The 232,413-nt window shown below is 46.5% G+C and overlaps 2 protein-coding genes across 5 annotated transcripts; both read left to right on the top strand.

Moving 5' to 3' along the window:
* Nucleotides 1-1,449: 1,449 nt before the first annotated feature.
* Nucleotides 1,450-144,409, top strand: LRRC4B (leucine rich repeat containing 4B). Of its 3 annotated transcripts, none has more exons than XM_033169624.1 (2): nucleotides 1,450-1,880; nucleotides 141,385-144,409. In XM_033169624.1, the coding sequence occupies exon 2, from the start codon at nucleotides 141,439-141,441 to the stop codon at nucleotides 143,380-143,382; it is 1,944 nt and encodes a 647-aa protein (XP_033025515.1). In that variant the 5' UTR covers nucleotides 1,450-1,880; nucleotides 141,385-141,438; the 3' UTR covers nucleotides 143,383-144,409. The 3 variants fall into 3 exon arrangements, with proteins under 3 accessions (XP_033025515.1, XP_033025516.1, XP_033025514.1); XM_033169625.1 differs by lacking the exon at nucleotides 1,450-1,880 and adding an exon at nucleotides 5,378-5,400; XM_033169623.1 differs by lacking the exon at nucleotides 1,450-1,880 and adding an exon at nucleotides 80,433-80,647.
* Nucleotides 144,410-215,457: 71,048 nt separating this feature from the next.
* On the top strand, nucleotides 215,458-227,538 carry ASPDH (aspartate dehydrogenase domain containing). 2 transcript variants are annotated; one of them, XM_033170822.1, is made up of 8 exons: nucleotides 215,458-215,541; nucleotides 217,570-217,634; nucleotides 218,944-219,088; nucleotides 220,982-221,066; nucleotides 223,930-224,079; nucleotides 224,867-225,093; nucleotides 225,207-225,346; nucleotides 227,330-227,538. In XM_033170822.1, the coding sequence occupies exons 2-8, from the start codon at nucleotides 217,580-217,582 to the stop codon at nucleotides 227,365-227,367; spliced, it is 840 nt and encodes a 279-aa protein (XP_033026713.1). In that variant the 5' UTR covers nucleotides 215,458-215,541; nucleotides 217,570-217,579; the 3' UTR covers nucleotides 227,368-227,538. The 2 variants fall into 2 exon arrangements, with proteins under 2 accessions (XP_033026713.1, XP_033026712.1); XM_033170821.1 differs by lacking the exon at nucleotides 215,458-215,541 and adding an exon at nucleotides 216,688-216,789.
* Nucleotides 227,539-232,413: the final 4,875 nt, after the last annotated feature.

The raw sequence follows: 232,413 nt of genomic DNA on the forward strand, positions 1-232,413 counted from the left end.
CGTTACTGTACATTTTTTTTAATTGTAAACAATACTTACTCCATTTGTCTCAAACTCTCACTCCTTCTCCACCCCACTGCACTGGCACCTTGTTCATTCCAAAGCAGACTCTGAAATGACTTTCTGGCGGAGGCGGAGACCTTACGTGACCCTCCGGCTATTCTTGGACTCCAACTTCACATGGCCAGTGGTCAGTGATGATGGGAAATGTAGCCCTACAACATCTGAAGGGCCACAGGGTATCTGCAACTTCCTTACAGAAACCTTAAGAGTTCAAATTTAAGGAAGGAAGAGGAAGCCTTTTAACCTTTAGTTTTCCTGACTCCAAATGACAGCCATACCTAGTCCCAAGACAGCCAAAGGAGCGGTAAGATTAACTAGAAAGCACCAATGGGGAACCTGTGACCTTCCCAGATCTTATTGGACTCCAACACCCATCACCTCCAGACCTTGTGTTCAATGGTCAGAGATCATGAGTTGTCCTCCAAAAAAATCAAAAAAAAATCTGGTAGGCTGCAGGTTCCCTGTCTGTGGTGTAAGGACAGTTCCTAATCTAGTTCATTCATCTCTTAACGCAAATGACACTTATTATTATTATTATTATTAGGCTGGCATGACGATGATGCGACTCTGCCTGCTCATTGATTAAAGGGGCGGCGGATGACCTGCTCTCCTCCTCCTATGTGGTCACCCCGCACCATCTCAGTGCCCCCTTCGCCGCAGGTCCTGGGATCTATCCAGAGCTGCGCTCCCTCGACATCATCCTGACGGTGACCCGCGGATTCACGACCCAAAACAAACAAACAACCCGACACACACACACACACACACACACTTTTGCAATCTCCATAATTGGGCAGCGGGGGGGAAAGAGAGCGAGAGCCAGAGAGCTGTGGAGAAGGCCTAGAGCAGAGAAGCCAAGCCAAGCCAAACCACAAGCCTCTCCAGGGCTGCCCATCCGTCTTCCTCCCCAGAATAATGACTGCTCCGTCGATATGAACGAAGGCGCGGGGTGGCGTCGCGAGGAGCTCGCTTTCCAATAAGTGGTCCAACCAAAGCAACGTAGCCATTCCTCCCCCCCCCCTGCATTTTTGGTAAAAAAAAAAACCAATCAGGGGCGCAGGCAGGAAGACCACCTGCTTCTAAGACACGGGGACCAGCTCCGGGGTCTTCCCCACATCAATATTCTGCCCACCACGCCTAATCTTCCCACCTGCCCCCCTCCCGCCCCAGTTCTCTGCCACCGTCTTCTCTCCTTCGTTGCGCCTTGACCACCATCACCCTTTTTACGCACGCTCTCTCTCTCTCTTTCTCGCTCTCTTTTGCTCGGTCCATCGCTTTCGCTCCTTTCCCCAAGTCGCTCCCCGCGTTACCCTCCTTTTCTCTCCCCCCTTCTCACTCGCTCTCCCCTCCCCCTCCCCGCTTCCTCCCCCCCCCCTTCCCCACTATTAGTATTCCACTCGCGTCCCTGCTCCTCGCAGGAGCGCTTTTGCTGCAGCGCTCCCGACGCCGTTGGTTGGCTGGCTGGCTGGTTGGGTCGGCTTCTTCCTTGGCAGCCGGGTCGGGTCGGAGCCAGGACGAGGGGTTGGGGTGGGCTTGCTTGCTTGCTTTTGCGTGTGCGTGTGGCGTGTGGGTCTTCGCTTGCTGCCGCTTCATCTTCGCCCCCTCCCCAAGGCCTTGGCGGGGCTCCCGTTGGGTCTGATCCGGGATCTGTATGGAGCCCAAACATTAAGGGGACTGGGGGAGAGCCTGCAGCCTCCCCCCGCGCGCCTTTGCCCCCCCAACTGGGCACGCGGAGGAGAGGGAACAACCAGCTGCGCCAACGTTGCCGGAGAAAAGCGGGCAAGGGGGATGCTGACTCCACGACGACCCCCACTTTGGTGAGTGTGTGGATAAAGGGGTGATGAGGATGGCTGGGTGGTGGGGTTTTTTGGGGTGGGGTGGGGTGGGAGTATGCATCCCGAAGGAAGGGGCGCTCACATGATCCATCGAAGGATGGGAAAAGGCTAGATTGGGGGCAGGGATTCAGTGGGGTGCATAAACGATATGGAAGGAGGAAGGGGCGAGTAAATGATTCTGAGGAGGAGTAAGAGGTGAGATTGGGACAGTGTTTGGGGGGGGGTAAGTGGGACTGATAGGACAGGAGCAAAGGTAAGGGGGATGATGGATGGAAGTTGCTATGGAAACGGCACCATCTTAAACCCTCCCCCCGCCAGAAAGATTCTGCTTTGCTACCTCCCCCCCCCCCCCATTGGCCTGGTAGCCTAACCCTCCTCCCACTGTACCCAGCTCTCCCATGTCCAGCTAGCCCTCATTTACTCTGACACTGTCGTCGTCCCCGCCAAAAATATCTCTGGCAAGCTTTCGCTTATTATGTCCTCTAAAGAGCCCCCCTCTCAGGTTTAGCCCCCTCCCCTTTATTGCCTGCTCCCATAGCAACACACTTTGCTTTCCCCTCAAGCTGTGCTTATTACTCAGGCCCGATGCCACACCTCCACAATGGGCAGGGTGTGTGTGTGTGTTCCTCTGCTGATGAGCCCCATATACCCCAATCCAGGCCTGGTTCCAATAAATGCGTCTTTCCGCTCTTGCCTCCATTACCTCAGGCCTCCCCACAGTCAGGTTCCCTCTCACCTTATCCTCTGGAATTTCCTCCCAATAGACCTTTTCTCTCCTTGAAGCACTGCCCCACCCCCTTCAGGGCCAAACCCCTCTTCACGTGTGTTACAGTGGACTACTCGAAGTCATTCCTGGTCCTCCGTTCTCCCCTTAAACTTACCCATGCCCAAGAATTCACGAGGCCCACAGATTCCCACGAGAATACCCTGTGCCAACATATTACCCCATTCCTAAATGACCTGCCCTCCCACCTTGACAGACTAGACCTTCCCCAATCCTGCCATGAGGTTTAAGCATCTTGAACCCATGACCTCACCCACGTATTGAGCATATACCCCAAATGAGGCCTACCTGCTTCCCTATTCCAAGGGGGCTGAGCTCCCCTTCTCATACATAACACTACAGTACCTGGTTTCCCTGCACTGTTGGGTTTAACAACCTGCTGAGTTTCCTCCTCCTCTCCATTGATGACCCATAAATACTTCTTTTGCATAACTCTTATCATGCCAAATTGGTTCCTCTCCCACCCCCCACTGGCTCCTGTGCCCCCCACCCCTACCTCATTGCACTTATCTGGGTGCAAATTACTTCAAGGATCCCAAACCCCTCTCCCGGGGGTGGGAGCCAGTCAACACCCCCCTGTACCCCAATGGAAGGGAGCATATTGGCTTGTAAGCCCAGCTATCCCCATTCCTTTATTTGTGCTTGCTCCTCTTCCAGGAGTGCAAGTGGGTTTCTGCTTCTCTTGTCCAGGGGGGTGGGATTCTGACCCAAGAAAAAAATGTAGGCTCCCCCTCGCACTCAACCACGTTCCGTCAAATTGTGGCTCCTCGTGTCCTGCTGTTGTAAGAATTTTTGTAACACTGCCGTTCGGCATCAAGCACTCAGGCCATGAGGCGAGTCAAACAGACCTGTGGCAAAAATATATATATCTGGGGTGCTGTAGTCTGTTTAATGGCAGCCGCGCGATGCAATCTTTTGATTAAAGCAATGTTTGTTGTTGTTCAGTCGTTCAGTCGTGTCCGACTCTTCGTGACCCCATGGACCAGAGCAATGTTTAAAGCAAGTTAATTTTCCAGACATTTCTGTTTTCTGTTCATCAGATGAGTGAAAGATTTAAAAAAATACCGAGAACACAAGCGAAAGGGTAAATATTGAGCCTCTCAGATTGTGATGATGCAGGGCCTTCTCTTTTTAAAATAACTAGGTTCTGTGGGCCTGCCTCAGCCCCCTTGAAATCTACCTCTGCTCCCACCCCATCAACAAACCCTACGATTCTGTTCCTATACCCCACAATCTACAATCCGGTCCCTGCTAGTCCTAGCCTTTTTGGGTTGCCTTCCCATATTTTACCAATCCACCTTTTCATCTCAAACTATTTAAGCTTGCTGAGACACGGTGTTGTTTTATGGGTGACCAAACCCCACCCCGCAGTGATACTTCGGTCTTACAAACAGCAGGTGAGGAAGGTCACCTGTGCTACTTCAAAGTGCAGGTAGGAGCTGAATGCTCCTCCATACTGAAAATATTAATAGACCCAAGTTCTTCCGTATGTAAAACTAGATGTAATAGAGAAAGCTAGGCCTGAACCCTTCACCCTGACACCATAGTTTTCTATATGAAGGGACTTACTAATTTATATGGAGGAGCATCCATTTACATGGGCCTGTACCTGCAGTCTGAAGTGGTACAGTCAAGACACAGGTTTACCTCCACGTTTGTGGGAACTAGGCCTACGTGTCTAGAAGCCTCAGAACAAGCTGTTTGTTGTCATGGTTACCTTATAGACTGCGAGTGGGATATTGGTGCAAGGGAATTTGAGGGGACTGGAGATAGTGGAATTGCAAACTGATGCCATAAAATTGCGGGTGGGGGAGCCTCTGTAGGGGTTTTAAGGTTGCTTGAGATGCTTGGACTGAGGAGCGGATATGGAGGAGCTGTTCTGGTTTGTGAGGAGCTGCGGATGCTAGGATTTGAGGGGTTCATTTGGGGGAGCGTCACACCCTCCGAGATTCTTTCTGGCAGCGCAGTGCTCCTTTGATACCCCCTTTTTCTCTTCTGTGTTCTGTTAGCATGTTGGCGATGTGGCCCATCCCATGTGCAATTGTCCCCCGCAATCAAATAACCCGGAAGCAGTGGAGGGTTAATTGAAGTGTGGACTCTGAGATTGGTTTTGAGCGATGCAGTACCAATGAGATTGTGGTAACAGATTAGGGAGGATCCTACAGGTGTAGGTAAGAATGAAGCCGCAGAAGTGGAATCCTATAATAGAGGAGTATAAATTACTTGGGGATGGCTATGTTTTGCAAGCATGGGATGCGGTGAAATTTTGTATGTGCTTCTGTGTGAGCTGACTGTGAAAGAGGTTAACACAAGGGACATTTCGGGAAATAAAGACACGAGAAGCAGGCTAGGACTTAATTAGGCAGGTGGTGTATCTTACGCAGTACAGTCTGATGTGACTGGCAGGAAGGTCTCGGGTCTTCCATACTCCTGTTCCCTGGGATTTTCAGGGGGTCAGGGATGGGGGAAAGAGGGTCGTGACTACACACGGGCGACTCTCCTTCCTCTTCAGCAGAAGGGTGTCGCTGACAACAGGGAGCTCCGTGTTTGTGCCTTTGTGCATGTGCAAATACGGCAATGGAAGATCACGGAAGCCGTTTGGCAAAGGTCACGTTTGAGGCGCGGTGCATTTGTGTGGAGCGCACCTCAGTTGCTGCTGAAGACAGGTGGGGAAAGAAAGAGGCCTAGGCAGATGTTGCTTTCGCTCCTTAATTTCCGGTAAGTTCATTGTTGACAGGAGAATGTTGGGGACAGGCAGTTGGGGAGGTATCATGAAGCTTTGGGGATTAATCTGTAGTGCAAACAGCTGACTTGTTAACTGCGAATTTATACCATGAGCTTAGGCCTGTACTTGTAAATTTAATTACATCCCTCAGCTTTGGGGTGTGTGTGTGTGTGTGCGCGCGCGCTCGCGAGTGCGTATAATATATATTCAGAGTAAGAATTATATATATATAAACTCTACATGGCTACAGCTGCCAGAAAAAGGTGGCCAAGAAGCTCTGATAGAAACAGTTACCATGGCAATGGGGACGAGAAGACTGGGGATGGGAGGAAAACGAATGAGAACCCCATTTAGTTTCTGCCCCAGAAGTGTGCTGCCTTCGCTCCCCCCCCCAAAAAAATCTGCTCCGATGTACAAAACACTTCGCATTCGTCTCCGTGGTGGGACTAGGGGAAGAGGGAGGGGGGGATGTGAATTTCTTTCTCATAGGAGGTGTGCGGAGGAAACAATCTGCCGCTGCGTGAGTGTGTGCGAAAGGGACGGAAGTGGAAGGAACCATGTTGTATTTATTCGGTGCAGAAACAGGGAGAAAGTGTGGTGCGTTGGCGAAGGAGCGGCAGCAGGAAGGTGCCTTGCGGTAGTTTCCCCTCCTACCTTTCTCCAATGAAAAAATAGGGATGTCCGGAAATAAGATTGTAAGAGGTTGATGGAACAAGAGAGTTATTGTTTTGTTTGTGTTTATTTTTGTTTGTTTTTTAATGGAAAAATTTAATGAAAAATATTTTTTTTTAAAAAAAGAAAAAATAGGGATGTCCTGTTCCATTATAATAATTCTATTATTTCTACCCCAACCACCTGGCTGGGTTGCCCCAGCCACTCTGGGTGGCTTCCAACATATATAGAAACGTAATAAAACATCAAACATTTTTTTTTTAAAAAAACTTCCCCATACAGGGCTGCCTCCAGGTGTCTTCTAAAGGTTGTATAGTTACTTATCTCTTTGGCACACACGCATAACCCTCCAACATTTCTCCTATGTAAATAGGGACGCCCTAAAGAAAAATGGGGCACTCCGGGATCAAATCGGAAACTGGGATGGCTTCTGTAAATCTGGGACTGTCCCCGGAAAATAGGGACACTTGGAGGGTTTGTGGTAGGTCAGACCACATGTCCATCAGGGGCGGTGGGTGGGACAGGACTGCCCTCATTGACTGACAGCCACTCTCCAAGGCAGAGGCTGTTTCCCATCATCTGCTCCCTGATCCTCTTCAACTGGAAATGGCAGGGAGGGATTCTGGGATGTTCAGAATGCCAAGTTTTTGCTCTCTGTCACTAAGCTGGCGCCCCTTCTCCAAGAAGTATGACTTGTAGTAGACTGGGAGGATTTGGAATCTAGCCACCCCACCCCAGTTTCTGAGACCCGTAGCTAGGCAAATCTCCCCTTAGGGAATGTGGAAGGCTATCTGTGGCTACTAACCCCGATGGCTGTGTTCTGCCTCCGCTGCCAGAGGCATTAGTGCTTCCGATTTCTACCAGTTGCTGGACGCTGCAGGAAGGAAGAGTGCTGTTGTGCGCAGGTCCTTTCTTTGGGGCTTTCCACAGGCACCTAGCTCCCCACTGTGAGAACAGGATGACGGACTGTGTCCCGTTCTGAGCGCCACAGTTTAATCCCTGGAAAATAGGGACACTTGCAGGGTCTGGAAAAAAGCAACAGTCTGGGAGCACCCATGTGATCTGTCAGCCTAACGTTCCTCTCAGGGTTGCTGTAAGGGTGAAATGAAGAGGGTTAGAATGCCGTACTTGCAGGAAAAGCAGGAGGATATATGCAGTGTCCTAAAAAGCCAAACAAACAGTGACTGTCACAACAGCCTAGCATGTGAAAATATAAGAGGGAGGGGTGGGTTGGGCTATATTTCTGGAAGCAGTTGGAAAAGCTTGCCCTGCTTTATTTCTGCATGCCAGGCTGCTGTGATGATCAGGGGTCTGGAAATCATAGCCTTATGAGGAGCGGTTGAAGGAGCTGGGTAGGTTTAGGCTGGGAAAGAGGAGACGGATAGCCATCTTCAAATATCTCCAAGCAGTGGCGTAGGAAGGGTGGGGTGTAGGGGGCGGTTGCCCCGGGTTCCAGGGGAGGGGGGTGACACTCGGCAGCCCCTTCCCAAACTGAGCCCCACCGCCCGGCACCCGTCCGTACTGCTTTACGGATGGCCGGGGCAGCCCCACGACCCGCCGCTTGCTCACCCGGTTGCCATGGGAGCAGCAGCGCCGGCCCGGATGGACTGGGCATGCGCGGCATTTCCGCGCATGCGCAGCCCGACATTGTGACGTCACGCCGCCCCCGCCCCCAGGGGGGTGCCTCCACACTGCCGCCCCAGGCAGCCAAAAGCCTTCCTCCGCCGCTGTCTCCAGGGTTGCTGTGGAGGGTAGGACTCAAACTTCAAGTTACAAGAAAGTGCATTCCGGCTAAACGTACGGGAAAACTTTCTGACAGTAAGAGCTGTTTGACAGTGGAGCGGTCTCCCTCGGGAAGTTGAGGACTCTCCTCCTCTGGAGGTTTTTAAGCAGAGGTTGGGTGGCCATCTGTCATGGATGCTTTAGCTGAGCTTCCTGGTTTGCGAGGGGTTGGACTTGATAGCCCTAAGGGTCCCTTCCAACTCTATGATTCTATAACTAGAGGGACTCCTGGCCAGATCTGGCAGGGCTGTTCTCATGTTCTTATATGTTCTTCCCAGATGTGTGCGTAGCATTTGTGCCGTCATGACAAGGAACAACAACAACAACAACATTTATTAGGTTTGTGAGGTCCATGCCTTTACACAAAACACCATACAACACCATTAAAAAGTAAACAATAAAATTATTAAAATAGGTTTAAGATTTTAAAAGCCTGTGCCGCGCTGCCACAGCAAAGGGGACAAATCCAGACCAAACAAAAAAACAAAGAGGCAAAAAATGAAACCCAACACCCCCCATACAGGAAAAAGGATTCAACAGGTTAGGAGAGCGATGGGAGGGCCTTCTCTGCCTCATTCAGGAACCTCACCCTGGTTTTCATAGCCCTCGCCATGAAAACCGCTACCACGTGGGTAATCCGTGGGTCAGCGTCCACCAGCAGAAACTTTACTTGGTCCTCAGAGTTGACTAATGACTTGGGAATAGTTTGTAAGATCGCATCCCTGTTTTTCTCCCCCATTTTTGGCAAGGAAGTAGTACCGTTCTGAACTGAAATGATAACGGTTGCTATCAGGACGCCAGTTGCCTACGAAAGTGACATGTTGTTTTTTTTTATTCCTTGGCCTGTGTAGAACTGGCTCCTGGGAATTTGAAACGTTTCGGCAGGTTTGATTGTTCACAGCAAGACTGCCACTTAAGCAATTTGTAACTGGTTGTATTCAGTGTTAGTCATACTCAGAAGTAGGCCTATTGAAATTAATGGGCGTAGCTAACTGGGGTCATTCAGTTCAGTGGGTCTACCATGAGCAGAACTTTGTTGGACAGGAATTTATAATACATTATAAATTATCGTCCCCTCCTGCGATGGGGTGCTGTGGACCAACTTTATGGCAAGATCACCACGTGGAATTTGGGTCTGACTTGGGTCCCTTGATTTTCCTAATGGGTTTCCTAATGGGTCATTTTGTAGCACTGGTTTTTTGGAATGTGTGTGTTTGTGTGTACATGTGCATACATACATGCATCATCATCTTCATCTTCATCATCATCATTTCTATTATTTTTATTATTTGAGTTTATATACTGCCCTGTAACCAGAGGTCTTAGGGCAGTTCACAGAAAAGATCACAACATATATAATCAGAATAAAAACAACAACAACCCAATAACACCCCCCCGAAAAGAGCCACATTTTATTTTATTTTATTTTATTTATTTTTAACAAGAAAAAACACAAACATTACAAAAAAACACTACACATACTAACAAAAAATACAAAAAACACAATACAAAAAAAGAAAAATATAAAAATTGCAGTATACATCTTATTCCTTAACATTGTTAATTGACTTCCTCACATCCTCTCCTTCTGCGTTCACTGTATATCATCACTAGTAATTTCTTAACATTATAAAATCATCATTTATATCTAATCTTATTCTTAATCTATATTTCCATTATCATACTTCTATCTTTCTTTGTCTTATATACTTTCCATATCTGTAGCCCATCTAATCTTCCAGTTCAATTCTTAAATACTAATCTTAGCATGAATTTTCAAATATTCTTTAAATTTCTTCCAATCTTTCTGTACCGTCTCTTCCCTCTGGTCTCGGAGTTTCCCGGTCAGTTCTGTGAGTTCCATATATTCCATCATTTTCATTTGCCATTCTTCTACTGTAGGTATAACTTCAGTCTTCCAGTTTTTAGCCAATAGAATCCTTGCAGCTGTTGTGGCATACATAAATACTATCCTGTCTTCATTGGGGATTTCATGATTTACAGTGCCCAGTAAAAAGGCCTCTGGTTTCTTAATAAATGTGTTTTTCGACACCTTTTTCAATTCGTTGTATATTTCCTTCCAGAAGTCTCTTACTTTCGGGCATGTCCACCACATATGGAAAAAAGTACCTTCTGTTTGTTTACATTTCCAACATTTGTTACATGAGCCACATTTTAAAAGGGTATAGGTTGGCTATCAGGTCAACCAAAGGCATGGTTAAAAAGGAATGTTTTTGCCTGGCGCCTAAAGGTGTATAATGAAGGCACCAGGAGAACCGTCTTGGGGAGAGCATTCCACAGATGGGGAGCCACTGCAGAGAAGGTCTGTTCCCGTGTTGCCACCCTTCGTACCTCTCGAGGGGTAGACACATGAAGAAGGGCCTTAGAAGATGATTTCAGGGTCTGGGTAGGTTCATATGGGGAGAGGTGGTCCTTGAGGTATTGTGGTCCTGGGCTGTTTAAGGTTTTATAGGTCAAAAGCAGCACTTTGAATTGGGCCTGGAAACTAATTGGTAGCCAGTGTAGTCGGACCAGGATCGGTGTAATATGCTCAAGCCGTCTTGCTCTGGTGAGCAACCTGCCCGCTGAATTCTGCACCAGCTGAAGTTTCTGAACCATCTTCAGAGGCAGCCCCACGTATAACGCATTGCAGTAATCTAACCTTGAAGTTACCAGAGCATAGGCAACTGTAGTTAGGCTATCCCTGTCCAGATAGGGGCGTAGCTGGGCCACCAGCCGAAGCTGATGGAAGGCACTCTGGGCCACTGAGGCCACCTGAGCCTCGAGCATGTACCCTGAAAGAAGCATAGTAAACAGAATGATACCACATGGCCAGTGGAATATGCTCCTTTCGTTCTCAGTGGCCACAAGAGGTCACAGGATTTGCAAGTGGTCATTTGTTGTTGTTGTTCAGTCGTTCAGTCGTGTCCAACTCTTCGTGACCCCATGGACCAGAGCACGCCAGGCACGCCTATCTTTCACTGCCTCCCGCAGTTTGGCCAAACTGCGAGAACACTGTCCAATCATCTCATCCTCTGTTGTCCCCTTCTCCTTGTGCCCTCCATCTTTCCCAACATCAGGGTCTTTTCTAGGGAGTCTTCTCTTCTCATGAGGTGGCCAAAGTACTGGAGCCTCAATTTCAGGATCTGTCCTTCCAGTGAGCATTCAGGCCTGGTTTCTTTAAGGATGGATAAGTTTGATCTTTTTGCAGTCCATGGGACTCTCAAGAGTCTCCTCCAGCACCTTAATTCAAAAGCATCAATTCTTCGGCGATGAGTCTTCTTTAAGGTCCAGCTCTCACTTCCATACATTACTACTGGGAAAACCATAGCTTTAACTATACGGACCTTTGTCGGCAAGGTGGTGTCTCTGCTTTTTAAGATGCTGTCTAGGTTTGTCATTGCTTTCCTCCCAAAATTTCGTCACTGCTGTCACCATCTGCAGTGATCATGGACCCCAAGAAAGTGAAATCTCTCACTGCCTCCATTTCTTCCCCTTCTATTTGCCAGGAGGTGATGGGACCAGTGGCCATGATCTTAGTTTTTTTGATGTTGAGCTTCAGACCATATTTTGCGCTCTCCTCTTTCACCCTCATTAAGTGGTCATTGCAATCTATTAAACCAAAAGTAATCAGATCATTAGGATCTGTTCGGATCCTGCACAGTTGCCTTTAGAGAACATCAGGGGGCCCTTCCCTCTCCCCAGAAAATAAATCTAGGAGTTTCTACTTTGTCCCAAGAAACAGAAATGCCTTTTCAAGTGGCATAGGAATGTGCTGGCTGTAGTTGGGATCCTGAGCAATTGCCTTGGCATGGCAACTTGCTTGGCATTTAAAAGGAGCTCCAGTGGTGAAAGTGGTTAGAGCAGGGTTTCCCAAACTTGGGCCTCCGGCCGTTTTTGGACTACAATTCCCATCATCCCTGACCACTGGTTCTGCTAGCAAGGGGAGATGGGAGTTGTAGTCCAAGAACAGCTGGAAACCCAAGTTTGGGTTAGAGTGAGGTGTGTGGCAGAAGGAAGGGTGGCACACAGCTCTTGAGAAGGGACAGGGCAGAAGATGGATGGAGAAGCTTGTGGACTTCCAGATGTTGATGATGGACTACAGCTCCCATTGACCCTGACCATTGGCCATTCTGGCTGGGACAGAATGGAGCTGGAGTCTGTCCAATAACATTCTGGAGGGCCACAGGATACCCACCCCAGACATAGATTAAAGGACAGGAAATTGAATGGCAGTAAGGAAACAGGAGGATATGTATTGGAGATGGGAACTGAGCCGTGGAGTGGCTGTTTTAGCCGAGACCTGAATTCAGATCCTAGCTCATGCCATGTCATAGTTTGCCCTCAAACAAATCCCTCTCTGTCTTTGCCTCCGCTGTTTTTTGTTTGTTAAACAAGTGCAACAGCTATCTGGGGCAGGGGGAAAAGAACTGGGGGACAATGCATGCAAAACCTATTTTGCTTTCTAAAGGAATATGATATTGTTATGCAAACGTATGAGTGGGAATTGATAAATCAGTAACTAGTGGATAAGGGGCAAGGGGGGGGGAAATTAAAAAAATGTAAATTGAATATAAGGAATGAACCGTGAACTAGAGATAAATGTGTAATATCAAGCAGCAATGGGGGAAAGTAGGGACACATCTAGGATAAAGAGTGGGAAGTCAACTTTTGGGGGAAATTGTATTAAATTTGATGTAATTGAGTATTGATTCGTTAAAAATTTGGAAAACTAATAAATATTATTTGACAAAAAAGAGAACTGGAGGACAATGCCATTTGCAGGTAGTCCTGAATGAATGAAGAAAATGGAGTAGAGATTTTGGGGGGGGGGCAGAAACAGGGTGGGGGGGCCTGCCTCATGTTCTACAGGTTGTTGAAAGTCAGCTGCTTATGATAAAAGACAGTAGAGGCAGAAGTAAATTTTGCAGCAGCAGACTCTTTGGGGAAATGCTGGAGTTTGTGTGTGGAAACATTGATTTTCAGAAACTCAGGTTTGAGGGTCAGGGTCAGTGTTTTGCAGGCTTAAAAAATAACAAAGCAATCTATTCCCAGCAACTTCTGGTTGCAAATCGGAAGGCGTCAGTTCATATTTGTGCAAGTAGGATATTTCTCCCCCTCAAATGTGTTTTGGCTCCAGAGGATTTGGGTTAGGTAGGTGTGTGAGGGTTAAATATGGGGGGGGGGCAGGAAGGGGGAGGAAAGAACTACAAAAGAGGAAATGCTGCAGGAAACTGGGTGTGGCAAGAGAACAGGAGGAAGCTGCCTTAAATATCTTTGGTCCATTTAGCTGAGCATCATCTGCCCTGGCCAAAAGTGGCTTTCCAGGGTTAGACAGGGGACATTCTCATCCATACCTAGAGATGTTGGGGGAATAAACTTGAGTCCTTCTGCATGCAGAGCAGATAATCTACCCCTTAGCTACAGCCTTTCTGGAGAAAAGGATGAGTAAGAAAATGTGGTTTAACCCACAGTGCTGTGGTGCTGTGGGTTAAACCACAGAGCCTAGGGCTTGCTGATCAGAAGGTTGACGGTTTGAATCCCCTCGATGGGGTGAGCTCCCGTTGCTTGGTCCCTGCTCCTGCCAACCTAGCAGTTTGAAAGCGTATCAAAGTGCAAGTAGATAAATAGGCACTGCTTCGGCGGGAAGGTAAACGGCGTTTCCATGCGCTGCTCTGGTTCACCAGAAGCGACTTAGTCATGCTGGACACATGACTCGGAAGCTGTCTGCGGACAAACGCCGGCTCCCTTGGCCAGTAAAGTGAGATGAGTGTTGCAACTCCAGAGTCATCTGTGACTGGACCTAATGGTCAGGGGTTCCTTTACCTTTACCTTTAGGGAAATGTGTGATGAGAAATGTGAATGGACATGAGTTAGATCGCGAAAAATGAAAGTCGAGATCTTAGGGGGCAAAGTCCCCCCTGGCCAATATTTTCTTAATGAGTCCCCCTGCCTGCACGTATCTATGATGAAACCTGACCCCGTGCATATTTACTCAGAAAAATGAGTCCAAATGAGTTTGGTGGCCTTTACTCCAAAGGAATTGACAATGCGACCAGGTGTCAAAAAAAGGTTATTTATGTATGCCACTACTGTGGCCCATGTTTTGTTAGCCCAGAAATGGAAAACGAGCGAGGTCCCAAACGAACAAAAAATGGCAGCTTAAACTGACGGAATAAACCGTGCAGCTTGCAGACTTAACATATAGAATAGGAGAACAAGAATAACATACATTTAGAGAGGATTGGAAATTTTTTATGGAATATATGGGAAATAACTGTGTGCAGCTGAAAACGCTGGCAGCATTAAGATAAATTCAACAGTGTAAATAAGTTACGTTGGATGTAGTAATGGAATACTGAATGGTTTAGTTTCTGTAACATATGCGGGGATTTATGATATGTAAAATGAACCGTGGAAAGAGAAGAAGGGAAGTCATTGATATCTTAAGGTTGTAAAAATGAGTACTTTAAATTGAAAAACAGAAAATTTGATAAATTAGTAATATTTAATAAATTAATAAATAAATTAATAAATTAATACACACACACACACACAATGTGACCATGGCCTTTGGCTGTAAAGCACTTTTTTTTTTACCCAAAGAATCCTGGGGGACCTTAGTTTGCCCCCCACAGAACTATAACTCCCAGCACCTTTAACAAACTACAGCTCCCAAGGTTCTTTGGCGAGCGGGTTGTGCTTTAAATGATCGAGGTGGGTGTGCACTCATAGTCGTTCTAGGCTGAAATGGAGAAAAAGAGTAAGATCGTTTCCATTTACCAGGGTTCCTGTACCTGGTTGTAGTTACTCTCAAGGTGATTCTCAGTCTCTCTCCTCCCCTCAGTTTACTGTTTACAAGTCTGGTTTATGGCATCCAAACGGCGGAGAGGAGAGTCGTAGGCCTAGATTAGCGGGGCAGAGAAGGGTAGAACAGAGAGCAGGGATTGGCACCACAGGACTTGTGTAAATTCTATGGACCTTCATCGGCGTAACTTGGCTCTTAAAAAAAAAAAGTTTGGATCTTAAGTTTCAGAGTTAACATCCCTGCAGTGTATTTGTACAGCTCAATCCCAACCATGCCTACTCAGGTGTAAATCCTATTGAATTCAGCGTGGCTCCCCACCTCCCCTCTTGTAAACTGGGTTAGGATTGCAGCCTTAGGCTGCTTGACTCTAATTGCCCTTGCAGATTTATTCATGATATAATAAGGAGTGTTATCATTGAGCTTCCTTCCCCCTCCTTAATTAGCGAGGTTGTGTTGGCATGTGAGTTCTTCCTTCTCATTGTATTTTGAAATGCTATTTCAAAATAAAAGCCCCAGCTAGAAAAGAAACCAAACACAACCCATCATTTGAGGACCAAACTAGATAATAGAGATAACTGAATGCACCTGCTCTTTCTTTAAAGTTTTGCAAAATAGGAGGGTGATGGCAGGGGCAAGCTTTGGTGTGTTTGTGTGTGTGTGTATATATAACAAAAAATAAAAAATAGGTTTTTATACCCAGTATAAAATTTTAAGTGCACAAGGTTAAAATAAGGCATGAAAAGAGTAACAGTTGTTGGTAATAGGGTGTCCTGAGCATGGACAATTATTTATTATTTTCACTATAATTCCTCATTTATTTATTGCTGTTTTGCACCCCCTCCACTCTGCGCCCCGGGCACCTACCTGAATCCAGCATTGCTGGTGGTTGGTGGGTAGAGCATGAGATTCTTAAGATCAGGGTCATGGGTTCGAGTCATATTGGAAGAGTGCAATAATACCAAATTTGGAAGATTGGCAAATAAAATTATTAGGATATCAGAACCTGGCCAGAAAAATAGGAGAAGTAAAAGGAGTGACAAATGAAGGAGTAGAAAGAGATTGGGAATCTTTTAAAAACTATATGGGAAACATAGTGGAAAGAGCCAATCTTCTAACACATGTATAAGTGGGCCTCAAGAGTAAAGTTAAGCAAGAAGAAATTAAAAAAAATTAGGTATACAAAAAGATATAGTTAGTACAAACTGCAATAACAGGAAGGCTGGAAGCTGATATTGGGGTGGGGGCACAGATTGTCTTTTGTTTTTTGTTTACTGTTTTACTTTACACATATAACTTTACGTATATATGTATGAATGTATTTTTATGTCTCTTTTTTGTAATTGTTTCAAAATTCAATAAAGTCCTGGAAAAAAAAAGAGTTTCACTTTGGGCAAAAGGTTCCTGCATTGCAGAGGGTTGGATTAGATGACCTGGCTTGGGATCATGGGGAGGGGGGCAGGACTTCACCTTTTCCTCCCCTGTGCCAAGTTTCTGATGAAAAGCATCCTCCAGCAAGTGTTTGCTGCATTAGGGAAATCCTATGTTGTCCTTCATATATCCTTGAACTCCAGCACCCATCAGCCCCAGCCAGTGTGGCCAATGGTCAAGGATGATGGGCGTTGTAGTCCACCAACACCTTACACCGTCTTTCAAGTCCAGCAGGCAGCGGCTCTCTAGTTTGAGACCTCCCCCCTCACTTGCTACTGGATCCTAGAAAAAAGGACCCTGGAGATGCCAGGGATTGAGCCTGACATTTTTTGCATGCAAAACACGAGCCCAGATTACTGAGTTCTGCCGGAAGAGCTGATCTGAATTTCTGTTCAGAAATGCCAATTGCAATTTTGCGTGCCATGCCGTTGCGCCAACCCACTCACCTCTGCGTTCAAAGGTAGAGTGCACCTGGACATGAAGGCTCCTCTTAGCTCTGTCGCACAGAAGACGGAACAAATCTCGATCTGCTGCTTAAGAGGGCAGGAACCAAGTTGATGGGCTCAGGTTGCAAGAACGGGCATTGGGGACTCCGTTAGAAAGGTTGGGACCTTTGAGGTACCTTCCGGGCCTGTGATTCCAATAACCATGGATAAACCTGCTTCCATGGATCCGTCTAATCCTTTCTTTCTTTTTAAAGCCATCTAAGCTAGCCATCATCTTGAGGCACGATTCCATAAATCAGTTATTCAGCATGTGTGACAAAAGAGCTTCTTTTTGCCAGCCCTGAATCTTCCACCAGTCAAACTTCAGTGCGTGACCCGGAGTTCAAGTGCTACAAGAGAGGGGAACCAATTTACTCCCATCCACGCTCCTGCAATTTGTGCTGCCAGTGAAGAAATCCAGAGCGGCGTACCACCGCGAGGCTGACACGATTAGGGCCCCGGCAAGAAAGCTCTCCTTCCTGGGTGCACGTGGACGGGTTGTGTGATGTGGATTGGCGAGCTTTGGTCTCCCGGTGTGGAATGAGAACGAGGTCTCTCACACCCTCCCAGGGCAGGAGAAACCCCTCTGCGACCCATGGTGCGAGTGATGGTGCTGATACCTGGCAGTGGTGCTGTCAGGACAGGATATTTGGGCATAAGCCCAGGGCAGTAATCTGTTAGGGTACTGAGGGTGGTTAGGAGACCCCTTGCCGAACTACAGTTCCCGGCACCCTTAAGAAGTGAAAGTTCCCAGGACTGTGGGGTGTGTGTGTGTGTGTGTGTGTGTGTGTAGTAGCCATGACTGCCAGTGGCATAAGAGCGCCTTGCGTTTTTAACGTTTTCAATATTTGATGTTTTCTTGTGTTTTTAACATTTTTGTTGGGAGCTGCCCAGAGTGGCTGGGGCAACCGATTTAATTACACATAATGAAATTATTACCATCAGTGCTGTTTTTTCTGGAAAAAAGAGGTGCCAGAACTCACTATGAACCACTCCCTTGTTTTCTTATAATGGCAGTGGCGCCCACCTAAGAGGTGTGGGAACTGAGTTCTGGCTGAAAAAAAGCCCTGATTCATAGAATCGTAGCGTTGGAAGGGACTCTAAGGGTCATCTAGTCCAACCCCTGCAATGATGGAACCTCTGCTAAAGCATTGATGAGAGATGAGAAATTATTATTATTACTGTATTATTATTATTATTATTAAATATTCCGGAAAAGTCAGAAGCCCAATGCAACTTCGTTTATTCAACAGCTCACTCCCATATTAAACAAGAACACACTCTGAAAGACCCAGCAAGGAGTGCCAGTTGGCAGTTGACAGTGCTTGCCATTAGAACCTTTCGTCCACCTACGCTTCTACGATTGGTTAGAATCATAACATGTGTTAAACCCAATACATAACACTCCTCCCCCCAACTTCCTAACAAAAGGAACAAACATAGTCATCAAGGTGTGCTGGCCTTTTCCGCTCCCGCTGGGACCACCGTGGTTCCTGTGCCCGAGTGGGTGACCCAGGAGGTTCCTCCGGTACCTGCGGTCTAAGTGGGGAGGCCAGCTCCGAAGGGGTCATGGCCGATGGCACCACTGAGGACTCCGGCTTGAAGTCACCCTGCTGGGGTAACTCGGTCACCGGCAACCCATCTGGTTCCCACCCTGGCCTGGGCACAGAGTCTCCCAAAGTACTCATTTCTCTGTCCTCTGGTTCCGCTTGAAGTTCCCTGTTCGGAGGTGTCCTGGTTCTGATCTGGTCGAGGTGTCTCTTCCAAACCAGTCCTCCCTCCAACCCTACCTCGTAGGAGACCGGACCTGTACAGCGGGCAATGGTACCTCGGATCCAACCCTGTCTGCGTGACCCATGGCTTTCCCGGGTCGGTGCTGTAGTGAGTATTGGTACCCGGCCAGGAAAATGGACCAGCGCAATACTCGTGGCGAAAGCATCTGGGGTGTCTGGCGGTCGGGCGCAAAGAGTCCCAGGAGTGGCTTGTGGTCTGTAATGATTGTGAAAGGCCGACCATAAAGGAAGTCATGAAACTTTTTGACTCCTTTAACTATTGCCAAACCCTCCTTGTCGATCTGGGAGTAGTTGCGCTCTGCCGACGTGAGAGTTTGGGAGAAGTAAGCCACTGGAACTTCCCTCCCGTCCGGGAGCTGGTGGCTCAGTACTGCGCCCACTCCATAAGGGGAAGCGCCGCAAGCCAGCACCACCGGGAGCTTTTCATCGAAGTGTGCCAACACTGAGTTGGACACAAGCAAGTCTTTGACCCCTCGGAAAGCCTTGGCCTGTCGAGGGCCCCAGACCCACGGTGCTTTTTTGTCCATTAGCCTGTGCAAAGGCTCAGCTACGGCTGCCTTGTGTGGCAGGAACGCATGGTAAAAATTAAGAAGTCCCAAGAAGGCTTGTAACTCTGTCTTGCTCTTTGGGTCTGGGGCATCGCAAATGGCGCGCACTTTGTCCTCTGCTGGATGGAGGCCGTCTGCGTCAACCCAGAACCCCAGGAAATCCACACTGCTAACTCCCGACAGGCACTTTTTCTGCTTTACTTTAAGTCCTGCTGCCTGGAAGCGTTGGAGCACTGTCCATAATCTGGCGGTAAAGTCCTCTTTTGATGATGCGGCAATCAGCACATCATTGAAAAACGGTGTGACTCCGGGGATGCCTTTAAGGAGATGGTCCATTAGGCTCTGAAATAACCCTGGGGCCACGCAAACTCCAAACTGTAGGCGTTTGACCCTGAAAGCACCTCTGTGAGTCACGATTGTCTGGGCGTCTGCGGTGGCCTCATCAACGGGCAGCTGCTAATAAGCTTGCGCTAAATCTAACTTCCCGAAAATCTTGGCCCCAGCCAGGGTCCCTAACACGTGGTTCACTACAGGAACTGGGTATGCGTGGTCCCGTAAGGCCCGGTTCAGGGTGCATTTGAAATCACCACAGATACGGACTGAGCCGTCCGGCTTAACCGGTGTGATGATTGGGGTTTCCCAGGTTCCCTAATCTACCGGCTCTAAGACCCCTTGTGCGATTATGGGTGGTTGCGAAGACGTGGCAGGCGCGGTCTCGTTTCCGGGGCTTCTTGCTGAGTCCAGCGTGGCGGTGCTGTTGCGATTACTGTGAGGCGGCAGGCGGCTGTGCTGCGTTGAGGTCTCTCGGGCCTCTGGTAGCTAGCGGGAGCTCATGTATCCCATCCTCGTCGCCAATATTAAATATTCAGGAAAAGTCAGAAGCGCAATGTAACTTCGTTTATTCAACAGCTCACTCCCATATTAAACAAGAACACACTCTGAAAGACCCAGCAAGGAGTGCCAGTTGGCAGTTGACAGTTGACAGTGCTTGCCATTAGAACTTTTGTCCACCTGCGCTTCTACGATTGGTTAGAATCATAACATGTGTTAAACCCAATACATAACAATTATTATTATGTGTATGGTGTAGATATTACCCTATTCAGCAGAATAAGCAAGAGTGGCCCAAATGCAACAGGGATGGCCTATCAGTTTTTGAAGACAGCAAAGTAATGCACATTGCTGTCTAAAGAAGGGTTGTGGAAACCTTTTCAGGGTAATATATCTGATATGTTAGGGCATGATATACCCTTGGAACCGAAAATATTTCTGCTTGGCTTTCTAAAAGATGTTATTCCGGAAAGTGATCGATAGTGTTGAACCTTATAACTGTGGCTAAGATTATACCAGCTACATTTTTTTTTGAAGGGGGGGGGCATATATTGTACTATAGCTGAATGTGTTGAGGAAATGTGGTCCATAGTAACTATGATTAAACTAACCTATTGCAAAATAATACATAATAAACCATCATATCCCTCCCCACTCCACAAACAAATCGGAATGAATGCCCAGCAAGCAGTTACTGTCATCTCATCTCCCCAGAAACTTTGTGCAGAACATATCAAGATGAATGTACAACCACACACACACACACACACACACACACAATCCCACCAGGCCATATGGAAGCAGCTTCTGTAGACAAAAATGAAAAATAAGGAGGAAATGAACAGGGAGGAAGGAACTCTGATGAGATGGAAGTAGGGAACAACTTGGTGCCAGGAGCTGCATAAAATGAGGTTGGGGCCACCTATGGCCTATGTGTACTGCCTTTCTAAAAACCCACAGCTTCCGTGATTTTAAAACAACAACAAGAGGCCTGGGTGGGGTGGGAATCCCTTGGGTGTGTACTGTATGTTTGATTGTTAGCCGAACACCAGATTCTATCAGGGAGTAATTTCCATAGATGCTGATACAGTTGCACTGCCAGGTTTCCAGAGTGTTAATTACAAGCGGCAATTTGGCGAGAAAGAGAGGCAGTTGCGATGCCGCTCTGCCCACCAAGTAGCTCTGCAGAAGTAGCGGAAGGGGTAATCTGATTTGTACCCGATGATCAAAAGGCTGTGCCATCTCTCCTCCCCCCCCCCTTGCCACCCCTTCTGGCTAATGCGGAAGAGGCAAAACTGGGGTGGGGGCAGGAAGTGTCTAAAATAGAAAAGAAAAGAGAGACAGCAGGCAGTTGTGGGAAGAGGTTCAGGGTGCGTAGCGCCTGTGAAGAAGACCAGGGAACGATGGGGAATGGATTTGAGTGGCATTGGAAACGTGCGTTCTCCTGGTGATAGCGAGAGAGAGCTCTGCAAAAAACGACACAGGCAAGGGCAAATAGAACATGAAGAAAACATGAGTCTCTCTCTCTCTCTCTCATGGTTTCTGTGGCAAAGGAAGTTATGGTATAAAGATCGGGGAAAGGTAATGAGAGGAGAGGAAATGTTGGGGAAGTCTCGGCTGGGATTTGATGCCAAGGAACATCAGACTCTTTATCCTAAACACCACGCACAGCGAAGTGTGCTTATATGATGGAAGCCTCTTGATGCATTTTGATTGATTGTTTTTGGCAGGATCTGAAATATTTGGCAGGGAAGGCGAGGAACGACGAGGAAGTGGGTGGAGGCTCCAACAAGACTGCAACCTCCGACAGATGTATCTTACGCTTGTCCCAGCCTTTTTGCTTTGCGACCATGAGGTCTAGAAACTTTCCCGTTTCAAAGGAAAATTGCCATTTGCAGCAAGCCAGAGCCAATGCAGGTTCTAGAACTGTTTTGTCGGTTGATGTGCAAGGTCATCTAGAATGTGCACGGTTCTGAAGATAACAGGACGGCAGCCGGGTTAGAAATACCTGTGGGATTCCCCCCCCCCCGTGTTTGCAAAGTTTGATTGTCCTGTGGAACTTACTGCCCCAGGATTCTATGCATATAGCACATGAAGGCCCTGTCTTGAAGTGGGCGGCTTGACGAGTATCTTATAACTCCTATTGTATTTCTTTGAAAAAAAGTTGCATTAGTCACGGTAATATAAGTTAGCTCGATTAGTAGCTATTATCCAAAAAGCTCCCAAATGCAATCTACATCTCTGCAGGGGTGTAGGAACCCCTAACCAAGCAGAGCAATCATCAGATCCATAACTGAAGTTCAAATTGCTCGGCGAACAATTAAAAAGTCTAGCTACAGACAAAGACTCGGGAAATACAAATCAAAGCTTGCAACAGCCTGGATGGCAAGAGATTGCTACCCAAAGTCTATTTCTCTGGCACACTACCTCACATTAGCAAACTGTGTAAAGCTAGGGCAGGCTTTCCCCCAACTACTCAACGAACGTACGCAGTAAAGAGATTGTGTAATCATGGTGGAAGATATCCAAAAAGGTACTCATGATTTGCAAACTGTGATAACTTCACGGCTTGGGTTTTCCCCCCAATATTTATTTCTCTAGCTCCATCAATGAGGCTTTAAGGAGCCTGCAGTCTGAAATTTAACACACCAGGGAGACAACAGAGGAAGGAGAGAGAGCGGGGATGTACATTTATTTCAGTTGCACATACGTAGGCTTAATTATAGTGGGATATGGGGACTAAGGAGCTGTACTAAAGCCAGACTTCCCCCATGCTGATGTTTTGGACTACAACTCCCATCAGTTGTAGTCCTCCTGGCTGGGGCTGTGCTAAAAGTTCCCTAGAAAAGGTGTGTTTTGAGAAACGAGGAAAGCGGCATTGTGCGGGTGTTCCCTCTGGCAGTTCCAGGCCTTGTAGGTAGAGCTGGGCGATGTATTGATATATTGTCCCAAACCGATATTGGTTTCATAATTTTTGACCTGGAAATATATTGCAAATCATGGTGGGTGGGTGTGTGCTATGCAAAAAAATCACAATGCGGGGGAAACCAGCCAATGCCTCTGCATAGCACCATCCTTAATAATAATAATAATAATAATAATAATAATAATAATAATAATTTATTTATACCCCGCCCATCTGGCTGGGTTTCCCCAGCCACTCTGGGCGGCTCCCAACAGAATATTAAAAACACGATAAAACATCAACCATTAAAACTTCCCTAAACTGCCTTCAGATGTCTTCTAAAAGTCAGATAGTTATTGATCTCCTTGACATCTGATGGGAGGGCATTCCACAGGGCAGGTGCCACTACTGAGAAGGCCCTGTCTGCCTGGTTCCCTGTAACCTCACTTCTTGCAGTGAGGGAACCGCTAGAAGGCCCTTGGAGCTGGACCTCAGTGTCCGGGCTGAACGATGGGGGTGGAGACGCTCCTTCAGGTATATTGTATAATCGTGATATATTAGTATATTGTGATGTTTAGCTGGTGATATATCGCAATGTTGAAAACCAGATATCATTGCCCAGCCCTACTAATAGGGTGACCCAACTGCTTTGGGGAGGAAAGTCCTCTCTTTGAAGGGCTGTTAGAGGACAGACTTTTGCTTGAAGCAGCCCTATGTTTGAAGGGCTGCCCAGTTTGGTTTAAACAGGAAGAACCACACGAAGGATGTGCTGGGACCTTGGAGCTGCCCATCACTGGTTAGACCTGGACAGCAGGCTGAATGGGCCCACACAACTCATCTTTTCAGTCTTCATCCCCACTTGGGTGAGGCGTGCTGAATTTCTGCCTCAATTATAGTCATTATTTCTAAATCTGTTATCTCTACATATAAATTAGCACTTGCAAATTTTATGCAAATCTGTGTCTTCTTTTAACACTCCCCACCCCAACCCCCGTTTCTTTTTCTGATGATGCGTTACCACTTTTGGGGAGATGCATAAATGACCGCTCTATGTAACAGACAGAAAAAGGAGGAAGTGTAGGCTCTTTGTGTGGAGATCAAGAGACCTTTAAGTTGCCCAGGGTGGTGGAGCTGCAGGAGAGAATGTCACAGAGGCGACAGGGACGTAAGTATACAGGTGTGGAGAGTCGCTAAGGTGAGGATTGTAGAGGTTGGCAAGGTTTACCTCGCCTGGGCCGATTCACTTCAGCGGAGATCCCTCCATGGGCCGGGTCTTGCTCCCGCCTGCGATTTCTGGCGCCTGCGCAGACACGATTTCCGGCGCCTGCGCAGATGCGATTTCTGGCGCCGTGGAAGTGAGTCCCCACGCCATGCTGCATCGGTTTAGCGCAGCGCAGGGGGACTCGCCGAGCAAGTAGCTCGGTTCGGGGGCAGCTCATGGGCCAGTTAAATGACCCCTGTGGCCGCTTGTGGCCCATGGGCCTTAGGTTGCCGACCCCTGATTCAGAGTTTGGGGGCTGGACCCAGGAAGGGAAGGAAGTCAGTGCAGGATTTGAAGGAGACATCGCGTGATCACAGCAATGAGGAGGTGAATGGCTTTCACAGCCAAGTGAAGAGGAGAAGTGACAGCTGATTTGTGACAATGGAAGACCAGGGAAGTAGTGGTTGCAGTAGTCAAGGCAAGTGACATGCTGGGACATATACCAGGATTAAGAATGTGAGAAAAAGCTCTTCCAGGTCCGGCCAAAGGCCCATCTTGTCCAGCATCCCTTTCACACAGTGGACAGCCAGATGCCTTGGGAAGCCCACAGACCAGGACATAGAATTATAGAGTTGGAAGGGACCGCGAGGGTCATCTAGTCCAACCCTCTGCAATGCAAGGATCTTTTGCCCAACGTGGGGCTTGAATGCACAACCCTGAGATTGAGAGTCTCATGCTCTACCGACTGAGCTGTCTCCCAGGACAGGAGTGCAGTAGCACTCTTCCCACTTGGTGACTCGCAGAGACTGCTAATATTTTTCTCCAAAGGGGCAGAGAAGAAGGGATATGAGTGGGAAATCAACATGCCTTGGAGAGGAACTGAATACGGGGAGCAAAGGAGAGAAAGGGATTCTGTGCTGAATCTGATGGTGTGAATTGGGAGATTAAGTAAAAGATTCTTTCCTTGGTCCTGTTCCATTGGACCACCACAATTTCCATGTCTCAATATGAGACATTTTTATTTATTTATTTATTTTGGGGGTCAAAGCTGGTGATTTCAGAAAGTTAGAAAAAGCAGGTGCAGGTTGGTGGATATTCATCCGTTTTCTATCACAATGCTCAGCCCCATTGCTTCCCCTGGGGGCTGCTTCTTCCCTCACTTTCTCTGGGTTCGTCATATGGGTCTTCCTATCCCACCAGGAATCACGTAGTGAGTAGGATGAAGTAATGGCACTTTGTCTGATCCCTCCCGATCAGTGTGGCGTAGTGGTTAAGAGCGGTAGACTCGTAATCTGGTGAACCGGGTTCGCGTCTCCGCTCCTCCACATGCAGCTGCTGGGTGACCTTGGGCTAGTCACACTTCTTTAAGTCTCTCAGCCCCACTCACCTCACAGAGTGTTTGTTATGGGGGAGGAAGGGAAAGCAGATTGTTAGCCGCTTTGAGACTCTTTCGGGTAGTGATAAAGCAGGATATCAAATCCAAACTCCTCCTCCTCCTCCTCCTTCTTCCTCCTCCTCCTAAATAAAATGGCAACCAAACAGAATCTGGTCATGGGAAGACATCACTGAGAGCAGGGCAAGTGATGGCAATTTAAGTGAATAAGTGAGTAATATGTATTTTTCCCCGAGGCACGCTGAAAAATCGCTGAGATGGTGAGGTGTCTTTCGCACTGTCAAAAATGTTCATGAAAACAGGTGAATCATGTTGGCTTAGTGTCCCTAGTTGCAGCAAAAGATGTAGGATTTCCCACTCTCCATATTCAGTAACTGAAAAGCAAAGATGAATTCTTCTTCTTTTTAATGCACAGTGGAATGGAAATGACTTGTATACCCACCCTGTCAAGAATCTAAGAAATGGGGTTGTATTTTTGTATGTGTAGTTTTATGTTTTTAACATGTCTTCCTTAAATATTATTATTATTATTATTATTATTATTATTATTATTATTATGCTGCATTTGGTCTTACAGTATTTGAGTCATAATGTCTTTTAAGGAAATCTGTATATTTGTCCCATTTTGGACAATAATTGGTATAGTTTTACCGCTTCTCATTGCATTTGGTTGCAAGCTGGACACTCAGCGGAAAATATTCACTGTTTTTTTCGTGAACGTTTTTGATCGTGCCGAAAAATGTCCCCCTCTTCCAGCAAATGTTTGGCACTCCTTGCAGCAACGAAATGTTTTTTGTTTGGTTTGGTTTAATTGCCCTCTCTTGTCCTTGCTCTCAGTGGCCTTTGGTGACAAAGCTGTTTAGCCCAAATAGTGATTGGTTGTTATTTGCTAGTGCCTAGCGAAATCATCGCATCCAATGTAGCATTGTGACGTCTCCCAAATTCGCTATGCCCTCATCACGTTCGTCCTCCCAGCAATTCTGGGAGGTAAGATTTCATTTTACAGATTGGGAACTAATGAACTAAGACAGCGAACTGCCCCATGAGTCAAGCGGCATGAAAGTCTTCGTTCGCTAGTTTTTGCAAACAGCAGGGGGAGGACGTATCTGAAGACCGTCATTTCCAAATGGGTTGCCATGTTAGTCTGTTGCAGCCAAATCAACAAAGAGTCTTGTGACGCCTTAGCCAGTGAAGTCAGTAATTACGGAGTGAGCTTTTGTGGGCTAGAGTCCACTTCAACAGATGTATCTAATGAAGTGGACTGTAGTCTATGAACATTCATTCCAGAACAAATCCATTTGTCTTCAAGGCGCCTCAAGAGTCTTCATTGACTATGCCAATGAAACGTTGAGGACAACATCTTTAGGGGGTCACAGCTTCCTAATCCGAAAAAGAAATGTCTTGTTGCAAGTCCTCACTTGTTCTGTCTTTAATACAGTCGTACCTTTACTAACATGAGTTTGGCCAAACTGCGGGAGGCAGTGAAGGATAGGCGTGCCTGGCGTGCTCTGGTCCATGGGGTCACGAAGAGTCGGACACGACTGAACGACTGAACAACAACAACCTTTGGAAGCCGAACACCTTGGTACTCGAACATTTTGCCTCCCGAACGCCGCAAACCCGGAAGTGAGTGTTCCGGTTTGCGAACTTTCTTTTGGAACCCGAATGTCTGGCGTGGCTTCCGATTGGTTGCAGGAGCTTCCTGCAGCCCAATTGGAAGCCACGCCTTGGTTTCCGAACATTTCGGAAGTCGAATGGACTTCTGAAACGGATTTCATTCAGCTTCCAAGGTGCGACTGTACCAAACTTTAGTGATGCTGTTTGGAAATGAAATGGAGCCAATATATATATAGTGGTTTCTGCATACTTAAGGGACTCCCTAGTTGGGCAGAAGTATATTCGTTTGTGCATTAAAATAATAACAATTAAAAAAGAATGTATGAGTTCAAATGGCCCAGAAGGACCCATGAACAATAAAATTCCGACCAAATATCGGGAAGAACTTTCTGACAGTAAGAGCGGTTTGACAGTGGGACAGACACCCACAAGAGTTCTTGGACTCTCCTTCCTTGGAGGATTTAAAGCAGAGGTTGGATGGCTACCTGTTGTGTATGGTCGATCTGGTTGAGATTTCTGCATTGCAGGGGGTTGGACTAGATGACCCTTGGGGGCACCTTCCTAGGGCATACATAAAGATTAGGGCAGCTGAGCCACAGTTCATAGAGGGTATCCCTTCTCCTGAAACATCCTTCCTCCCCTGCAAGCCGCAAACAGGCTCCTGGTCCTGGCACGCTGGAGACCTCCTGTTATGATCTGGGGATATGCTGCAACAATGTGTTGCATCCCCATCACTTTTACAGAGACTCATCAGAGGAAGAATCATCATAATCCATTCTTCTCCCTTTTTGAGTCTGCCCTCCTCTGAGGCAATCAGGATAGGCCCTGCTGTTGGTGCCAACACCACTCAAAGTAACATCTGCCAGAGCAAGTTATAGGGCCTTTATAATGGTGGCCCCAGGTTTGTGAAATTTCCTCCAGAAGCTTCTCATTGCCCACCCTTGCTTCCTTTTAGGAGACTCCTTAGTTCCTTTTTGTTTAAAGCAAGCTTTTAATTTCCCTGAAGAGCTTGATGTGATCGGCTCTGCCTTGACTTGTTGAAATCGTAATGCTTTAACTCTCGTTTTATTCATTATTACTCATTATTTTTTGTTTAATTATTTCTCCTTTTAAATCTTTCATATTGTTTTAATTTGGGAGCTGTTGTTGGGAGCTGACCTGCTTTTTGCAAGGAAGGGCAGGCGATAAATATTTAAAATAAAAGAAAATAACTTTGAGATAGGAGAGGTGGAGAGAACAGTGCTGGAACAATGGTGGGGAGAGGTGGGGATAAAATAAAGGTTAACCGTGTTCTTTCCAGCTGATGGGAAGCACATTGTCTGCCTAAATATCCCACCCCCTGCTCAAAGAGCATTAAATCCAGGCTGTAAAATTATCCAGGTAAATTGCGATGAAGGGTGTCAAAGGGACACAGGAAGTTGCCTTAATTTGTTGTTGTTCATTCGTTCAGTCGTGTCCGACTCTTTGTGACCCCATGGACCAGAGCACGCCAGGCACGCCTATTCTTCACTGCCTCTCGCAGTTTGGCCAAACTCATGTTAGTAGCTTCAAGAACACTGTCCAACCATCTCATCCTCTGTCGTCCCCTTCTTCTGCCCTCCATCTTTCCCAACATCAGGGTCTTTTCTAGGGATTCTTCTCTTCTCATGAGGTGGCCAAAGTACTGGAGCCTCAACTTCAGGATCTGTCCTTCTAGTGAGTACTCAGGGCTGATTTCTTTGAGAATGGATAGGTTTGATCTTTTTGCAGTCCATGGGACTCTCAAGAGTCTCGTCCAGCACCATAGTTGCCTTAATACAGAGTTGTAAATGGCAGTATTTTCTACACCAGTGTTTCACAAACTAGCTGTTTTTGGACTACAATTCCCATCATCCCTGACCACTGGTCCTGCAAGCTAGGGATGATGGGAGTTGTAGTCGAACAACAGCCGGAGACCCAAGTTTGGGAGACACTGGTCTACACTGTCGAGAAATTGCTCTCCTGGATTTTAGGCAGGAGTCTATTCCAGCCCGACTTGGAAGTGCAGGAGTTTCAACCTGGGATCTTCTGCGGGGAATTCAGATGCCCTACCGCGGAGTTGCGACCCTTCCCCTATGGACAAGAAGGATCTGGGAGTGGACAGGGAGCCAGTGTAGGGATTTGAGGAGGGGCGTCTTGTGATGAGGGCAACAGGAAAGGACTGAGGCGAGGGGGCCAAAGTGAGACAACAGAAGACTCGTGGTGTAGAGATGTGCGTAGCCTAACCTAGGATACTTTAAGGCAGACTGAGCTCTCCTGGTCTTTTCTCCCCTTTAAAACAATAACCACACAAAAACAGTCTTGTAAAAAGGTGAAAATAGCATTGGTCAATCAGAATACTTGTCGAGGAGCGACAGGTACAGCAGCTTTGTTCAGACGGGCCTAAAATGGCAATCCAGTTACGAAGACATACTTTGGCCTGGTTCAAAATGGCGCCCGAGCAGTGGAGCTCAGATATGCAGATGATTCCCACATTGCCGGGATGAGCTGAAAGAGCAAAGAGGAAGCGCCCTGGCCGGGCGATGAGATTACATGTATGGATATGCCCTCCGGCTAACAGGGCACGGTGGGAATGTCTCCCAACACAGAGTTCTCTCTAGGGGGACATAGAGGACTCTGAGTATAAGCTCCTAAGCATGTGCCTATCTAGCAAACATGCGTCGTTGGCTTGATTGCGTTGTAAATATCCCACAGGTGGAAGTGCAGAAATCTAGGCCTTCCCTTTCCTCTGCCCGAGTTCAGAAGAGCACGGGAGAAATCAAGCGTGGACACTGGAAGCGAGTGACTGATCGAGGTTGCACCTCACCATAACTGGACAATGATAAATGCGCCCTGTGAATTTGCAGGAGAGCTGTAATGATGACAAGCAGCTGGGAAGCCCAGCCTTGAGAGGACAGATGGAGGAAACTGGTTACTGTCCAGCCTAGCAGCCACCAACCTTTACAGTTCCAGGAGGACCCCCCTTTAATCTCTAGCTGCAACAGGAGACCACTTTTCAATTAGGTTTAAAAAAAAAATTGGTTAAATAAAATCAGGTTTGGTTTTTTTTTTAAAAATCAAGTATGCTTCCCCCCTTCTCTGTTTAGGATGACCAAATGCAAATGAGCGCAGGTCTCTTAATATTTTTAATAGTTGCTTAGAAGAGGGGCGAAAAAGTGTCAGGTGCATCTTATCCTGCAAGGGTGAAAAAAAAACCACACACCTACCAAAATATCTTCTCCTACACAAATGTTAAAAAGAAACAGGAACTCTGTGCTCTTTTCCATCTGTCACCCTTTTCTCTCCATGCTAGTATCCTTCTCTTTAAAAAGAAAGCCAAACGAACAGAAAATGGCGGCGATATCGCTGGAAGGACCTACTGTAAGTCGGGGCAGGACCTGATTACGGGTCGCAACTGGAATTGAGCTGAAAGTTCTGAGCAGTATGTATATATTTTTGGTCAGAAGTTGGGGTTCGTTCCAGGGAGGGTACAAAGGTTTGCACCCACTTGGCCTCTTTTGAGATGGGCTGTCAGGTTTCATGGAGTGGGCAGTCGTGGTGGTCTTGCTCCCCAACCTGGGGGCGGTACGTTGTGCTCTGGCTCGGGAGCCTTGTTGGGAGAGGGTGGGGAATGGTATCCACCAGCACTCAAGTTTGCTTGATCATCACTGCTGGTAATACGATGCCGTACTTTCTTCCCTGGGCACTTCCAGGCTGTGAAACCCTCCATCATAGGCTCAAAACCCAAACTGAAACTCAAGTGTTTTTGCCAGCAAATTTGGCCACGATGTGAGATGGTTGGACAGGATGGGGACAACTGAGCAGAGAGTTATTTTTATGTTCTTGCAAGACCTGAGAAACATTGAGGACCTGAGGAGCCAGTGTGGTGTAGTGGTTAAGAGGGGTAGACTCATAATCTGGTGAACCAGGTTCGTGTCTCCACTCCTCCACATGCAGCTGTTGGGTGACCTTGGGCTAGTCACACTTCTCTGAAGTCTCTCAGCCCCACTCACCTCACAGAGTGTTTGTTGTGGGGGAGGAAGGGAAAGAAGAATGTTAGCCGCTTTGAGACTCCTTAGGGTAGTGATAAAGCGGGATATCAAATCCAAACTTCTTCTTCTACTACTACTGGGAACTGGGGGGGGGGGGGGAACATGATCATGGCATGCTGTTTGATTTGATACGTTGAAATCTGAAATGTTGTGAGATTACAAGTTTATGTAAATCCAAGGGGCTTCTCTTTTTCTTTTTATTATTATTGTTTTATTTTGACAAAGTAATAATCATAAACAAATAAGAATAAAAAGGTGCACCCCACCACTGAGACCATTCCATTGTAACTATCCAACCCCCCAAAATTTCAACACCTCTTGTGATGGTTTGACCCCTTTCTGTTTCAACAGCACACGTTTTACAAACACCTTCCATATCTCCTCGTAATTGTTTCTCCTGCATATTCCCTGTCTTACCTTAATGGCACGTGTTAATTTATCATTAATATCCCACGCCTTTTAATACCATTCATCCATTTTATATTCTGCTTTCCCCTTCCACTTCCTAGCTATCACAATTCGTGCAGCTGTCAATCAATTTGTGAGTAAGTCCTTCGTAGTTTGTGAACTTTCCACCTCCCCACCGGTTCTGCTGGGATTCCCGTTTGTCTGATTTCCCCAGCCCCCTACTAACAAGGGAGCAAGCAGCCTGCCGTCCTGTTACTCTTCTGATGCTTGAGAAATGTTTGTTTTGGGGGAAAGGGTGGCATGACTCCAACACACCCAGATTTAGGGAAGACTTGGGAAGAAGGGTGGAATAGTTAAAGGAAGGTTAGAAATGGGGGAAGGCACATTGAAAGGTCCGTATAGTTAAAGCTATGGTTTTCCCAGTAGTAATGTATGGAAGTGAGAGCTGGACTATAAAGAAGACTGATTGCCGAAGAATTGATGCTTTTGAATTATGGTGCTGGAGGAGACTCTTGAGAGTCCCATGGACTGCAAGAAGATCAAACCTATCCATCCTTAAAGAAATCAGGCCTGAGTGCTCACTGGAAGGGCAGATCCTGACGTTGAGGCTCCAGCAGATCCTGAAGTTGAGGCTCCAGTACTTTGGCCACCTCATGAGAAGAGAAGACTCCCTGGAAAAGACCCTGATGTTGGGAAAGATGGAGGGCACCAGGAGAAGGGGACGGCAGAGGATGAGATGGTTGGACAGTGTTCTCGAAGCGACTGGCATGAGTTTGGCCAAACTGCGGGAGGCAGTGGTGGATAGGGGTGCCTGGCATGCTCTGGTCCATGGGGTCACGAAGAGTCGGACATGACTGAACAACAACAACAACACTGAAAGCACACCCAACATGCATCTAAAGCATGTTGCATGCCACCCCAATCTCTGAGCTGTGCAAAATTTCAGAGGTCCCAGGCACCGGCCCAGAGCTTGTGTTTCCTTTTGGGAATGAGGCAGAGCAGCCTTGGATTCAAACAGAAATTGAATTCAGGCAGTGCCTTTAGTTGGGGTGATAGAAAAACGCACTGGGAAGGGCGGAATAATGGTTGCTTGATGCAGTTCTGCCTAACCTCCCTGTAAACAACAGCAAAGAAAGAAAGAAAAATAAATGCTCAGTAAATAGCCAATGTAGCCTCACCTCCCTGGGAGCAAATTGGAAGGAATGTTCAATAAACAGGTCATCTGGAAGTGATCCCTGTTTCATACTTCCGTGCTTCAAATTACCAAAACCCTCCCTGAGTTTTAACCCTACGAATCGGGTGGCCAATTCGGAGAGGACATTTTGTTTCAGCTATAGCTGTCAACCTTCCTTTTTCTTGCATTGGGAAACGGCGCTGGAATAAGGGAATTTCCTGCAAAAAAGGGGAAAGTTGACAGCTATGGTTTTCAGCCCAAACCAAGAGTCAGGAACATGGGAAGCTGCCTTAACATTGAGTCAGACCAGGTGGTCTGCTGCCTCGACTGGCAGACAAGCTCTCCTGTTCCACCCCCCGCTGTTTGATTGTGTATAACTGGAGATGCTGGGGGACCGAACCTGTGACCTTTTGTATGCTAACCGTGCGCTTTGACCAGTGAGCTATGGTCGAAGACCCCTGATTTAGCCCGCAGAAAAGAAGACTAAGGGACTTGTGATATTTAAAAGCTAAAGGAGCTAGGCAGCTAGAGGAGGGTTCATCTCCACCGAGGAAAGCACAGCGAGAATTGTATTCTAAATACCACGGAGATAGATTTAGATCGGGAAAGATGGCTAAGAAAAACAGAAGCTTGCGAGGTCAGGAAAGCAGCAGCCCAAGAGGCGCATGGTTTTAAAGACGCCTGCAGAGCAGCATGCGAGCTGAGAGGCATGCATGCCTCTGCATCTGTTGCAGCGATGCAGAGGGTGCTTGGATGCAACGACATGCAGCCGTGGCCCTGCATTCCCTGCGATATTACAAGCAGCGGGTGGGTTGCAGAATTCCTTGGGCCAGACCTCTCTATGGGGGTTTGGAACCATAGCCGAGTGGTAGAGCTCGCAGAAGGTCTCTGATTCAGTCCCTGGCATCTCCAAACAGACCTTGGCTGTTGCCAGTCTTTGTAAGAGAATGCTGAGACTGGTTCACCAATAACTATGTTATAAACCAGATGATTATGTTCCCAGACTCATATCATTGGGCTGATTATTTGTATAAATGTTCCTCCCACCCACCAAAAATTTTTTTATAAAGGCCAGGGCTACCCACTCTCCAAAGTTTTGGGTCCTGTCTTGTTCCTGGAGATCCTTTTCAAAAAGAGGCAAGAGCAGGAACTGAACCTGGGACCTTTTGAGCTATATAGTCCTGCAGTCCTTGTAGTTTTTATTATGTGTATAGCTCCATCTTCCTGCTCTGGAGCTTGTGGAGATGGATCTAGGATTCCCAGACTGTTTTTCATCTAAGCAGTGACCAGATCTAGGAATAGGAATAGGAATAATTTATTATTGGCCAAGTACATTTTCCAACATACTTGGAATTTGTTTCGGCTACATTGCAATGTAAACATACAGACACTGTTCCTCTCACAATACAAAGAAGTAAAGAAACCCCACCCATATTTTACTTACCCTTAAGCTATACAACTACGAATTTAACAATTTAATGGCACAAGGGAAAAAAACTATTATTGTGCCTGGCCGATTTTGTATATGAAGTCCTGTAGTGACGTCCAGATGGAAGTAAATCAAGCAGATGATGACCGGGATGTAAAGGATCTGCTACAATTCTCTCTGCTCTCTTCCTTACTCGGGTAGCATAAATTGTCTCTATTGAAGGCAAGCTAAACAAGCTAAACTAAACAATCTAGACTTGCTTAGCTTCAGCACAGCTTCTGTTTCATGTATCTTATGGATCCACACCTCTTAGAAATCTTCTTTGCTGGTTTTGAAGCCACCATGCAAGTCTTTGGGGAAGCCACGCTGACCCTAATACACTGGCCCCCCCATTGCAGGAGGTGTGCAAAGTGATGGCGATCGGCATTACAGACCCTCCAAGTGTCCCTATTTTCCCGGGGCTGTTAAGGATTTACAGAAGCTGTCCCTGTTTCTGAGTTGATCCCGGAATGCCCTGCATTTCGTTAGGACATCATTGTTTTCGTTGGAGAAATGTTGGAGGGTATGGAGTTAAGTGACCTCTGAGCCAAGGAGATAAGTACAGTAGCTATATGACCTTTAGGAGACATGTGAAGGCAGCCCTGTATAGGGAAGTTAAAAAAAAGTTTAATGTTTTTATATATGTTGGAAGTTGCCAACCCAGTCAGATGACTGGGGTAGAAATAATAAAAGTGTCACCATCATCGTCACCATGGAATAGGGTGTCCCCGTTTTCACCAGAGATTTGTTAAAGGGTATTTTATACCCATGGACTGCAAAAAGATCAAACTTATCCATCCTTAAAGAAATCAGGCCTGAGTGCTCACTGGAAGGACAGATCCTGAAGTTGAGGCTCCAGTACTTTGGCCACCTCATGAGAAGAGAAGACTCCCTGGAAAAGACCCTGATGTTGGGAAAGATGGAGGGCACAAGGAGAAGGGGACAGCAGAGGATGAGATGGTTGGACAGTGTTCTCGAAGCGACTGGCATGAGTTTGGCCAAACTGCGAGAGGCAGTGAAGGATAGGGGTGCCTGGCATTTTATACCTGAGCATTTTATACATTATACCTGAGCAGTTTTTGAATTTCAGGGACTAGAGGGACCCTCTGGCAGCGCCTCGCATCCCTGTGGTCCACGGGTGTCTCACTGTACCTTGTAAACTCCTTCACCTACCTTTCCCAGGGACGCTTGCATCTCACGCCTCTGATTGCCAAGATCAGACTGCCGTGGGAATGCACTCCCAGCGCCAAGGACTTGGTCACCAGCTCTTGAGAGAATGCCACCTTTCCAGCAGGCCACCAGTCGCCGAGAAAAGTAGCTTTAGATAACAATGACAATCCTTGAGCCAGGGTTTCCGAAATATTCTGAAACAACCTCGGTTAAACTAGAGCAGAAATGACTATTGGGGTGGGGAGGCCGAGGGAGGAATTCCCGGTTCCAAACTGAGAGAGAGAACAGGCAATGCAATCTGAGGATTTATTTCTGTCCTGGGTTGCAGCTTCGCCCATGCATTGGTTGTGCGAACCGACCTTCGGGAGGGACCGAGAAGGAATTAATGGGCGAAACAGGGCTTGATAAATAAGTGAGGATAAGGGAGCACTGGGGGTTGGGTACGTGTGTGTGTCTATGTGTGTGTGTGTGTGTGTGTGAGAGAGAGAGAGAGAGAGAGCGCAGAAAGAAATGATTTTTAGTGGTCTAGGCAAGGACTTGTGGAGGAAGCTGATTTTGAAGGCAAGGGGAGCCGGCGTGCCAAAGAGGGGAGGCGGCAGCTGCTGCTGCAGGCATCTAATTTAATGCTCCATTCGGAACCTTTAAAGGTTCCTTTCAGGAAAGGAACCCAGAAAAGAAAGAAAGAAGTTCAGCTTGAAGCAGGCAGGGATGTGGCCACATATTACAACGGAGGCCGTGGCGATGGTGGGACCCGAAAGGGAGGAATGTATCAACCCTCAAACCCCCTTCTTTCTTTTTACACGCGTGCGTGCATGCACACACTGTGCAGCCTGAAAATATTGTTCTCGGGGGTTTATTACCCCCCCAACAAATCCCTGAGCCCCAGGGTGAGATGGTTCTGGTGTCCTTGTCCCAATGCTCCCATATGTTAGGGGAGAGGCGCAGTCCCTCGCCACCATCCTGAAATCTCTCTCTCTCTCTCTCTCTCTCTCTCATTGTGGGGGCAAGGGAACGTGGGGAGAATATCAGCAGTGGAAAATGTTTTCTGGCTGGTAGTGATGGCCCCCTCCCATCGCTTCCAACCTCTCTCTCTCCTTCTCTGCACAGTTGGAGGGGACTGGGCAGACCTCTGCGGTGGGCTCCTCCTTTTGCATCAGTTCATTGCCATGCGCCTCACATATCTCTGCTTGCCCAGCCCAGCCAGCAGCCTTCAGATGCCTCCAGCCACTGACATTGAGGCAGGCAGTAAGGATTGAAGCTGGGGTAGGAGGGGTGTGTGTGTGTGTGTCAGGGGGACACCCTGAAAGCACAACAGCAGGGGCTAAATAAGGGGTGGGGTGGGGGTGTAGGTGTAGGGCCGCAGCCCCCAGCCCGCCTCAGCCACGTTACCCGGAGGAGAATTTAGCAAGACTCTCGCTGAGCTTTCTAGGAAAGCGTTTTTTGAGGAATCGGCCCTGGGATGCCTGGTGTGGAGTATTGAAGAAAGATGGGCATGTCTCTGAGCAGGTGCAGAGTTCTTCCTCAAGCATCTGGGATTAGGAAGGGTGGCAATGTCGGGGAAGGATTTTGGGGGCAGAAATCCCAGGGCTCTGCATAGCAAGATGCAGCAGGGCTGGCTTGGTACATTTTGAAGGAAGGGAGGCGGCACACTTTAAGGTGTCTCCCCACCACCACCGCCAAGGAAGAGTCCAGCTTCCAAAATGGTCTTAACTGCACCACTTGATTGGAAAGGAGGGCTTCAAGGTCAAAGAGTGTGACATGCAGGCAAACGTCAGCCCTGGCATCTGGCTTTATAAGAAACCAGCTCCAGGGCATTAGAGATCTGGTAGAACAGAGCTTGGAGGACAGGAATCCCTAGGGAGAGATTGTGGAGGGAAGGAGGAGAACTGGATCCTAGGTTTCTTCACAGGATGAAGTCATATTGGTGCATGAGACAAGATGGAGTTCAAAGCAAGACTTGCCCTTTCTAGGACAGAGGGCCTCTCCAGACTCCACCCCCCCTTCCTGCAGGTATAGAATAATATAATTATAGAGTTGGATCCGACCCCAAGGGCCATCTAGTCCAGCCGCCTGCAATTCAGAAATCTCAGCTAAAGCATCCATGACAGATGGCCATTCAACCTCTGCTTAAAAACCTCCAAGGAAGGAGAGTCCACAACCTCCTGAGGGAGTCCATTCCACTGCAGAACAGCTCTTACTGTCAGAAAGTTCTTCCTGATGTTTAGTCGGAATCTCCTTTCTTGTAAACCTGAAGCCATGAGTTCGAGTCCTACCCTCCAGAGCAGGAGAAAACAAACTTGCTCCACCCTCCATTTGTCAGCCCTTGAAGATGGCTATCATATCTCCTCTTAGTCTCCTCTTCTCCAGGCTAAACACACCCAGCTCCTCATAAGGCTTGGTTTCCAGACCCCTGATCATCTTGGTTGCCCTCCCCTGTGCACGTTCCAGCTTGTCAACACCCTTCTGTCAACATAGCCTGCAACATTTCACTGACACAAGAAGAGTGCGGCACTGGTGGATTTACACTGGACTGTCCAGCTGTCCAGATACCATTCCACTTTATCAGCTGTTCTATGATGCTTCTCCATTGTTATTGAGTTATTGCCACCTGAAGTGGCACTCGTGATATAAATGCGAGAAAAGCAGGACAACACCCTTGTCTCACCCCTACCCCACCCTCACACTTTTGTGGTACAAGAAAACTACAGGGTTTCAGAAGGAAGCTGCAGGACAGGCACCGATTTGAAACAAATCTGTATGTCCGGCCTCAAACTTTTGCACGTGCAAAAGGTATTGAAACAGATCGTGTACAATTGCTCCAGTACAGTCATGTGCACAAATAATCACGAGTGCGAAATGACGACAATTTAGCCAGTAGAGCATGAGACTCTTAATCTCAGGGTTGTGGGTTTGAGCCCAACGTTGGGGAAAAGATTCCTGCATTGCTGGGGGACGGGACGGGGGGACTACTATATGACTCTCGTGTTCCCTTCCGACTCTACAATTCTATAATTCTGTGATGGCAAGTGTAGCGGGAAGGTTCGAGGACAATGAAAGAAACGTTTAAATATTTCAGATATATATACACACACACAGAGAGAAAGAGAGAGACAGAGAGAAACAGTACCCATGCCTCTCTTCAAGAGCATTAGCTATTATTCTACAATTCTCCACGACGTATTGGCAAACTGGGATTTTCAACTCTGATCAATATGAAAGATCAGGAAAGAGAAAGGCTTCTTTGTGTGGATTAGGAGTTGAGAGGGTTTTTTTTTGTCCCAAATTAGACCTAATAGAAATGAGATTGCCCGGCAAAAGCAAGCTCAAACCTCTCATGGAGTTTGTATGCATACTTTTATATGTAAGGGGCTTGTTTATAATTATATTTTGGGAATGTTTCCTGTTCCTATGCGGCTGCCTTGTTTTATATTTTCTGGATGTCCCATGATCATATTACAAAGTAGTTGTGTTCTGTGCTATAAACCAAGCACTGATAGGAGCTGTTTCTGTTTCCTGGTGGATTTCTTGTCAATAATAATAATAATAATAAAATTCAGTGCTGCGCGAGCAAATTCTTATTCCGAGAGTGTGGGAAAAAAGTTTGAGAACCACTGCTTTATTGAGAATGAGGTGGCTGCTACTTCTTTCTGCAATATGTGTTGATAAGTTCATATTTGGAAAACAAGGATCCCTCTAGGTCCCTGCGGTTTCAGGTCAATGGACTGGGGTCTGTTGAGTTGGAGGGGTTGACAGACAGCCCATCAACTTGGACGTTCCAATGGATGGTTTTGCAGTGGGGTGGATGGGATTGACGAGACAATAAGAATCAGGACTGGAGGAGGAGAGAAAAGTTGGATCTTCAGTTTGTGTGTGTGTGTGAATCTGGAAACCAAGAAGGTGTAAAGTGGGGAAAGCCGGGATTCAAGGGGATATATCATCATCATCATTTAAATACAACACAGCATCTGATAATCACAGGGGTGGTTTTTGTATAAAAGCACAAAAATACATAACATGATAAGAAGCAAAGCATTCACCCCTCACACAGTTTAAAAGGCCACAGATTGTTTAATCAGCCAAAGGCCTGGGTGAAGCGGAATATTTTTGCCCAGCGACTAAAGATATGTAATGAAGGCAGCAAACAAACCTCCCTGCGGAGAGTGTTTCGGAAACGGAACCACTGCAGAAAAGCCCCCCGTTCTTCTGTTGCCACCCTCTGGACGAGGAGACACACAAAGAAGGGCTGAGGATGAGGATTAATTCAAGGTCCGGAATGGTTCATATGGGGGGAGACGGTCCTTGGGGTATTGTGGTCCTGAGCCGTTTTTAGGCTTTATAGGTCAAAGGCAGCACTTTGAGTTGGGCCCAGAAACTAATTGGCAGCCAGTGAAGTCTGGCCAGGATTGGCGTTAAATGCTCTAACCGTCTTGCCCCGGTGAGCAAACTGGCTGCCGAATTCTGCACCAGCTGAAGTTCCGCAGCCATCTTCAGAGGCAGTTGTTGTTGTTCAGTCGTTCAGTCGTGTCCGACTCTTCGTGACCCCATGGACCAGAGCACGCCAGGCACGCCTATCCTTCACCGCCTCTCGCAGTTTGGCCAAACTCATGTTAGTAGCTTCGAGAACACTGTCCAACCATCTCATCCTCTGTCGTCCCCTTCTCCTTGTGCCCTCCATCTTTCCCAACACCAGGGTCTTTTCTAGGGAGTCTTCTCTTCTCATGAGGTGGCCAAAGTACTGGAGCCTCAACTTCAGGATCTGTCCTTCTAGTGAGCACTCAGGGCCGATTTCTTTAAGAATGGATAGGTTTGATCTTCTTGCAGTCCATGGGACTCTCAAGAGTCTCCTCCAGCACCATAATTCAAAAGCATCAATTCTTCGGCGATCAGCCTTCTTGATGGTCCAGCTCTCACTTCCGTACATTACTACTGGGAAAACCATAGCTTTAACTATACGGACCTTTGTCGGCAAGGTGATGTCTTTGCTTTTTAAGATGCTGTCTAGGTTTGTCATTGCTTTTCTCCCAAGAAGCAGGCGTCAGAGGCAGACCCACGCATAATTAGTTCGGTGTGTCTATACCTGAGCTGCAGTTTGCAATCTTGGTGGTAGGTGCCAGGTGCCAAGGTTCCTGGATTCTTTGAAAGCGGGACGAGAAGAAGCACAATGGAGTGGGGGCAGGGTGGGGAGGACTCCCAGGAAGGAGTGACATTGCCGAATGCTGATTCTGCCTCTGCACCCTATCCATGACATAAGACGTCCCCTTTCCTGCTCTGCGCCTTCCTCCCAGAGGTGCTGCTGTGTATCTGGCAGGAATTAGTGCTGACGAGAAGGAGAGATTGGAAATTGATTCCCGGGGTTGGATTCATCTTCTCTCCCCGACCCCTATCGATGGCCTGTCACCCCAATGCCCTTCCTGTCTCTCTCGAAATCTTCTGCCTGCAAGTGATGAGGGATGCAGTAAAAAAAGGATCCCCTCTCCTCTGGCCCCCGATCCTACTCTCCGCGGTGATCATTGCAAGCCCCTGTAGCAAAAATGAGGGCACTGCTCTGTCCAGCACAGTGGTGAAACCGAGACGCAGACAGGCCGAGGGTGTCATTCAGATTGGTAAAATAATTCAGGAGTTCAGGGTTGTCACTGTTTCTCCCCCCCCCCCAACCCCACTCTTTACTAGGCACCACTTTCTGTCTGGAAACAAGCCTTTGAGATGTCCTTTTCATTGCACATTTATGATGATTCGTGCTTGCGATGGTAATGCGGTGGTTATACACGAACCTGTTCTGGATGCTGTTGGTGCCTGCAGACATTTTGGGGTGGACACACTGTTTTGTTTTCAATCAGGGCATGTTCCTTAATGCCCTGCTGAAGAAATCTGGTAACTTTTTATTCAACTTTTTTTTTTTGGGGGGGGGGAGGAGTTTCCAGTGTTAAAAACACTGGTATATAAGTCAGGTATATAAGTTAGGCACCAAATGGCACCTTGAATCTAGGTTGCAGTCGCCGCAACAGGATGTCTTTTCTCCAGGGGGACTAGATGTATACCTTTATACCTGAAGGAGCGTCTCCACCCCCATCGTTCAGCCCAGACACTGGGGTCCAGCTCCCAGGGCCTTCTGGCGGTTCCCTCACTGCCAGAAGTGAAGTTACAGGGAACCAGGCAGAGGGCCTTCTTGGTAGTGGCGCCCACCCTGTGGAACACCCTCCCATCAGATGTCAAAGAAATAAACAACTACAGTATCTAACTTTTAGAAGATATTTGAAGGCAGCCCTGTTTAGGGAAGTTTTTAATGTTTGATGTTTTATCGCTTTTTATAATTATTATTAATATTGTATTGGGAGCCACCCAGAGTGGCTGGGGAAACCCAGCCAGATGGCCAGGGTGCCAAGTTCTGGAGGGCGCAAGGGAAATGGCGGAGGCTGGACACGGCACCTCCCTGCATCAGCTCGCCGCCCTCACCCGCCTCTGCCATGCCGCACCAAAGCAGTGCCCGGGGCCTCCGTCTGCCATGGCCACCACGGCACGAAGCCGCCAGCTGAGCCGGGAGTACCGCGTCCAGCCTCCGCCTCTTGCCTGCCGGAGGAGCCACCCTTCAGCTGCTGCCCGCTTCCTCCAGCCCTGCAAAGCTGCCGGCAGCACTGTAAAAAGGTCAGCAACTCTGGGAAATGGGGGGGGGGGGCTGGCACCGGCGCCAGAGGGATATTTGCACCACGGCGCCACATATACTTAAGACAGTCCTGTCTGCAGAGTATTGGGCAATGTCCCTCTTGTGTCACTTTAATGCATATTAAAACCCTTGCACCAGTCCCATTCTGGATTCCTGCTGGCTGCTCGAACTGGAAGAGGCAGGAGCGTCGCTAGGGGAGGTGGGGGGCCGCCCCAGGTTCCAGGGGAGGGGGAGGGGGTGACTGTCAGCATGCCCACCCCACAACTCATAAGTTGCTCAGTGCAGCAGCTGGCTTACACAGCACACACTTTGCTTTTTTCCTTCCCGCTGGGAAGAGCCACAGAAGCACAGCTCTGCCCAGCCAGGGCTCCACCCAGCAGCATGGCACATTTCACCAGGGCACTGCCCTCTCAGGTAGCACAAAGGTGCCATCTTCAAGGGGTGACATTTGGCACCTCCACCTAGAGCCTCAAGCACAAGCCAGAGCAAATCCAGTGGCTTTGGGTTTAGGACTCACCACAGCACTGCAAAAGCATTAGCTGTGCTTGCTTTACTCAGTCCACATGAGGTGCAAATGAGGTGCCGCAAAGCATTGTGGGGGAACGCAAAATGCTCACTGTGACTTGAAGGGGTGTGGGCGGATATGGAGGGGGGGGGTTGACAAAAAAAATCTGCACCGGGTACCACTTGGGCTTGCTACGCCTCTGGGAAGAGGACAATCCAGGGCTGAGATTACATTTTCTGCACTTCACATTTTCAGGGCTGAAAGCCAGTGGGCCCAGTTCCCATCACTGGCTTTCCATCTGTTTGTGCCTTGGTCTGTTCTTCCTAGCCTCTGAATCCTCAGTTCTAGTAGTCACTGGTGGTCTGAGAGAGAGAAAAAAGAAACAGAAACGGCTGCTGTTGTTCTGGTGCTATGTAGCAATAGGCTGAGGGTTCACCCACACCTCTGTTTTCCCCATGATTTCTTCCATTCGTCCTGTGACTTCTAGTCATGATTCCAAGAGGGTTTTTTTTCCCATCCTGCCATTTTCCTCAGGAAAACCTGTTTTTGAATCAGAACAAACGTTGGTCTGCAGAAAACCCAGTTGACATTTGTTCCAATTCATCAGTAAACAGTGGTTTTTCCCAGGGATGAGGCCTGAGGCTGCAATTTTACATGTGTAAGCAGTTAACCTGCTGTATTTATTTCTGTGGAGATCCAGGCAGGAGACTCAAGACAGCCAAAAGGGCCGGCTTCCTCAGATAACACATGCCTATGGAGCTTCTTGCCACCGGATGCAGTTCTGGCCACGGGCTAAAATGGCTTTTAAAGGAAATTTGTGGAAAAGAGGCCTGTTGGTGGCCTACATCTTCATGTAGCCCACATGTTCAGGGGCAGTATACCTCTGAATATCAGTTGATAGAGGCCAACGGCAGGAGAGGACCATTGCCCTCAGTGCCTGGTTCTGGGCTTCATGGAGGCATCTGCATGGGACTCGGGATGCTGGGCTCTTTTTACGAGGGGGTTTCAGGGGCCCAGCAACCAGGAAGGTTTTGTCCCTCTTATTGCCTGTTTCCCCCAAGCCTTGTACTTTCCAGAGCAAGAACCTTCAGAACCCAGCAGCTGGGTCTGAAGGCCGGCCAACTTGCAATTTGTATAATGCATAATTTTTTCCCGTGTGTTAAGGGATGATTAACTGTCAGGCTGGAATAAGCTGAGAGAGGCAGGCAGATTCCCCGTCTGAGAAAGGCAAGACGTCCTTTGGAAAAAGCGACAGTGCGCATGTGGGATCAATCAGGTAATAAATGGAGGGAATTTATTCAGTGCCCCTGACTTCAGGTTCCCAATGGACTGTTAACATCTTAAAATCCATGGACCATGGAGTGGAAAGGAGGGCCAGGTTAGAAGTGGACTCTGTTACAGCGGGCATATCAGTATATGGTGAGTAAACCCCACTGAATGCAGTCAGACTTGCTTCAGAGTTATTACGCATAGGATTCATAGAATCATAGAATTGTACAGTTGGAAGGGACCCTGAGAAGCATACTGGGAGCCAAGGAAGATTCTTTAGGACCCGGCGGCCACTCCCAGCCACCCGTCTAGCTGCCACCGGTTGCCCCAGTCTAAAATAATACAGTGGTGCCCCGCTAGACGAAAATAATTCGTCCCGCGAAAATTTTCGTCTAGCGGGGTTTTCGTCTTGCGGAGCGGCAATGGGAGCCGCGCTCCGCAAAACGAAAAGAAAAAAAAAGACGAAATTTTTTCGTCTTGCGAGGCAGCCCCATAGACTTTTTCGTCTAGCGGGGCAGCCTCCCGCTAGACGAATGCTTTCGTCTAGCGAGTTTTTCGTCTAGCGGGGTACCACTGTAATAACAAGAATAATTTTATTATTTATACCCTGCACATCTGACTGGGTTGCCCCAGCCGCTCTGGGCGGCTTCCAACATATATAAAAACATAATAAACATTAAACCTTTTTTTAAAAAACTTCCCTATACAGGGCTGCCTTCAGATATCTTCTAAAGCAGGCATGTCCAACAGGTAGATCGTGATCTACCGGTAGATCTCTGGACGCCTGCGGTAGATCACTGGTAGAACATTGGCTCCCCCCAAATAAGCTGAACAACTGTGGCTCCCTTTAAAAAAACTCAACAACTTTGACCTGAACCCCCCCAAAAGGGGTAGATCACTGCCAGTTTTTAATTCTGTGAGTAGATCGCAGTCTCTTGGGAGTTGGCCACCCCTGTTCTAAAGGTTGTATCGTTACTTATCTCCTTGGCTCGGGGTGGGGTGGGGGTCGCATAACTCCATACCGTCGCAACATTTCTCCGATGAAAATAGGGATGTCCTAAGGAAAAGAGAGGACTCGGGTGGTGCTGTGGGTTAAACCACAGCCTAGGGCTTGCCGATCTGAAGGTTGGCGGTTTGAATCCTTGTGACGGTGTGAGCTCCCATTGCTCAGTCCCTGCTCCTGCCAATCTAGCAGTTCGAAAGCACGTCAAAGTGCAAGTAGATAAATAGGTACCGCTCTGGCAGGGAGGTAAACAGCGTTTCCGTGTTCTGCTCTGGTTCGCCAGAAGCGGCTTAGTCATGCTGGCCACATGACCCGGAAGCTGTCTGCGGACAAATGTCCGCTCCCTCGGGCTATAGAGCGAGATGAGCGCCGCAACCCCAGAGTTGTCCGTGACTGGACCTAACGGTCAGGGGTACCTTTACCTTTAAGGAAAAGAGGGACATTCCAGGATCAAATCAGAAACTGGGATTATCTCTGGAAAATAGGGTCACTTGGAGGGTCTGCCAAGGTGCTGACGCCAGACCTAGATATGTCGTTCCTGCTAAGGATATATCTCAGTCTAGGAACCTGGGTGGTGAGTGCTAGCAGTGCAAGTTTTCATGAGACTGATCTTCCAAGTGCAGGACGGCACAGTGTTTTTGAATCATCTTACCAAAATCAAACATCTCGGCTTTCCTTCCTTTCTTCCCCCCTCCCCCTCTCTGAATGTCGCAGCCCAACTGTCTTGCACTGATGGTAGCAGTTGAAAGCTTTGCAAATGTGTTGGCAGCAGTCCTTGCTGCTACCAGCAACCCAGGAACGAGTGGGGGTGGGGTGGGTAGGGAAAACTTCCACTTGTCAAAGGAAGCATCTCCAGCGGAGCATTTGCAGTCAGGTTGAGGGAGGCATCCCCCCCCCCCCGCTGACCTGTCCTGTTTCACCAAGGCCATATAACACCGGTTCTGAAAGACCTACATTGGCTGCCAGTACATTTCCGAGCACAATTCAAAGTGTCGGTGCTGATCTTGAAAGCCCTAAACGGCCTCGGCCCAGTATACCTGAAGGAGCGTCTCCTTCCCATCGTCCAGCCCAGACACTGAGATCCAGCTCCAAGGGCTTTCTGGCGGTTCCCTCACTGTGAGAAGTGAGGTTACAGAGAACCAGGCAGAGGGCCTTCTCAGTAGTGGCACCCACCCTATGGAACACCCTCCCACCAGATGTCAAGGAAATAAACAACTACCTGACTTTTAGGAGACACTTGAAGGCAACCCTGTTTAGGGAAGTTTTTAATATTTATCGTGTTTTTAATATTCTGTTGGGAGCTGCCCAGAGTGGCTGGGGAAACCCGGCCACTTGGGCGGGGTATAAATAAATAAACAATTAATTAATTAATTAATTAATAGCTGGCATCTCCGGAGCCCTCACCCCCCCTTTCTGTGCTCCATACCTTTTGACTCGGATGTCCGCAGCAGGGGTTTAAAAAAGCCCAACAAGACTTAACCCCACAGCTACAAGAGAGGGCTGCAGTCACCTGCTGGATAGCTCAGTTGGTTAGACCATGGTGCTGATAATGCCGAGGTCACAGGCTCGATCCCCATAAGGGACACGTGCATATTCCTGCATTTCAGGGGGCTGGATTTAGAGGATCACGAGGGTCCCTTCCGACTCCATGATTCTGTGTGTCACCACCTCAGTTTTTCTATGTGCCACCTGGCAGCACAAAGGGGGTTGCAAACAAGATGGACATTCCACTCATGATTATGTCACCCATTGGGCTTGTGGCCGAAAACCTGAGGCCCAGGTGCAAAAATTGCCGTGTACTTGTTGTGTCATCTCACGAGTGGCTTCTCTGTTCCCAAGCTGTAAAATGGACACAGAAATGGAAAAGGGGAATAATGCAGTGCAGAGGCAATGCAAATAAAAAAGGCGAACACAGAAGTGAGTGTGTACTTGGGACTTTCTTATTCCTTAGGTAAGTGTCCATCTTATGGGCAAGTGCAATTCTATGCAAGTCTACTCAGAAGCGAATCTGGTTTAGTTCAGTGGGACCTACTCCTAGGAAAGTGTGCACAGGATTGCAGCTTTCGTTTAAGTAAATGTGGGAGAGATAATAGAAAAGTACAGCATTATGAATAGCAAGAAGGAATAAAAACATTAGGATGTTTTCTCGCTTAACGTTAGAACCCCAGGGCCTTAAAGAAGTTGTCAGTCACATCAGGATGGACAAAAATAAATATTTATTCAGCCAATGCATTGCTCTCTTACAAATTGCATTGCTATAATACAGGCATGTCCAACAGGTAGATCGTGATCTACCGGTAGATCTCTGGACGCTTGCGGTAGATCACTGGTAGAACATTGGCTCCCCCCAAATAAGCTGAACAACTGTAGCTCCCTTTAAAAAAGCTCAACATTTTACCTCCTCCCTGAAAAAACTCAACAACTTTGACCTGAACCCCCCAAAAAGGGGTAGATCACTGCCAGTTTTTAATTCTGTGAGTAGATCGCAGTCTCTTGGGAGTTGGCCACCCCTGCTATAATAGCCCCTTGCTTTGATTTAGAGCAGCCTTCCCCAACCTAGTGCCCTCCCTCCAAAGTACTACAATTCCCAGCGCTCGGCACAGTCGTGGGGCTAAAATTTAAACTTTAAAGATTAAAGGCTTAGGCAGTTTTATGGAGGACAAGGACTACTGGGGTCTAGTAGCTTTGATAGAACCTCCAAGTTCAGAGGCAGTATACCTCTAAATGAAAAACAGATTTGAACGGGTGGCTGCCACCATCATACTCTGCAAATTTCCCAAGTCACCTGACTGCCTCTTTACTGTGAAACAGGAGACTCTTAATCTCAGGGTCATGGTTTCGAGCCCCATGTTGAGCAAAAGAGTCCTGCATTGCAGGGGGCTGGACTAGATGACCCTCACGGACCCTTTAAACAATTCTGTGATTCTATGAAACAACGCTTTGCAGAGATTAAAAATGGCGGTAGATTTTCCCAGCAACAGCAAATTCTAGAATACTGTCAACAACTTTTTGTTATATTTCTTATTGGAACATGAAAGGAGATATTTCAAGTTTTTATGTTACTAGCAGCAACCTTAAGGATAGAAGAGATAGATTAGATGTGAATGATTTGAGAAGATTTATGAGGTGGAGTATAAGCAAAGTGAATTTAAGTGGAGTAAGTTTATGGATTTAGAAGATTTAGAAGATTAAATGGTGAGGTATTATTATGATGATGCATTTTTAGTAACTGTTGAAGATATAATTGAATGTAATTATATAATTGTAGTTAATGTTTTTTTTTTGTAGGAGAAATGGTTATAAAATAGACTAAGGATACAAACTCGAAGGTGAAAAGGCAGGGGAAGTCAAAAGTCAAGATATGGAATTAGAAATTTTTTTTTCCTAGAAAGATGCAATAAGAAAGCTTGACATTGTTTGTATTTGTTTTATTTGTTTTGCATTTGTTTATTGTAGGTGTGGGTGTGGGTATATGTTTGTTATAGAAAAATGCCAATAAATTCTTATAAAAAAAAAAAAAAAACAGCAAATTCTAGAAACTTGCACTTTTTCATTACGTTTCGTTTCATTTCATTTTACTATTTTCTTATACAGCTGCGGTTCTTATTCTGTTCAAGTCTAAAGCAGATGAATGTCTCTCCACTTACCCAGCGAGTTCGTGGGTGTGCAGAACACACATGCACTCATTTTTATGCCTACACTTTTTTTTCCTGGGAGTGGGGCGAGGATTGAGAGTGAATGAGTAAACGTGTGTGACAGAGAGAGAGAGACAGTTTCAAAGTCTGCGGCCACCTGCATTTTTAACCATTTGATATGTGGACGAAACGTCGGCAAGCAGTTGCTGGCAGGTTGCCCACAGAGATTGCAGAGCCCAGGGCTTATTTTCAAGAGTGTGATCCTAGTTTTGTGGGTTTCTTGCAATTAACATTTTCGCAGCGGCGTATTTATGTGTGCAGGTACAGTTTAACCTGATTTGGCCAAATGGCCTAGAAAATAGGATGTCAGGTTCAAAGGAAGATGGGGCTTCTGGGCTTCTTTTAAGGAGAGGCAATTTTCAGCCAAGACAGAATCTCCTGAAAACCCTTTTCTTCCACGTCTGTTAAACATGCAGGAGTCATGTCCTTCTTTGCATGTGGTCGCCCTACCTGAAAACACCCCGAAAAGTGATATAGTTGTGGACCATCTTTTCCCATCTCTTCTTCTCACTTCCCCGAACATTTGCCCTTTTACTCATTCTCCCCTTTATCAGTTCCAAAGCCTGCTTGATGCCGGTATTTCCGCAAATGCTGAGTCTGTGACCCCCTAGTGGGGTTGTGGTGAGGTCACACCCTCTTTGATAACTGATATACTCTGGTGCATCTTTATTGCTGTTTGAGGTCATAGCGGCGTAGTCTAAGTCTCTAAATAGGGTCATGTTGGAAAGGAGTTCTGTGGTGTCTTACAATTTCTCGGAGCTGCAAAGGGGGCACAGAATGGCCTCGGCTGACTCAGTCGCTCTGCAAGTTGGGAGGAAGCACTCTGATTGATGGCCGGGCATGACAGCGTCATTAATAATAATACTTAACATTTGTTTCCAAGTACTCTTGAACCACAGAGCCTAGGGCTTGCCGATCAGAAGGTCGGTGGTTCGAATCCCCGTGACGGGGTGAGCTCCCCTTGCTCAGTCCCTGCTCCTGCCAACCTAGCAGTTTGAAAGCACGTCAAAGTGCAAGTAGATAAATGGGTACCACTCCGGCGGGAAGGTGAGCGGCGTCTCCGTGTGCTGCTCTGGTTCGCCAGAAGTGGCTTAGTCATGCTGGCCACATGACCCAGAGGCTGTACGCCGGCTCCCTCGGCCAATAAAGCAAGAAACTGGCTCTTCTGAAAGTTAATTTAAGACAGACTTTGCTGAGACAGACTTTGCTGGATATCTCAGATGTGACAACAGGCAGAGCTTAGCTCCTTTCGCAGCAGGTTAAGTAGGCGATGCGTAAATCCATTTTTTGTCAAGCAGAGTGCGGCAAAGACTTCTTGTTGGGCCATAAAGATAGTCACAGTAAGCACTGAACGTATATGTAGTCAATATTAATGCAAATATTAAAATACAAGTGGGATCTCGAACAAAATGTTTCGGTGCGAAATTCACTTCTTTGGGGTTCCAGCCAGCCTACTCCCTTCTGTGACACTTTCTTCCATTTCTGCTTCTCACATGTTTTCCGTTTCCTCTCCTCCAATAGCCAGTCAGCATTCAATGCCCACTAAGCCCGCTCACTAGGCTTTTTCAGGGATCCACCCAAAAGGCTTTTTCTGTTTTTTTGTACTTTTTTGTATCTTGAGGTCCCCTTAGGCCTACTGGCAACACCCTCTAGTTCACAGATGGTACCATTTTCACTGCATACCGGTAAGCAGAACCTCCAAGTGTCCCTATTTTCCAGGAACAATCCCGGATTTACGGAAGCCATCCCGGTTTCTGATTTGATCCCAGAATGCCCCACTTTTCCTTAGGACGTTCCTATTTTCATCAGAGAAATGTTGGAAGATACGGAGTTATGCGACCCCCGAGCCAAGGAGATAAGTAACGTATTCCACCTTTAGAAGACATCTGAAGGCAGCCCTGTATTGGGAAGTGTTTTTTAAATAATAATAATAATAATAATAATAATAATAATAATGTTTTATTATGCTTTTATATATGTTGGAAGCTGCCCAGATTGGCTGGGGCAACCCAGTCAGACGGGTGGAGTATAAATAATAAAATTATTGTTATTATTATTTTGGACCAGGGCACCCCTATTTTCATCGGGGAAATGTAGGTTGCTAGGCCTAAGGACCAACCAGCACTTACCGTAGTTTGCTGTTAGTATGCATGGCCTCTGTCCTAGTTCTCCTTTGGCCTTGCGGGTCAGGCAACGGGGGCGAGGACTTTAACGCGGTCTAAATTTCTCTCTTTTAGGCTTTCGCAAATTGGGAGAGGCGCACATGCTCTGCTGCCAGGGCCATCAGCGACATCGCACATTGCGGTGTTGGTGCTGCACCCTGAATTGTGATGTTGTGTCAGCAATGCGTTCTGTTACTCACCCCAGCCCCAGCCCCTTGGTGCTAGTTTATCACTCACGGATTGCAGCATCAAGTGATGGATGTGTGAACATGTAGAGGGGCCGGGTATGAATGTCGAGCTCATGGGCTAGATGCAGCCTTCGGGAGGGGGCTCCCCATCTTTTTATTTATTTATTTTATTCTACCGGTAGAATAAAATAAAAGAAGAGACCAAATTGCAAACATGCGCTGGATTATGGAGAAAGCTAGAGAGTTCCAGAAAAACATCTACTTCTGCTTCATTGACTACGCAAAAGCATTTGACTGTGTCGACCACAGCAAACTATGGCAAGTTCTTAAAGAAATGGGAGTGCCTGATCACCTCATCCGTCTCCTGAGAAATCTCTATGTGGGACAAGAAGCTACAGTTAGAACTGGATATGGAATAACTGATTGGTTCAAAATTGGGAAAGGAGTACGACAAGGCTGTGTATTGTCTCCCTGCTTATTTAACTTATATGCAGAATTCATCATGCGAAAGGCTGGGCTGGATGAATCCCAAACCGGAATTAAGATTGCCGGAAAAAATATCAACAACCTCAGATATGCTGATGATACAACCTTGATGGCAGAAAGTGAGGAGGGATTGAAGAACCTTTTAATGAGGGTGAAAGAGGAAAGCGCAAAATATGGTCTGAAGCTCAACATCAAAAAACTAAGATCATGGCCACTGGTCCCATCACCTCCTGGCAAACAGAAGGGGAAGAAATGGAGGCAGTGAGAGATTTCACTTTCTTGGGTTCCATGATCACTGCAGATGGTGACAGCAGTCACGAAATTAGAAGACGCCTGCTTCTTGGGAGAAAAGCAATGACAAACCTAGACAGCATCTTAAAAAGCAAAGACATCACCTTGCCGACAAAGGTCCGTATAGTTAAAGCTATGGTTTTCCCAGTAGTAATGTACGGAAGTGAGAGCAGGAACAATAAAGAAGGCTGATCGCCAAAGAATTGATGCTTTTGAATTATGGTGCTGGAGGAGACTCTTGAGAGTCCCATGGACTGCAAGAAGATCAAACCTATCCATTCTCAAAGAAATCAGCCCTGAGTGCTCACTAGAAGGACAGATCCTGAAGTTGAGGCTCCAGTACTTTGGCCACCTCATGAGAAGAGAAGACTGAGACTCCCTGGAAAAGACCCTGATGTTGGGAAAGATGGAGGGCACAAGGAGAAGGGGACGACAGAGGATGAGATGGTTGGACAGTGTTCTCGAAGCTGCTAACATGAGTTTGGCCAAACTGCGGGAGGCAGTGAAGGATAGGCGTGCCTGGCGTGCTCTGGTCCATGGGGTCACGAAGAGTCGGACACGACTGAACGACTGAACAACAACAACAACAACAACCGGTATATATTTGAAGCATATCTTTCCTGCTCTTCGCCCATAAAAATCCACCTGTTTTCAAGAGTTTCTTAAAACGCTTATAATTTTTTAAAAAAATGACAGGAAGGGAAAAGTGCTGGGATTGGAGGAGGAAAACTTTAATTTAGCTGAGACAGATTCCCCCCGATGGGCTGTAGATCTCCTGTTGCGCCGTCCCCCCCCCTTTTTAAAACAAAACAAAAAACCATATTTTTTATTAAAGATTTCTTGATTTGCAAAAGTATGTGCAATGTCTCTTTTTTCCAAGTTACATTTTCTACAGATCAGTTTCATTTGTTGAGACATTAAGTGTTACATTAGGAAGAAAAGGGTCCCGTCTTGGCCCTGCCCTTCCCCTGTCCCACAATGCAATTAGGAGGGTTATTTATTTATTATAAAAATAAAAAGCCCTGATTGCTGTGCAAGAGATATATTCAGCAAGGGAGTCACAGCCATGGAGGTAAATCCTGCCCTCCCTGCATGCTGCAACACTCCCCCATCTCTGAAAATGAGCCTCCCCACAGCAATTTGGTGTTAAAATTGGTGCCCCTGGAGTCTTTTAACACACTAATGGTCGTGCAGGTGGGCATTTGGAAGGCAATGGGGTGGATTGGGGCTCAAAGGACAAAGCAAGCAAATGGCACATTTTACACATGCAACCAAATAATAATAATAATAATAATAATAATAATAATAATAATAATAATAATAATAATAAATTTATTTATACCCTGCCCATCTGGCTGAGTTTCCCCAGCCACTCTGGGTGGCTTCAAACAAAATACTAAAAATACAATAAAACATCAAACATTAGAAACTTCTCTAAACAGGGCTGCCTTCAGATGTCTTCTAAAAGTCAGATACTGTAGTAGTTTATTTCCTTGACATCTGATGGGAGGGCGTTCCACAAGGCAGGCGCCAGAATGATGTCTGACATCTCCACCCTCTGGAGGTGCATGCCTGGTGATCATTGAATCTGGACTGTTTTCACACACTAGCAACACACCCCGTAGAATTACATCAGTTATATTTTATCTGCACAATCGGAATGAATTTCTGGAACCAAATTGTGTTTTTTTCCTGTGCAGCCTGAGCAGGAGCCATCCCCGTTAAGAAAAAGAGGTCGGAATAGGACTGTCCCTGGATCAAGTGACTTTCCGAGTTCGCAAAGCTCTTAACCTAGCTCAGGGTTGTTACCTGAACTAGCCAGATGTTTGACTGGGAATCAATTACAGTTACTGGTAGTCCATCAAAACAAGACTTCAGAGCCGTTTGGCCCCCCAAAATGGCAACTAGAATGAAATATACTCGGAGTCAAGTGTGAATTTCATGCTCTTTATTCAGCTCATAGTAGTGAGGAAAATGCAGTTCCCCCAAAACGTTTGCTTTATATATACTATTTACACAATGGGCCCCACGTGATTGGCCAATCGGAGTGCGGATTCACTTCCACCTGGAGCTGGATTGGGTGGCTCCTGCAGACCAATCAGACTGCTGCAATCTCAATCCTATTGTTCTGGGACCAGTCAGACTGCTGCATTTTGGATCCTATTCAACTCAGTACATAACATAGACATTCCGTTTTGGCGACTGTAACCTTGGTTTAAGGAGCCATTTGGCGCCTACCTTGTACATCTGCGTTTCTAACACTGTTACCAAGCAAACACAGGCAGGGGAACTTGGTGTTTGCTTAGTTTAGTTCCGGCCCGAGTTTGCATTGCAATGCATCGTCCCAGCCCTTCTTGGCAGGTCCTGCAGTCGATAGGCTCTTGAGCCCTTATATCCTGTCTCTGGAGAAGAATGGAGGTGCGGAGAGAGAGAGAGAGAGAGAGGATACCCAACTGTGACATTCTCTCTAGAACCGACAGAAACATCCCCATTGTCCCTGTGACTTCCTATAAAAACCTCTGGGGCTGCGCATTTAGTGCAGTTGGTGCACCAAGGACGCCTCTCTTTGATGATGTCTAATGAGCCTGCTGTACAGATGGCATTCAGTGGGGGGGGGGGAATTGGTGCAGCTGGCATGTTTGGGGATTTGGATGGTGGCGTTATAAATCAGGCTCGAGCAACCTGCTCGCTACAATGGAACCTCTTTGGGAACTTTGCATCCGCCAAGAGGGAAGGCGAGTAGCTGGTATAGAGTTGAGCAAATTATCTTGGAGTTCCTAAAGTGGCATAATTCTGCAGCGACGCAGCGTGGTGGCAGAGATTGTCATAGATGCCTGGCCGCTGTTGTGGAGAGGACTTGCCTCCTTCTCCTCCAGTGTGGTGTAGTGGTTAAGAGTGGTAGACTCGTAATCTGGTGAACCGGGTTCGCGCCTCCGCTCCTCCACATGCAGTTGCTGGGTCACCTTGGGCTAGTCACACTTCTCTGAAGTCTCTCAGCCCCACTCACCTCACAGAGTGTTTGTTGTGGGGGAGGAAGGGAAAGGAGAATGTTAGCCGCTTTGAGACTCCTTCGGGCAATGATAAAGCAGGATATCGAATTCAAACTCTTCCTCTTCCTCTTCCTCTTCCTCTTCCTCTTCTTCCACTACTCCAGTTGAGGTTCTACGTCTCCTTAACTCCTGACCTAGGGATGAGGAATTTGAGGTCCCTGAGATGTTGCTGGATTCTGACTCCCATCAGCCGCTGTTAACAAGGATGGCGGTCAGGTAAAATCCAGCAGCATCTGGTGGGCCACATGTTCTGTATCTCTGCCTTAAATCATTCCCATCCTTAGTTTGAAAGGGAGGTGCTCACTGATGCCTTTTGGCCTAGATAACCGGTTTCAATGCCCGGCTGCTCTCTTGCTGGAAGGAAAAAGCACTTTGCAAGTACCTAGCTTCTAAAGGAGTTGAGGAACACAATTTCACATTTTAGTGTCGACAGTTCCATTGGCCATGGAATCCTACTGAAGTGACTTGCTGGGTTCAGATTTGGTGGCATTATACTGCAGTTTATCTTCTCCTACCCGGGGGGCTTCCACACGATATTAGCATTGTATAATGTCTGCTCAACCCCACAGCATTTCTGTCCCCCCCCCCAATGCATTTTTTCCTATCATAACATTTATATACAGCTTGATTATTTAAAAGAAACCTTCAAAGTGGTTTATGGAAAGAAAATACAATAAATTTATCAGCAAAAACAGCTATTTCAAGTCTTTGTATTTCAAGTTTTGGTACTGGTGTACACAGCCATAAACAACGTGGGACATGGTTACTCGAGAGACTGTCTGCCAACTCTCATGTTAAGATCAGCTGCAGAAGCTCTCTTGGTGGTGCTACCATTCCCCGAGGCTCGATACATGTGAGAGAGCCTTCTAGGTGGTAGCTCCCCAGCCTTGGAAATTCCTGCTGAGATACAAATGGTTCCAGCACCATTAAATTTCCGACACCAGTTAAAGGACCGGTTGCTCGCACCAACCCTTGGTTGGAATTTCAGCGCCAGTTTGGGTTGATATGGTTGTAAGTAGGACTGGGCAATATCTAGTTTTCAACATTGTGATATATCATCAGCTATATATATCTTATATATCTTGATTTTATTCTGTGAACTGCCCTGAGACCCCCAGGTATAGGGTGGTATATACTACTACTACTACTACTACTACTACTAATAATAATAATAATAATAATGTAGTAATGATGATGATGATGATGATGATGATGATAATAATAATAATAATAATAATAATAATAATGTTACTTGCTTTTGTTACTCTGCCATTTTAAGTGTGCATGTTGTACAATTTAAAATGTATTTTAATTGCACCCTGCTCTGAAATTGCTCTGAGATGGAAGGTGGGTTTAAAAAGTTTCAAATAATATTTTACGATATATATATATATATATATATATATATATATATATATATATATGTATTTAAAAAACGCTTCTTCCCTTCTCCATGCCAGCAAACTGTCCATCCAGGTTTGAAGTCTAGCATTGCAAGCCAAATAGCCCTGAGCAGCACTTAAATCTGTTCTGTTGCCTGAATATGCTGGGCCTTTTGCTAGATGCCAAGCCACAGGTGGTTGACTAAATACACTTAATTGGAAATATTCTTGTTCTGTCTCCAAACATATGAAGAACAAGGAAAAAAAGAGAATCTGACAGCCTCTGAGAACCTGAGTCTGAGGGGAGATAAAACTGAATTTATGTCTCCTTTTGCTCGCTGTCTTGCTATCTAAGCCTTCAGCGCGTATTGCCAATACATTTTCCAGCTTATCCCGGCAAGAACAGGGACTAAAAACTTAGCCTTCTTAAAAAAGAAAGCTGAGATTCTCGCAGGAGTTTGCAGAAAGCTGCCTCGGGGCTACACAGAGCCGGAGGGTGCTTTTCACAACCCACCTGTGGTGAAGACGCTGGCAATTCATGGTTTAATATCATCAGTAAAATTTAAACAGGGATAACTGTAATTACGGATAATCACAGGTGGAAGGGCACCACCTACAATTAGAAGGTTGGATTTTGACGGAATTGCCACAGTGACAAGATTCGCTGTGGAAATGCTCTCTCTCTCTCGTTTTGTTTTGTTTTGTTTTGCTTGCTCCGATACTAAACCTGATGGATTTTCTTCTCTGGATAGGATAATGGCATTTTAAAATCAGATCTGATCCTTTCCGAAATTGGCAGGGTATCCTCGAAGCCTCAGTGGCCAGGACTGCTGAAAAACCCGTGTTCCTGGCCAGATTATTTAGCTACAGAGCAGCCTGGCTCTTGGGCAGAAGCTATTACCCAGGCAAGGGTCCATGACTGGTTTCATTGTTGGCTTGGAGTGGTCCATTCTGTCATCTTCTGGTGGTGGTCTGGGTTTTGCCAGTTGCCAGTGGGCAGCATGGCCAAAGCAGAGTTCAGTGTCCTGAGAGACCAACGGTCAGGGGTAAGCAAACATGGACCTGGAGGGCAGCAGTGTGTAGAGGCTGCCTAGATGAATAAATAGCAGAGGGAATCCTATGACAAGTACGAGTGAGAAGCAGCCTAAGCAAACAGATTGTCATGTGGCAAAGCTATTCCTGCGCCGGGCTATTTGAGACTGTGTGTGTGTATGTGTGATGCACTTTGGTAATTTCAGCCCATCTGGGCTCCATGATCTTAAGCTCTCCACGCCCTTTATAGATGGTGATGTGCGCTGCTCAGTGCCGGATTTACGTATAAGCTAAACAAGCTGTAGCTTAGGGCCCCATTCTCTTGGGGGCTCCCAAAAAAAATAAGGGGGAAAAACACCTGGATGTACATTTCTAAAATATAAGATTAAAAAAAAACCCAAATAAAATAAAACCTACATAGAGCAACAGTGTTGTGTGTTGTGTAGGCTCCTATGATGTAAGTAATGGGCCCTGCCTGCTAGCCTGCTCCCTAAAATATCACTCGTTTGCCCCCTTCTATATATAGGGTGCCTACATTCTGCATGGATTGGTTGCATGGCAACATGTGCAAATGGCTTTAGATACCTATTAGGTCCATAAATTACCATATAGCATATATTCAATGCAAAAAAAAGAGCGGCAATTTGTTGTTGACAAAGGACAGCTGGACAGATAAAGGGCACCATTACCTTCAGTAGCTTAGGGCCTCATCCAGCCTAAATCCGGCTCTGGCCCTGCTTCACTTACTTAGGGTTAATCACCCCCCCACCCTAAAAAAGGTACAGATTTGCATAACATTTGCATGTACATATATATATATATATATATATATATATATATAGATGCAAATTTAAGAAACAATTACTATAATTTTAAATAGAAATTAAAAAATTTTTAAAGATTATTTTTATTTGATTTTACAAGCATAGAGTTATAACATTACCAAATCAACATCCACATTTAGAGATTTCTCTGAATCTCTGGACTCCCCCCCCCCCAATCCCCTCCATGGGTCTTATTGTCAACGTTTTCCACTGCATATTGTTTCATAGTCCATATTTTATATCCGTCCATATTGCCCATAATAATTGTTACATTACAAGTGTTATTAAAATCCTGCCATTGTTTTCATCTGCTTACAGTGGTCTCCTAAATAAATAGTAATTTTTTACCATTCTTTCTTAAAGTTTTTGTCTTCTTGGTTTCTGATCTTTGCCAGTCAGCTTAGCCATTTCGGCGTAGTCCATCAGCTTGGTTTGCCATTCCTCTCTGGTAGGGACTTTGTCTTCTTTCCATCTCTGGGCTAGCAACACCCGTGCAGCTGTTATTGCATACATAGAGAGTCTTTTCTGCTCCTTTGGGATATCGGTGCCTACAATTCCTAATAAAAAAAGCTTCTAGTTTTTATTTATTTACAAAAGTTATTTAAAACATTTTTTTTTAATTCATTATACATCATTTTCCGGAAAGCTTTTATTACCTTACATGACCACCACATGCGATAAAAGGTACCTTCTTTTTCATTTACATTTCCAGCAGGCATTTGTACTTGTTTTATACATTTTTGCTAGCTTACTAGGAGTCAAATACCACCAGTACATCATTTTCATATAGTTTTTCTTTCAGCATACAGCATGCCGTGAATTTCAAATCTGTTTTTAAATAGAAATTCAACCCATCTCACCATAGTGGTGAGCAACCTCTGTTACCTTCTCAGCCTGTTGTCGAGATGCTAACTTGGGATGGGCAACTTCTGTGCCCCTGCTCTCACTCTCTTTATGGTTCCCCGCCCCTTTAACTTGGCTGCTTGAAAGGCTGCAAATAGAGAGGACACTTTCTAATACAGCAACAGCATGTGGTCTGTGGAACTAGGCTAGTCCCCTAAATGTTCCTAGTGAATTAGAGTAAAGGTAAAGGGACCCCTGACCATTAGGCCCAGTTGCAGATGACTCTGGGGTTGCGGCGCTCATCTCGCGTTAATGGCCGAGGGAGCCGGCGTACAGCTTCCGGGTCATGTGGCCAGCATGACTAAGCCACTTCTGGTGAACCAGAACGGAAACGCCGTTTACCTTCCCGCCGGAGTGGTACCTATTTATCTACTTGCACTTTGATGTGCTTTCAAACTGCTAGGTTGGCAGGAGCAGGGACCGAGCAATGCGAGCTCACTCTGTCGCGGGGATTCGAACCGCCGACCTTCTGATCGGCAAGCCCTTAAAGCCTGGCGCCTCCTTCCTAAAGCCCAGGAAGCTTCTGCTCAGCTTAGGGAGGGAGGCGTGATTACCTGACGGGTCCAAGAGCCCTTGCTCTACCTTCCCAAAGACCACCTGGCTTGGGGAAGGAGGCAGCAGGGCTCCTGCCCTCCTGTCCATTCTGCTGTGTGGTGCTCTGGATTCCAGCCTTAAATGTTCTGCCCTCTGTGTACCACTGGACTGGTAGAGGGGGGAAACATTGGATGACTGAATATTACAGATTTTTTTTTTAAACAACTTCCTGTACAAAGAATGTTAGGGGTGTGTGAGAGAGAGGTTCTACACTAGCCTACTCCAAGACATGGTGGTTCTTCGTTTGTTTTGTTTTGTTTAGCATTTCCTGCACCCCATTTAATTTTGCCGCCCACCCACCACCCTCAGTCTCAAGTGGTACAGCCCAGGAGCAGTTTTGCCATGCAACAAAGTGTTTTATATCCAGGATGCTTCAGACATAGCTCCACATGCCCATAAACGGTGGCTGTCCTGGCAGGTAGGATGATTATATTTGACTTCATATTCCATAGGAGAAATCTTAGCTGGAAGGCTGAGATGAGGCCCTGGCGGAGTCTGAGGAAGTTGTCCCAATGCTCCAATAGGCTGGTTTTTTTGGGTCAAGGGGTTCAAAGTGGTGTCCATGTTCCAGGCAGCCACCCATCCAATGAGCTAACCCAGGACCCCCAAACTCGGCCCTCCAGATGTTTTGGGACTACAACTCCCATCATCCCTAGCTAACAGGACCAGTGGTGGGAATTGTAGTCCCAAAACATCTGGAGGGCCGAGTTTGGGGATGCCTGAGCTAACCAGACCCTGACCTGCTTATCTTCAGCAAGGTGGTGGCCTCGTGTGTCTTCACACCGTACCCTGGGACCACCTTTTCTCCAGGGCACATATGCAAGTCAATGACTCTTAACGGGCATTAAGGGAACATGATGCACACATCTTGCCATTTCATACGCTACAGGTGCTCAGGTATGCTTTGAACCAACTTGGCTCTTGAACTGGCAGGTGACGTATTGCCGCAGAGTAAATAAACACACCGTTACAACAGACGGAGTAGAGCGTTTGTCTGCGCGACTCCGGCGACGGCCCGCTTTGGCACGAGAAGAGCTGTGCTACAAACACGCCCTCCTGGTTTCGCCTGTGAAATGTCAGATTGTCCGGACGGGACTTGAGAAAAAAGCAGCCTGGGGATTCTCCACTGCTTCCCTGGCCTTGCAGGGCTGTTGAAGTATCAACCCACACCTCAGGATTTCGTTCCCATAAGAGGCACCAGCGGCCAATCACGAGGCTGGCCGTCGGCCCGGCTTCTCTTACTGGCTGGCTGATGCTGCAGATAGGTCAGCATCAGCTAGGAAGGGTCTCGAGCTCTCGTGATGACTAAGCCATTGGGACACAGGCTGAATCCCATTGCCAGGCATGTTTTCTTCCTAAATATAGGATGGGGAGGCATGCGTATAAATATGCCTTTTAGCATGCGCATTAGAGTGCACACTATCGGGGGTGTGACATCTGGAGTTGGGATTCTGACAGGAGGCCGATCTGCACACAGATTAATTGAGCACATGCTGATTGGGCATAGCTGAGCAGATTCTTAAAGGGGGGGAATCACAGTGGGGGGTCACAGCGCACCTTCCACATGTAATTCTCAACATCTCTATCTCTGTCTCTCCCTCTTTCTCTCTCTCTCCATGCTCTCTCTCTCTCTCTCTCTCTATCTTGGCCTCCTTCCCAACCTTCTCTTTGCTCAGTATCGATCACACCCACCAGCTGATCACCCCCTGGTCATTTAGCTCTCAACGGGAGCCGATTGGCTGGATAATTAATTTGCTGCCTAATTAACTCACTTTGAGATGAGATCCCCCCCACACACCCCCACCCCACATCGTCTGCGGTTTCACTTGCATCTGCCCACATAAGCTTGAAAATAATATTTCAAACTCGGAGCTGCCAGCGCTTAATATTTACAGCTTTGGGGTTTGCCAGTTCTGTTTTTCATACCCTTTCTTTCCTTTCCTGCTCCCACTGTCCTTCAGCATTTCTGTCTCACGCCTTCTGCCTCGGGGGGGGGGGGGACACATCCAGGCTGCGAATCCCTTGAACAAGCTTGTGTAAGGCGTTGCCTACGCTTCTTGCTGTGACATTGTAGGAGGCAGGAGGCAAGGCTGCGAAGTATGGAGCAGTGCGACGCTCGAAGACCCAAACGCCAAGGATGTCCTCGCGCATCTTTTGCAGGCGTTGTTTACGCAGCTCGCGGTTAAAATATGAACTGGCTCCCATGGGAGGCAGTGATGGTCACCAACCTTGTTGTTGTTCAGTCGTTCAGTCGTGTCCGACTCTTCGTGACCCCATGGATCAGAGCACGCCAGGCACGCCTATCCTTCACTGCCTCTCGCAGTTTGGCCAAACTCATGCTAGTCGCTTCGAGAACACTGCCCAACCATCTCATCCTCTGTCGTCCCCTTCTCCTTGTGCCCTCCATCTTGCCCAACATCAGAGTCTTTTCCAGGGAGTCTTCTCTTCTCATGAGGTGGCCAAAGTACTGGAGCCTCAACTTCAGGATCTGTCCTTCCAATGAGCACTCAGGGCCGATTTCTTTAAGAATGGATAGGTTTGATCTTCTTGCAGTCCATGGGACTCTCAAGAGTCTCCTCCAGCACCATAATTCAAAAGCATCAATTCTTGGGCGATCAGCCTTCTTTATGGTCCAGCGCTCACTTCCATACATTACTACTGGGAAAACCATAGCTTTAACTGTATGGACCTTTGTCGGCAAGGTGATGTCTTTGCTTTTTAAGATGCTGTCTAGGTTTGTCATTGCTTTTCTCCTAGGCAGCTTTAAAAGATAGATAGAGGAAACGACTACTGGAGGCGACTAGGTGTGATAGCTGTGCATCCACAGCAGGAGGCGGGAATTTACTGAATACCAGTTGCTGGAAACTACAGGAGGGAAAAGTGGTCTTGTGCTCGGATCCTGCTTGCAGGTTTCCCATTGGGCTCTATGAGAACAGGATTCTGGATTAGATGGGCCATTGGTTTCCAGCAACTGAAACTGGGAAGCATTTTGCCTCTGACTGTGGAGGCATAGCATAGACATCATGGCTGATAGCCTTCCCTCCGTCAATTTGCCCTATCCTCTTTTGACGCCGGTCCAGGCCCTACCCATCTCTGCCTCCAGCCATCCTCACCGCTATATAGACCTTGACCACTCACTGATCGCTGCATTACGGCTCAGGACCGCAATACCTCAAGGACCACCTCTTTCCATATGAACCTACCAGGACCCTGAGATCATCATCTGAGGCCCTCCTTCGTGTGCCTCCTCCTTGAGAGGGTGGCAACACGAGAACGGGGCCTTCTCCGCAGTGGCTCCCTGTCCGTGGAATGTTCTCCCCAGGGAAGTTCGCCTGGCGCCTTCATTATACACCTTTAGGTGCCAAAAACGTTCCTTTTGAACCAGGCCTTTGGTTGACCTGATTGACATCCTATGACCTTATAAAATATGGTTCTTTTTTGGGGTGGGGTGTGTGTTATTGGGTTATTGTTTTTATTTTATATATTGTGAGCTTTTGTGTGAACCACCCTGAGACCTCCGGGTATAGGCTGATATATAAATTCTATAAATAAATAAGATAATTTGGGTGGGTGGGGAGGGCAGAAAGGTAGCCCCCCCCCATTCCAGCCCATCATTCTCTTTCCGACAGCAGCTGTCTAATTGACTGCTGTGGAAGCTCACCTCCTGGATATGAACATGATGCATGCCCTCCAACATTTCCCCAGTGAAAATGGGGACATTCTGTTCTACATCAGGAAGCTTCTCTCGTGTGTGATCTTGCTGCAAACATATATGTTGTATGCATATATACATCTGTCACCTTGAGGCAATTGCAACCTCTCGGCCTAACCTACCTCACAGGATTGTTTCAACGAGAAAGTGTGCAAGGGAAGGGATCGTGTACAACACCTTCAACAGATAAATGGAATGAAATAATTTTTTTTGCTGTAAGCTGCCTTTAGTCCCTGTCAGGAAAAAAAGGTGGGAAATAATAATAATAATAATAATAATAATAATAATAATAATAATAATGGAAACTGTGAGGACAATCAGGAACATACCAGAGAGTAAATCCTATTGGACTCAGCAGGACTTACCGGGTAGGTAAAGGTAAAGGTACCCCTGACCGTTAAGTCCAGTCGCGGATGACTCTGGGGTTGCAGCGCTCATCTCGATCTATAGGCCGAAGGAGCTGAGTAGACAGTGTATGGCGCCATTTACAGTAAAGGAGTAAACACTCCATGTGTTTCTTTTAAAAATGGCTGGCTGCTGAAGCATGAAAGAATTTAGAGTGGATTGGTGACATTTTCCTTCCAAATTATAGGAAGGGCTTTATATGCCAGCTTCACCATTTCCTTCATTTGCTGCAGGAATTTTATTTTCAGTACAAACAGGACTCTGTTTTTGCACCCCCACCCCACCCCACCACTTTTAATTTTCCTCCTGACATGTGGAGGGGAGGAAAAAGGAAAACTGCAACATTCCAGGATCAGGTCAGAAACTGGGACGGCTTCTGTCATTCCCGAACTGTCCCTGGAAAATAGAGGCACTCGGAAGGGTATGGATGATGGACATCCATGTTGTCTGTTTACCACCCTCTGATTCTCAGAAAAGCATCTTTCCTCTGGACACAGCGTTTCATGTTAAGTACCATGGACAACGAACACCGGCAAGGCTGGTCCTTGGGGAGGTTCCCTGCTTCTGTGAGGCCGTTCTGTGATTTTCAGCACTTGTTCTCAGAAATGACAGGTGCGTTCTGTGTTTGCATCTCAGGTACAAAGGAGCAGCTTCCTGAAATCCCCCCTTTTTCTAGTTGGTTGGTTATTTCTTTTTACATGAGATGCTGCGGATGGAATCTAGGGCCTCCTACATGAGAGGAGCGTTCTCTGCCAACACGACAATCCTCCCCCCCCCCGCTCCGCCTTACCTCTCACATGGGGATAATTGCACTTACTGATTGTTCCAACAAGACGTCTTTAAGGTACAGAAGAGACTTGTGGGAGGAACCTATCGTCCTAAGCTTGTTACTTAGGAAGAACTGCTCATCGTTAACCAGACTCGCAATTTTCGTTCTCTGCTTCCCAGAAGATTCTTTTTTTTTTTTTTGTCAAATTCCCTACCTCCTGGGGTTATGCGAATTATTTCCTGTGTTTCTTTTTAAGGAAAGGAATTGTCTAATGCGCACTTGTACGGCTGGGGGGGGGGAACTTAGCAGTTGGATCTGAACGTAACCTAAAAGGTCAAAGGCCAGAGGGCAAACGATTTTGTTGTTGTTGTTGTTCAGTTGTTCAGTCGTGTCCGACTCTTCGTGACCCCATGGACCAGAGCACGCCAGGCACGCCTATCCTTCACTGCCTCTCGCAGTTTGGCCAAACTCATGCCAGTCGCTTCGAGAACACTGTCCAACCATCTCATCCTCTGTCGTCCCCTTCTCCTTGTGCCCTCCATCTTTCCCAACATCAGGGTCTTTTCTAGGGAGTCTTCTCTTCTCATGAGGTGGCCAAAGTACTGGAGCCTCAACTTCAGGATCTGTCCTTCTAGTGAGCACTCAGGGCTGATTTCTTTAAGAATGGATAGGTTTGATCTTCTTGCAGTCCATGGGACTCTCAAGAGTCTCCTCCAGCACCATAATTCAAAAGCATAAATTCTTCGGCGATCAGCCTTCTTGATGGTCCAGCTCTCGCTTCCGTACATTACTACTGGGAAAACCATAGCTTTAACTATACAGACCTTTGTCAGCAAGGTGATGTCTTTGCTTTTTAAGATGCTGTCTAGGTTTGTCATTGCTTTTCTCCCAAGAAGCAGGTGTCTTCTAATTTTGTGAATGATACAGCCTGATATTGAAATCACTCGGCGGTAGATAGGGAGGGGCAAATCCAATGGGTTTCGGTTTCCCCATTTCTCATTTTCCCAGAATTCTCCCTGCAAAAAAACCCTCCTAATTAAAATCCTTTGGCATTTTAGGGCAAATTTCTCACTATATACACATTTTTGTATGCGACTCTGGTCTAGAGCGCACATTTCTTCAAAGCAATTCCTCCTAATACAATGGTTTGGTGTTTTGTTGTTGTTGTTTTTTTTAAAGTTCCTTTCACTAACAGATGTGTTTCTATGTGCACTTTACTCTAGCACAGGCATAAGCAAACTCGGGCATCCAGATGTTTTGGGACTACAACTCCCATCACCTCTAGCTAATAGGACCAGTGGTCAGGGATGATGGGAACTGTAGTCCCAAAACATCTGGAGGGCGAGTTTGCCTATGCCTCCTCTAGCATATGCATCTACATACACATTACCATAACTTGGCTGGAGAATTGCATTGTAATCTTTGGAGAAGTGCAAAATTTGAAGGGCAGCTTGTTTTGCAGATCGTTTCAGAAAGTGCAAATCTGGTAGGTCTGCCTTTAAAGGTGAACCAAATTAATACCACACACCCCAATCCTTAATGGTAGAACAGCACCGAGAGCCTTCTGGTGGTTCCCTCATTGCGAAAAGTGAGGTTACAGTGAACCAGACAGAGGGCCTTCTCAGTAGTGGCACCTGCCCTGTGGAATGCCCTTCCTTCAGAGGTCAAGGAAATAAGCAGCTGTTTAGGGAAGTTTTTAATATTTACTGCTGTACTGTTTTTAACACTTGATTGGAAGCCGTCCAGAGTAGCTGAGGAAACTCAGCCAGATGGGCGGGGTAGAAACAAAGTATTATTATTATTATTATTATTATTATTATTATTAATTTATTATTATTATTATAGAACATGTGCTTTGAATACAGAATGTCCTGGGTCCACTTATTTATTCATTAAATTTGTATCGTGCCCTTCACCCGCAGATCTCAATGCGGTTCACAACATAGAAATGCAACATAAAAGCTCAAAATACATGATAAAAACAGGAACGAAACAAACAGTCCAATAACCCCTGCAGCACTTCCAGTTAAGAGGTGCCTGGCGTGCCACTTCTCTGGGAACGTGCTAAGCCAGCTTTCAGGAACGTGCTGGCTCCCAGATGTTTTAAAACTACAACTCCCGACTTGATCGCTCCAGGTTGGCGAAGGCTGTGCCAAGCTGAGAAGTTCAAATGCAGATTTCCATATGGGCCCCGATTCCTGGCGTCTCAATATAGTTCTTGATGCGTTACTGGATCGATTTGCATATCCTTGGAGATGGTTGTGAGAACTGCGGCGCAGGGGTGGCGGTTGGGGAACATTCTGGGTTTGTATGCAGCTGCCAAGTTATTTCCTCCTCACTCGGTAACCAGCGATATGCGTGGCCTGAGACTTCCATGCACAGAAGTTGAGCTGGGGAACAATTCGCTTTAGGAAGGCTGTGTGGGTGACACAGACACCACGGCTATTAAAGGCAGAGGAGCCTGGCCTTACATGGCATCTGTTTGCCAAACTGCATTTGTTCCCCTCCAAAATTGAGAAGCAAATGGGACTTGGGCAGGGGGGACATTTTGTTCACTGGTGATGCTGAGCAGGGCCAGCTTGTTGAGGAACAGCAGCTGTGCCCCCCCTCACACTCCAAGTCAAGGGACATAGCACCTAAGGGTGGCCAGGCTACTGCACAAAATCTCACAAGGCTCTCTCCTCCTTTGGAATGAAAATGCAACAACAATAAAATTAAATAGCTCAGTTGTTACAGCATGAGATTCTTAATCTCAGGGTCGTGGGTTCGAGCCCCACATTGGGCAAACAGATTCCTGCATTGCAGGGAGTTGGACTAGATCAGTGTTTCTCCCATTGTTTTTGGACTACAAGTCCTGTCATCCCTGACCATTGGTCCTGCTGGCTAGGGATGATGGGAGTTGTAGTCCAAAAACAGCTGGAGACCCAAGTTTGGGAAACTCTGGATTAGATTATTTTTGGGGTCCCTTCCAAGTCCACAATTCTGTGAAATAAAGTCAACACTTTGCTGCCCTTTCATGACCTCTGAAACCAGCTGCCTGAGATGGCCTCCTCATTCTGCCACAGTTTTTGTTACTCTGTGGTCGCTCCTACATCCTTGAATTGTCATCTTTTGTTCATTCCCTTATAGCAGAGCGTCCGCGTGATGTTGTTGTTAGCCCATTGCATCCCAGCTTAGTGGTTCAACTAGGCCACAGCCTAGCTGGTTGCCAACATTCCTCAGATGAAAATAGGGACATATTCCACATCAAGTGTTCCTCTTACACCCCCCTGCTCTGCAGATCTGTGGCCAATCGCAGCAAGCCGGAGCCAAGTTATTCTGGGGCATTATGGGGAAATGCCTCACAGTTGGCTGCAGCAAAAAATTGTTGTGGTGCCACTACTAGTAAGTCCATGGGAAGGGGATGGTGATGTCAGGGATGTGCTGATACCAGGGGAGCCTATCAGATGTCATTTTGCTGAGCTGGTCCTGGCAAACAGATCACGAGCAAAGTGTATAATTTTTTTTAAAAAGATTGCTTTTTATCCACTGTTCAGTCCTAGTCTGTTTTTCTTTTCTGTATGGACCTTAATACTACCAGACATTGGCCTTGAGTTGTGAAACAGGGTGAGGAGAGAACTTACTAATGAACCCATGAACGTTGATTTTTTTATTTGGACTGCCTTGACAAAAATCAAGACAATTGGCAAACCGTACCACATAGTCCTATTCTTGGATTTTGCCTGTGTCATCAGCTTAGAGCTTCACCACAATCATTATAGCCTCTGTGGTTAGGAAGGATTCATCACCCACGATACCTCAGGCTAGCTGTCAAGAGGCAAGAGACCTTTGTGTTTCACCCAGGATGCGTGCTCTCGAGATCACTAGACGCAGAGGTCACCCCCACACAGCCAGGGTGTGCAGAGGGAAAATCCTTCACACCCAATCCTTTCAGTGCAAGATCAAATCAAGGGATGGGGAATTTGTAGTCTTGCGGATATTGTTGGAAATGCTGGCTGGGGCTGATGGGAAATAAGAGTTCAGTAAAATCTGGAGTTCCCAATCCATGGGAATCTACAGTATTTGAAACCATGGAGAAATGTTGGAGGGTATAATAATAATATTAATATTAATAATAATCTCTGAAGAAGTGTGCATGCACACGAAAGCTCACACCAATAACAAACTTAGTTGGTCTCTAAGGTGCTACTGGAAGGATGTTTCAATTTTTTTTCGTTTTGACTACGGCAGACCAACACCGCTACCTACCTGTAAATAATAATAATAATAATAATAATAATAATAATAATAATAATAATAATACAGTCGTACCTCGGAAGTCGGACGCCTTGCGACTCAAATGTTTCGGCTCCCGAATGCCACCAACCCGGAAGTGAGTGTTCCGGTTTGTGAATGTTCTTTGGAACCCGAACGTTCAATGTGGCTTCCGTGGCTTCCGATTGGCTGCAGGAACTTCCTGCAGCCAATTGAAATCCGCGCCTTGGTTTCCGAACGTTTTGGAAGTTGAACGGATTTCTGGAACGGATTCTGTTCGACTTCCGAGGTACGACTATATAGGGAAATGTTGGGTGTTTCACTGTGCTTAATTATTTTAGTTTGTTGGAAGCTGCACAGAGTGGCTGGGCAACTCAGTCAAATGGGCGGCAAACAAACAAACAAACAAACAGGCAAGTAAGTAAGCAAGCAAACAGTTACTGCTACTACCAGCATCCTGCAATAGCTACCACTTTCCCTTCTACAACATGTGGCCAACCTACTACTACTCCAGACTCAACCAATATCCTTTCCATAAAGATCCTATTTGGGACCTGCAGTACTCCCTGCTACTGCGCTCACCTTCTCATTTACTGAATGAAGAACAATATCAAGTTGTCTGCTGTGCCCTCTGGAAGCACAGGCATTGATTGCTGTTCATCTGACCAGTTGGAAACTTTTTTTATTCAACTGGTTGGGCAAACGTCGTCCGGTGATTACCTTTTGTTGTTGATCACGACAAGGTTTGACAGCTATGCAAATTACAGCAACAAATTAGTCCACCGTTACCGCAAAATAATGAAAACAACCTTTTCAGTGGCAAAGAAGTTTAAAGGCCCAAGTCGGATCCCTTGAAGGGACTATATAACGGAAGCCAGCCAGATCACATGGCAGATTCACTCCTTGGTTCTTGAGGCAAGCAAGATGGCGGCCATGGGCAGGAACTGCCACCCTTTGTGTTCCTCTTCCTGTTTGGAGATGCCTGCAGTTATAGCAGTTGGCCAGTAGGAGAAGCTTTGCTAAACTGCTAGCTGTGCCCCTGACTGTTGCAAGGTTGGGGGGCAGCCTTTTCTAACAAATGACATCACAATGAGATAACAAGAGTGTGCTGCAACGTATACTGTACATTGACCATGTTTGGATGGTCATATCTTGACTTAAAAAGTTGAGGTACACATGCAACCCATTTGCTTCTCTTTTTCACAAAGCAAGTGAACAAACCGGAACAAACCGTTACCTTCAGTTTCCCGTTCCTTTCCTGAACCAGAAAATGACGGTTAACAGCTTTGAAAAAGCCAGCATATGAAGTCATAGTTTCATAGAACCATAGAATTGAACCTAGCAGTTTGAAAGCATGCCAGTAGTCCAACCCCCTGCAATGCAGGAATCTCAAATAGATCGATCATACAAGACAGGTTGCCACCCATACTCTGCTTATAAAAACCTCCAAGGAAAGAGAGCCCACAACCTCTTAAGGAAGACAACTGCGCTGCTGAACAGCTGTTACTGTCAGAAAGTTCTTCCTGATGTCAAAATCTTATTGTTCATGGCTCCTTCTGGGCCGTTCAAACTCATGCTTTCTTTTAAAATTGTTATTATTTAAATGTACAAATGAATATACTCCTGCCCACCTAGGGAGTCCCCTAAGTATGCACAAACCACTATATATATATTTTTGGCCCCGTTTCATTTCCAAACAGCACCACTAAAGTTTGGTATTAGAGAGATAACAAGTGGAGACTTGCAACAAAACGCTGCTTTTTCGGATTAGGAAGCTGTGACCCTCCAGATGTTGTCTTCAGCATTTCATTGGCATAGTCAATGAAGACTCTTGAAGCGCCTTGAAGACAAATGGATTTGTTATGGAACGAATGTTCATCAACGGCAGTCCACTTCATTAGGTACTTCTGTTGAAGTGGACTGTAGCCCACAAAAGCTTATGCCATAATTACTGACTTGCCATTGGTTCGAATCCTACCCTTCAGAGAAGGAGAAGCTGTTTGAAACTGTTAACCACAGTTTCCCAGTTGAAACGAAACTGCAAACGATATCTAGCGGAAGGTCTCTTGGTTGTTGGCTTCCACTGCGAAGAGGGAATCGAAGGGACTGCATAAGCGATTGAAAGAGGAGCTTGGTTGGTAGAGCATGAGGCTCTTAATCACATGGGTCGTGGGTTTGAGCCCCATGTTGGGCAAAAGATTCCTGCATTGCAGGGAATTATACTAGATGACCCTCGTGGTTCCTTCCAATTCTACAATTCTATGCTTCTGCGAAAGGCTTGTTCAGATCCTGACTTATTAAGCCAAAAGTAAATTTGAGATGTATTTTAATATGTTCCTATATATATATATATATACACACACACACACACACACACACACACACATTAAAAGTAACATATAAAACCAGCAATATTTATTTGTTTGTTTGTTTGTTTATTGCTGGTTATATTTATATTTTAAAACATTTTTTAGGTCAGCTTGTCAGATTTTATGGGCAATTTTAATGTATCTTTAATATTTCATGTAATCTTCTTATAGGTTTTGATGATTAATAAATCCTGTTAAATTAAATAAATCAGTAAGGAGAGGATACAATTATCTGGACATTCCCAGTGGCATTCTTGGCTTCATGTAATGTTTGGCAATATTTAACCACAGTCACGGAACAGGCTGACAATTCACTGGCCAATCCTCTTTGCACCCTATGGCAGTCTGCACAAAAGCCACATTCTGTGCACATGAGGTGCAATTTGGCCCCACGCCCCATTTCATACCAATTAAAGATGCACTCCTTTATTATTCATATGTTTATTAATTAAATCCATGGATCATCTTTCCTCCCCCATAAGGATTTCCCAAGGTAGTTCACTGTTCAGATATAAAATACATGCAAGATTGAAACCAGCTCCGTGATGCAAGGAACAAAGGCAACAAAACGCAAAAATAGCACCAGACAGCAGACGAGGTCAAAATCATAATATAATATTAGGCAGTGTTAAGAGCAACCAAATGAAAATCCAACAGTTGCTTTTAACCACCTTCAAATGTCATGTGGGGTAAAAGCTGCTTTTATAAAAACTGGAAGGGAGGCAACCTAATGAGTCTCCTAAGGGAAGGAGTTCTCCATAATGGGTACCAGAACAAACAAACAAAGCCCAGAGCATTGCATTTCCCCTTTCACCAGCTTCTCTTGCTCTCGTTCCAGGTGCCTGGTCTCGCATCACCTTGGGGAGAGGCCAAGTGGTGATGCTTGATCCAGACCAGGGGGTCAGCAAACTTTTTCAGCAGGGGGCCTGTCCACTGTCCCCCAGACCTTTTGGGAAGGCTGGACTATATTTTGAAGAAGAAGAAGAAAAGGAACGAATTCCTATGCCCTACAAATAACCCAGAGATGCATTTTAAATAAAAGCACACATTCTACTCATGTAAAAACAAGCTGATTCCCGGACCGTCCGCGGGCCGGATTTAGAAGTCGATTGGGCCGCATCTGGCCCCCGGGCCTTAGTTTGGGGACCCCTGATCCAGACACTAAACATTAACCTGAGTGCAGCAACAAATGGCCAGGAGAATGGCGTTTGTGGTTTGTATTGGAGCCATACCTTTGCGGTGTGTTCCGGCTCTGTGAATTAACGGCGCACTGTGCATAATGCAACCCCCATCCTGCTCCTCCCTGTCTTCCCTTTGTTTAGGGGGGGAAACAAAGGGGGAACCCCCCCCCCCCCGCTGCAGGCCTCTGTTAACAGCCCTGCCAGTCAGTGATATAAAGCCCTCCTTTTCAATGAAGATCCTGGGGCGGTTATACGCCATCTCTCTATGATTACTGTTTGCACCTGCAGATAGGTGCCAACTCCCCGGGGCCCCAAACACCCACAAAACTCCCCATGAAGGGGCTGGGAGCCCACAAATTTTGGGTGCATGCTGCATGGCCCCCACGGCCCCAGGCACCCATGGTTGCGGGACCCAGCTGCCGTTCCTGCACTTGCAGAAACGTTTTGAGGGGATGTAGTGCTTTGTTGGAGACGCGGGTGGCGCTGTGGGTTAAACCACAGAGCCTAGGGCTTGCCGATCAGAAGGTCGGTGGTTCGAATCCCCGCAATGGGGTGAGCTCCCGTTGCTCAGTCCCTGCTCCTGCCAACCTAGCAGTTTGAAAGCACGTCAAAGTGCAAGTAGATAAATAGGTACCACTCTGGCGGGAATGTAAACGGCGTTTCCATGCGCTGCTCTGGTTCGCCAGAAAGCGGCTTAGTCATGCTGGCCACATGACCCAGAAGCTGTACGCCAGCTCCCTCGGCCAATAAAGCGAGATGAGTGCCGCAACCCCAGAGTCATCCGCGACTGGACCTAATGGTCAGGGGTCCCTTTACCTTTACCTTAGTGCTTTGTTCAGTGCAGGTCCTTTAAGTTCCTCCTGAAATCCTGCAAGTTTTCATACCACAAATGTTCTAGTTTGTTGCTGTTGTCTTGCTGTGGTTGTGCCCCGCCGGTGAGGCAGTAACGTTGGGGAAGCAGAATGATGTGTGGATGATCCAATATAAATCCGCCACAAATGCACTATTACTGCATCAATGACATGTTGCAAGACACCCACCCGCCACACCGTAATCAGTCTAGAAGGACCTAAATACCCACAGGGTAGAAATTAAGTAGGTGGGTGCTTTTATTTATCATAGAAATGCTCCCCCCCCCAATATCCTTTTCCCCTTCCTCATATTTAGTTTAATCCTCGCAAAGAAGGAAATTATATGGCTTGGGAATGGGAAGTGATAGACAAATTAGTGGAAGGTTTTAACCTCAGATGATTAACCTCTTTCCAGCCCTCTCCTCTTTGCTGTCCATCATCAGTTCCCAGTGGAGAGTCGCTAGCTAGACATCTTTGCATTATTATCTCCTTTGTCATTTTTCTGGGTGTTGAACGTTCCTTTCCTGCCTGCGCCGGCTGTCGTGAAAATTGGGGAGTGTTGCTAGAGCAGCCTCCACCATTGGAAGACTAGCCTTAGCTGTGGTCCAAAACATCTCAAGGGCACCACCTTGGCAAAGGCTGGTGGTCTCGCTGCTTCCTGTGTTTGGCTCTTGCTCTGCTCTGTCTGCAAAGAGGTATTAGCCACGTAATTCTGGCAGCCGATAATGGTTTTTCTTCCCCTCGCAGCAAAGTCACATGGCCACAGAGCCATGGACTAAGTCCTTCAGCCAATCAACGTAGTTTCTCTTTAAGAGTTGTTACCAGGGTAGAGACAGGTTTGGCTGCGGAAAGTTTTGATGGATTGTGAAATCCAGCCTGAAAACTAGAGGACAGCGCTCATTCGGTGTTAATTAGATAGTCACACGCTGGTAAGCATTGGTTGGGCAGACTGAACCACCAGCTGTGTTTGGGGTCAATAGATCTTTAAACCATGGGTGGATATATTCACACCTTGTCAGTAGCAGCATGGCAGCTCTTGCAATATGGCAGCTCCCAGACCCTGGTGTCAGCACCTATCAGCCTTGGGCAACAAACTGCCAGGGCCCCAACAACCTGTCAGGCCCCCCTCCCTGCTGATGCAGTGAACCCCCGCCCCATTTTCCTGACCCAGCACTCTGAGCAGCCCCAGGCAGCTGGATCTAGCTACTTTTTATATTGTTGTCGTTTCACACAATGCCCCTTGCATCACATTTCTCCGAGGCATTGTGGAAAACTGGAAAGGTGGCTGGGATGCAGATGCCCCAGTGCGAAGCTGAAGCATCGCCTCAGCAGCCAGGTAAGCCTGCCAGGCCTCTCCGATGGAGGAAACTTTGGCCGGGGGGGCCACTGACATTTATTTACTTATTTAGAAAACGCCCCCCCCCCATTGCTTTGCATTCAAAAGCATCTCAAAAACCATGCGCCAAATAGGAATCAATACAGTGACATTAATAAGAAACATTTCAAAAGCCATGTTAAATTAACAGTGCACTGTTCATACAATAAATACCTGCGCTCATGCGCCCATCCAAAATCCCAACCTGCTCACTTTGTACAGGAGAGGCAGCTGGCCAGACCTTCCTCAAATCATGCAGCTTAGGGCAGGCATAGGCAACCTTAGGCTCTCCAGATGTTTTGGCCTACAACTCCCATGATCCCTAGCTAACAGGACCAGTGGTCAGGGATGATGGGAATTGTAGTCCAAAACATCTGGAGAGCCGAAGGTTGCCTATGCCTGGCTTAGGGAATCAGAAGAAATATTTCCTGTCCCACCTTCCAGCTGGGGCAACTCACAACCATCTCTCTCCCCACCCCACTACACATATCTGAAGGAAGCTGATTATGTGGGTGGGAGGGTGAAATAATTAATTAATGCAGTTCCTTTCCTTCTATGGTTTTTTTTTTGGGGGGGTGGGTTGGTGCTGGTTGCTCCGTCTGTTTTGTTTCCTTCAGATGTTATTTGCAGCTGCTCAAGAGCAGACATACCAAAATGGCTTCTGCCCTGTTGCCTAGTAAAGGTAAAGGGACCCCTGACCATTAGGTCCAGTCGTGTCCGACTCTGGGGTTGCGGCGCTCATCTTGCGTTACTGGCCGAGGGAGCCGGCGTACAGCTTCTGGGTCATGTGGCCAACATGACTAAGCCGTTTCTGGCGAACCAGAGCAGCGCACAGAAATGCCGTTTACCTTCCCGGCGGAGCGGTACCTATTTATCTACTTGCACTTTGATGTGCTTTCAAACTGCTAGGTTGGCAGGAGCTGGGACCGAGCAATGGGAGCTCACCCCATCGTGGGGATTTGAACCGCCGACCTTCTGATCAGCAAGCCCTAGGCTCTGTGGATTAACCCACAGCGCCACCTGGGTCCCTCCCCTGTTGCCTAGGGTTGCCTTATTTCAAAAAGTAATATTTTTTAAATTTTTATTAGAAACACACCAAAATTGTTGAGCTTTCTTTGGGAACACACCCAAGTTGTTTGGGAAACCTCCCCAAAATAGTGGTTTTAAGCCTTTGCAGCTGTTTTCACTGCTTTTTGCATCGTGTTGCCATACATCCGGGTTTCCCCTGACATTTTGCCGCTTCTGCAAAATCCACCCCCCCACACACACCACCACCACCACCACCAAATATTTATTACAGTCGTAAATCAGCATAAGGAAGGAGGGGTACAATCATTTGAAAACTTTTTTTTTTAAAAAAAAGTTTTTAAAAAACCAAAAAGGAGTTAAAACAGAAAGTATATGTAAAAGTCCATAAGAATCCTAAAGTAGCTAAGCAAGTCTAGAAGAATGGCAGATGAAGATGATGGGCCTTGCAGAATTAGCAAAGCTGACGGGGGAAATCCGAAACCAGAGCGACCAAACGTTCCGGAGAGATTGGAGTAAATTCATTCAATATATAGACAATTATTGTAAACATACAAAAACACTAGCAGGACTGCAATGAATCTTGCAACATTTATTAGAATAATTTTTTTTTACATTTGATTAAAGTTTAAAAATATATTGAAATAAATGTAGAATTGTGGTGATATAAAGGTGCAGAAATATGGCGTAAGCTTGTGAAAACTAGATGACGAGACGGAAGGAAGCCGAGTGGCTGTGCGGAGCTAAAAGTTATGTAAAAAGGAATAAGATGTTATGTGAATGTTTATATACTAACTTTTTACGCTCTTTCATTGTCCAATGTTCCTAACCCTTCTTTTAGACTCGCTTAGCTTCTTTTATAGATAGATAGATGATAGATAGATAGATAGATAGATAGATAGACAGATAGATAGACAGATAGATAGATAGATAGATGATAGATAGATAGATAGATAGATAGATAGACAGACAGATAGATAGATAGTTGATAGATGGATAGATGATAGATAGATGATAGATAGATAGATAGTTGATAGATAGATGGATAGATAGATAGATAGATAGATAGATAGATAGATAGATGGAAAATCTATCTATCTATCCATCTATCTATCATCTATCTATCAACAACTATCTATCTATCTATCATCTATCTATCATCTATCCATCTATCAACTATCTATATATCTGTCTGTCTGTCTATCTATCTGTCTGTCTATCTATCTATCTATCTATCTATCTATCTATAAAAGAAGCTAAGTGAGTCTAAAAGAAGGGTTAGGAACATCAGACATTAGTGTATATATGACTATAGCTATCAGTCTACAGAGCACTCTAATACGAGTGCTCATTATATCTAGTTTGTGGCACAGGTCATCATCCGACGTATTTTGAGCTCTGCTGTGCAGAATCTGGCAACGTTGCATGTTGTAGCAGGGTTGGTATCTGAAAGCAGCAGGGAGGTATAGAATTGTCCTGTGTGCCCTGGGTACTTACGCATTAATGGTAAGATGAGGCTAGTTCGAACGTCTCTATAATAAAGACACTAGAGAAGCACATGCTCTGTTGCTTCTATTTGTCCAAACAGAGTCACAGGGGCATTGCGACTCCATCGTGACCCTGACACCATTTTTACACCGGAAAGCCAGGGCATATCGGGAATTTCCCTTGACATATGGCAAGCCTACTGCTACCAAAATGGTGCCACCTATGCACCAAAGGGGAGGTGTCATCAGACTTGGGGGGACGGACGGACCCCAGTTTTATAGAATAGAATCACAGAATGGTAGAGTTGGACAGGTTCCCAAGGGTCATCTAGACCAACCCCCTGCAATGCAGTGGCTCCCCATCCAATTGGAAACCACACCAGACCCTGCTTAGCTTTGCAAATTTGCTAGAAGTTTTCTTGATGCGCCACTATGCTCCACGTAACCTGCAGAGGTTAAAAACAAAACCCCAAACCCCAGAGCATCCCAATGAGGGACCACGTGTGCTCATTGGGCACAGAATGCTGACCAGCTGTTGGGAGGGAAGGAAGAAAAAAGTGGGGGTGAGGGGGGTGGAATGGGGGGGGGTGAAGCATGGCTGGCTGGCACTCTCCGCAGGAGCATTCCAGGCTGCAATGTTTTGTAGCAAGTCCAACTTCTGCAAGTCCCACTTCTACAAGTGACTTGACAGCCATTCCATCTCATCTCCTCTGATCACTGGAGTTTTATGGTGCAGGAATGAGTTACCAGCTTCTCCCACTAAATTCCAGTTCCCAGGAATCTTTGAGGGAAAGACGGTGTAAATGTGTTGGAGACCAGTGTAAGTTTGTAAAATCGATTTGCCTTGAAGTGGGAGCAGGAACCCTAAAGTGGGAAATGAAGCTGTGGCAATGAGATCTGAATGACCTGAACTTGCGTGAAGGAATACACGAAAAGGCATTGTTCTGGTATAAATATATCAATATGCAATGAATGAAATTTATAGAGTAAAAAATTGGTATAAAGATGAGGTAGTCAAGAATAATATTGATAAGACAGTGAAAAGAAGAAAGGAAACAAAAGGAAGACACTCATAGGTGGAGGGAAGTCAAGATTCATATTTTTATGTTTAGTTTTTTATGTAATTTAAGTTGATATTTCTTTGGGTTAACGTATGTTTAATTGTTTTCTTTCAGAAAAATTAAGGATTTGTATGTATATATGTATAATAAGTTTGTTTTGTGTTTTGTTTTGTGTTTGTGAGTATTGTATTCATCAATAAAAGTTATTTTTTTAAAAGAGAGAGAGAGATCTGAATGACCCTGCATCTATGGGAAGTATCTTGGAGAGGAATTTTTTTCATAGAGCACTGGATTTTTCAATTTTCATTTCTGGGAACATATTTTTTTTTGAAGACACATGTTTTGCTAGGTTCTAAGAGAAACATTTCACCAAAAACAACAGCAAGGCTTTTGTGTGTGTGTGTGTGTGTGTGTGTGAGAGAGAGAGAGAGAGAGAGAGAGAGAATGTGGTATGATTTCGAGATGCTCACTGTAATTCCCCCCCCCCCCCCGTCTCCAAATGTGGATTTAAACCACCCCTTTGTCAACATAATTTGTGGTTAAAGAAACATGGGGTGACGCTCTTCCCCTGCGTGTTAACTCGTTTCATGTGACTGAGTGGATGTAATTTTTGCAAGAAGAGAACCACACGGGGTGGCGATTATTCTGGATTAATTCATGTGGGCTAAGAGTGCGATCTTGCGTGCGCAAATTAACTCAAATTATTTTGTTACCTTCGCTGAAAGATCTTACGAGCTTAGAAAAAATGCATGAAAATATGAGCCTATTAAGTACAAATTCAACAGATATCAAATATGAATTAATTATTGGATATTTGTTAAAGAGTGAGCTGGTATTGTTGGGTGGAGGATGAGACATTTCGTGACATCGGGTTGCCAGATACATGGTCAGCACGTTGTGCATCCGACAAAGTAGGCTTTTGCCTTCAGAAACTCAAGCCGCAATAGATGTATCTGTTTCTTAGCTGTCACGGCCAGAACTCTTTTGTTATATTGCTAAAACAGACTAAAACAGCTGCTCTTCTGGCAGGTAACCAGAGAATGAAGGGAAAAGCGGGTGTGACAAATGGGGAGGGGGGGGTTAGAAAGGATGACTTGGGAGAAGAGTAGCGAAGGAGGAGGATGGTGGGCGTGAGAGATCAACTGGGAATAAAGAGGTGGCTCAAGGGGCAATGAGCCTCACCTCTGTGGCACTCCTGTATGGGGGGGGGAATAGGAGGGTAGGGCAGTATACCTGAAGGAGCAGTCTCCACCCCCATCGTCCAGCCCAGACACTGAGGTCCAGCTCCGAGGGCCTTCTGGCGGTTCCCTCACTGCGAGAAGCGAGGTTACAGGGAACCAGGCAGAGGGCCTTCTCGGTAGTGGCGCCCGCCCTGTGGATGTCAAGGAAATAAACCCCTATCTGAAGAAGTGTGCATGCACACGAAAGCTCATACCAGGAACAAACTCAGTTGGTCTCTAAGGTGCTACTAGAAAGAATTTTCGATTTTGTTTTGACTTTTAGGAGACATCTGAAAGCAGCTCTGTATTGGGAAGTTTGCAATGTTTGATGTTTTATTAAAACAAAACAAAATAAAAAATTATTATCCAGTAGCACCTTAAGAGACCAACTAAGATTGTTCATGGTATGAGCTTTCGTGTGCATGCACACTTCTTCAGATACCAATGTTTTATTGTGCTTTTAATAAAGCGAGACGAGTGCCGCAACCCCAGAGTTGTCCGCGACTGGACCTAATGGTCAGGGGTACCTTTACCTTTAATATCCTTTTGGGAGCCACCCAGGGTAGCTGGGGAAACCCAGCCAGATGGGTTGGGTATTAATAATAATAATTATTATTATTATTATTATTATTATTATTATTATTATTATTATTATTGAAGCGAATGTGGACATCACTACTGGCAGGTCAGGTGAGGTTCAGAGGTGTACCAAGGATCCTTTGAGCCCTTAGCCAGGAGAGCAGGTGGGCTCGAGAGAGAGTGGAGAGGCAAGATTTTTGTGGCCCCCCCCCGGGCTTGCATCTTTGCCAGGGGCCAGCCTAGCCAAACCCTAGGCACGCATTTGATTGAGGTGCATCCCTGTGGAAGGGGCAGGTTTTTGGTTGGCAGGCAGAATGGGAGGTGCACATAGCAATGAGCATAGAAAAGATGTAAAATATGGAGTGAAGGCCCCGAAGTTACCTGGGTGGTTTTAAGGCATATATACCATGCTGTGGGAAACTGGAGGAGAGGGTCGATGGGCCCTATCTCAGTCCCTCTGCCAAGTAAGCACCGGGCAATTCTGAAACCTGCATCCACTGAAGAATACTATCGCTCATGCAAATTGCTTTCTGCAGGGTTTCTCCCGTCTGGGATATTCGTGGGGCAGGGGGAGAGGGAGATAAGGGTGCCCATTTCCTGAAGGAGTGCGCGCGGGGGGGGGGTTGTAGGGCTTGCAGATTTTTACGGATGGAGGGGGTGGGCGAGGAGAAAGAAGAACTGGAGAAGGGGCAGGAAGGAAAGAATAGAGTGGAGGGGGGCGGGCGGGAGAGGGATGAAAAGCTGGAGCGTGCCATGCAAGGGGAAGAGGAAGGAGGGAAGGCGGAAGGAGAATTGGAGGAGAGAAAGGGAGGCGACGGGAAGGCTTGGGGGAAGGAGAAGGATAGAGAAGCCCACCCTCCCTTCATCCCCATCTCCCCTCCCCTGGCCGCGCTGCCGCTGGGAGGATGCGCCGTGCTTCCGCCTCTGCCCCCCTCCCTTCTTCCTCCCCTCCCCTCCCCGCCTCCATCCATCCATCCATCCGCGGCAGCTCTTGCATGCCGAGCCCCTTCCCCTCTCTCTCGGCTCCACTCGTCGAGGGGGCGAAGGCGGATTCCTCCCCCCGCCCGCCTCCCCCTTTGCACTGCCGCGGCGGCGAAAGAGACGGAGCGGGGGGGTGGTGGTGGAGAGCGCGCGACAGCCGTGGCGAAGGAGGAAAGGCGAAAGGGAGGAGATGGTGAGCGGTTGCCATGGGGATGCGGCGCGGGTGGAAGAGGCGGGGGGGGGGAGAGAGAGAGAGAAGAGAGAGTTGGGTACCAGGGATGCAGGAATGGATGGACCGGGGATGGAGAGGATGCAGCAGAACCAGCGAGGCTCGCTTCTCGGCTCACCTCCTTCTTCGCCCCTTGCCTCCTCCATCGCCATCCAAGCATTGCACACACACACACACACACGCCACGGTTCGGGGTATATTACTTGCTTCTTCCTCATGCATCCTTTCCCCTGCGTACCCCCTTGAACTCCCAACCCTACACCGGTGGATAGCTGCAGCTCTCCTCCCCTCCAACCATCTCACATCCCACCTTATTATGCCCTCTCCCCAGCCTCTTTTCTATCGTCAGCCGAGCCCCCCTTCCCTCCACACACATTGGGCCTAGTTGCCTCTCATGCTTCCTTCACCCTGCTTCCTCCACATCCTTAAAGGGGGGGGGGTCGTCTAGACCCTGTGGTCCTCCTTCACCTACTGCCTCTTTTGCATCTCACTAACCTGATCCTCGGAAACCTTTGCATTAGTGAAATTCAGTGGTTCAGTTGGGTTGCTGTTCTGGTCCTGGCAGAGTGGAGACCTATGGGCTCCAAAAGAAATCCTGCCTCTCCCTGCCTGCCGGCCCCCACTCGCTTTCCCATCCCACTGACTTGTGACACAGGATGGAGGGGAGGGCATCGTGACCCTGCACAGAATATGGCTTGGCTTGCTTACTAGAGTGATACATTGCCTGCCTCGACAGGATTCAGATGGCATGGCAAACTGAGCACTAAGAAAACGTAGTGTGGCGTGAGTTACCTTGATGAGAGCCCAGTGGCACAATGGGCCAGTGTATCTTGCCGTTAACCAGAAGTTTGGTGGTTTGAGGCCCCCCCCCAGGGATTCCTGCATTGCGGGGATTGGACTAGATGCCTCTTGAGGTCCCTTCCAACTCTGCAATTCCATGATTCTGTGTCTCCTGCTCCCCATCCTCTGCAGTGCAAATCCTTTCTGTTTGTGCATTGTGGTCTGGTTTTGACTGGTGAATGGATGGTTCTGTTGCCTGGTGGGTGGACGTTGTTCTGAGTGGCCTTTGGGCCTCTCCTGACTCTATGGGGAGCCAGTGGTGTAGTGGCTAGAGAGCTGGCCTAGTGCCTGGGAGTCCAGAGTTCGAATCCCTACTTGGCCATGAAACTTGCTGTGTGAAAATAGAGTGGGGAATTGTGTACGCCACCTTCAGCTCCTTCGGAGGAAAGGTGGGCTACAAATTGTTATTATTATTCCTGCATTGCAGGGGATTGGACTAGATGACCCTTGGGGTGCCTTCTGACACTACAATTCTGTGATAAGTAGCAATAGTAACAAGGGATATGAGGGACCACCCCAGTTTCCCTGTCCATCTCCCCAGACCATCTTTGCATCACACCTTCCAGTTCTCCCTCTTTCCCAGTCTCTGATCTCAGCCTTGTAAATAAGCACTCGCCTGGTCTCTGTAGGGGACAAGGACTTGCATGCAGGCGAGTGAGCAAGCAGGCTGGTGGAGGAGGGGCAGATTGCTGTGTCCCACCTCGGCCTGAAATCCAAGAGCAGGCTGCAAGAGAAGAGAATCTGCACCCACCATAGAAGGATGGCGTTCTCTGCCCTTCTTCTGCCGGCCTGCAGCAGACTGGTGACTACAGGGCAAGTAACTTTTACAAAGCTATTCGCCTGGATAGCTCAGCTGGTTAGAGCGTTGTGCTGATAACGCCAAGGCTTCAGGTTTGATCCCCATATGGGACATCTGCATAGTCCTGCATTGCAGGGGGTTGGACTAGATGATTCTCAGGGTCTCTTCCAACTCTGTGATCCTATGGTGCTCTCAGCTTATTTTGCCTTTATGGCCCTTTGCCATGCCTTCAGTTTTTGACCTTTCTTGTATACACACTCACACACACACCTTCAACATTGGGTCCCATATCTGTCTTCGAAGTGGAGAAGTCCAGTGGAGAAGTTCCTGGGATCAGACTCCAGCTACAAAAAGGTCAGGGAGCAGGTGCTGGGGAACAGTTTAGCCGGAGAGTTCTGCTGCCAGCCAGAGTGGATAACACTGGCTCAGGTGGACAAAATAGTCGGAACTTCCTATGTTGAAAAGAGCTGGAGGAAACTCCTCTCTGGTCACCCTTGGATGGAGGTATCAGTGGTCAAGGAATGGAACTCAGGTTACAACACCCAGTCCTTGATAAAAGTGACAAGGGGTGTGTGAGGGATCCCACTCCCTCCCCTTTTGATTCTTCCCCAACCGTGACTCTCCCTAAGTTTCACTGTCCACTAGGATGAATCCTTCAGTGGTTATATGGGAGTGTCTCTGGGGTACCTCAGTGCTTTACGTTCGAAACAACTCTTGCCACCTTTGGGATCTCCCGCCCTGGGTTCCCAAACTACTGCAGCTTGCCTTCCCTTTTTGGCAACTGCGTGGCACCTTTGGCTTCCCTACCCAGTCCTCTGTATGCCAGGAAAATAAGCCACCCGTTCCCTCTATCACAGGAAACCCTTAGTGCTTTTCCCCTCAGCCACACCTCTTGAGGCACTGACGCACTGCCACAGTCAGCGAACGTTTAAGCACTTTTAACTTTATTAAGGTAACTTGAAAACATGGATGTCTTGAGTTATTACTGGTACAAATCTTCTTATATAATTCAGCTCAGTTATAATCTTTCCTGCATCCCGTTAGCAATGGTAATGACCTTTCCTCCCATTCCCCAAAGCCTAACCTCGCAGTTTCTCTTTCTAAACCTCCACACCCAACTGCCAAACCCCCAACTGCCTTTCCAGGTTGTTCCCCCTCCTTTTAGAATGCCAGGTAGCTCCGCCTCCCAGGGAACACCTACCTAACATGGGAGTGATAGGTTAACCCATGATGAACCAGGCCTTATTCCGCCACAGGGTGTAGTCGGGCATGAAAGCCAGGCCAGAGTAACTCCTGAGCTGGAGCATAACTGGTTTATTTATCACACATATTTCCTGAGCAGAGTGGTGGAACAAGAGGCTGCCCGGTCGTATCCTATCTGGACTGTGACCTCCTTTACCATAGCAAAGTGTGAGCATGATGCACTCTGTCCTAGCCCCCATTCCCTGTCCTCCTCAACAACCGTTTGAATTTGCAGCTGTCTTGTGACCGTGGTCCACAGGTGAAGGATGAAGTTTGTAAAATAAGTTGCCACGTGGAAAAAAAGAGGATAGAGTTAAGTGCCCTCGGCCCTACCTCTCATAATAATACTAGAATTTGGGGGTCATAGAATCATAGGAATATGCAGATGTCCCAAAGGGGGATCAAACCTGCTCCACGCTCTACCCAACTGAGCCATCCAGGGGTCACCCAACGAAATTGATTGGCAGGAGATGCAGAGAGCAGACAAAAGGAAGCGCTTCTTCACACAACTCGTAATTGATTTATAGAATAGGTTGCCAGACGATGTAGCGATAGCCGCTAGCTTAGATGGATTTTAAATACAATTAGGCAAGTTATCAGAGGGTCAGGCTACTAGTCGCATTGGCTGTTTGAAATACGTAGGTCAAGAGATGGGGAACCAGTGGCCCTGCAGGTGTTGTTGAGCTCCAACTCCCATCAGCCCCAGCCAGCATGGCCAATGGTCAAAGCTCCCAAGGTATGAACAACATATTAAAACAAAATAGGCAATAAAATGCAACAGTAAACAAAACAATGAATGTCAGCAACCCAGGAGGGCTAATGGAAAGAGTCCGCAAGCTAGAAGATTAGATGCTCTTACCAATCCTCCACCCCCCACACTTAGGGGGCTAGGAAATTGAACAATGAGAATTATTATTTTTTAAAAGCTTACATAACTTTGAAGAGTTAAGGGTGCTTTCACCACCCACTCATTCTAATTGTTCAGGGGTTCAGGGGGGGGCAAGCAGTCCATGTAAATAATTTCCCCCCCTGAAAAATTAGGAATACTTAAAATGTTTTAATTGTGGATGCTTTTAGTGACTTGATGGGATTGTTTTATTGTGTGTTTTTAATTATGTATGGGTTTTATAACTGATTTCAAACTTTTGAACTGCTTAGAAACTCTTTCAGCATGTTAGCAGTATATAAATAAGTATATAGAGGCCGCAAAATAAAGAGACTCCCAGCACCTTACTCCATGCTTTCCGGGCAAGTAGAGTCCTGCAAAAGCTCGTCTCGAATGAATGGAGCCCATGCCCTAACCCAAAAGGATGATAAATTTGTTTGTAACAGGATGGTCCAAAGAGATCTTCAAGGACCATCCATCCTGATGCCCTCGGGGTGAAAAGGGAAAGTCGCTTCTCGGGTACCAAGCTGCTACACAGTGCTAGAAACTCAGGTATATTAGCTAGGCACCAAATGGCCCCTTAAACCAAGGCTACAGTTGCCAAAATTGAATGTCTAGTTGCCATATTGGGGCAAGACGGCTCTAAAGTCTAGTTTTTTCAAACGATGGACTGACTTTGACTGGATTATTAGTTAAAGATCTGGCTAGTTTAGGCGACAACCTTGAGCTGGGTTATGAACTTTGAGAAGTTAAAGAAGAAAAGTCACTTGATCCAGGGACAGTCCACATATATATATTGGCCTATTCCAGGCACGTCCAACAGGTAGATCGTGATCTACTGGTAGATCACTAGATGTCTGTGGTAGATCACTGGTAGATCACTGCCCCCCCCCAAGAAGCTCAACAAGTTTGGCTCCCCCCAGAAAAGCTCAACATTTTTGCCCTGGATCCCTAAAAAACGTGGTTTTCTCCTAAAAAAGCTCAACAACTTCAACCTGAAACACCCCCCCCCCAAATGGGCCTTCCTCCTTCCTAAAAAAAGCTCAACAACTTCAACCTGAACCTCCCAAAAGGGGGTAGATCACTGCCAGTTTTTAACTCTGTGAGTAGATCGCTGTCTCTTGGAAGTTGGCCACCCCTGCTATTCTTATCTCTTTTTCTTATTGGTGACCCGGACCCTTCACAATGTGGGGATATTCTTCACAACTGTGAGCAGGGCAGTGGGGTGGGGTAAGTGAAGACAAGCAACAAGAATCAGCTGTAACATTGTTCACTGCTCCTGCTCAGACTGCACAGAAAAAGCATTTTGGTTCTTGAGATTCATTCCAATTCTGCAGATAAAATGTAACTGATGGAATTCTACAGGGTGGGGTATTGGCGTGTGAAAGGAGTCCAGATCTGATGATGGTGGAGATGTCAGGCGCCACCCTGGCACCCAGGCACCTTCACTTGGTCGCAAGTGGCCGACAGCCAGGTGCAAAATGTGCCTGGCACCTGGCTGGTTTTGAACACTGCTGCTACACCTTTGGTTGAGAGCCACAGCCTGTGAAGGCCAAAGGCTGATGGGAGTTGTAGTCTGGCAACACGGTGGGCCACACATTCTCCATCCCTCTTCTAAGGACAATACTAGCTCTCAGTACTAGCTGCTTGGGAAAAGCAGCGGTGGCAAACATCTGCTTTGATGCTGTGGGAGGCAGGATGCTGGCCTAGATAGAGGAAGGCCATAGCTCAGTGCTAGAGCATCTACTTTGCATGGAGAAGATCCCAGGTTTGATTCCCGGCATCCCGAGGTAGGGCTGAGGGAGACTTCTGCCAGAAAACCCTGGAGAGCCACTGTCAGTCAGTGTAGACAACACTAAGCTAGATGGACCAGTCATCTGACTCAGGATAAGGCCGCTTCTTGAGCTTTTGGCCTGACCCAGCATATTGCCTCTTCTGAATGGGAAGTGCTGCATTGATACTTCCCCAACTAGTGTTAGAAATTAGCCAGGCGCCAGGCGCATTTTGCAACTGGCAATGGTCCACTTGTGACTACGTGGGGATCTCTGGATGCCAGATTGGTGCCTGGCATCTCCACCTGGCTGGCCCCTCCGGCTTTCTTAAACAGGTAAGCAGAAGAGCTTATTGTTGCATTTATAGCCCATCTTTTTCTCCAAGGAATATGTACATGGTTCGCAGCCTCCCCCCAACCCTGCTAATCCCCACAACGACCCTGTGAGGTAGGCTAAGAGGCTGTGACTGACTCCAAGGTCACCCTGTGAGCTTCATGGCTGGGTAGGGATTTGAACCCTGATCTCCCAGGTCCTAGTCTGACACCCTAACCACTACACCACACTGACTTCCTAGAGCACTTCTGCTATGGGGCAGCTCTATAAATTAAGTAGGTAAATAAATAAATATGGGGAAAGCAAAATGTCACTTAGAGAAGGATCTGAAGCTTGAATTTGTTTTATTCTGGATTATTTGACTGGATGTTTTAATCCGTAGCAAAACTGCTTTGAGATTTTTTCCTTTAAAATATAAAGAGCTATAGAAATGAAATTAACGACAGCAACAGATATCAAACTCAATTGCAAAAAAGGTGTCTGAACATTCTGTTGTGGTGACTGCAACCTAGATTTAAGGTACTATTTGGTGGTTAGCTTATATATCTGAGTTTTTAACACATTGGTTCTAAGTCCCATCAGCCTCAGCCTGTATGCCCATGGGCTAGGAAAATGGGATTTGTAATCCAAGAGGTCATCAGGTTGGGGAAGGCTAGCCCTGGAGAGTCCTAAGCTATGAGCCTGTGATAATACCTGCTCAGAAACCCCAGGATTCTTTGGAGTGTCAGGGGGGCAGCGGCATCGCTATTAGTGGTATAAAACAGTTTTAATTCAACTCAACAGAGTTTATTTTGTATTGGCTGTGGGCCCTAACCTTAAGAAACCGAGAAACACTCAGATCCTTCATTGCAGATAAACACAACAACCCTTAAAAAACATTAGCACCAATTAAGGCATCAGTGAACAATCATCACACAGGTCAGCCGACAATCATTATGCAGTCCTAGTCTACAATCACTTGTACGAGTATTAGAGGTTAAATGTTGTCACGTTTTCCCAAAAGCCACCCATTGACTTGGTGAAAGCGTTATTTGAGTTTGCTAATAAATAGATACACGCTTGTAGTCTAGATAAGCCCCGGAGCTGCATGGAGCCTAAAATACAATATTAAGAATCCAGTTGGCTTGGGAGGGAGCATGTCTGGTCAGAATGAGGAATATAATTAAACCTATTTTATATATCTATATAAATACCTGTGGGAGGGTTGAAAGGACTTTGGAAAAAATAATAATGAAAGCATTTCATGATCTTGGGATATTTGAGAGAGAGAGAGAGAGAAACGGGCATTTCCCTCATTTTTTTTTGCAGCATAAATGATTTAGCATTTTTCTAGGCAGCCCCAAGGCGAAGGAACTGATACTTCATTTTGTACTGTGGGGTCTTCATAGGGAAAGGATCGTCCCCTTGCCTTGTGTTTCTCTTGGACAATTCTCGGAATTATCCTGAGCACCTTCTGCTGTGCAAGTCCTTATGGGAATCATAGAATCGTAGAATTTTAAGCGTCAAAAGGGAGCCTGAGGACCACCGCCCCTGCAATGCAGGAATACGCAGCTGTCTCAGAAGGGGATCGAACCTGCAACCTTGGCGTTATCAGCACCGTGTTCTAACCAACTGAGCTAACAAGAGAATGATTAAAGCACTCCCCAAAAGCGTGTAGGGCAGGAAAGCACACACAGGCCACACCTTTCCGCACCATATATGAAAATCAGCATCGTACCACTTCAAACGTGTATTGCTTCCCTCCTCCCAAAGAATCCTGGGAACTGTAGTTCGTTAAGGGCGCTGGGGGTTACTAGCAGACCCCTGTTCCCCTCACAGATCTACAATTCCCAGGCTGGTTTAACAATCAGCCCCTCTCCCCAGAGAACTCTTGGGATCGTAGTTTTGTCATTTCCCGCATTTTATGCACCCGGGAGCAAATGTGATCTTACCAATCTCCCATCGGACTCTCTTGTTTCGTAGCGTCGTAGAGTTTGAAGGGGTTTGGGGGGTCATCCATTTCACCCCCTGCTCAGTGCATGAACCTTAAATCGGGATGGGGCTGCAGTATACATTACAGACAGCCACACAGCCTTTGCTTAAACCCTCCCACAGTGGAGGGCCCATCTCCTACCCTGCAGACAAAGTAGCGCTTGCCATTAGAAATTTTCTGCCATGGTTTTGGATGCCACAGGGGGCTTTCACACATGGGCATGTGTGCGATGCATGTATACGAGTGTAGTTTCAACCTCTCCATTTGGGAATGAAGGAAGCAGCAAGAAAGAGGGGGAAGAAGCTAGGGGAGAGGGCATGAAGTACCGTATCTTTCGCTCCATAGGGCGCACCGGACCATAGTGCGCACCTCGTTTTTAGAGGAGGAAACATTTTTTCCCCTGGTTTTCCTCCTCTAAAAGCGCTGTTTTTTTGAGGATCAGCTCAAATTTGTGCAGCATTTTTGCAAAGGGAAAAGCCCTGTTTTTTGAGGATGAGCTCAAAGTTTTGCAGCTTTTTTTGCAAAGGGAAAAGCCCTGTTTTTTGAGGATCAGATTTGTGCAGCTTTTTTGCAAAGGGGGAAAAGCAAAGAGGAAAAGCCCCGTTTTAATGGGGTTCAACTCACATTTCTACAGCTTCTTAAGGAAAGGGAGCCGTTTCTACAGTTTCCAGACAGATAATCTAATCAGCCAGTCACATGTCCCTGGGGAAACAAACAACCTCCCTCTGCAGCACATTCAACAATGGAGGCCTGGGCAAGGGGGCGGGGCTGAAAGGGAGCCAGGGACTCTTATCTCTCTCCTGATCTCTTGCTGATCAGCTGCTGAGCGGGGTCCTTTCAACACCCCCTTTTCTCTTTGTAAAATAAAAAGCACGATCCTCTTTTGGCCCCTGGGCAATTCGGCTCCAGGGACCACCATTCGCTCCATAAGACGCCCAGATATTTCCCCTTACTTTTTAGGAGGAAAAAAGTGCGTCTTACGGAGTGAAAAATACGGTTGTTCACCAAGCCATTTTCAAGTGGTTCAGGAGGAGAAAAAGTTTGGGGAACCAGTGAGATAGATCATAGATGATTATTCCTCAGAAGCGCCTATAGATCTTTTACCAGTTTGTTGGTAATAGACGCCGAGGAACTGTTTATTCTCCCAGCCCTGGCCAGAGTCACAAATCCATTTACCATTGACCTGTGTTGATGATGTGATTGTGGTTGTTTCCAGAAAGGACAGAATCCAGAAAGGACAGAATTACAGCTAACCCTTCTTTCCACAAGGCAGCTTTGTGACTTTTGACATCTTTTCTCTGCCTCCCAAGGAGCTCATTGAGTTTCCACCATCTTATCTTTCACAACAGCCTTGCAAGGGAGGTTAGGCTAAGATTGGGTGTCTGGCCCAAGGATCGTGGCTGGAGCAGAAATTAGTAACAGGCGGCTCTCAGTGTGCATTTATTGGCGCTCTCAGTGGAGGGCCCTTTTCGGGGATGGTTCCCTAGGCGAGATGGATGGGAGGCTGCCTGCTCTGGATGGGGTCACACTTCCTCTGAAGGAGTAGGAATGCAGCTTGGGTGTCCTTGTAGAGCTGTTGCTGTTGCTTGAGGCTCAGGTGACCTCAGTGGTGTTGAGTGCCTTCCATCGGCTTTGGCTGGTGGCCCAACTGCACCCCTATCTGAACAGGGAGAGCCTGTTCTTCTTTTACCTATGCTTTGTTAATCTCTGCAGGTGGTGCTGTGGTGTAAACCACTGAGCCTAGGGCTTGCTGATCAGAAGGTCAGCGGTTCGAATCCCCACGATGGGGTGAGCTCCCGTTGTTCGGTCCCAGCTCCTGCCAACCTAGCAGTTCGAAAGCACATCAAAGTGCAAGTAGATAAATAGGTACCACTCCGGCAGGAAGGTAAATGGCATTTCTGTGTGCTGCTCTGGTTTCGCCAAAAGCGGCTTAGTCATGCTGGCCACGTGACCCAGAAAAGCTGTCTGCGGACAAACGTTGGCTCCCTCGGCCAGTAAAGCGAGATGAGCGCCGCAACCCCAGAGTCGTTCACGACTGGACTTAACTGTCAGGGGTCCTTTACTTTTACCTTTTTTAGGTTCAATTGCTGCAACCTGTTAAACATAGGGCTGCCTCTCAAGATGGTTAGGAAATGTCAACTGGTACAGAATTTGGCAGCTCGGTTACTCACTGGGGCAAGACGGTTTGAGCTTTTTACAGTGGAACCTTGGTTTTCGAACGTCTCCATTGACGAATGTTTCGGCTTTCGAATGCCAAAAATCTGGAAGTAACTGCTTTGGTTTCTGAATGTTTTTTGGAAGCCGAATGTGCCACGCGGCTTCCGTTTTGAGTTTCCCTATTGTATTGAGGCTTCTACTTTCAGTTTTTGAACGTTTCGGAAGTCGAACGGTCTTCTGGAAGGGATTACGTTCGAAAACCGAGATTCCACTGTACACTGATCCTGGCCTGACATCACTGGGCTGCCGATCAGTTTCTGGGCCCAATTCAAAGTTCTGGTTTTGACCTATAAAGCCATAAACAGCTCACGACCGCCACACCTCAAGGACCTCCTCTTCCCATAGGAACCGACCCAGACCCTGTGAACATCATCGAAGGCCCTTCTTCATGTGTCCATGAAAGGTCTGGAGAGGGTGGCAACATGAGAACAGGCCTTTTCCGCTGTGGCTCCCCATTTGTGGAATGCTCTCCCCAGGGAGGCTCGCCTGGCACCTTCATCACATATCTTTAGACAGGCGAAACTGTCTTTGTTGGAGGTTTATAACATCAGAGGTTGGAGGTCTATCTGTTGGGGTTGCTTTAGTTGCAATTATTGCGTGACAGGGGGTTGCACTAAATAACTCTTGGGGGTCCCTGTCCAAATCTACAGTTCTACGACTCTGTTAGAGGTCTTTTTTTTAAAGCAGACAAATCTTCTGCACGTGCTTGACTGCTGAGCTATATACCCCTCGAATAAGAAGAATTCTGTCTCTCGCAAAGTCTTCCTAGGTAGCGACTGGCCCATCTCACACTCAGCTGCTTGCCTCTGAATTGCTCCTTGCGACTAGGCCCCTGCGGCGGCTGCTCTTTGTCTGTTTGGCTTCCAGCTCAGTGTGGCTCCCCATCTCGGCGCTGGAACAGCACACGCGAAAGCAGGGCAGGGTGGCGAGGAGCGAGGCAGACGGGCGGCTAGACTTTGAATGAGCAGCATTAGAAGCAGATGACGCCTCGCGGACACCCACAACTACCTTGGTTTAACTTTAATCTGATTTAGTTAAACCGTCAGAAAGCTGTGTGTGCCGGCGCAATCCCTTTAGTAGCGGGGAGGGGACTCGCGTCGCTTTTGCCAGCATTGGTTGAGATTAAAAACTGATACAGCAACAAGGTTATAAATCCGATTACGGCACGCTCGGGCCGGATACGCCTGGCTGGAAGGCCTCTTTTTCTTCCGAAAGCTCTTCAGCTCGTCAACTTTCTGCTTGCAGGCAACTCGACGGAGCAGTGCAATGAGTTTATGAGCTGAACATAGACAGATCCTCACTATTTTCCAGGGACAGTCCCAGATTTACAGAAGCTGCCCCGGTTTCTGATTTGGTCCCGGATTGTCCCGCTTTCCCTTAGGGTGTCCCTATTTTCACCTGAGAAATGTTGGAGGGTATGGTAGGACATGCTCGTTTTCATTGGAGAAAGTCGGAGGGTATGGAGTTATGTGACCTCCGAGCCAAGGAGATAAAATAACTATACAGGCAGCCCTACTTAGGGGAAGGTTTTCATGTATGATGTTTTATCGGGTTTTTGGAGTTCTGTTGGGAGCCACCCAGAGTGGCTGGGGTATAAATTTACTACTACTACTACTACTACTACTACTTTAGCAGACATCTGAAGGCAGCCCTGTATAAGGAAGATTTTTTTAAAATGTTTAATGTTTTATTATGTTTTTATAAATGTTGGAAGCCACTCAAGAGTAGCCACCCAGTCGGATGGATGGGATAATGATAATGATGATGATTAATAATGATGATGATGATGATGATGATGACATCCATATTTTCTTTTCTTCTTTTTTCTTTAGGAGTTTTCCAAAATTTTAATGCATACATATTTCAATTACCTTTATCTGTCTTAATACCCCTGGACTTCCCACCCCATCCTTCCATGGCTTCTCAATTCCTCCTTGTTATGCTGCATATCCTCTATCTATTTTAATTATTTTCGTCAGAAAAATGTTGGAGGGTTATGCATATATAGGCTGCAGTTTGCATTTGTGTGCTTGGCACCATACGGAACATGGACACAATGCGGGCCATGAACAAAAGGCTCCTGGGAGATAGTGCACAGACCACAGGGCTCAGCGTGCACATTTTGTTTGGAGGATTTGCCCCAAGAGACCTTTGTCCCCTGTGGTAAAAGTACGCCATGCCACACTGACATTTGCCCATCAAGCTTGTTGCTGTCTGCACTGACGGGCAGCAGCTGTTTCCAGGGATTCAGATGCTTGAATCTTGAGAGCTTGTGCATGCAAAGTTCTGATTCCTCAGATCTGTTCAGCGCTCCTGTGAAAATGCAGGCAAGGGGCAAAGTATTATGGCCCTGGATACAGAATTTAGGATTCTGAGGAGCTTGATTTTAATTGTTTCAGACATTTCTTGTCCTCATGATTTGCAAATATATGCTTGAGTGTAAGATAGTCTTGAAATCTCAAGAGAGGCGCTTGAATGAAAATGGCAGTGACTCCTTAGTCTTCCCCACACCCCACAGCAAAATCAGCACATGTTAGGCACATTTTAGTGCGATGTCCAAACCCTAAACTGTGCTTAATCTTAATTGTGCCTAATTTCTCAAGTGTCACTGTGGTGTAGTGGTTAGAGCGCCGGAGTAGGACTTGGGAAACCCAGGTTCAGATCCCCATTCCGCCATGAAGCTCAGTGGGTGACCTTGGGCCAGTCACCGCCTCTCAGCCTACCTCTCAGGGTTGTTGTGAGGATAGAATGGGGCCTGTAGAAAAGGTGGGCTATAAAGGTAAAAACAAACCATGGTTTGTTTAAACAAGCCAGCTTCGTAACCTATGGTTTGCAGTTAGTTTGTTTGGAACAAGATTACCCATAATTTGTTGGTTTTGGACCTGCGGTTGGGGGGGGGGGGGAGAAAGTAAACGTTTTCAAAATACCTGCTTGTGGTCGTACCAGAAGAGGAGTGGGAAGCCTGCAGGGGAAGACATTCTCATTTCTGTTGTGCTAAACCGTGGTTATTATTTCTGAAATGCGCCAATATGTGGATAAGCAGATAGCAAAGGCACAGGACAGTGCTCAGGCATTCTGTGTATGTGCGCACACTATTTTTAAAGGAAAAATAGTTATTTTTTCACATCAGGCTTAGCTGAGAGTCTAGTCGGCAGCCCCCCCCCCCCCCCCCCGTGGAACACCCTCCCATCAGTTATCAAGGAAAGAAGTGACTATCTGACTTTCAGAAGACATCTGAAGGCAGCCCTGTATAGGGAAGTTTTTAATGTTTGATGTTTCACTGTGGTTTTATAATTTGTTGGAAGCTTCCCAGAATCGCTGAGGCAACCCAGTCAGATGGGCAGCATATTAATATTAGTAAATTGTTATTGTAAGAACTGAGTCAATCAAATAGCCTTGCTTTAAAATTTCCGACAGCAGCCATTTCTCAGTGCTAGAAAATGTTCAGAGACCAACGATTGGACCAGAGACCTTAGTGCCCTTGAGGTATCATCTCACCCCTTCAGTCTCTAAATTAGGCCCTTAGGAAGCCCACTGTTCCACCGTAACCTAATCATATCGAAAACATCATTTATAAGAATTGGTCTTTAGCAGATGCTGCAGCTGTGCTTCCCCTCACTCACTGCCAAGGAGGCTGAGAAGGTGCACTCTTAAACCAGCATAGCGCAGGAGACATGGCGGCTTTCGAATACGTGGTTAATCTGATTGCGATGGTTGACATTATTAGCATTATTATTGCCGTTCGGAAATTGTCACACTATATTGGTTTAAGAGGACGCTGGGTACAGTTTCAGCTGTGAGGCTCAGAAGCTCTGCAAGATGTGAAGAAGGAAGATGATTGATGGGACAAATTTGCCAAGAATTGATCTTTGACATTCAAGTGACCAGTATAATGGGAATATACAACCTTTTAGCATTTTTAATATCATTAAGCCATCTGTGTGCAAAACTTATCAACATGTAAGAGCTCTTCGCATGGTGCACCCATCTTTTTTTTGGGGGGGAGTGCTCAGGTCACACATGCAGAGCTTGCGTTTACGTATGCTGTACATGCATAAGTCTGTGTGCGCAGAGGCCGCAATATATGGAGATCAGCAACAGTATTCAGTTGGGTGGAGCTATTCTGTGGCATGGAGCTAAACGTCGTCACCTTTACATTGTACCTCTCTCATTTTTATCCTGCCTTTCCATCAAGGAGTGACGTGTGGGGTTCCTGCCATTTAACCTCGCAACAAGCCTGTGAAGTAGGTTAGAGAGGGAAGGAGGAGGAGAGAGAGAAAGAGAGAGTGTGTGTCTGGACCAAGGTCACCTAGTAAAGTTTTGTGGCTGACTGGAGATCTGAACCTGTTTCCCTAGGATGGGCCCAATACCCTGGTTCTCTTAATTTCTATAGTCCGAGGGGTAGTTTTCCAGATGTTATGGAGTACGACTTCCATCTTTCCTTACCACTGGCCATACTGCCTGAATCTCTTGAGAGTTGGGCACCTGGAAAACATCTGGTTGGCCATCTTTCTTAAAGCCAGCCCAGGGCATGACAATGTCTGTTTCCTCTTCCTCGCTCCTAGTGTTGTCCTTGTGGAACTCAGCAGGGAGGAGGAGGAGGAGGAGGAGGAGGACCAAACCAGAATTAGCCAACCTGTCATTGGCTCTGACTCTGCCTGTCATTAGTTCTGGCTCCACCCACTGTTGATCTCCCTGACTCCCACCCTACCAGTCCCCAATGGGCGGCTGCCACCATTGTGTTTAACTCCGGAGTCCAGATTTCATGTCCTTCAAACCTCTGCTGGATATCCTTGGGTGGCGCGTCAGCCGCAGTTCGGTGTGTTCTCTTTAGGGACTTCCTGGAGGAACTTCAGTTGGTTCTGTGGCAAAGTAGCTGGCAAACACATTATTTTGAAAGTTCTCAGTTTCAAAAACACATGTCAGGGTTTGTCAAGGTGGCCATTGCAAAATCAGTACCAGATGTGTTTTGCCAGCCATCATTTGCAGGTCTAGCTCTAGCTCTGAGGGGTTTTTGTTTTTTTTGTTTTGGCAAAGTGGGTCTCATCCTCAACCAGTGTCAAAGAGCTATCAGGTGAGCGCAGGTCATCCACAGGGCTGGAAAGAACATGAGGCACAAAATGCAACCAGCTTTTATTCACAGAGAGCAACAGCACAGCAGAGTTCCTCTGGCTCGTCTCAGATGACTTTTAGAAGACATTTGAAGGCAGCCCTGTGTTAGAGAAGTTTTTAATGTTTGATCACTTTTTTATTATTACTAATATTCTAGCCGGACACATTGCTGAAACTGATCACTGGCCCCACTTTCCCCCTCTAGCCTCTCTGAATCCCTCCTAAGCAGAAGAAGGCTGCATCGATGGGGATGGGTTCCTCCTCTGGGCCTGGTCTGGCCCGTTGCTCAGCAACATGTAGGACTCTCCCTGGGCAGCGAGTCAGAGGAGGAAGAGAGCCATCAGGACTGGGACTATCCAATTGCTGGGTAGGGCTTGCCGATCGGAAGGTCGGCGGTTCGAATTCCCACGACGGGGTGAGCTCCCGTTGCTCAGTCCCTGCTCCTGCCAACCTAGAAGTTCGAAAGCACATCAAAGTGCAAGTAGATAAATAGGTACCGCTCCTGCGGGAAGGTAAACAGCATTTCCGTGCGCTGCTCTGTTTCGCCAGAAGTGGCTTGGTCATGCTGGCCACATGACCCAGAAACTGTACGCTGGCTCCTTCGGCCAATAAAGCGAGATGAGCGCCGCAACCCCACAGTCGTCCGCGACTGGACCTAATGGCCAGGGGTCCCTTTACCTTTACGCTGAGCATTATTAGAGCATCATCATCATTTTTTATTTGTATTCCGCCTTTCCACAGTTAAAAACATTGCTCATGGCAGCTTACAACATGTCAAGATTTACATAATTACAAAAGTCATAAACAATAAATAAACCACATCAAAAAATACACAACCAAATGGAAAACAATTCCCACATAAATCAAAATCTAAAACTAAGAATACAGCATTAATAACACAGTTTAATGGTCAGGGGTCCCTTTACCTTTACCTTTAGGGGCAATTTCTGAATCCTCTCCCTCTGATTCTGTGCTGACACTGAGACCAGAGTCTGCTCCTTCCAATCCCGCCTTGATCGCTCAAACCTCCTGCTTCTAGCACCTCCCAGCTGATCCCTTCCCCAGACTGCTGTCCATTGTCCCACCACCACGATCCGGGCTCCAATTTGTCTTCTGTGTCCTCCTTGGGGGGCTCTAGGGCAGGTGGCACCCACCACACTTCCTCATCCAGCCAGTCCCTGACAACCAGTGCGTCTTGGCAGAGGGAAGCAGCAGTAGGTAACAGTCTCCTGAGCAGCAACAGGTTGTGGGGACCATCCTTTAAATTTCCCACAATGCTGCAGAGTGCTGCATTGTGGGAAACTCGTGGTAGCCAAGGCGCTGCTTAGTGTGTCATATATATGGGTTCCAGGCAAGGATGCCTGCTGCCGACACACTGGCGCCGATTGTCTGGCATATTCGCACAGAAACGAAAACGGGAGGCCGATTAATGATGTGCGACTTAAGGCATTCGGTTCAACCATACCCACCCAAATATCATACGGCTCGCGGTGCTGAATGAGCGGCCTGTTCTCACCGTCAATATCTTGTCACTGCAAAGGCTGCTGGCAAATTGCACATTTGACCTCCCCGGCTCATCTGCCCAGCACGAACACCTCCGGGTACGTCCATGCCAAGGAATTTTCATCAGCTCTTCACAAGCCAGTGAATGAGGTTCTGCATAAATGCCAGCCCATTAGAATCTCCCTGAGCCGTCACCCCACTTACAAATTCAGACACGCAGTTCATATCTCTCTCACACAAGCTCCTTTCTCCAGTCTCTCTCTCTCTCTCTCTCTCTCTCTCTCTCTCTCTCTCTCTCTCTCTCTCTCTCCCTCAACCCATGCTGCTCTCACTTTTGCTGCATGCCCACACACCTCATTCTATTATCACATACCTCTGCAAACCCTTTCCCCCCATATATGTGCAGACCCTCCAAGTGTCCCCCTTTTCCAGAAGATTTACAGAAGCCATCCCAGTTTCTGATTTGATCCCGGAATGTCCCACTTTTCCTTAGGACGTCTCTATTTTTATCAATGTTGGAGGGTATGGAGTTATCCGACCCCAGAGCCATCTGAAGGCAGCCCTCTATAGGAAAGTGGGTTTTTAAAAATGTTTAATGTTTAATGTTTTCATATATGTTGGAAGCTACCCAGAGTGGCTGGGGCAACCCAGTCAGATGGACGGGGTATAAGTAGCAAATTAATAATAATAATTGAATAGGAACTGCACCTTGTGTTGTTTGTTAGGTGGGGCCTCAAGCCATAGAGAGGACGTTATAAAATCAGCACGGAGGATGTTAAAAAGAAGGCAGTCCAGAATTATGTGGTCTAGAGAATTGGGTACATTCTGGCCACAGGTGCTGAGTCTATTCTGCTAAGGAATGCCTCTGAGTCTTCCAAACAACACAGAGGACGGAAAGGCATTCAGACGGGCCAACATATATACTCTACGGTGTAAAGGGGTCTCTAAATTATAAAAATAATTGGGCATCGTTCCATGATGGGGTTGCAACCCTAAATGAGCAGGGGAGCATACCGGGGGCTGGAAGGGATGAAGTTTTTGAAATTTGAGGATTACCTTTTTACTGTATGTAATATAAATATAATGCATATGGGTGGTCTTTTTATGATTCTGTTGTCTTATATATGCCAATAAAGGTGTTGAATTGAATTGAATTGAATAGGATGTTCATATTTTCATTAGAGAAATGTTGAAGGGTTTGTATGTGCCATTTCCTTGCTTCTCCTACCTGACAGCCAAACTAGACGAGATGGCAACAACAACAACAACTTTTTTTATATACAACAACAACAACAATTTTATTATTTATACCCCGCCCATCTGGCTGGGTTTCCCCAGCCACTTTGGGCAGCTCCCAATACAACACTAAAAACACAATAAAACTTTAAACATTAAAAACTTCCCAAAACAGGGCTGCTTTCAGATGTCTTCTAAAAGTCAGATACTGTAGTTGTCTATTTCCTTGACATCTGATGGGAGGGCGTTCCACAGGGCGGGTGCCACTACCAAGAAGGCCCTCTGCCTGGTTCCCTGTAACCTCACTTCTTGCAGTGAGGGAACCTCCAGAAGGCCCTCGGAGCTGGACCTCAAGAGTCCGGGCTGAACGATGGGGGTGGAGACGTTCCTTCAGGTATACTGGGCTGAGGCCATTTAGGGCTTTAAATGTCAGCACCAACACTTTGAACAGTGCTCGGAAACGTACTGGGAGCCAATGTAGGTCTTTCAGGACCAGTGTTATATGGTCTCGGTGGCCACTCCCAGAATTATCAGTGGCAAAAATGGCCTTTTCCAAATGTCAGTTGCAATTGCTGGTTCTCAATCTGGACTGGGACCACAGCGTAGTGCAGCCATGATGGGAGTCGTAGTCTGACAACATCACTAGGGCAGCAGGCTGGGGATAGCTGGGTTCGAGTGCAGAACTAAGGCAAGAGGGTCCCGAGTTCAGATCCTGAAACCAACATGAAGCTCACTGGGTGTCCGTGGGCCATTCCCTCCCTCCCAGCCTAATTAACACACAGGATTGTTGTGAGGAAGAAACAGGAGTTGTGGCCCTGAGTGCTGGCCTGAGCTTCTTAGAGCATGGGTAGGCAAACTAAGGCCCGGAGGCCGGATGTGGCCCCATCGCCTTCTAAATCCGGCCCGCGGACGGTCCGGGAATCAGTGTGTTTTTACATGAGTAGAATGTGTGCTTTTATTTAAAATGCATCTCTTGGTTATTTTTGGGTTATAGGAATTCGTTCACCCCCCCCCCAAAAAAATATATAGTCCAGCCCCCAACAAGGTCTGAGGGACAGTGGACCGGCCCCCTGCTGAAAAAGTTTGCTGACCCCTGTCTTAGAGGGAAGCTGAGATTTAAAAAGTCGCGAAATGAGCGTACAAGGGGACGTTTGCATCACTTCCCCGTTTAAATCTTTCAGAGCCTTGACCCCTGAATGGGGTTAACTGCAGATCTGTCACTTCAAAGGGTGAGGCTGGGTTGAAAGTCGCTTGGCAAACCTGTTCCCTGTGCTGCTTGTTTTCTGCAGGTGGCAGTTGCTCAGCTTTCTTCTTAGCGCTCAGCAGCCAAATGTGATGTCATAGCGCTGGCAGCTCCAAGCATTCTGCATTATCCCTAGGCAAGAGCTGTGTTCTTTCCCCCCTGACAACCCCTTAGAGGGATGGGATGGGGAACTTGTGGCCCTCCAGATAGCATTGGGCACCAGCTCCCAGACTCAGGTGCTAGGGTTGCTATATGGCTGGAATTTCACAGACATAGCCAGGATTTGACCCAGATTTTTTTCTGGGCAGAAATCGCTTAAATGTCCGGGAAAATTTGGTCATATGGCAACCCATGTCGGAAGTGTGGATTAAAAATAGCTAAAACCTCTCTCTCTCTCCGTGTGTGTGTGTGTGTGTGTATGGTTTTGCAAAAAAGGTTAACAATTCTGTTAAAAATACTTTATGATTTTCAGGTTTATACATTTCAATAATTTTACAGTCATTTTAACATTTCAAAACTTGACTTTCTTCCCCCCTCTTTCTGCTGTTCCTTAAATTTATTTTTAATATTTTCTACATATCATAAGTAACTTAATTTGTTAATTTATTCATCTACTTTAAATATATATTCTTATGAAACAGCAGGTTGTCACAACAATCCTGTCAATGTTCTTACCCGCTTACAATTAGTTTGTAAATATTCAGTAAACTGTTTCCATTCTTTTATTTTAAAAAAGTTTGTTATCTTGATTTCTTATTTTTCCGGTAAGTTTCACCATTTCTGAATATTCCGTAACTTTTTGTATCCATTCTTCCTTTGCTGGGACTACAGTAACATTATTGCTGCTGTAGTCTGTAATCTGCTGTACTGAATAAATTTCTGTACAGTTTGGGTAGTTCTGTCCTTATAATTCCCCAAAGGAAAGATTCTGGGTTTGTTTGTTTTTTACAAACGTTATTTTAAACATCTTTTTCAAATTTGGCCAAAAATAAATTTTTTAAAGCTCAACAACTTTGCCCCCACCCCCACCAAAAGTTCAACAACTTTTCTGTACTTTTTTTCCACTTTTTGGAATATGGCAACCCTAACAGGTGCCCCAACCCTAGCCTAGGGCTTGAGATTTGTTTCAGAATTCGTATGCAAGTAGCAAAATAAGCAGGCAACATTCGCATAAGGCAATTTGGGAACTGCTGGTAGATTTCTGGGTGATCTGCAATAGATCACATACCCTCCAACATTTCTCTGATGAAAATAGGGGCATCATATTCCTCCATCGTATCATCATCAACAACAACAAAAACATAAACATAAACAACAACAACAATTTTATTATTTATACCCATCCACCAGATTGGGTTGCCCCAGCCACTCTGGGCAACTCCCAACAGTTATAAAAACAGAACAAAACATGAAACATTAAAAACTTCCCTATACAGGGCTGCCTTCAGATGGTTTGGGGGTCAGATAACTCCATACCCTCCAACATTTCTCAGTTAAAAATGAGGACGTCCTACGGAAAAGCAGGACATTCCGGGATCAAATCAGAAACTGGGACAGCTTCCGTAAATCCGAGGCTGTCCCTGCAATATAGGGACACTTGGGGTGGGTGGGGGGGTCTATCATACTGAGTAGAATAAGCCATGTTTGAAATGGCTCAGGAACATTCGCATGGGGTTCAGGAACAGGGAAACTGAATCATCGGAGGCCTTGGCAATACTGGATAATATATCCAGATTGAATCAAGGAAGGCTTGGCCTGTTTTGTTCTTGTTAAAGTGCTACCCAGTGCTGTGACAATCGGTTCCAGGCTGTATTGGAATTTGTAATGCATTACTCGAGTCCGAATTATTACCAAGATGAGATTTCTCCGACTTAAGTTTCAGATCCAATTTGAATTGATGCTTCATTCCAAATTTTGTTTGGTGGATCAGGTTTATCAAGTGATATTGAAGTCCTGAGTCAGCACAGGGTATCTGAGCAGGGATAACAGATGTACACAGCCTGGGGAGGAATAGGGCTGATGGACCTATCGCGGTGTTTCTCCTGTGTGTGTTTTCAATATCCGTGAAGGCTAAGGGGGAGAATGTGGGGCATCATCATTAAATAATAATAATAATAATAATAATAATAATAATAATAATAGGCAGCATCTAACTCAGGGGTTTGGCAACCTAAGGCCCATGGGCCACAGGTGGCCCATGGGGGTCACTTAACCAGCCCATGGATCCCGGCTGCCTGCTAGGGGACCCCCTCCCCACCTGCTTGGTCGGCTCCTGTGCACCGCACTAAACCGGCGTGAGCAGAGCGGGTACCGCCTTTCACAATGCTGGCCGGCTTCCCATTGGCTGCAGGAAGCTCCTGCAGCCAATGGGAAGCTGCACACGCCTCCTCTGCACCGGAAGGAGCACCGGAAATAGCATTTGCATGTGTGCACGCACACAATCCCACCCACCGCGGCGTCTGTGGGACCGTGAACCTGTTATGATAACTTCCCGCGGGGGCAAGTTGAGAGACTGACCCCCAAGGCGGACGAAGCTTCCGTGCCCTCTGGCTTCTGGAGTCCAGGAGCACGTTTGTAATATGCGGTTGTTCCCAGCTTGTAAACAACACACACAAGCCTTTTGGCTAAAACCTACTTTATTGTAGATAAAGAGCAGAATGTCTCTGCGTAGCCAGCTCGTTATTTCAGAGCTGTCTATTAAAGCGTCTTGCATCTCCGATGCAAAACAGAAAGTAAAGTGCATATGTAAATTACAATGACATCACATGTGTGGAATGATTGTTGGATTTCCCACAGTGTGAAACATGACTCTTAAGTCAGGTACCTCGCTTCTTGCAGCTCGGCTTGTACTGATATCACAACAGAACCGGCCCAAGCCACAAAAACTTTGCCGACCCCTTATCTAACTAAATACATCTACTAGTGCAGGGACTTAAGGCTGCGCAGTGGAACATCTCCTCTCCCTGTGTGCCTGCATACCCTCCCCAAATCTGGTCTGGAGCGTTGGGGCGGGGAACCCGGAACAGATTTAGGGAGGGCCTGTTCCTGTATGTAGCCAGAAATCCTTGCACTAGCAAGTCTGTTTAGCTAGATAACTGCCCAGTGTTTCACAATCACGATCGTTTGATTAGATTTAAATTATGCTTAAACAATCGCACGAATTGAACTTAGGCTCATCGGCATCCTATTTCGATTTTTTTGTCATAACTTTGCACCACTTTGTTAGTGATCTTAAATGCGGCCCGTTGATCTCTGGCCACTTCTGATGCACCTGCTAGGCGTGGTCCTTCAGCTTGTATAAATTAGTCCGTTCAGAAGGCAGCAATTGTACGGTGGTACTCTAGGGGAAAATGTGTGCTCTCTTACATCCGTCCATCAGGGACTATGCTCGTGGGGTCACATGTAAGGTATCTGAAGATCTAATAAGTTCCGGCCTAGTACTTTCTCAAAGACAGTACAGTGGTATCACTGGTTACAAACTTAATTTGTTCCTGAGGTCCATTCTTAACCTGAAACCGTTCTTAACCTGAGGTACCACTTTAGCTAATGGGGCCTCCCGCTGCCTCCGCACCACTACTGCACGATTTCTGTTCTCATCCTGGGGCAAAGTTCTTAACCCGGGGTACTACTTCCAGGTTAGCGGTGTCTGTAACCCGAAGTGTTTGTAACCCGAGGTGTTTGTAACCCGAGGTACCACTGTGGTTTGCACGCAGCTGCTTGTGACCCTGGAACATTAATCACAATCATCTTGTGTGCATTTGCAGCAATGCCTAACCCTGGAACCACCCTACATTGTTGGTGAAATGTGTCTTAAAGCTCCGGGTGAAATTTCCAGCCGATAGCGAAACAGACTTGTTTTGAACTCGAAAAATAGAAATATTGTATGTGAACAGCGATCATGCGGAGTCAGGTAGCATTCAGAGAATTCCAGGGTGAAGGATGTGTATAGGAAGGGAATTTCCTGTCCATATATGACAGGGTCTTTCATACAAGCCTCCCATTGCAAATAATGACTGGGCACTTGGCAGTGTATCTCCTTGTAGCACACAAGCGCAAAGAAAAGTATTCTGTTTCCCTACACTGGGAGGGTTGAATCGCATTCACGGTTAGGACCAGGCTGAGAAAAAAAGTGCTTACCTCTGGATTCATCATACACTTTGTGCGTTGCATCTTTTCTTTTTTTACCAGGGCTGCCTCCTGACTTAATATTAGCTGATTAATCATATTTTACTTGATTTAACAACCAATTAATTGTGTATTAATGTGCGTACGAGGAGGGAAACATTTTTCTTAAAACACATCCTTAAAAAAAACGTTTTCCTCTAAGATGGTGCTTGACATCAATGGTTTTTATAAGTACATACATTAAATCTATTTTTTTTAATAAAAAATATACACCGGTAATTAGAACCTGACAGCCAGTTAATTGGGGGCACCTTTTTGTAGCCCATCAACATGTTCTATGGATTCCTTTAACCCACTGCTTGGCAAAAAGTTGCAGCCCTGAATTTCGCCTCTATTGCTGATGCAAACCTGTTCCCAGTTTACTCAAGGCTTATCCACCCTTAGCTTCTGCCCTGTGCTTTCCAGGTACAGCCCACGCTTTTTAAAGCTCCATGTTCCAATCACTTTTGTTGTTGTTGTTGCTGCTCCGGAGCTTTCCGTGCGAAACCTCGCTCTTTAACGCTGAAGTGAAACAGACAGCAATTCGAGTTTTCTGCGGTTTTGCGGTTCGCCGGGTTTAAAAGTTTAAAAGTACGAGTCACCTACAGAGGTAGCTCTTTTATAATTCTTCCACCCCGTGGAGAGTAATGGGATAACAGAAGGTGACCTGAAGGTACAAGATGCACAACTTTGCTGAAGCTGAACAGATCTGGGTCTGGTCAGTGCTTGGCAATTCCACACTTGACACCCCAAGCTCCACAGAGAAAAGATGGGTTTCAGACTCTCCAAGTATCCCTATTCTCCGGGGACAGTCCCGGATTCACAGAAGCCACCCCAGTCTCTGATTTGGTACCAGAATGTCCCACTTTTCCTTAGGACATCCCTATTTTCATTGGACAAATGTGGAGGGTCAGATGGGCATGGTATATATAAATAGTAAAATTGTTGTTGTTGTTGGCTATTGAATAGGATGACCCTATTTTCACCAGAGAAATTTCGGAGGCTATGAATGGTCCTGAATGGGGTAACTGTGCCCCTGAAGGACCAGGTGCGCAGCCTGGGAGTCATTTTGGACTCACAGCTGTTCATGGAGGCACAGGTTAATTCTGTGTCCAGGGCGGCTGTCTACCAGCTCCATCTGGTACGCAGGCTGAGACCCTACCTGCCCGCAGACTGTCTCGCCAGAGTGGTACATGCTCTGGTTATCTCCCGCTTGGACTACTGCAATGCGCTCTATGTGGGGCTACCTTTGAAGGTGACCCGGAAACTGCAATTAATCCAGAATGCGGCAGCTAGACTGGTGACTGGGAGTGGCCGCTGGGACCACATAACACCGGTCCTGAGAGATCTACATTGGCTCCCAGTACGTTTCCGAGCACAATTCAAAGTGTTGGTGCTGACCTTTAAAGCCCTAAACGGCCTCGGTCCTGTATACCTGAAGGAGCGTCTCCACCCCCATCAATCAGCCCGGACACTGAGATCCAGCGCCGAGGGCCTTCTGTCGGTTCCCTCTCTGCGAGAAGCAAAACTACAGGGAACCAGGCAGAGGGCCTTCTCGGTAGTGGCACCCGCCCTGTGGAACGCCCTCCCATCAGAAGTCAAGGGAATAAACAACTACCTGACATTCAGAAAACACCTGAAGCGAATGGTGGTCCCTGGAGCTGAATTACCCAGGGGCCAAAAGAGGATCATGCCTTTTATTTTACAAAGAGAAAAGCAGGTGTTGAAAGGATCCCGCTCAGCAGCTGAGCAGCAAGAGATCGGGAGAGAGATAAAAGTCTCTGGCTCCCTTTCAGCCCCGCCCTCCATTGTTGAATGTGCTGCAGAAGGAGGTTGTTTGTTTCCCCAGCTACATGTGACTGGCTGATTAGATTATCTGTCTGGAAACTGTAGAAAAGTCTCCCTTTCCTTTAGAAGCTGCGGGAAATGTGAGTTGAACCCCATAAAAATGGGGCTTTTCCTCTTTGCTTTTCCCCCTTTGCTAAAGGAGCTTTGCTTTCCCCCCTTTTCAAAAAAAGCTGCAAAACTTTTAGCTGATCCTCAAAAAAACAGGGCTTTTCCCTTTGCAAAAAAAGCTGCAAAACTTTTAGCTGATCCTCAGAAAAACGGGGCTTTTAGAGGAGGAAAACCAGAAAAAATATTTTTCCCCTTGTTTCCTCCTCTAAAAACGACGTGCGCCCTATGGTCCGGTGCGCCCTATGGAGCGAAAAATACGGTACCTCCGAATTCTCTTTGGCATCCCTTGTTAAATGGCATCTCTTGTTAAATGATGAAGGGTATGGTAGGATGTCCCTATTTTTGTGTGACCTCCAAGCCAAGGAGATAAGTAGCTATGCAATTTTTAGAAGACATCTGGAAGCAACCCTGTATAGGGAAGTTTTTTTTTTAATGTTAAATGTTTTATTATGTTGGAAGCTGCCAAGAGTGCGATGGGTGGGGTTTTAATATTAATATTATTGTTGAATAGGACGTCCCTATTATCAATGGAGAAATGTTGGGGACTACTGTATGGGGTTACAAGTATGATCAGAGGCTTGGCAGGATCGAAGCAAAAGATGGAACCACTGAGAAACCGGAGGGAGGTTCTAGCAACAGCTTCAGATAAATCTCAAGGGATAAGAAGTACAAAATGTTATTTTAAAAACATCCCTGCCCTAAAAACTGCCCAGTGGGGTCTAAGCATGTTCGGTGGCTTCCAGAAGCCAGAGAATGTTGAGTGACGGTTGAAAAACATAGCTGGAGGTGGAGTGGATTGGCTTGTCTGAGCCTCATATGTCATATGTACTGTGTTTTTCGCTTCATAGGGCGCACTGGACCATAGGGCACACCTCGTTTTTAGAGGAGGAAACAAGAAAAAAAAATCTGGTTTTCCTCCTCTAAAAGCACTGTTTTTCTGAGGATCAGCTCAAAGTTTTGCAGCTCTTTTTGCAAAGGGAAAAGCCCTGGGTTTTTTTTTGAGGATCAGCTCAAAGTTTTGCAGCTTTTCTGCAAAGGGAAAAGCCCTGTTTTTTTGAGGATCAGTTCAGATTTGTGCAGCTTTTTTGCAAAGGGGGAAAAGCAAAGCTTCTTTTGCAAAGGGAGAAAAGCAAAGAGGAAAAGCCCCATTTTTATGGGGTTCAACTCACATTTCTGCAGCTTCTTAAGGAAAGGGAGCCTTTTTCTACAGTTTCCAGACAGATAATCTAATCAGCCAGTCACATGTCGCTGGGGAAACAAACAACCTCCCTCTGCAGCACATTCAACAATGGAGGCCTGGGCAAGGGGGCGGGGCTGAAAGGGAGCCAGGGACTCTTATCTCTCTCCCGATCTCTTGCTGATCAGCTGCTGAGCAGGGTCCTTTCAACACCTGCTTTTCTCTTTGTTAAAAAAAAAAGCACGATCTGCTTTTGGCCCCTGGGCAATTTGGCTCCAGGGACCACCATTCACTCCATAAGACGCACCATCCACTCCATAAGACATACTCCCCCTTACTTTTTAGGAGGAAAAAAGTGTGTCTTATGGAGCAAAAAATACGGTGATATTCTGTAGGAGGGTATTGCTGGTTTTAACCCTAAACAGGGTTGGTGGGTGAAGACAAACCACATCCTTTTGTTGCAAGTCCCACATGTAATGCCCCATTTTTATTGTGAATGATTCCTCTGAGGGCACATCTGCACTGCAAACTTTAAACTAGTTTTATGATGATTCTCTAAGAGTATCCTAGGGCGGGCTCATCCCATAAGGATTCAGGGTGGGGCGCTAGGGATTTGTTTTACTATTTCACCATTTATTTTAATTATCTTTTAAATGTCTTTAATTACTGGTTTGTAACTGTTTTTATTGATAATTTTACTGTTTCTCGTAACCTGCTCAGAGGTTTCATTACAATCGAGCGGTATATAATATTTGTTACTTGACTAAATGAATCAGGAATTCTAACAGAATTCTCAACCCCTCAGCAAGTTATAACACCAAAGATTTCTTGGGCCAAACCATAGCCATCATGTTGCTACAAGACCCATCTTAAGTTTGTGGGTGTAGGTAGGGCAGAATTGGGCGGAAGGCAATTTGGGAACTGCTGGTAGATCCCTGGGTGATTTGCAATAGATCACATACCCTCCAACATTTCTCTGATGAATATAGGGATGTCCTATTCCATAACAACAACAACAACAACAACAACAACAACAACAACAACAACATTTTATTTATTTATTTATTCCCGGCCCATCTGACTGGGTTGCCCCAGCCGTTCTGGGCAGCTACCAACATACAGAAAAACATAATAAAACATTAAACATTTTTTAAAAACAACTTCCATATACAATGCTGTCTCCAGTTGTCTTCTAAAAGTTGTATAGTTACTTATCTCTTTGCATAACTCCATGTTCTCCAACATTTTCTCCAATGAAAATAGGGGTGCCCTAAGGAAAGGTGGGACATTCCAGGATCAAATCAGAAACCGGGGCGGCTTCTATAAATCCGAGATTCTCCCTGGGAAACAGGAACACTTGGAGGTTCGGAAATCACCAAGTGTTTCCGACTCTGTATTGTTTTAATACCAGCGAGATGAAAATGACCGACCCAAACATACCCTCCAACATTCCCCTGATGAAAATATGGACACCCTATTCTATTATTATTATTATTATTATTATTATTATTATTATTATTATTATTATTACTACTACTATCCTGCCCATCTGCCTGGGTTGCCCCAGCCATTCTGGGTAGCTTTCCAAATATATAAAATCAAAATATACGGGGCTGTCTTCAGACAGTTTGGCGGTCAGATAACTCCATACCCTCCAACATTTCTTTGATGGAAATAGGGACATCCTAAGGAAAAGTGCTGGAGGAGAGTCCCATGGACTGCAAGAAGATCAAACCTGTCCATTCTGAAGGAAATCAGCCCTGAGTGCTCACTGGAAGGACTGATCCTGAAGCTGAGGCTCCAATACTTTGGCCACCTCATGAGAAGAGAAGACTCCCTGGAAAAGACCTTGATGCTGGGAAAGATTGAGGGCACAGAGAACGAGATGGTTGGACAGTGTTCTCGAAGCTACCAACATGAGTCTGACCAAACTGCGGGAGGCAGTGGAAGACAGGAGTGCCTGGCGTTCTCTGGTCTAGGGGGTCACGAAGAGTCGGACATGACTGAACGACTGAACAACAGCAACAAAGGAAAAGTGGGACCTTCTGGGATCAGATCAGAAACCTTCTGTAAATCTGGAACTGCCCCACACTGGGAGGGTCTGAAATTAGGCTGGCGAACTGAAGAAAGCTAAGCAGGACTGGGCTTTTTTCGTGTGAAAGGGCTATGATCTCTGTTCGCTTCTGCGGCTGAAAAGAAAGCTCAGAGTGTGCCCAGAAGCACCCTCTTCTTTCATTCTAACTGGGTGCCTTTTGCACCCGATCTCGGCGTACTAGTGAAAAGCAAAGTAGATCTCTCAAGCCCCTGAGTCTTGCACTCTGCTGGCGAAGAGAGCGACAAACGCTTTAGCTCTTGTAGACTCAGGAATGCATCACCATGTTGGGTGCTATGCGAGTCAATGTCTCTTTTCATAGAGGCAACCCTAGGCAGAGTCTGCATTGGCTCCATCCAGGCTCTCTGTGTCAGCCCTGTATCCTCGGCCACAAATCAGAGAGCTTGTGGAAATGGGTCTACAGATGTCCCTTTGTCCTTGCCTATTCCTCTCCCTCCCAAATCATTCCCACACTCTGTAAGGATCTGGTTCTGTCCATACAGCGTCCGCCAGATTGCCCTCCCTGGCGTGCCCACCCAGTGTCAGTTGGCTGGCATGTTTCCCACCAGGCTGCGACATTTGCCAGCGTTATTGTGCATTCAGGAGATTTCTGCGTGTCTTTCTGGAATTATGTTGTTTAACAATCAAGGAAAGATACGCTGCGCTCTCCCCTTCCTTCCTTCCTATTTCTATTGCTTTTTAATAGCCATTTCTCTTTTAAAAACCAAACAGACTTTGCATTATTATTTTATCTAGATTTTCAAACGTTTGTAGTTCTCTCTCTTTTTAATCATTTTGTACCTTTTCAGCTTTCACACCCCATTTTCTCCTTTACTTTTTTCTCCTTTTCCACGTTATTTCTCTCCAATATTTTTTTTTTGGTAGCGCCATTACGCCTGCATTATTTTCAACTACTTTTTTAAAAATTTTATTAAAGATTTTCTTGATTTACAAAGGTAGTGAGTGCAATGTCTCTCTCGTATTTTTCCATATAACGTTTTTACAAATCAGTTTTTGTTGTCGAGACATTAGGAAGAAAAGGGGGAGAGAGGTGGGTGGGATGGGAAGATATGTGGGGCGGGGTGACGATATTTTTATTTTACTTAATATGAGTAGCTTTTGGTGTCAGCGTTGTTTGTGTAGGTTCTCTGTTGTTCACTTGTGCTCCTTTGGCGGTTAGAGAGGTCGGGGTTGGCGTAGGGTCTGATTGTTCATTTGTGGTTGGCTGTGGTGATCTTTGGTTTCCTGTGTGAGTGGGGTGGGTGGGTGTTTTGGATCAGGTTAGCCATATTGATTGGTATGATTTCCTCTTCCTCTCCTGTATTATATTTCCCCCTCCCTGCTCCTTTATTTCCCCCTAGATCTCTCGCTCCTCATTTATAATCTGTTTTCTACAGTACACAACGTATATTTAAAGCACTTCAGAATCCTGGGAACTGTAGTTTACCCCTCGCAGAGCTACAATTCCCAGCACTCTTAATAAACTACAGCTCCCACGATTCTTTGGGGTAGGTGGAAAATGTGCTTTAGACATATAGCATGTTATCAGCCCTAAGTGCTTAAAGCACCTTGAGTAATTATTACAACAGTCCTATAAGGAAGTCCAATATTATAATCCAGAAATGCTAAATATGAAGAGTTTAGCTTATCTAAAACCATCTCATGCCACAATCAGTGGGTGTAAATACACTTAACTCTCTCTGGAATTGCAGCTTGCAAGTTGCCAGCTTCTTCATTTTTCTCCCCCCGCCGCCCATTTTTCCTTTCTGTTCTCTTGTCTGTGTTCCGTTCTTCTTTCTTATCACGTTTCCCCAGTGGAGAAATCCAGAGAATAAAAGAAATGATTCAGGCCACATCAGATTAGAGAGGTACTTTAACCTGGCAAGCAAGATCTCTGGGAAGGATTTAAGGTTTGCCAGCAGGGGGGGTGAAGAGAAGGAAATCAGTTTCTGTCCCATTTCCAGCTTGTGCATCTTTGTGGCTGTCAGCTCCAAAATTCTCCCGGCCCCATTTAAATTAGACTAGGCGGTAGTTTAGGCTGCAAAGTACCACCCAAAGATGGGGCGAGGGCTTTATTTTTGTGCACCATGACATCATATTACAGTGTGAAGGGTAAGTTAGTTTTTCTCTGCACGACAGCTTGAGAGCCAGTGTGGTGTAGTGGTTAAGAGCGGTAGACTCCTAATCTGGTGAACCGGGTTCGCTTCCCCGCTCCTCCACATGCAGCTGCTGGGTGACCTTGGGCTAGTCATACTTCTTTGAAGTCTCTCAGCCCCACTCACCTCACAGAGTGTTTGTTGTGGGGGAGGAAGGGAAAGGAGAATGTTAGCCACTTTGAGACTCCTTCGGGTAGCAATAAAGCGGGTTATCAAATCCAAACTCCTCCTCCTCCTCCTCTTCTTCTTCTCCCTGCCTTCGTGGCCAGATTACTGGTGATTATTACTTCTGGGTTGCCAGGGGAATGATTTATCCCCTTAAATTTTCAGCCAGGATGGGGAACTGTGGCCCTTAAGATATGATAGAATTGTAGAGTTGGAAGGGACCCCAAGAGTCATCTAGTCCACCCCCCTGGAATTGCTGGAATCTCAGCTAAAGCATCCATGGCAGATGGCCATCCAACATCTGCTTAAAAACCTCCAAGGAAGGAGAGTCTGCAATCTCCCGAGGGAATCCATTCCACTGTCGGAACAGCTCTTACCGTCAGAAAGTTCTTTGTGATGTTTAGTCAGAAACTCCTTTCTTATAACTTGAATCTGTTGGTCTGGATCCTGCCCTCCAGGGCAGGAGGAAACAAGCTTCTTCAGATATCTAAAGGACAGTCTTTTAGATATTTGAAGATGGCTACCATATCTCCTCTCAGTCTTCTCTTTCATAGGCTAAACCAGGGGTAGGCAACCTAAGGCCTGTGGGCCGGATGTGACCCAATCGCCTTCTCAATCCACCCCACAGACGGTCTGGGAATCAGTGTGTTTTTACATGGGCAGGGATTTGAACACTGTAAGGGACACGGGTGGCGCTGTGAGTTAAACCACAGAGCCTAGGGCTTGCCGATCAGAAGTTCGGCAGTTCGAATCCCCGCAATGGGGTGAGCTCCCGTTGCTCGGTCCCAGCTCCTGCCAACCTAGCAGTTCGAAAGCACGCCAAAGTGCAAGTAGATAAATAGGTACCGCTCCGGCGGGGAGGTAAACGGCGTTTCCGTGCGCTGCTCTGGTTCGCCAGAAGTGGCTTGGTCATGCTGGCCACATGACCCGGAAGCTGTACGCCGGCTCCCTTGACCAGTAAAGCGAGATGAGCACCGCAACCCCAGAGTCATCCGCAGCTGGGCCTAATGGCCAGGGGCCCCTTTACCTTTACCTTTAAGACAGGAAATAAACTATGCCATAGGAATGACTTGGGCTGTAAGCCCAACTTCACATGCTTGCCTAACATTCTCTAGAAGGCTCATGTAACTTTCCCAACAAACTTGCTCCATTGGTCAACTTCATAATGTTCAACACGGATCTGCCTCTGTATAATTCTCAGCCATTTCCTCTTGCCCTCTCCGCGGTGGAGAGGATGATTTATTGTTCCTTCCCCTCCTCCTCTCCTCTCTGAGATGCCTTTAAATATTTGAAAACTGTCAGGATATCCCCACTTAATCTTCTTTTCTCTACATATCCAATTGCTTTAGCCTTTCCTCACAGGATTTGTCTTTTAGGCTCTCATATTTTGTGGCTCTCTACTGAATACTGCTCAACTTGTCAACCTCCTTCTCCATCCCAGATTTCTGACACGCTTAAAAAAATGTGCAGGAAATTGCAAAAATACGAGGATGTGAGAGGAAGGAGTGGGTGGGAGGGGAGAGTTAGAGTTTCTGTAGGATCTAAGGAGCGTGAATGGGGGCTCCCTTCATGGTGAACCTTGACCAATGATAGAGAACCCATGGCCCTCTCGGCTCCAACAAGCCCCAGGCAGCACTGATGGGAGTTGGATTCCAATAATATTGGAAAGGCAACAGGTTCTCCATCCACGATATACTGAAAACATCTTTGTGAGTAGTACTTTTTCATAGAACCACAGCATTGGAGTGGGCCTTATGGACATAAGAAGAGTCTGTTGGATCAGGCCAATGGCCCATCTAGTCCTGCATCCTGCTCTCACAGTGACCAGGCAGATGCTCGTGGTTTCCAGCATCCATATTTAGAAGATTACTGCCTCAAACCATAGAGGCAGAGCCGAGCCATCATGGCTGCCAGCTATCGATAGACTACTGAATTTATCCAGTCGTCTTTTGAAGCTGTGGCCGTCACTGCCCCCTATGAGACCCAAGTTCCAACGCTGAACTATGTGCTCTGTGAAGAACTTTCTTTTCCCTGCCCTGAATGCTCCAGCATTCAACTTCATTAGATGTCTGCAAGTTCTAGTGTTATGAGAAAAAGGAGAATTCTCTCCATCCATGTTCTCCATGCCATGCAAAATTCTATGAACTTGTATCATATCACTTCCTGCTTGCCTTTTCTTTTAATCTGAAGGCCCCAGATGCTGCAACCATTCCTCATAGAGGAGTTTCTCAATCCCCTTGGTCATTTGGTGATTTTGGCCTTGCCCAACGCTCTGCTCTGTCTAAGTAGCCCATAGTTGGAACATCCTCTAGAGATGGCTATTCAGTCTCCGCTTGAAGACCTCTAGCACCACCCATCCCTTTAGCTCAATGTTACTGAAACTCGGGTCTCCAGCTGTTTTTGGACTACAACTCCCATCATCCCCAGCTAGCAGGACCAAGTTGGTCAGGGATGATGGGAATTGTAGTCCAAAAACAGCTGCAGGCCCAAGCATGGGAAACACTGTTCATACAAGAACTTCCGTCACGTAACTTAAGCCCAATAGATCTAGCCCAGCCCTCTGGGGCAGCAAGAGAGCAAGCCTTTGTTCCCTTGTATGGGGCATGCAGAATTCCTTCAACCTTTCCTTGTAAGTCTTGTTTTCTGTACCCCTGACCGTCTCCTTTGCGTCGCCCTCCTCTGAACCCATTTTGATTAACGTGGACCTTTGCAACATGTGGCCAGCAAAGCCGCAAGGCGACCCCAGAGCCATGTACTGCGGCCTGCAAGGTTCTTGACCGTCTGCTTTTATTCCTGTTGTAGCCACAGACGGGTAGCAAACCCAGGTTGGCTATTAAACCTTTTGTGGGCCACTGTATGTTAGGGTTGTTGCCATATTTCAAAAAGTGAAAATCTGGACACAAAAGTTGTGGGAGGTGGGAATTGATGTGAAATCCGCCAAAAAACAACAACACTTCCAATAGGGGTTGCCATACGTCTGGGTTTCCCCAGATATTTTTTACCGATTTTTGGAAATTCTGCCGAGGGATTTCGAACATATGCCAGCCCTGCCATATGTTGCCTGCATTCAACTTGCACAGGGTGGGGGTGGAGAGGTCATGCATTCATTTGCGTGGCTACATCCCTCCCTCCCAGGTGAATAATGACACAGGACACATTGAATCGAATTAAATGGGCGTAAAGGCCACAACTTTATTGGTTACGGATGTTGAGCGGTATTGGCTTAGGCATTGGATCCTAACCACTATATCTGACCCCCAACCCGAGTGTTGGAGGTCCGTGAAGGGTTAACCACCAAGGGCAGCACCCCTGAAGCATATCAAGGGGAACTGCCCCCGCGATCACCGTTGGGGCATGGCTCAGGCCCTAACCTCCCTAGGCTTCGGACGGGACCACGCCCCCGGAAACCTTTTAAAGGAATACCCTTCCAATGAGGGGCAGGTGATGGCGCTACCTCCCCTTTTAACCTCTATTGATGTTATCCAATGCCTAACCACCAAAACCAAAGTTGTGACGAATTGCTACGAGGTAGGTGAAAAAACCCGATTTGGCTAGTCCAATGGGAAAAAGTCCTACCCGGCCCCCCAGCCAAGTGAGGCGACCAACCGGAGTCCATAGCAAAGTCAATAGCTAACCTAAAGGGTGGGTGGGCGGGAGAACCGATGCGGCTGGGGGCAGCGAAAAGAGAGGGGGAAGGATTCCCGCCGTCTCGAATTAAAGGGTCTGTTCGCCCCTCCCCTCGGCCAACCGGATTGGTCGGCCGCTGGGGAGAAACCCCCGGGAATCCACCAATCGTGCAGGGGCTGTGTATCAGCCCCTGCACACGTGCTCGGGTCGTGATGCCCGCAACGCCACCTCCTGCCGATAGGCGGAAGTGGCTTTCTCTCATCAGTGAGCTTCATTCTTCACCTCTTTGGATGCTCCCTAAATTAAATGCAGTCCAGTTTAATGGAAGAAGTGCTGTTTTTCATACCATCGTCATTCCTAAGGGATAGAAACCTCAGGGGGGGGGAGATGCAGTAGAGGAGGCATACATAGAAGATTTGTGGCATGTTGCTAGCATGTCGAGCATTTGTTGTTGTTGTTTTTTTAAAAAAGCTCTTTGGCAAGGGGCATTAGCTCACACCAAAGCACCAACATTTCATATCATCTGTGTAGAATCTTCTAATGGTCTACGTAGATCCATGTTCAGCTCCCCACTCAGCCTCAATGGGTGGCATTATCTCTCAGGCTCACCTACCTCTCAGGATTGTTGTGAGTAGGGCTGAGTGAAAAAAGGACTCCTAAAATTCTCGGTGCTGCTTGCAGGTGGCAAAATGGGGAGGAGGGAGCATTTTGCTGGATATTCCCCAGGAATTGACTCAAATTCTGACAGTTCAGGAGGAGCTCAGAAAAGTAAAGTTTTTTAAAAAAAATGCCAGGAAATTATTTCCAATAAACTAAGACTCGCTTGAGGTTGAATGAGACCCAACTGTTAGTTCGCAGCAGTGGGTGAAGGAGGCAATGAACCAAGAGAAGAGGACTGGAAGGAGTAGGAGCCAAGACCTTTCCATTCCCTCCAGTTTTTCTCCGACGAAAACAGCCGTGTCCTATTCCACAATGATATTAAAAGCGCAATAAAACATTGAAAAACTTCCCTATGCAGAGTTGCCTTCGGATGTCTTCTAAAGCTTGTACAGTTGTACCTTGGAAGTCGGAACAGCTTAGTTCCTGAACGTTTTGGTTCCTGGACGTTGCAAACCCGGAAGTGACTGTTCCGGTTTGCGAACTATTTTCGGAAGCTGAATGTCCAACGTTCCATGGCTTCCGATTGGCTGCAGGAGCTTCCTGCAGCCAATCAGAAGCAACGCTTGGGTTTTTGAATGTTTTGGAAGTCAAACGGACTTCCGGAACGGATTCCGTTCGACTTCCAAGGTACGACTGTATAGTTACTTATCTCCTTGGCTCGGGGGTCGCATAACTCCATACCCTCCAACATTTCTCCGATGAAAACGGGGATGTTTTAAGGAAAAGCAGGACATTCCAGGATCAAATCAAGAAACCGGGACGGCTTCTGTAAATCCGAGACTGTCCCTGGAAAATAGGGACACCGGGTGGGTCTGCTATGCCTCTTTGAACCATGTTGAAACGTATTAGAACTGTATCCACAGTTGCCCCTTTGGGAACGCCGGTTCCCGGGAACTGCAGAATCTCAGGTTTCCCATAAGGCATCTGGTTAGCCACTGTGAGCAATGAGTGCTGGACTAGACGGGCTTTGGGCCTGATCCAGAAGGCCTCTTCTTATGTGTTTATGGTCTGGCACGCCCCTGACACCCCAGGCACTTGTCTTACTCGCCTAGGGCAAGCTGAATGCAAAAGCTGTATTAATATTCAAAAACTCTATAGACAAGAACTTGGGTTCGTTTGCTGGAGGGCTTCCATTTCAGGGCAGGGAAAGTTGCTCCGAGATGGGCATTTGGGGGGAACTATTTTTTAACCATGGCTGTAACATTCCACATTTTATCAGCCTCTCAAACTGCTAAGGCAGCAACATTTGGAACCCCGGCTAATACATCTCCTGTCAGAAGCGTGATCACTGGGACCTGCTTGCAAATAAGTGTGCCTGGGAGTTCAGCCTCCTTCGTCTCCCTGCCAATAATAACAAGGGAATTAATTTTTCATGGTGTTTGAAATATTAATTCTTTACTGGGGCATTAAGTAAACATATGAGGAGGTTCCCCCCCCTTTCTTTTTTCTTTCTTTATTTCTCTGGGAACCTGGCATTGTGCAGTGCCAGGAATGGCGCTTGAATATGTTTTCCTAGAACCACTTAATTGCCTGACAGGGGTTGAACACTTCATTTGGGTCTTGAAGACAGCCTGTTCCGAGGCGCGGATCATTTAAAATAAAAGATATTGAGTGCGGTGCGGTGGGAAGGCCTTACTCCGCCTGTGAGACCCTTTGAGATGAATGGGAGCAGCGCGAGGGCACAAGAAGGAAACCATCCCTGATGGATTATGTGCTTAAACTATGGAGATATAAAATGCATTCATTTAAATAATGAATTGCTACCATCCGTCAACAATTGCCAGGCCAAAGCAAAAAGATCTTGCAGTGGTTTCTGGAGGATACTCAAGCTAGGACATTAGAAAACCATCAGATATACACACACACACACACCATATTGGCCTGGATCTAAGCCTCACCCGAATCTAAGCTGCACCTTTAAAATTCATGGGGGGGGGGGAGGAAGAGACAATACCCAAATATAAGCCGCTCCCTTAAAATTCCACAGGCACTCACACCTGATCCGTTTTACCATATGTCTGTTTCAGCAGCGATACCGTAAAAGCCAATTTTTGTAAGGTCGCGAATTTAAGCCGCACTTGAACTTTTCGCGGTCGGAACTTGGAAATAAAGTGAGGCTTATATTCAGGCCAATACGGTATATATGCATTTAGATATATTTATATATGTATTTATAAAATCCAGGACCTGCAACAGTTGGGCTGCGATCCTGCACTCCCTCACTACGGAGGAAGCCCTTAGAATACAGTGGGATTTGCTGCTGAGTAAACACGTGTAGGATTGGTTTGCTTGATCCTAGGCCTGCCTAGGAGAAAGTCCCAGGTAGGGCCTTACTTCTGCAATTCTATACATGTCATCTTAGATGTAAATCTTATTTACCTCAGTGGGTCTTACTCTTAGGTTATCGTGTGCAGCATCACAACCTTTTGGGATCCACTTGTGGCCTAACTCTACTTTTCCAACTTTGCAACGGAAAGCAGAATAATAATCACATCACTAATAAAGAACACTTTATGCACCATTCTGTAAACAGACGTAATATTTTTGAACAGGATTTAAGCAAGGCATATGCATGGTATATAGAAGTGCATGGCATTTGGGTACCTGCAGACCCTCTAGGTGTCCCTATTTTCCAGGGACAGTCCCGGATTTACAGAAGCTGTCCCGGTTTCTGATTTGATGCTGGAATGCCCCGCTTTTTCTTAGGACGTCCCTATTTTCATTGGAGAAGTGTTCGAGAATATGGTAGAACATCCCTATTTTCATCTGAGAAATATTGGAGGGTAAGGAGTTATGCAGCCTTCGAGCCAAGGAGATAGATAACTGTACAATCTTAGAAGACCTCTGAAGTCAATCTTGTATAGACAAGTTTTTTAAAAAAAAATATGTTATATATATATATATATATATATGTTGGAAGCATCCCAGAGGGGCTGGAGCAACCCAGTCAGATGGGCGGGGTATAACAACAACAACAACAACAACAACAACAACAACAACAACAACAACAACAACATGTCCCTATTTTTATGAAAGAAATGTTAGAGGGTATGTAGAGGTGGCAATGTGAGAGCCTTTCTTGGGACCTTTCTCAGGAAGATCCCTATCAGCCTTTGAGATATGTGACCTAGGAACGTCCCAACCATGAGGCGCGGTGAGGCAGCCACCTTAGGCCAGGGAATGAACAGAGCTGTGTGTGCCATGCGGCTTGCCCTGTTCCCTCAAAGTTTGTCTTCTGCCCTCAGAGACAGTGGAGGATGCTGTCTGTGTCAATGCAAGATTCAACTGCCAAGCTTTCGAACAAGGAATGGGGTGAGGCGCCATCTTGTCCCTCACCTCGGGCAGCAATATGGCAACTCTAGTTTCTGCCACATGAAGAAGGAGATTCTCCTGCCTGCCCCTGTTTGCAGCGACGGTGTCTCTCCTCTGTCTGTCTGTCTGTCTTTAGGTTCCAAAATACATTCAGTTCATGTTTTGTTCTTCTCAGGGGCCGGGGAGGGAGGGAAGCTCTTTCTCCGAGAATGAGTCAAGAGGTAAAAAAGTGTTACAGCAATCCAGTGCTCTGGCATTTAATTTGCCGATTAGAATTAATGTGCTAAAGTTAGCTAATAGCATGTTAGCTCTAAGAACTGAAATGCTCTAGTGTATTAAAAACTGCTGTAGAGGGATCGTGTATCGCCAAGGAATATTCCCACCACAACCTTGTTGCTGGCATTGCTTAATGGACACACACACACACACACACACATACACACACATTCTCAGCAGTGATGCACTTCTGCCTTTGTGTTAACGTGTGCCTCTGTGTGAATGTGTAAATCTGTAGAGGGCAGGGGCAAGACATCCCTGCCTTTACTGCTATCTCTGTGTGGAATTTGCCCAGACTTGTAGTTTTAACCAACTCCAGTTACTCTGGGCTTGGTCTGAGCCATGGCTTACGCCTGTCAACACTTCTCAATGTCAGGGAAATGGCATTTAACAAGAGATGCCAATGAGAATTCAGAGGTATATCTGTCATTTTCTCACCTGTCTGTCCCTACTTCGTAAGCTCAAGAAGCAAAACCAATAACCCTTTATAGAGGCGGGGGTGAGAGTGCCTTCTCATACCCTCCAACATTTCTCTGGTGAAAATAGGGTTATCCTATTCAACAGCCAACAACCCTGCCCATCTGACCCTCCACATTGTCCGATGAAAACAGGGGTGGGGGTGGGGTCCTTCCATAAATTTCTCTGATGAAAATAGGGACGTCCTAAGGAAAAGCAGGACATTCCGGGATTATATCAGAGACTGGGATGGCTTCTGTAAATCCGGGACTGTTCCTGGAAAAAAGGGACACTTAGAGGGTCTGCCTTCTGAATTATCATTGCTATCCTTTCTTAAACGGGTCTGTTGCCACCTCTTAGTCCCAGTAGGTCTTGCCCCAATGAGGCAGTTGCGAGGACTGAAGGTCCCTGCCTTCCCACCGCTCTCTAAAGACCCAGCTAGATCGGTAAAGAAAAAGCATTTTATATGCGTTGTCTATGCATTATAACACTGTGACACCAGGTGGCGCTGTGGAGTTCCATTTTTGCCAACGCGAGTTCTCATACAAAGTTTACAATGTGTTCCCCTAAAACGCTTCTTTGATGTGTCTAGATCCAGCCTAGGGCTTTCCACCTGATTCCTTCCCCAGCAGCCCAAGGCTCGGTCATCTTGCCTCTCTTTGCTCCTCGCTCTTCATTCCTGTTCTGGTTCTGGGATGCCAGCAATGAGGGGAGCTGGTCACATCAGGAGGGCGAGACTCCCTGGCTTCTTCAGCAGCCTGTCCCAGCCCTGCCTCCTGGCCCCACTCCTCTCCTGCCTCTGATTCCGGACTGCTCTCTGCCCCAACCTCTTCTTTCTCACTAAACTTGCTGCCTCTTCAGCTTCCAACACCTCCATTTCCCGGTCTTCTTCCTTTGACCACTCATCGTCGTCCCACCACCAGTCCCTTGACTCTGAGCCTTCTTCCCCTGGGGGGTGGGCAGCTGTTGCCTGCCCTCATTCCTCTGCATCCAGCCAGCCTTTGACAACCAGGGATGGGGAACCTGTGGGCTAGTGGACATTGTGGGACTCGTTCCCACCAGTCCCTGACAGTATGGGAGTTGTATTCCAGCAACATCTGCAGGGTCACAGGTCCCTCGTCTGTGGAGAGTAGACAATATTGTGTTAGATGGGCAAATGATCTCACCTTGTATAAAGCAGCTCCCTGTTTTCCTAGGTTCCAACCGGCAACCCACATTTACGAATCTAGAAGCGGCGGTTGATGATAATAACAGAACCCACGCGCTCCGAAAGCTTCAGCTCCCAGGCCCCCTCAGGAGAAGCTGTGTCAGTTAGTGCTAAAAACTGATTAAGACCCCCATGTTGTGTGTGGATACTACGCTTGTGATGCTCGGGAGAGGCTCAGGCCTTGTTCCTCCTCCTCTCCTCAGATGACTGACAGAAGTTTGAGAGCCCCCTTGTGCAGCGTGGAGAGCCGAGAAAGGAAATGAAAGGGAATTAATTTAGGATGAACAATAAGATTAGGGAGCAAAATCGGCAGAGAGGTTGAAAGACCCGGGCAGGTTTAGCCTGAATAAAGGCTCGCTCGGGGAGGGTTGGTGTGATAACAACCATCGAGTGTGTTAAAAAGGAGCAAGATATTCAGTGTATAACCACTTAGGATAAAGGAAGAAGCAAACACGGTGGGGTATTTTTTTTAAAAAAAATTCATTTTAACAGAAAGGATTATTTAGGTTTCATCTGAGGAAGAGCTCTTTCACTTCCCCAGCGTGTTCAGAGAAATAATACTATAAACGCTGTACAACATCTCCCATGGCGGCATGCGGGGCTAGAAAGTCCTCAGAGGGGTGCAGTCATCTCAAGTGGCAAGGGCTTGTTTTGCTATTATCGTGTGTGTGTGTGTGGTGGGGGGGGGAGGAGACATCACAGCATAATGCATGCTGTAAACCCATTATGAATGCAACTGTTAAGTTCCATGATTTTAAAAAAAAAAATCGCTAACAAGATAGCACCTCCTCAGGGAAAAGACATTGCCAGTCTCTTAAGAACAGCCAGCCAGCATGACATAGCAGCTGGTGTTTAGAGGTGGGGGAATCTGTAGGTTCAAAGCCCTGCTTAGTTACAAAGCTCGCTAGGCAAGTCAACATCGAACTAATCTACTTTGTAGGGGTAATTGGGGAGCAAGATGAAAAAATAAAATGAAAATAAAAAGAAATGTTTGTGCCAAACTACGGTTTGTCCAACATTTGTGTTACACAAATGGCACTCATGTGGTACGCAGCAGAACAATAAAGACGAATATTTGTAGTTGACCTTGCATCTGAATTTCTTTTTTCCCTGACAGTGGAAGGTAAAGCTGTTTTGACTAAGGCTTAACAAAGCTGCTGCAGTTTACTAGTTTCCCCTTGAATCTTACTACTTAAAGAGGGCCCTTTGCGGTGACCTGGGCTAGGGCCTGTGATTTTCATAATATGGCATTGTTTTGATGACGAAGTCGGCACTGAAGGGGGGGGGGGAGACCACCAAGTTTATTAAGTGGCCCTCTGAGATCTCCAGCATTTGTCAAGTGGTGTGCATGAGAAAACGTTTGAGAACAGCTGGTTTATGCTGTTAAGGCATTTGTGGCCAGCCTTTTTGGCAAGAGGGCCACCAGTCAAACACAAAAAAAATCCATAATGCCACGCTAGGACACCCTACACTCCACATGGTTCTTCTTCCCCCCATCCCTATGATGATGTTGATGATGGAATACGACATCCTTATTTTCATTGGAGAAATGTTGGAGGGTATGATAGCAGAGAAGTGTTTTTAAATTTTTTTTTAAAGCTATTTCCTACCAACAACCCGGAGTGGGAAAGTCCACTCTACCTGCTCAGTTTGCTGCAACCTCAATGAGCTGTGTGTGTAGACATGGCCCTGGTCTAGCACAGGGGCAGGGGACCTATGATCCTGCAAGTGTTGATGGACCACATCTCCCATCACCCCAGCCCATTGGCCATGCTGACCGGGGCTGACGCAGCTTCCCCAACCCTGACCCCGTGTGTTGGAGAGCAGGTAGCAACGGCGGGTGGGGCCTTGTCTCTGGTGGCACCTCAAAGGTGAAGCACCTTCCCCAGACATATTCCCCAGACTCATGGGGGAATTTGGCAGGGGCCACATGCCAGTGATGGATCCAAAAGTGGATGGAGGAACGGGTGACTTTCACCTCTGTACAGTAGACCACATTCCAGTTGCGAATGTCACTCAAGAGATTGACATGACATTGACACGCACAGACCCCTCCAGGGTCATCCAGGCACACAAGAGCCATTGTCACAGTCGAAGGCCACAGAGGGCTAGAGGGCTTTGTGTGGCCCCTGGAACTGAGGCTCCCTAGGCTTCTTATAGTTAAAGCTATGGTTTTCCCAGTAGTGATGTACGGGAGTGAGAGCTGGACCATAAAGAAGGCTGATCGGTGAAGAATTGATGCTTTTGAATTATGGTGCTGGAGGAGACTCTTGAGAGTCCCACGGACTGCAAGAAGATCAAACCTATCCATTCTGAAGGAAATCAGCCCTGAGTGTTCACTGGAAGGACAGATTCTGAAGCTGAGGCTCCAATACTTTGGCCACCTCATGAGAAGAGAAGACTCCCTGGAAAAGACCCTGGTGTTGGGAAAGATGGAGGGCACAAGGAGAAGGCGACGACAGAGGATGAGATGGTTGGACAGTGTTCTTGAAGCTACTAACATGTGTTTGGCCAAACTGCGGGAGGCAGTGAAGGATAGGTGTGCCTGGCTTGCTCTGGTCCATGGGGTCACGAAGAGTCGGACACGACTGAACGACTGAACAACAACGACAACAACAGGCCTCCTATAGATAACAAGTGAAACCCAATCCTTTTTCCTGAGCTTCAATTGAGTGATGCCACAAACTCGTGTGCTTTATTGCTCCTGCTAGACTTTTCTTGTTTCACTTGCATTGTGCACCAACAAGATTGATGACTGTTAGACACTTGTTATCATATTGACTTTTCTTTCTTGAATTGCATATACTTCAACTGTTCCCATATACCTCCTTATTCCTGGTACCTGCCGCGGTGCATTGCTGTCCCTGTTTTTCCCTGGGGTGGGTGGGTGTCTTCTCTGTGTGTCTCGCTTGCTGGAGCTGCTGTCGTTCTTTAGGGTTTAGCTCCCTCCCCAGGTTCTCTAGAACTTAAAATCTCTGAGCAGGAAACGAATGTCTCAGATGCCTATAACTGCGCAGAAACGAACACTTAAGACACCACGTGTGTTGCACTGCCGGCCATTTCACACACTGCAACTGCTAAGGTGTAGTTTGAACTGCTGGTAATCTATTGTATGGTAACTGTGTTTTTGGTTTTGGTAGGGCTAAAAAAAGTACAAAAAATGTTTAGTGAGACTTTAGCCAAAAGCTGAATGAGCTCAGTCACAGCTCAATGGTAGACTGTATGTTTTGCATGCAAAAGTTCGAAGGTTTAGCCCCTGGCATCTCCCAGGGAATAATAATAATAATAATAATAATAATAATAATAATAATAATAATAATAATAATAATACTCTGGGTGGCTTGCAACAATTTATAAAACCACAGTAAAACGTCAAACATTAAAAACTCCCCTGTATAGGGCTGCCTTCAGATGCCTTGTAAAGGTTGTGTACAGTCATACCTTGGTAGTCAAACAGAATCCATTCCGGAAGTCCGTTCAACTTCCAAAGCATTCAGAAGCCAAAGCGTGGCTTCTGATTGGCTGCAGGAAGCTCCTGCAGCCAATCGGAAGCCGCGGAATCCCCGTCAGACGTTAGGCTTCGAAAAGAATGTTGGAAAACCGGGTTCTGATTGTTCGGGAACCGATTTGTTTGGGAGCCAAGGCATTCGAGATCCAAGGTACAACTGTAGTTCTTTATCTCCTTGACATCTGATGGGAGGGCGTTCCACAGGGCGGGCGCCACTACCGAGAAGGCCCTCTGCCTGGTCCCCTGTAAATTCACTTCTCGCAGTGAGAGAACCACTAGAAGGCCGTCGGAGGTGGACCTCAGTGTTCAGGCTGAACTATGGGGGTGGAGGGACACAGGCTGAAACCTTAGGGAGCTGCTGCCTGTCAGTGTCGGAAGTCCTGAGCTAGACTATTTCATTCCAACAGACTAGATAGCTTTTTAATTAGTTGGGGACAGTCTAATGAAATCTAAAGATCCACAACTTTCTACTGGATGTGCAGAGATCAGGGGCTTGAACCAGGGAGGATACTGACTTTTGCAGGTGTGTGTGTGTTTTTGCAGGTGTGTGTGTGAGCAGACGCAGCCTCCATCCCTCCTCCCTGCATTCACTGAACAGGTGAAGGACACTTCCGCAGAGAGCTATAAAAAGCACCAAATCTAGGATCAAACAAGCACGCTTCTGGGCTAAGAAGTGTTGTCGTCGTAATCAGGGGAGTGGAGTGATGGTGCCTTCCTTATAAACCATTACCGCCAGCCTCAGCCCCTTACCTGCGAGATCAGACTGTTACTAGCCTAGCATATGGGCTGTTTGGAGAATATAAGAGTCAGCGTAGTGGAATGGAATGGAATGGAATGGAATGGAATGGAGCGTAGTTAAATGGTTCAGGACAGACGAAAGAAAGTACTTTGCACAGGTCATAGTTAAACTGCGGAATTCGCTCCCACCAGAAGTAGTGGCGGCCACCAACTTGGCAGGCTATAAGCCCCAATGGCTATGTTTTCCCTCCAGTGTTGAACGGCAGTTGCTGGAAATCACAGCAGGAGAGAGGGGTGCTGTGTTCAGATCCTGGTTTGTGGCTTCTCCTAGGCATCTGGTTGGCCAATATGAGAACAGATGCTGGTCTAGATGCTCCACTGGCCTAATCCTGCAGTTTCTTCTTACGCTCCTATATAGTGGCCAAGAGAACAAGGCTGTGCAGCTCAGTAGGTAGAGCGTGAGACTCTTAATCTCAGGGTTGTGAGTTCGAGCCCCACGTTGGGCAAAAGATTCCTGCATTGCAGGGGGTTGGACTAGATCAGTGTTTTTCAACCGTTTTTGGGCAAAGGCACACTTGTTTCATGAAAAAAATCACGAGGCACACCACCATTAGAAAATGTTAAAAAATTTAACTCTGTGCCTATATTGACTATATATAAAGTAATTCTCTTGAATAGGAATCAAATAAACGAATTTTTCCCACGGCACACCAGGCAACATCTCGCGGCACACTAGTGTGCCGCGGAACAGCGGTTGAAAAACACTGGACTAGATGACCCTCGAGGTCCCTTCCAATTGCTACGAGTATGTTTCGCGCCCGCAAAAATCCCTTGCTTGCTTTCCTGGAAGCCCCATTGAACTCATCGGGGGGGGGCTTACTTCTGAGTAGACATGTACGGGGTTGCACTGCTCTCTGTGAAAGCTTCGCTTTTCAAGGTTAGACTCTCTGCTTTGCCATGAAATCACCGAATGTCCTAAGTTAAGCCATTATCACACAACCTCCCCCTCCCATCTGCAATATAAAGATAGCAGAGCTGACCGACTGACCTCACAGGGCTGTTGTTAGAACATGAATGCGAATCTCTGTATTATTTCTCTTCTTCATTTTCTTCTTAACATTACCATTCTAAATATACTATCAAACTGTCTAACAATTAATTATGAAAGTCTTTCGAAGCGAACCAAGCTGTGAAGATGAGAAAGGAATAAGCACCTCTTCCCAAGAGAGAAGCAGAGTACCAGAGGACTGCTGACGAATTTTAAAAGAGAATTAACTTGTGTTTTTCCACCCGCCCGCCCCCTTTTCCTTCTCTCCCTACACAATTCTAACAGCCTGGTTGTCTAATTTAGATCCCTGATGGGGACATGGTCTCTTTTTTATGTATAGTGCTGTTAACTTTCTCTGAAGGCTTGGTACTATGCAGGGCAATAAATAAAAATGAATACATAAATAAAAAAAACACACCATGTACTAGATATTGAAGCCCATGATCTGTCTGGGTAGTTTGCAGCTATATTTGAAATTTATCCCTCCTCACCTCTCGGTATGGCACCCCCATTGTGCCAACAACCCTCCCAAGCCTTGTCTGATTGCTCCTTGAACCCTCTGGGCTCCCCCTCTGCAGCACACAGATCTTCCTGTCTCTCTGTGTGTGTAGTCGTGCAACTGTTTTATATTTGTTTTGCTAGGAAGGATAACTTTTTCTTTTCACTCACAACATCTTCCATCATTTTCCACATCCCACGACTGACCTTCGCTTCTTAGAACATACACGAGAACAGAACAAGAAGCTGGTGGGCTATGGACAGGGCTCCTCGTCGCCCAAATTGCTGTTAGTTGCCCTCAAATGCTTTCGCCCACTCTTACCGGTGCAGTGTGGCGCCCCCCCCCCCCCCCCGCCGAAAAAAAGCCGCGTAAAGGGGAAAATTCTCCCTTTCTGCATCCACGTGCGTTGTGACGTCACGATGACATCACGACGCACGTGTCGTGCCCCTCCCCCGGGGGGTGCCTCTGCGCTGCCGCCGCCCCCAGCAGCGCAGAGGCTGGCTACGCCACTGCTTTCAACACCCCTTTTTCTCTTTGTAAAATAAAAAGCACTATCTGCTTTTGGCCCCTGGGCAATTCGGCTCCGGGGACCACCATTCTGTCCATAAGACGCACAGATATTTCCCCTTACTTTTTAGGAGGGAAAAGGTGCGTCTTATGGAGCGAAAAATACGGATAGTGATCTACCAGTAGATCACTGGACGTCTGTGGTAGATCACCAGTAGATCAGTGGCTCCCCCCCAAAGAAGCTAAAAAGCTTTGGCTCCCCTAAAAAAAAGCTCAACATCTTTGCCCTGCACCCCTAAAATGACCTGAACCACCAAAAATAGGGTTTTCCTTCCTAAAAAAAAAAAAGCTCAGTGTCGCTTTCCTCTTCCCTAAAGTAGCTCAACAACTTTTACGTGAACCCCCCAAAACAGGCCTTTCCTTCCTAAAAAAGGGGGGGAGTTAGATCACTGCCAGTTTTTAACTCTGTGAGTAGATCGCAGTCTCTTGGAAGTTGGCCACCCCTGCTCTATTGCATTTCTCTCTCTCCCCCCCCCCCTCCTTTTACCACTAATCCATAATCTCAGTTGCCTGGCTCATCCCGGTTAAGTGCCTGGACACTCAACGGATTTTTTTTTTTAAATCCTATTTTGATCATTCTAATCCTATCAGTCCTGCAGAGGGAAATCATCTGCCATTCTTTACCCTCTCCTTCCCCTGGCCACACTCTAGGCTTCCCAGATCTGCACTGAGTTGCATCCCATCTCATGCAAGGACTGTGATTGTTACGCTGCTCTGAATCCAGGGGCTGGGCGTTTTTCATGAATGTGAGCTGTGAAAAATGTGCTTCCCCAGCCCTTCTTAGGACCTTCCCATTCAGGTTTTTGTTTTTGTTTTGTTTTTTAAAAAGATAAAGTTTCTAGAACTCGGTATTGTGGGGGAACTCCCCCCTCCTTGAAAGAAGCGGGGGGAATGATGGTACGTTTCTGCTTAAGTACCCACTCCATCCAGGTACAGTGATACCTTGGTTCTCAAACCTTAATCCATTCCGGGAGTCTATTTGAAAACCAAGGCACGGCTTCCGATTGGCTGCAGGAGCTTCGTGCACTCAGTCAAAAGCCACATGGGACGTTCGGCTTCCTAAAAACATTTGCAAACTGGAACACTGAAGAAGTGTGCATGCACACGAAAGCTCATACCAAGAACAAACTTAATTGGTCAGGTTAAACCACAGAGTCTAGGGCTTGCTGATCAGAAGGTCGGCGGTTCGAATCCCTGCCACGGGGTGAGCTCCCGTTGCTCGGTCCCAGCTCCTGCCCACCTAGCAGTTCGAAAGCACCCCAAAAAGTGCAAGTAGATAAATAGGTACCACTCCGGCAGGAAGGTAAACGGCGTTTCCGTGCGCTGCTCTGGTTTGCCAGAAGCAGCTTTGTCATGCTGGCCACATGACCCGGAAGCTGTCTGCGGACAAACGCCAGCTCCCTCGGCCTATAGAGCAAGATGAGCGCCGCAACCCCAGAGTCGGACACGACTGGACCTGATGGTCAGGGGTCCCTTTACCTTTATCTTTCAGGTGCTACTGGAAGGATTTTTTTTTTTTTTTTGACTATGGCAGACCAACACGGCTACCTACCTGTTCCAGGTTTGTGGCGTTCGGGAGCCGATTTGTTCGACAACTAAGCTCTTTGGGAACCAAGGTTCCCACTGTACACTGTTTTAATCTTCCCCCTTGACAAGCTCACACATTGAGGAGTTTTGTAAAGGCATATAAAAGATAGTTCTTATTAGCTATGGTGGAACGTTCTCCTCCTAGTCATCTGCCGAGGTCAGAATTTCAGCGTCTTTCAAATGCAATCATTTATTTTCTGAAGAAGTGTGCATGCACACGAAAGCTCATACCAAGAAGAAACTTAGTTGGTCTCTAAGGTGCTACTGGAAGGAATTTTTTAAAATTCATTTTCTTGTTCAGGATGTCTTCTAGTATGAATTTTTTGTTTTGTTTTGTTTTTGCACCGTTACAATATGCCACAATACCTACAACAATGTGTTGCTTTTCCTTTCCTTTAAAACGTAACCTTGTTCTTTGCAGCTTCCAGCACACAGTGCAGAAGACCACAAGTTCTATTGACAAGCTAAGGCCGAAAGGTCCTGTTCTTTGTTTTAATAGTTGTTGTTGTTTAGTTGTTTAGTCGTGTCCGACTCTTCGTGACCCCATGGACCAGAGCACGCCAGGCACTCCTGTCTTCCACTGCCTCCCGCAGTTTGGTCAGACTCATGTTGGTAGCTTCGAGGACACTGTCCAACCATCTCGTCCTCTGTCGTCCCCTTCTCCTTGTGCCCTCAATCTTTCCCAATGTCAGGGTCTTTTCCAGGGAGTCTTCTCTTCTCATGAGGTGGCCAAAGTATTGGAGCCTCAGCTTCAGGATCTGTCCTTCCAGTGAGCACTCAGGGCTGATTTCCTTCAGAATGGATAGGGTTGATCTTCTTGCAGTCCATGGGACTCTCAAGAGTCTCCTCCAGCACCATAATTCAAAAGCATCAATTCTTCGGCGATCAGCCTTCTTCTCACTTCCATACATCACTACTGGGAAAACCATAGCTTTAACTATACGGACCTTTGTCGGCAAGGTGATGTCTCTGCTTTTTAAGATGCTGTCTAGGTTTGTCATTGCTTTTCTCCCAAGAAGCAGGCGTCTTTTAATCTTGTGGCTGCTGTCACCATCTGCAGTGATTGTGGAACCCAAGAAAGTAAATAGTAATAGTTAGGCCAGGCCAATCCAGGGACATCATACTGCTGGCTGGTTATAGGGACTGATGTTGTGGCCGGTTATTCCCTTTTCTGCCTCACTAGGCTGGAATTCCATTGGCAACCTGTGATGAGGTTCCTGGCTCAACTTCTGGCATCTCTGAAAGGAGGACTGCTCTCTTCTCACTGGCTTTAGGCTGAGCTGCAGGTCAGGTACTGGGATGCAATTGAGGGCTCTTCCATATTTCCATTTGCGTCATGCCTGGAAACCATGGATCCAAGTGGTTTTTTTGCTTGACCCACGCTTTCTAGGCAATGATAATGATTATATTTTTTAATACCCTGCCCATCTGGCTGGGTTGCCCCAGCCGCTCTGGGCGGCTTCCAACACTTAAAAACATCAGACATTAATAGTAGCAATCTGACCCAAAATAAAGAATCACAGTAACTTTATAAAATAAACAACTTATATCAAACAAAGCAACGTTCAACAATCCTCCAGAATCTAATAGTAAAGAATAAACTTAAACACCAGCAAATAATAATTAAACAGTTTACACTTATCAACCGCAATAAAGAATTACCAATCTACAATCAATAAAAATAACAAGAAATCGCAATGCATAAAATACCACGAAACATGCAAAACCTTGTAAAAGGGTCAAACTGAGAAAAAAGGACACACAACTTTTAAAACTATTAAAAGTCAGGCAAGAGTGTGAGCAGTTTCTCCCTTGCTCCACTCGAGGGAAAGCCAGCTCTTTGGCTTTAAATCAGAGCAAACAGCAATCCGGAGAAAACTCAAATGCTCTGATAGAGTGCTAAAGAGTGTTGATAAGCCCTGACTGAGCTGTTGTAGTCAGCCCTGCAGGAGTGAAGTTACCAGGTGAGCATCGACAGAGTGACATTGTGGACAGGCCCTGAATCGTTACTTGTTGAAGTTATTTGTTATTTATTGCATTCATACCCTGTCGTTTCCCACAAGGGGCTTAAGGTGGTGTACATCATTCTCCCCCTCCTCCTTTAACCCCCACAGCAGCCCTGAGAGGTGGTCACCCCTTGGGCTTCAGGGCTGAGTGGGGATTTGAACCCTGGCTCCCAGTACATTTCCGAGCACAATTCCATGTGTTGGTGCTGACATTTAAAGCTCTAAACGGCCTCGGCCCAGTATACCTGAAGGAGCATCTCCACCCCCATCGTTCAGCCTGGACACTGAGGTCCAGCTCCGAGGGCCTTCTGGTGGTGAGAAGTGAGATTACAGGGAACCAGTCAGAGGGCCTTCTCAGTAGTGGCACCCGCTCTGTGGAACGCCCTCCCATCAGATGTCAAGGAGATAAACCACTACCTTGCTTTTAGAAGACATCTGAAGGCAGCCCTGTCTAGGGAAGTTTTAAATGTTTGATATTTTATCGTGTTTTGCATATTCTGTTGAGAGCCTGTTGAGAGCCGCCCAGAGTGACTGGGGAAACCCTGCCAGATAGGCAGGGTATGTATGTATAAATAAATAAATAAATAAATAAATAAATAAATAAATAAATAAATAAATAAATTATTATTATTATTATTACATCCATGGATATAGCAGTGCCCTGATGTTTGGGGCACGTGTACAGTAAACACCCAGGCCCCACTTGCACAGAGACCTGATCTGGAGGTCAGTGGTTCCAGGTTCCACAGATGCAGTCGGTTGCTTTGCCAGGCTGCACACTAGCAGGCCATTGAGCTCTTCCCCAGAAACCTAATACATAATAATGACAAATCTACAAGCCTGAAATCTGCTCACACATTGCTCCAGGTTGTAACGGGCAACAAGCAGAAGTTTGGCATTTTGTGGCATTAAGGCAGACGCTGCGTGGCTTTTGATACAGTGGAAGTTGGTTCAGCATCCTGCACAAGCAGCTTTATGCAGGCCCTGAATACATAGCCTCCAACATTTCTCCAATGAAAACAGACATCCGGTTCCATAATAACAACAACAATAATAATGTTATTATTTATACCCTGGCCATCTGACATTGTTGCCCCAGCCGCTCTGGGCAGCTTCCAGCATTTTTGTTGCAAACATACGTTGGAAACATATTTTATGATATCTTCATATAATACAATATGAAACATTTTAAAACTTCCCTATACAGGGCTACCTTCAGGCATCTTCTAAAGGTTGAATAGTTACTTATCTCCTTGGCTCGGGGAATCACATCACAACTCCATACCTTCCAACATTTCTCCAATGAAAATAGGGATGTCCTAAGGAAAAGCCTGGAGAAGAGAAGGTTAAGGGGTGATATGATAGCCATGTTCAAATATATTAAAGGATGTCATATAGAGGAGGGAGAAAGGTTGTTTTCTGCTGCTCCAGAGAAGCAGACACGGGGCAATGGATTCAAACTACAAGAAAGAAGATTCCACCTAAACATTAGGAAGAACTTCCTGACAGTGAGAGCTGTTCGGCAGTGGAATTTGCTACCAAGGAGTGTGGTGGAGTCTCCTTCTTTGGAGGTCTTTAAGCAGAGGCTTGACAGCCATCTGTCAGGAATGCTTTGATGGTGTTTCCTGCTTGGCAGGGGGTTGGACTGGATGGCCCTTGTGGTCTCTTCCAACTCTATGATTCTATGAAAAGCCGAACATCAGATCAGAAACTGGGACGACTTCTGTAAATCCGGGACTGTCCTTGGAAAATAGGGACACTTGTGGGGAGGTGCCTGTGAACATGCTGCAACATTCCCAGTGCTTTGCCCCATTGAGAAACTCAGCAAAGGCTAAAAAAAAAATACTTGGAAAGGTTCAGTCATGTCCCTATTTTCATACGAGAAATGTTGGAGGTTATGCAGTAGGGTTTCCAGTTTGGCCATTCCAAGTTTTGAACATAGGTTGGTTTGAAGGTTTTTCATCATTATTCTACTCTGGAACTTGTGTTAGGCATCTAGTTGGCCCCTGTGACAACAGGAGACTGGACTAGATGGTCCATTGAGTTAATTTCTTTCCAGCCATAGGCTGAAATTCAGGGACAGTGAACCTATAGTCTTGTACCTAGGTGTTGCTGAACTACATGCTAGCTGGAGCAGATGGGAGTTAAAAAGCTTCCGGTTGGCCACAGTTCCCCATCCATGCTAAAATGCTTATTTTCCTCCCGTTTTCTTCAGCCTCCACCTCTTTTCTCTTTCATCTCCCCTGCGATGAATTCATTTTAGATGGCACGTTCCTTGAGGTGGGATGCTGTGCTGTTTGTTAAGGAGCAATGCACATTGATGGTGCAATATCAATAATGACCAGCATAAACGGGGTACTGCCGTAATCTTAAAAAAGATAATCTGCCATCCACACAGATCAAGGCTTCATAAAAAAAGAGAGTCGTCAGATCCCCGTTGAGCCAAATGATAATCGAGCGCACGGGTGTTAACATGGTTTAATTGCATTTTAGCCAGTGCTTAAGCGATGGTCGCGACCTTTAGCGTGACCTTCTTGCAATCATTTGCAAGTCAAATAAATAAATAAACAAACCGGTCTTCTTTGTAGGTCAGGCCAGTTCTGCAAGAGCTGTTTCAAAATTGAAATTGAGGTTTCCTCTCAAATTTAAGTGTTTGAACAGTGCAGTTCTGTGTGTGTGTGTCTACCCAGGAGTAAACCCCGCTGAGTTCATTGGGGTTACTCCCAGGTAGGTGCGTCTTGGGTTGAAGCCTTTCCGACTTGCTGGCATCGTTGATTTGCACAGATGGCAAATTTTGAAATCGGGGGAGCTTCCAGCAGTCAGATGCAGAATACCATCGTGTGTCAGAGATAAAGTGCTGAGCATCGCTGAAGGTTCATTATAGAGTGCTGCGAAACACTAAATGCTGTTTCATGTCGGTGGCCAACTACTGTCAAATATCAGCTGTCAAGGCACCCCGTCTTGAACTCAGATGTATCAAATATCAAAGATTGGAATCAAATACTGGTTGGGTATCAGAGCAAGGTCAGCTCTCAGTTGAGAGGAGAAGATCTGGGAGATATGCTGCATCAAAACCCATAGAGGAGAAATGTTTGGGAGCAAGTTAGGTTCAGCACTATTTTTAGCTAATTATACTTTATCAGGGGCCGCAGTGAACTCTGAGGCTTACTTAAACACTCTGGTATAATCCCTTCTCCTGCATTCCAATGGCCTTTACAGAAAGTGGTCACCAGTATTCCAGTCATCGCGTCCCAAGGAGCATAATTGCTTGCCACCCTCCCTCCCTCGTTCCCTCCCTCCTTGTTTATTCATCCAAAGACACCCCCCTCTTGCTTTTTCTGCAGATCCTGACCTAACCTCGGCTTCCTGTACTTGCTCCAGGTCTCATTAACAAAAGATGTATTCTCTGCTCTTGAATGTTTCAACTTTGCCCTCTCCTTCCTTTTCTCCAATGCCCAGCAGTGTCCAGGAATGCAATTGATTGTCCTTCTGCCGGACTGCAGAGTATCCTTATTGAGGCTGACAGCACAACCTCGTTTTCACCCCACTCGACCCACCCCCCTCCAATTCTTTTCCCACTCCAGCCAGTTTTAATGTTCTTTCCAGGCGACGTCTAATCCAGGAATGGCAATTCATTGCAACGGTTGCTCAAGAGCCCTATTAACTAAGCTGCAAGCTTTGGACAGTAGATTAATCAACTGAAGCTGAGTTGATTAACTGGTGGGAGGTCATATTTCTAAAGTATGGGGCTGAAAGTAAAAGGGAACACATTTTTTAAAAAAATGTGTTTCAGGGTATTACGGTTCCAGTGGGTAGCAAAAAATAGAAAAGGTCGCTTACATTCTAACACTGAAAATTTCAGATAACCTTTTACCCTTTCAAGATAGGGCATGGCTTTATTGGGCAGTGGGGAGGCAGGTTGCACTGCAACCTCTAGTTTTATTACCTAATATGACTTCTTTCTTTCTTTTTTAACATATGGCGCACACCTACAATTATTCCAAGAACAAGTGGCAACTTATGTTGGCCCGACTGAATATCTTTCCCTCGGCATTTGTCAGGGGTAGATATCAGAATATTCCCAGAAACAAGAGATACTGCAGATGTTCCCTGAATGTCCCGGACACTGTAGAGCATATTCTCTTTTATTGTCCACTACACAGTACGCTGCGTGAACGCGTGTTGTCCCCTCTTTTGGACGGTTTGAAACCGCAGCATGGTGGAAGAGTTGGATTCTGTCTCTCTGACATTGACCAAGGGGTGACTGCGGGGGTAGCCGAGTTTTTGGCAGCAGTGCTTCAAGGAGTACTTTAACAGGAGGAAATTCTAGATTTTACTAATACACACATACAATCAGCCTATGAGTTTAATTGTTGTTTCTTTGTGTATATATATTTTAAATTTCCTGTATGTGATTCTTTCTCTTGCGATTTTACATGTACTGTAAATGCCTAATAAAGGTTTGATAAGTATTAGCTAACTGATGCACAGCTTTGCTTTGTGATCATGGAACTGCCAGCTCCTATGCGGTGAAGGCTGGTCTATTAGGGTAAATGGGATGCTCCTTCACCAACCGGGCCTCATCTGGCAGGGGAAATAGGGACATTTCAGGATCAAATCGGAAACTGGGTTGGATTCCGTTAATTCTGGTGCTGTCCCTGGGAAATCGGGGACATTTGGAGGGTATGGTGCTCCTATGAAAATATGGCCAAGCGCTAACATCTTCTTCAGAGGCCTTTTCCTGAGAGTCCCCTTCAGATGTAGAATCATAAGATTGTGGAGGAGTAATAATAATAATAATAATAATAATAATAATAATAATAATAATTTATTATTTATACCCCTCTCATCGGGATGGGTTTCCCCAGCCACTCTGGGCGGTTTCCAACAAAAGATTAAAAATACATTAAAACACCAGTCACTAAAAACTTCCCTTAACAGGGCTGCCTTCAGACGTCTTCTAAAAGTCAGGTAGTTGTTTATTTCCTTGACATCTGATGGGAGGGCGTTCTACAGGGAGGGTGCCACCACCGAGAAGGCCCTCTGCCTGGTTCCCTGTAACTTGGCTTCTCGCAGTAAGGGAACCGCCAGAAGGCCCTCGGCGCTAGATCTCAATGTCCGGGCAGAACGATGGGGGTGGAGTTGGAAGGGACCCCCAAGGGTCATCTAGTGCAACCCCCTGCAATGCAGGAAGTGAGTTGGGGGAAGAAGCAACTAGGGAAAGAGGATTGTCAGTGGTGCAGTTCCATCGATGGAACACTCTTTCTGGGGTGTGGCAAGGGGTCTGTGTGGTGTCCTGTTTGCTAAGTTCTAGGCACAAGGTCAATATCTTTATTTATTGTCTGTGCATGTTGATTTTGCTGTAATCTTCTAAGTAAATCTTATATAGGTTGGGCTGCTAGCCATCCTAAGTATTTTAAGTATTTTATATAGGTTGGGCTGCAGTGTGTTGCTTTTGATTTTTGCTTTGCACTGAGCTGTCACGTTTTAATTTGATGTTTTAATCTTTCTTTCTTTCTTTCTTTCTTTCTTTCTTTCTTTCTTTCTTTCTTTCTTTTTAACTGCAAGCCAGTTTGCACATTTTCATCGAAAATGGGAGAAGGGAAATAATTTGCACCTCATTTTCATTTATCTCACACTTCTTCCGGTGTTTCAGGACAACGATGTCCGCTCTGGGTTTTTGCTAATACACATGTGTTTACATTTACTCGATTAATCAGTCAAGAGGCAGGCGGTCAGCTTTGTTTTTCAACGGTTTAAAATATTTATATCCAGCCTCTTCACAAGGTGAACAACAGGCTGGATACAGGCGGTTAAGTTGACTGAGCTAAGGTCCCATTGAAAATCAGTGGAACAAGTTAGGAGTGACTTGATTTCAATGGGAACTGAGTGCGGGTAACACTCAGGTTTGTATCCAGTAAATTAATGGGCATGACTAACATAAGTCTATTGATTTCAGCGAGTCTACTCGGAGTATGACATAGTTGTATCCATTGCCATAAAACAAAGCAACCACCCATAAAATATAGCCAAAGCAGCCAGCAGATTAAAATAGCACAAATCACATTAAAACCTAGTGAAATCATGGGGGGTTTATTTGGCGTCTAAAGCAATGCTAGGCTGAAGTCTTTGATTGAGCTTTTTCCTGCACTTTTGGAAGCGGGGAGCGTACCCTCCAACATTTCTCCTACGAAAATACGGGAGCCCTACTCCATAATAACAATAATTATTTATACCCTGCCCATCTGACTTGATTGTCCTTCTGCCGGACTGCAGAGTATCCTTATTGAGGCTGACAGCACAACCTCGTTTTCACCCCACTCGACCCACCCCCCTCCAATTCTTCTTGCACTCCAGCCAGTTTTAATGTTCTTTCCAGGCGACGGCTAATGCACAAATGGCAATTCATTGCAATGGTTGCTCAAGAGCCCTATTAACTAAGCTTTGGACAGTAGATTAATCAAGCTTTGGACAGTAGATTAATCAACTGAAGCTGAGTTGATTAACTGGTGGGAGTTAATCATAATAAAACATTGAATATTAAAAAACAACAACTTTCCAATACATTGGCTCCCAGTACGTTTCCAAGCACAATTCAAAGTGTTGGTTGTTGTTGTTCAGTCGTTCAGTCGTGTCCGACTCTTCTTGACCCCATGGACCAGAGCACGCCAGGCACGCCTATCCTTCACTGCCTCCCGCAGTTTGGCCAAACTCATGTTAGTAGCTTCGAGAACACTGTCCAACCATCTCATCCTCTGTCGTCCCCTTCTCCTTGTGCCCTCCATCTTTCCCAACATCAGGGTCTTTTCCAGGGAGTCTTCTCTTCTCATGAGGTGGCCAAAGTACTGGAGCCTCAACTTCAGGATCTGTCCTTCTAGTGAGCACTCAGGGCCGATTTCCTTGAGAATGGATAGGTTTGATCTTCTTGCAGTCCATGGGACTCTCAAGAGTCTCCTCCAGCACCATAATTCAAAAGCATCAATTTTTTGGCGATCAGCCTTCTTGATGGTCCACCAAAGTGTTGGTGCTGACCTTTAAAGCCCTAAATGGACTCGGCCCAGGATACCTGAAGAAGCGTCTCCACCTTCATCACTCGGCCAGGACACTGAGGTCCAGCTCTGAGGGCCTTCTGGCGGTTCCCTCACTGTGAGAAGTGAAGTTACAGGGAACCAGGCAGAGGGCCTTCTTGGTAGTGGCACCCTGACTTTTAGAAAACATCTGAAGTCAGCCCTGTCTAGGGGAGTTTTTAATGCCTGATGTTTTGCTATGTTTTTAATATTCTGTTGGTACTAGCTGATAAGCCAGCCGAGTCACATCTTGCATACATGCTGCAAGATACGGACCCCCATAGAAACCTACAGGTTGCAAGGTTTTTAACTGCAGTCCTCTCGCATAAGAGATGCTCTGGAATGCTGTTTGATTATTGAACGTTTTGTTACTATTTTATTCAAAACCTGATCCCCTTGTTTTGTGTTTTTGTAAGGGTATTATCATTTGATAATGAAATTATCACCTTGTAATCGTGTTATGGTTTGGTTTTGTACTGTTTTGTTTTGTTTTGTTTTGTTTTATACATGGGCAAAAAGCCGAAATAAAATATCTATCTATCTAATATTCTGTTGGAAGCCGCCCGGAGTGGCTAGGGAGGCCCGGCCAGATGGGTGGGATATATTATTATTATTATTATTATTATTATTATTATTATTATTATTATTATTATTAGTTGTGTTGATGGTATGCCGATTGCAGCATCTGGCTTTGATAATATTTGTACCCGTCCATCTAACTGGCTTGCCTTAGCTACTCCAGGCAGCTTCCAACATAGATAAAAAGACATTACACATTAAAAAAGCTTCCCTGCACAGGGCTGCCTTCAGATGTCTGCTAAAGGTTGTCTAGTTACTTATCTCCTTGGCTCGAGAGTCACGTAACTCCATACCCTCCGACATTTTTCCGATGAATATAGGGATGTCCCAAGGAAAAGCAGGACGTTCCCCGGGGGTGGGGGGCTTTATAGAGGAGGTGGGTGAGGGTTCCCTGACTTTTTAAGCCAAATAGATGCTCTAAACAGCCTAACTCTCACCCAGGTTGAGAATGTGGCCAGAACTCCCACGGAAACTAGGCTATGGAATGACACAACATTGCTTTAATGCATCGGTGGTAGCCAATAAAAAATTGCAGCATGCAGAGTAACTGAGAAAGAAATTGTGACTGGGGCCGCAGTATCTGATGCCATAATGGCCACTTTTCGGCTCTGCCAATGTGGCTGGCTATTCCCTTGGTACCTGGGAATAGCCAGTAGAAGTACAGATAATCTACTAATCTAGTTTCTATGCCACTCTTTTGCTAGAGTGAATAGAAATAAATTGACATAAACATAGATGCCTGCTATTATTTTCTTCCGCAGCTGAAAACTAGCCAAGTGGTTGGTGTTAAATGAAATAAGAATCTGAGCATCCATTTCTTTCACTGCTTGAGGGCAATGTCAACCCAAACATGGTTGTATTTGGGGAGGGAACGCTCTCCTGCAGTGTGCAAGGAATTATAAAGTACACTGCATTTCAGAAGGTGATGTTACCCTGTTTTTCTTCCTGATATGAAACATTTTACTTAGAAATAAGCCCCACTGAGTTCAATGGGACTTACGTCTTGAAAAATAAGCCTTAGGAATGAAGCTTTTGCAAAGTATCACAGGAGAAAGCTTTCAAAACTGTACTATGATATATAAAAAAAGACGAACACAAATTCTGTGCAATGCATCAGATTTTGTGTAGAACACCAGAAATAAATCACATGGCACAGCATTCTTGGGATGGTGGTGCTTTAGAACTGAAGAGGAGGGCCTGCAGCCTTACTTTTCCATTATGTGAAACACACAAACACATGTGTTCAGATCCTTGAACATAGAAAACTAGCATGTCAAGGTTTTAGCTCTGCCATCTAACGTGCTAGCTTTTATTCTGCAGGGAGTCATACAACTATTCATTTGTACAACCCTCCCTCTGTATTCTGCTGAAGCAGTACAGTCTTGTGGTCCTCAGATGAATGGTAGCATATATGATGGGTGGTGACTAATGATGATAATAATAATAATAATAATAATAATAATAATAATAATAGGCGTGGGTGGTAAAATCTCAGGCCCCTAACAACTTGACCTGAGAGAGAGAGAGGCTTAACCATCACTGATGGCATGGAAGCCAAGGCAACTTTTTCTGTAACCCAACAACCAACACCATCACTTACAGCAGTGTTTTTCAACCTTTTTTGGGCAAAGGCACACTTGTTTCATGAAAAAAATCACAAGGCACACCACCATTAGAAAATGTTAAAAAATTTAACTCTGTGCCTATATTGACTATATATAAAGTAATTTTTGAATTTTTCCCACGGCACACCAGGCAACATCTCACGGCACACTAGTGTGCCGCGGAACAGTGGTTGAAAAACACTGACTTACAGACACCTCTCTTTAACCTCTGGCAGCTCAAATTCTGGAATTCCTCTGTTTTGACTAGATTCACTTGATCAGATATTTCCATGCCTCTCTCTCACCCAAAATACCAGTAGTTCTCCCTGAGAGAGAAAGTAGAGACAGAGCAGGAGGAGTATGAACTCCCTCCTATCAGATGTCAAGGAAATAAATAACTCTCTGACTTTTAGAAGACATCTGAAGGCAGCCATGTTTAGGGAAGTTTTTAATGTTTTATGTTCTATTGCTGCATTATTATTATTATTATTATTATTATTATTATTATTATTATTATTATATTCGGAGCTGCCCAGAGTGGCTAGGGAAACCCAGCCAAATGGGTCGGGTTCATTATTATTATTATTATTATTATTATTATTATTATTATTATTATTATTATGACAAGTATGCAGCCATCACCAGACCTTGGGAGCCAGTGTGGTGTAGTAGTTAAGAGCAGTAGACTCGTAATCTGGGGAACCGGGTTCGCGCCCCCGCTCCTCCACATGCAGCTGCTGGGTGACCTTGGGCTAGTCACACTTCTCTGAAGTCTCTCAGCCCCACTCACCTCACAGAGTGTTTGTTGTGGGGGAGGAAGGGAAAGGAGAATGTTAGCCGCTTTGAGACTCCTTCGGGTAGTGATAAAGCGGGCTATCAAATCCAAACTCTTCTTCTTCTTCTTGTGCTAGTGTCCACTTACATGTGTCCACAATACATTGTGCAAAGGAGAACTTTCCTATGCGTATCTTAAACCAACAGCAAATGCATTTTACTGGGGCCAGTATTAATGTTTCTTCTGATTGCTATCATGCTCCCCAAACCCCAGTATCAGATTCCTGGCTGATTTCGCTTTCTCTTGTTTCTCACCCCCAGTTTCTAAAGACCTGAGCACCCACCCTGCTCTTCACTGAAGCATGAACATTGGACATGGCCACCCGCCGCTGCACTCGGAAGCCTTCGCTGGTGCCTGGAGTCTCTAGGATGGTTTGGAAGCATCTGGTCCTCTTCTTCCTCTGGCTGCCATCGCTCGTTTGGGGCGGAGCCTCCCCCACCTCCTGCCCGGCCGCTTGTTCTTGCAGCAACCAGGCCAGCCGGGTTATCTGTACGCGCCGGGAGCTGGTGGAGGTGCCCGAGAGCATTTCCATCAACACGCGGTACCTCAACCTGCAGGAGAACAACATCCAGGTCATAAAGACGGACACTTTCAAGCACCTCCGTCACCTCGAGATTTTGCAGCTCAGCAAGAACCTCATCCGTAAGATTGAGGTGGGAGCCTTCAATGGCTTGCCCAACCTCAACACGCTGGAGCTTTTTGACAACCGGCTGACCACTGTCCCCACACAAGCCTTTGAGTACCTCTCCAAGTTGCGGGAGCTGTGGCTGAGGAACAACCCCATCGAAAGCATCCCTTCCTATGCCTTCAACCGAGTCCCTTCCTTGCGCCGACTGGACCTCGGAGAGCTCAAGAAGCTGGAGTACATCTCAGAGGCAGCTTTCGAAGGCTTGGTCAACCTGCGCTACCTGAACTTGGGCATGTGCAATCTCAAGGACATCCCTAACTTGACAGCCTTAGTGCGGCTGGAGGAACTGGAGCTCTCTGGGAATCGCTTGGACATGATCCGGCCAGGCTCCTTCCAGGGGCTGACCAGCCTCCGCAAATTGTGGTTGATGCACGCCCAGGTGGCTACCATCGAACGCAACGCCTTCGATGACCTCAAGTCCTTGGAGGAGCTCAACCTCTCCCACAATAACTTGATGTCATTGCCGCACGATCTCTTCACCCCCTTGCACCGCCTGGAGCGCGTCCACCTCAACCACAACCCTTGGCACTGCAACTGCGACGTGTTGTGGCTCAGCTGGTGGCTCAAGGAGACAGTGCCCAACAACACCACCTGCTGTGCCCGGTGCCACGCCCCACCCAACCTTAAAGGGCGGTACATCGGAGAGCTGGATCAAAGCCATTTCACCTGCTACGCCCCAGTTATAGTGGAGCCTCCCACCGACCTTAATGTGACTGAGGGAATGGCAGCTGAGCTGAAATGCCGGACGGGGACCTCCATGACGTCAGTCAACTGGCTGACACCCAACGGCACGCTTATGACGCATGGTTCCTACCGGGTGCGCATCTCGGTCCTCCACGATGGCACGCTCAACTTCACCAACGTGACCGTCCAGGATACGGGGCAGTACACCTGCATGGTGACTAATTCGGCGGGCAACACCACGGCTTCGGCCACACTCAACGTCTCAGCGGTGGACCCAGCCACCACAGGTTACACCTACTTCACAACGGTGACCGTGGAGACCATGGACTCGGGCCAAGAAGAATCCGTTCCCACGAAGAAGGAACCTGGGCCGACGCCGTCTCAGGGCTGGGGCATGACCTATTCCACCACCTCACTGACCCCTCGCAGCACCCGCAGCACGGAGAAGCCATTCACCATCCCAATCACCGACGTCACCGAGAGCGGCATGAAGGACCTGGACGACGTCATGAAGACCACCAAGATCATCATCGGCTGCTTCGTGGCCATCACCTTCATGGCTGCCGTGATGCTCATCGTATTCTACAAGCTCCGCAAGCAGCACCAGCTTCACAAGCACCACGGCCCTACGCGCACCATCGAGATCATCAACGTCGAGGACGAGCTGCCCGCCTCGGCCGGGGCGCCCGGCGACAGCCACCTGGCTCTGCCCGCCATCGAGCACGACCACCTCAACCACTACGCCGCTTTCAAGGCCCACTACAACAACAACAGCGGCGGAGGGCCCCTCACCTGCGGATCCAAGAACCCCATGCTCAATTCCATCCACGAACCTCTCTTGTTCAAGAGCAGCTCAAAAGAGAATGTCCAAGAGACACAGATATGACGGCCAACAGACCCAGGCAGCAGGGAATTCTTGTGTGGTGGGAGGGTGGAAGTGGATTCGTACATGCAGTGGGGGGGAAGTTGAGGAACGACTCCTCCGTGCCCTCCCCCCCCCACAAACAAACAAACAAACAAACATCAGCAGATCTTTCCACCACCGTGGCAGATCTTGGATGCCGAGCCCTCACCTGAGTGGACACCTTTGATTCTCACCACTTTAGCCTTTTCAGTTCTCTTATTTTCCTTTTGCAGAACAAAGTACTACGCTCACCCCCGGCCTGGCCATTCCCCCCCCCCTTTCCTTTCTCCACCCCCCACCTCACTTTTCTTCTTTTTTTCTACCGATCTCCCTCTGCATTGGAGACTTCTTCTTTTTCTTTCTTTTTATACAGATGGGGCTGTTTCTGTATCCAACTACCTGCTGTATTACTTTAATAATTGTTTTTTTTTTAAAAAAAAAAAAAAGGAAGGAAGAAAACAAACGGCAACAAAATAAGGAAAGATCGCTCTCTGATTTGTTTTCCTTTTTTGACGTCATGGGAATAAACTTTAGGAAAGGAAAATAAAAACCCAAGGGAAACGGGAGAGGGAAGAAGAAGAAGAAGAAGATGAAAAAGAAGAAAGAAATCTTATTTTGATCCGCTTTCCGTCAAAATTCTATTTTCATCCAAATGGGATATACAAACTAAATAAATTAAGTAAAGAGACGAAAGGTCATGGTGGTGCCAGGGTCCCCCCCCCACCTTTGGAGCACGCGGGGATGCCAGGCGCACAGGGTTCGGGGGGAATTTTTTATGACTAGTATTATTACTATGGGATGGCAGGCATGGCCGGTGTGCCCCCCAGAGACACTGAGGCGTGGAGGTATTTTTTAATTTGTAATAATCTGGGGGTGGGAATGAGGGGTTTGGTGGGGGGCTGCACTTCCGGCCACACACACACACAAAAAAACAAGGCCTGTCGATTCCCTTGGCATTTTGGGGTCTGGTCTGAGTTTCCTATTTTAATAAAATCCATAAAGATGTTTCCAATCCTCCCTAGGGTGGTTCTTTTGGGATGGGGGCAAAAGAAGCGAGCCGCTTATGGCGTCAGGCCGCTGTGGCCAAGTATGAACAGAGTCTCACGTGTGCCAGGTTTGCTGAGGGATCGCCATGGCGATAGCACAGGCCGCAACATGCATTATCTTGCAAAGAACACCCCTGTGGCTGTACCATACACTGTATACATGGCTGGAACTCATACCTTGGACAGGGAGGGCAGTCTAGAAGTTGGCACTGATATCATTGCTCCATAGGGAGTGAAATGTGGCCTCTGCTGATGAATCTCCTTTTTTTACATGGAATCCAAAGAACGGAGCTGGTATTTTTTAAAAACAACAACAACAACCGTGGCAAATGGTTCTCTTTGCTGATTTATATAGCACCATTGATGACTATGGTGGTGTTATTATTTGTAGGTACGCAGGTGGTGCTGCGGTCTAAACCACTGAGCCTCTTGGGCTTGCCGATCAGAAGGTCGGCGGTTCGAATCCCCACGACGGGGTGAGCTCCCGTTGCTCTTTCCCAGCTCCTGCCAACCTAGCAGTTCGAAAGCACGCTAGTGCAAGTAGATAAATAGGTATCGCTGCGGTGAGAAGGTAAATGGCATTTCCGTGCGCTCTGGTTTCCGTCACAGTGTCCCATTGCACCAGAAGCGGTTTAGTCATGCTGGCCACATGACCTGGAAAGTTGTCTGTGGACAAATGCTGGCTTCCTCGGCCTGAAAGCGAGATGAGCACCACACCCCATAGTCACCTTTGACTGGACTTAACCATCCAGGGGTCCTTTACCATTTGCTGTACGAGGACCGTAGACTTAGACTGAGTCAGCGCTATTAATCCATCTAATTCAGTGTCATCTATACCTGGAGTGGGGAATTTCTAGCTCATGGGCCAAACTTTGTTGTTTGGGGGAAGCCATGACGAGATGCCCTATATTTGACATCATATACACGTGACGTCGGGTGTGGGGTGGGCAGCAAAGGAAAAATCAGGAGCTGAAAGCGGGTTCCCAATTGTTATTTCGCTGGAGCGAGACACACATACACCCGCCCCAAAACAACTGCTTCTGCAGGTTCCTTTGAGTGATGCCAAAAGGTTTTTCTGACCCCAGCATTCCTCCCCATACACACACACACACACACACACACACACACTTAAAAACAAAATTGTATTTAATAATGAATGATAACAATGATTGAGAATAGTGCAGAATAGCTGGCGGGAAAGGCTTTTGAAAGGCGGACTTGAGAAGTATAGTTCCCGTCGCGCCCGCTTTGGCGCACATCACAACATTTTGAAAAGCAGCTGTGTTCCGGCTCATCTGTTGGTTCAGGAAGGGCAAATTGGGTAGGGCTGCATGAAAATGCAAACTGAACAAATTTCTCTCCCCGCCCCCGCCCCCCACCATTGCCAGATGCAGATGGAGCAACAAAACAGGGACATAATTTTGGAAGTAGAGCAGGGATGGTCTCTTTGGTAATACGGTGCCCTGAGCGAAGACAAAATTTGGTTCCACCCCATATTTCTTATTTTCGCAATAATTCCTTTTGGTACAGCCTATGTGTATATTTACCTGTATAAATTATTATTATTATTATTATTATTATTATTATTATTATTATTATTATTATCGTAATCGTCATCAGCTCGGTACCCTAAATCCAGCACTGAGCAGAGCACTGGGAAAAGGCGAGGAGGCAAAGATGCAACGATGAAAAACTATAGAGGAAAAGATGGCAGTATTCAAGCCCAAAGATGACTAGGCCGAGAAACAGGCCTGCATTTTCAGGGCTGTAAAGGAAGAAGCAACAGGATTTGGTTATGGACTAAGGAAGCAAAGGGAAAAGACGAGTCGATGGTAACGCTGGGGCTTTGCGCGTGCTCATCTGGGTAGACTGTCGTGTTGTCAGCGGATACAGCCCTGGTTGGTGCCCTTTGGGGCTCGCAAGGCAGAAGACAGGGAAACCAACAGTAGATGGAGCAATGATAAGTGGAGCAAACCGTTTCTCATTTTTTTGCCCTCCTGCTTCCTGCTGAGTTCTACAAAGGTGGCACTGAGACTATGGAAGAAGAAGCAGGTAGCCAGGGTCACCCCGCTGCCTGAACTAGCTTCTGGAAATTTCTCTCCCCCGTTTGATTTAATAAGTTTATATTTGGGAAGTTTTATGGACCATGAAAGAGCTCTCTAAGTGGTACGTATGATAAAATGGCAGGTGAAACGCTGCTAAAAAACCCAAAAAACGATGGGAGACTTAAAATAATTATCCTTAAAACATAGGCAAAACCAGCAGAACTTGAATACAGGTAACCAAGGCTAGGTACTCAGCAGTGGCTTAAAAATCAGTGGGGTCTTTGTGTGTCCAGGCACAGAGGGCACCTCTCCCCCAGGTTGCCATGTGCACAAGTACAATAACCACAGAACGATCTCATTGGGATCAAAACAGGCCACAACTTTCATTGATTACAGATGCATGTGGAATTTTAGCTCGGGCATTAGGTATCTGAATCATCCAGCCTGCCTGCTGCCCGATCAACTCGGGAGTAGATACTGGGACAGGATTGCCCTATGGCATACGTCAAATAGAAGCAACCCATCAGGAACGCTGTCTGGGCTTATGGACAGATACACCTCCCCTAGGTAAAGGTAAAGGGACCCCTGACCGTTAGGTCCAGTCGCGGACGACTCTGAGCTTGTGGCACTCATCTGGCTTTACTGGCCAAGGGAGCTGGCATGCAGCTTCCGAGTCATGTGGCCAGCATGACAAGCCACTTCTGGCAAACCAGAGCAGCGCATGGAAACGCCATTTACCTTCCCGCCGGAGTAGTACCTATTTATCTACTTGCACTTTGACGTGCTTCGAACTGCTAGGTTGGCAGGAGCAGGGACTGAGCAACGGGAGCTCAGCCTGTCGCGGGGATTCGAACCGCCAACCTTCTGATCGGCAAGCCCTAGGCTCTGTGGTTTAACCCACAGCGCCACCCGCGTCCCCTAGGACCCCTTTAATGAGACACCCTATTTCTTTGGAGAGGGGAGGCAGAGGCTTAAAACCCCCTACCCAATGCCTTATCCCCAACCAAGCCAGGCTAGGTGTCCATGTGTCGTGCCCCCCCCCCCCAGAGATCTGGCACACAACTGCCCATCAGCGGGGAGGGCTGGGGAGTGTGGAGGATGTGTGCCATGATTTGACCATGTGCACACTTTTGTATGTGAGATGCATTTATACAACAAGCATTTCTTGGAGGGACGTGTCTATTGCATCAGGCTGAGCACTTACACAGGCAAATGCTGCAGTTTACAAACCTTGGTTTGTCGGAAACAAATGGAGATTTAATTTCCTGCAACCTGAGAGGTTCTTGAAAGGAGCTTTTAGGCGTTCTCAGATTCTGCTGCCAGCATACTAGTCGCTTTCACCAAAAAGATGCCTGGAATATCCAGTTGAGCTATCGGGTAGAAGATGACGTGACTTATTATATCTAGCGGATCCAAGGTGTTTCCTATTCAGTGGGCAATCCACCAAGACTCTCCTATGAATATTATCAGTGACTTTATTGGGGAGGCTGGGAGTAATATGCAACTGGGTACATAAGCTGAAATGCATTAGCTGGAAAATGAAAGGTGCAAAGTATTTCCCATGCCCTCTCAGCATTACATTAGAGGGCATAAATGCATCCGTATTCCCCAGTGGGATTTATATTGCTTTGAGGTATGTTTCCCAAAGCGGGAGTTTGATGCAGCTTTGATCCTATGGGTACATGCGCCTGCAACCTGCTTTTCTTTCAAAACACACGTGCGCAATGAGGATTTGGACCTGCATGGACTTGAACGCAGGAAGGCAGAAATCTCCACTGGAAATGGTTTTGCACGCCCACTAGATGGGAAAGAATTCACCTCTTCCAGTCCCACCACCTTTTCAGGGTCACTTTTTTATTTTTCAGCTGCCCTGGATGGTTCCTGTTGATACTGAAGTACCAGAACGCACTCCAGAGATTTGTGGTGGGGATATTTCAAGGGTGGGGGAACCTATGGCCCTTCAAATGTTCTAGGACTCCCATCTCCCATCAGCTAGCATGACCAAAAGAAGCACAGGTTCCATACTCCTGGGATAGGGGATGGTTCCAGGAAGTAAGAGTTTTTGTGGGTGACAAGGTGCACCTAAATTTTAAGAGCCAAAACAGATGTGACACTTAGGATACGTGATTGGACATCCTGGTATCGTTTTTAAAAACAATAATCTTAAAAGCAGCTGCAGCCCACAGGAGACCCCAAATTAGTACAAGGTGGAATCTAGACACATATTTAAAAAATGCTGTGAAAATGCTTTTTAAAAAAAAGTTTAAAAAATATATTGAATTTGCCATAAGCTCACCACATCCATCTAGTGTCACATTTCTATAATGCGCTTAAAACACACTTAAAACGTTATATTTGCAGCTGTATAGCTGAATTCCCAAGGCAGTGGGGCCAGTCCGTCTGCCCCATTTCCCCCAGTCAAAATCCCCTCCCCATTTCTGTTTGTTTCCCCTCTTCCTATAGAGTTATAGGAGGGGTGATTTCAATCAGGAAAATGGTACGTTGGGTTAAACATCCTTCTCACAATACTGTTGCTGAGTCTAAGTCATTCCAAGCCCAGTCGTGGCTGCATTTAAGCACACTAGAAAATTCCCATCACCCCCAACCATTAACCTTGGCGGCTGGGGTTGATGGGAGTTGTAGTCCAACAGCATCTGGATGGAACCGGGTTGGAGAAGGCTGGTGTAGGGCAATTTGATCGTGGAACTCCCATGTGATGAGCGATTTGGCTTTAAGTGACACCAATGCATGATATCATTTGCACCGGTCTACTTTCCACAGCCTCCAGTGCTAAGAACCACAAGATCCACAGCGTCTCCCAAATGGAAATCCCGGCAGTGCTCATTGGAGATCACAAGTGATCAAGTGGTGGCGGATCAATTGCATACCTTTGCATGATTTGGGCCTGCTTTTTTGGGTCTGCTTTCGATAGATGTTGGTCAATCCAGGATGTACGGAGTAGACCAGCCAAACAGAAAAAGGCTATTCAATATGTGTATGTTGCTATTTCAATTGCTCTTCATGTGTAGACTGTTTTGTATGAGATTTGGTTTTTTTTTAAGACACAGAGCCAGATATGAATACAAGATGGGAAATAACTTGCTTAGGGGCAGCACTGGAGCCAAAAGTTGCCATGAACTGAATATGAGTTAACAATGTGACCCTGTGAGCCAGTGGAATTTCAGGTCACATCCGCTGCAGCTTTGCTTCCAAGCCCTGGGAAATCACAGTGCTTAAGACGTCACTTGGCACGCTGTGTTCCGTTATGGGTGCCACCAACATTCCAGAAAGATGTTGACAATAGGAACGTTGTAAGTGGGATCTGCAACAAAATGTTGCAGTAGATCCTCCTCACACCGATAATGTTCCTGTTTAAAGTTCCAGCCAGACATCCCCCACTCAGTTGCCTGTTTTCCTTTCCCAGCTGACTCTCAGTGTTCTATAAACATGCTCAGTCCTTATTGGCCCTGCGTATCTACATAAAGGTAAAGGGACATCTGTCCAGTCGAGTCCGACTCTGGGGTTGCGGCGCTCATCTCGCGTTAATGGCCGAGGGAGCTGGCGTACAGCTTCCGGGTCATGTGGCCAGCATGACTAAGCCACTTCTGGCGAACCAGAGCAGCACACGGAAACGCCGTTTGCCTTCCCGCCGGAGCGGTACCTATTTATCTACTTGCACTTTGGCGTGCTTTCAAACTGCTAGGTGGGCAGGAGCAGGGACCGAGCAACGGGAGCTCACCCCGTAGCGGGGATTCGAACCGCCAACCTTCTGATCAGCAAGCCCTAGGCTCTGTAGTTTAACCCACAGCGCCACCCGCGTCCCGCGTATCTACATACCCGAAAGTTAATAGTGTAAGTATCGGGCTCGTCAGGTTGGGAAAGTAGCCCATCAGGGAGAAGGTAAACTCGGACCCTAAACCTCCACTGCCTTGCAGGATATCTTGGGGAGAAGAAAAGGCTGAGGAGTAAACCCTACACAAATCCAGAGTGGAGTCCATAAGGCAGTTGGATGGTGCCTTGTACGCCTCCTTCCGGCAACTCCTGCCACCATGCTGGTGCCAAACATATTGCTCTGCTTTCCTTGGGACCACGTCAGCGAGGTCGAGAGAGGGAGGGTCTTGTCGTCTGGGCTGCCCAGGACCCCCATACACACTGTCCTGGCTTGTACCCTGGGGAGGTCAATTCAGTGCTGCTAATGTAAGAATTTGGCTTTGTCCCCACCCCACCCCACCCCCGGAGGTGCCCTCCATTGTCTCTCAAGACAGATGGGTGCCAACAATTTTATCACCGCTTTTTCTTTTTAGGCCTGTTATCTCCAAGAATACAACTTTTATAATATATTGTCTGGATTTCCTCTGATTATATGACAGGCATTTCTTCTGATCACGTCAAGTGGAACATATCCTGCACAAAGAAAACCAGCTTAGCAGGGAAATGGCTAAGCTAGAAGCATTTCCTCTAGTTTTCTATACAGAATCCTGCTTATGGAAAAACATACCCTCCAACATTTCTCCCATGAAAATAGGGGTGTCCTATGCAATAATAATAATAATAATAATAATAATAATAATAATAATAATAATACCTCGCCCATCTGACTGGGTTGCCCCAGCCACTCTGGGCGGCTTCCAATAGATATAGAAACATAAATATTAAAATTTAAACGTTAAAAAAACTTCCCTGTCCAGGGCTGCCTTCAGATGTCTTCTAAAGGTTGTATAGTTAATTCTTGGCTGGGGGGGGGTGTCGCATAACACCATACCCTCCAACATTTATCCAGTGAAAATAGGGTCACCCTAAGGAAAAGCAGGATATTCCAGGATGTTATCAGAAACTGGGACTGTCCCTGGAAAACAGGGACACTTGGGGGGTCTGGGAAAGTATTCAATAATGTGAGCCCCACCCGCAACCTGAAGTGGTACAGTCCAGGCATAGCTGTGAGAACTAAGAGGGAAATGTTCCTTTTTTTTGTATTGTCAGGCTATTGTGCGTGTGCAACGGTGCTTCTTTTCCTACTTGGTTCCAGGAGTCGGCATGTGCAGAGAGAACTTTCCACTCTTATTTGCTCATTGGCATGTGGATTGTCGCCTGACCTTGAGCGCAGGCATTTGGGGCGGATTCCCCCTCCGACTTCTGCTGGTTGTGTTGACAGGAAAGCTGCAGCGACCATTGCTTTTTTCAGAAGGCAAGTTAATTCTCCGTGCCGTGGAAGGTTGAGCAGCCACCCCTCTGCCTGAAAAATAGAGGTGGTTGCAAGGCGAGGAGGAAAACGGCAACCATGAATTTAGCAGATTAACATCAATGCACAGTGCTGCTTGGTGATTCTCTCTCCACCGACCCCCAGAGCACAGTAAGGTTGTGTAGACATTACCGGTTTGCAGGGGGGAATGCATCAAAACGCCGTATTTCCTCAGAAACACCAGGATAGTTAGGAATTGTGCTTAATGCGCACAAACCGTTTCCGAATTCAGCAGAGGGAGCACATTTGGATGCAGAGTAAATGTGGGGAAAGGGCAGTGTACACAGCGTGTGAGACACATGATTTTGTTTTCGGTTCATTCGTAAGATCATTTGATGTGCCCCTAAAATCACCTGCCACTAAAATAAGCCTATGACTGACCTGCTACACTTACCATCAGGGTGGGGTTATTACAGCCTTTCATGGCAGACTGCTGGGAATGGTGATGTTTTTGGTTATTATTATTTATTAAATTTATTAGCCGCCTGCCACCCAAAGGACTCCAAGCGACTTACAGCAAAGGAAAAATATATTATGCTTAATAGTATTGTTTTTATTAATTTCCTATACCTCGGGTTACATATTCTGCTAACCCAGAAATAACGCTTCAGGTTAAGAACTTTGCTTCAGGATAAGAACAGAAATCGTGCTCTGGCGGCGCAGCGGCAGCGGGAGGCCCCATTAGCTAAAGCGGTGCTTCAGGTTAAGAACAGTTTCAGGTTAAGAACGGACCTCCGGAACGAATTAAGTACGTAACCAGAGGTACCACTGTATATAACAATTGCAAAAAAGAAAGAAAAGACAAACACAAAATCCCAGCTTGCCATCCTCCCCACTCAATGACAGACCAATCTAACTAAGTTTCATAGAATTGTAGAGTCGGAAGGGACCCCAAGGGTCATCTAGACCAACCCCCTGCAATGTAGGAATCTTGGCTAAAGCATCTATGACAGATGGCCACCCAATCTCTGCTTTAAAACCTCCAAGGAAGGAGAGTCCACAACCTCCCGAGGGAGACTGTTGAACATCTCTTACTGTCAGAAAGCTTTTTCCTGATGTTTAGTCGGAATCTCCTTTCTTGGAGCTTGAAGGCACCGGTTTGAGTCCTACCTTCCAGAGTTTGCTGAAGTCCAATCTGCGATTTCGGTTCTTGCCATTCTTCCGGGTAATAAGTAATACATTAATATTCCATACAACATAACATTTATGGAAAAACTGAAAAACTCCATACCAGCCATATAAATAGTAGTGAACAACATTAACATTTCTCAAATAACAAACAAAGCAATACTCTAATCCATGGGTAGGCAAACTAAGGCTAGGGGGCTGGATCCAGCCCAATCACCACCTAAATCCGGCCCGCGGACAGTCCAGGAATCAGCGGGTTTTTACATGAGTAGAATGTGTCCTTTTATTTAAAATGCATCTCTGGGTTATTTGTGGGGCATAGGAATTCTTTCATTTCCACCCAAAATATACAGTCCGGCTCCCCACAAGGTCTGAGGGACAGTGGACCGGCCCCCTGCTGAAAAAGTTTGCTGACCCCTGCTCTAACCCATTAATTAGCAAATTGACAGAACGTCAACCTCCCTCTAATCCAAAAATCGTTCACACTGAACTCATAATTTTCCCTGTCTAACCTCCCCACTGAGAAGTCTCAAGGCCAGCTGTTACAAATCAGGAATGGTTCAGCATCTCTCCTCTCCCTTCAGGTGAGAGCAATACCAAAGCAAAGCAGGAAGATGGTAACAAAAGTTTTACCTGCTTTGCAGTCGCCCCGGCTACTGCTCCTCTCTTGCTGCTTGTGAATGCATGGAGAATTTGCGGTGTTTCTGCACTAGAAGTTGAAGGCTGGAAGATAAAGGATTGCACCACTGAGAAGGAGACAAATTTGCACATGCTAATTTATGCATGCAGGTGCAGAGGTAAAAACAATTGCCAGAATTTAAATTTCCCAGGCTAGCCAGTTCGTTTCCCATCCAAATCATTCCAAATATTTGCTTCCAGTTTATTTGCATCCTATCCCCAAATCAGTGGGTTGATCTTACATTAATTTGTCTCCAGTTGATTCCCATTGAGATGAATCCGGCTCAAAATCTATTTCCCTCCCATTAATAATTACCCCTGTTCTTCAATCTTTGTCGCCCCTTCTAATATTTCATTATTGTTCAGTCGTGTCCGACTCTTTGTGACCCCATGGACCAGAGCACACCAGGCACGCCTATCTTTCACTGCCTCCCGCAGTTTGGCCAAACTCATGCTAGTCGCTTCAAGAACACTGTCCAACCATCTCATCCTCTGCCATCCCCTTCTCCTGGTGCCCTCCATCTTTCCCAACATGGGTCTTTTCTAGGGAGTCTTTTCTTCTCATGGCCAAAGTACTAGAGCCTCAACTTCAGGATCTGCCCTTCCAGTGAGCACACAGGGCTGATTTCTTTAAGGATGGATAAGTTTGATCTTTTTGCAGTCCATGGGACCCTAGAGTCTCCTCCAGCACCATAATTCAAAAGCATCAATTCTTCGGCGATCAGTCTTCTTTATGGTCCAGCTCCCACTTCCATACATCACTACTGGGAAAACCATAGCTTTAACTAATATAATTCGATATAAATGGGGGGGGGCCACACAATTCCCATTGAGGTAGGGAGGTCTTACTTTGAGAGGTGATGGCGATGGAGGGCGATGGCCGTTTTATTTAACATTTTAGCTTAATAAATGGGCAAACTCCTGACTTGCTGCCACAAAGGGAAGCGATGGATCCTTCACCGGAATTGAAGGGATGTGAGGAACGATGTTTTGCCATTTCCCCCCCCCCCCAGGGATGCTGTATGGGAAATTAAATAGGGGCTGCCTGCCATTACGGGTAACCCATGTGGGCAGCCGTTCTCTCCCCCATCCAATGTGCCTGCAAACAGAAGCGGGAGGATGCCAACCTTTCCGATCATTTACCAGTCGCAAGATTTGAGGTTTTTGTGTCATTTTCTGACTGCAAGGCAGCTGCTGTAAGTAGGGAAGGGAGGACATAAATAAAGAAATAATAAAACAGAGGATTCGCACCTTCCAGCAGCTACCTTGGAGCCCGTTTTGCTGAATATCCGGTTGCCTGGAATTTTAAAAGATGAATAAGGAAAGAGGTCACCATCTCAGGCAGTGCTGGAAATAGCAGGAGCTGTTTGATGAAATAGGACATCGAGACGCCCTAACTGGCTATTTACCGTGGAATTGCCATGCTAGGTTCACTCCCCTTTTATAGGCAATCAGCAGGATGTCATCCTCAAATCACAAGCCCCCTGTTTGTTCTTTATGGTTCTTACCATAGCTGTCAACCTTTCCCTTTTTTTTGGTGCGAAATTCCCATATTATAGCAGTGGGGAACAGCAGGGAGGGTTGACACACCATGACCCCCCCTCCTGACCCTTCCTGCCACATGCAGAAAAGGGGACACAGAGGTGAGGTGCTAGAGGGAGATGCAGGGAGAGGATTCTCCATAGCAACCTCGCTCGCCATAGTAATGGTGCATTGCTTCCTGGTGACAATGTACATATTATAGTGGAGGCGAGAGCATCGCTAAGGGGGGAGCAGCAATAGCAAACGGCAGCATTTGCACCCTGGAAGGAGGGATCCAAGACATAACAAGGGTGGGCGTTGTGGGCGAGTGCCGGAGACGGAGACAGATTGACGGATCAGATTATACACCTGCGGAGTGTCTACCTGCGTGAAATGGAACAGTCCCAGTGCCTGTGTTTCTACGGCTTGGGTATCTTGGAAGACTCTCGCCGTCCGTTTGCAGCCTCTCCTTCTGTCGAGTTCAGCTATCTCCATTGTGAGAAAAGGCAATACACACCCACTTAGCCGGGATGCCGGAGCATGCAGCATTACGACAATGGATGTTCTTCAAGACAAGCACATCAGCTCACAGGTGGCATGGAAGGTTACAACACAGACATAAACCCACCTGCCTTCGTGGCTTTGGGCTGAATGGAAAGCTGCATCCTCCTTTGAGCTGCTTGTCCGTTTTGCCTGCACACACACACACACACACACACACATGGTCCTGCCACCATGGACAGCCCGACTGCAAAAAATAAATAAAAATAAAGCAGGAATGGATGGGTGTCAAAGGCATTTGTGTGCATGTGAAACCCAGCTAGTGACTTCCTTGCCAAGGTCTTTTTGAAACGCAGGCCACAATCTCCAATCTGTCAGCGGTGTTGCTGCCTGTTCCTTGCTCCGCTTTCCCCTGTCTGCGGATGTTGGTACCAGCTGTGGCTCATCCAGGCCCCTGCTGACTTTCAGTGTCGGGAGGCGTCAGTTTGATAGGATTGTCCCTAATCGCTTTAATGTTGCCCTCAGGGAGCCACCAAGCCCAGAAATGGAAGACATGCTTGTCGGGAGGAGTGGAGGAAGGAGAGAAGGAAGTGGGGAAGGAGGGACAAGACAGGGGAGATACGTATCTCTGTGGTGGCGTTGGGAGTCACTGATGCCAACCTCCTCTGCAGAGACGACTTTCTCTCACATGCACCTTCTGCAAACAGGAAGATCTGCTTCTTATGAAGAGTGGGCCTGCAAATTGCAATTGTTCCAAGCACAGGAGTCAAGAGTTGGTCCCTCCACTGTCACCACCATTGCCACAAGAGCAATTATTATTTGTTTTTTGGTTGCTGTTTTGTTAATTCTGTTTCATAGATTATATATGCTGTATTGATTGAGAGCCAATGTGGTGTAGTGGTTAGGAGCAGTAGACTCGTAATCTGGTGAACCGGGTTCGCTTCCCCGCTCCTCCACATGCAGCTGCTGGGTGACTTTGGGCTAGTCACACTTCTCTGAAGTCTCTCAGCCCCACTCACCTCACAGAGTGTTTGTTGTGGGGAAGGAAGGGAAAGGAGAATGTTAGCCGCTTTGAGACTCCTTTGGGTAGTGATAAAGCGGGGTATCAAATCCAAACTCTTCTTAATTATATAAGAAGGCTTTTGCTTTAATTGTGACGCTGAGCTAATTCTTTAGTTGTTGCTTTGTCAACTGTGCTTTATAGATTTGTAATTGATTTGCAGAGGATTTGTTAATTATTCTATATGTTTTTGAGCCGTATTGGTGGTGTTCTGTTCTTTTCTATCATGTTATTGTTAGTTATTGTTTGTAAGCCACTTTAGGATTCATTTGGGTGAAAAGTGGCATAGAAATACAGGTGAAACTCGAAAAATTAGAATATCGTGGAAAGGTTCATTTCTTTCAGTAATTCAACTTAAAAGGTGAAACTAATATATGAGATAGACTCATGACATGCAAAGCGAGATATGCCAAGCCTTTATTTGTTACAATTGTGATGATTATGGCGTACAGCTGATGAAAACCCCAAATTAACAATTTCAACTTTGGGGTTTTCATCACCTGTACGCCATAATCATCACAATTATAACAAACAAAGGCTTGACATATCTCACTTTGCATGTCATGAGTCTATCTCATATATTAAACTCCAGTAGCTAATGAAAACAATTGCTTACATAAATTGACTTTTCCACGATATTCTAATTTTTCGAGTTTCACCTGTATAATACTGCTAATCAAATAAATCAAATCAAATACCAGACATAGAAAGCACATCTTTCCCTCCCAAAAAAAGAATCTTTGGAATTGTAATTTACCCCCTCACAAAGCTACCATTCTCAGTCACCTTAAGACATGCCAGTTCCTAGGGTGCTTTGTAGGGAAGGTATGTGCTTAAAATGTGCTTTAAATGTGTTGGTGTGGATTTGACCTTCACTTAGAACAGAGGTATCCATCTCAAATCACACCGAGGGCCACTTCTATGTTTCTCGTCATTAAAGAAGGCCGCATCGCCACACAAACAGCACTTGCCGTTGTTATTAATGTGTTTTCGTCTTAGCACCATTCCTCGGAGCTACCCTGAGGTAATTTTAGTTGTGATTCCCGTCTTAGTGGGCTCCCGGGGCGTCTTCAGATGGCCATGTGTACGACTTCAATTACTTCCAAATGTGGTGAGCCGGAGTCCTGCTTCACCGAGGGCAAAGTTTGGCTTCCTGAACTTCTGCAGAGTTTCTTTGCCCTAAAGTCCTACCCTGATGGCAACGCCACTTTCTCTGCCAGCTCTCCTTTCTTCACTGCACACCCCGCCTGTCGTTTTGCAGCGCTACAAATCTGCACCCCCATAAGCACACAAATGCATGCACCTTTTTATCAGGAATATCTTCCTTTAGGGGGTGTTATTTTTTCCTGCTCCGCTTTTAATATCAATTGTGATTAATTACGCTTTAAAACTACCCTTCCTCCAAGAAGCACAAGGGACTATGTAAGATGTATTCCACACACCCCTTGTCCTCCCCATAACCCTGAGGAGGAAGCTGAAGGAATGACAGGCCGAAGGTCACTCCTAGTCCAAGAGGCCTACCTCTATGAAGCCAGCACCTCTGCTGTTCTGCTGGCTCTCAGCTAAGGACAGCTGGCGCATCTGTCCATTTCGATTTCTCTCAGGTACCAAGTATTATATTCAGCCCTCCACATTTCTGCATCAGCTGCTATATGTTGGATTTTCAAAGCCCTCCCCAAAATTGATCAGGGATTTTAGTACAAATTTCTCTCCCCCCCCCCAAACCTCTCATTTTTAAAAAAAAAAAATTTGGTATGCAATTCTGCCATATTTTTTTGCAAACAATTTACTGCAGCATAATGTTTATTGCTTCCATTTTATGGATCAATGGTCTCGTTAAGATAGTAAAATTCACGGTAAATTGCTGTGTTAGGGGTTGTTTTTAAAAGTCTGGAACAGATTAATCCCTTTTGCATTACTTTCTATGGGAAAGCGCGCCTTGGTTTTGGAACGCTTTGGTTTTGGAACGGACTTCCAGAACGGATTAAGTTTGAGAACCAAGGTACCACTGTATCCATTTAAACATTTTACAGTTACAGTGGTGCCCCACTAGACGAAAATAATTTGTCCTGCAGAAATTTTCGTCTAGCGGGTTTTTCGTCTAGCGAAGCGGCAATGCAAGCCGCGCTTTCGCTAGACGAAAAAAAAAAGATGAAAAATTTTCGTCTTGCAAGGCAGCCCCATAGACTTTTTCGTCTTGCGGGGCTGCCTTAAATTCTTTAAAACATATCTAAAATTACGCTCATAGGATATAGATGTGAAGGTGATGTCCCATACATCACCACACATGTCGAAAGCATGCCTCTTTAAAAGTGACGTATTGCTCTGTTCCCTCCAGCCTCCACTGCGAGAGAGAGAGAGAGAGAGAGAGAGAGAGAGAGAGAGAGAGAGATTCTGCAATCTGAAAAGATGTAAGAAAGACACTGTGTCCATCAACTGTCATCCCGTCCCCCCGTCCCGTCCCCCCCCCCCTGTGCTTCCTCCTCCTCCTCCTCCTCTCCCATTACCGGTATTTCCCAGCTTTCCCCCTCATCTCCCTCTGAGCAGTGATGTCCCTCAAACCCCTGTTGTAATTCTGAACTGCCTTCTTCTTCTCTGGAAGGGTCAGGCTGGGGAGGCAGTCTCCACCATTCCTCCTCTGCCCAGTCCCTGACACTGCCATGCTAGGATCCCAGCGAAAATTGCCCCCTTTGCCCAACAGCTATTATTATTATTATTAGTTTTTTAAAAAATGTGACCCACTTCAGTGCGGCACGTTTTGCATCATGTCTGGTTTGATCCTCAGCCTGCAGCTTATTTTATATATTTAAGAAGATTTATATACGTCTAACAAAAGCTTCTAAGCAGCGCACATAAAAATGGAGTAGATCAAAGGTGGAAACAGGCATATAACTGTATATTAAGCTCCAGCTGTTGTCAGCCTCGTGGCTTTGGAAGTTTAATCACAGGAGAGGAAGATGGCAGTCTACACCTGCTGTTTGCCCCCAGCATCACCTGATATTCCAAGGTAGACTGTCCCTGCATATGGAGGCTTGGTTTGTTATTTAAAGCTCATAATTGGCGACAAACACAAACTTTTTTATGTTATACTGTTACTTTTTTTTGCTTTTCTGTTACAGTTCTTCATTAGTACAGCAACAAACACCAACTTTCCACAGATCTGTCTGTTCCTTAAAAACACACACACACACAAATTAACCACACCTTCTGGCAGCGAAGTTCATTGGTTATTGTGTGGCAGGCTTGTTGTTGGTTCCTCCTCCTAGGCTAAGTCATGTGTTGTGGGTGTTGAAAAGAAAATTCAGAATATGGATGTGGGTGAAAAAAGGAGGAGTAGCCAATGCCGCTGAAGACAGAATCAGGATTCAAGATGACCTCAACAGACTGGAAAACTGGGCCCAAACTAACAAAATGAATTTCACTTAGGCAAGAAGAACCAGCTGAAAGAGATGAGAGACACCTGAATTGCCAGTGGTACATGTGAAAAGAATCTAGGGGTTTTAGTAGACCACAAACTCAACATGAGTCAACAGGGTGATGCAGCAGTAAAAAAAGAAAAAGAAAATAAAAGAAAAGGCCGCATCAACAAAAATATAATGTCCCCATCAAGGAAAGTAATAGTTCCACTCTATTCTGCCTTGATCAGCCCACCCCTGGAGCCCCATGTCCAGTTCTGGGTGCCACAATTTAAGAAGGATATTGACAATCTGGAATGTATGCAGAGGAGGGCGACCAAGATAATAAAGGGTCTGGTAACCAAGCCTTATGAGGAACGGTTGAGGGAGTTGTTTATGTTTAGCCTGGTAAAGAAGAGGCTAAGAGGAGATTTGATAGCCATCTCCAAACATCTAAAGGGCTGTCACATGGAAGATGGAGCAAGCTTGTTTCCTTTCCTCCTGCTCCGGCGGTCAGGACTCGAACCAATGGGTTCAAGTTACAAGAAAGGAGATTCCAACTCAACATCAGGAAGAACTTTCTGACAGCGAGATCTGTTTGGCAGTGGAATGGTCTCCCTCAGGAGGTGGTGGACTCTCCTTCCTTGGAGGTTTTCAAGCAGAGGTTGGATGGCCGTCTGTCACGGACAATCTAGTTGAGATTCCCGCATTTCTCGGGGTCCCTCCCAACTCGACAATAATATGATTCTATGTGGCCGCCACTTTTGTTGGCTACAGTATGGTAGGTGGTGTTGGCATGGCATTGGGTCAGGGTCTATTAGTCCCCAAGGCTTTCAACCTGAAGGCGGAAACACACCTGCTATGGGAGTAAGCTAGCATAGAAGGACCCAGCATGGTGGATGTCATCTGGCTGAAATCCAGCTGGTAACCTGAGAGGAGTGGTGTCCTGCCCAGCCCACCTGAGCTCAGGATGGGAACAGGTGTATCTTCTCAAGACCTCTTATGTTCCTCTTGCATTTTGACCCTAGCTCTGAGAAGGCTGGTGGCGGAGCTGGCCAGCCCATTTAAAGGACCTACCATCCCCTTCCCTCCTGAACTCCTGCTTGGCCCCATGAGACATAGAAATCCTACAAAATCCCTAGCAAAGGACTAAACCTCTCCCACCACCAGCAGCCATGGAGGTATCTGTGCCACGCACCCACCTGGCTCCTGCCTGTGAGCTTTATCCTGCACGTTTTAATTTAGCCGAACTAAAAGAACTTACCGTCAATCCATTTCACTTGCAACACAGGGATCAGAAAACTTTTTCAGCAGGGGGCCAGTCCACTGCCCCTCAGACCTTGTGGGGGGCCAGACTATATTTTGGAAAAAAAATGAACGAATTCCTATGCCCCACAAATAACCCAGAGATGCATTTTAAATAAAAGGACACATTCTTCTCATGTAAAAGCACACTGATTCCAGGACCGTCTGCAGGTTGGATTTAGAAGGTGATTGTGCTACATCCGGCTCCCGGGCCTTAGTTTGGGGACCCCTGCAGTGCAACACAAAAACAAAACAAAAAGGGAAGACAAAGCCTAGGGCTGATGCTCAGGAATAAAAAAAAATTACTATAATATGTGACGAGCCCAAATGTGTTTCGACAATTATCTTTTGTCAGGGGCACTATAAACACACAGCACAAAAGACAAAGATTTTTTAAAATGCTAAATGCCAAAACAATGAATTCAGTACCACATACAATTAATGAGCCAACTGAAAGCATTGTTTTTGTGTGTGCATGTGCTGCCAGATGGATCTTGACTCGTGGTTGCTGTTGTGCAATTTGGCTTGTTGGAATATTTTCACTCATACGGCCTCTGCTTCCACAAGTAGCTATGCGTTCCCTGCTCCTGCTAACATCCGTTGTAAAACTTTGTTTTTCATCTGTCTGTTGCAAAGCATGAACAATGTTTGTCTGGTGTTTTTATGACCCTAGATTCCTGCATGTTGTTTATCTGCATCCACATTTTCTCATTTTCACTCTAACCCTTTTTTCTGTTAGAGTTATTCCATGGTGGTTTGTTCATCTTAAATCCTTATTTGGACATATTAAGAATCTCTCTCTCTCTCTCTCTCTCTCTCTCTCTCTCTCTCTCCACCCCTTAACAAATGACACTTCCCAGGATACTTTGAGGGAAGCCATGACTTTAAATTGGCATGAGATTTCTTTAAATGCAAACATGGCCTAAGATTCAGCTGCCATTCCAATAGGCTTTTGTAAACAGAAGTGTGGGAAGGGGGAGAGCAGCCATCTTGTCCTTTGCCTTAGGCAGCAAAATATCTTGGGCCAAAACAGCAAGAAATAAAATGGAGCAACTGTCTTCTTCTTCTTCTTTGGCGATCATTCGTATCCGCGTAGGATTGTCTTCCAGAAACACGGTTTTAACAGTGGGTCCGTAAGTGACTGTGGAGGCCAATTCTGGATCCACACGTCCTTCCACAGTGGGAACATAGGTTTCCGGGCGGGAGTTGATCTCGGTGTGGATTTGCCAAGCGTGCCTTCCTCTTAGCGCGTTTCTCCCTTGCGTCCTGAGTTTAAGCGTCTTCAAAGCCCATGACACCTTTGGTAAAGGCTGTGGTGTTACCTGGTCTGAGAACAAAATAAGAAAGTTCTTCAAAGAAAGTCAACAGAGAAATATAATCCCTGGAGGGGCACCACCTTCAGGTAGGTCTCATAGCTCCTTAGATGGCTGGGCTGAATGTCCGCCTTTGGCACACAACAGCCTTTGACTTCATTATTTCTTATTTGACCATTGATATTTGACAGTATCGGATAGCTGAGGCACAATAGCATTTAGCGTTACACAGTACAGATAGCCGACATTCATGGAACCACAGAGTTGGACGAGACACAGGCCATCGACTCCCTGCAATGCAGGAATCTTTTGCCCAACATGGGGCTTGAACTCGCGACCCTCAGGATTGAGAGTCTCGTGCTCTACCGACTGAGCTATCTGTAAACCGTAGGAGATCCTTTATAAAGGAAGAGCAAACAAAAATCTCGATCCGGCCCTCCTTCTTCTGAGCAGAAGCAGTGGAGGAGGCAGAGGAAAGCAGAGGTCAAGGAAGTTCTCTCCTGCCTTGTAGTGGTCGCAGGAGAGGGGAGACGGTGAAGGAAACGAGCACCCACGAAGTGGGGAAGGCTTTCGCGTGGTTTCATACGAGAGCAAAGAAACCAGCACATCCGTGAAATGACTTTCTGGGGACACTTGCTGGTTTTCACCAAGGGAAGGGTTGAGGGTGAAGGGAATCTGTGTCAGGAGAACCAGGCAAGTCGTCCCAGCATGATGACAGCACCAAATATATAGGGAGCAAGGTGGATATTGAGCATGTAAGGTGGTGGGGCAGGAAAACAGCAGCAGAGCCAGAAAGGGGAAAGGAGCTGTCCAGCACAGCAAAGGCTCTAATTGAGAGCCTCAGAGTGCTCAGGTTTCCAAACTTTGCATCATGAGGCCTAGATACTTGCTTCTTCTTCTTTTTTTAAATACAAAACAAAATGAGAGTGCCGGGCACCTGCTCCATTGTAAATCTTCCTATGGGCACTGTATGTTGCCACCGGTGTTTTGTTTTGTTTCGGGTTTTTTGGAGTGCATCGGTCTTTGACTCCTTATTCACTTGAGTCAGGTTTGGTGCATCCAAACTGCTCCTGCCTCTTCTGAAATGGAGAACCCTGGACTGACCCTTGAGGTTCGGTGGGGGCGGGGGGGGGGGCGGAAGCAGGGGTAACCCTGAGATTACGGAAATACCTTGACTGATTCTCGCTTCTCTTCTCTCTCCAACCCGCCGCCCTGCAACCCCCCCCCCCGGCCTGGTGCCAGTCCCAGTTGGCTCTCTTGAAACCTGGTCGCTATGGAAACTTTTCAGCCGCACTGTGGATCCCTTGTTGCCATGGCGACTCCGCCAGTGCTGCGGCTCCAGGTGGCAGCAACAGTGCAGCGGTAGCGGTGGGGGGGGGGAGAGTGAGTGAGGAGGAGATTGGAGAAGGGGGGGTGGATTCATAAAGAGGCCTCTGCCAGAGCAGTGTAAGAAGTGTGTGTGTGTGTGTGTGTGTGTGTGTGTGTGTGTGTAAGAGAGAGAGAGAGAGAGAGAGAGAGAGAGAGAGAGAGAGAGAGAGAAAGAATAGCTGGTTCCCAGAGAGCTAGTTCTGGGGGTACACTCAGTGCCTCCCCACCTCTGTAAGCCTTAAATTGAGGCAGCACTAATCTGGCTATATAGCCCTGAAATCCATTTGCTTTAGGCCTGGGCTCGGGCACCTGTGACAATAAATACAGAATCCTAGAATTGTAGAGTTGGAAGGGACCCTGAGGATCATCTAGTCCAACCCCCTGCGACGCAGGAATATGCAGCTGTCCCATACAGAAATCGAACCTGCAACCTTGGTGTTATCAGCACCTTCCTCTAACCAAATGAGCATGAAGGGAACATCTTTGTCCAGAGTGCTTTCCTGCCTTTGCTAAGCAACCCCAAACCTTCCATGCCTGTTTAGGATTTGGAAGGGAAGGGGCCTCCGTTCCAGCCGGGTTTGATCCCCAGTACTCCTTATTCCAGGAATTTGAGAAACGTGCCTCAGTTATTACCTATAGTCCCAGATTCAGGTCATGCTTCCCACTGTTCCTTGGCAAAGAGGTTTACCATAGCTCACCATAGCCAAAGATGAAACCCCTATGTGCGTTTATCTAAAAACAACTCACCCAAACCTCCTTTAGTACCAGATTTCTAGGCACAGGTCTGGGCTTTCCAGGTCTGAGCAGGTGTGTGTGTGTTTTTTGTCTACTGAATCGGAGCAACCTGCAGTCGGGTTTTGCATGGGTTGCCGTTTGCTCAGATTCAGCTGCAGAATTCAGGTTTCCTCGGGGAATGCACCAGGACAAAAACAACACCACATTTGGACACAGACTTGGTAAGCCCAGAGCTGTGCTTAGAAAGAGCAGAGCAAAGTACATGTAAATAAACTGTGTTTAGGATTCCAGCCTTGAACTCGGCATATTTTTCGTCACCAGATCTTAAAATATGGGACGCAATAGCACAGGAGCAACACCTTTTTTCCTGCCTGATGACCACATTCCCGTGTGAATGACCTTCTAGGGGTAGGGGGGACAAGAGTCAAAAAGTGGGAAGGTATTATTATTATCATTATTATTATTATTCCGCCAATCTGACTGGGTTGCCGCAGCCGCTCCGGACAGCTTCCAACAAATTATAAACTGCAGTAAAACATCAAACATTAAAAACTTCCCTATGCATGGCTGCCTTCAGATAAAAATCAGATAATTGTTTATTTCCTTGGCATCTGTTTATTTATTTTTTTAAAAAAATTATATTTCATTAAGTTTCAACATTTTAAACACACAGTCAAAACACAACTTCATCTTTTCTCTTATATTTTCCCCAATTTCCCACCCCGTTTTCCATGGAGTTGTTGTTTATCCCCTTCCGCTGCGCCCTACCTTCTGTCTATCAAATCTTAACCACAACATTATAATGTTTATTTCCTTGACATCTGACGGGGGAGAAGGCCCTCTGCCTGGCCCTCTGTAACTTCGTTTTTCACAGTGAGGGAACCGCCAGAAGGCCCTCGGAGCTGGACCTCAGTGTCTGGGCTGAACGATGCGGAGAGGAGATGCTCATTCAGGTATTCAGGGAGCCTGAAGGAGCGTCTCCACCCACATCGGTCAGCCCAGACACTGAGATCTAGAGGCGACTCTCACCTTTGTGCATGACACGTGACACCTTTCCATTCTCCAGCTACGCACACAAAAGGCATGGTCACAGTTCAAGGATGCATTCCAGCCCGACAAAAGCGCTTGAGACTCGAGGAGGGCATGGATCATGACCCAGCCAGAGAGAGGAGAGAGGGTCAGAGGGCTCCATTCATCAGTTCTGATGTAAGGAGTTCCTTTATTCTGCTAATTCCAGCCCATCACTCTCCCCATTGTTCCACCCCTGCCTTATTTCCCATGAATTTGCTAATACCACTCAGTTCCTCGGATGGGATGTTAGTCTTTAATTCGTTCTTTTATTCTACTAAGGGTACTTCTGGACACAACTCCAAAGAATCCCGAGAAACTGTAGTTTACCCCTCACAAAGCTACCGTTCCCAGCACCCTTAACAAACTACAGCTCCCAGGATTCTTAGGGTGGGGGTGAGGTGCTTCAAATGTCTGGTAAGTACTCGGCCTATTTTCAGGTGAGATCCAATCACATCAATCACAGATTTGGAGCTTTTCAACAACAAACCTACTTCCCCACTCCCCCCCCCCCCTTGCAACAAGGAAAATGCAGCAGAAAGTGTGGGGCAACATTTTTCTTGATGTGCCGTCATCTAGCCTCCCCACAAATGTTGTGCAAACAAGTCAGGATGCGTGTTCAAGGAACAAGTAGACTGGAACAGTGGCCTAGCATGGATTACCAGCACCTGGGGCCACACAGAGAGGGTGGGGGAAGGAGGGAGGGAAATGGACAGAATGGGCATGCGCATTCAGCTGCCTTACAGTGTCCACGTCACCCCAGAAATTGCAACCACAGAGATAAGAAAAGAAGAGCCATTCTGTTGTCTGGAGAGGTCACTTCCTGGTTCACATGGAGAAGCCGTTTTCAGTGGAGCCCAGCGACGGAAGCACACAACAGTATTGAGGCAGCACTGGATGTGAAAATATTGCACCCCTAACAATTCTGTGCTCCTGTGGTCACCCCCTTGCTACGCCACTGATCTGAAAGCAGCCTCTGTATCCACACCCTGTCTCCTTAAAGGATTAAGAAGGAACCTTCCGGAGCCAGGGGCAAGGTGCCTCCTGGCCCCTGGCTCCCCAATTGTTAGTGATTCACTACATTCCTCATCATTCAGAAGACATCTGACAGCAGTCCACTATAAAAAGGGTAAAGGGACCCCTGACCGTTAGGTCCAGTCACGGACAACTCTGGGGTTGTGGCGCTCATCTCGCTTTACTGCCTGAGGGAGCCGGCGTCCAGCTTCCAGGTCATGTGGCCAGCATGACTAAGCCGCTTCTGGCGAAACCAGAGCAGCACACGGAAACGCCGTTTACCTTCCCACTGGAGCGGTACCTATTTATCTACTTGCACTTTGACGTGCTTTCGAACTGCTAGGTGGGCAGGAGCAGGGACCAAGCAACGGGAGCTCACCCCATCCCGGGGATTTGAACCTCCGACCTTCTGATCAGCAAGTCCTAGGCTCTGTGGTTTAACCCACAGTGCCACCCGAATCCCTGGTAGCCCTGTATAGGGAAGCCTTTTAATGTGAAATGTTTTATTACGTTTTTCTATATGTTGGAAGCTGCCCAGAGTGGCTGGGGCAACCCAGTCAAATGGGTGGGATATAAATGATAAAACGATTGTTCTTATTATGCTGGTGGGTGTCCCAAAATCTTAGCCCACCCCTCTCCCCATTGTTCCACCCCTGCCTTATTTCCTTCGATTCTGCTAATACCACTGAGTTCTTCTGACAGAATAGCAGTCACAACCTCCCATCCCTCCCTTCCCTCCCTGCTCTCGCTCTCTCCGACTCTCCCCCTTCCCTTTCCCACCCATACCTCAAACTCTGGCTGCAATTTCTCTTCTTCTGGACTGAGCAGAAGAACACGAGAGGCCCCGAGGCAGTTTTAAGGTCAAAATAATTCAGCTGTACCAAGGCCAGACAAAGCTACTGACCCAGACGCTACCTCACAGACCTTTCCCAGTAGGCAGCAAACACTCAGCCATGGCTTCCTGAGAGGCCCGTGCGTGCTTCAGAACCAAGGTGAATATGGAGGGCTTTGTCCTTCTTGAGAATTTCATAGCTGAGCGTGACTTACCTCAGGGATGTATCCTCCTCATGTGGTTGGCTCCAACTCCCATCAGCCCCAGACTGCATAGCCAATGTTCAGAGATAATGGGGGATGTAGTCCTAACAATGTCACCAGATCTCTTTCCCTGGTCTACACACAACTGTATCCACAGCAACTCCACCATGATGTTGTATGCAATATATATGAAGAGTTTGGAACCCAATAACATCTTCAAGAAAGCTGTTTCCCACCCATTGGTTCTCAATTCTCCTGTGCGGTTACCGTGCGGTTTCTAGTTACAGTGTTTAATGCAGCCTACCATGGGATGCGGGTGGTGCTGTGGGTTAAACCACAGAGCCTAGGGCTTGCTGATCAGAAGGTTGGTGGTTCGAATCCCTGGAACGGGGTGAGCTCCCGTTGCTCAGTCCCAGCTCCTGCCCACCTAGCAGTTCGAAAGCACATCAAAAGTGCAAGTAGATAAGCGGGAAGGTAAATGGCGTTTCCGTGCGCTGCTCTGGTTCACCAGAAGTGGGTTTGTCATGCTGGCCACATGACCCAGAAGCTGTTACTGGCCCCCCCAGCCAGTAACGCGAGATAAGCACCGCAACCCCAGAGTTGGACACGACTGGATCTAATGGTCAGGGGTCCCTTCACCTTTTTTTTTTACCATGGATCCTGAGAATCATATCGCCTATAAATCTGCAAAGAAAGGATGAATAGGCAAGCAGGTCTGCATCCCACCTTATCTTGAGGTTTCAAGCCAAATGGCTATGTTGTGTACTATATGAAATAGAGTTCTCTGTCAGCCATCTCCTGTCTGAAATTTGCAATGCTTACTGGAGGCTGGGCTGTCTCAGTCAGCGTATGAATGGGCCTCAGCGGCTTGACGGGTGCTTAGGACATCAGCAAAGAGCTGCAACGGTCCTTAATGGTCTGGAATCACTCTCCCCAGCCTTGGCAGTGTGACACTCAATGGGATTTGGAGGTAGACTAGAGAAATAGCTGGAGGCAGCCTCAGTCTGAATACAGAAAAATTGCAAGAGGCTACCTAGACTGGAAACAGCCTAAAGGCTATGGAAATCCACCGTGTTGCTTTGAGGAATCTGAAGTGGTATTCATGGTTGTGCTTAGTGCTGGAGCGCAGTTCCGGCACCTCTCAGGTGGGTGCCATTGTGGGCCTGCGCTCCCCCAGCTTGTTTCTTGCCTACTTCTGAGAAGCCCCAAACAAACATTTCAAGTGAAGCTGGCCAGCGTGTGCGAGTCTACCCCCCCCTTTAAAGATATCTGACTCCGCCTAGCTTCTAGCTGCTCCTAGCCACAATTGGTCAAGCTACGGGGCAGGACCAATTTGTATTTTCTTTTCTTCAAGCTGTCTCCCGTGCAGTGGCAGCAGGCTTTAAGCTTTCCAGCCAGGCCTCTGCTGTTGCCTCTTGGGCCCCCTCCTCTCCAGCCTCCACTTCTGATTCTGAACTGCTCTCTGCCCCAGCCTCTTCCTGCTCACTGAACCCTGTTGCTTCTTCAGCTTCTGACCTCCTCCTCCCAGTTTGCTCCCTCTTCTCCCTCTGACCACTCCTCGTCGTCCCACCACCAATCCCCAGGCTCTGAGCTGGTGCTTCCCATTATTCCTCGGCATCCAGCCAGCCCATGACACCAACCCTGCTTTGCACCCACCTCGAGAGTTTTTGCCTGGCTGGAATGTGCCCTTGAGCTCTAAAAATGCTTCTTGCTTGTGTGCTTGCATGAAGGCTACAGAGGGATCAGAATCAGAACCAGAACTGGAAGGGACTGCAAGTGTCATCTAGGCCAATCCCCAATGCAGGAATGTTTTTGCCCAACGTGGGGCTCGATCCCACAACCCTGAGATTAAGAGTCTCATGCTCTACCAACCGAGCTATCCCTGGGTATGCATGTGTGTGTGCGTGTGTAGAAACTAGCCTACTGCAGAAAGGCAAAATTCGCTTTCATTGCTCTGCCAGCTTGTGCTTCTGCCCCTCCACAACCACCAATAACATGTGGTCCCTTCTAGAAGAAGGGAATGCAGTGCTTGAGCTGAAGAAGGTCAGCCACCTCCCTCCCACCGGCTGCTGTTGCCTCCCTCAAAACTGGAGCACTGAGTCGAAGATGTGTTATAAAATTCAAGCTGCCCGTTGACTTGCCTCCTCACTCCTTGTCTGCGAACTGTGCTCCAATGTTTTCTTTTGCCTCGAGGGCCTGCTGGTGCAGATGTCAGCACAAACCCAGGCTGTCTCTGCAGAGAGGTGATGTGAGACACCTGCCTCTTAGCCTCAGGCACTGGCTCGGCCTGCTGCAGCCTCCTGGCTCCCAGCCTTGCGCTAGATCGGGCCTCAGCATCTGGAGGAGAGAGGTGGGGATGAGGAGGCCCTGGGCTTTCTTGGAGTCCAGGACCCCCAGAGCCAGAGGGAGAGAAGGAGACTTTGGTGAAAGGACACTTTTTGCATCCCTTGGGGAATGTGAAGAAAGCATGGTGGAGGAAACAGTCAGAAGACATGCCGAGTAAGAGGCAGGCCAAGTGTATAATGGAAATTTGAAGCTCGGTCTATGTATTCTGAACCGAGAGCTAAGTACATTTGTGAACTATTGTGTAAGATGCCTGATGTGGACGATCAAGTGAAGATCACACACCATATTTTTCGCTCCATAAGACGCACCTAGTTTTTAGAGGAGAAAAGGGGGAAAGCCCCTTTTTTGGGGGGGGGTGTCAGCTCACAGTTGTTCAGCTTCTTTTGCAAAGGGGAAAAGCCCCTTGTTTGAGGATCAGCTCAAAGTTGTTGAGCTTACTTTGCAAAGGGGAAAAATCCTGTTTTTATGGGGTTCAACTCACAGTTCTGCAGCTTCTTTAGGAAAGGGAGCAATTTCTACAGTTTCCAGACAGATAATCTAATCAGCCAGTCACATGTTGCTGGGGAAACAAACAGCCTCCGTCTGCAGAACATTCAACAATGGAGGCCTGGGCAAGGGGCCGGGGCCGGAAAGGGAGACAGCGATTGACTCCATAAGACACACAGACATTTCCCCTTACTTTTTAGGAGGAAAAAAGTGTGTCTTATGTCTGATTGGCAATGTAATACAGAAAATTATTTGTGTAGGTCTGCGTTTCAGGGAAATGCTTTTGTTATCACATTTCTGTTCCAGTTTTTCCCCCAAGGAACTTAAGACAACATATATATTTTTCTCTCCTTCCTTTCATTTTCCTCACCCTGTCAGGTAGATTAAGTTGGGAAAGAGTGACTGGTCCAAGGTCACCCATGAATAGGAGTGGGAGAATCTGTCAATTTTGTTTTCTCTCAGTTTCTCATTTTTTCCAATCCTAAATTCAGTTTGCGGGTTTGTGTATGTAAGTTCCCATGGAGATTCATCAGCATTTTAGTGCAAATTTATCCAATAAACACATTTTTTCTATGCAATTTGCCTCATCTACACAATTTTACAAACCTTTCCCACTAATATAATGCATTTTTGTTTGTTCTTTTCACTAACATATCCATTTTTAGGGAAGCCGGTGTTTGCGTTATTGTAGACATTAATTATCTGGAGTTCTTTTTGCTGGCATCCGTTGGTCTCGGGAGACAATGGAGGAGTGTGCCTTTGAGGATGAAGTTAAACTGTTGGAAGATTGCAGCGCCTGCTGTGGCTGTAGAGATTGATATGGGAGAGACATGTTTCGTTGCAGCTGGGGCAGATGCAGGTGTCAGATGCACTGTGGCGGTTCTTCTCCCTGTGCTCCTCCCAGCGGTCATTCCTCCCCCTAGTCACCGCTATGGATACATGACTTGACTGTCTGTCTCCAGGCACTGCAGTCTTCTGCAAGGGATTCCCACATGGCGAGGTTGATGTTTCTAGCCTTCATGTCATGTTTGCAGACCTCTTTGTAGTGCCAATGGGCTTGGTGCCTGAAGCCAGCTCCATATAGAGCATGTCACCTTCCAAAACTCAGAGAAGTGTGGATTTCATGGGTGTTCTTTGATTGGCGTATTGTTTTGGATGCATCAAATTTCTCCTCGATTCCCTACCATGGATAATTTGTACCTGTATCTCCCCCATCCTAGTGTGGCCCTGGAAGACTCTGTTTTTGAGCTGCTACAATTCTAGAATAGGCACCGCCAGATCCACCGTGAGCTAATTAAACCTTCCGTTAAAACGCCTTCTGAAGTTTACACGCCCTGCTTCAGAAGCCACCGCAAAGGTAGGCTGTTGCAGAGTCAACAAATACAGCATGCAGCAGTGAGAGAGAAAGCTTCATCAGTATGTAAGGGGTGTGTTTACCAAGGCAGGGATCCTCAGTGTGGGAGCAGAGGTGTGACAGGTATACAAGCGTATCCCTGTTTCTGTTTGTGAAATGTTGCCGAGCATGGGATTTCCCTCTGCCTCCTTGAAATTTTCACATTTTCAAATTGTTTGAAACTTCGGAGGAGTGGAGGCAGGGGAGAAACAGGGCATGGGGCAGGGGAGGAACTGTGCCTGGGGTTTGCCAAACCCAAGAGAAGGTAGAATCACAGTCTTGTGGCCAGCACTGTGCATTTGAGACACAGCCCCTAGGACCTCTCTCATGCTGACTAGGAGTCCTGGAATCATCTGCTCAGAAGGTTTCTCATCCTCAGAGAGCCAGCATGGTGTAGTGGTTAAGAGCAGTGGACTCGCAATCTGGCGAACCGGGTTCGTTTCCCCGCTCCTCCACATGCAGCTGCTGGGTGACCTTGGGCTAGTCACACTTCTTTGAAGTCTCTCAGCCCCACTCACCTCACAAAGTGTTTGTTGTGGGAGAGGAAGGGAAAGGAGAATGTTATCCACTTTGAGACTCCTTCAGGTAGTGATAAAGCGAGATATCAAATCCAAACTCTTCTCCTTCTCTGATTCCACCAGAAATAGCGCTGTGTGGATTTGACCTGCCTGGGGAGTGAGTTAGCAAACTCTAAGACAAGGGGTCTCCTATAGTTAATGTTCTGATAGTATTCATAATGTAATGATCTCTGGCAAGCAAGCCCCGATAAGAAGTAATGACTCTCTGGCAATTTTATGTACAGTGGTACCTCGGGTTAAGAACTTAATTCATTCTGGAGGTCCGTTCATAACCTGAAACTGTTCTTAACCTGAAGCACCACTTTAGCTAATGGGGCCTCCCGCTGCCGCTGCGCCGCCAGAGCACGATTCTGTTCTTATCCTCAAGCAAAGTTCTTAACCTGAAGCAGGTGGGTAGCCGTGTTGGTCTGCCATAGTCGAAACAAAATAGAAAATGCTACTGGAAAGAATTTTCTATTTTGTTTTAACCTGAAGCGTTATTTCTGGGTTAGCGGAGTATGTAACCTGAAGCGTATGTAACCTGAGGTACCACTGTATATTTATTTACAAAAAGACACACCCAGAGTACACCTTCCTGCCTACTCACATTTATGTTTGTTGATCAGCCTGAAGTTCCGCCCCTCCCACAGCAGGAAGGACGCCAGACTACTGCCTTTCCCCTCTTGCCCTTCTGTTGCCTTCTGATTTTATCCAAATGCCTAGAACGGGGACTGAGATACTGACCTCCCCCCTCCCCCCCTCTGACTCGACACAGACTCAGACCTCTGCTTATCTGCTGATTGCCTAGCAATGCTCTGGCCGCCTTCCAACTCTTCCTCTTCTTGAGAGCTAATAGAGTCTTCCCCGGGAGGGGTGTGTGTGTCAAGGTGCCCTTTTTCGATTCTGTCAGCCAGTTCTCATCTGCAGAGTCGGTCCCTCATTCACTTAGTTCAGTCTCTGAGTCTAACTCATTCCCTGCGCTCTAGAGGAGCATGTTCCAGATCCATAAGGGGAAAGCCTATGGCAAGATCTACCAGGATGGGCAGGTTAAGACTAAGTAGATCTCTAGCTCTGTTGGCTAATTCCTGGCTCAACTTGTGTAAAGCCAGTTGAGCCAAAGGCCAGGTAAGTCCCCAAAAGGGGGCATTATGGGTGTGTGGAGGAGGCAGGACCAGGGTGGGTGGTGGACTTAGGTTGGATCCTAAGCCCATTCCACTTAGTCACATGACCTGGCAACCCAGTGAATAGTATTATTTGAAAGGCTTGTTTCCTCTCTGCTAGGCTTAGGCAGAGCAGCAACAGGACCTCAGCTGAATGGAGTTTCGATCTGATGTAACTTTATGCCGGCTGAACTCATACCCTCCAACATTTCTCTGATGAAAATAGGGATGTCCTATTCCAGCTTCCAACATATATAAAAACATAATAGAACTTTTAAAAACTTCCCTATACAGGGCGGCCTTCAGGTGTCTTCTAAAGGTTGTATAGTTATTTTATTTCCTTGGCTCAGGGGTCGCATAACTCTGTGCCCTCCAACATTTCTCAGATGAAAACAGGGGGATTCTACCATAACCTCCAACATTTCTCCAGTGAAAATAGGGGCGTCCTAAGGAAAAGTGGGACATTGTGGGAGCAAATCAGAAACGGGAGCGGCTTCTGTAAATCTGGTACCGTCTGTGGGAAACAGGGACACTTGGAGGGTCTGTTAACTTACACCGACTTGCTTTATACCACATCCCCATGCATAGGATTGCCGGAACAATCATTACTTTGCTGTAAGCTGCAGGCAGAACTTTAACTGTTTTTTTCCATACTATGGGGAGTTAGCGCATGTTTTCTCTTTGCCCGTCTGCACCAAGAGACATGGTTGAAGTGGGAACGAAAAAGGTCCTGCTCAGCTGAGTGGCTGTTTGAAGTTCTGCACACATTAACTATCACTTTTTGCAATTATGCCATTTTATTATCCTGTGGGCTTTTTTTTTTTTACATCAGTCTGTGTTTCTGTGTGAAGACACACACACACACACACACACACACACACAGAGAGAGAGAGAGAGAGAGAGAGAGAGAGAACCATTTTCGCACTAACTGATTATTATTATAACGATAACAATATTTTCACCCAACTCTTCCTCCCTAAGGAGCCCATGGCATCATACACCAAAATGCTAGTAAAGGTAAAGGGACCCTTGACCGTTAGGTCCAGTCGCGGATGACTCTGAGGTTGCAGTGCTCATCTGGCTTTACTGGCCGAGGGAGCCTGTGTACAGCTTCCGGGTCATGTGGCCAGCATGACTAAGCCACTTCTGGCGAAGTGGAGCAGTGCACAGAAATGCCGTTTACCTTCCCGCTGGAGTGGTACCTATTTATCTACTTGTACTTTGACGTGCTTTCAACTGCTAGGTTGGCAGGAGCAGGGACCGAGCAACGGGAGCTCACCCCGTCGCGGGGATTCGAACCGCCAACCTTCTGATCAGCAAGCCCTAGGCTCTGTGGTTTAACCCACAGCGCCACCCGCAAGTGCAACCCATAAAAGATGCAAACAGTTTCACAATAAAATATCACCAAATCAACTAATAATAACAGCAGGCAATGGAAAAAACCCAGAAACATAGCAACAGCCATCATGTGCCAAATGCCAGTGTAAACGGATGTGTCTTCAAAAAACAGTGAGATGTTGATAAGTTGGGAGACTCACAGGTCATTTAAGAGGTAGCAAAGTAGCATTTCAGAGAAATGGTGTAAAAGTGCTAGAAAACCATAATGATCCCCCCCCTTTTTTTAAAAAGATGGAGTGGGGAATCTTTTCTTGCCGCCGCTATAAACGATCTTGCCAAAATGGTGAAGACTAGTCTGGATGAGTCTGTGGGGGGGTCTGTGGTACTTAGCTAATTGGGAACCACTGGTCTGCACCACTGGTCTTCAACTGGTGGGTCGAACATAAGACAAGCTTGCAGGATGAGGCCATTGGCCCACCTAGTCCAGCATCCTGCCCTCAAAATGGCCAACCCAGAAGCCCAGGGGAAGTCCACGCGTGCAGAAATCCTCCCTTGCTCCATTCTCCTCCCTCCTATTCACTGCACCTCCAGCATCCCAAAATCATGGTCAATTTGGCCACTGAGCTGCTTGTAGGAGAGAATGATAACCTTGGCGCCCGCCATGGCCCTTGGCAGCACATCCTTCCTGCCTTGCTCCAGGGAAACAGCTGAGCAGAGGACTAAACTACAGTTTCTCCACACGATGGCAGGCTATCTGGCACCCTCTCAACTTCAGCACCTGGGGTGTGTTTATCACTCCTCCTGTGTGTGTGGGCCTTGCCTGGTTTTGATAGTCAACATGCCTTGTTCTCCACCCACCTGCTCCATCATTACAGTTCATAATGGATTGTGTGTGTCTATGGCAAGGGGACGTTTTATCACTTGGATACTTCTGTGGTGACACGATATTGAGTGTTGTGAGAACAAGAAAGAGAGGAACTGGTGCGACAACGGCTGCACGGATGCTACTAGCCCAGAGATGGAAAGAGGACAAAGTCCCTACCAGAGAGGAATGGCAAACCAAGCTGATGGACTACGCCGAAATGGCTGAGCTGACTGGAAAGATCAGGAACCAAGAAGACAAAAACTTTAAGAAAGAACGGGCAAATTTTATAATTGACTTGGGAGACCACTGTAAGCAGATGAAAACATTAGCAGGATTTTAATAACACTTGCAATGTAACAACCACTATGGACAATATGGACAGATACAAAATATGGATTATGAAATAATATGCAGTTGAAAATGTTGACAGTAAGACCTATGGAGGGGGTGGTGGGAAGTCTGGAGATTCAGGGAGATCTCTAAATGTGGATGTTGACTTGGTATTGTTATAACTCTATGCTTGTAAAATCAAATAAAAATTATTTTCAAGGGGAAAAAGAAAAGAAAAAGAAAGAAAGAAAGAAAGAGAGGAAGGAAGGAAGGAAGGAAGGAAGGAAGGAAGGAAGGAAGGAAGGAAGGAAGGAAGGAGCTAGGCAAGGGGGGGATGAGCTTGTCCCCTGCTTATCATAACTTTTTATTTAATTTTATTGCAGCACATTTTACAGACTGGGGTGCTTATTATATCTTCACATGAACATGATCTATTTATTTTCCCTACATGGAATTTCCCCCTCCCTTTCACATACTACAATTACCACTTCAAGAAAAGAGAATGCCCCCCCAATCCCTTGTGTCACTGGAGTTCTTGCCAAAATGGTGAAGACTAGTCTGGATGAGAATGGAAACAATTAAAGAAACCAAAATGACTGCGTAATGGCCACATACAATGAAATTATTGCTGATGAAGATATCTGGATTGGGTGGGGCCCCTAAATCCTGTGGGGCCCCATACACCACACACCCTGTACGGACACCATTGAATAGATTGCATAATCTAGTACTTTTTTGGAACCGAGTCTGTTTTCCCCCTCTTTTGCTTTAATGAGCAAATTCTAGGCGACTCGGTTATTTATTTAGAATCATATCCTGCCTGAATAATTTAAAAATTCTCAAGGTGGCTTACGAAAATAGAAAAATCAAATTTGAATGCCAACTTTAAAACACAGTGGGTGACACTGAATGGTACTTTGCCCTCCAGCAGGGCAGATTTCCTCTCTGTTCTGCATCAGCTCCCTATGCCATCCAATCTGTTCTGGTGGGATGGGAGATCCTCTGGGGCAGATTTCCCCTTACCATTGAGCCATGCTGTCTTGGGCTGATGGGAGCTGGAATCAAACAACATTTTGACTGGGCCACACTTTCTCCATGGAGGGGATGGCAGGTGGGGCAAATCTTTAAAAAGCATATTAAGCCCAGAATGTGTCATTTCTGGTCACAGATGGTACTCTTTAAGGCACTGCATTTTAGATTCTCTGGTTATAAACATGGACAGAGCTAAGCAAAATAAATAAATAAATAAAAAGTTGATGGAAATGGGTGAACATTGTCATTGAGGGCTGGTTCTCTGTTAGAAGAAGCCCTGAGCAATGTGCCCCCCCCATCAGTGAGCCCTGGCAGATTTACCTGGCAGTGATGGAGACAGCAGCAGCAGTCCTCTGTGCACTACCATGTGGCTAGGTAGAGCCAGCATTTTAATTTCCCACAATGCCCCAGGGAAGCGTTACATCAGGGCCCAATAGGAAATTAAAATGGCGGCCTGACCCTAGTTGTCTGGTGGTATTTGGTGTGCCAGGCCCACCCCCATAAAATAAAGGGGTAGCTCAGGACAGACATCAGCAATGGGTACTGCAGGAGCCCTGGAGGTTGCCCAAGAATGTGAGGTGGTGAAATTGAAATTGAAATTGCCAATGCTTGTATGTGTTACTATGCAAGGTGACTGTGTTTTAGAATCCACTGTGAACACTGCTAAGTTGAATAGAGTGTTGGAGTGCTTCCTCTCTGCCTGAGAGGAAGAGAGCAAAGCTGCAGTCGAAGGTAAAAGTGGAAATCTCTCATAGGAGCTGGAAGGCATGGCCTAACTGAGATACAGAAGGCTGAGTGTTGAGTCCTGGAAAGAGGGGAAAATACAGTGGTACCTCGGTTTTCGAACATCTCCGTTGACAAACATTTCGATTTCTAAATGAAGTAAATGCTTCAGCTTTCAAACACGCCTCAGAAATCGAACATGCCACGTGGCTTCCGCTGAGTGCAAGATCCTGAGGCCTAGCTGTTGGCTATTGAGTTTTCGGTTTTTGAACGTTTCAGAACTCGAATGGACTTCCGGAACGGATTACGTTCAAAAACCGAGGTACCACTGTAGTTAGAAGAAGAGACTGTGAGCCCACGCTTGGAGAAGCATGTGACTGTAAATATTTTTTTAAATTCATCTATAACTTTAAGTTTCTGCAAGCAAAGTTTTTGAATGTTAAATTCTGGACATTGGGTTAATTTCCAAAGCCATACATATGATTTGAGCTTCTTAGCTGTGATTTCGCTACTTTTACTTCAGCAAGTCCTGCTGTCATCTCAAATAGAAGTACCACACGAGTGAGCCGACATTGCCTCTCTCACTCTTGATTTGTATTGCCCCGAGATCTCTTTGGCTCTGGAGCCTTTAACACAAGAGGGGTTTCCACCATCTAATTCTAAGAGATACCCAGCACTCAAAGAAGGACTTTCCTCCTTTGAGACTCTTTGGTGGGCAGGAGTGTTTGTTTAGATGGATTAATTGACTGTAAAGGAAGCTTCCTTCTGGGAGGTAAGTTAAAATGGTGGTAAAAGCCTCCCGGATCATAAATGCAGAGCGGGGAGTAGTTGAGGAGGCCTCTGGAGGCTAATAAAGGAGGAGGCAATGAGGAGAAGGCACTTTGGCTTCAGCTCGGGGGGAGAGAGAGAGAGAGAGAGAGAGAGAGAGAGAGAGAGAGAGAGAGAGAGAGAGCTTAGACCTTTACATCCAGTTTCTAGTTATTCTCCCAAGTGCAGCTCAAGTTAACTTGATCAAAATGAAATTAGGGTGGCCACTTACGCCTTGCCAGGGAGAGAGCCAGTGCATCACTGAAAAAGAGGACAAAAGGACATACAGCTGCAGATTTGCATAAAATCTGCATATGCTGAAAACATGCAGTGCAGAAACAGAACTATAATGCGTCTCGACATAGTGGGGAATGACTGTAACCAAGGACTTGCATGCTTGCTCAGTTCGCTGCACGGGTGGCAACTTGAAGGCCCTGGCTTATAAGAACATAAGCAGAGCCCTGTTGGATCTGGGAAAGGCCCATTGAGTACAGGATCCTATTTTCACAGGGTGCCTCTGGGAACCCTGCAAGAAGGACCCGAGTGACATAGGGGCATAGGAAACTGCCTTATACGGAGTCAAACAATTGATCTGTCTAGCTCAGCAATGTCTACACCAGTGGTTCCCAACTGGTGGTCCGTGGACCCCAGGGAGTCCACGTAACCCACCCAGGGGGTCCGTGGCACATACCTGTCAGCTGTCCGGGAAATCCCACTTTTGGAGAGTGTGCTCTCACATGAGAATGCGACATCTAAAAGCGCACAAGATCACAGCCAGCCATGCATCACACACAAGAATGTGTTGCCCCAAAACACACATTTTTGGGGTGCCATGCTGTCACGCAGGTCATGTGACTCACACAGGAGCGCAGCCCAGAAGATGCTCATCCTGGTTTTGAGCTGGGACAACAACAACAACAACAACAACAACAACAACAACTGGGGATTTGAAGCCAGGTCTCGCTGTCTGATCCTCTGTCCACTTCACCACAGCAGTTCTCCACTGGCTGGATCCAGTCCCTTTGCCTGAGAGTTTGACCCTGATCCCAGGTACCACCCTCCAAGAACTTCAGGCTGTCACTGTAGCCTCAATCCCAGTTCTGTTTCCACAGCTGGACCTTGTGCTCCTTCCACATCAGGGCCTCCAGCTTATCCAGACGCAAACCTAAAGGAAACTGGCCCAGAGTGCTTTGGAGGAGAGGGATCGAATCTGCACCACTTTTCCTTGCAGAAGAAGATTCTCTTGGCCACTCATAGGCAGGGTCCAGCTCGTCTGAGGTGAAATCGTAGGGATTATAAGCAGCCCTACATGAAAGTTTCTTGCTTGTTGTAGCCTATGGTGGTACCATTCACCATAACAAAAACTACCACAGAGATATCAACATTTTCAAAAGTAGGGGGTCCATGACTTTGCTTTGGAAAAACAGGGGGTCTGTGGTACTTAGCTAATTGGGAACCACTGGTCTGCACCACTGGTCTTCAACTGGTGGGTCGAACATAAGACAAGCTTGCAGGATGAGGCCATTGGCCCACCTAGTCCAGCATCCTGCCCTCAAAATGGCCAACCCAGAAGCCCAGGGGAAGTCCACGCGTGCAGAAATCCTCCCTTGCTCCATTCTCCTCCCTCCTATTCACTGCACCTCCAGCATCCCAAAATCATGGTCAATTTGGCCACTGAGCTGCTTGTAGGAGAGAATGATAACCTTGGCGCCCGCCATGGCCCTTGGCAGCACATCCTTCCTGCCTTGCTCCAGGGAAACAGCTGAGCAGAGGACTAAACTACAGTTTCTCCACACGATGGCAGGCTATCTGGCACCCTCTCAACTTCAGCACCTGGGGTGTGTTTATCACTCCTCCTGTGTGTGTGGGCCTTGCCTGGTTTTGATAGTCAACATGCCTTGTTCTCCACCCACCTGCTCCATCATTACAGTTCATAATGGATTGTGTGTGTCTATGGCAAGGGGACGTTTTATCACTTGGATACTTCTGTGGTGACACGATATTGAGTGTTGTGAGAACAAGAAAGAGAGGAACTGGTGCGACAACGGCTGCACGGATGCTACTAGCCCAGAGATGGAAAGAGGACAAAGTCCCTACCAGAGAGGAATGGCAAACCAAGCTGATGGACTACGCCGAAATGGCTGAGCTGACTGGAAAGATCAGGAACCAAGAAGACAAAAACTTTAAGAAAGAACGGGCAAATTTTATAATTGACTTGGGAGACCACTGTAAGCAGATGAAAACATTAGCAGGATTTTAATAACACTTGCAATGTAACAACCACTATGGACAATATGGACAGATACAAAATATGGATTATGAAATAATATGCAGTTGAAAATGTTGACAGTAAGACCTATGGAGGGGGTGGTGGGAAGTCTGGAGATTCAGGGAGATCTCTAAATGTGGATGTTGACTTGGTATTGTTATAACTCTATGCTTGTAAAATCAAATAAAAATTATTTTCAAGGGGAAAAAGAAAAGAAAAAGAAAGAAAGAAAGAAAGAGAGGAAGGAAGGAAGGAAGGAAGGAAGGAAGGAAGGAAGGAAGGAAGGAGCTAGGCAAGGGGGGGATGAGCTTGTCCCCTGCTTATCATAACTTTTTATTTAATTTTATTGCAGCACATTTTACAGACTGGGGTGCTTATTATATCTTCACATGAACATGATCTATTTATTTTCCCTACATGGAATTTCCCCCCTCCCTTTCACATACTACAATTACCACTTCAAGAAAAGAGAATGCCCCCCCAATCCCTTGTGTCACTGGAGTTCCTGCTGGCTTACTTTGCATTCCTTGTTGCCAGTCAGGCATACCATCATTTTGGATGCTCCCTGTGGCTTGCTACCCCCCCCCCCACACACATTTATGCCGCTGTGGTGTTCTGCGGGCAATGCAAGTGGACAAAGGAAGTGACCCCACCGTTGGAGGGGGCTTGCGTAGCCTGGGGCAATGGCTGCTCCCTCCGTGAAGGGGGAAAGTGCGTGAGAGAGCAATGAATATAAATGTCTTCGTCTGACAGAGCAAAAACAAGGCTTGCTGGCGGGCAAGGTAGCCGCATGCCCTGTTTTTACAGAAGATGGTCCTGCCTTCGAAAGGCTGTGGGCGGGGGGAGTCCTCTGCCCACCAGTCTTCCTATGGCACCCACAAAAGGCCTCAACAAATATCCCCTCAAGAATCCGCAATGCATGAGATAATGGTTGCATATGCACCATACCTTTAAAACACATTGCCCCCCCTCCCGCCCAAGAATACTAGAAATTGTTGTTTATGAATGGGAATTGTAGCTCTGTGAGGGGTACACTATACTTACCAGGCTTATTCGAGGGGTGTGTACTATGAACAGCTGTTGTATACACAACCAAGGTTTGCTTTTCTTTCCTACCGTATATACCCGAGTATAAGCCGACCCGAATATAAACCGAGGCACCTAATTTTCCTACAAAAACCTGGGAAAGCTTATTGACTCGAGTATAAGCCGGTTCACCTTTGCCGCTGTGGAGGAGGAGGAGGAACAAGCAGCCCGAAAGCAACCCTTTGGGCTGCTCCTTCCTCTTCTTCCTTTGCCAAGTTTGCATTTATGTGAGCAGTTCAGGAATGGAACAAGCTGCCTGGGGAGAGTAAAGAACCGCCGTTCTTGTACACTTCTTAAGGAATGGTTGACTGGGGAGAGCGGGTGGCGGCACGAGCGGAGAGAAAGGGCTTCTTTCTGGCCACCCCCACCACCCGCCTCACTTGAGTATAAGCCGAGGGCAGCTTTTTCAGCACAAAAAATGTGCTGAAAAACTAGGCTTATACTCAAGTATATATGGTAGTTCCTTTTTTGCACTGGCTCAGCCTCTCCTACAAGCCCCCACAGCGGCCATTTTGTGTTTACACCACAGCAGCCATTTTGCAAACAAATGCTTTTTGAAAATCCCAAATGGGCTCACACTGGACCAAAAAAAGCTTCGTAACCCCAGCTCTATGTGAGGTGGTGCCCCCCCCAAGTCTGCTTTAAATATTCAAAAAAATACAAAAAGGGGCCTTACTCCCTATGGTACTCCAAGTACCTGGACAGACTTAAGTCTTCTGGTTACAGCATATCCCTACTATCGTGCGATGTATTGTATTTCTGTTTAGATGAGGGCATATTACTTCTAAATTTTCATCAAGCTCTACAAATTAGTACATGCAGATTTTATGTAAATCAATGTCCTCTCTTGGCGGGATGTGTTTGATCTTTGTTGGCAATGTGTACGTGGTCATATTAGTGATGGAGGGTTGTGCCACAGAATAAGCTGAGGAGAAACAAATCTTGCCAGAAAGCAGGTGGATGGCAGAATCACTGCAGCGTGGACAGCAAGCCTCATTTTCGCTATGCAATTAAAGCTTTCCCCAAAGAATATTGGGAGCTGCCATTTGTTAAGATTGCTGAACATTGTAGGAAGGCACCCCATTTCCTTCATGGAGCTACAGTACAATTCCCATAATTCCCTGGGAAGAGCGATTGATTGATAAACCGCTGTGGGAATTGTAGCTCTGTGAGGGCAATGGGGGTTGGGCGTCTAGCAACTCTCAGCACCCTTAACAAATGACAGTTCCCACGATTATTTGGGGGAAGCCATGACAGTTCAAAGTGGCATAATGCTGCTTTAAAAGCATGGTGCAGATGGGGCCTTAATTATGGAGAAGGTAACCATGGAGGTCACTCCTACATGAGCCGTATGTTAAGTGTGTCTCTCCCTCCGCCATGTAAATTCTGTCGCAATCTTCGAAAACCCCTAACGTATTTCTCTTCTTGCAAAGTGGAGAAATCTCCCTCCTCTCTTCCACCTGATGGAACTGTCCGCTGATAATTGAAAATGATTCGTAGGCAGTTAACTGCAACGACGAGCACGCCATTAAATTCATGGGGGCTGGAGACAGGCTCGAAAAGGTGCGGCGAGCAGAACATTTGGGGCAAGTTGCAGTGGGAAGTGGTTACAGGCCCCACACATTTCAGCCTTGTTGTGAGACAAGGTTGCTTTTTCTTCGAAATGAAAGTGACCAGTCTGAGCACACTTTTTAAATATGAATGATCGTTAATTGCAACATGTACTTTGGCTGTCAGGAATCTAATTTGACTACTATCCTATGGGATCTGATGTGGTCTGGAAGTAACAGGGCCAGCTCTACCGTTAGGCAGAGAGAGACAAGGAGGTATTTAGAGGACAGGTCTGCAGGAGCCACACACCCTGCTCAGTTGAGCCCTCCAAGTCAACTAGCCCCAGGCCTTCTAAGCAATTTGCTGAACTATAATGCATAGTGGCATGTTATTTTCAAAAATATAGGCCTCTTTATGCATGCCCTCCGCTAATATATGTTAATATATGCATTGTACACATTGTGTGGTTGGAGGACTGCATTACAAGATTCGGGGAAGTGCAAATTCGAAAGATTGGCTAAAGAGAGAGCCAGTGTGGTGTAGTGGTCAAGAGTGGTAGACTTGTAATCTGGGGAACCGGGTTCGCGTCTCCGCTCCTCCACATGCAGCTGCTAGGTGACCTTGGGCTAGTCACACTTCTTTGAAGTCTCTCAGCCCCACTCACCTCACAGCGTGTTTGTTTTGGGGAAGGAAGGGAAAGGAGAATGTTAGCCGCTTTGAGACTCCTTCGGGTAGTGATAAAGTGGGATATCAAATCCAAACTCTTCTTTTTCTTCTTCTTCTAAAGTTTCGGTTCGTGGGTTGGCTTGAGAAGTGGTTTCTCCTTCAAATGCAACGAAAATCAAATGCCCCCACCCCCACCCCTAGCAGGGCAGGCCTGGCTCAAGGCATCCTGCCATGTGAATACAAAAGACAAGATGGCTCCCATTACCCCACCTCTCCTTCCCACGTTGAGAAGCCTGCTGGAGAGGCGGTCGAAACCTACTTCGGTGCTGCTGAGGTGACGGTATCGTGCACCGCATCTGCGGGCAGCAGGCTAGCTTAGGGGCAAATAGCAAGTCAGTTGGCGCACATGGCTCTCCCCTCCAGCACTTTGCTGCTGCTCCTCGCCCTCAACATCTGCTGCCTCAAATGGCCGCCTCCCTCCTTCTGATGGTAGCGCCAGCCCTTGAAGGAAGGAGGAGTTCAGCTGTGTTTCAAAAGCTGCCTCTAAGCTCTGGAATGGGGGTGGTGGCTGAAAGGTTGGTGGTTCTCCTTGGCATGAGAAAGACCACCCTTCTGAAGCTCAGACCCATCGCTACAAACAGACAGCCTGTGGGTTGTGTTGGTCATGGGGCCTCTGTTTTCACGCTCCAAGACAGAAGCAGCTTCTTATTTCTCTTCCCTGGTATAATTAAAAAGCAGCAGCTAGTAATTTGACTCTGACACTCAGGGTGGTAAGATGCGCAAAACTCTACAGTTTCACGATGGCCTCGTGGAAGGGGCTGGGCATGTCAAACTGAGGTGGGGGCTACTTAAAGGGCAGGGGCCCAAACCAAAAAGAAGAGAGTGGCTAGTAGGGTGGGGGAGCAGAGGGTATTTAAACACACACACACACACACACTTACACTTGCAGAGACAATGGACAAAATGTCCGGCTTTTAAAATCCTGCTGTGCAAGTAGAAAAACATTTTGTGCACTGGAACGGTATTTTCCAATATACGAGATTTGTACATCGGAAAGGGATATTATTTATTTGTTAAGCTGAAAGAGAGAGGAAGAGGAAGTGGGAAAATTTCTTGAAATCCGCAGGGTACACAAATAATGTACATTATACACCAACTCTCTCTGGTTTCCAGGGTCAGGCGCTGTTTTCTTGTCCCTGTAACGGCCTTATAATGTCCCAGTTATGTCTCCTCCTCCATCTTTGGAAGAGCATGGCTAAGATTTCATCAGTGTTGCCGTTCCTTCGTATTCAAACCCCTCCCCAAGGAAGCTAGCAGTGCAAGTTAACCTGTCTACTGAGATGTAAGGGGGCACTGAGCCAAATGCATCTTATTCCCAGGCAGCCTAGTACAGGATTGCGATCCAACTCTCTCGAGTGGCTGGGGAGATGTACCTTGTTACTAGCATGCGTGGACCTGAAAGCACAAACATAGGTCATTTCGGACACGGCAGGGGCCGTAGTATACTTCGAGCCGTTAAAAAATATTGTAAGGCAATTACATTTGTTCTGCGGTATCTTGAAGCAAAAGAACAGCTATCCTTCCACTGTTTAAATCACTGGAGGACAGCAGCCTTGCAAGATAAATGAATCCTGCATGCAACCACGTGTAATCGAAGGGCAGCGCTCCATGCATGGCACTCTGCAAGCCTCGCGGATCGGCTGATTGACAGGCTTGCAGAATGGGGCTGCGGATAGGGCTCCACACAGGGCTTTGCAGGTGCCCCACAATCTCCCTTTCAGCCCAGCTGCCTCTTTACCTGCATCATAGCTGACATCATATGTATGGGGTTGACATATTTCAAAAAGTAAAGACCCCAAAATGGGAAACCACACAAATTGTGATGCCGTTTTTACACCCCCCCAAACCAGGACATGTCAGGAATTTTCCTGACGTATGGATTGGAATAAGGGTGTTGTGTGTAAGGATCCTCCCCCCTTTTGGAACTCCATTGATTTTAACAACAACAACAACAACAACAACACCCCACCCATCTGGCTGGGCTTCCCCAGCCACTCTGGGCAACTCCCAACAGAATATTAATAAAAAAGCAACAACATCAAACATAGAAAACTTCCCTAAACAGGGCTGCCTTCAGGTGTCTTCTAAAAGTCAGATAGTTGTTTATTTCCTTGACATCTGATGGGAGGGTGTTCCATAGGGCGGGTGCCACTACCGAGAAGGCCCTCTGCCTGGTTCCCCGTAACCTCACTTCTCGCAGTCAGGAAACGGCCAGAAGGCTCTTGGAGGTGGACCTCAGTGTCCGGACTGAACATCAGTAATTAATTTAACAAATACACGGAGGACAACACCACCAACAGCTCCTGGCCGCGATGGCTATGTCCTGCCCTCACTGTCAGAGGAAGAATCCTCTCAAGCCATTTGCAGGTGAGGAGAGTGCATTTGATCTCATGTCCAGCTCCGAAGTTAGTTGCTCTCATGTCCAGGACCACAGGACCCTGCGCTAGGATACAGGGGGTAGCAAAAGATGAGTGAGGCAACAGGCTTCACACCTTCCAACTCGCTGTGCCCTGAAATGAATTCCTTGCATATACAGTGGTACCTTGGTTTAAGAACAGCTTAGTTTATGAACAACTGGGATCAAGAACGCTGCAAATCTGGAAGTAGGTGTTTTGGTTCGTGAACGTCGCCTCAGAAGCAGGACATGTTGAGTGTTTTCCCTTTGTAAATTGAGTCCCCCGCTGCTATGAGAAAACACGCCTTGGTTTAAGAAGAAGAAGAAGAAGAGTTTGGATTTGATATCCCGCTTTTCACTACCCGAAGGAGTCTCCAAGCGGCTAACATTCTCCTTTCCCTTCCTCCCCCACAACAAACACTCTGTGAGATGAGTGGGGCTGAGAGACTTCAGAGAAGTGTGACTAGCCCAAGGTCACCCAGCAGCTGCATGTGGAGGAGTGGAGACACGAACCCGGTTCTCCAGATTACGAGTCTACCGCTCTTAACCACTACACCACACTGGCTCTCAGTGAACCCTTTGGTTTAAGAACGGACTTCCAGAACGGATTAAGTTCATAAACCAAGGTACCACTGTAGAAGCAAACCAGATGACTTGCTAGCGGTTGCTAGAGGGATGCAAGCAGGCCCATAACCGGGCAGAAGGAAGCCTGGTCTCGGACGAATGGCGTCCCCACTTGGCAGCCCCTTCCTGGTTCTCCTTCCTCTGAAGGGGCTCCTTAATCATGCCTCTGTGCAAGGTCCACAGCATCATCTTGCTACGTGGTGGACACCTTGTGTGCCCTCGGTCACGAAAGCTTGATACCCCTATAGACACTCACCACCATGCAGAACCCTTTTTTCCCACAGGGGCGAGTGCTAGGCATATGCCACACTGACATGCTCTGGGAGGGAGAGAGGGCAGAACCAGCCCTGCAAATCTTTGCAGATCACTGCATCTCCCGATTCGACTCCCTCCCTCGCTCGCTCTACCCCCCCCCCCCCCGTCGCGTCACTGCGCTGCGGAGCTGTGCTTTTCATTGCCTGCCAGCGTGACCATGGCAACTGGCTGGCATGGCAACCTTAGTGGAGGGAGGCAAGCATCAGGAAGGGGATGGGCTGTCTGAAAGAGAGAGAGAGAGAGAGAGAGAGAGAGAGAGAGAGAGAGAGAGAGAGAGAGAGAAGGGAACAGAGTGGAGAAAACAGTTGTCATGCTCGGGTGCTTAAGATGGACAGATGCACCAAGGGAAAGTGACAAGGGATGGATCGGGAGGCCCCAGAGCACCAGCAGGGTGGGACTCCTGTGGATTGGAATCCCTGGCTGTGTGTGCCACTCTTTTTCTCTGTAGAAAGAATAGCCATCGCCTGCAAGTGTGTGGCCACGGTTGCTTGCCTGTGAACGTGTTTCCATGGGCACGCCCGCGGGGATCCTTCCTGGGTTTGTGGGGTCAGCTGTGCATATTGTACATAGATATGCATGTGCAGATCTCTTATTTGCATGAACACCTATGACTTGCTCGTATTTCTGGGTGCCCCTGCACATATGAGTAAAGTGAAGTCACAGGCATATGTATAGTTTTTTCCTTCTTCTTTCCTCGTGCACGAGGGGGGACTGTGTATTCTAGATCAGTGTTTTTCAACCACTGTTCTGCGGCACACTAGTGTGCCGCGAGATGTTGCCTAGTGTGCCGTGGGAAAATTTGTGTTTATTTGATTCCTATTCAAGAGAATTACTTTATATATAGTCAATATAGGCACAGAGTTAAATTTTTTAACATTTTCTAATGGTGGTGTGCCTCGTGATTTTTTTCATAAAACAAGTGTGCCCTTGCCCAAAAAAGGTTGAAAAACACTGTTCTAGATGTCCACCCCAACGTTTCAGGAGAGGTGCATCTTGGAGAATTGCGATTAAAAGGGGCTGTAGAGAAGCACCTCATCATGTGCAGAAATTAGCACATGCAAGGTAGGCTGAGATTCACATACGGGAACATTTTTTTTTAATGTTATCTGCTTTTATGGGGGTTGAGCACATTAAGGAAGATGTGTGTTTTTGCACCTTGAAGATTAAATTACAGTTGTATATGAGAATGCCTGGCTGCTGGCAGTTATTCATGCTGACTGCACGCAATAAATATTAATTAAAGGATTGAGACATTTAAAGGCTTTGTTATTATTTTTCCTGCAGGCCAGTTTATGGTGTCACGTTTCATAGGCTGCCGCAGTCTTGAAGCACGCTTAGGACCCTTCCAGGCTGTCACTGCTTTGCACGGGTGGGATTCAAGCAGATGCCGGTTGTGCAGCGAAATTGGATTTGGCACTCCTGCACAACAAACTCACTTACACACATACGCCAACCGCTCAAAAATTGGCTTTTTGCTGAAAGGAAAGTGGTAGGGAAGGGCAGCAGGTGTTGTGGGATAACAATTGCGCGGCCAGGCGGAGTCCCCCGAACCCCGGGACAGCCCCTGAGGGAAATAACAATGCATGACAACGTTCTATGGGATTAAACTGGGCACAACTTTATTAATATTCAGATGTAGGAAGACCTTGGCTCGGGCATTGGGCGTTTATCCTTCCCAGCCCCCCCCCCAGCCGGGGTTCTGGGTAACTTCAGGGTTATCCAGCATGAGTGGGGTGTGGGCTAGCCTGGAGAACATATGTTCAAGCAGATAGCCTGCCCCCCCCCCATGTTCGCCGGCGCTGGAGGGGGAGGGCAGTGACGACCCAGGGCGTATGGTCAATGCCTCCCCCTGAGACCCCTTTAACGGGAACCCTGTTATCACCACCGCAATGGGGGCGGGGGTCACCACCCCAAGCCCCCCCCCCCAATCTTGTAGATGACTAAAGGATTCCACCCAAGGCCTGAAACCACCAAAGTTGTGACGAATTGCTACGGGAAAGGCAAAACCTGCCAATGCAGGGAAAGTCCTTTCTGGCCCTTCAACAGCGACCTTGTCATAGCAGCGCCTGCGTGCCTGTGTGGCTGTGGAGAAAAGGTGGTTAAACCTGCAAAATAAGCAGGAGGGTGGGGAAGCTCTGAATCCAGCAGCCGCTTCCCAGGTATGACTCAAGTTCTATTGTGTGTACTGTATAATCCCTCCTTCTACCTGGCCAATCCCCCTGGCAACACCTCCCCAGCCAGGATTGGGCGGCTGCTAGAGTAGGTGGAGTCCACAGGTATCCAACCTGGGAAGGCGATGCCAGGACCAACTGCCAGGAGCTGCCCGTGATCCAATGGGGCTACTCGAGACCACGCAAAAGGCACACCCCATTTGATGTGGGGGAACGCTCATTGCTGGAGGCAATGTCATATAGCCTTATCTCAAACAAATCAGAATGTACGCTCAGTAAACAGCCAATGTCACATAACTTCCCTGTAGTCTTTGGGCCTGCACCCCCCCCCAAAAAACCCCATCAGGGTAAATGGTGAAGGTTGTCTGAATGTAACGTTAGTAGGAAACGAGAACATTGAACTCAAGGAGGACATGTTTGTTTTCGTGGGAATTTCTGAAACGCTTGACATTTTAAAAAATAAAATACAATAATGGCAAACATTTGAAGATTTACGGGGAAACATGCTTAGCACTGCAATGCACACTTTAAAAAAAAAAAACAACTGTTTTTTAACAACATGCTCTCACTTGGCATAAGGGCCTAGAACAGGATGGCAAACAAATTTAAATGAATAAATAAAAGACCATCTGCACGTGTGCTTTGATTAGTGTGTGCATTTGTCAAAGTGAGTGTGATGTCCTAGAATGAGAGTGACTGTATGGCAATGTGTGTGGCAATGAGTTTGGGTGCGTGGCTGCATGTATGGCTGCACAATGCCATGTTTTCAAATATATCGTTATGGGGCTTGATGCATGGGAAGGTTTGAAGGTGCAGGTGGGGAAGGGGACGTATGTAGCCGTATAAAATGAGAGGCCGGGGTGGTGGTTGTGGTCGTGTCAGGGCAGAATTTTCAAGGCATAAACCCAGCTAGGAATGGGCAAGGAATTTGATTCAGTTTGCTTTCAGAGGGGGAACTCACTAAATCTGCCTGTCCCCGAACAATATGCAAACCGAAACACAGCTATCCTTCAGAATTCGCACGTATCCCAACGTTTGTGAGGCCGTTCAACTGAACAATGTTTACAAAAAACGCATATATTGGGGGAAATTGACACAGGTGGCTCTGTGGTCTAAACCACTGAACCTAGGGCTTGCTGATCGGAAGGTCGGCGGTTTGAATCCCCGCAACAGGGTGAGCTCTTGTTGCTCGGTCCCAGCTCCTGCCAACCTAGCAGTTCAAAAGCACGCAGTGCAAGTAGATAAATAGGTACCGCTCCGGCGGGAAGGCAAATGGCGTTTCCATGCGCTGCTCTGGTTTTGCCAGAAGCGGCTTAGTCATGCTGGCCACATGACCCAGAAAAACTGTCTGCGGACAAATGTTGGCTCCCTCAGCCAGTAAAGCGAGATTAGCGCTGCAACCCCAGAGTCGTTCGTGACTGGACTTAACTGCCAGGGGGTCTTTTACCTTTACATTTTAGGGATACTGTAGTTTCATCCTGCTCTGAGCAGTTAACTGCACCGTTGTTTGTAAAGATAGGTCATACCCACACCATACATTAAAAGCATAGGACTCCCCCCACAAAAAAACCAAATTCATGGGAACAGTAGTTTACCCCTCACAGAGCTACACTCCCCAGCACCCTTACCAAACCACAGTTCTCAGGTTTCTTTGGGGAAAGTCCTGTGGTTTAATCTGCTTTAAATGCATCGTGTAAATGTGGCCTAAGGATTCCTCTTTTGCCAGGTTAACAGATTTGCAGGTTTGCATAAGCCAGCCCGGGGATTCCTTGTCTGGCAACGTTCTGCAACTTGTACTTTCACCCACACCCCAATTAATCAAAATCCTCCCATTTACCAATTTCTAGGTTTTTTTGGGGGGGGGTCCCCTCTAACTCTATAAAACACATCCACTACCACTCCAAAGATTCTGGAAAGTCTAGTTTACCCTTCACAGAGGTAAACCCATAACAAGATATATATATTTTAGTGGGTGCAGAAATGCGCTTTAAATGAATTGGTGTGTATGCAGCCTCAGCTGCTGAAGTTAGCTGAACAGATGATGGGAAACTCTTAGCACGATCTCAATCTCCTGGGATAAGTAATTGTGAAAAGAATGTCAGGGTTGCTACCCTGGGTGGGCACAGTCTACAAATTCTTTGTCTGTCCTTAACAAAAATGGTGGAACGAAGGCTGAGTGGTCCGTGCAAGACTGTCCAACATATTCCACAGCTGAGCAGGATTTTTGAACCAAAGAAAGGCACCCAGATTGGAGGCCAAGACTCCATCTGCTTGGCCAAGGTGGCTCTCCGTGAATGAGCCTGCTGCTCAGATGAAACAGCTGGGAAGCCACCATGACCAAACTCTCGTATTCTCCAAGGATGGAGAAAGCGAAAGGGAAGAAGAGATGCAGAGATGACACTGAGCTGTGAAAACAACCTCCTGTCAGAGCAGACACAGAGTAACAGCTGCAAAAAGGATAAATTTAGGACTACTTTAAAAAGAGTGTTCTCTTTGGTGATCACTCGTAGCCGAGTGTCTTCCATAAACACGGTTTAAACAGTGACTGTGGAGGCCAATTCTGGATCCACACGTCCTTCCGCAGTGGGGACATTGGTTTCCGGGCGGGAGTTGATCACGGTGTGGATTTGCCAAGCGCGCCTTCCTCTTAGCATGTTTCTCCCTTGCATCCTGAGTTTGAGCGTCTTCTAAGCCTGTGACGCCTTTGGAGGACGGAGGTGGAGCAATGAGAGAGGCAGGATATAAACACCTGGCCTATACAAGGAGTAGAGATTGTTTCATTGGTCACTGGAACAGATAAATGTGTGTGCATATACAAATACACATGCGCAGAAGCAGCAACAAAAGGAGGCTGTGTGAAGTGCTCCTATTTAGGGTTCCAGCCAGCAAGCCGTGCCCTTTCCCAGTGTACTCCATTACAAACATGCAGTCAGTTTTCTGTCATTCCACGTCCTGCATAAGTCAGCCTTCCTTGCCCACTGACCAGAGGTCAGCAAACTTTTTCAGCAGGGGGCCGGTCCACTGTCCCTCAGACCTGGGGGGGGGAGACTATATGGGGGGGGGGGGTTTGAACGAATTCCTGTGCCCCACATAGAACCCAGAGATGCATTTTAAATAAAAGGACACATTCTACTCATGTAAATACACGCTGATTCCCGGACCGTCTGCAGGCCAGATTTAGAAGGCAATTGGGCTGGATCCAGGCCTTAGTTTGCCTACCCATGGATTAGGCGTCCCCTTTCTCATCCTCACCTTAACGAGCTTTTGCACTTTTGCAGCCTCCTCCTTGCGTGTGGGTGGTACTGTTTTGGCTACATAAGGATCCACACTGGGAGAACAAGTTTTCCATTAGTATACACAGGATAAAGGACTCTAGCAGCAGCATACTACAGTAGCAACCGGAGGAGCTTCCAAATCAGGGGCACCCCTAACCATGCCCTGCATTGTAAGTGTGTGCGAGCGCCACTGAAACAGCCACACCAGTGAGTATAGCAGATCCATATGATCGGAGAAGGGCAATGTACCTAAGCACGCTGATAAAATGGCATGCTTATCTTTTTAAATCACTTTTTAAATTTTTTTTAAAAAATAAAACAGTGCTAAAATGGGTGTTTCCCACATTTCTTTTATTTATTTATTTTTAAAACGTTAAAATATCTTCACAATAGTACGGATTTGTGGATGATCATAGGTTTGGCTCATTTCTTTGCAAAAGGCTGGAAGCAATTTGCCAAGGGCTGGGATTGTACATTCCCCAACAGCCTGCTGTTTTGCAAATGAATTAAACTAACCTGCAATCACGCAATTCAGCGTGATTGCACAATTTTTTTAAAAAAAATAAAAAACAATTTATTTAAAATATAGGTGAAAAAGGCATTTCGGTGCACAGTTGGAAAATGGGTTGTTTTGTTTTTTTGTTTTGTTTTGAGAGGTAGAAAAGGGAAGGGAAATAACACACTGCTAGAATGGAAAGTAAAAGCCAAGGTGCAGCAAAATGCAGAGGTGTAGCGACAGGGCATTAAATGTGACTACCAACGAAACCTCCTCAAAAACAGAGAAGATCAGCACCAAGATTATGTAGATCTGCCGATAATGTGCTGCTGCTTTGTTCTTCCCAGAAAAGAAAAGGGAAAAAAATCACATTTGGGAAACTCCCAAAAGAAGCAGATATACATAGGAACACAACAAACGGATGAAGATGGCAACATGGAAATGCCCTGGAAAAATCTGCCAGTTCCAGAGTAAACACTTAGTTTGGAATTAGCCCAGGAAACAGAAACAGACACATACATGAACCCCAGCAGCTGCAATGCAGGAATGCTATGGAAAAGCTTCAGAGCATCCCAACTGGCAAGAGGGAAGGTCAGTCCCGGAATGTTGATAAACAGTCCAGCTGGTGAAAAGGAAGTGAAACAAGTCAGCCTGGCTGGGAAATGCATTCTTCCTCTGAAGGAAATTTACACAGGTGAATTACAAAGGGTTGTGTGCTGTTGGGAAATAAGGAGACTGGGGGCTGGGAAAGCTGGGTGTGAAGGATTTGCAGAGAAAACCCTGCTTGGCTTTCTAGAGATGGGGACCCATCAAGGAGATTTGCTGTGTTAAGGCAAATTTTTAAAAAATGTGGTATAAGCACCAACAATTGGGAAACACTTGCCTGCGAGCGCTCCAATTGCAGAACAGCCTTTACCAAAGGTGTCGTGGGCTTTGAAGACACTCGAACTCAGGACGCAAGGGAGAAACATACTAAGAGGAAAAAAAAAATCGAAAATTCTTTCTAGTAGCACCTTAGAGACCAACTGAGTTTGTTCCTGGTATGAGCTTTCGTGTGCATGCACACTTCTTCAGATACCAGGCTTGAAACCGTGTTTATGGAAGACAATCTTACTCGGCTACGAGTGATCGCCAAAAAACTAACCCAATTGCAACCAGGGCTGGATCCAGACACATCCCAAAAGCATTTCAGGAAAAGTCGTCGTAAGCTTTATTATGGGAAATCACGTTGGCGAAAGACAGGACTCCACAGCGCCGTCTGGTGTCACAGTGTTATAATGCATATAAAACGTTTTTTTCTTTACTAATGTAGCTGAGTCCCAGTGAAGGAGTCAAGCAGACTGCAGAGCTCATCACCTGATACTTTCCTGATGACTCTTTGAGCCCTTCTGCCATCTCATTGCACACCACTGCCTTAGGCAGAACTTTAGGACGGGGCTCTCCATTTTTCAATGACAGGGAGCTACCGTGGCTTACTGAAGAAAGTGTCAAACGATGCAGGACACCAAAGTTACAATTCTTGGTCAAGCACAACCCTCTCCCCCTCAGCCTTACACTTAATGGCTCCAGTGAAACAGTAAGAGGGGAAACTACTTGTGTTTTTCTATAGCTATGAGGGCTAGAAACCTTTGAAGGTTTTATCTGAAACAAACACCAAAGGTTTTGGTTATTTTTTTCTAATTATTTCTTTAAATATCAATATCTCCCACCTTTGGGCTCCTAGCAGTAACCATACCCTCCAACCTTTCTCCAATGGAAATAGGGACACCCTATGCCATAATTTTACTATTTCTACCTCGCTCATCTGACTGGGTTGCCCCAGCCACTCTAGGTGGCTTCCAACATATTTAAAAACATAATAAAACATTAAACTTTTTTTTTAACCTTCCTTATAAGAGGCTGCCTTCAGATGTCTTATAAAGGTTGTCTAGTTACTTATCTCCTTGGCTTGGGGGGTCAGATAACTCTATACCCTCCAATATTTCTCCGATGAAAATAGGGATGACCTACGGAAAAGCAGGACGTTCTGGGATCAATTCGGAAACCGAAACAGCTTCTGTAAATCCGGGACTGCCCCTTGGAAATAGTGACACTTGGAGGGTCTGCAAAACCAATTTAAAAAGGCTGGATAAAATGTTAAATTAATGGAAGACAGAGGTGGTAGCAAAAGAAATAGTAGGTGTCACTCAGGTCCACATGCACAGTGAAATAAAGTAGTCTTCATCAGGCACACACACACAAAAAAAACCTCTAATAGAGAGGGATGATGATGAGAAGAACCCTTTGGGACAAGGAGTTCCCTATTCATGCGCATGTCATATTCGCTAAAGGCGCAATCATGCCAGTATTCCTTTGCCGCCTATAGCTTTTAAGCCTGTGTCTATATAGCTTAACCAGAGAGAAGGATCTGAGGGCTAGATAGAGCCCGCCTCGGTGAAGGAAGTTAAAACCACTCGGCAGCCTTTCGCTGCCCCTTCCAAACCTGCAATTTGATCATTTGGAGCAAAGTGACTGCTCTGGTAAGCACAGCAGCACCTCCAGAAAACTCCATCTGTTTGTTGTTTTCTGCCTGTTTAAGCTGATGAGATCATGGTTTCATGAGGCCAGGAAGAGACAAATAGCATCTCTGAGAAGCCCGCAGCCAGGGCAAGGGAGGCTGGCTCTCCGAGCAGCACCTGTTTGTCCTCTGGCCTCCCCTCCAGCGGTGCTGTGGGAATACTGGGCAACATCTGGAGACAGTTGTTGTGGGCATGGGCTGGGAGCAAGACGGGAGACTAGAACTCCCCCTGGTGGCGGAAGGGTCAAGGGCGGGCAGGACAGGCTAGGTGGAAGCAACTCCCAGGTGTATTGCTGCAGTTGCATTGGCGGGAGAGAAAGGAAGATGACAAAACCAGTTCAGGCACCTGAAAACACTTTGCAGATGAATTATTATTATTATTATTATTATTATTATTATTATTATTATTATTACCTTGCCCATCTGACTCGGTTTCCCCAGCCACTCTGAGCAGCTCCCAACAGAATATTAAAAACACGATAAAACATCAAACATTAAAAACTTCTTTAAACAGGGCTGCCTTCAGATGTCTTCTAAAAGTCAGATAGTTGTTTATTTCCTTGACATCTGATGGGAGAGCATTCCACAGGGCAGGCGCCACTACCAAGAAGGCCCTCTGCCTGGTTCCCTGTAACCTCACTTCTCGCAGGGAGGGAACTGCCAGAAGGCCCTTGGAGCTGGACCTCAGTGTCCAGGCAGGACGATGGGGGTGGAGACGCTCCTTTCAGGTACACTGGGTTGAGGCCATTTAGGGCTTCAAAGGTCAGCACCAACACTTTGTATTGTGCTCAGAAACGTGCTGGGAGCCACATGCATCCACTCACTTGCTCACCCAGGCTGCAAATGGGAACATGCTTGTAATACCCCGGTTCTCGTAGCAAGGATCAATACCTCCTCTCTCTCCTCCTTGATGAAATGAATACTCTCTCCACCTATCATATAAAGTACCCCAGCCTTCTTCAACCAAGTGCCTTCCAGCTGTTGTTGGACTGCAACTCCCATCAGAGCCAGTGTGGTGTAGTGGTTAAGAGCGGTGGACTCGTAATCTGGTGAACCGGGTTCGCGTCCCCGCTCCTCCACATGCAGCTGCTGGGTGACCTTGGGCTAGTCACACTTCTCTGAAGTCTCTCAGCCTCACTCACCTCACAGTGTTTGTTGTGGGGGAGGAAGGGAAAGGAGAATGTTAGCCGCTTTGAGACTCCTTCGGGTAGTGATAAAGCGGGATATCAAATCCAAACTCTTCTTCTTCTCTTCATCATTCCTGACCGTTGGCCATGCTGGATTTCAGCCAATAGGAGCTGCGGTCCAACCACATCTGGAATGCATCAAGCTGGTGAAGGCTGAACAATGTTTTACGCCACTACAACGTGTCCTGGGCCTTTTTCAAAGCCAAGAGATTCACAGTTTTCTGGATCAAGATGTGCTTGTAAAACACAACTGTCCTTAAAATGCGTTATCAACCATTCCAAAATAAGCCTCAGTAGCGGCAGACCCTCTAAGTGTCCCTATGTATTTCCCAGGAACAGTCGCATATTTACAGAAGCCGTCCTGATTTCTGATTTGATCCCAGAATGTCTCGCTTTTCCTTAGGGCATCCCTATTTTTCATCAGAAAAATGTTGGCGGGTATGGAGTTATGTGACCCCTGAGCCAAGGAAATAAGTAACCAGACAACCTTTAGAAGACATCTGAAGGCAGCCCTGCATAAGGAAGTTTTGTAATGTTTAATGTTTTATTATATATCTTGGAAGTGGCCCAGATTGCCTGGGGCAGCCCAGTCAGATGGGCAGGATATTATTATTATTATTACTACTACTACTACTACTACTACTACTACTACTACTACTACTACTATTTTCATTGAAGAAGAAGAGTAGAGAAGAGTTTGGATTTGATATCCCGCTTTTCACTACCCGAAGGAGTCTCAAAGCGGCTAACATTCTCCTTTCCCTTCCTCCCCCACAACAAACACTCTGTGAGGTGAGTGGGGCTGAGAGACTTCAGAGAAGTGTGACTAGCCCAAGGTCACCCAGCAGCTGCATGTGGAGGAGTGGAGACGCGAACCCGGTTCCCCAGATTACGAGTCTACCGCTCTTAACCACTTTGGATTGGATAAATATTGGAGGGTATGCAACACAGATCCTAATGACTACCCCCCTTCTCTGCCAAACCCCCACAGCTAACATCCTTTACATTTATTTTTTTAAAATGTGCTCATGAAATGCAAATATGCATTTTAACGCCAAGTCTAGCCTGGCCATGGGATCCATGCTTTTTCAAGGGAAGTGCTGACAGGAGCACTTAAGAGAGGATTATAGCTCAGCAGCTGAGCGCATGCCTTGCATGCAAAAAAGTCCCAGGTTCGGAGTCTCCCCGCACGCCCCCTGGCATCTTGAAGCAGGAGATCCGCATCATACTGTGGTTCTCGGGGTTTGAGGCAGGAGGTCTCTTACCCGGCCCTAAATATAGATGCCAAGAAGTATGATGCAGGGCTAAACAGCTGATGCAAGGCACTACTCTGGCATGGAATGGGAATCACCCTGCACCTTTAATGTGCTGCAGATACAGCTTTGTAGATCCCAGTGGGCCTATTTCTCAGATACCTGTCCCTGGCAGATCAATGCTCCTCATTATCCTTAGGGGTTTTTTTTATGCCTCTTGGGGTTGGCTCGTTAAAACAATCTTCTCCTGTGCTTTGCGAGCGTCACTGTTCATAGTCTCGCTCCTTTCCCCCGGGTCTGTTGCAGTTTAGGAACCACTAGCCCAATCCTGTGCATCTCTCTTATCAGAAGCAGGGCCGATCAGAGGGGGCCTCTGGAGGGCCCCTCATCCCCAGGGCCCTCAAGCTCAAAGGCGGCCCCAAAATTGATAAGCTTCACAACTTGTTGTTTTTTTTCCAGCTTGGAGCTGCAAATTTAAGCGAGGGAGCGGTGTGATTTGGTGAAACACATCATTCCTTTGTGAACCGATATAGATTTTGTCCTACAAGAGCATTTAAAACCTTCATAAATATTAATAAAAACTTATCTGTTCTGAGGGCACAAGATTAGACTGTGATGAACATGTCTTCCAAGCTGATTATATAAGCAAACCACTTACTCCCTCTTTTCTGGTGCCTTTATTTCGTTTGCTCGAGAGGCGATTTTTAATTTTTGCCATGGCTATGGGCCTCGAAGGCTAGAAGTTGATCTGTGGCATCTGTGGATCTCGGAGAAGGCCTGCTTAGAGGGAAGCCCCATTGTACCGCATGGGACATACTCCCAAGTCAGTGCATATAGGTTTGGAGGGAGGACCTGTGACTTGGCAAAAGTCACTGGACTACAACTCCGATCATCCCTGGCCATTGGCTAAGTTGGCTGGGGCTGATGGGAGTTGGAGTACAAAAGGTAAAGGTAAAAGGTAAGGGACCCCTGGATGGTTAAGTCCAGTCAAAGGTGACTATGTGATTGTGGCGCTCATCTCGCTTTCAGGCCGAGGGAGCCGGCGTTTGTCCACGGACAGATTTCTGGGTCATGTGGCCAGCATGACTGAACTGCTTCTGGCACAACAGGACACCATGACAGAAACCAGAGCGCACGGAAACGCTGTTTACCTTCCCACCGCGGCGGTACCTATTTATCTACTTGCACTGTTATGCTTTTGAACTGCTAGGTTGGCAGGAGCTGGGACAGAGCAATGGGAGCTCACCCGTCGCGTGGATTCGAATTGCTGACCTTCCGATTGGCAAGCCCAAGAGGCTCAGTGGTTTAGACCACAGTTGGAGTACAATAGCCCCTAGAGAACCACAAGTTCCCTAGCCCTGGTGTCTAAGGTTGCAGAAGAAGAAGAAGAGTTTGGATTTGATATCCCGCTTTTCACTACACGAAGGAGTCTCAAAGCGGCTAACATTCTCCTTTCCCTTCCTCCCCCACAACAAACACTCTGTGAGGTGAGTGGGGCTGAGAGACTTCAGAGAAGTGTGACTAGCCCAAGGTCACCCAGCAGCTGCATGTGGAGGAGCGGAGACACGAACCCGGTTCCCCAGATTACGAGTCTACCACTCTTAACCACTACACCACACTGGCTCTCCTGGCTCACCACACTGCAGCCTGGGTGAGCAAGTGAGTGGATACTTGTCAGTACATGAGCATACCCTTCAACATTTCTCTGATGAAAATAGGAACGTCCTATCCTATAAGAATGATGATTATGATAATTTTAGATACCTAATTTTAGATACCAGCCAGATACCTATGGGAAGACCGCAAGCAGGACCCAAGTGAATACTCTGCAATATTTCTCCGATGAAAATAGGGATGCCCTATTGTCGGAATACGTTTCACGGATCCGCCATGGATTCATAATTAATTGGTTATTTTATAAGTTTTTCGAGGTCTACTTTTGGTATAATTGCGCGTAAAAGTGAAAGTGAAAGCATGAATGAATAGTGTGATTCACTTATGAGATTAATCCGCCTTTATTTTGTAGATCCGGTCATGTTCAAAGTTGTTAATGAGCGTTAAACTTGCTTCCCGCCCTTTTGGAGGGCAGCAACAGTGATTTTATTGGTTAAAGTACTAATGATGATGTCACGTTTGTTCCCTAATAAAAGGCAGAGGCACCCCGCTTAGGCAGGAGACCGCATGTTCTTTAGGAGAAGTTCGTTTATGTTCTTTTAGTTGGGTTTTAGTTGAAGTCAAGTTTAGTTTAAGGGACTAGGAGCGGGCTGGACGGGTTGGACGGGTTTTTCTTTTAGTTAGAGTTAGATCGCGGAAGATCATTCGGTTTAGCCTTAGTTAGGTTTTCTTTAGGTTTAGCCTAGGGCTAGAATTGCGGAAGATATTTCGGTTTTAGTTTATTTAGTTAGCCTCGCGGAAGATTGGGCGCGCAGGGTCTTTAAGCTTAGGAGAACTTAGCTTAGGGGACGAGCCTACGCGGGTTCTGCCGAAGCCACTAAAGATACAACCGGTGTCTGTCTTCCTTTGGGGTTAACGGGGGGAGTAAAGTAAAAAATTTTAATTTTCTGTAAATTGGTCCGTCTATTCAGAGTCAGGGTACATATTTTATTTCACGAGGCAACGTTTCTTTAAAGAAGGCAATTAGGAACTCACACACCACCAGAGTCTTCAATTGGCTTACTCATCATCCTTCAGACTGTGAGGCTTGGCCGGCGACCGTGCTCAAAAGCACGCGGAACGCTGGCCACTTTCCCCGCAACTGGTACCTCGTGCATAACCAGCCCAAGGCCGTGCACGAGGAGCTCCAGCACCCAAACCCCGACAAGTGGTGCCCTCTCTGAGGCAAAGCGTAGTCAAAAATCGCTTCCACGAAGACTCCGGTTGAAGGCAACATATCGGAAGTGGCTCGGAAACAGACATTGAGAGGTGAGGTATAACGGCCCGGTTTATCCAGGATTTCGTTGCAGTAGCGCGAATCCACCGCTTGCCCAAAAATAGTGTAAATAGAAATTGCGCGCGTGTATTTTGCCCCAAGGGGTCCCCGGGTAGAGCGGCAAGGAGTTTAGTGTAAGCCTACGGGCAGGATAAGGTCTTCCCTAAAGCCTACGGGTGGGAAGGGTTCTGGCAAAAGCCTACGGGTGCCAGGGTCTGGCAAAAGCCTACGGGTGCCAGGGTTTTCGGTCAAAGCCTACGGGTAGGGCCGGTGTCTCCCGAAAAAGCCTACGGGTGGGAGGGAAAGGTTTTCTGGCTAAAGCCTACGGGTGCCAGGTTTTTCGGTCAAAGCCTACGGGTAGGGCCGGTAGCCCCTAGTAGAAGCCCACGGGTGGGGGCGGAGGTTTTCTGGCTAAAGCCTACGGGTGCCAGGTTTTTCGGTTAAAGCCTACGGGTAGAACCGGTGTCCCCTAGTAGAAGCCTACGGGTGGGGGAGGAAAAGTTTTTGAAAAGTGTTTAAAAAAAAAAATGGGCTCCTCACTCTCAACTGCTCAAGTAAAATTTTGTGAAGATTTATTGTACCTTTTGAAAAGAAATGGTCACCCTGTCTCTGAATCAGAAGTAGAGCTTTTAGTTAAAACCATTGGGGAAATTTGTCCCTGGGTCCCTAAGGAAGGAACGAAAGATTTAGCCTCATGGGAAAGGATCGGGTTAGAATTTATGGCCAACCCGAAAATCGGAATTCCTGTACAATTAGTATGGAGCAAAGTAAGAAACTGCTTTCAACAAATCGCTCCAAGAAATGTTTTGCTCAATGGAACAGTGAATTTAGGAAATACTGCTTTTAATAGTGCCCCTGTGCTGCCGCTTGCGGTTGTGCCATTTTCGGCCCCCTCGCAGCAGCCAGTTCAGGCCCCGTTGTCGTACACGCACTCGCCCTTGTCCAATTTGTCATTGCCAGATTCATTGCCGCCTGTGCCGGTGCAGCAGACGCCGTCGGCCTTTCAAGCCCCGCCGCGGACTGCCCCACCGCCAGTCGCTCAGCAGTCATCGCAGGCCTTTTACCAGCCAGCGATTTCAAGTCAGCAGCAGCCGCGGACCTCGCTCCAAGCAACGGTCCCGCTTCCTCCACCGCAAGCCGCGCTTTTGCCAGCGATCCAGCAGCAGCAGCAGCAAGCAGCCTTTTTGCCAGCAAACCCTGCTGCCCTGCAGGCCGCGCTCAAGCCAGCAGCTCCAGTTTTGCAGCAAGCTGATTTCCAATCAACAGCAATCCAAGCTTCAATGCAAGCAGCACAACAGCAATTTACCAACCCTTCAGCACCTCCAATGCCAATGCAGATTCCAAGACAAGAGCAAAGCCAAACAATGATGATCCAGATGCCAGGACTTGCAGTACAGAGCCAACAACCTTATGCTCCAACTCCAAGTCAGCCATCTTGTCTTCATCCAACTCCAAGTCAGCCATCTTGTCTTCATCCAACTTCAAGTCAGCCATCTTGTCTTCATAGTCAGCCATCTTCAAGGCATCCAGATGTCAAAGACTCTTTAGCACCATCTAGTGGCTCATCATTTGGAAAGCATCAAGAAGATTTAAACTCACTGATGCCACCTACAGATCCAACAGCAATGCAGCCTATTTGCAGAACCCAAGCTTTGGAAGCAGCTTTGGGACAAATAGACTTTAGTGCTGATCCAATGCACATCTTTCCAGTGATTCGTGCTAATGGAGGACAACCTGCAAGATATCAAGCCATTCCTTTTGAAACACTACGTGAACTGCGAAAAGCCATACGCGAAAATGGACTTCAAGCTCCTTATACTAGAAGTTTACTTGAAGGACTGTCCACTAGTAGACTTCTGCCATCTGATTGGAAGTTGATTCTTCGCACCTTCCTGTCGCCTACAGATGCTCTTCTGTGCCTGCAAGAGTGGAAAGAAGTAGCAGCCAGACGTGCAACGCCACTTGCCACAGAAGATATGCTCACAGGATCAGGACATTACTCCAATCTCAATCAACAGCTAGCCATACCTGATGCTGCACTCGTCACCATAGCAGACATCGTAGTCAAAGCTTGGCGCAGATTACCCAATCGCACAGATGCCAGCTCAGTATCAGGATTCGCTGCAGTTAGGCAAGGTCCAAAAGAACCTTATGGGGACTTCGTGGATCGCCTGATTGTTGCAGTGGAACGCCAGATAGAAGATCGTCATGCCAGAAACATGCTGACAAAACAACTTGCCTTTGAAAATGCCAATGATGACTGCAAGAATGCCCTAACAGCAGTTGCAGCTCGTCCAGATGCCACATTGACTGAGATGCTACGCGTCTGCCAGAATGTCGGTACCCACTCCTACAAAGCACAGCTCTTGGCAGCTGCGGTACAGATGCCACGTCAAGACAGCTCTACGCCAGTCAAGAAGTGCTATGGGTGTGGAGGCGATGGGCATTTCCGGTCGCAGTGCACAACAACGCCAAGGCCTTCTGCCAAGCCGCCAGAGAGATGTCCCATCTGTCAGAAAGGATTTCATTGGGCGAACGATTGTCGTTTGAATCCACAAAATACATCACCTACCTCATCTCCAGTTCAGGGAAACGGTTCTGCGGGCCGCGCCCCGGCCCCGGTAAAACAATAGGGTGCAAGTTCAAGAACATCATGAAGGTCAATCGTCCCAGAAAGGTGAACAACGCTACTCCTTATCCAGGTCATCAGGAAAAAAGAGTGATCCAAAGAGATATCTACTCTCCAGATGTCCAGAGAAAAGATGTGACCTCATCAAGCATTCAGGTTCCAGAGGTTTCATCATCTGCCTTACCTATTCAAAGGGTTCCAGTAGAGAACACAGCATTCAGTTCACCTTCTGCTGACCGCCCTTCAGTTCCTGCTGATGTTGATCCTGCTTCACAGCAAGCAATCACAGTCAAGTCTCTGATCGCAGAATTGCCTTCAACGTTGAGAAGACATCCTACTGAAGTCAACCTTGCAACACCTGAGCTTTATTCACCTTCAAATCAAGGTCAGCCTATCGTTGAAGAACATTTGCCCTTAATGAAACAGCAGTGTTCAAGTTGCAACCCAGCTGATGATCACTTTCCATGTGGCCAAAGAATGCAAGTGAGTGAGCCAGCTCCCTCTTGTGGAAGCTTCAACATCACTCCAGTTAACAATGTCCACACCTTTGTGTCACCTCCAGCTTTTAAGCTCAGCCCGCCACAACCAAACAACTATCAGGAACAACAACTTCTACTGCCTCGTGTCAAAGAAGAAGCTCCATCCTGTCAGTTTGATGCACAACTGACTGAATGCCAGCAGGTTCAACAGCGTCAGCAACTCTTACTAATGGAAGAACCTCAAGTTTGCCAACTCAACGCCAAGCAGCTTCAGAGTTGCCAACTTCAGCAATGCAAAAAACCCGAAGCCAAAAAGATATCTTCAAACACTGCCAACGAAGAACAAGAAGAATCTTCTGTCCCAGGTATACCACTCTTCTTAACAGAGGACTGTTACTTTTCAAATCCATGGTTTGCTCAGCAATTGCCAACATCCATTCGTGGTCCATTCCCAGACACCTCAATTTGCCTTATCCTGCCTAGGATGGATCGCCTCCCTGCCACAGTCACACTGACTGCAGGCCTAGTTCGAATCACAGATTCATCGCAGTTGCTGATTCCAGGATTTTCAACTGTTCCTTGTGTCCTAACAAAAGGTTTGGAAATTGCCAGACTCTATTTGCTTACTTCTACGCCTACAGCTCCTGTAGACTCTTTGCCTCCTCAGGCAGCAATGGCGCTAATCAAGATTACAGAAGAACGCCCTCATCTCGTCTTAGAAATGGGTGGACGAAAGATCAAGGGTCTTCTTGATACAGGCGCAGATGTCACAGTGATCGCCAGAAAAGATTGGCCTGACCAGTGGGCAACGACTGTCACCCAGGAAGTCTTCGGAGTCGGAGGTTTCGAACCCGCCCACCAGAGCGTGCATCCGATTACCTTCCAGTCAGACTCAGGCTCCATGGTGCAGCTCCGTCCACTTGTTATGGATGTGCCTATCACCCTTTGGGGTAGAGACTTATTGTCTAAAGCAAGAACTGTTGTCCATACACATTTTTGATGTGGGCCTTTGCATCAGCGCCAGTACATGCTCTTCCACTCACATGGAAGGAAGGACCCCCTGTATGGGTCGACCAATGGGCGCTGACGTCAGAAAAGCTCGCTGCAGCAGAGGCCCTAATCAAAGAGCTGCTACACCAGGATCGTGTGCAACCCTCTAATAGCCCTTGGAACACTCCAATTTTCGTCATCAAGAAGAAAAGTGGAAAATGGCGTTTGCTTCAAGACCTGAGAAAGATCAACGAAAGAATTGTTCCAATGGGTCCCCTTCAATGTGGACTTCCTAACCCTAACCTCATTCCTAGAAACCATCAGCTTGCAATCATCGATCTTAAAGATTGTTTCTTTACCATCCCACTGGCACCTGCAGATCAAGAAAAGTTCGCTTTCACTCTACCGGTGTTCAATAACACCAGACCAGCTTCCAGATACTCTTGGAAGGTACTCCCTCAAGGAATGGTGAATTCGCCGACTCTCTGCCAGAACTTTGTGGATAAAGCATTACAGCCTTTCAGAGCACAATATCCAGCCTTAGAAGTTTGTCATTACATGGATGACATCTTGATCCATGGAGAAAAGGTCTCAGAGCATCATATTGAGCATCTTACGCGCATCCTGAACTCTTTTGGGCTTTGTATTGCCCCAGAAAAGGTACAGCGCACTGCTCCATTTCATTACTTGGGTCACAGACTGCTTCAAGATACAGCCCTGCCAGAGATGCCGAGCATAGTCATTCCAGAATCCTTTACTTTAACACAATTGCAGCATCTCTTGGGACAGATAAACTGGGCTCGAAAGTCTCTAGCAGTTCCAACATCTGAACTCTCGCCATTGTTTTCTGCTCTTAAGGGACATACATCTCCTTCAGATGTTATTCCATGCACTTCTGAGATGCGTCTTGCTTTACAAGGGGTAAACACAAAACTGCACCAAATAGCTGTAGATCGTGTGCCAACAGCCAACTGCGCTCTTTCATGTGCTATCTTCACTACACCAAGATTGCCGACAGCAGCCTTATACGTTCCGGATACTTCCTCAAAGGTGGCAATCGTGGAGTGGATTCATCTTTCGCACACGCCTCAAAGGAATGTGTACCCCAGTATGGACGCTGTTGCTGATCTCCTTGTTAAGTGCAGAGGCCGTGCAATTCGCCTGAGTGGAAATGATCTGCTTTCCATCTACCTTCCTTTCTCTCAAGAACAAGTACTAACTTTGATTCAGTTTTCAGATAGTTTCCAAATTGCTATTGCAGATTTTGTCGGTTCATTCTTGTATAATCCTCCTAAGGACAAAAGATTCACTTTGTTGCAACAAGTAAACTATCACCTTTCATCTATGTTGGTGCTTCAACCCATTCCCACTGCAAAAACTCTGTTCACAGATGGCTCCTCTTCCTATGGTGTCCTTGCATGGCGGGAGGATGGACAATGGAAAACTGTGTTTACAGAGAAACAACTTTCAGCACAAAGATCGGAACTGGCAGCAGTGATTCTCGCTTTTCAAACTTTCACTACAGAAGCATTCAACCTCGTTGTAGATTCTCAGTATGTATATAGACTGTTATCATCGCTTCCAGTTGCTTATCTGTCTCCGTCCATGGACAAAAATCTTTTTAATTTGTTCGCGCAGCTTCAAGAACTATTACAGAGACGTTCATTTCCCTTTTTTGCTGCACATTTGCGCTCTCATTCTAACCTTCCAGGATTCCTGGTGGAAGGAAATGCAGTAGCAGACGCTGCCCTCAGGACTCTAGCTTTCTCCTTGTTCGACAATCCTGTGACAAGCCATGAAACTTTCCACCAATCAGCAAAGGTTCTACACAAGACCTTCAACATTCCAATGTCACAAGCAAGGGACATTATTTCATGCTGCCCTTCGTGCTCCAAGTCTCCTATCTGCTTGCCATTTGACGCTGTAAATCCTCGAGGCACGGAGGCGAATCAGCTGTGGCAGATGGATGTGACACATGTCCCAGCCCTTGCTCCAATGTCTAAGTTGCATGTCACAGTGGACACCTTTTCAGGTTTCATTTGGGCTACAGCACTGAAGGGAGAAACTACGAGGCACGTCATACAGCACTGCATGAGAACCTTTTCAGTTATGGGAAAACCTCAAGCCATTAAAACAGATAATGGCCCGGCCTATGCTTCTCAGGCCTTTAATGACTTTTGTGTGCAATGGAATATTTCCCTATCCCACGGGATTCCGTTTAATTCGACAGGCCAAGCTCTCATTGAAAGGACACACCTCACTTTCAAAACTCTGCTCCACAAACAGACCGCAGGACGTCACCTTCCAGCCTCGGAGATCCCTTTGGCAGTTGCAAAGGTGCTGTTCACCTTAAATTTTCTTCTCTTTCCACATAACAAGCCTCATTCCCCAGTGGATCTCCACTTCAAGAAAGAAGAACAGCTTCCTCGACCTTTGGTCTCTTATCGCCTCTTGCCTGACACTGAATGGCGAGGACCAGTTCCACTCATCACTTGGGGTCGTGGGTATGCTGCCGTTGCCCTTGAAGAAAAGGCTGTTTGGGTGCCTGCCAGGTGTGTGCGCCCTTGGAGAGCTAAGGAACCAAGTTGAGAATATCCACCTCGTTGTTTGACTGCACTAGTTTCCAGTGTCAAATGCAGCAACTCTTCAACTATCCTCAACCTATGCCTTTTGTTTGCCTCTGGGCAGCCCCTTGGTTCCTGGCTGCCTAGATTTGTTCCAGTTACTCTCATACCTGCATTCACTAGCAGATCACCTTGATTTGCTTGCTTAACCTCCTTTCTTCTACAGGTATCGTTGTTTCTTCAGAACTCGATGTTTCAGTACTTTCCTGAGCTCCATGAACTTTTCCTGAGTTCCAGGACTATTTCTTCTACATGGTCGTGTGTAATCGGAGAAGAAGACGACCGGCAACTCATTCATCGTCTTCATCCTCCTCTCCAACACCATTTTGCAGTTCTAAACCTGTCTTGTACTTTATATTGTACTTGTAAAAATTGCATATTTACCTTTGTATGCTTCTTGAAATATCCGCCTCGCATATTACATGTGATTTCCATATAGCTTGGTAATTAATGATATGGATGTTTATATATGCAAAGCTTTTCTGAAATGGTTTCCATTTAGAGCGTCACAATTTTGATGATATGGAAATGTTTATGTAAGGTCAAAGCATCGCCTTTGTGCAGTTCTAGTCATAGACATATTCATGCATATATGTTTTATAATCCTAAATCTCCACGTTGTGCTTGCAAAAGTTGTAGTTCAAAATGTGGTAACACTTATATGCCTTATTTGAAATATTTCCTTTGGTCAAAGAATTGGTCATTCTCGGATTTGTTCAAGATATATATGTCAAGTCTGGTGGCGTCCTACCCTTTTGGTACCCCTATTTTCTTTGAAGAATACCCCTCTATATGCTACCTTTTGGCAGTAAACCAGGTTCCCAGCTTCTCCCTTCACTCTGTTTCCTGCTGTTGATGGGAGACCCTTATGTAGCTGGTTTAAATCCCATCTCGTTTCGCTGGAAACCCTTGCGTAGATGGTTTAAATCCTCATCCTGGCTGGGACACCTTATATAGGTAGCTTAAATCCCCTCTTGTGGCGAAAAACCACTTGTACATAGGTGGCTTAAATCCCCTCTCTGGAATCGGACCCTAGTTCCCCGTTACCTGTGGTCGCTGTGGTAAGTCCAGAATCTAAAGTTCCCTCGATTCTGTAGCCTCAGAGCCACACACCTTTTATGTTTCCTTATCCATTTTCCTTGGTTTTACAAATAAAAATTAAAAAAAATGGGGGAGGGGTCTGGGTAGGCTATGTAGCCCCAGCTCTAGTTATACTTTAATTTTGGGTCCCGGATCGGGACCTCTCTTATGTTTGGGCAGTCGTTATCCGTTATTTTTAATTTTGGACCTGCATCAGGTCCTCTCTTGCGTTTGGGGAGTAATTTGTTGTTTTACGCTGTACGCGAAAGTATACATGTTTACAAGGTAATTTGTTGTGTTACACTACATATTGAAGTATTTATGCCTTAAAGGTTTACAGTGTATCGGATCGATCATTTTTTATGTTCGGCTAGTGGTTTGTTATTTTCATGACTTTATTGCTACATTATTGTACAAGTATTTCCTCTTATGAAGGGGGTGGATGTTGATAGTGTTGCTGGTGTTTATATCACAGTTTTGATGTGGACACTGTTGGCACTGTTGATGCTCTGCCCTTTCATGTCGAGTTCTATATCAAAACAAATGGTAATGTTTATGTCAGATAAATGCTTATGATATCTCTATTTTTTTATATATAACTAAAACAAAATTAATTTAATTTAAAACAAAAAAAGAAAGATGATATGTCGGAATACGTTTCACGGATCCGCCATGGATTCATAATTAATTGGTTATTTTATAAGTTTTTCGAGGTCTACTTTTGGTATAATTGCGCGTAAAAGTGAAAGTGAAAGCATGAATGAATAGTGTGATTCACTTATGAGATTAATCCGCCTTTATTTTGTAGATCCGGTCATGTTCAAAGTTGTTAATGAGCGTTAAACTTGCTTCCCGCCCTTTTGGAGGGCAGCAACAGTGATTTTATTGGTTAAAGTACTAATGATGATGTCACGTTTGTTCCCTAATAAAAGGCAGAGGCACCCCGCTTAGGCAGGAGACCGCATGTTCTTTAGGAGAAGTTCGTTTATGTTCTTTTAGTTGGGTTTTAGTTGAAGTCAAGTTTAGTTTAAGGGACTAGGAGCGGGCTGGACGGGTTGGACGGGTTTTTCTTTTAGTTAGAGTTAGATCGCGGAAGATCATTCGGTTTAGCCTTAGTTAGGTTTTCTTTAGGTTTAGCCTAGGGCTAGAATTGCGGAAGATATTTCGGTTTTAGTTTATTTAGTTAGCCTCGCGGAAGATTGGGCGCGCAGGGTCTTTAAGCTTAGGAGAACTTAGCTTAGGGGACGAGCCTACGCGGGTTCTGCCGAAGCCACTAAAGATACAACCGGTGTCTGTCTTCCTTTGGGGTTAACGGGGGGAGTAAAGTAAAAATTTTTAATTTTCTGTAAATTGGTCCGTCTATTCAGAGTCAGGGTACATATTTTATTTCACGAGGCAACGTTTCTTTAAAGAAGGCAATTAGGAACTCACACACCACCAGAGTCTTCAATTGGCTTACTCATCATCCTTCAGACTGTGAGGCTTGGCCGGCGACCGTGCTCAAAAGCACGCGGAACGCTGGCCACTTTCCCCGCAACTGGTACCTCGTGCATAACCAGCCCAAGGCCGTGCACGAGGAGCTCCAGCACCCAAACCCCGACACCCTATCCTATTATTATTATTATTATTATTATTATTATCATCATCATTATTCCTTGCCCATCTGACTGGGTTGCCCCAGCCATTCTGAGTGGTTTCCAACATACTTAAAAAACATAAAAACCTCCCCTATACAGGACTGCCTTCAGATGTCTTCTAAAGGTTGTATAGTTACTTATCTCCTTGGCTCGGGGGGGGGGGGTGTCACGTAACTCCATACCCACCAACATTTCTCTGATGAAAATAGGGACATCCTAAGGAAAAGTGGGACATTCCAGGATCGAATCAGAAACTGGGACAGCTTCCGTAAATCCTTGGAAAATAGGGGCACTTGCAGAGGGTTTAGGGTTGCAGAAGGAGAGGCAGAGGAATGCCAATCACTGTCAGGTATACAGAAAAGCAAAGGGGACCAGCCCTTTGACGCTTGACTGACAGCCCTCTCTCTAGGGTTTCAGACCTAGAGATGCCGAGGATTGAACCTGGGACCTTCTGCGTGCGAAGGAATTGCTTCCCTGTTCCTCTTCTGCCGCATTTGTGGGGGGGGGGGGACCCCCTGCTCTGAAGCCAGCATGTGTATTGGACAGAAAAACCCAATTGGCAGCAACAGAGGATTCTGCCCCCTCCTTCCCATCCCATTGCAAATAACTGAACAAAATTTTCCCAGGTGTGCAGCAGATGAGGAAAGGGTTAATCCCCCCCAATCATCTGTGATCCCAATTATTATTAGCCCACCTCTGATTATTCTAGGAGGAAAAATAACACCAGCTGTGGCTGGGTCCTCCGGTTCAAATGACATAGACTTCCCCTGGTCCCCTGTAGCTAGAGGAGGAGGGAACGGCAACTATTTCATGGCAGCATCGCTAACCTTTGGCATCACCCTGTGGTCAGGTGCCACCATTACACCTATGAAATGTAAGCCCTTTGCAGGCATTATTTGTTAGCGTTTCTAGCCCACCTTCCCCCCAGAGACCCCAAACATGGCAAACATGGTTCTCTTCTGCCTCTCTCTAATTCATCCTGCCCTGAGAGGTAGGCTAGGCTGAGAGACAGGGTCTGGCCCAAGATCACCCAGTGAGCATCATGGCCAAGTTGGGATTTGAACTCTGCTCTTCCAGGCCCTATTCCAACACTGTAACCACTACTCCACACTGCCTGGTGCCACATATGGAGGAGGAAGGCCACACATGCTAGCCCTGCCACCAGCGTACCCGTGGGTACCACCTGCATTTCTGAGCTTCCCACATTGAGCAGCAACGTCTCTGGACACCACAATTTAAGAAGGGTGTTGACAAGCTGGAATGTGTGCAGTGGCGGGCAACCAAGATGATCAAGGGTCTGGAAACCATGCCCTATGAGGAGCGGTTGAGGGATTTTGGTACGTTTAACCTGTAAAAGAGGAGACTGAGAGGAGATACCATAGCCACCTTCAAATACCTTAAGGCAGGGGTCAGTAAACTTTTTCAGCAGGGGGCCGGTCCACAGTCCCTCAGACCTTGGGGGGGGGTGGACTATATTTTTGAAGGGGGAAAAAGAACAAATTCTGTGTGGTGTAGTGATTAAGAACGGTAGACTCGTAATCTGGTGAACCGGGTTCGCGTCTCTGCTCCTCCACGTGCAGCTGCTGGGTGACCTTAGGCTAGTCACACTTCTTTTTTTTCTTTTTTTTAAATAACTTTATTAAGTAAATACAGAAAAACAATCAATAAAATATATACATCCTCTCAACCAAAAAAACCAAGAAGAGTAAAATTAACAGAGCAAATTTGATTATACCTTAAATAAAAAAAACTTTACAATACGTCTATGTAAAAAAAAAAAGAAAAAAATTACAACATTAAGTTCGATATTCCAAAGAAAGCAAACGCTAGTCACACTTCTTTGAAGTCTCTCAGCCCCACTCACCTCACAGAGTGTTTGTTGTGGGCTAGGAAGGGAAAGGAGAATGTTAGCCGCTTTGAGACTCCTTCGGGCAGTGATAAAGCAGGATATCAAATCTAAAACTACTCTTCTTCTTCTTCTTCTTCTTCTTCTTCTTCTTCTTATGCCCCACAAATAACCCAGAGATGCATTTTAAATAAAAGGACACATTCTACTCATGTAAAAACATGCTGATTCCCGGACCATCCGCAGGCCGTATTTAGAAGGTGATTGGGCCAGATCCAGCCCCAGGCCTTAGTTTGCCTACCCATGCCTTAAAGGCTGTAACATGGAAGAGGGAACCAGCTTGTTTTCTCTTGCTCTAGAGGGTAGGACTCGAACCCATGGCTTCACGTTACAAGAAAGCAGATTCCAGCTAAACATCAGGAAGAACCTTCTGACGGTAAGAGCTGTTCAACAGTGGAACGGTCTCCCTAGGGAGGTTGTGGACTCTCCTTCCTTAGAGGTTTTTCAGCAGAGGTTGTGTGGCCATCTGTCATGGATGCTTTAGCTGAGATTCCTGCATCACAGGGGGTTGGACTAGATGACCATTGATGTCTCATCCAACTCTACGATTCTGTGATTCTACAGACACAGGAATAATCTTTCCTGCTCTTTGGAACCTTGATGTTGCATGGAGGTTCCTAAATATATTCAGCTGAACAGGTAAATAAATTCCTGCTCAATGAGGGAATGCTGGGATGGGAGCTGACATGCATAGTAAAGTTGAGGGGAGAGGTGGCATGTGCTTCTTCCTATGCAGGTCTGGGCAAGGACACCTGAGTAGGGTTCTAGATTCCTTGTTAATTTGTCCACTCGTTCCTTTTATCAGAAAGTTCAGTCTGCTTGATCCCATCCCACTTTCGGAGCAAACCTTTCCGTGTGCTGCAGCCAATTTATCGGTTGTCTGTGAGTTCACCGGGGCAAATGTGCAAATTCAGCATTTGTCAAGCATTTGGGCAGGGGACGAACAAGCAAAAGTGCAAGTTTGCAAGTGTAGGAGGAAGAGGGATAAATGAAGGGAAAGCAGGCCAAGGCTTATACTGTACCAGGACAGAGAGGGACAATAGTCAACAGAAACATTATTCATTTGAACTACCATTCATTCCAAGCACGGCCCAAAACACAACGGGAACCTCAAACGACGCAATCAACATCACATCTGGTTTGTCCCTTAGCTGAAACTGGAAGCGTGTTTGTGTATGCGTGTAAATGCTAGGGATGGATAGACCTGTCAATTCCAGTTCCACAGTTTCTTATTTTTTCAGTCTTCAGTTCAGCTTGCCCCATGTCCACATCACTTTGCAGAAAATAAAAATCCTCATGAGAACCCACCAGTGCTTTGGTGCATGTTTCTCCAAATAAACAGCTTTGCAAGCAATTTATCTTAATACAGCATAATGCATTTTTATATGCTATGCTCACTATTTTTTTTTTAATGCAAACTATCCCCTGATATATATTCATTTGTGTACATGTTGTCGGGTCCGAGAAGTGCAGATTTTGAAGAATAGCTATGTTTTGGTTCATGTACTTTTTTTGCGGAACTGCCAATTGAATAGGTAAAGGTAAAGGGGCCCCTGAACATTAGGTCCAGTCACGGACGACTCTGGGGTTGCGGCACTCATTTCGCTCTATAGGCCGAGGGAGCCGGCGTACAGCTTCCAGGTCATGTGGCGAGCATGACTAAGCCGCTTCTGGCGAACCAGAGCAGCGCACGGAAACACCGTTTACCTTCCCGCCATAGTGGTACCTATTTATCTACTTGCATTTTGACATGCTTTCGAACTGCTAGGTTGGCAGGAGCAGGGACTGAGCAACGGGAGCTCACCCCATCGCAGGGATTCGAACCGCCGACCTTCTGATCGGCAAGCCCTAGGCTCTGTGGTTTAACCCGCAGCGCCACCAGTGTCCCTCTGCCAATTGAATAGGTTTACATTAAAATGTGAAATGAGTGGTACTTCTCCCCCGGTCTTTAGTGAATGCACAAGAAGCTGCTCCTCTTTCATAAATATAATTTTCATAAAGCCCCTAACAAAGCACAAAGCTGCAATCCTACACACACGTAGCTGGGAGTAAGTCCGACTGATCTCGGTGGGACTTCTTCCGAGCAGACATGAATAAGATTGCACTGCCGGCCCTAAAGTGATGCCCCTGGAACATTGCAGTACTTGGAAGTGCAAGGAGCGTGTAATGGCAACATAAAAGTGCTACCTGTGGCAATTAATCTGTGACGACGCATTCACATATCCAAGTCATTACTTGATGCTATACAGCCAAGAAGCAACTCGGCTGAGTTTACGAGGGAATTTCACTAGCTGTCTTCTAACTACTGCCTGCGTGCCAACAACCCATTCTCTGGAGGATTGCAGGCCCCAGGCTAATAATTAACATCCTCCAGGGATTAATTGACCAAAGGGCACCAGTACAAATATGTCCTCTGTTTCGTGCTGGGATCCTGCAGTTGCCTGAGTGCCAGAGAATCAGTGCAACCAACTCAGGTGAGTCAGTTCAAAAAGTGGAGGGGATTTGGGGCCTATAGGTATGGGGTAGGTGGAAGGAAGGTGAGATATAATGTCTGCTTTGGATGGTTAGTTATGGTAGCTAATACAGACATTCCTAGACTAAACAAAATAATAAATAAATAAAATTCGTTCCAGTAGCACTCTCTAAGGTGCTACTGGAAGGAATTTTTTAATTTTTAATTTTGTTTTGACTATGGCAGACCAACACGGCTACCTACCTGTAACTGATTCCTAGACTACTACACCCATCAGCTCTGACAACATATGGATGGCAGACGGGTAGGGATGGAAGGATTAGTCAATCTCATGCACAATTCCAATCTTAAACTCAGTTCTTCACGTTTCTGCAGCAAGTTGTGAATTTTGTTTTTAAATACCCATGAAAATTCTTCAACATTTTAGTACGGATTTCTTCTGAAGAACACAAGTTTGCACGCAGTTGTGACTAATTTTTTGCGAGCAATTTCCCATAATATAATGAATTTCTGTATGTTGTTTTAACAAATGCATTCATTTGCAATGCACGTTTCCCCTTAGTATATACTGCACGTTTTTGTAAACCTTGGATGGTTAGAGAACTGCATCACAACATTCGGATAAATGCAAATTTCGAAAGACGGGGGTGTTTCGGTTCTCATATTGTTTTGGAAAGTGTGAAAGATTCAGTTTTAAATGCAAAGAAGACGCTTTAATGGAAAGAAGGAGAAGTCCCAACAAAAGAAGAATGGATAGAAAAACTTATGGAATATGCAGAAATGGCAAAATTTACCAGGGGGGGGGGAGAACTCAAGATGACAAACTTTTTATAAAAGAATGGATATGGTTTATTGGATATTTAAAAACAAATTGTGAACAGATAAGAACATTGGCAGGCTTAATGTAATAACCTGCAGTTTTATAAGAATATACATTTAAAGTAGATGAATAAATGATTAAGTTGAGTTATTTTGGAATACGCAAAAAATATTCAAAAAATAAATTTAAGGAACCGCAGAAAGAGGGGGAAGGAAGTCGAGTTTAGGAATGTTAGAATTATTGTAAAATTATTGAAATGTTTAAAATTGAAATTATATTTTTTAATGCAAACTGAATCAAAAATCTGCTCTACGCCAAACCATAGGTTCCTCACCCTTGATATAGAGGCAGACGGGTGTCAATGGCGGCAGAAGTGGAACAAAATGTAAAAGAGAAGGAACAGGGATGCACGATTCGAAGGATGAACAGGGAAGGAAAGACAGGCATATTTTCGTAGGGCTCCTTCACACGCAACATCAACTGATGTCTTGCAGGCGCTACCATACCATCTCAAAGCATAAATGCTTTTCAGCGGAATCCATTCACACAGATCCAGCTGCGGCTGATCAATTAAATGAGTAATGAGAAATCTAGTGGGTGTGAAGGTGAAGAATCGGCTCTTAAATTCAAATAGCTGCTCACTCTGAAGTGTCAAACGGCACAGGAGCTCTTTCTCTCTGTGTACATCTTTTTACACGTGCACGCACAGAGAGCACTGCAGGCGGATGCTTAACCTGTACAAACACGCAATCCACTTTAAAATTTACAGTGGGTTTTCATATTTGCTTTATGCAAATATTATTGGTACAATTATTATTTTTCAACTTGGGAATCCAAATGAAGATGAAGCAGGGAGTGTTTTGCCCAGTGCTGAATTTGGGGTGCAATTCTGCATACCAGCGATGGCCCTCAAATATTGCTGGACGACAACTCCCATCGTTCCTGGCCACTGGGCATGCTGACGGGGCCTGATGGGTGTTGGGATCCAGCAATGATTGGAGGGCAAGAAGTTGTTCAGCTGTGTACACTTACGTACCTTCAGGTAAATGCCACTAAACTCAAGGGGCCTTAAGTTTCTAGTAGACATGTATAGGATTTCACTGTTAGGTCTGTGGCATAAATATGGGTATGCATCCAAACCCTTTCAGTCTCTGATCCATGCTTCTCTGCAGTGAACAATAACGCATATCTGTTGTTTTCTTAAACCAGGACAGGCAGAATGTCTGGGGACCAAAGGAGAAGACGGGTTGGAATTGTGGGCTATGGGCATCTAGGTAGGTGGTATTTCTTGACAATTTCCCTCCTCTGTCTATCTGATTCTTAAGATGGCTTTCCTAGGCAATGTGTTTTCTCCCTTTGTTGAGTACCTTTCCCCACTGTCTAGTCCTCTATTGTGTCTTTTATTTCAAAATAAAATTTAACACACACACACACACACACACACACACACACACACACAATGTGTTTCATAAAACAATTTATCCTGTCCTGGTTTGGAAAAGACCTCATGATCCTCAGAATATATCGCCATGTGCGAGTGACATTTGGAGGTCTGGCCCACAAACTTGGTGATAAGAGTCCTCTGCACCAGTGAGTTTGAGGGCCGAAGTGGCTGAGAAACTGAGAGACCTGATGGATGGATCCTTCCACCCATCCCTGACCATTGACTATCCTGGCTGGGGCTGACGGGAGTGCGGCAACATTGGGAAGGGCGCAAGTTCCTCATTCCTGCTAAATTATTTGTCTCTCTGTGTGGCCCTGCCATTGATTTGTGCTGGAGGTGAAATCTAGTGGGGAAGTTCTCTACTTCTAAATGTACAGAGACACGGGTGGCGCTGTGGTCTAAACCACTGAGCCTCTTGGGCTTGCCGATCGGAAGGTTGGCGGTTTGAATCCCTGTGATGGGGTGAGCTCCTGTTGCTCTGTCCCAGCTCCTGCCAACCTAGCAGACACCAGTGCAAGTAGATAAACAGGTACTGCTGTGGCAGGAAGGTAAACAGCGTTTCTGTGTGCTCTGGTTTTCATCATGGTGTCCCATTGCGCCAGAAGCGGTTTAGTCATGCTGGCCACATGACCCAGAAAGCTGTCTGTGGACAAACGCCGGCTCCCTCGGCCTGAAAGCGAGATGAGCGCCACAACCCCATAGTCACTTTTGACTGGACTTAACCATCCAGGGATCTTTTACCTTTACTTCTAAATGTATTACTTCTTTAAGAAGAATTGCTTTGCAGGATCAGAATAAGATCTTCCTGTTTTCCCACTGTGGCCAGACAGATCTTCCTTGGCGCTCACAAAACAGGGCATGAAACACTGATTCCTTCTCTGGGAACTCGAAAAGATGCCACCCAAAGGACAAAAATGAGCTCTGCACCCTAAGAGAACAACATTTCTCTCTCTCTGCCTGTCTTTGTTGTGATGTTAGTCTGTGTCAGAGTTTGAGAAATCCTGGGAAATGGTTCCAGGATTTAGTAGACGGGCATTCGTGCCTCGGCAAGAAACAGATTTGACAGGGCAGCAGGTGTTTGAGACACAGAGCCAAGTCCTGAATCTGTGATACTTTTCTGTTCCACTTTCTGTCTCCAGGCCAGTACCTGGTGAAACGGCTACAAGATGATGGACTCCGACATGGGCTGGAGCTGGCCTTTGTTTGGAACCGGGACGCCAAGAAGCTGGTGGAGACCGTGCCAGTGGAGCTGCAGCTGGGGAAGCTGACTGACTTCTTGGAGCGGTGAGCAAGGAAGCCCAGCCAGGCCCTGGCTGCTTTCACGTGTGTGTGTGTGTGTGTGTGTGTGTGTATGTGTATGTGTGTGTGATGGCGAGGATAAAGAGAATGAACCACCATGAACCATGGGCGTAGCCAAGGAGGGGGCAGGGAGGGGCAGCTGCCCCCCTAAATAGATAAAAAATACATAGCTGAGGTTCTGCCCCTCCCAACAAAAGGCCTGCCCCCCCATACACAAATCTTGGCTACGCCCATGCATGAACCTACAGCGTGCATCCTGCCACAATACCTTGAGATAAACACTCCGCCTGCAATCCCCTGTACACCTACCTGGGAGTAAGTCTCATCGATCTCACTGGCACTCGCATCCAAGTAAGGGGGAATTAATCTGTCAGTTTCCCTTTTTGCAATCTGAAGTTTGGTTCCCCCACCTTTCTGCAACAGCCTGTGATATATCTACAGTCGTGCCTTGGTTCTCAAAACGCCTTGGAACTCGGATGTTTTGGCTCCCAAACGATCGAAAGCCGGAAGTGACTGTTTTCGAATGTTCTTTTGGAAGCCGAACATCCGACTGGGCTTCCAATCGGCTGCAGGAGCTTCCTGCAGCCAATCAGAAGCCAAAATTTGGAAGTCGAATTCGGATTCCGTTCAACTTCCAAGATATGACTGTATATGTTTTAAGTCCCCATGAAAATTCACCAGCATTTTAGTGCAATTTCTTCTAATAGACAATATAATTTTTTGCATAATATATACCGGTACATTTTTGCAACGAACATCCCCTAATATATTTTTATACATTGTTTTCATATTTTTGTACACATTACTTACCTGGAGAACCCCCTTGCAAAATTCAGAGTAGTGTGAATTTCAAAGGATGTGTTTCAGTTCATAGATCATTTTGGAAAGTGTGAATTATGTAGGTTTACCTTAAAATGTGAACTGAGTCTCGTTTCTCCCCCATCCCTGCATCCAAGTAAACAGTCCTAGGATTGCATTGACCATTCACAATGTTGCCATAGCTCATTGACAGAGCAGATACCGCATGCCAAAGGTTTCAGTAGCAGCAGCAGCAGCAGCAGCAGCAGCAGTAGTAGTAGTACCCTTCCCATCTGACTACGTTGCCCCAGCCACTCTGGGTGGTTTCCAACATATATAAACAATAAAACATTTAACATTTAAAAACTTCCCTATATAGGGCTGCCTTCAGATATCTTCTAAAGGTTGTCTAGTTACTTATCTCCTTGACACCTGATGGGAGGGTGTTCCACGGGGTGGGTGCCACTACCGAGAAGGCCCTCTGCCTGGTTCCCTGTAACCTCACTTCTTGCAGTGCGGGAACCGCCAGAAGCCCCTCGGAGCTGGACCTCAGTGTCTGGGCTGGCCGATGGGGGTGGAGATGCTCCTTCAGGTATACTGGGCTGTGGCCTTTTAGGGCTTTAAAGGTCAGCACCAACACTTTGAATTGTGCCCAGAAATGTACTGGGAGCCATTGTAGGTTTTTCAGGACCAGTGTCATATGGTCTTGGCAGCCGCTCCCAGTCACCAGTCTAGCTGCCTCATTCTGGATTAGTTATAGTTTCCAAGTCACCTTCAAAGGTAGCCCCACATAGAGCGCATTGCAGTAATGCAAGCAGGAGGTAACCTGGGCATGCACCACCCTGGCAAGACAGTGCGCAGGCAGGTTGGGTTCAATCCCCAGCTTCTCCAGGTAGGGCTAGGAAAACTCTGGAGAGCCACTGCAAATCAGTCGTCCAAAGTTAAGGGACCTCAGGGTAGGGGACCAGATTGCCATTCCCCACAATTGCCACTAAAGTTTGGCTTGGACCCTCATCCACAGTATCCTTGGCACAATTACAGACCCAGCCATCTTACCATGCCTCTCTCCTCTCTCCAAAGGCGGGCTGACATCATCATTGAAGTGGCCCATCCCTGCATTGTCCAAGATCATGGGGAGTCCTTTGTGAAAGCTGCAGATTTCATGGTAAGGGCTGCACATGCCTTCAGAAAACTGGCACCAGGACACCCCCTTCAAAGCACTCTTCAAGGTGTGGTTAGATCACCTTTCTGACCTTGGCTTGGTTCAATGAGAATCATCGTTCTCTCCCCCCCCCCCTCTTCTGCCCTGCCCCAAACACATTTTTATTCTTCCCATTAACACAATCCCCTGGGTGATATACAGAACTTCTTTTCCAAAGGTAGAATAGAAAATGGAATCCAAACATGATTTAAACGTAAAGGTAAAGGGACCCCTGACCATCAGGTCCAGTCGTGTCCGACTCTGGGGTTGCAGCGCTCAACTCGCTCTATAGGCCAAGGGAGCCGGCGTTTGTCCGCAGACAGCTTCTGGGTCATGTGGCCAGCATGACAAAACCGCTTTCTGGCGAACCAGAGCAGCACAAGGAAATGGCGTTTACCTTCCCGCCAGAGCGGTCCCTATTTATCTTTGATGTGCTTTCGAACTGCTAGGTGGGCAGGAGCTGGGACCGAACAACGGGAGCTCACCCCATCGCAGCGATTCGAACCGCCGACCTTCTGATCAGCAAGCCCTAGACTCTGTGGTTTAACCCACAGTGCCACCTGGGTCACCTGGTAAACATGATTTACGAAGCGTTAAAAAGAAATGTTAAAACATACCCCGTCAATATATATCTTAGATTTCCAAATACATTGCAATATCTATAGCAGTCTAAGAATATGTATTATAAGATTATCTTATCCTTTTCTTTCTCTTTATGTGTAAGTGTATGTTTTGTATGTTTTTGATGTTGAAAATAGAATCTAAATAAAGCAAAACCCAGTATCAAACAAATATCTCCTCCGTCAACAAAATCAGCATAAAATCCATATGACATAACCTAAAACCCAGCATCAAAAGATCTAAATTGCATCATATGCATAGAATTGAAAGAGCTAGGAGAATAAAAGGGGTCCAACTGGTACAGAAAATGTGTTATTGCAGTTCCCAGGTGAGTCTGTCTGGGGAGAGTGCTCCATAACTTTCCCCCACCCCAGGGGCCACCTGCATCCAGAGAAGTGCTTCTTGCCTCAATCATAGAATCACGGAATTGTAGAGTTGGAAGGGACACCAAAGGCCACCTAGTCCAACCCTCTGCGATGCAGGAGTCACAGCTAAAGAATCTCTAACGGGTGGCCACCCAACCTGTCTCAAAACTTCCAAAGGAGGAGAGTCCGCCATCTTCTGAGGTGGCCTGTTCAGAATGTTCTCCCTAAAGTTGACTCGGGGCCTCCTTTCTTGTCATTTTCATCCATTGGTTTGGGTCTTCCCTTCTGGAGTAGCAGAAAACAAGCTTCCTCCATCTTCCACGTGACAGCCCTTCAGATATTGGAAGACGGCTATCATGTCACCTCTCAGTCTTCTCTTCTTCAGGCTGAACACACCCAACTCCCTCAACCATTCCTCATCAGGCTTCCAGACCCTTTATCATGTTGGCTGCCTTCCTCTGCACACTTTCCAACTTGTCAATATCCAAGTCACCTGGAAGCAAATAAACCTAACAATGTGTTGGCAGCTGGCTTAATTTTCATTTTATTTTTAATGTTCTGGGCTGGTAAATTGTAAGTGAGGCTGTTCTGATGCTGTTTGTATAACATAAACTGTCCTGCAGATTTTGCCCTTTCTTTACGTTTGTCAATGGTTCTGCACTGTGCAATAGTGTCGTTGTGAACCAGTTCTATTGTGAGCAGCCATTGGCATTGTGTGTGTGTGTGTGTGTGAGAGAGAGAGAGAGAGAGAGAGAGAGAGAGACAGAGAGAGATAGAGAGAGAGAGATTTCTCTCACCCTCTGCTAACAACATAGTTGTGGTCTAGAGCTCAGAAATTTATAAAAAAAATAACCACAGGAGCATTTAAACATCACACAGTGTTATTTATAGGGACCAGACAAAAGACAACAACCTCCGAACACTCCAGACGATTTCTGGTGTCCAGACGGAAGGCCTGCAATAAACAGAGACAATTTTGGCTTCTCCTATTAAGGAAACATGCATGTTCCTTTTCATTTAGCCTCCCTCCACCCCTCGCCCACGATTCAAACCTCACAAATCTAGCATCTGCCTTTCTCCGCTTCTGCCGGAAAAGTTTCTCATCTCAGCCTTCACTGTGTTGTGCAAATAGATTTTTCTTTTGTCTTCCTATATGCTCTTGTGGTTGAAGCCGGCACAATCCAAAACAGAACCAAAAAAAACCACTGCAGCTGCTCCAAATCGCTTAAAAATAAACAACACCCCAAATTAACTTTTGGCTCAATAGATGATGTTGGTGGTTCTGTTGCTCTTGGGAGATGCCTGTGAAATGGGGGGGGGGGCAGGAATCGAACCACACAACAGTCGCAGGTGGTGCTTCCTTGCCTCTTCAGAAGAGAGGGTGGAGGGTGATTTCGACTAGCACGCTTTGCATGGTTGTCCATCGCTTGGATGCTGAATCTCAACAGGTGGCAAATGGATCAGATCTGAGTTCCCGAGGGCTCCTCTTCCTGCTTTACATTTTCTTTCCATACCTAGGAAGTTGCCTGGTGTTCAATCAGCTGACATATACCAACAATATTTTTATAACACTACCTGTATACTGTTTCAAAATTCATAAACAGAAAACTGGTGGCTGACATGGCGCCTTCCAGACTTTGGTTATGCCACAGAAATGTCTCTGTTCCCACCTCTCTCCTCCTCCCTTCTTAAAACCCTTGCCCTCTGTCCTCATCCAACAAAATAAATGATTTGCCATTAAATAAATGCGGAGGAGTAGCCAGTCTCCACCCAAATCATCATTCTTCCTCTAGCTTCCCAACACCAGTAGCTGCGAAGTAAACGTTTCTACATTCTACTAGGTGGGATCGCCAACAGCCTTGGCAGATTTAGACACCGAGCTTAAATTACGCAAAGCTTCAAGAGAGGCCGGGCACACCCTCTATATCCCCAGTGGGGCTCTATGGGGTGGACAAGACATCCAGAGGTTGGGTGACGGAGGGATGCTTCAGGTAAGATCCCAGAGGGGGGCATCGCATTGGCAGTGCAAGCAGGTAAACGGGAAGACTGCAAAGAGGAAGGAGTGTGTGGAAGTATATTGATTACCAGAATTGATTTGATTGATTGCAGATTTATAAACCACTTGATCAAAAAAGTTCTTCAAGCAGCGTAAAAACATACATTTTTTCTGTAATCCTGGCTTTATTCCATGACAAAACTAGGTGGTGATGCCCAACTGCGTCACATACTCTTAAATCATGCCCTGTTATGAAATATTGCTAACCCAGAATTTAGCAAATAAATAAGCAACGATTTGACTTTTAGAAGACATCTGAAGGCAGCCCTGTTCATTGAAGATTTTAATGGGTGATAGATATAGGTAGGTAGCCATGTTGGTCTGGCGTAGTCGAAACAAAACAAATAAATTCCTTCCAGGTATCTGAAAAAGTGTGCATGCACACGAAAGCTCATACCAATAACCAATTTAATTGGTCTCTAAGGTGCTACTGGAAGGATTTTTTTTATTTAATGGGTGATGTTTTATTGTGCTTTTAATATTTTGTTGGAAGCTGCCCAGAGTGGCTTGGGCAACCAAGTCAGATGGGCTGCATATAAATATTATTATTATTATTATTATTATTATTATTATTATTATTATTAACTACACTGAAATGTTTAACTGTTTCTTTGATGGTTCCTTAAATTTTCCTGTCGCACTTGCTGTCCTCCTCTGTCTCACCACACCCCTTGAAAACCTCTGATCTAAGATTCGTTGACTCTTATCCTTCCATCTTCTAGGCATTGACTGTTACAATGGTGAAACACCCCAGCAGCTTCCGACTGGGTGGGCACCTGGGGGAGCTCGTGAAGGGTGCCCAGCAGGAACGTGTGGTCCTCTACGATGGCCCCGTGCGGAGATTGTGTCCCTTGGCTCCCAACAATGTCAACACCATGGCAGCAGCCTGCATGGCTGCCCCCAGCCTGGGCTTCGACGGCGTGAGAGGCTGCCTTATAGCTGACCCCAAGTGAGTCCCTGGCCTCTGCCTGCCGGGAGGGTGGGAATGTTGGCAAACGGACGGCGCCTGCCACCACCCTCCTGAAAAGCTCCAGTCTAACTGACTGCCCTTCCCCACCACAGCCTCCCCGATTACCATGTGGTGGAGATCGAGGCCACTGGACAAGGCGGCTTCTCCGTCAGCACGAAGCGCAAGAACCCAGCTGCCTGTGGGGCCGTTACAGGGGCAGCCACTTTTGTGGCTTTCTGGAGCAGCCTGTTAGGTGAGGATGAAACCCCCCTAGTCCAGCATCTTGTTCTAGGGGACGGCAGCCTGGTGCCAACGGGAAGCTTGTAAGCAAGACCTGAGTGCGACAGCAACCTCCCCACTTCCTAATTCTTCAATATGATGGTGCATCCTTGTACCCTCCAACACTTCTCCGATGAAAATAGGGACGTCTTAATAATAATTTTGCTATTTACTATTTGTACTATTGCACACCCTCCAACTTTTCTCCGATGAAAATGTTGTTGTTGTTCAGTCGTTCAGTCATGTCCGACTCTTCGTGACCCCATGGACCAGAGCACGCCAGGCACGCCTATCCTTCACTGCCTCTCGCAGTTTGGCCAAACTCATGTTAGTCGCTTCGAGAACACTGTCCAACCATCTCATCCTCTGTCGTCGTCTTCTCCCTGTGCCCTCCATCTTTCCCAATATCAGGGTCTTTTCCAGGGAGTCTTCCCTTCTCATGAGGTGGCCAAAGTACTGGAGCCTCAACTTCAGGATCTGTCCTTCTAGTGAGCACTCAGGGCTGATTTCTTTGAGAATGGATAGGTTTGATCTTCTTGCAGTCCATGGGACTCTCAAGAGTCTCCTCCAGCACCATAATTTCAAAGCATCAATTCTTCGGCGATCAGCCTTCTTTATGGTCCAGCTCTCACTTCCATACATTACTACTGGGAAAACCATAGCTTTAACTATACAGATCTTTGTCGGCAAGGTGATGTCTTTGCTTTTTAAGATGCTGTCTAGGTTTGTCATTGCTTTTCTCCCAAGAAGCAGTGTCTTTTAATTTCGTGACTGCTGTCACCATCTGCAGTGATCATGGAACCCAAGAAAGTGAAATCTCTCACTGCCTCCATTTCTTCCCCTTCTATTAGTGATGGGACCGATGAAAATAGGGATGTCTTAAATAATAATAACAATAATAATAATAATAATAATAATAATAATAATAATAATAATAATAACCAGCCCATCTGACTGTGTTGCCCCAGCCATGCTAGGTGGCTTCCAACATACATAAAAACCTAATAAAAGACTAAACATTTCTAAAAAAACTTCTCTTCGGGTAGCTCGGGGGTCGCATAAATCCACACCCTCCAACATTTCTCTGATGAAAATAGGAACGTCCTAAGGAAAAGCAGGACATTGTGGGATCAAATCAGAAACCGGGATGGCATCTGTAAATCTGGGACAGTCCCTGGAAAATAGGGACACTTGGAGGAGTGTCTGCTCTTAATGCTAAATGCATCCTCAATCCATTGCTGTAGCATCTTTCTGTTGCAGAGATTGAAGGGAAAGGATACAGACAGTATTTTGTGTAGCAGGGGTGGGGATCCTGAGGCCTTGGAGGCCAAATGCTTGCCTGCACACCTCACTTGGTGCTCTCCCAGCCCACACCTCCTCCCCTGGCCACAGCTTGCATTGTCCCTGCTCCACAACCTCTAGAATGTCTTCTTCAGCTGTGACCAAAACCCCTTTCTTGCCTGGATTGGAGGGCTGTGTGTGTTTAGAAACAGATGACTTCTGCATGGCTGGAACAAAAACGCAGCCCTCTGGCTGGAAGGCGTTCCCCATCCCTGTTATATACGAATAGCAAACTCATTCTCCATGTTGTGAAGCTTATGTAGCCAAAACAGAACCGTCCATGCACAATAAAGGGAGGTATCTGGAGGCTTGGGGGAACACCAAGGTTTTCAGCACCCATCATCATCATCACCATCATTTTTAGTGGGGGAAAGCCCTAAGGGGGGAAGTTTCACCCTCAAAAGCAGCCCATAGAAGACTGAGCATGGGAACAGCGAACTCCATCTGCTCACCTGGAAGCAAACTCCATTGAACACAATAGGACTTACTTCTGGGTAGAAGTGTATAGAATTGCCCGGTTCATCTTGTGTTGTCTATCGTGATGTATTGAGTGGCCCTGCAGGGCGATGGGGTTTGGCAGTTCTTTGGGTTCTGACTTTTCTTTTCCTTTCCACAGTGTGCCAAGGCCATGGAGGCAGAGTGTATCTCTGCTGAGCATTATTGCATCTGTTCCCTAGAGGATTCACAGATGATCTCTGTGGGTGCCGGAGGTTCGGTTGCAGGGAGCTGAGAAGGCCGGGAAAGAAAAGAGACATACCAGCTTCAAACCCTGCTGCATGCCTTAAATAATCCACCAACTCTATAAACATCCATCTATTTCTGCCATCTTCCATTTCCAGCAGCCTTCTTGTCTTGCACCTGCCGTCCACAAGCAATCTGAATTCTGCAGTCCTGTGTACACTTACTTAGGAGCAAGTCCCATTTGGCCTATTAGAGAGATGCCCTCAAGAGTCTTTCATATGATTCAAGAGTGTTTTAGAGGAACAGGGAAGGACTTTTCCAAGTGCCATTGACGGCAATATTGCTGCAACACTGGTGAGTTAAAATATCCCCCGGTGATTGAGGAGCAGATGGAACACATATTATTGTCAATTAGAGAAAACAGAAGAGATGTGGGTAAAGACCAAGGGAGATAATCTGACTGGCCTTCCTCAACCGTTATACTAAATATCCAATTTTAAGAATATATGGGCAAAGAAGCCTCTTCACCTGGCTCATTTTCCCCGTTACTCTTTCCCCTTCCCTTTTAAAAATACTCATTAATGCTTCAATTTCTCTCTCTCTTTTACTTGGCACAGTTTACTATATTACTGATTGGAGGCTACCACCCAGCTCAGGAAGACTTGCATTATAATTCTAAACAGGCTTACAGAGGAATAAGGCCCACTGAATTCAATGGCACTTACTCCCAGAGTAAAATATGCTTAGGCTCACACTGTTAGTTTATTGGCAGGGTCCAGGGTATCGCCTGAAGCTGAAGGCACATGAGGACACCATCTTGTTGAAGATAAGCGGGTCTGGGTTTGATCAGTGGCTGGATGGGTCACTAGCAGGGAACCACACTTACAGGATCATGGAATCTTATGCTGCCTTGAAAAAAAAGTGGGACAGAACTGCAGTTAAATAAATAATATTATTATTAATAACATGGGATGTAACCTGATTCATCAGCTAAGACTGCCTCACATTGTCGGGGTTTGGGTGCTGGAGCTCCTCGTGCACGGCCTTGGACTGGTTATGCACGAGGTACCAGTTGCGGGGAAAGCGGCCAGCGTTCCGCGTGCTTTTGAGCACGGTCGCCGGCAAAGTCTCACAATCTGAAGGAAGTTGAGTAAGCCAATTGATGACTCCGAAGGTGTATGAGTTCCTAGTTGCCTTCTTAGTGAAAAGTTGCCTCGTGAAAATGAATATACCCTGACTCTGAATAGATGGACCAGTTAAATGAAAATAAAAATTTTACTTTAAACCTTTTACTTCCCTTATTTCCCCAAAGGAAGACAGACACCAGTTGTATCTTTAGTGGCTTCGGCAGAACCCGCGTAGGCTCGTCCCCTAAGCTAAGTTCTCCTAAGCTTAAAGTCCCTGCGCGCCCGATCTTCCGCGAGGCTAGCTAAATAAAACTAAAACCGAAATATCTTCCGCAATTCTAGCCCTAGGCTAAACCTAAAAGAAAACCTAACTAAGGCTAAACCGAATGATCTTCCGCGATCTAACTCTAACTAAAGAAAAACCCATCCAACCCATCCAGCCCGCTCCTAATCCCTTAAACTAAACTTGACTTCAACTAAAACCCAACTAAAACAAAATGAAAGAATGCACGAACAAACGTGCCTAAGCGGGGTGCCTCTGCCTTTTATTAGGGAACAAACGTGACATCATCATTAATGCCTCAACCAATAAAATCACTGTTGCTGCCCTCCAAAAAGGCGGGAAGCAAGTTTAACGCTCATTAACAACTTTGAACATGACCGGAACTATAAAATAAAGGCGGATTAATCTCATAAGTGAACCACACTATTCATTCATGCTTTCACTTTCGCTTTTGCGCGTAGTTATACCAAAGTAGATCTCGAAAAACTTCATTAAATAACTAAATAAATATGAATCCATGGCGGATCCGTGAAACGTATTCCGACATCACATTACTAGAGGGATGAAACACTACATTGGAAGGGGAGACACTAAAACGAATGACTGAGAATGGCCATTGAAATATATTGACTGCCCCTGAACAGCCACATCGGGGTACACTAAATTTCAGAATGGGCCTTTAGAATGCCATTGTTAAGAGTGCATTTTGAGGAGTGCTTGGCTGAATACACAGCGGGTTGTGGGGCTCTGTGTCTACAAATAGCCGGGGGGGGGGGATGGGATGGTCATCTTGAGTGGTCATTAGAACACACATCTGGAAAACTGTCACAAAGACAAAAGCAGAACTAGATCAAAAGGGCTTAAATTACAGGATTTAAGGTTTTGTAGGAATGTAGGAATCTGCCTTGTACCAAGCTAGAGAGCTCTAGCCCATCTAGCTGAACCTTGAATCTTGAGACTGAACCTGCTCAGCCATGGAACCAATTGCCTACAGGAGTGGTGGAGATGCTGGAGATCTTCAAACATTGGTTGCGGGGTACGCTAGCTCTGTGACAGTAGATCTGTAAGGCAGGGTTAGCCAAAATGGGATATTTTAGATGCTGTGGACTACAGCTCTCATCAGCCACAGACAACATGGTGGATAGTTAGGAATGATGGGAGTTGTAGTCCAAAAGTCTGAAGACACCGTGTTGGCTGCCCCTGCTGTAAGACATATTATTACATTCTGATAATGCACATGTATGTCACATGCTATGCTAATGTGTTAAATTAAACAAATTGCAGTTGCCTAGAATGAAGAATTGGATTAATAGAGAAGATGCCGGAGGGAAAAAGTTAACGCAAGGACCCACAAATGGCAGGAGGGAAGTCCATGAGAATTTATGGAATTCTCTTTTGGTTTTGGTTGTTTGACGATTGTTTGCAAATTTCAAATTCTGAAATTAAATTTTTAAAAATTATATACATATATATAAGAGATGCCCTTTATTTCAGACATTGCAGTGCACAGCCAGGAAGCAAAGACTGTGGAGAGTCAGAATCGTGCCTGCTAGTTCCTTCTTGCCAAATCCACATCATATGGTTGGCAGTAAGGTCAGATGTTAGGAAGAGATGCCTCAGTTTCGGCCTTTCAGAGCTCTATGAAAGTTGTAAGTTGCCACCATTCCAGGCAGGCTGGGAGGACAGGCGCCCACCAACAGTCAGCTTCTGCTAACAAAGGTGCAGCGGTAGCTTGTGCTGCACCTGTGGAACTTCTGTCTGTCAGAGCTCTTGAACTATTGCACAAACAAAGAATCTGTTCCAGGAATGAGTTACTAGGGTGGGCAGGTGGGGAGAAGGGCTCCTAATATACACATAGCTGCATAGAAAAGGGAATTTAAGCGGGGAGCCTCCTGTTGTGTATTGATTCAAGGGTTATAATATGTGTATTACTATTGTCTGTATTCACATTAGGGGAAAGTAACTGCATTCCTGTTCCAGTAGGAACAGCTACTATTGGTTCATTCAAGTTGCTGCATTTGGATCCTCAGTCTTATTGGTTTCCACCAAAAGGCAGCTTTGTGATTGCTTGAGATTGTTCCCTCCAAAATGTATCCTTTCTAGCCAGTCTTTCTGTCCCTATAAATGTAGCATCCCTCTCCTCAGTCTTGTTTGTCTGAATAAAGAGTGTTACATGAAGAAGCTGTCTCCTGCCTGTTATGTCAGAGCTGAAATCACTTGCTGAATCATGATCCCCACGTTACAACAAGACCGCTACTGACAAGCATGATTATCTTGGAAACCACTGTAAGCAGATGAAATCACTAGCAGGATTGCAATAACACTTGTAATGCAGCAAGTACTATGGAGATAATGGAGTTGTATTAAATATGGTCTATTGAAAAAATATGCAGTAGAAAAGGTTAATAATAGGACCCACAGTGGGGAAGGTGGGAGGTTCAGAGGAATCTTTATTTTTTATTAAGTTCTGTTTTGCATATATCCACATACATTTTCCATCCTTAATTCGAACTACACCTAGGAATAAAGAGTTACATAAGAAAAGAAATAAAGAAAAAATTACATAGCCACTAAATATCTTTCCCACCACCTGTTCCCCATACTTATTATATTTCATTATCAAACCTTGCAGTTGATCAAAACTATCCAGCAATATCAAGTTATAGGAAAACTGGTGCTATTAACAGTAATCCTTCTGGTTGGTTAATTGGTTTGGCAACATCCAGGCACATGATATGTGATACTAATCACAAGAGTTAAATAATAACTGATCAGATGCAGCTACCGGAGAGCTATGAGATTCAGGTGAGGGTGAGGGTCACATGACTTGTCAATCCCAGCAGGTATATAAGAGGATGACCCAGGTCACATGACTTGTCACATGACTTGTCAAGCAGGTATATAAGGCCTCCGGCCTGCCCAGGCCTCCGGATTTAGGTTTGATGAGGCCCTAAGCTACTGAAGGTAATGGCGCCCTTTATATGTCCAGCTGTCCTTTGTCAACAACAAATTGTCGCTTTTTTGTGTGTTGAATATATGCTATATGGTAATTTATGGACCTAATAGGTATCTAAAGCCATTTGAAAATAACAAAATATGTATTTTATCCAAGTAATTGTTGAACTGAAATACAATTAAGTAAGTTAATAGTGAAGTAAGTATGAAGCTGTAACTTAAAATGATATTTTATTCATAACAAACTTAATAATGCAAACACATTGGCATTTGGCAATAACAAAACTTCCTTTAGAAACACAATTTACAAACTCATATTTTTTGGGGGGGGGGGGGCCAAGAGCGTGGAGCCCTAAGCTATAGCTTGTTTAGCTTTTATGTAAATCCGGCACTGGCTGAGGAATCTTTAAATCTGGGTGTATATGGTCGTACTGTTATTATTTTTTTACTTGCAATATCAAATAAAAATCATTTCAACGCGCGCCCCGCCCCCCGGTTTTATTGGCTTTTAAACAAACACAATAACTATTAAGCACTGATCCAGCAGCGCACCTGACGGGGTTTGCATCAGCCACTGTCTCTATAGACATGCACGTGCGCAAACTATTTCCAAAAGAGGAATTTGCAAGGTAAATGCAAAGGCGTAACCCTCCC

The sequence above is a fragment of the Lacerta agilis genome, chromosome 14 (assembly GCF_009819535.1).
Source record: "Lacerta agilis isolate rLacAgi1 chromosome 14, rLacAgi1.pri, whole genome shotgun sequence".
Taxonomy (NCBI): Eukaryota; Metazoa; Chordata; class Lepidosauria; order Squamata; family Lacertidae; genus Lacerta; species Lacerta agilis.

Bases quoted from the DNA above. Each gene is read 5' to 3' on its own strand.
- ASPDH (XM_033170821.1), top strand. From the start codon at position 216,722: ATGGCGGCAGAAGTGGAACAAAATGTAAAAGAGAAGGAACAGGGATGC. The intron at 217,635-218,943 runs GTAGGTGGTATT...TTCTGTCTCCAG, and splicing joins TGTGGGCTATGGGCATCTAG to GCCAGTACCTGGTGAAACGG. The intron at 219,089-220,981 runs GTGAGCAAGGAA...CTCTCTCCAAAG, and splicing joins CTGACTGACTTCTTGGAGCG to GCGGGCTGACATCATCATTG.
- LRRC4B (XM_033169624.1), top strand. From the start codon at position 141,439: ATGGCCACCCGCCGCTGCACTCGGAAGCCTTCGCTGGTGCCTGGAGTC.